General features: G+C 40.2%; 10 protein-coding genes, 1 long non-coding RNA gene and 1 other non-coding gene across 17 annotated transcripts in view; 3 read left to right on the top strand and 9 right to left on the bottom strand.

Moving 5' to 3' along the window:
* Positions 1 to 1,464, bottom strand: part of cstf2 (cleavage stimulation factor, 3' pre-RNA, subunit 2) — a 16,463-nt gene extending 14,999 nt beyond the window's left edge. The window contains exons 1-4 of the mRNA XM_028589598.1: positions 1,306 to 1,464; positions 967 to 1,045; positions 570 to 739; positions 334 to 470 (exon numbers count right to left, since the gene is read on the bottom strand). Of these exons, the coding sequence (XP_028445399.1) occupies positions 334 to 470; positions 570 to 739; positions 967 to 1,045; positions 1,306 to 1,402 (483 nt within the window). The 5' untranslated portion in view covers positions 1,403 to 1,464. The remainder of the gene's footprint in view (positions 1 to 333; positions 471 to 569; positions 740 to 966; positions 1,046 to 1,305) is intronic.
* A 4,051-nt stretch (positions 1,465 to 5,515) lies between these two features.
* Positions 5,516 to 6,604, bottom strand: LOC114562984 (uncharacterized). Its single transcript, XR_003693565.1, has 3 exons — positions 6,498 to 6,604; positions 5,740 to 5,976; positions 5,516 to 5,605 (listed from the first exon to the last, which is right to left on the bottom strand). It is a non-coding gene; the product is annotated as an uncharacterized LOC114562984 (long non-coding RNA).
* Positions 6,605 to 8,534: 1,930 nt separating this feature from the next.
* On the bottom strand, positions 8,535 to 8,607 carry trnav-uac (transfer RNA valine (anticodon UAC)). The gene has a single exon. It is a non-coding gene; the product is annotated as a tRNA-Val (tRNA).
* An 8,623-nt stretch (positions 8,608 to 17,230) lies between these two features.
* bcorl1 (BCL6 corepressor-like 1) lies at positions 17,231 to 35,420 on the top strand. Its single transcript, XM_028589717.1, has 12 exons — positions 17,231 to 17,368; positions 19,962 to 20,046; positions 20,152 to 22,758; positions 23,049 to 23,181; positions 24,562 to 25,026; positions 26,937 to 27,124; positions 27,387 to 27,653; positions 27,767 to 27,933; positions 28,676 to 28,821; positions 30,872 to 30,949; positions 32,348 to 32,519; positions 33,448 to 35,420. Exons 2-12 carry the CDS (start codon positions 20,041 to 20,043, stop codon positions 33,845 to 33,847), a joined length of 4,629 nt encoding a protein of 1,542 aa, XP_028445518.1. The 5' UTR covers positions 17,231 to 17,368; positions 19,962 to 20,040; the 3' UTR covers positions 33,848 to 35,420.
* A 17,322-nt stretch (positions 35,421 to 52,742) lies between these two features.
* On the bottom strand, positions 52,743 to 54,818 carry mid1ip1l (MID1 interacting protein 1, like). The gene is made up of 2 exons (XM_028589279.1): positions 54,692 to 54,818; positions 52,743 to 54,300 (listed from the first exon to the last, which is right to left on the bottom strand). The coding sequence occupies exon 2, from the start codon at positions 54,200 to 54,202 to the stop codon at positions 53,711 to 53,713; it is 492 nt and encodes a 163-aa protein (XP_028445080.1). The 5' UTR covers positions 54,203 to 54,300; positions 54,692 to 54,818; the 3' UTR covers positions 52,743 to 53,710.
* Positions 54,819 to 58,982: 4,164 nt separating this feature from the next.
* tspan6 (tetraspanin 6) lies at positions 58,983 to 65,142 on the bottom strand. The gene is made up of 8 exons (XM_028589309.1): positions 64,841 to 65,142; positions 62,440 to 62,628; positions 62,279 to 62,353; positions 62,041 to 62,136; positions 61,533 to 61,688; positions 60,992 to 61,075; positions 59,628 to 59,712; positions 58,983 to 59,392 (listed from the first exon to the last, which is right to left on the bottom strand). The coding sequence occupies exons 1-7, from the start codon at positions 64,925 to 64,927 to the stop codon at positions 59,644 to 59,646; spliced, it is 756 nt and encodes a 251-aa protein (XP_028445110.1). The 5' UTR covers positions 64,928 to 65,142; the 3' UTR covers positions 58,983 to 59,392; positions 59,628 to 59,643.
* Positions 65,143 to 66,587: 1,445 nt separating this feature from the next.
* On the top strand, positions 66,588 to 75,526 carry srpx2 (sushi-repeat containing protein X-linked 2). Of its 2 annotated transcripts, XM_028589308.1 has the most exons (11): positions 66,611 to 66,650; positions 66,795 to 66,915; positions 69,330 to 69,407; positions 69,598 to 69,789; positions 70,154 to 70,330; positions 71,356 to 71,479; positions 71,569 to 71,690; positions 71,785 to 71,964; positions 72,177 to 72,310; positions 72,403 to 72,524; positions 74,836 to 75,526. In XM_028589308.1, the coding sequence occupies exons 2-11, from the start codon at positions 66,870 to 66,872 to the stop codon at positions 75,014 to 75,016; spliced, it is 1,356 nt and encodes a 451-aa protein (XP_028445109.1). In that variant the 5' UTR covers positions 66,611 to 66,650; positions 66,795 to 66,869; the 3' UTR covers positions 75,017 to 75,526. The 2 variants fall into 2 exon arrangements, with proteins under 2 accessions (XP_028445108.1, XP_028445109.1); XM_028589307.1 differs by having other exon boundaries at positions 66,588 to 66,915.
* A 1,310-nt stretch (positions 75,527 to 76,836) lies between these two features.
* On the bottom strand, positions 76,837 to 90,919 carry sytl4 (synaptotagmin-like 4). 2 transcript variants are annotated; one of them, XM_028588653.1, is made up of 18 exons: positions 90,375 to 90,919; positions 90,213 to 90,280; positions 88,533 to 88,724; positions 86,949 to 87,164; positions 86,499 to 86,608; positions 86,181 to 86,295; positions 85,913 to 86,062; positions 84,244 to 84,361; positions 84,050 to 84,140; positions 83,848 to 83,942; positions 83,004 to 83,096; positions 82,441 to 82,619; positions 81,966 to 82,068; positions 81,344 to 81,505; positions 78,079 to 78,184; positions 77,896 to 78,001; positions 77,594 to 77,802; positions 76,837 to 77,009 (listed from the first exon to the last, which is right to left on the bottom strand). In XM_028588653.1, exons 3-18 carry the CDS (start codon positions 88,664 to 88,666, stop codon positions 76,867 to 76,869), a joined length of 2,130 nt encoding a protein of 709 aa, XP_028444454.1. In that variant the 5' UTR covers positions 88,667 to 88,724; positions 90,213 to 90,280; positions 90,375 to 90,919; the 3' UTR covers positions 76,837 to 76,866. The 2 variants fall into 2 exon arrangements, with proteins under 2 accessions (XP_028444454.1, XP_028444455.1); XM_028588654.1 differs by lacking the exons at positions 90,213 to 90,280; positions 90,375 to 90,919 and adding an exon at positions 89,886 to 89,978.
* Positions 90,920 to 91,593: 674 nt separating this feature from the next.
* On the bottom strand, positions 91,594 to 99,614 carry tyw2 (tRNA wybutosine-synthesizing protein 2). 3 transcript variants are annotated; one of them, XM_028588658.1, is made up of 7 exons: positions 99,523 to 99,614; positions 98,483 to 98,651; positions 98,171 to 98,369; positions 97,927 to 98,077; positions 97,687 to 97,796; positions 97,248 to 97,405; positions 91,594 to 92,689 (listed from the first exon to the last, which is right to left on the bottom strand). In XM_028588658.1, the coding sequence occupies exons 2-7, from the start codon at positions 98,522 to 98,524 to the stop codon at positions 92,312 to 92,314; spliced, it is 1,038 nt and encodes a 345-aa protein (XP_028444459.1). In that variant the 5' UTR covers positions 98,525 to 98,651; positions 99,523 to 99,614; the 3' UTR covers positions 91,594 to 92,311. The 3 variants fall into 3 exon arrangements, with proteins under 3 accessions (XP_028444459.1, XP_028444457.1, XP_028444458.1); XM_028588656.1 differs by lacking the exon at positions 99,523 to 99,614 and adding an exon at positions 98,835 to 99,075; XM_028588657.1 differs by lacking the exon at positions 99,523 to 99,614 and adding an exon at positions 98,774 to 98,849.
* On the top strand, positions 99,211 to 128,688 carry zdhhc9 (zDHHC palmitoyltransferase 9). 2 transcript variants are annotated; one of them, XM_028588660.1, is made up of 10 exons: positions 99,211 to 99,467; positions 103,879 to 104,100; positions 112,800 to 112,960; positions 116,774 to 116,932; positions 119,099 to 119,236; positions 119,686 to 119,734; positions 121,241 to 121,343; positions 125,960 to 126,063; positions 126,293 to 126,395; positions 127,747 to 128,688. In XM_028588660.1, exons 2-10 carry the CDS (start codon positions 103,937 to 103,939, stop codon positions 127,927 to 127,929), a joined length of 1,164 nt encoding a protein of 387 aa, XP_028444461.1. In that variant the 5' UTR covers positions 99,211 to 99,467; positions 103,879 to 103,936; the 3' UTR covers positions 127,930 to 128,688. The 2 variants fall into 2 exon arrangements, with proteins under 2 accessions (XP_028444461.1, XP_028444460.1); XM_028588659.1 differs by lacking the exon at positions 99,211 to 99,467 and adding an exon at positions 103,381 to 103,808.
* A 5,067-nt stretch (positions 128,689 to 133,755) lies between these two features.
* On the bottom strand, positions 133,756 to 143,208 carry sash3 (SAM and SH3 domain containing 3). The gene is made up of 8 exons (XM_028589388.1): positions 142,978 to 143,208; positions 141,114 to 141,209; positions 139,493 to 139,627; positions 138,117 to 138,255; positions 137,304 to 137,461; positions 136,593 to 136,805; positions 136,346 to 136,490; positions 133,756 to 134,436 (listed from the first exon to the last, which is right to left on the bottom strand). The coding sequence occupies exons 1-8, from the start codon at positions 143,032 to 143,034 to the stop codon at positions 134,237 to 134,239; spliced, it is 1,143 nt and encodes a 380-aa protein (XP_028445189.1). The 5' UTR covers positions 143,035 to 143,208; the 3' UTR covers positions 133,756 to 134,236.
* Positions 143,209 to 154,813: 11,605 nt separating this feature from the next.
* On the bottom strand, positions 154,814 to 167,985 carry xpnpep2 (X-prolyl aminopeptidase (aminopeptidase P) 2, membrane-bound). The gene is made up of 21 exons (XM_028589236.1): positions 167,842 to 167,985; positions 167,064 to 167,125; positions 166,581 to 166,691; positions 166,378 to 166,441; positions 165,605 to 165,709; positions 164,297 to 164,383; positions 163,988 to 164,131; positions 162,838 to 162,939; positions 161,862 to 161,943; positions 161,519 to 161,720; positions 160,195 to 160,284; positions 159,471 to 159,580; positions 159,269 to 159,346; positions 158,884 to 158,955; positions 158,726 to 158,786; positions 158,377 to 158,446; positions 158,104 to 158,208; positions 156,674 to 156,733; positions 156,468 to 156,544; positions 156,258 to 156,347; positions 154,814 to 155,318 (listed from the first exon to the last, which is right to left on the bottom strand). The coding sequence occupies exons 1-21, from the start codon at positions 167,888 to 167,890 to the stop codon at positions 155,118 to 155,120; spliced, it is 2,022 nt and encodes a 673-aa protein (XP_028445037.1). The 5' UTR covers positions 167,891 to 167,985; the 3' UTR covers positions 154,814 to 155,117.
* Between the last annotated feature and the right edge of the window lie 52,952 nt (positions 167,986 to 220,937).

Raw genomic sequence — 220,937 nt, 5'->3', positions numbered from 1 at the left:
TAAAATGGGACACAACCTAACTTTGATGATCAAGTCGATTGGATTGCCATAATAACACACAAGCATGACAGCTCATTTTGCTTATAAAAGGACTAGGGATATTGATAGGTTGACTGTGAGATTGACCAATCAGTTGGTTATTAGCCTCATTTAAACAGAGTGAGAGGGAGCCTGTGTTCTGCTGGTACTGATGAGGCTTAGCAGCACTCAGGATGGTTCTGGTGTTCATGCTAAATTAAATCAATTTTAAATGTCTATATAGGAAAAGGAAATGATAAGTCATTAACACCTGTACTAGAAAACTGAGTAACAGAGGCAGTAAAACCAGCCTACCTTCATTTGTTTCATTAGTTCAAACATCTGCTCAGGTGGCAGGCTGGCCACAGCTCTGCTGATGGACTCTGGGGCTTCCTGTGGCTGGATGGTATCTCCATAAGGAGACTCAATAATGGGGGCTCCTGTTCCCAAACCTGTGCAAGCCAGAAACAGCAGAGAACTGTAGCTTTGCACAAACAAATCCAATTCAACACCGTAGATTGAAACACTGCCAAGAGGAACTAAGCGCTTACTTTTGAGCTCTTCCTTGTTTTTCTCACTGGCTGCGTTGTCAACACGGAGAGCCCGACCACTAAACTCTCTCCCGTTCAGGTTCCGCATGGCACTAAGGGCCGTCTCCTGGTCTTGATATTCACAGAAGCCATATCCCTTTGGCTTTCCTGTCTCCCTGTCATACACCAACCTGAGAGCAAGAAGACACACATCATCATGTCCGATTGTCCACATGGTTAAAGATGACTATAACAATCAATTAAAAAAAATATATACGTGAAGAAAAATGTACATAACCATTCGGGTGTACAAGCCTGAATTGTTGATTTGTTTATACAGTGTTTAATAACAAAAATACTGACTCTGTATCTGGAGTGTGGAGCACATGATGATGGCAAACACAACTCTTTCACTCACCTGAAGCTGACAACAAGTCCCACTTCAGAAAAGATGTCTTTCAGTTGTTCCTCTGTGGCTTCATACGGAATGTTTCCCACTAAATAAAATAGGAGATATGAGAAACGTTAATAAAAAGCAATACAAATATAACTTAATTTTATCATTTAAAGGTTTGTTTACTCGTTCTTTAGGTAGCTAACGTTACGTTTGTTACCTCGTTGCCGAGCTAACAACATTAGCCGGCTAACGTTATCTATGTTAGCAAGCTTTCATTCATTAGCCGTTGGTGTATTGACTTGTGTATTACCTAACGGATAACTCTGCCAGTAACCGAGCAAGTAACGGGAACAAACTTACCAAACACTGATCGTAATGAACGATCAACAGCTGGGTCTCTATTCGCGGCGATAGCAGCAGCAGCGGCAGCGGCAGCAGCAGCAGCGACGTTCGCCATTTTGGGGACACAAATGAATGTAACACCAGGACATTAGATTGATATCCGTTTGTGGGAGAAATGCATGGGAAAGTCTTATGTACTGTCTATGGGGAAAATGCCATAAAGGCCACATTCAAATAGAGCTCATATTCTGCATAATGATTTTGATTATTAGCCTTAATGTCTTAAGCATCCAAGGCAGACTTGCCACAAGTCCGAATGAAATCAACCTTGTTTTAATAAAAACATGTTTTATTCGCGAAGTCATGGAGAAGTAGTAGCTACAAAAAATGGATGTATTAAGAGAACAGTAGCCACAGCGACGTCTCTGATTGGTGAAGCTCATTGTTACCATGGAATTGTTTACCGCATCCGCGAACAGCGGTTTATAGATATTATATAATATATTTGGTGAGCTCCAAAAATATAAATTAAAAAAAATGTATGGTGAGGTTATTGGTTCCAGGCCTTAAACTCTTTAGCATTTGACTGAAACGTCAATGGAGCAATTTAATGGGGAAAATCACTTCTGGGACCAGAGCCGTTCAAAAAGTGTCCGGTCACTGTTGAGCACTTACCGACAGTGCGACCTTTCCTGACCTCATGACACTTGAAACGCTAGTTTATTTTCTTTAATAATTATGCTAAGTAGCAATGGACAATACTTATTTGAAAGCGAGATACGCCGAAGAGCAGAAAACCGACACGGTTCAACCTAGCTAGTTACAGAGAAACTTCGGTCAAAGTAGTCTGCACATATTGATAGGAAAAATAGATGGCGCTGTTGCCCGCGGTTAGCTAACTTAGCTAACGTTACTTGTCTGGACGTCTTCCAGCACTGTGACAAAACTATGAAATGTTATAAACTGATAATTCCTCAGTTGAAAGTAAAAAAAGTGACTCAGATATGCTCCCGAAGATCCAGTTTTCCACAACAGAAGATTTGGTGAGTAATTATTTTGGGGATAAGTAGCTCATCAAGTGTGGAACAGCAGTGAGACCGGTCAGGTGTAAATGAGGTCACTGTGTCCACGTTCGGACACTTATTGGCTAACGTTCTATCACAATATCTGTTATGATAGGAATATAAATGATCTATTAATGTTTTCAGTTAATTTAATGGTGTTAAACTAAAGTGTAAGTTGTCACCTTTCTAACGGTATATTGTTTTAACAATTTACTTAAGGTTTTACTTTATAAGAGTTGGCTAAAGTCCGCGAACACCGCTGAATTAGCCGTACGCTACCCTTGGCCATAACCGGACACCCCTATCTCCTAACTGTAAACAATGGCCGCTGCTGGGTTTTCGGAGGTATTAAGTTGCTGCAGTGCTGTCAAAACTTCCGGGATGATACTTCCGTCCTTCACAATAAAATGACAACTCTGAATTGTGCAATAAAAGCATCTTAACTTCCATTTTTAGCCTATAGCACCACCTACTGGATGTTTTGTTAAATTACCAATTCTCATTTTCGATATCTTACAACTATTGCATGAAAATAAGCAACATACATGAAAATAAGCAACATACATACATTTTTATATATATATATATATATATATATATATGCATGCAATAAAATACTATTATACTAAGATTTATAGTAAAAAAAAAGTGTTCATAATTGTTCAAAAATTATATTTAATAACAATAAAAACAGACAAAACATTTAAACTAAATAAATAAATAAATAAATAAATACAAATAAATTAAACATCTGAGCACCAAAAACACCAAAATTCATTATTGTTCAGCTCATCCTCCTCCCAGCTGACACAAGTGGTGTGAAACCACTTGTGGCAGTTGTCACACTGGACCCACGACACCAATCCCTCTGGAGCCTCTGGAGGTTCGGGTTCCCTGCACCGCCACACCGCCAGACTGTCGGCTCCAGTCTCCTCTTTGCAGCGGTGTGACCTACTCACAAAAAGAAAAGTGTTTAAGAATATATATATATAATAATAAATAATTGGCATGCAAAGACCGTTAACATTGAGTACACTACCGGTGGATGTCGTGGGCCCAACAGACAGGGAGGAGGAGGAGCTGGTTCTTTTGCTGTATAAATAAAAATGTTTTGTTTACTTTTCACCATGGCTAATGTCACTAACATAAATATAAATCTTGCTTGTTTTTAACAGATTATATTAAGTATTTACAGTGGGAGGGAGAGGAAGAAGTGGACCCTCGGGCGGCCCAATCCTGCACCCGATGTGGAAGGCTCTAAAAGAATAATAATATTTTATTATTATAACAAGGTTTAATACAAGTATTTTGACTGATTGATATAATTTGCTGACCAGGAGATGGAGGGTGGTGGTGTCCCTCTGCAGGCAGGCTCGTCCGGGATGGTCTGCCGCTGGTGGCAGGCAGCTGGGAACCGTGGGAGGCACAAGAGGGGGCAGAGGGTGCTGAGGGACCGGGCGATTACCGGAGCTGGTTGCTGGTGCAGCCCGAGGGGCCAAGTTCTTCTGCGGCTGGGGCGGGAGCCGCTAGGCAGGGTAGAGGAAGTGGCTGCCGGGCTGGTGTCTCTGGCCCGCTGCTGCTCTCGGTCTCTTCTGGCCAGAGCTTGGGCCTCCTGCCTTGCAGCACGGTCCTCCACCTCCTCGATGGTGTCGGACATCTCCTGGGCTGTCAGTATCCTGGCCTTGGTGATATTCCTCCTGACCTTGCCAGTGCTTTTGTTGTAGTTTATTTCGCCAGGAGGTGGGCCAGATCTACTGTTATCCGGCCTGATGTTACCAGGGATGGGTGAGGTAGGGATTGGCTGGTGGATTCTGGGGATGAAGGATAGGGGCTGGTTGACTTTGGGGTGGGGGTATTATGGGGTGGGTAGGTGGACTCTGTGGTGGGGGTGGGGGTGTTATGGGGTGGGTAGGTGGACTCTGTGGTGGGGGGGTGGGGGTGTTATGGGGTGGGTAGGTGGACTCTGTGGTGGGGGTGAGGGTGTTATGGGGTGGGTAACATCAGGCCCAGCCCAGGAAGATGCCGATGGGGTTGGTGGAAGTGGTGAGGAGGTCCCACGCCCGGACGGCATGACCCGTGACCAGTCAATGGCCATCGGGTCCAGAGGGTAAAGGCCACTCTTCCTAAACCCAGCCACCACAAGCCCCCGATCCTTCACCCTCTGGTATGAGTCCCTTAAGACCCTTGAAAACTCCTTCTTGGAAACCATGAAGGAGTGGTTCACTGCCGACAGATCTCCTGTAACACCAGAGAAATCTGCCTTCAAGGGTCCGAAGAAACTCACATCCAGTGGCTGAAGGATGTGAGACGTATGTGGTGGCAGGCAAAGGAGAATGACCCCCTCCCTCTGTGCCGTCCGGACAAGCTCTGGATCCAGGTGGGACATGTGGCCGTCCATTAACAGCAGCAGCGGGCGCTCCTGGGTGGCAAACTTCAGGAAGTGCCCGACAAACCACTTCCTGAACAGCTCACTGTCTATGTACCCTGCCTGCGACTTCCCGTAGAGGGCATTGGGAACTCCTACTTTATGCCAGGGGGCCCCTGGATATCCCCCCTTGTAGATGATAAATGGGGGGATATCCTCCCCAGCCGCGTTCAGGCAGGCCAGGACAGTGATGTGCTCCCTTGTTCCCTGGGCCTGCCTGTATGCATGCTTGGTCCCCCGGGGCACGATGACTTGCCGTCTGTTGGTTTCCAGCTGAAACCCCGTCTCGTCACAGTTATAAATCTGACGGGGTTTCTCCCTCAGCACATGCTCCTCCAGGGTGGTGGTGAGGAGCCGGAAATAGTCTTCTATGGGCCCCTCTTAGCACAGGATGCCCTCCCACGGTCAATGAAGTCTGGGGTCCTGGATGTTAGGCGATCTTTTGCCGTTCCCTGAAGTTTATCCACCACGCCTGGCCAAGCGCGGGTCCTCTGCGCATCCTGGTGGCGGAGGTTGTAGATGGCCAGAGCGTGGGCCAGGACCTGAGGCTTTGTCAGCGGAAACCCATGCAGAGCAGAGTACAGACAGTACTCCACCAGGAGTCTTCGTCTGCATGGGTGAGGAGTGACCTCCGACAGATGGAAAAATCGGAGGCCACTCTTCCGCTGACTCGGTCACTCAGGCTGGACTTAGGGACCCCAAACCTCATGGCTGCCTGCCGTAGAGAGAGCTTGCCTGCTTCCACCTCCTGCTTGGCCTGGTCCATTGCCTCTTGGGTCCATTTTTTGGTCTTCCTCTCCCTCTTCCTCATCTGCCTGATGTTGGGCATCTGCAAATGCACATACATTCTTTTTAGAAATACATTAAAATTCAAAATTAGGTTAGGCATGTCATGTCTTGTTTAATAATAAGGTTAACAAAATCTATAAATTGCCACATCACATAGACACAAAAATATTTTACCTTCAACCAAAGTGGCAATTTCTATATCCACTTTTTCTTTGGGCTTGATGCTCCTGTAAAGGAAATACAATTCTCTCACACTCACACACACACACACACACACTCACACACACACAGAGAGAGAGACACACACACACACATACACACTGCCTACCTTGTTTTCTACTGTTCCTCTTTTTTATCTTCTCTGCTTCTGTCTCTCTTATTCCTTATTCTTTTCTGACTCACTTTCTTTATCTTTTCAGCCAAGCACATAAACCACACAAGAGTTGCTAAGTTACAAACGTTGAGATCCAAAACACATTACATTTTTGTCAACCTAGCTAGCTTATAAATGCATTATATTGGAGGTTAATCTAGCTATAACGTTATAACCACATTTACCAATAGCAAGAGCCACTACTGGCTTTTAACACAATATCCCCTCTCTCACACACATGCAGTTAGATGATAGTTAGCTAATACATGAATAAACGTGATGTTGCTGGGCTTATGGACAAGCGTACTGCCTAGACAGAGTCGTGTTAAAGCTAGCAAAAAAATGCATACTCATGCTAACGCTAAATCATATCAGCAGTACAGTAAAAATAATAAACTTTGTAGAGCGAAAGATCGCCGCCCGAGCGTCGCCCAAGCGTTTTTACTACTTTCCCTCATCAAAGTCACTTTCATATACTAAATAGACATGTAAATGTCCGTGTACATATACGAAATTTCATACATAGATTGTTTGATGGGTATAAATCAATTATACTTACATTTTTGGGCGATTGAAAATTCAAAGTACCGCGAAAAGACCGGAAAGCGCGTGACGTCGGAAGTGTCCGGATATGGCCAATAGCAGCAAGTGGTGTCCGAACGTGGACACAGTGACGATAGCCTAATTAACATGAACATTAATTAATTAATTTATTAATGTATTAACGGGTTATCCACACATTGTCCTCAGGAAAATTGATGTTTGGCTAAATTAATGTTTGTATGTAGCCTAGTGAACCTGTTATACCTGTATAAGGTGGCTAGTGCACCTGGATAATCACACACCTGTTCTGTCCATGTTTAAGAAAGTTTTTAGGCTAATTGATACATTTAAAATATAGTTTATACAATAAAAATCCTAAATTGTTTTCTTTTCAAAAGCGTTTAAATCTTCAGTTTGTCTCCTACTTGACATAGGCTAAATACAGTTTGTTTTATCAATATTTACATTTACAGACACCTTTGTTGAATATAAAGACACATCTCCTTCATTTAAAGTAATCTGGTCAATATTTGGCACTTTAAAAATAATCAAGGTGCATCCCACAGATTAAAAAGTAGGCTTTTAAGTAGGCTTTTTGTAATGGGCAGCTGAGGTCACAGGCTCTTCTTGACCACAACCATGAGGGTTAGTGTGTGCTATCTTGGCTGCATATCTTTCGATTAAAGAGAGTTACCTTTAAAATCAAAATGTGATAGAAAGTGTGATAATTGAAGCAGGAAACAAATTCATTGTGAGATTTCTATATTCATTTTAGATTGTGAATATTGATGATTAATATAATTAATATGTTTTACCAATTGTAAAGGATTATTATAATCATTTAACTCTAATATTCCAGTGACACACTCTACCTCCATTAACGTCTAATAACATTGAGTTTTCCGTGGTTAGATACAGTAGCTAGTCTATTTCTATATCCAAAAACTCCTAAACTAATTTCTAGAAATTTGCCAGTATATCAACAAATAGTATTTGCCAATAGCTCATTTGGTATTTTTGTCACCTTTTCCTGTTTTGTGTCAGGTTTTCTTTTATTTTCTTCAAATTATTTTGGACAATGTTTTGCTTAGTTTTATGTTGACAAATTAGTTGTGTCGAACTGCATTTTTTATTGATACATGTAGAAACAACAGACATCAGTATTGCTCTGGGCAGCATCTCTGATCTTAAATGTCATTAGTTGTCTCCTCTGCGAAAGGCCTTTGGTTAGTTAGCCTAGTTATGTGTCTTATCTATCTGAAAACAGTTTTTTTTATGAAGGTTGGTGGGCACTGTAGGCCTTGGGCCATGAAACAATCGATCAGACTTTGGTGGTATGAACATAACATAGATAACAACATAACAGAGTCTGAATGCTAGGAGTATGGGCACAGAATCTTAAAGTCATTATACCTTAATATTTGATATAGTGATATAAATGATGGATCTGGGCATACCACCAAGTTGGAGAAATGTGAGGTTTTGCGCCATGCCACATCATTCTTTTTATCTTAACTAGTTTGGCTACTGGATGGTTGATCTTATTTTAAATTCACCAACTGCAAAAATATCAAAGATACTTCAAATGTTATGGATCTCATTCATTGTTAATTTTAACAATTGAAACACCAGTCACATAGAGAGAACAAACAGCAGCAAAAGTAGGCAAATTTCTTTTTAACTCTTGTGCAATTCTGATGTATACAATAACCTCACATCTGAGAAGCAGGTACTAGCGAAAGCATTTTTACTTGAACAGTTACTCCGCTAAGTGTTTAAAATCATTTCTTTTCATAGGCATTTTATTGATGCTTCTTTGCCCTGATTCATTCTTATTTGTCAGCAATTATTGCTTATGTTTTTTGCATTCAAATGCTTTTAACATGTTTTTGTAAGTGTGAAGCACTTTGTAACCCTGGTTTTGAAAAGTACTATATAAAGTTATATATAGTATATAGTATATAAATAAAGTTGTACGGGCTTACTTAGTTTTGAGAGGTTGTTGGTAATTAATTTCCTGCCAATCATTAGGAGTAGGCAGAAAATAACTTTCTGGTTCCACTGGGGCTCGAACCCAGGACCTTCTGCGTGTAAAGCAGACGTGATAACCGCTACACTATGGAACCAGCTGATCCCGTCTCTGGGCAGAACATGTATTGTATTTGTGAAAGATGACAACGATACTCTGACATTGACCGTTTCTTCATGTAATGTAATGCTTTAGCTCCCTGCTTCGTAGCTGCGGTTTAGCGAAACAAAATATCGGCCAGCTTCAGTCTCCACAGTGTCACCTCCCTTGTATAAACCTAGCGTTACGTCTTCTCTGCGGGTGTTTTGGTTCAGTTGCGAGTGGAGCCCTCTTGGGACGTTTTGCTTTTGTGGCCGATCACACGGTACGGTAGCTAACATCCAGCAACCGAGCTGCCAGCTATGAAGGTTATGAAGTCGCCTACATTTGTCCGTGTCTACTCTCCAGCCTGCCGTATGCGTGCACTGGAGCTGACATATTGAGGCGTAAGGATTTGCGTGTGTAGTTCAAAAAGCTGACTTGGCTTAGCCACCCTGTTGTGGTATGGCAAGAGAAGTGTGCAATTTCAAACTTAGGGTAACATGTCATTTCCTATGAATCAGGGCACTGTCTGATGCATTTTACCAGCTTTGGTTACCTTCATTAAATATGACATTTTTGTCAAAATGACAGAGCTGTTATGAAGCTGTGCCCACACGTTTAATCTTGAGGTTAAAACATTAATGTGCATGACACTTTACCATATTAAAAAAAAAATCCCATATACATTAAATACTACACTGAGACCATGTATAATGGAAATTTCACACTCTCCAAACTCCTGCTCTGATGTTCAGGCTGTGTGGCAAAGTATCTCTAAATGTCCATCTCTCCTTAGTTTACTGGTGTGGGGTCTGAAATCAGTAATGACCTATTCTGCCCTGCAATGTTTGCACCAAAGAGTATCCTCTCTTAGAATTGTCTGCCCGTAGCATCATCCTTTAATTTGTAGCCACTCCAGCTCCATAGGTGCCAGTGAGGGAAGTAAGACTGCGTTGGTAAGATGTGGGGGTGACAGGCAGCTGCATCTGGGGTACAATAGCACACCTTGAGAGGACAGGATCAAATTTGAATGACATGCTAAATCTACTCCACAAGCTCTGAATTTGACTGTCATACAATATGTGCATGTTAAACTAGAAAGCATTAATGATTACTTACTTGTGTCCAATATCATATTTGGACTACAAAATAAACATTTCAAATTCAAAATGAATATCTAAGCAAACAGGAAGTGTCCATGTCAGGCTACATCTAACTAGTACTTTCCTTGGTTGATCAGTTAATAATCTGGTCTACAAAATGTCAGAAAAAAGTGCAAATATACCCATTACAATTTTCCTAAAGTCCAATGTGATTTCTTCGAATAGCTTGTTTTGTCCGATCAACAGACCAAACCTAAAAATATTCTATTTACATTAATATAAAAAGAAGCAAATACTCACATTGGAGATGCCGGCATTTTTTTCACTTGATAAATGACTCAAAGCATTAATCGATTACAAAAAGTATTGCTGTATAATTTTCTGTCAATTAACTAATCGCTGAATTGACTAATTGTTTAATCTCTAAATCCATGTTCATAGTCTTTTAAACAAAACTTAGGTTTGTTTCCAGAAACGACTTCGCTGAAGCAGTTTAAATATGTCTTCATGATTTTATGTTTGGAATTTTAATGAAATCAGTGTCCACTTGGTGTGTCGTAGTGAACTGATGTGTGGATTCAAATCTGTTGCTAAGGTCTTGTTTTGAGTTATTTATTTTTTTTACAACATATTATGTTCTAGTGAATCTCAGTAGATGCTCGACCTGCCCCCATCAGAACTCAACTGAAAAAGAATGGCCTTGAAGGTGTCCTGTGGAGTTTAGATTCTGTAGATTCAGTGTTCCTCAACAAAAACACATTGTGTGTACCCTTAAGGTCTAACGAGCATGGTGAATATGTTTCTTTCCTCATAAAACATTTGTAACCTTGAATTTTTGTATGTATATATTAAATTATTTAGGATACATCAATATTTGCTTGCAGTCTTCTTGTTGTTGCTTTTGTCAGCTCATTTCTAAGTTTGTTGGCGTGTTACCTTGACAATCAGTGGAATAGTGGAAACCAACTATGTTAAAGGTTCCCCACGAAGTTTCTGACCTCTAGTAGCACCATGGAGCTGTGTGAGTGGGTCCAACATTGCTGCCAATGGTTTCATACTATCTCACTTATCTGCAAGTAAGTAATACAACAAGAAACACAGCAATGCTCCAGCTAAGACAGGCATGAAGAAGACTGTTGGCAAGAGGAACAATGCAGGATTTAAAATTCTTCAAAAATCTTCCTCAATGACAATACAAAACAAAACATGACCCACTTGTAAAAAAAAAAAGATTGCTGCATATTGCCACTATAGGTAGAAAACTCCACAGTGTACCTTTTAATAGCCCATTTAGACCGATGAATTGTTGTGATTAAAACCCGAAAGAGGGGTCAATCTGTATGGGTCAACCCACGTCAGCCTCCTTCTGACCAGAGATGGATGCAGGCTGCCCGGCTTTGGGGAACTCGCGTTGCTACAAGAGCAGAAATTAATTTAGCGATACCAACATTTAAAGGTAATTTAACCGACTCATCAAAAAAAGAGAGAGAGAGCAAAAAAGAAATAGAAAAGCGTACATATTTTGGCCGTCAACAGAGAGCAAGCGCGTGCATGGACAGACAGAAAGGTGAAACCGAAACATAATTATCTGGGATTTTTTTGGGGTAAACAGTTCTATGTGCCAGTTTTCAAATACCCACTTCTGAAACTTTTGAATACAATTCAGCTGCAGTGTCCCAGTTACTCAGGATAATCCACAGACCTCGCTGTCTACAAATTCCACAGGCTCTGTTTTATCAGTAGAAAGTACAGCATTCCAATAAAACTTGCTCACACTGAGGTCCGTAGATTAATGATACATTTCCACAAATTAAATCCACCTCATATTATTGGGATGAAAGTTAAAATCTCAGAAACAGATATCTCAAAACCTGGGCACATAAAATCAAAACTAACTATGGGGTAAACGTATAATGGTAGGCTATGCTTTTTGTATTTTGGGTGAAATGACCATATAAGTTTAGCAACTGTGACGGTGTGCCGTCGCTGAATCCAGCCTTTCGCTCTCCTCAATGGGGGATGATCACCACTTCAGTGAAAGCGATGCCCGTTTATGGCAGAGGAAGCTGTCCTAAATGATGTACTGCATCTGTGGCTGTTGTCGGCAGATGCCTTTAGTTTGCTGTGGTGCCTCTGACAGCGTTGCTTTGTCAGAACCTTTAGGGAACATCTCTCTTGATGCACAAGGAGCATGATTCAACCTCAACAAAGCCGATTAGCTTCAAAATGCTAGTGAGACCCCTGTGTCATAAAGGTGTTGCACTGAGAAATGGCGTACCTGAGCTCAGACCATTGCCTGCCTTCTTGGTGTTTTCTCACATCTCACCGTTTAAGTCTTGACCCGGGCCTTTACCTCGCAAACAGCAGCCCTGATCTGTTCACTGACTTAAGCCACTTTTACAATCCTCTAATAGGTTGCCAGGATGTCCTGACCTCATGTGTCTCCGCCCAGGTATCTCTATAAGAGGTCTGCATGTAATCATGGCAAAAGTATTAAACAAAGATAAGATATACATCTAAGAAAACTTGATTCTGACAGCTATGTGTGCATCTATGTCACAGAGGATTATTAGACTTGTTTGTGCTCCAGTATTTTGCCCAACTTCTATATTTGTACTTTTGGAACAAACTAGTTTGTCTCATTTAGTTCATGTTGCCAAGAGAACAAGGGACACTGTAGCTGTTTCTCATCTGTTTACCATACACAAACTCACTCCAAACACCTTTACAATCTGTGATTCACTAATAAAACAACAATACAACATAGACTGATTCTGAGACAACTGCTGCTGCTGGTAGAAAACTGCACCTGAACTTCAGAATTTTATTCACACAGGAAATGAAGAGAGGCTGTCTAACACCTGTCCAGCTTCCTGCGAAGCAAATCCACATTGACAGCCCTCTCCAAAAAAATTATACAAAATACTACACAATACCAAAATAGGAACCCCAAGGAAATAGGAAGCCCAATCAAATCAAGGTTTTTGGAGGCCGATTTCCTATATATTTTTTTATATTTATAATTGTGACCATGAAATGTAAGGGGCACATTTCACAGTTGAAAAATAAACTTGTCGCTATGGCAATTCTGTACATCAGTTTTTATTTATTATATATATATATATATATATATATATATACATACATACAGTATATATGCCAGATATTGATATCCCATTACTGACCAGTTATAATGTACATACTCTATACTCATACTCTACTTTTGCCTATGTCTGATAGTATGGATAGATACTCAATATCGAAAGACATGGAGCAGTATCTGCAACAAACACACACACACACACACACACACACACACACACACACACACACACACACACACACACACACACACACACACACACATTGAGACATCACTAATTTGCTCTTTGACTTTCCAACAATAAATGTTGGTAACAGTCACTTCAGACTGATGCTCTGTCTTTGTTGGCCCCCTAAATATGTGCCAAGCAGGCCCAGTTATCCAGCCATGGTGATAAAATAGGAACCGATTGATGTAACTGTTGCTTAAGCTGGGCTTTAATAACGTGGGTGTTCCAATTGTTGGCCACTTTGATTTTAAACACTTATATTATCTTTTTCAACAAAAGCAATTAAATCAGAGTCGGTGTGCTATGATAAACTGGACTGCTTTGTTGAATGATCATTTTCGGTGTGACAGCAGACCATTAATATAGCCTACTGTTAAAGTAAAATGTGGTCAGTATATTTGTTAGGTGTCCTCCAAGCAGGATCTTTAAATCTGTGTTGAATCTTTGGGGATAAAGACTCTGTCCTAGAAGGACTATTTATCTGACTCCTGCGAAGCCCTCTGCAATTAAAGATTCAATCGCACCGAGCACCAGTCTGTTTGTTATTCACCTGTAGGGCTTTACCCGGCGCTAGGACCCAGGGTGCGCGATTTTCATCTCCAGCTGCTGCAGACCGAAAACTGGCAATAAGGGAAGATCGCGAGGACAAGCCAAAATTGCATACTGTATTCATTCTACTTCAAAATCACATCCCTGGCCCCACACGGAAGCCTCTGTGTAGACAACAATAGCTTGTTGCGCTGTGTGCAGGCTTTGTGGCTGTAGACAGCTCGGAGCGCAAGGTAAGACGGTGCAATACCATGCGATTACTAATAACAAAGGCGTTACGGGCGAGCAGGGGGCATTAAAGGGGGCATTGCACAACGCTATTGAGGGCGAGTAAAACTCTGTCAAACTTTGACCTGGATATGTGTATTTTCTAGTTGTTGGTGTCTTGCAGTAGTTGCGGTGATGTCTCGCTGTTATCCCACGGCATTATGTAGGATCGTGTCACATGTAGCCTATATGGCCAGCCAAGTTGTGTATCGAGATGACATACTTGAGTCTGCTGTCCATGCGTATCGACTGTGGATGCAGTCGGCTGTCCAAACGCCGACACAGTAACTGTAGCCTATATGAAGTGATGCATTTCAATATCAGACAGATATTTAACATCATCTGGACGGCGCATCGAGCCATCCATTAACCTGGCAAGCAGGAACATCACCCTTTACTGTTTCTGTGATCGACTGCCATCCTCCCTTCGTTTATTGTAGAATAATTCACAACTTTTACCAAGATGGAAGAATAAAACGCTTGGTTTTTACTCAGCGTTCACCCCCCACACCCCCACCAACCGCCTTCCCAGCCTCGACATTCAATATTGACCAGGTGAACCACGAACTTAGACGGGACATCCTCTTCGCTATAAACCATGGCGGCCTAAATAGGGTCGATAATCTTCCATATGAGTCACAGATAGATGACCACGTATGCCCACTTTGAAGACGAAATTCTTTAAAAAAAAAAATCAGGCCTTCGGAATAAACAACGTGCCTTCATCTGTGCTATCGCAGTTGTCATAGTGCATGTGCGGAATACCACATCCATGCTGGAGAGATTTATCACTGTATGCATAACAAGTTTTTGTTTAACCCCACAGCTTCAGACATCCGATGTGGAGCCTGTGGACCAAACTCGTCTATAATTGGTGAAGCCCCGAGCAGCCGGTCACTACCGGGATAGCTCTTGCGCGGTCGTTGAGGTCTCCGGGTTACCCCTGCTCAGACACAATGCGATGTGTCAGCTACCGACTTTGTGATAGTCCTGCTTTATGCCGAGACTGTTCTCTATACGGCGTCCCCGTTTTTGCCGATCGGCGTTTTTGGTTTCCCAATTTCACATTTGGTCATCTTGTCAACGATCTGGCTGCTTGCACGCAGCCATTACTGAGCTGAATGGCGAAGGGCACGTTAGAAGCTCTCACACACCGATCCGCTCCGCGATAGGAAAGCAACGAAATAGTTTCAGCTCGTATAGCCTGCTACTCTCTGCGAATGGACAGTATCGTTGTCCTGCACCACGACACACATCGTGCATGGTAGTAAACAAACTATCTGAGTCAGCCTCGTTGTGTGTGTGTGTGTATGTATGTGTGTGTGTGTGGGTGTGGGTGTGTGTACGGTTATTTCTTCACCACCACAAGTGTTGAGAAAAGTAGGAGATTTGTTGGCCTAAAGGAGTGGATACCCTTGTAAACAGCAGGCCTACACTGCTTTCAGGATTCAGGTAGGACAAGTGGACTAATTACAGCAGAGTAACCTGTACTGCTTAACTACTGCATGCCAAAGTGTGATTATGGCATAGGAGAGCTAAATACCATGTGGTGGTTGTTGTTGTTTTTTATCTTTGGGGAAGAATCAGAAAAAACTCAAGTGCAAATCCTCAACAGACTGATTTGATACTTTAAACGTATATATCTGTTCGCCTGTGTAGGCCTATGACTGGAAGTTGCAGATGTGTTGTCATTCACCTCATAACTGCAAATATAAGATGTTGGTCCTCAAATAGGCTATTCTTCTCAGCTCCTTTGTCTTTATTTAAGCACTAAAGTTAAAGTCAGACTTTAATTAAGGAAAAACTGACCTCATGTTACACTGTACACTTGTTCAAACTGAGAATATAGAAAAGGATGTAAGTGAAAGTAGATGTTCAAATTGTGTAATGATGTAAATGATATTAACTCCAGGAGCGGTTTCATCTTCCTGGTTGTTTGTGGCTTGTATATAAAATAGCCTGTCCGTCTTCTGCTGTGTTAAACTTTGCTGTGTGAAGCATGTTTGGATTGTTTCAGTATAGGTTGAAGGCTTTTGTCTTTATGAATGGCAAATCGTGTCATGATTTTGTGTTAAAGTCTGGTGTAGCTAAGCCTTTTCCAAATTGTAGTTATGCTTTGAACTCAGCTCAAGACCACTTCTCTGTAGAAAACCATGTGCATGAATTCAGTTGGTGATAACAGGAAATTGGATTTTGACACACTGCACTGCAATACGTGAATGAAGTTGTGGCACTTTTTTGTGTCCATATCAATAATCAGTGGTATTGCCGACAAAATGTCTTCACACCGTGAAAACCCCGGTCTGGACAAACCAGGAAATAATGAAAAAATGATAGGGTTTGGTCTCAGCACAGCTGGGATGTAGACAGCCCACATTGTCAATCATAATGAATGAGGAGAAAGTAAACATGAATATAATGAGGGAAACTTGTCATGTCACTGCAATAGTTGTCTTTAGTTATTTTGAATTAATTGTGTATTTTTAGTATTTTCAGTGAATGACAGTAAGGATTTGGAGGCGGTATGCAGATGAGAATGATAATATTGGCTCTAAATATTCCTATGGTCTGCAAAGGGATGAGGAAATGGTACACAGCTCATATAAGCCAGTCTAAGGGAAGACACGAGTTACATTTTACTAAACAGCCTGCTGTCACTTTGTGTTTTGTGTTTCTAGGGCTCCTACGACTTAAGCGTAACCTCGTCAGGTGTTTGTTAAGCCAGATCCATTTACATCAACACAAATGACCAAAACTTATTGAAAGATAAAAGTCTCACATAGTTAATGTATTTTAAATCCTTCTCAGAAATCAGTAGCTTTAGTTTTTCCCCCATCCTTTCCATGCTGCATCAGTCTGCAGCTTTCAGCATGCAACTGGAGTGCCTCGAGCGCCCGGAGTCTTGCCTCCTCGTGTTAATTTCCCTGCAACAGACCCAAACCTCTCCCACTCTTTTTTTTGTATTTTGGCAATTCCGTTTAGCAACATCACCCGCTGCTGTGACTCTGTTAATTGACCTGACTGCCACTGAAACGCAAACATCCCCTCAGTAATACTCAGAGCCTCCTTTGGTCACAAGAAATACAGTTTATTACTTCATTACCAAGATAAGCCTCTTCAGTTTAGCGCACCGTTACACTCTTTGGTCGCGATCCCCCATTCCCCTTGAGCGGCAGAAGCTCGAGTTGCATGCCGGTACCTGCAGTCCTTACCCCTCCCAGCCTCTCCAGCGTGTAATCCTGGGCGTGGATAGCCGAGCACTACATCTCCCATGCTGTCACCGAGCACCCTTCTGCCCCTCTCTCTCTCTCCCACCAGAGTCAGACTGGAGATACTGAACGGACTGTCTTGACGACCCCCCTACCCTCCCCTCCTCCTCTCTCCCTCCCGCCCCCCCCGGACTTTTAGAACCGAAAACCGTCGAGATTAGTAAGCAGCCACGGACGGCAGAGGCGAAAGGCTGGACATGGCCGTATCCGAGTCGTTCCTGTAGGCTACGTCGTTCACATGCCATCTGGACGAGCGGGTTCGTAACTGTTTGTGTCATTAGACATCTTTTTTATCTCGCCTGCTGATTAGCTCGGGGAATATTCAATATTTCGGCGGAGTCTTAAGGGGGGGGGGGCGGCGGCGGCGGCGGAGAGCAGAGGCTTTGGTGGGTCCGGGGGCTCGGTGAATGCCTTTCAACGCCGAAGTGGTTCAGTCTGTCCACCAAAGGAGCGATAGGAGAGACTGGAGCACTTCACATTAGGTCGGCCGGGGATAAATAACAGTAGCCTGCCTCAACATGTAGGCTTAGCCACCCGGAGTAATGCGAGGGCTTCGCGGAGACTCCGCTGCGCAGGGAGCTGAAACCTACCCACGGTGGTGGTCAGTGGAGTTAAATATATTGTTTGCCCCCTTTTTTGGTGGCCAGTCCAGCAGCACAATCCAGCGTAATAAGTTGTTTCACCCATCCTTCTGTTAGTTGTCCAATTGGCTACTTTGTTTTTCCTATTTGCGAGTAACTCCGTGCAGACAGTTTTTGTTATCAGCGCGTGAAATTGATTATTTGTTTTTAAAAACGTCCACTGGCAGATATAGTTACTTTGTCGAGTGTTTGTGGGCTGATGAAACGGGATGATGGTCGTCAGGAGTTTTTGTTTGTTTGGCTCTACGTTGTGTTTTCTGTGTGGCTTTGCATTGATGTTGACTTACCTTATCAGGCGGAGATGTGACACATTGCCACACTGTGGTGGGGATCTATCCTGTCACTTGCTAAAATATGGCCAAACATCTGTCCTTCATCTCGAAACATTTCAATCCATGTTGCCTATATGTCATTTAGGCATGTTGCATGATGCATACAGGCTCTATGTGCAGTTTGTGCCTGTGTTTGCCTGTGGGTGGACCGATCACCTCGAGCCAGTTGCCATTCTCTCATTGTGGTGACTGCTCGCCATCTCCAGCGACCGACCCGGAGCTCTCCAGAGTTTTTCCGCGCTGATGTTTACAACAGAGGAAAGCAAATTGTTTTCAGAGCCTACAATGCCACGGCGTGCATTGTGCACTTTTTCACATATGACATTGGAACGTGTGTCTTTTGTACCGTGGGGCTGAACAGTGAACTGACCGGTCTGAAGTGGGCTACTACAACAGAATCATTTTGCTTTCGTCGAGACTGTTTTTTCTCAAAGGTAGCCTAATGTCAGGCTTGACTTTTTTTCGTCTGAGTGTTGCCCACGGCGTGTGTGCCGGACTACTGCATACATTTAGTGGCCTACATCAGATCTGATGAATTCACATGTTGTGGCGGAGTAGACGGCGTACGATCGCAGCACAAAGACAAACTAGCTGTAAGCAACTGTTGTACGGTAATGAATGCAGAGCCTCCTTGCACTGAGCGGTATCTGCATCGCTGAATCCTTTTCAGTCCGTGCTCGCAGATTCCAGCAGATATTGGTGTGTCAGTCATTATGTGCATCATATTCGGTATGTTTCACTGACTCCAGGGTGAAACATTTTCCATTCCCCCAAAGCTTTGACATACATATTTTTTTTTTTTGCCGAGTGCCTTTTTGTAGTTGTCTCTTTAACTTGCAGATGCGCTCGCCTGCGCTCACCTCTACATACCAGGGGCTGTTCTGGCGTGTGTCGCCGGTGTACATGAGAGTATTTCAAATGTTTGTTTTCAGATGACATCAGCATAGATTAATGATTTGCTTATGCTTGTTAATAATCCTGTGTATCGCGGTTAACATTGTTTTGTGAATGAAGGTTGAATTCAGTTGTAAACATGTTTTTTGTGTGTTTCTTTTTCAATAGAGAAGCAATGGGTGGAATTCCATCTCTAAATTTAGATCACACTGCATGACCCCACCATTAAACTGCAATTAACTGAGGTGGTCTGCTTTATTGTAATCCTAAATAATTGACTGTCCAGTGATTGATAAGAAACAAAACTTTTGTTCACTTCCAGTCATCCACTTTTCACCCCCGTGATAGTATTTAGTAGCCTATGTGTGGAAAGTGAGTGGCAGTGTGGATCTGTTGTGATCTGATTTAGGCAGCCTCTCTTCATCTCCAGGGTGAACAAAATATTTTCAACCAACAACAGAACTTTAAAATGAAGTTTAACCTGCAAAATACCGCATAAAATACATTTGCAAATTGGCGGTGAACAATGTGCAGGGAGCGATGTGGTATTTGGGAATGGTGGTCTTTTATATGTCTCTGCCAGGGGCCCGTTTGGCTCGTTATACATCCATGTTGCAACTGGTGCATTAGGTCTCATTTCATTCACTGAATATCCTATTTTGAGTGAAGATACTGCATGCAAAGAAATAAAAAATGAAAGGGAACAACAGAACAAATGCATTCTTCAGTTTACCTCTGCTACCCTGAATTGTCTTTTCTTTCTGGCTCTTCGGGACATTTTAACATATCTGGCCTCTCCAAGCCCGTCTCAAAGAAAGGAACTTTTCAATTGCCCAATGTTGGTTACTCCAAATCATTTACTGTTGCATAGAGTAGGTCTTATTCCTTCATAAAGGATTCAATGAAAGTCTTTTCTGTGATTGAAACAAGAACAGCACCAACAGTAATCACATTAAGTGTTCTTTTTCTTGTGTACTCTGCAGCATATCACTGTATTTCAAGGAGAACTCTCACCTGACTGACTCAGCTACCCCCGAGGTATGTTGTGTTAAAGAAACACCTATGCAGGTAATTGTTTTTTCTTCTTCTTCATTACAGTTAGATTACTAGATTAGAACATTCTTTTCTCTTATCTAATTAACACTGGCATCATGATCTTCTATTATTACTCAGGTGGATCCTACACTAATGAATGTAGGGGATGGAGGCACGGTGAGCAGAGAGATCAGTGCTCCAAATAAAGTGTCTGCTAGTATGGTGGGAAATCCCCCCCAGACGCTACCCCCTGAGTTTAGAGGAGATGTTACCCTCAGTCAGCAAAACAAGACCACTCCAACAACAGACTGTAAGACAGCAAAAGCCTGCCTGGACAATAGCAATTATAACCACAGCCCTGAGCCTTCTCCACCTCAACAGCCCAACAATGCACCAACGTCCAGCTCAGCCCTCACTGGCTCAGAGAAGAGAGCAGACAAAAGGGCAGAGGCCCCTAAACTCAAGGCTGATGGTGTTGTGGCCTTCCCCACTCCACAGTGGTCAAGTGGCGTAAAAGTCAGCCGGGAGGACTCACTCAACTCCTGTCATAGCAATGTGACATCCAGCAAGAAATCACACCCGCAAACACAATCTGTGCAAAGTGTTTCACCTGGGTTTCAGTGCTCCACCATGTTTAAACCAGTCCAGCCTGTTGCCTTCCTTCCTTCCACTAATTTTCCCTCTCCACTTTGTAAAATCACTCTTCCACCAGCATTGGGTCAGATTGCAGCATTGAGAGAAGCCACAGCCAGTCAGTTTCACAAAGAAATTCAGCCTCAAAGCTCAGGTGTTGGAGGGACACCTCTCATGCGGACCTATCCCTATCCGTTCTCGGTAGGCCGAACTCCAGCGGCAGAGAAAAAAGCCGGCGCATCATCATCAAAACTTAAATCTAACCATTCATCTAATAAGAATGCCAAATCTGTGGGAGAGCATACATCTTTAGCATCAGTGGTAGCCTCACCAGCTATTGCCCTACCATTGCAGCACCCGTCATTAACTCCTGCAGCACCCACCCGCTATACGCTGTCTCCCACTGCTGCCATTTGCTGTGGCTCTGCATTGGCCAGCATCACCTCTCAGAGCAGACTGCTGAACCATGTGGAGAAAGGCAACAGCACAGACAAAACAACCATGGGCTCTCTTAAAATGACACCTCCCTCTGCTTCAGAGGACTATACAGATTGCTCAGTTGAACCAAGAGATGTACCTCTTGATTTATCTGCTAAATCAAAACGTCCAAAATGCATAAGTGACCCTCCTGTTTCGATGATTGAGCCTCATAATAATGAGTCAAATCAGAGAGATTTTCTGAACTCAAAGAGGACTCATTCTACAACTTATAGCTCAGCTGTGCAATACCCTAACTTACCCAACACTCACAGAAATGGATCCCATCAAAAGCAAATAAATAGGCCTCAGAATCACCAGGTCCCAGAGCCCAAACCAACCTGGAGTAAGGGATCTTCACAAGACTCCATAAAAAACATCCCTGGAACTTATGTAGGTGTGGCTAGCCCCATACTGGCTTCTACTCTACGGGGCAAAGATGGACAAGGGTCTTTTGCAGATGAATTTCAGAGTTTTGCAAAGCAGGAGTTTATATCTATAATTGACCAAGGAGAGCATCTGGCCTCAGGAGGAAAGAAGCCATCCTGTCTGGTGAACCAACATGCTCACAGCGTCAAGCATGTTAAAAACACCAGCTCAGCCATAACTAAGAACTGTCCCTCTAAAGGAGCCCTAACAACTGCCCTGTCAAGCTCTGCCAGTGCTCAGACTCATCAGAAATCTGGTGCTGGCAAAACAGCAGTGCCGTACTCTATCAATGTTGTCAATCCAGCTTGGCAGCAGCCACCTCTTCTTCCGCACCAAGCCTCGTCTGTTCAGAGAAAAATCACACAAGGATCTCCAAAGATGAAGAGCATCACAGCTACAGAAGGATCTAAGTTTCAGAGTGCCCAGCAGAGCCCGTCCAAACCGGAGGATGATAAGTGGGAGAGAATAAAGTCTCCCCTGTCTAACCTCGCGTCCATCGTAAAGCAGCAAGCTCTCGAAACAACAGCACAGACAGGCGAAGGTAATACTCAAGCCTCACCTGTCGCATCAAGAAAAGCTGATGTTCTGAATCCACTCTCTGGGAGCCAAGACACCCAATGCAAACAGACTTGTGCTTTTGAATACCCATCATACTGGTCTGTGGAAAAATGGGCTGGTGTGCCATCTCAAGGGGATTCAACTCAAGCTATGAAGAGGCACGAGAAGGTGAACGCCACTGAGCCTGTAGAGAATAATACTGAGTTAAACACCAGCCAGGGAGAACACATGGGACTACAAGCAAAGCAAGGCTCCTCAAAGCCTGCCGGCCAGTCTCATCTCTTTGGGAGCAATGCATCAACAAATGGGAACAGGATGGAGAGCAAACTAGCCCAGGTGTTAGAGGGGGAGATGTTGAAGAAAGAAAGTGGGGCGTCAGACGGTCCTCCGAGTGAAAAATTGGGAGGCATGGTTGCATCAATTCTTACAGGCCAGTGTGTGGCGGTAGGCGACAAGTTGGAGAAGAAAACAAATGGAACCAAAGAGCAGTCGCCAACCAAAGCAAAAGCTGCTGGCTTCAAACAAAAGAAAACCAGTCCTAAGAAGGCAGCAAAGGAGAAGTCGCCACCGGACCCATCAAAGAAGGCTGCAGGAAAGAAAAAGCAGGACACAGAAAATACTCCAACCAAAGTGTCCTGTCAAAAGAAGGTAAATTACATTTGTCCTTTTTTAATGTCTAAAAAATCTTTGTTCTTTTCTCATGATCTCCCTTTGGTTGTATCTTAGGGAAATATCTTAGTTAGCAATCACCCCAATCTCATCCAAATTTTAACCATCAAATTGGCGATTCAGAGCTCCCTTTCATTAATATGAATCTATGACTGATGATTTAACTTCCAAGGGCTTACTGTGAGTCTGTTACATGCTCTCCGTCACCATGAAAGCTTTGTGATCAATAGCATCCACAACATGCTCACTCTGTCCCCTGTGTATTTCAGCAAAAGAAACAATGTGCACCTGTGCTGGAGCAGAGTCTATCAGCGGTGAAACTTTCTCCACAGAGTACAGAGCCAACTCCGAGGGACAAGATCAGTCCCAACAAGGTTGAGCAACTAACCCGCAACAAATCAGGTGATGTCTTTGTTTCTTATAATCCTGTGACATTTACAGCCCTAAAAAGTTCTCGCAGTGTTTTATCTACCAATATTGCCATTGGCACATATGTTCGATATGCGCCGAGGTGAAATTATTTATTTATTATTATTTTTTTTATTTTTTTTACAGAATATAATTCAGAAAAAGATGCTTGTGTCCAGCAGCAATATAACAATATTGTTATACTGTGGCAAGCAGCTCGGAATGGGTATAAGTAGCTCTCAGCGATGTTAATCATATAATGCTACTCAACACAGGGAACTTTAAGTCACTGTAGCAAAATACAGCTGGCGTCAAGAAATGTAACGGCCACCTCAGTATTGGTTAAAACTGTAAACCAGCACAAAAATGACAGGTACCAATATAAGCCACCATGTTCTGAACAGACACATTACAAACACTAACAAAAAGTAACATTTGCATGTTGGAACATAAAACAGCAAACTTAACAAACTACTCAGCATCTCATTCTGCAGCTCAGCAGATGACGGTGCGGTGGTGGTTTGAGTCTGTTGAGTGTTGACTTCACACTACGTTGTTACCTAGTTGGTAAGATGCAATGCTGGAAAGTAAATAAACAACGTCCCCGTACTTTACTCTCCTGTGACAACCATTGTGTTACTTATGCTCATCATACCGTTTGCTACATTAGCTAGCTAGCTGACCACGTATCTACTTTCATACCTTGTCAGTCGAGTGTAAGCTAATGTGTGAGCATTTTAGCCCATTCTGTCTATACGCGATAACATAAATCGGACGATGTATTCACACCAAACTTTTGTCCAGGACTGGCAGTTTGGTAAACGACCTCCAAACCGAACAATTCTATCCGTTGCCTTTACCAAATTTTGAGTTTAAAAGTCTGGTTTGCCCTCGGATACGTTGAAAGTTTCCCCTGAACGTACAGCAGAGGCGCAGGCTCTTGACTCGGCAGCAGCGAACCATGATTTAATGTTTCTGCTAATGTTTTCTTTTCCAGTGAAGTTTACTGTTTCAGTGCACTTTTGTCATTTTGAACAATAAGGTTTATTATAAACTGTAAAATATCCTGCCTCCATTACATATCTCTGTCACAAGTGTTTGATAACCACATTTCAGGGATCATTGCAAGACATTTGTGAGATATAAACAAGAATATCAGCCAATAAATCGATATTTGAATTTTTTTACTCCCTAATATCTGCACCGGCCCAGAAAATCCAGTATTGGTTGGGCTCTAAAATGTAATGATGCTTTCACTTGTGTCAGTCAGAAAATGTCACACATATCGTCTGGATGGCGTTTTTTTATGTCTCAGTCACACGCATAGGAGCTTGTGTCCGTATAATAATCAAATGTGATTTAAATCGGTTACAGATAGCGGCAGCAGTGCTCTGGGTGAAGAGACTCCAGTGTCTCTCCGTCGCTCTGCTCTATCCAGTAAGGAGGCCGAAGCTACAGGCAGCTCCATCCCACGGCTGAGGAGAGGACGACGGCGAGCTGATGAGGCTCGACTCGACCTCTGGGGCTTTGCAACACCTTCCCCTCCTCCCCCGCAAATGCCACCTCACCCAGTTCCCCAGTCACCCCCCGTGACTCCCACCCAACCCGTTCGGCGTCCGAGAGGGAGGCCTCGCTCAAACCCCCTGCCTGAGCGAGTGATTCAGGGCAAGGGCAAGACAGCCAGTGCAGAGGGTGACATGCCTGCCCCCAAGAAACGCCGGCGATGTCGTAGCAAAAAGTATCAGACTGGGGAATACATCACTGAGAAAGACAAGTTGGAAGATGGAGAGCACCTTGAAGAATCTGACTCCCTGAGACAGAACCGCAGAGTCCCAGCAGGTACGCAGTTTCTCTCCCGAGATCAGTCAAGTTTTCAATTAACTGTTTCCAGCCCAAGTTTTAATCAAAAGTGCAGCTGTTAGTTACAGATGTGGTAAAAACAATTTATAAAGTTATAGTATGGATCTTTGATACTTTGAGTGTAGCATTTTTATTACTGTATTTTTATACAACCCAGGCGATTGAGTAACTGATTGACGGAAGGTTTGATTAGGGCTGCAACGATTAATTGATAGTTAATTGACAGTAATTGAATCGCAGTCTATTTTGATAGTTGATTAATCGTTTGAGCAATTTGTTAAGCAACAATGCTTTTCTCTTTTTTATATTATTTTAGACTGAATATCTTTTGGTTGTTCAGACAAAATAAGATAACTTGGACCCCTAGAAATGATTAAGGACATTTTAAACCATTGATTGATTAATTGTGAAAATAATCAGCAGATTAAATGATAATGGGCATTATTGTTGGTTGCGGCTTTTAATAATCAAATCATTGTCTTGGCTCTCACCAAACATAAGTTGGTACAGTCACACAAATAAGCCGTTTTGTTTTAATAGCATTATACATGAATCTTTCTTTTGGCTTCTGACCAGACTAAATGCCAAAACCTTTGGCCATGCTGGCTTGTAATGGGCATTTGTCATCATTTCTGACGTTTCATAGATGACAAGGGATAATTCATTCTTTAAAAAAATAAATCTGATACATGAATCTGGACTGTAAATACATAGTTTTCAGACCTCATTCAGTCTGTGACAATTATTATTTTTTTTGCTACATTTTCTCTTTAAAAATGTCTGACCTGAACAGCAGCAGCATCATTTCATGATTTAATCGATTCAGTCCACCTGTTTTAACAAATTGGAAATAACTAAATGACCAATTACTATCAAGTTTGACGGGTGTATAGTAACTGTTAGGAATGTGTGAATATAAAATAAAATACATGGTTATATTTTTACCCTCGCTATTTTACCTAAATATACTAATTAGCTTCTGATCAGCAAAGGTGGTGAGATCAGATGTCCTGATACATAAAAACATCTGTTTAGAAATTAAAGACAAATGGGGCAATCTCTGGCTCACCCAGTAAGGTGCGCCCCATGTAGGCTGAGGCCTTTGCAGCGGCCCAGGTTTGAATCCAACCTGCGGCCCTTTGCTGCGTGTCATCCCCCACCTCTCTCCCACCTTTCCTGTCTATCCACGGTCACTCTGAAATAAAGGGAAAATAGCCCAAAAAAAAGAATCTTTAAAAAAAACAACAAAAAAAGATTCAGAATTGACCATAAGAAAGCTTAGCCGGGGGCTTCTATAGTTAAAACTTGAAAGTGTCTAAATAGACATGGGCAAATAAATTTTATGAGGATGTACATCTTCGTAAAAGGTACATAGGAAAAGCATTTTATAAAACATAAGACAGATTCAAATATACAGCATATACAACAAATTACACTGTCAACCAACACCAAAGATTATGAAGACAGCATATACAGTATATGCAATTTGCAGTTTATATTCTTGAGGTGGTGACTGTGTGTTTCATGTCCAGGTCAGGCACCTGTTGATGTGAATAAGATACATATGGGGAGAATATACATACATTTGTCAAACCTGAGCACAAGATTGCAAAAAGCAGAGCAGAGTAGCTCATAAACTTGGCTAAACCAATGGCCATTGGTTAAGGAAGTATCATGCTGTCTGGTGTCGATACAAAACGGCACCTAAAATATGCCATGCTCTATGTTCGGCTTGGCAGAGGAGCAAAAGCATGAAGCTGTAATTGCATCAATACATCAAAGTGATGAGATGGCTGATGTTGAAATATTAAGATTGTTTGCGGGTTTTTCGCTGTGTTCATCTGTGTGGTACCACTCTGCATAACCTCCAATTACATTCATCGTTACAGAGCCACAGGCGCATCAGTGTCCGAGTCCCACCGCCTGCAGTCCAGAGCCTCCTCCGCGGAGACCCTCGTTCACTCGCTCGGGATCGGTCCGCTACCAGGAGAGCGAGGTATCTCCAGAGTTCAATGACAAGCCTTCAGGGAAGAGGAAGTTCAAAAGCAAGCACTTGAGTGACAATGAGGAGCAAAAGGTAAGACGCTTGCTGATGCTGCTTGTTGGATTACAGTACATTTCAAACCACACAGGGTTGATGGGAATAAAATACAGTGTGGCATTAATATATTAGCTTACAGTGCCCCCCTGTGGCTAGATAAATACTAGGTTTGTCACATTTTCAATGGCAGCTGGTTTTATACTGCACTGGAAGGGTTCCAAGGGTTACCTTAACTTGGCAATGCATTACAAGAGATTCCATTTCACACACTGCTCTAATCAATAAATTCGTATTTTAGATTAAGACCAAACGCAGCAGCTTGGGCAAGCGCGCTGCCTCACTCGCCCTGGATGATGGTGGTGCTAATGTAAAAAGACCAGAAAGCCCCCCACCCACTCCAAAAAGTTTGCCGTCATCTCCATCCAATAAGAGAGGCTCATTGGGGAGATGCAACGGCTCAGACTCTCCACCAAAAAAGGCTGTTCCTCCGGAGGTTCGGCGGCTGATTGTCAATAAAAATGCCGGGGAGACTTTGCTACAACGTGCTGCACGCTTGGGCTATCAGGTAAAATTCACCTGTTCACTTGTAATATTGCTAACATGAATTTAACTCCAGATTACAGTGTACCTCTTTGACTCCTAATGTGACACAGTTTCTGTGCTACTTCTGTTCTGCAGGATGTAGTTCAGTACTGTCTTGAAAAGGACGTCAGGGAGGTGAATCGGCGCGATAATGCCGGTTACACAGCTCTCCATGAGGCGTCCTCTCGAGGCTGGACTCAGATTGTCCAGATGCTGCTAAAACACAGCGCTGACGTCAACTGTAGCGCCCAGGATGGGACACGGTGAGGCTTCGTGCTGCATGATTAACTGTTGTGGTTCTAATTAGTTGAATCATTGGAAATTACAATACCTTATATTAGTAGTATAAGTAAGTATTATAATGTTTGACAAATTACAGCATGGGGGTTATTTCTTGACCTTCGCAAACAGCATGTGTAACAAAATAATCTCAGTTTAAAGGTCCACACTTTAGAGCCATCTGTCACATCTCAGCCTTTGTTGAGCTTGCTAAAATGTTGAGTGCCTGGGTATGAGTCATATTCATATAGTGGACATATATATTGCATTTGTTACAAAGTTTTTTAATGGAGTAATGCATATTTTGTGGTTAAAAATGTCAGTAATACTCAAAAATCGTCTCGTTGTTACATTCACTCCTGAAAATGTACACCCTCTGCAGGTGTTGGGAGCAGTAATAACATAGTAGTGACATACTCACTGACAGGTTGTAATACTTCCTGTCACCTGTCGAAGCATATTTGTCTCTATATAGCAGTTCCACGAGTTGTAATTAATCACAGGAAATATTTGTTTTACTGTCCAACACATCTGATACTCCATATACAACATGTTTTTTGCTGACAGATTAAGGTGTGTTCTAAAATTGTGGAAAAAAAATGTAACGTCCGCAACACTGCTTTAAACTCCCATATTTAATACATAAGCAACGTTTCGACCCTGCTGGGTCGAAACGTTGTTCAATCCCTGATATGCATTTGTGTTATGTGTTTGTTCTTTCTTTAGGCCTCTTCACGATGCAGTAGCGAGTGACAACCTTCCTATAGTCTGGTTGCTCCTGAACCACGGTGCAGACCCGACTCTGGCCACCTACTCTGGACACACTCCAGTCAAACTGGCACATAGTCCGAACATGAAGACCTTCCTCACAGGTAGGTCACCCTTATTTATCAGCCTCCCTCTCCATCAGCAGAACTAGTTTTGGGTATATGGATAAAGTGTTAGAATGCTGTTTTACCTCAGACTAAATACATTTTTTCCCATCATCATCAAACGCTTAACACCAGATGTGTATAAACTATATACTAGAGACCCAGACTTGAGTAAAAGTACAAGTGCTCTATCAAAAAAGTGACTTAAGTCGAAGTACTCTTTAAGCACCACACTTAAGTAGAAGTACTAAAGTATTCAACATTTTTTATACTTTTTAAGTATTGCAAGTAGTTTTTTTTTAAAATGTACTTCTCAAGTACTGATAGTAAAAGTACAAGTATTGTGTTATTTAGTTATTAAAGAAAGCAGTCAAAAGTTTGAATATCATAATGTTTATATTATTTCAAATATTTAGCCTAAGGCTGTAGCCAAAGGAATTAACAAATTATTAACAAATACTGAAATAAAATGTACAATTATCACACTGTGCAAGTAAAATGAACATCCTCTCCAGCACAGTAAGGATTAAAGCCCCAAAAACGTATCACACACTAGCTAGTAACATGTGTGATGTACAGTGGAAAGTTAGCAAGGTAGCAACATACAGATAATAGCAGCTTCATATCACAGGGTCAAACGGTTAACATTCAGTACTCACTACAGACTGAAACAACTCAGGAATAGATTACTCTGCTGCAACAATAGCTAAATAGAAAGAGTACAAACTTACATAGTCTCTGACTTCTCTGGGATTTCTTACGTAAATAGCGTACGTAACTAACTTAGCCGTAACTACACACACTGTAGTCTCTGTAGCGTGAGGAATTCACAACAGTAACGAGATATGATGCAGCACATAAAAAATGTATTGGAGAAAAAGTATTTCATTCATCGAAAATATGTACTCAAGTAAAAGTGAAAGTAGGAGAAAAAAATAATACTCCAGTAGAGTGGGCATATTGGCCATAAAAAAAATACAAACTGCCCCACAAGAGAGATTCTGACTGGCTATCATTTTCTGCTCTTCACTATACATTTTCCCATCACAAAATCCAACAACCACAACAACTCAAACGGACTACAAACCAGAAAAACTGATTTCTGTGCGCGTCACATCCTGCACTGCCCACATTCGGCAGGCGATGGTCACCTGCCTGTATTTTACACATATGTGACGGTGCCATTATCCCTTTTAAAAAAATTATCTGCTAAAGTTTTATCAGTAAAAAGTTACAGTTAAGAGAACAGATGACTTGAATAATAACAGTCAGTAAGACTTCAGTTTTGTCAGCAGTGTCACTGTGGTGCAAAAACAGCCCATGTCAGTTGAAATAAAGCTTTCATTGAAGAAAAACATGCATTTTGTGTGGTAAAAGCTTCCAATGATTTCTCAATTATTGATCATTAAGAAGGCCAATGATTGTTTAAGGAAAATGTTTTAAATTTGCTTCCCTACGATCAATCTTGTTCCATAACTGAGCCTGACAAAGCGTTTTATTACACCTCTGGCTTCCTGGGAAACTTCTGACATGCATAACTTTTGCTTGTCACATGTCTTTAGCTTTTGTTTTAATTTTCACATCCCTGTTGATGGTGTTGACCAGTTTTAAGGATATTTCCTTGTAAAGTGAGAAAACATGTTGTTTCTTTCACTATCGACTTGGCTGCTGTATCAGTGTTTAGTGGAGTGTGCACCTCATGCGTCTCAGGTATATAGAGAGACGAAGGCTCAGTAGCTAATGCAGCCACACATTCATACAGCTCTGATGCCACGGACGGACACAAACTGGACTGTATCGCAACACAAACTACAACTTAAGTTAATTTGCTGATACTTAGTACTGATTTTTGGATCTATGTCTATCATTTTGTTCAGACAGCCATTCCAGTTATTCCATTCTATGTTTTCCTTAGTCCTGACAAGCATTGATGTGATGCCCTGTCTTCATATTTTCATGGATTTACACATAATGCAGCTCAAGCAGTGATGACATATAAACCGGTCAAAAGATAACATACTGTTTTGTTTTTTTATTATTATTTCCCTAGAATATTTCACAGACCTGGAAGGCCGCAAAGAACAGGATCTCAGTTTTCCCTGGGATTTCTACAGTAGCTCCCTGTTTGGTAAGAAACCTTGAAATGGTGTCTGGATTCGGGTTTTTTTTCTGTCTGCCAATCCATCATTCCACTGATCAATCAAATATTCCTGTTCCTTCGCTGGTCGGGAGGAAGACAATTTGAGGCTTGTTGCAGCGATGAGCAGCACAAATGATTCTAGTTTGTTGGCCGGCCTCAGGCTCGGCCACTGGGACGTGGAGGGGTGTTAGCCTTGTGTACCAGCATCGCTGTGGTGTTGTAAACAGCCACAGGGAGCCAGTCATCCAGTGGAGGATAAACAGGATTAGAGATGCATGGAAGAGCTAAGGAAGACTAAAGAGAAAGCTTTCTGGATAAACTGTAGAGACAAAAATATGTTGGTAATGTAACTATAAAAACTTTTATTTGTCCCCCCTCCCCCCATCAAGGACACATATCTTTTATGAAGTTCTTTTCCTCCTATACCTACTCTAAAGCTAAACCTAAATCATTCAAATTGTTAAAATGTAATGCTTTAGTTATAATGAAGAAAAAAAGTTTCCACCAAAGTACATTCAACTTGTATCACCACTCTGCTAGTGGTGATAAAGTGTATATACAGAATCTTATACTTGTCGTTGGTTTGTGCAAATTATGTTTCCACTGTAGAGCGATGTTCTACGACAGGTCTAAATCCTTCAACTTGTTAATTATTCTCAATTTTTGACATGATGATGTGAGTTAACACATTTGAAATCATCCATAGTACGGTCTGCATGTTCAGTTAATTCTTCAATTCTTTCCTCCCTGATGATAGTCTTTATTATTCTAATGTTTGTTAATGTCATACACATTTCTTTTAGATATGTATGGTTTCTTAATCATTGAATCTGTCTCAGTTATGTTATTTCTGGTGATGACCTCTCAGTGATGGGAGATATGGAGGATAATTTATCTGGCTTTAGGAGCCATTGTGCCATTCACTATTGTACAGATTGAGAAAAAGCCTCGCAAATTTGAAGCAAGATAATCCCATCACAGAAAACATGAATCTTTAATTTGTCAAAGTATCTGTTTCTTTATATCAAACTTTTTATATTAGTAAATACATTGAATTACACTCTGCTTACACTTAAATGAAAAAAAAACAGTCCACCAGTAAATAATCCTTCAAAATAAGTGTCTTGTAAACATAATTTTCCTATCCTTGTGTCTCTGTATAGGGTTTAATTAACTTCAAGCGGCGACTGACATCATTAAGTTTGTGTTCCTTTAACTGATCACAGCGTCACCAGCAGACAGTCATAGACATGTTATGGGTGTTGTGAATAGACTGTCCACTAGAGGGGGCCCAAACCCCGTGTATCAAAGCAGCTCAGTGTCAGCGCCGAAACAGCCGGTGTGTCTGCTCCTCCTCATCTCACCTCAGTGGACTTTTCTTCACAGAGACTGACCAGGAGCCATGCTGGGACTTCCTGCTGTCGGAGCAGAACCAGGAGCTGGAGGAGGATGCAACAGGAAGGACTGAGCCGGACTCTGACAAAGATTGCCTTCTGTTTGAGTTCTCCTCCGAGCCTCTCTTACCCTGCTATCATGTTCAAGTGTCATTAACCCAGGGGTGAGTTCACACACACACACACACAATTCATTCATTCAGATTATATTCACTGATTCTGTACCGCCCGCAAAGCGCTACTAAATTTAGCATGTGTCATCTCTGTTTGAATGCAGTTTCACCGTGCTCTTAATATTTATGGGAATAAATGTCAAATAAGCTCTGATGACAGCAGGTAGTGATGGCTGTGACTCATGGCGTGTTTTCTCTGCCTCCAGTATTTCACAGACATACAAACAGAGATATTCTGTTGATATTTACACCATGTCCCCTAATGATCTACCAGCATCTTCACTGTCACCGTTTGTTTGTACACACACTCGTGTACATTGTAAAAGTACAAGTACAAAAAAGAGAACAAATATGGGACGATGAACATTAGATAATTTATTTCATGACGTCTATGTCATGACGTTTAGTCGCTAGTGTGGGTAAAGCGCCAAAAATGCTGAACAATTCCTAATGTTGTGTCTTTGTTAGACCCTCGCTGCCTGGTAACAACCCATACACCCAAACAGGAGATAAAAGGTCAAAAAGATGAATCTGCACACTGTTTGCTTCATCCACAGTGCTCCCAGTTTGTGTAGAAGGATTTTTGTTTGTAGTCTACGAAGTCTACGAAGCTGAGACAACCGTGGCAAGCGCTGATATGACCTGCCTGCAGTTCACTCTCACACTGATTTCAGAGCTTGAGATCATCAGCAAGGAGAGTTGATTTGAAGTGTTTTACCTCACAACTATAACTTTGTGTGAAAACAAAATGGCAGACATTGTGCTCATTGAACTGGATTAAGTTGCTACGGGGAATTTTTTATTTTATTTGAGGATACCTAATATATAAACCTAAAAAGGCAAGAGGTTTTCTGGTTTTTTTTGTTTTGTTTTTTTAACCTAACCGTTGGCTAATATCAGACATATTTATCTCTTGCAGCTTTTGCAACTGGTTTCTTCTGACAGACGTCCTGAAGCGCCTGAAGATGTCAGCGCGGATCTTCCGGGCGCGATACCCACACTTGGAGGTGGTGAGTCTGTCCCGTGCTGAGCTCTGGAGACAGGTATCGATCAGCCAGGTGAGCTCTGCTTTGGCTTCACCTTACAAAGGCCAAAATAAGGAGGAGGAAGAGAAGGAAGAGGGACTTGTGGATCTGGTGCGATGTGTCCCAGAGCTGCAGAGACTACTTGGCTCCTCCATTCACATCCTGCAAGAGGATGAGGAGGATGAGGATGAGGAGGAGGAGGAAGCGGAGGAGGAGGACGAGGAAGAGGAGGAGGAGGAGGAAGAGGAGGAGGAGGAGACACTGACAAAAACAGGGAAGCCTCGCAGCCGATAGCCTCTCTTTCACTGCACTCCTCCACCGTGCAAACTGTTGTCAACCCAAGTCCTTCCCTGCAAGCAGCAGCTCAAAGGAAACCTCTCCGTCCGATGAAACGAGGGTCATGGGTTTTAACTCCAGCGACAGAAATGACACTCCACCTAAAACCTTTGACCTCAGACAGAAGGGATTAAGTGATCACAAGGACCTGCACATGGGAGTGGTCGGTTCAGCTTTCAGGTTCCTATCAATAGGTATATTTGAATACATGAGAACTGTTGAGCAAACCTTTTGTATTGATTATGTATGTACATGGTAGTGTATATGTATATCTTGCCATCAGGGTTACAACATTTGTTTATATAAATGTATTCTTGTGGCTGAAGAATTATGTTGTTTAGGACTTTTTGTTTGAGTTTGTTCCCAAGGGAAAGCGATATTTTTTCGGGAGATAATCCAAGACTTTTATCTTGGTGAACTGTTGCGTAAAGCTAAGACACTTAAGTCAGGGAGGCCACTGGCCCAGATGGTTCCTCTGTCAACCTGGGAGACCTGGAGACCTGCAGAGAAGAGACCACTGCACATAATCATGAAATATAATGAGAGCCTCATTTCCATTTTTCTCCACTGTTTCACTTTTCACTTTATCCTCCTCTAGCTTACATTTTTTTTTTTTTTCTTCAACATTTCACAAAGTAAGCGCGGGCAGCACGGAGCTGTCTATGTCCCTGCACGCAGTATGAAATAATGTCTTTTTGGACCTTGGGATTGAGAGTTTGTTTACAGAGCTGGACAGATAGTAGTGTTCTCCACTCCCCAGGTTGCACTCCTCCTAAACTGATACATAATCCTTATGGATCTCTCTCAGAGGAAAAGTGGTACCATCTCTGGAGTCCAGAGGCGGCTCCTGTGTCTGAGGAGCCCGAAACGCCCTCTTAACTGCAGCCACGTCTGTTGTGGTGTTCCCAGATCCCAGAGTGCTTTGTGTTGCAGTGTTTTATTTACACTGTTTGTTGTGCTTAATTTAATAGTCATTAATATATTTGACCTCTTGTGTATCTGACAAGCCTATCTATGAAAAAAAAATTGCTTTGTATGGTTGGTGCTTCATTTTGAAATGTACTTATTAGGATCCCTTTATTCTGAGATTTTCCTCCCTCATTCAAGAACAGTATTTTAAAAAAGAGAAGCTAAAGTACAGTTGTATTGTACTGGTGCTAAGACAGATTTTGTGTTGACAATCAATGATGTTTTGGTTTGAAGTCACAAACTAATAAAAGATATTTAAGATGAAGAGACTTAAGGTGTAAAGAAAAGTATAGTTTAGTTAAAGAAAACGGGATACAGCACGACTGAGACTGAGCAGTGTGTGAAGAGCCTTTTATTTGATTCTTTTATAAGAAATCAACAAGAATAAAGCATGATTGTAAATCATAGTTATTGCTTTGTTTTGTCAGTTGGATTATTCTAATGATAGCTGAATTGAATATTCAGAGCGGAACTCTCCCTCAGGTGTATTTCAAATAATCCCTTCTGCCTTAGACATTTTACTGAATAAAGACAAATTATACAAAGATCCATGAAATTATTGTAACCTTTACAATTGTAAACCTGGTAACCCTTTTTCAAACCTAATTAAGCTTTACAGTAGTAATGGTAGTAGTAATAGTAGTAGTGTACCTACCTATTACACATGGTAGTACTGTCAAGCTGTTATATATAAAATATATTAATATATAAAATGTAGTTAAAACAACTGCATTGTATAATAATAAAATGTAGTTAAAACAACTGCATTGTAGAAGAACAAGTAGAATCAGCACACCGTTCTCTGCTCCCACAATGTTTTGTATTTACTGTAACATTTTGATCAGGATTTCAGGCACAAACATCACATTACATATACAAACATTTAAAAACTACTGATGGAGCAGAGAACAGTGGGCAGTTTCTACTTTTTTTGGATGGCGTAATAATTAGCCTTCCCGCAGATAAAAAGCAGGATTGGAACGTGGACTCAACAAATATGAAGCATAGCCTAAGTTCTGACAGGTCACGGAGTCAAGCTCGGCTATTATCTTAGCTCATAGCTGACAGTTCCTAAGCCAGCACACCAGCTGATGACTCAGCTGATTTCCTCATGTTGTGTCTCTGTCATTGATGCTGCTCTGTTCTGTACCCTATGGGGAGCCTGCACTGCTGCTCTCCCCGCTTAAGCTTAAGGATTTCCATACATGCACATGGAAGGGCAGGGAGGTGTGCTCTCCCTGCCTCATGCTTTCCGCATATGTACGTGGAAGAGTGGGGAGGCCCCAGAACAGAGCCATACCACCAGATACAAATTGCAGATCAATTAATCTATTTTGACAAAGTGGTCGTGACTCAATTCAATTTAAGGTCCACTTACTCGCTTGTTCTGGAGCTTTCGAATGTCTCACGTATCTTCAGCAATTCAATTCAATTACATTTTATTTATAGTATCAAATCATAATCATAAGAGTTATCTCAAGACACTTTACAGATAGAGTAGGTCTAGAGCACACTAATTTACAAAGACCCAACAATTCCAATAATTCCCCAGCAGACTGACTTGTTGAGATTGTTTTGTTCTCTGCTGATTCCATGGTCTGAAGTTAGAATATGTAACTTTTGAAAGAAGAAATAACACAGCCTTCCTCTTGTAACTGAAAAGTTGAATTCATAAACAATAAACACTCTTGCTCACGTCAACACACAAAGTGGTTTTGCTGCTACAGCCTTACTTGGTCTGCGATTACCAGCAGCGTGTGGTGGTGGCTAAAGTCTTACATAAATATTGCTGTGTAACTGACATTGCTGCATCAGTTAGCTGGCTTTATAACCTTTCTATAGATGTGCTGCTGCTCCAGTAGGATTTAGTATTTATAGACTGACTTACTACTTAAGCTAACGTGGATGAGATGTGCTAGAGGAGCTCAGAATCTGCATTTCCAGGTACACTGTGCAAACTCAATCTACTGATAAAGACACATCTCGAAGGGAGAACAGTTTGTGGATATTTTAGTTGAGATTGTTAAGAATAAATTGTCTCAGGACTGGAAATGTTTAAGTGACTTACTTTCTGATAACTCAGACATACAGTGTCTGACTTTACTTTATCCACTAAAGGGAACCACAGATTGAGACCCAGTTAATATTAAAACTGAAAGGATGAGCCTGTTTCACTAAAAATTTCCACCAACTGCGGAACGGCTGCGGATCCGTTCCGGAACGGCGGCGAAGTCAATAGGTTTCCATTAAAGTCAATGTGTGTATTTTCACTGACATTCGGAACGGATGCGGAGATCCGCAGCCCTCCCATCCGGAGCAGATACGCAGAGCTTCTATTTTTGCCGGATGCCGGAGAGCTCCGCAGCAATTCAGCCATAGAATTCAACACAGGGCAGATTGTGCGGACAGGAAGTCGAACATCCGGTTAATTTTCAGAATAAAATTCACCGTGCGGATCATATTTCCCTGCACTACACCTTGAAAACATCATAATGGGCGGAGAAAGGCCTGGGGCCTGTTTCACAAAAGCAGAATATATAAATCCAGGATAACTGATAAAGCGAGGCTTGACCTAGTCTAACCTGTGCATTCTGGCTTGGTGCGTTTCACGAAGGTCAAGCCAGGCTGAGGAGGAGCGACTAGGTCGAGCCAGGCTGAACTAATTCAGATAGATGCGCGTCCACGGCTTTCCTCAAAAGACCGCGAGGTCGAGCACAGATTTACTGATGCCAAAATGGAGAATACGCATTGTAGATAGGCTACTTTATACAGAGTGAGCAGCAGCTTCTTGTGGAAGTATGATGACGTGAAACACATTATTTGTATAAAAAGAAAAGAAAAACGGCTGCTGTAATGAAACAGCGAGAGAAAGCGTAGCAGACGATCACGGACCGACTGAATTCGTAATTGTAGCCTAAATAACTGACCACGGCAGTGAATCGAAGCCGTCATAATCCTACCATTCAAGGATTAGGCTACTAATCATTTGCACAAATTAACAGTTGTACTCTTTGCCTTAAAAGTAAGTAGAAGATAAGATTACTCAGGAAATTTACCATGAAGATCAATTTTCTACAACGCTAGAATATGATGCGTAAATATGTCTTTCACTCTACTCCTCTCCCTCTCTCTCATGGGCTAAAATATAAATGTCCTAAATCATATTAACTTCCACTGCTCGCTTTTAATGCAAAGTAGTAGTAGTAGTTCATAAATGTATATTTTTAGATATATCATTCAGTCTATCCGCTCTTATCTGCCACACTTTTTCTCACGTTTTTTTTTTTTATATAGAGGACGAGTTTCCTTCTCTACATATTATATGCCTTGCTCCCTCATATATATGAAAATAAAGACACTGAAGAAATTGGACTCTAAAATCTAGAAACTATAAAGATAAAGTGATAAATTCCATGCACACTGTAAACATGAATGGAACAGAGTATATTCATCAGTTATATCCCCCCAGCAAAATATAAGGTCAAAAACCATTGGCGTGTCCTCTCCCTGTTGTTACATGAATGTACAGTAGCCTACATCACTAGATAGTTACTGGTCCAGTGAACTAAGACTATCATTTGGGAGGATACAAATAGGATATGTTCTTAAAATTGTACAATCCTCCCAAATTATAGTCCCAGTTTACTGGACAACACAAATTGTGTGCTAAGAATGCCAAATACAATGCACATGGAAGCGGAACAAACATGATCCTTATTGTCAAAGAATAAAAAAAAAAATGAATTAACTAAAACAATTCAAGGTGCATTGTTCAACTATAGAAAAACACATGTACAGCATTGTATGTATTGCCCTTAGTAACACTTAATTTAAAACACATTTGATTTTTTTTTTTATTTCATGCAGCAATATAACAGTAGCAATGAAAAAATAATGGTCACAACTTTAAATAATTAAATGAACAGCAATATGTACCTGTTGTATTTTAATCCAGGCTGATAACAATAGGGTAAAAACACTGCTGGGTGATCAGAAAAGGCTCCAGGATTAAATAAATCCTGGCTGTTAGCCTGGTCGGTAGCAGGCTAGCTGCACAGAATAAATCTCCATGGTGATTTATGTGCCTCCGCTTTCGTGAAACCGAGTCAAGGCTAAATTCATCCAGGATAACTGGGAAATCCCGGCTTAATCCCTTATCTTGGTTTTGTGAAACAGGCCCCTGAAGTCAAAAGGTCAAACTGTTGTTGGTTTTGTGGTTCTGTTTATAGAAACTAGGCTACATCCTGTTATATCCATAGACAGTATAGGCCTATAAGAATGGACCAACAGATCCCGTTGCTCTGGATGGAGACCAGTGAAGGATATTAGAAGCACTTTTCCGGTGAGCACTGAGCGTTGCCCTGCGTTCATGGACATCGTAAAAACGTTTTCCCGAGTGAAAACGTCACCATTCACGTAACGTCCTGCGGGAATCAGAGGTCGGAAACTCGGGCTGGATTTTGATACCCGAGTTTCCCAGTTGGTGACGCGTTGTTGACTGACGTTTGATGTCGGCGACTTTGGGTCACTGAACATATTTTAATGACAATAAACTGTTTATTGTGGACAAATGCCTCTTCCAAGAAACGTACACAGACATAATATGTTTCAAATTATTCATAAATAGGCCCACGTATAAAAAAGCAACACATTTATCCGTGTCCTTTCCCGTTGGTTGTCCTGCAGATAACACAAACAAACACCTGTCGATGTGTTGTTTGGATGCTTGCATAAGAAAACAGCAGAAAATCTTTTGTTATTGTGGCCTCCATGTTTTCACACACCTGGGGCCTGTTTCACAAAACCAAGATAAGGGATTAAGCCGGGATTTCCTGGTTAAAAAAAAATCCATCTTTTCTCCGACTCGTATTGTGTGACAAAAAGACAAAAAGAACGCAACAACCCACGGTTATTCGTTTTTCGACATGGATATGACGTCACACTCGAGCTACTAGTCGCAATTACAAGACAAAAAGAAAGCACCATAATTCCTCTACTATGCGACAGTAAGTCGCTTGGTTATGACACAATCGTTAGCCTATTTTTACAAAAACGTCTGCTACGGAGCCATAACGTGAGATACATGGTAATGGAGCCTTTTATACATTGTTGTGTTTCTTTAGAAATAAATATAGATACAATAGAGTCTTTAAACCCTTCAGATGTAAAGTTATTTGTTGTCAAAGTGACGTCAAAATGAATGGCAGTCAGTGGAATGCTAACGGGAGGTGATCGCTTTGTAGCATCAAAATGGTGCCATAGGAGGTTTGAGTTCTGAAGCAAAGCTTAACCCCTTGGTTATGTCGCACAATCATACGTGAATTTGCGAGATCTCGTGGGTCCTCGTGACTTCAGCTGTCAGTCATGGCCGCAGCCGTTCCGCAACAAATCCAGACCCGGTGGGTGTTGAAGGACGGAGGAGCACGGAGCCGACACACAGCAGAGCCAATCCGCGGCCGTTCCACAGTTGGTGGAAATTGCGGGTTGTATCTAGAAGCCTAGAATGGACAAACAAACAAACACTGGCTCCAGAGAAGGCCTTTCACGTTTTATCGTTACTTGAAGGCCACCGTATGTTATCCTACATGCTTGGAAAGGGAGAGGGAAGGGGTACTTAGTTAGTTACAATCTGCAACATCACCGCTAGATGCCATTAAATCCTACACACTGATCCTTTAATGCCAGCCAAAGTGTGTGTCACAAGCTGGTTTTGAGGATCAAAAGAGCATCCAAAAATACAAAGACAACTTTTTAGTTTGTACAAACTATTTGAACTGCAGCTTGTAACTGGCTATTTGAGACACAATGGAGCCTTGTGAAATGAAGTTACAGAGCCAAATACCAGGGCATCATGTAAGACATGTTAGGACTTCTGTCTAGCCCGCAGGGCAGCTGTTCATGTTGAGGAGAGTCTTCCCTCAGTGACATAACACACAAAAATACCATTTAACCCCACATACATCTGTTTAAGTAATGGTATTATGTTTTTACTAGAATGTCACAAAGAAAAACTGAATGAATGCTTAAAAATGACTTAAAAGAGATAGATCACACTTTTTTAAATTCGTTTTGTATTTACCTTCCATTTTGAAGCTATGAATAAAACATTGCTTGTGAAAATGACACTTTAAAATTATCCATCTTAAAACCTGGATACAATTAACGACTGTAAATCAAAAATAAGCTCAGAAGAAGCATATTTCTCATAATGATACCACCAATATCTGAGCCATTATAATATAGGCTACTGTAATTCAAAATTTTCCTGGAGCATATAGGCCTCTGTGAAACGCAGAGATGTTTTATTGTGCTGGGATGTGACATTCCAGTCGTATCCCCTCGCAGGGCCCCATGGTACAGATTGTCCTACCCACAGTGTAACCTGGGCAGTCCCCATGAGGTTACAAGAGTTCAGTCACTGCTGCGACAGGCCTTTATCTCCCAGATGTGATTGCATGTGGCTGCTGCAAATTTGATCGTTTTATATCTGATTAAAGTATTTTCATAACCTAGCCTACTTATAATTGCATATGAAGAATGCATTCTAAAATACAAAAAAACAACATAAAATGCTTTGGAGTTTGGCACTCAGGCTTTAAACTTCGGTTTTTGTAGGTTTCTTTGTGTTAAACATTATTCATTATCAAGTTTGCGATTCCAAGCGAAGTGATCATGTTTCTGTGAGTTTTAGGAGTATTGAAAAGTCTTCACTCTCCTGTAAATCAAGTCTCATTACATCATATATAGAGAGCTGAGCTCTCGGACAGCCCTCTTCGCCAAGCCCCTGCCATACCTCACTGCTCATTGGCCACCTGTTGTGGGGCAATAGCATCTGATTGGATGAAAATGAGGGCACGTCTGCACAAGACCTACTGACTGACTGACATGGAAAGAGGAAGGGAGCCAGCCCATGAGCCAGCCTTACATAGAGACACAAAGGCCTTATGAGAGATAGAAACGTTTTGTACAACAGCACATTATATAAATGCATCAAATTAAGTGTGCGTGCAAGCGAGGGGGAACGGCTGGTCTTTATATTTTATTTAACTTAAACTTCTAATATGTACAAATAAACCATACTATATTTCTATTATTACCAAATCTTTCAATAAAACTAAACTTTTCATTCCAGTCCAAGCAACACATGTTAATGATTATTTTGTGCCCGTTTGTACATTATTTGTTGTCAAAATGAATTCCTCTTAACACCTCGGGTTCATTGAGGACATCTGTTGGATCGGGTTATGTAACGTTCCTCTTTGAAAAACAGACAAGAGGGACTTCACTTAGCTTGCATCTAAAGCTCAGCCTAGATACTTCCCTTTTCTCTCAGTCCCCATTGAAAACAGTTTGCTGACCAGAATCTTAAACATGCAAGAATACACGTTATAATCTGTCTGAATTGTCCTTTGGACGTTTGGGGAATGTTTTAGTGCCTGAGACAGATCAAACTAGCTTTCATCCCGTGAGACTACACAGAGTTCTTTTGTTATGATCAGCAGGGTTTAGATGAGTGTTCTCTCTCTCCACAGCCAGGAACGTCTGCAGGAGTCTGTTGAATGTCTGTCTATGGCATTAAAACACATTGATAGATCATACAAGCTGCAGCACTGCTTTGAAATAACACTTTAGAAAGGATGTTAAATGTTCTGTGTTCATATTAATACCAAGATATCTAGTGACCGTCTGTTGCTCCAGCTCGATGGTTTTAACCCCTTAGCTCTAAATATAACCCAGGCGGGGGAAATAACACTGTCATGCATCGGCCCTCGCTATGTTGCACGAAGGTTGACCTTGTCCAGACATCTGAGTTAGTTTTGGTATGTTTCCAACATCTCAGCCAGCCTGCACATGTCTAAAAAAAAAAGATTGCCCAGATACAGTAATGAATTCTGATTTGAATTATTTGCACTTATTTACAGCCACATGACGGTTAAATAAATAAGAGGAGGCCTACACTGAAAACTGCAGGTGCAGATATCATGAAATGATTTAGATACGTAAATATAATTATTTGCTTGTGAAATAAATTGCAGTTGAAGCACTAAAGCTGAGGGAAGTCAGTTGAAGTGTCAGAGCTGAAAGAAAACGGTCAGCTGTCAAGTGTACAAGATGAAAGCAACTGTAATATCAGCTGACATGAAAGCACTTGAGTCGTCAGTTGCATGATAAATATTGTATGGGAGTTGCAGTTTTAGCTCTTACAGGAGTTGGATTGTCAGTTGAAACTCTAGACTGTAAAAAACAATGGACGGTGATTCTGGGTCTGAAAAGTGCAACCAATGCGGAAGTGCCTTAAACCTGCATTCTATCTCATTTCCAGCAGGGGGGCGACTGCACTTGCTCCAAAAAGAAAGTATAGCAACACCAACAACTAATTGTCTGCAAAATGTGTACAGCATCGGCATTAGTTTGTGGTGATACAATTCCGCTTGGAATCCGCGGCTTGTGACTGAGACAGCAGAGTTGCAGTTGAAAAACGCTGCCTATGGAAACCCAGCGTAATAGGCTACCACCCACAGGAGTGTTTTCAGAAATTAGCGCCGCTAGGAGTGCCAGGAAATATGACCCTCAATACTAATGGTGTGTTCCATTTGTACTCGGAAGTTGGAATTTCCGAGTTGAAAGTCGGAAACACACCCCCTGAAGTCGGATTTCAAAGTTGGGAAGTCGGACAACTTCATAGTACCCCGAGCAAGCCAAACTCGAAATCCCAAATGGCTGCTCTGTGCATCAACAGTAGTGAAAGCTGTAGTAATATACAGTTTAATAGCACTTCTGTCTTATTTGTAGTGAATCAGTCTTACACAAAGTACTGTCCAACTTCTATCTGTGGACACGTTGTTATGCTGTTTGTATGCACAAAAAATGGTATTGCTAACAATGGCTAATCTGGATAGAGCAAACCCCACAATGACAACCCGATTTAACGGGACGGGATCAACTTGGGTGTGACATTCCCAGCTCCGGCTTCCAAGTTCCGAGGTAAATGGAACGCACTATAATTTGGCACTATTTTACTTCGCCAACTTAATTCCTGCTTTGCTCCCGTATTAATTTAGGGAGGCCACCAGAGCACGCCGCCACTATAAAAATACACAAGTCGTAATTCTTGCTTAAACAAAGGATTTATTATGACAAACAACTCATTAGAAACATGGGTCGGCCTGTCTGGTCCAGTCTTAAACTGGTTTAGAACTTACCTGTTGGATAGGCAATTCTTTGTGTCCATTGGGAATTTTGTCTCGGACAAAAGGGCCACTATGTGTGGAGTTCGCCATTATTGTTTAATCTCTACATGCTCCCACTTGCACATAAAGAAACACAACATACATTACCATAATTATGCAGATGATTCACAGCTATACATATCCTTAACTCCTAATGACATGAATCCCATACACTCTCTAATCAATTGTATCGGTGATATTAATATGTGGATGTCAGAGAATTTACTACAACTAAAACAGAAATACTTATCTTTGGTGCTAAGGCTCAAAGACAGAAAATTGTGGCTTATCTCAGTTCTCTGTCTCTAGAGAGCAAAAGCGAAGCTAGAAATCTGGGTGTTATATTAGACAGTGATTTAAATTTTAAGCGTCATATCAACCAAGTCACAAAATCAGCCTTCTACCATCTTAAAAATATTTCTAAATTAAGGGGCTTTCTGTCAAAGGAAGACGCTGAAAAATTGATCCATGCATTTATAACAAGTAGATTAGATTACTGTAACGGTCTTTTCACCGGCATTCCGAAATCAACTGTGCAGCGATTGCAATTAATTAAAAATGCGGCTGCACGTGTTCTGACTGGAACAAAGAAGTTTGAACATATTACACCTGTCCTTAGACTTGTACACTGGCTCCCAGTCAAGGCTAGAATTGATTTTAAGATTCTGCTCCTAGTATATAAAGCTCTCAACGGCCTTGCACCTCAGTATATTAGAGACATGCTCATTATACATGAACCAGCAAGACTCCTCAGATCCACAGGCAGTGGTCTTTTAACTGTCCATCGCTGTAACTCCAGAGCAGGGGATGCTGCTTTTTGTGTCTATGCCCCAAAGATATGGAATACCCTGCCAGTGGAACTGAGAGAGGCCTCCACACTGAACATTTAAAAAAAAAGGATAAAAACCTTTCTTTTTACAAAGGTTTATGATTAACAGAGTTTGTCGCTGTTCACTTTTAAGTGTGTGTGTGTGTGCGTGTGCCTAATATCCTCTGTATAACTATGTACAAAGTGTTTTATTTGTAAGTGTACTTTTTTGTACGAAGCACATTGTGTTATATTAACTTATATGAAATGTGCTATAGAAATAAAGTTTGATTTGATTTGATTTGATTTATGGGGGCATTTTTTTCGGGGGAGGACAGTCTCATTTGAAGTGCCAGTTGAAATGTCTATTTGCTGAAAGCAGAAGTGAAATTTCAGTTTAAAGTGCTCATATTATGCTTTTTGGCTTTTCCCCTTTCCTTTATTGCTATATATCTTTTTGTGCACGTTATAGGTTTTCAAAGTGAAAAAGCCCAAAGTCCACCCCAAAGGGACTTACCATCTCCAACAGAAAACACTGTTCACAAACTGCTCCAAACAGCTCTATTGTAGTCCAGGTTGAACTTCCGTGTGTCCTGAAGTGTGTCACTTTGTAACACACATTATAATGCTCGCCTAGCTGCTAGCGTGGCACGCCCTCATACTCTGCTTCTGACTGGCTAGTAGTGCTGACCTAGGTACTGCGCATGTGCGACTCTCGACAAAGATGGAATAGAAGTGAGATGCCTCACTCTGTAGCTAAAATAGAGAGCTCAACACACAGGGTAAAAAGAGGAGCTGCAGTAATGTGTAGTACAACAAAAAGATGGTGTTTTTTGAAAATTAAACCATGTAAACCTATTCTGATATAACCTCTAAATACAATTATGAACCTGAAAATGAGCTCAATATGAGCACTTTAAGTGCTGTAGAAAGTTAAGTTGCCAGTTTGTCTGGTAGTTGGTACTTTAAAACTATCAGCTGAAGTGTAAATTGAATAAAAACAGATGAATCGTCTGTTTGTGAGTTTGTGTTGTCTGTATATGCAGCCAACATTTCAGCCAGCCTGCACGTGTTTTCAAAACTTGCCTAGACATGAAATCTGGTTAAAATTGAGAGACTCTTCACTTTTATTTCTTGCTGCACGAAGGTGAGTAAATAAATTCAAACAACACAATAGCATGGGTGCCCAGATAGCTCAGTTGGTAGAGCAGGTTCCCGTGTATAGAGGTTTACTCCTCGACGCAGCGGGCCCGGGGTTCAACTCTGACCTGTGGCCCTTTGCTGCATGTCATTCCCCCCTCTCTCTCCCTTTTCATGTCTTCAGCTGTCCTGTCAATTAAAGGCCTAAAATGCCCAAAAACTAATCTTAAAAAAAACCAACACAAGACCACTTCTCTGTTCTTTGTCTCACATCGTACTTGACGTCATGTCGGGTTCCTACCAGTGAAAAAAAATCAATGATAAAAGTACTTGATAACCTCAAAACCTTCTCGTTAAAAGACAAAGCTTTAGCTGCAAACAAACACTCTTATGTTGGAAATCTGATTCCTGTGTTTTCTGTGAATTGTAGTGGTTTCCAATAGCTGCACTGACAACAGAGGGCGTTATTGTTAGTGACTCACACACACAGCCATGCCATTGTTGCAGATTCGATTAAACGTAGCAACCGGCCAGAGATGGACACAAACACTGACCTGCAGAGACCTCATGTCTTTCTCTGTCTGTTGTACCCACTGACCGTGTCACTGAGACCAGAGGACTTCAGCTGCAAGAATGACCCTGATGGTTATTAAATTGAAGACCTGAGGAGCAGAGTGCCGTTGCTGTATAGACATATAGTGGTGGAAAGTAGTGTTAACATTCTATTCTACTTTATACTTCTACTTCGCTACAGTTTAGGGGTAAATATCAAACTTTTTATTCCACTACATTGATCTGACAGCTATAGTTACATAAAGGTTTTACATACAAAACATTTAAACAACTTCTAAAATGTGATGCATTATTATATATTAAATATAACACTCTGAATGAGGGCTTTTCTGTCTAATGTATAAAGTAAAAATTACTTTTCATGTTTTAAGTACATTTTGCTGATCAGAAAGTGTTTCTTGCTATTTGTTTTACTCATTTTTATGTAATAAAAGCTCTTAGTGCTTCTATCACAACTGCAAAATGCTTACAGAGATCTCATCTTTGGAAAAATATACATACAAAGAAAAACATACAGAGCATCTTAAAAACCCATCTTGAATCTATATATGTGTGTGTGTGTGTGTGTGTGTGTGTGTGTACATGTGTGCATGTCATGACAGAAGGCTGCATTGACCTATATTAGCAGCACATAAAGTGTGTGTGAGCAGCACACAAGGCTGAGGGGATTGTTCGCTCTCAGAGACACTATCAGGCTGTAAGCTGCTCCAGCTGGACTCCACACCCACTCGCCTCTTACATAACCTCATTCATCCCTCCCTTAAATGTTCTGCACGGAGCCCACACATACAGATCCTGGTGTAGTGTTCACCAGCGATGGCAGAGTGGCAAGTTCTGCAGGGTTTGCAAGTGTAACACCGTGGGTAGATGGGTTTTCTTCTGTGAAAAGAACAAAACAGGCCTCATTGTGCTCTGAGTGAATTCTGTATTTTCTCCTCCCATTCCAGAGGACTCACTTTCACCAGCAAGGAAGCCATTTGTAACCCAAACAACACACAGAGTGATTATTTTCCCAAAACTAGAGAATGCAAAGCTATCAGTCCAGGTGTTATCATAAAGTCGAGGAAAAAGCAGGAAGGGGTGGTGTGCCTCTGTGTTGTAGCAAAGAGAACATGCTGTTCCAGGCTTCACATCTGTGTCTCCATGCTGACAAGACAAAAGAGTTGAGGGTAATCAGAAGCTGAAAGACCGGACAGACCAGACACTGATTTTATGTTGTAATCTTGTGTGCCCTAATCAAAAGTTTAATACAGAGGGCTCGTTCAAATGTCTAAACAATAATGTAGGAATGGTAATCGAAAAAATTCTGGCTGTTGAGAACATCAGTGGTAGAAGTAGGCCTATTATATGCAACATTTACTTAAAGTATCAAACGTTCTCATCATGCAGAATGGCTCCATTTTGAGTGTTCAGAGAGACAAAGATTTATTGCAATGACGTCGAACAACCACAAACAGATACAAAACGTTTTTTGTGTCTTTCCGTCTAGGTGTCTTGCTCCCATGTAGGAGCGGTGGGGGGCCTTTTGCACCTCTGTGTCCAGGGACCCATTTTCTCATAATCCAACCACGGCTGTAGGCTACTTAGAAGTACGTATTATATTACACTGAATAATCAATGTTAGCATTAATAATGGCTAACAGTTTATTATTGCTAAACAAAAACAAGGAACAGTTCTATTGTACACACTTTCTATTAACTAAATTGAACACTGGAAAAAAAGAATATTACTTTATCATTATATAACATAATGCATAGCTGGAGGAGAGACTCTCTGAGTTATGAATGTAATCTTCACAGAAATTACATAAAAAAGAAGTCTGTTTTCTTCACGGATGTTTTCTTCTGCTCCTGTGCAGTTAGTTAGATGTTGAACACACAGAAATGTGTATGACATCAGGGAGCGTGCTGGTTCTCATTACTTCTGCAGCACAACAAGGCAGCGTATTGTAAGTCTGTGTTGTGCATAATGATGTGGGGTTCACTGTCTTTCACATAGGACAATTTTACACCCATGGCAACGCCTAGCAACGCTGACTCCACCGCATGCGGGCAGCATACATCACATTACACAACAAGAAACCTGTTAATCACAAGCAACACCTACCTTGCCTTGACACCTGCTGGAGGCCCCCTTCAAGTTGTACTTGGTTGAATGTATTGAGGTACCTGTACTCTGCTTGAGTATTTACCGTGTTATGGTTCTTCTAGAAGGAAATATTGTTCTATGGTGGAGATTCAATCTTTACTTTGAAAATACATGTGTGGTATCCAATAAAATATATGAAAAAAAAAGAAAATACATGTGTGAATAAACATAATAAACTCGAGGTCTCACACACTGGCCACCGGAGCAAATTCTATAAGATATGGTCAAAAGCTCTGGAAAAAAGCTTCTAAGTAAACCTTGAGTTTACAATATTTTATCACAGATATGTTTGTGAGGTTGTATCTAACTACGTTAGATTGACAAGCTTTTCTAACGTTTTTTGTATTAGATTACATTTTATTGTACAGTGCTACTCTGTGTATATACAGTATTCAGCTGATAAAATACGATGTTATAGATTAAACTACATGTAAAGTAGTTAAACTTAGCTCCACTGCAACCAGCTAAAACTGCTGCTTACATTACATGCATCAATAATAACGATCCAATGATAGAATATAACGCTGATTCTGTTGCCTACTTTGACTTTAATTACAGTTTGCAACTTATATCTTTGTACCGCTAGTAAATGTTGAACGTCTGTATAACGAGTATTTTTTATAGTCTAGTTATGCTACTTCCACCACTGCCAGTGAGTTAAACTCCTGCTGGTCTGGAGGCTTCTTTAAATTAAGCAAATGTGTTCTTTTTTGTATCCTAATTCTCTTACAGTTTCAAGATGGCTGTCACATATTTGTCTCTTTTGTTTGATTCCACAGTTGACTCCCAGGTTAACTGAAATGTGACTGGACATTAAAGCAAACAACACAGTGAATGCACTCAGGTGTTTACTCAGGGAGCAGTGCTGTTACCATAGAAAAGAGCAGATACCATAATAGCAGCAGGGTGTAGGTGGGGCTGCCAGGCAGACATTGGTGCTGTAAGTGCACTGCTAAAAAAGTATAAACCTTTATTTAGTATCATATCATTGACCCTTAGACATCAGCTGTATCAGGTTAGCTTGACCGGCCTCGTAAAGTAATCATCTCTGCTCTGTCTGGGGCTTTATCCCTGTCAGGTAAGAGCTTTACTGCTGTTGAGCTACAGACAGTGCAGCTGAGGTGAACCCGATCACTGCTGTAGAAGGGAGAGCAGACGTTGTGTTGCCAGCCAAGTCTGTGATCACGCAGCCTCATGCTGGCAGGCGAGTTGGGGCAAAGATCTGCCAACAACACAAAGCTTTAAGAGGCCTTTCAACACCAAATGTCTCCTATGTCCCAAGATCTGTCGGTCACATTGCACTGAACCCAATAACCCTTACGACACACCAGCCCTAATAAAAATATCAGACCTCTGAACAACTGTTTACATTAAGGTTCTGATTTTACAAAGCCGTAAGCATAAGCAGATAAAATATTCGCCATTTTAGAATATGGCCTTTGCAGTTTTCTAAACAGCACATACTCCAGTCCTCTCAACTCTGGAGCCAGTTCAAATCTGCAATGTACTGAGTGGTTGCAACGATTTGCTCTCAGGTTTCTCAAGACGTTAACGTAACTTGGGAGACTTGTGCATGCCGGCAGTTGGAGCTGTATTACAAAATATCAGTGTCATGGTTCAAGCCCTTTGAGATTTGTTTAGCTGCATGCATCAGATACAATGGAAAATAGAACTTTGAAGCAAATTATGTTATATATTTGAGGATAATTCACTACGACAAATATCTGATAATAATATTTACTGTCATATATAATTAGCTTTCAAAACATATTTTTCTTAAAACCAGAAGAATATTACCAGTGGTTAAGACAGTTAATAGTGTTAAAGCAATAGTCTAATGGGAATAAAGTAAGATAAGAATATTAATACCACTCTCATATCTGTCTGTTAAAGATAACGCCATAGCCAGCAGCTGGTTGGCTTAGCTTAGCATAAAGAATGGAAACAGGGGAAAACCATGGGGAAACAGCTAGCCTGGATCTGTCTGAAGGTAACCTCTAAAGCTTACTCATTAACACATTTTATCTAATTTGTGTAATCCATTCAGAAACTGAAGAATTGTGTGCTGCTGGACTCTTTCTTGGCTGGAAGCAGAAACATCCTGGAGCCTCCACTGGTTGCCTAGCAACTGCTCAGAATAATAATTAAAAAAAATCTGATAGTATAATGCTGCGTTCCAGACACAGTTTTTAGCCCGTAAGTTACGACTTCAAGTCACGACTCACGAGTTGGTAGCGTTCCAGGCAAAGTCACCACAAACCCTTCTAGCTAGCGTTAGCTAGTGGCTACCTAACATTGACGTTAGCTATCTAGGTTACTTTACGTTGCCTATTTATGTCTATTTATTTCTACTTATCACTGTTAATAAACGGCGTCTGTACAGCATCAATGGGGGTTGCAATTGTTGTTTATGTGTGTGTGACGTCAAAAGCTGTAACTGGGAGTACAACGATCTGGTACGAGTTCACGGGTAGTAAGTTAAGTGTTTGACTGCCGTTCCAGGACACTTTCGCTGGTAGAAGGTTGTGAAAACACGAGTTACGGGCTGCCTGGAACGCAGCATTAATTGGTGAGCTTTAGAGATGCTAGTACAATTTTGTCGCCACTGGATTATGCCAGGCTAGCTGTTTCAGCTTGTTTCTAGTATTTATGCTAAGCTAACTGGCTACAGGCTGTAGCTTTAAATTAAACAGACATTAGAGTGGTATCAATCTTCTTCTCATCTACTTCTTGGCAAAAAAAATAAAAAATACGCAGGTTTTCTAAAATGTTAAGCTTTTGCTTGAAGTTCAGACTCAATAATACATTAAATGACTAAAAAATATGTTAATTGCATTGCTATATTTTGTAGACTAGTGCAGTGTTTAAAATGGGCTGATTGCTTGGCCTCCAGTATTGCTGCTTGCAACTTTCTCGAGAATCAAAGATTAGATTTCAGTTAGATTAGTTTAAACTATTTTGAGTAGAATCCCCCGTTGCTTTTCACATTCACTGTCTGGCCAGCTGTCACCAGTTTGGTTGACCCAGTTTATCTGAGTGGGTTGAGGCACCCTGACCAGCACAGCCATTTTGATTTGCAGCATTTGTATGGCCCATTGTGAGAGGAAAAAAAAAAAAAAGACTGCAACCTTGTAACACAGCACATGCAGCGCTTTTTATGCAAACTCAAACCCCGGCGAGCTCACCGCTGCTGGTCAGAGGAGCACCAGTTTGTTTGACCATGTCTGCCCTCCACTCGCTTACTGGATGCCCTTCATCACACAGCAATCTCTTAATCACCGCTGTGCCTTTGAGAGGGAAAAAAAACCTTTGCGGCCGGATTGGCTGCTCTTGGTGGAGCTGTTGCTAAGGGGAAGGTTTTACTCCGTGATGGATAGATTTGGCAACATGTAGGGAGAAACCAGTATGAACAGTATACCAATTTAATGTTTCATTTATACTTCACTATCATGTTCAATGGGACAAAGCAGCAGAAATGTGTGATAGATATCCTCTAAATCTTGACAAACTCCTGCAGAGGTTTTAAAGATCATGTTTCCTGCCACCAGGCTGCAATTTCCTTTTTAATCAAGTTTATTGTCTCAACTAAAGTCTTATCACTTCTTAAGGGTCAATGCACTTTACGGCTTTTATAACTCTTTAGCTGTTGCTCTTGCCGAGTTGATTAGAACAAATGGGCTGTAGAGTGAGGACTTTGTAGTTACATCCCAACACGTATTAATGTGACAATAGATGTACAATTGTATTTTGTAAGCTGATCTGTAAGGAAATATGCATGAAGAGATTTAATTGCAATACAGGTATCTTAAATTATGGTAATGGGGCTGAATAGCATCTGCATTGTAGGCACAAATCAAATATGCTTCAACAAGCAGCAGGATATTCTTGCAAGGGATTTGCTTTAGCACAACTTTCCATTTGCATAAAAACAACAATGATGTGAAATGTTAAATTTTCCTAGAGAGTCATGACCTCTTTTTATTATCTCTTTATTTGGTAAATCCTCAGCAAAGCACCAGACCTTCAACAGCAACATATAAAGCTGCTAAACTTGCGGTTCATGAAGTAACCGTCAAGTAATTGTAGTTTCCAAGTTAGGGCATGTCAAAATGCATCATTAAACATTCCTGTGCAGCCTTAAGTACAGACAATGTTTCTAACTGAACTATTAAGAGGAAATGGCAGCAACACCTCAACATCCTTCCTGTTAGTAACAACAGTGACAAACACAAAATTCAAAGTTCCCAATTATTTATTACAGTTATACTGCTTCAATATAAAATTTGAAATATCCAAGGACAAACAAAAGAATAATTTCATCATGAACATCTGGATGAGCCATTTAAGCAGTAAAGACAATGGGGAGTAACTGAACAGGGCATGAGGATATACAAAAAGGTCAAGGCACGCCATGTTACAGTAATACCAAGAGGAAAAATTGAAGAGCCCTTCAGCTCAGCGCTAAACAATTAAAAAAAAAAAAAAAAAAAAAAAAAAAAAAAGGAGGGACAGAATAACCAGCATTCAATTTCTCCTACAGTCAGGAACCTTTTATTCTCAATCTGGTGACAAATTCATGTTCAAACTTGAAATTAAAAAAAAAAAAAAAAAAAAAAAAAAAAGACAAAAGAGGGGAGGACAAGTTACTCATAAACCAGAGCTGCGCTTCAACTGGACCTGGGGAACAGGATTCAATAAACCTCCACCACGCACAGCGTCAACATCGGCACTGAGACAGGCAGAGGGAAGTGTGCAGGCATCACTGGTTTCAGGTATGTTTTGGTAAGGGGACATTTGGAGTGTCACTACTCAGGAGTGAAAGAAGCGCTAAAGTCGTACCCTGGTCAGTTCACTGTCCATTGAGATCTATTAAGAGATGGGGGGGGGGGGGGACTTCTTAACACATCCCATTGTGCAAGTCAATCAGTCCGAGGGTGGGACTGTAGGGACTTCTATCTCATGAAGTTTCCTCCTCCGATTTCTCTCTTGTACCTGTTGGTGAGGTGGTCGGCTTGCAATGTGAGCTTGGACAGAACTCCGAACAGTCCCCTGAGGTGATAGTGAAACTGATTCTCCAGGTCGGAGTTCTCGTCGAGAAGCAGGTCCCCAGTGACCGGCTGCTGCTCCTCCTGTTTCACCGCCATCTCCAGGAAGCTGGCGCCGCTGCTCATCTCCCTCTTCAGCAGACCCCACTCCATGTCGTTCTTTATGGACTTGAGGAGCAGGTAGTGCTCGTACATGTCCCTCTGCTTGATGGGACACGGTGGTTCAGGATTGTTGTTGTGCTCCATCACGCTGGCCGCCTGCTCCTCCAGCGGCACGTCTCGCAGCAGGCTCGGCACCATGATGGTCTCGTCCATGTTGTTGGCAGCTGCTATGAAGCGGTGCATGACGTTGATTAGAGAGTGCTTGTTGCTGGCGGAGTCGCTGCTGATCTGCATCATTTTGAAGGCTTTATGTTGGGGCTTGGTTACAGTGTAGAGCTGGCAGGTGGTTGTGGTTTTAAGGCAGAGCTGCTTGGTGTTTCAGAGAGGTGGCTGATCTGCAAGGAGAGGAAACATGAGGATGCAGGAAAGATTGATCAGATGCTGCAAAAACAAAGCCAAATCTAGGCCCGGTGCACTTTTGAGAACACAGGTTTACACATTCATCAACGTGGGTACAAAAGGCAACCAATTCCTAACCGCACACACTAAGTGCAGTTAGACAGGCATGATGAAACAGGGGCGGGTTTTTCTCATCTCTTCCGCAAGAGCATAACCGGACTTCTAGCACGAAAAAATATATAACGCATTTTCGCCAACTTCCTGCCTAAATAAATAGCCTTCATTTTGCCGTATTGTATACCCGACTCACATCAATATGACCTTGACTTCCGGAAATTAAAATCCTAAATACGCGTCAGAAGTCTTTAATAAGGAGGATAGACTGACCTGAACCACGGGGTAACCTGAGGAAAATCTTTCTTGGCGTACTGGTTGTAAAAAAAAACCAAGTCTTCTCAGGCTCCACACACCATCGGCCGTGAAGGAAAGTAAAAATTTCCCTAACAGACTGTTAGGCTAACTCTGCTTTTATACCGGAGAAGCCGGGTTGGGGAGGGGGGCGGGTTGAACAAAAACACTGAAGTCCGCCCTCTGTATTTTCCGAGCGAGCAGATTGGTCAGCATGGAGCATGTAGGCGGACCTCCCGAGCATCTGATCCAAAACTTACCAATCAGACGTCAGATCACAGCTGCCGGTCAAAGCGTTTCTCCTTCCAGATTTATATAGGTTTTGCATGTATGTATGTGTGTGTAAGGTTTATCATCCTGTCTAAATAGCTTGGATCAAGCTTGCACAGGGATGCACGTTGTCCCGTCAGGTAATGTTATTTACCAGGTGTGTTTGCCCGTTGTAAAACATGAAAACACATCAAATACTGCGAAGTTCCCCGTTGAAGTTAAATTAGTATGGTTAGCTTTTACCTCGTCTCCCAAGCTGCCTCTGTTCATTATGTTACACAGCTCTGCCACCTGGTGGTTGGATTGCTTTCTCGCGCATGTCTGAACAGAAACTCCTCACCACACTGACTGACACCATTCATTGTTTTACAATATTAACATGTCAACCACAACAGCTTATACAAAAATAGGCCCACTCATATCCCACTACAATCTCGACTTACTTCAAAGGAAGCTGTTGGTCTTACCTGAGTTTTAGTTTGAAAATGCTCCACTATCCACCTTTAACATAAATCCTTCAGGTTAACCCTTAGATGCATAAGTTGGGTCAAAAATGACCCCAGTGGTTGTTTTTTTGCAATATCTTCGTAATTTTACATTTTTATCGTTTAATCTTCCATGTATTCCTCAAATAGATTGTCTTTGACATGAGGCCATTTGGATTTGTATCTAATTGTTATATTTTTTTAAGTAATTGCATGTTTTGTATCAGTACCACACTTTTCCATACGTGGGGTCAAATATGACCCCAAGCATTTTCTATGGAATTTCAAAGTTTAACCCTAGGAGCCTTTGATTTTTATCAACTGTGACTGTCAGGTATACATTTACTGTTGATCCACACATCTAATGCCAGCAGTCTCACCACCCTGAAGGTTATTTTTACTAAATGTTAATATTATTTTTAATACTCCACCATTCACTGATCTGAGCACTGCTAGCGCATTAGTGTATTGTTATTCGAAACAGTGCTTACCAAAATCCCTTCATGTTTACTTTACTTTACCTTAATTCCCTCACCATGAGTTTAGTTATACAAATACTTTGAAGTTTAAGTTGGAAGTATTGTTAAGTAGTAAGTAGTTTTTTCAAGAGGCAGTGATGTGGTTAGTTATATAATTTCTAACTGGTAACCACCAACATGTCAGAAACGTCTGTTGGCACTTTGACAATTCCAGTTGAAAATTAATTTCAGTGCTCAACATTGTGTCAGTCATTTACAATGTGTCACGATGACAGTCAGCCTTGATAAAACTAAATATTGCCGTGTTTACATTTCCTGTCAGTAGCTGGGGTGCAACCGTAGACTGTAAATATTATGGCTGCAATTTATGGTTATTTTTAGTCAATTAAATGTTTAGTCTATGGAATGTAACAATAGTTACAAGCTATAAAGACAAGCACGTTTTGCAAGATTTCATGCGCTTTCAAGTAGAGCAATAATAATTTCAATATGTTTTACTATTTTTAGTAGTGGCTCTAAACCTGCTAGCATTTACAGCACTTCTCAGTAGTTCGTGAAATGGTCACGTTATTTAATCTATGGATTCGTGTACAAGGACACGTTTTTCTCATTTTCTTCGTGTTGGTGAGGACGATTTTTAAACTAATGTATTTCAATGGGAAGCATATTTCGTGATCACAGCACGATTACAGTAGCGAGTAGTATGAAATGCCGAAAATCCGCATAGGGAGGTTGGTTGGGGTGGTGGATGGGTCAAACAACACAGGACTTTCACCCTGGAGACCAGAGTTTGCGTCCCGGCGTAAACCCCAACCGTCCCGTTGTTGGGGCGCGCCGGCATCCCAGAGACAGGGGGTCGCGTCCCGGCGTGTCTTTTCATCGTTCTTCTTTTCCTAACCCCAACCGTCCCGTTGTTGTGGCGCGTCAGCGTCCCAGAGATGTGGGATCGGGTACCAGCGTGTGGCGTGTCCTTTCCCCGTGCTTCTTTTCCGAACCCCAACCTCTGTATAGATGCTTCCCATTATTTGCTGACCACACAAATAAATGACGTTCTCAGCAACACGAAATAAACAAGATAATCATGTCCGTGTACACAAATCAATAGATTAAAAATAACGTGACTATTTCACGAACGGCTGTGAGACTGTGTTGCCCTTAGACATGCACACTATGTAAATATACTCTTGAGCACAATCATGAGGTGTATTTGTGTGTGTGTGTGTAAGTAGTTTTTTGACTTAAGAAAGAAATTTCTTAAGTTTACAGCATAAAACTAATTCATTCTAATTGGGGTCATTTTTGACCCCACTCATGGAAGAGTGTAGGTATTGTTAGGTCATGCATCTAAGGGTTAATGGGCTGAGAAAGCAGCAGCAGACATTTTGACATGCAAGAGGAGCACAGGTGGATTTAATGGAGTTAATTAACGATGCGGCGTGGCAGTGTCAGAGCATCATTAAAGTTATTAGTTACACCTGTGAGTTCCCTGTCTTTGAGACAGGACTGTAAGGTATGGACAACAAAACAAGTTCACAGTTAGCCAAAGAGTCTTTTATTTTGTTTTCCTCAGTTTGAATATTTTAAGAAGCTTGTGGAGGAACAATTATCCATTAATTTACAGAAACAAGGCAACGATAAGATAAAATAAAATAAAAAACTTTAAAACTTAAAATTAGTGCATCATCTGGTGACCCATTACATTTCTTTTGTGGGCCTTTGGTAGACGTTTATTTAGCCTCTCAACTGTATTGGTATTGACACACCGCCATTTTACCATAGTACAGAGTTATCACTGGTGATAATAAAGGGAAATACAACAACATGCCATGTTGGTTATTATCAATCATTTAAATAACTGATTTTTAACACAAATCTTGAAATCAAAGACTAATATCAAGTCAGAAAAACCTTTGCTACCTCACTTTTGGGTTCATACTCAAATATGCATCATAAAACCCACAGTGTTACAAGTCTCCTTTTCAAAGCCTATCATTTCAGGCCACTATTTCCATCTATGGCAGAATATGACAATTAATGCATGTGTTGTTTGTATATAAATAATGTGATAGACTAGATTGTGTGTGAATTGTGGTTGACATATCCTGCTTTAGATTAGTATCCTATATTAAAGGCTGCATTACAGAAAGGTGACTGGAAAGGTGAATGTTGTAACAGAGTGAAATAAAAAGTGAATTCATTTATAGTTTTCCTATATTTTCACAGTACTAAACCTTATAATCAAAATGAATTAATACTAACAATGCACAGCATCTGAACCAGGGTTCAAAATTAGCACCGTTTACCAGCCAAATGCTGGTGAAATATGCAAGTGGCTGGTAGATTTGCTTCACTCACTAGCCAAAAAACCCAATTGTAATATATTGAGTGGCTGGTAATATTTTAACATTCACTAGCCATTTAGCTGGTGGACGAAAAAGTTAATTTTTAGCCTGATCTGAACCACTGGTATCTATGTTATATCCTTACATATTATGCTATAAAGTTAACAGTAGCCCAGCATATTGAGAAACTAAATGCCTTTCACATGTTGCATTCTGTATGGATATTTTGCAGACAAACATGACTCAGTTATTTTGGGCCTAGAGAGGGTCAACGCCCAAAATAACTGAGTCATGTTTGTCTGCAAAATATCTCCTTTTGCCAGAATATTTTAACATCTTTTCAGATTAACGTAGAAGCGAACAGTTGTGGGACAGACACATCTTAAGCTGCATGCAGGACCCCGAGCACACACGCGGTTAAAGATAATAAATTTCATCTTTATTTTTTTTTCTTCAAGTATTTCACATGCATCCACAAAAGAATAACAATTTAACACTGGGATTTCAACAATACTGGCCTAGGTATTCAGTAAGGCTCATTTTCAAGTGGTGACAGTGAATCACACACACACACACACTTCAGGGTGACGACCTTCTTGTCCCATTATGTTGGTTTCACACACACACACAAAAATTCACTTAGTGTTGCAGGAAAGTTTAACATTTATCAGCTTACTGTCTAGATTTCTTCTGCTTAGCTACAGACTAACATTTTAGCAAAATTACAAAATAAGGCAGCTGCATTATACAAAGACAAGAAATGGAAATGTTCAATGACAATCGGTTGAGTTATTTAACTCAAATGAAAGTTTACATCTACGCTCAAAAGAAATCCCTAATTAAATCTCAGGAGTAACAAATTATTTCCAAAATGAAAAAGTCCCTTAAATGTTTGGTCAAACTACACTGTAGATAACTTCCCTTTTTGGATTTCCTTTACATAATCTTCCTTCTGCTCATTTGTCATTGGTGAGACTGCATAAAAAGAAGAAGCTATGAGTGTTTTTCCCTCTCTAAAATAATATCAACTATGACACGCACACAATAATAAAATCACAGGAGATGTTTCAACTCAATTTGCATCAGGAGCTGCCCATCAGTGACCTGCAAACAGACCGAAAACACATCAGACAGGTTGTTAGACACTGGCATAAAGTAGCTCATTTGTATTCTCATTTGAACATTAGATCATTAAATCACTGCAGCAGTTTCTTGGGCGGGAGAGTTCACAATTTGTGCTTAATACAATCTGCACATGATTTAGTCTTCCACCAAGGAACAGCAGTTCAGAACAGTTAACTCCCCAATATTTAATAACTTTGACGATAACAAGTCTCACCTGTGGAAGGACACTGTTAGACCATCTCGTACTGGTTGTTGGTTATGTATCGAGACAAGCAGCAGGACAGGAATATCCCAATGAGCTGAGAGAAAACACATTTATAAAAATATAGATTTATCAAAACAGGCAATTACAAACAAACCAAATTAATCTCATGTTTTTAATCAGTTATAAAAAAATGTCACTGTATAACTTAACTGCAGAGAACTGCAGGTACTGTCACTGTCAGCTGCACATACAGCCGTGCATAGAGCAACCACATTAGTGCTAAGACAGGCTATAAATAACTTTACATATTCATTTCAAAGCGAAAACAAAAAGGTGAAAGTAGAATTATTACCAGCTGTTAAATATTATATGATTCTGCACAGCAACTGTTCTGTTTAACTTTGACCTGCTATGTACTTAGTTTCACAATGTCATGGTTGATTATAGTCAATATGTTGATGTGGTCACATTAGTTTTTACAGTCATATTATCTAGGCTGTGAAAAACTTGCTCACTACTCATTATATAATAGACAGTTTATTCTAGAGTGAGCTGTAAACTGAGATTTTAAATACAGTGCACTAGTTTAATTAAAATAAAAAAGGTACCCTGGGGAGTTTCTGACCATTAGTACTGCCATGAAGCAATGTTTTTTTATGAGTTTTGTGTATTCTTGTTGCACTCACACAAGGATGGGGCTGATAAGGAAAAAAATGGAGAAAAAACGCAGCTATGAGCCAGCAAAGGCAAGGAAGAAGAAGACCGATAGCAATTATGGATGTAAACTACTCATATTTCAAAATTACGCTTAAAAGAGTAACTACTTTTAAAGGGTAACTACACCCTGCTAGAACCTATCTATCAGCGTATTCAAAAGTGATATTTCGGAAATATTTTTTGCCTTTATGAGATAGTATGTCTTATAGAGCAGAAAGGAAATGAAAGGAGACAGAGACTGGGATGGATGGCATGCAACAAAGACTTGAACAATAGTCAGTTTCTTAAAGCCCTAGGCCACCAGGGCACCCCAAAACTATTCAAATATGTCTGGTTGTCTGACTGCTCCCATTATTTTATTTAGTGTATTTAACAGGGACAGTGCATATTAATAAATATTAATGTTAATGGCCAAAAGATTATTTTTTTTATCTGTAGGCCATGGACAGAAAGTCATCTGTCCAGATGTTGCCCAACTAAACTCCTTTGTTGTCTGTGTCACTGCATCCCCAGATCTCAGAAATGAAAGTTATGAGTAAAATGTTTCCATTACTAAAGCTAAAAAACAAGATCCAATATTGGAAATAAACAAATTGTATGTGCAGCATGGTCCCAATTGTTCTAAGACAAAGTATCTGAAAGAACATGTGATTTACCTGGAAGAATGCAATCCCAAAAGAAATCCCTGCGATGATTCCCAAGTTGGACTCCATCACATGGGTCACCCGTGAGAAGCAGCCCTACAGCAGAAAAATACATTTTATGAAAAGACTTTTACAGCTGCCTACAAAATGAGTCAGACAGTTTTTGAGCTGAATACCCTGCTTGCTCCTTAAAAGAAACCTAAAGGGGCTGTACTTGATATTCAAAACATTTATATAGTAATCAAACAAGTATTTGTTGTGTAAATAAATATATAGTGGAGTAATGGTGTCCTGAGCAGAGTATGAAGTCACACTTCCTCTGTGTGTGTTATAATCCTAGCTTCTCTGCTCTGTTTTGATAACCGGTCTGGATGCACATGCATGTGGCCTGTGTAAAAACATCTCTAACCCTAACCCGCTTTTTAGTATTTCAAGTACAGCCCCTTTAAAGTAATTTAAACTACACAAATGTGTAGTAGTGGTGTAACAGTTTGTTCCCACCACGATGAAACGAATATTTGCGTATGAAAACGTCATAAGGCTGTGAACTCACCGTTGTGTACACCTCTTTCCCAGCCTTGTCGAGGTCTTTCAGGGTCTCTGGAGAGCAGTTGGTGTTGTCTTTACAGCAGCTGGCAGGGATGCCATTCTTTTCAAAGTAAGCTGTGTCACTCCAGTCAGTGTAATTGTTCACCCCGCAGCAATGCAACTAAATGGAAAAAAGCCAGCAACAAAATGATTACATTGTAGTAAAAATGTATTTATGTGAAAGTGGGTCAAAACGTGTTTTTAATAATGAAAAAATAAATAAACAGGCGGATATTAGTTGTTGTCCAGTCCCAATACCATAAATGACGTCACTGCAGATGTTTTGGATCACCTATTCGAAAAACACCTGCAGCGGTCACAAGCAACATGCTTAAAAGTTTAAACCCACAGAGAGCAGCACTTCTCTGCTCTCTGTTCCTGTATAAACAATAGTTCTTTGGTTTGTACAGCGAAACACAAACAGAGTCAGATAAGAGTAACACCATTAGTGTAATGGAAAACCTCCCACTTACAGTCCTCTGGATGGCGTCAACTGCAATGCTGCTGCTGTCTGTGCTATTGTAGGACTTCACAGCTTTTTTATAGGCAACGCCTAACTTGGCCTTGATCTGGTGAATTCAAAACAAAGTATATATATATATATATATATATATATATATATATATATATATATATATATTTATTTATTTTAGTGAGCCGACATGATCCATTTAAAAAAAAATAAAAAATTGATTTGGACAAGTAACACACCTCATGTCTGAAGATAAAGCCTGAGACACCGGCCACGAGCTCAGCCAGGAACACCAAGGTCAGAAACATGGCATACTGAAGGAAGCATTAAGAAGAAAACAATTAAACAAGGTCACACCTGAAGTTAATATTTAAGGAAACTTTACTGCACCTTTACTGACCAGTTTGAGCATCCATGGGCTGCCGCGGCATGTAGCAAAGCAACCGAACAGGCCGAAAATAACGATAATGGCTCCGGTCCCGATGAGGACATATGGTGCATTGGTGCTCTCCTCAGAGGCCAGAGAGAAATAGGCCTCCAGGCTCACCTTCCCCCACACGCCGACAGCCAGCAGGATCACGCCTGTGAACTGAAGACGACAGCAGGGAAAGTCAGCTCTGGCATCAAAGAGCCAAAGAGAAAGACATGCAGGTTTTTAGGGCCAAAACCTGAGATTAAAGGCTCAAAACCACACTGGTACAGTTAGAGCTTAGTAGGATTTTATCAATTATTATTATTATTATTATTATTATTATCATCAATTATATCCCCATACGGACCAAAGTACGGAGTGTGGAATGGTAGCTGGAGAGATGTCAGTTCACCTCCTTGGCACTGCCAATGTGTTCTTGAGCAAGGCACTGTACCCCCCTCCAAAACGCTCAGGGCACCTGTCCAGCAGTCGCACTCGCTGACATCTCTCAATTTGAGCATGTATAGGACCTGAGTGTAAATTGTAATTTCCCCACTGGGGATCAATAAAAAGTATAAATTATTATTATTAAATTATCAATCTGCAGTATTTAATATTTTCTGTCTATTACTTTTGGTAACAAAAAATTAAGAAAAACTTTGTTTTGGTTAAAACACTCTCTCAATACCGCTCTAAAACCATTATGTTTTGCTGGGTTTTGCCAGTGATCTTTTAATGAAGAACCATGATGGGCTGAATCCAGGAAAAACAATTTCCCTCATTGATTTCCTTTAGTAAATCTGTTCTCTGTGGAGGGAATGCAGATGAAGAGAAGAAGATGAATTAGAAGGGGATGTTGGAGCTCTGACACACGTGTGTGACATGTGTATGGAGTAAAAACAGAAATAACCCCAAATATTGTTCACAATCACCATATATTTGATAAACTCATTGTGTCAGTCATAAAATATTTACATGATTCAGATGCGGCAGATTATGTTTACCCCTCAACATTTGAGTAAAAACACACTTGGGATACCCTACTAGCCTCAGCCTTAGGTTTAATCATCTCAACATCTTTTTTCTTTACGACTGCCCTCACAAGTCATTAGCCTGAGGGGAAGCATCAGTTCAACCACCCAAGAGCAATAAATTGGCAGGTAAAAGCACTGACCTGAACTTTGTGTTAGCAGCAGTAGCCTGAGATTGCTGTTTGCTCAGTACAAAGATTAACTGGGGGAGCAATGATAACTGATCATTTTCTTCTCCAGACAAGCTTGTTTTTCTTACATTGTCAGAAAATTTATCTATTTTAAAAAGCAATTCATCTTTCAGTAATTTTTCAAGAAAGAATACCAAACATTGTCTTCTCTGTGCTTCTCAATATGAGGATTTGCATCTTTTTTTTGTCTTATGTGATGATAAAATGAATGAATCTGATTATTTGGGTTTGTTTTGGATTATTTTGGATTGTTGGTCGGACAAAACAACACATTTGAAGATGTTGCCTTGGGCTATAGGAAATTGGAAAGGTTCCTGGAAAGAATTATGCAACCTTGTATTAATATTAGAAGAAATAGAGTGTTGATGCTAAACCAATCCAATTAATTGCTAGCCTAACAGAGTTTTTATGCGAGTTTCCTTAAAAAAAAAAAAACACATAGAAAAGTTTTGTCATTCCAGCTTCTCAAATGTGTATATTTTATGGTTTTTCTTTGTCTTTTATGATGATAACAAACTATATGATTTGAACTGTTTATCACATAATATAGACTAAATGATTATTTGTTAATTGCAGCCCCAACAGTAGCTCTTTACATGAAATGATGTAGCTAGCTTAACTGTAAAAAGGTTTTACTGCATTTTAACTTGACAAAAGACTAAACGAATCAGCGATTATCAAAATAGCTACGATTCATTTTCTGTCAATCGATTAATCGTTGCAGTTTAACGTAACGTTATAATTAAGTTGGACTGTAAAACAACATGAATGAATGTTAAATCTAACCTTCAATTGATAATATACAACTTATAATAACTAGCTAGCTAAGTTTCACTGTAGTTAACTGTAGATTACATGTTTTTCTAAATCAGGGACAAAAAATAGCTAACGGCTGTATTCAGGACACTGGAACGTTGCTAAATCTGACTGGACACAAACATCTGCTCCAACGGTCGGTACATTTTCAACAAGTGGTTCTTTATGTCAGCATAAACCAGCTCCACTTTAACTTTAGGACACGACTCTAAATATGTAACTCCGTGTGTGAGACCCTGTCGTCATCCGAGGAAAGTATGTTAGTTAGCCTCGTTGGCACCGCCGCTTTTAGCCCATTGTTGCTCCTTTAGCTTGTTGTCGTTGTCCCCCATTACATGTCATGCAGCTCACCCAGAATATGAGGCTGTAGGAGATGAGGAAAGTCTTCAAGCAGGTAATCACTGGCTTCGTCTGAAGCCGTCGGGACGGCGGCGACATGGTTATGTTACTGTTTTTACTTTAAACTGGGAAAAAAAGAGAGAAAAGTTGACTTCAAAACGCCAGGATGGGAGAGGGGTAGAAAAAAAAAACTTCAGGGATAAATCCGAGGAGAGGGGGAAGTGTCGTCACTAACCCAGATTCACTTTCCTAAAGGAAAAAAAGAGCTTTAAACAACTCCATGGCCAAGTCAGCAGCGACCTTTGTATTAATTAACATATCACCGTCAAACTCGGCTTTCAAAATAAAACACAAACGTATATAGCTTTCAAAATAAACCGGCAACATACAGCTTTCAAAATTAGCACCAACTGAAAACACTAACGTTACTTTTATTTATAATACACACATGACGAATGTGAGGAGGAATATTTAGTGGGTTTTTCTCTTCAAAACTGTAATATTATGTTAATGTAAAGTTAAGCTTGATTAAAAATTATAATAGCTAATACGTTACTTGAGGTAGGCCTAAATCAAAATAATGATCAATACGTCAAAAGTGTAAAACATAAGCCTTGCCATCTCATAATTTCAAATCAAAAGGTTTTGGTCAAGTAAATCTAATTTTGCTGAATCAAATTATGAGATACCAGTAGTAAATAAAAAATTGGGCTGAAGGCCAAAGTCCAATCATGAAATGAAGAATTTGGCTCACTAGTAGCTTATAATTTTGAATCAAGTCTAGTTTTTGACTCGCTGCCTTACAATTCTGACTTTAAATGTGATCGTAACAATTCAACCTTCTAAACCAAAATTTTGGGATAAAGTTTTTACTTATGAGTATGTTTTCTTTCTTTTCAAGGTTAAATTGGGGTCCATTTTGTCCCTACCAATCTAGAAATAATCTCTTTCAACCAATTCAGACACAGCCCTTGCTTAATGTCTTTCAACCTTGATCAAATGTATGCTTTTATTTTGAGGGCAGTAGTATTACTTCCTGTCTCGTGCTATCTGACTTTATGATAAAATGCATTATTCCTCTGGTGATGTGACACAGTTAAATATGCAACATAATGTAATGTAGCCTACATTACATCAGCTGGGTAAATAAATTATCTTTACCATAAGATAAGCATTAAGATTTATTTGATATCTATTATTTAATATTTTAGGCGGTCTGTGGGGCATATTCTAACTAAATTAAGACCTACATGGGATGTCACTTTCAAAACAACATAGGCCTACATTAAATCGTGTAAGTGGACACTAGAAATTGCCCGAAACCTATGAGATCTATTGTGTAGCCTGATTGCATACTGTATTTTCTGTTTTTATGAAGGCCTATTTGAAGCGCTTTGTGCCTACTTGTTTTTGTAAAGTGCTAGGCCTATATACAGTATAAATACAGGTTATTATACATCATTATTATAACCTTATTCCCATAAGAATGACTGAGGATGAGGATTATATGAGGGGGGGAAATCAGGGGAAATCATGAATGTATAATCACTATATCTATCACAATAAGTCACACTATCAGTGATAATAAATAATATCTTCTGAATGGACGATCTGTATTTTCATCTGTGGCTTATAATAACCTTCACTTTCTGGGTTTGTGAGCTTTTGGAGGGGCGGGGTTTTATAAAATGGCTCAATCATCACGTTTAATGCCGCGGTGGGAGGAAACACACAAACACTAGAGGTCCGATAGCGCCACCAAGTGGTGTTTGCCTTTGGTGATGAGCTAGAAGGATCTTTTTCAAAAACTGCTGAGACTCCGGTATGACGGGAGGCTTATTATTATTGTCCTCAGCAGGGATGATTAAGTAGCCTAAAGTTGTTTGTAAAGTTGTTTTTTAAGTAGTCTGATATATACGCTACCAATTGCAAACTTTGTCGGGATTATAACTTTGTACTTTTTCAGCTGGAATCTGGGATCTGAACCAACCTGCGCAAAAAACTTTGTATTACCCCCAGGAGTCATCCTTATGTTTCTAAAATGCTCCTCAGCCGCTTTGTTGCTGTGTTCATTTTATACTTCACAGGTGAGTCCAAACAATAAATAATATCATTCAGTACTTAAAAAAAAAGTTGTACAAAATAAAAACCTTTTATCATGATTGCTAGCTCAAGTCACGCAAACATCCAAATCCCGTAAGAAGGGAAATCCCGTCATCTCGGCAGTAATAGCAACTGTATTAGATGCAGATGTGCTGAATTTTTGAGGCAACTGGATAAATGCAAATGGAGCCCAGTCCTTCCTCCGAGAATGAAGAACTGAAGGGATGCAGCAGACTCCAGTTAAACTGAACTTAAATTAAGCTTGTAGCTGAGCTGCCTCCCTCTAAAGGAGCCCCTCTGCTTTGTTGACCAGGCAATTTAATTACAACTGGGCTCCAATCACTGCCAGTTAATTAGTGAGCAGTCCCCCCTCTGGGCCAAGTGTGCTAAAGCCTTCATTAATCCTGCAAAGATAACAGGGTGACCTGGGATCCACCCAAGCTCAGATGTTAATGCAGAGTGATTGAAAGGATGCTGGTCACCTTTGTCATTAGAGATAAATGAAGCCTTTTACATTTGTCAAACTACACACCTTCCTCTGGTGTGACTCATCCCTGCTTCTTGTAAGGCTACAACGTGCATGTCTCTGTGGTAAAGTCAGTACTGTGAGCGGTGCATGATTCATTGTGTGTCTTTGTGTTGGAGTTCTACACTTTTAGTCCTTGAAAGTACCAGTGTGTAAAAATACTACACCACAGATGAGTCCAAACAATAAATAATATCATTCAGTACTTAAAAAAAAGTTGTACTAAATAAATGGGTGTGTGCTGATGCTTGCATGACTTCTTATACTGAATGTGGATACTGTTTGATGTGTAGCTGTGCTGGTGTTTTGATGCTTCCTGTGGCTCTGCAGGGCTAACTGAGAAAGCTTTTTTGTTATTTTAGCAGTCTGTATGGTGTCTTGTTGACTTCTATCTGTATTTAACCTGTACTAATGTCTTGCTGCTTCCTGCAGCTCTGGTCTATAATCATCTGGCCAAAGGACTACAGTTAAAAATTAGCCAGCTGGCTAACACTGGCACATTTACAGAAATGTTGATTAATGTGTGTTGTCCTTTATAAATAAAGAATCAGAATCAAAACAAGTAAAAGTTCTGCATTTAAAATCCTGCTTAAGTAAAATAACCAAAGTATTATCAAAAGTAAAAGTAGCCTACTTGTTCTTCTAAAAATGGCCCCATGTGACTGAAATGTTATCGGATATTAGCGTTCTCTTAATACATCCATGGATATTAGATATTAATACTGATGCATCAATGCATAAGCAGCTAGTTTTAACTACTTTACTGTACAAAGCCTACAGTTTGGTAGTGTGCCCCAGTGGCTCTCAACCTGTGGGTCGGGCCCCTTTAAAGGCTCACAAGATAAATCTGTGAAGTTGTAACATTAATAAGTGGAGTAGAACAATCAGAAAAGCAGGGTTCTTCTGCTACACAAATTTGTATTATATTCATTTTGTGGATTGTCTGTACTTGAGCCCTGCCTGCAGTGCAGACCATAATACTGATGAGCTTAGCTTGTTTATTTCCTCTGTGACTAATTCTCTGTGAGGGGACTTGGGAAATATTAGTCCGGGGAAATGTTGCTGAGTGGAACATCTGGCTCATTATGAGAAAAATTGCTGACGATAGGTTTAATCCACACATGGCAGGAACTATCTGAAGCAGCTTTCACAGAAAGGGAAGTTGAATGTGATGCAGCATTATTATTAGAAACTGTGTTAAAGTAAACTTTGGTTGAGAGCCAGAAAACAGATTGGTTGAGCTGAAGCCAAGGAAGCACAGGAACTGCCTTGAGATGGGGGTGGAGGTTGACAGACTGGAAAGTTTGGCACACAGCTCTAAACATGGAGTCATTTTTGGGATTTCAAAACGGATAATGTGCCTGAACCACAACTGCTGAGAGAGGAGGATAACAGTGAAAAGGATTTATTGTGCAGAAAGACAAACTTTAGAATGAAGGCCATAATACCACACACAGCCTTCTGCTTGTTACATAAAAAGAGTTGAGGGAAAATCTTCAATTGAGTAATGAAAACATGCTGTTAGTCCCAAAAAGGAAATGAACATTATTTGAACATCATTTTCAAAAGGCCAGAAAACACTACAAGTCCTACATGTTTTCTTGGCACTAATATCTGTCTCATTAAAAAAACAAATAATCAAAGATTCCATGTTTTCTGTCCTTGCTCTCAGGTCTAAAACCCTCAGTGGTTTCTGTTAGCATCACTGATTGCAAATCCAGGTGTCTATGGACTGGAATGTTCTTGATCTTGTGTTAAAGGAAACCTGAAAAGAAGTTATGGAAAAGAGATTGTGTGGGGAGAATCACGGTCACCTAAGAAATGTTCAAGCTGTGTTTGATGTTTCCTCATGTCTGACGTTTGTTTTTTCAGCTGGCTCGGGGACCACAGTACATGACAGCTACAATGACTTTGTAGAAGAAGACCATGCCCCTCAACTAGACTACAAAAGTGCGTATGGAAAAACACACTCACTCACTCATTCACTCATTAGGGTGTGTGATATGACAATATATATCACTAGACAGTACTGCTGTTTACTACAAGCTATTCCTTTAACACCTCTGGTATCCAGATATACAACACTTTCCACCATTAGTGCTTCACACAGATTTAGGTTTTGGTTACTCTTTAAACACAGATCCACACTGGTGTCATTCTCCGGGTCTGACCAATGGAGAGGTGACCTGCCACTCCCCTCGAGGCGGGGCCCATAGGAGCACGTTGGGCACCCGCTGTGAGATGAGGTGCGATCAAGGATACCGTCTGCTGGGGAAGAGCTCCATTCAGTGCCTCGCCAGCCGACGCTGGTCTGGGACTGCTTACTGCCGCAGTATGTGGACATTGTGACTTTAAATTCCCATATGAGGATGATATTCTACTTTATCCTTATTCAAAACATACCATTAGTGCTGGCTTACATGTTCCTTGATTACAATAAACACACTGGGACTATAGTTTATTTTGGCTCAGTACCACATATACCATATGCTGCTGTAAAATCTCAACATTGCACAAAATGTTTATTAATCCACTGCTGAAAATAGTCCCCAACAAATGCACTAATTACTGGTGTTTGAGTAACACTTGCAAAAGCCTACATTGCCAAGCTGTTTTAGGTAATTATGTTTTTTTTCTTGTTTTTTTTTTAATTAATTCAGTATTAATTCATGACCTGTGTGGTGATTTTCTTTTAGGGATGCGATGCCATGTGCTGCCCCTCATTCCTCACGGCAGATACACCTGCACTAATGGCTTCATGGTGGACTCCAGGTGCGACTTCACCTGCGACCCAGGCTATCGCATCGAGGGGCAACACTCACGCACCTGTGAGCGCAAGGGATCGTGGAGCGGAGCACAGCCAGATTGTGAAGGTACATATCAAGGTCTTATTTTTGCAAAAGCTAACCAGATGTTTAAACTCAAAAGTCTTTGTTGAACTGTCAACTAGATGTTTAACTTACTGATAGGTTTGGTATGTATGCATGCAGATGTTTGAATGTACCTTATCTATTCTAAGAGGTTTCTAGAGACCAGTCAGTTTAAGATGATATGGTCTCACAGTAAAACCTAGCTCAGAATGGGCACAACTGTCACACAGAGGAATTGGAGCCAGGAATGTGAGAATCCATTAGGAGCATCGGCCATAAAAGGTGTAGTTTAAGAGTAAAACTTGTGTGCTGAAATAGATGTCTCATGCTGTGTAAGCAAAAAAAAGAGTTTAAAAGGTATTCATTCTGATTGTTGTTCATCCTTGGGCAGACGTGTCTGTATGCTCATGGTTGTACCAGTGTCATGAAAGTTTGTTCACTGTTTGAATAAAGCTGCACTTGATTTGTAATCATCGGACTGGTCGTCATCTTTGAGGTCTCCCAACATCATTTCTGAGTCATCACCCGATATCACTTACTGCCATAATAGTATTTATTTGTTTGTTCATTATTTTGTTAATGTCTTTTTACATACTTTTTATTGTAATAAATATATATATATATATATTCTGTATTTATGTTATTGACAGTAGCAGTACTTTGCATTATTGTTTATTCCCCTTTAACATGTTTATAGTTTACACCAAATACATCAAGGCATATTCCTTTGCAAGTGAAAACGTACTTTGGTAATAAATATGATTCTGATTCAGTGACCGAAATTCAGGCAATCTTTGTTGCTGTCACGTTTTTTTTTTTTTAGTCTTTCACAAGACATGTGTGTCACAGGCTTACAGTCACACGACAAGCATATTCCCTGCTCATCTGTTCTTTAAATTAACCCAGAGCTGTGGTCTGCTGTCTTTCAGATCTTCATGTGCTGCTCTATATGACTGCTAACAGTATAGATGAATTTCCTTCCTGCAAAATCTCCAATATTGTTATAATTTTCCAACTGTTTGTTTCAGATACAGATCCTCCAAAGATCAAGTGTCCTCCATCCAGACTCAAGGTGGCCGAGCCTGGGAAACTCACTGCTATGGTGACCTGGGACCCCCCCGCTGCTACCGATACTGCTGATAAATCACTTGAGTATGTTGCTCCTTTCCTTTGCTTCCCTTTCCTGTTCACTTTAAAATGGAATTAAACACTCAGCCTTTACTGTACTTGTCTCTCTGCAGCGTAATATTAGTAGGCCAGGAGCCTGGTACTGACTTTAAAGAGGGAGCAAGCATTATCCGATACAAAGTGTATGATCAAGCCAGGAACAGAGCGGCCTGCAAGTTTATTGTACGTGTTGAGGGTAAGTTGACATATGAAATGAGTTTAAATACTACACATTAACTTAAAGACAGCATTATAACTTGGATAACACGTTGGATTTCTTATTTCCACAGTGAGAAGATGTCCAGATCTGCCTCCACCTCTGCACGGCTTCCTCACCTGCTCCTCTGATGGGAATAACTATGGTGCAACATGTGAATACCAATGTGAGGGAGGATATGAACGGAGGGGCGTATCTAGTCGTGTCTGCCAGTTCAACCGCAACTGGGGAGGAGACCCTGTCGAGTGTGTTCGTGAGTCTGCATAAAAATTAGAGATGGCCCGATACCCTTGTTTTGCTTCCCGATACTGATACTAGCGTTTTAGGCAGTATCGGAGCCGATACTGGAACATGTCTAATAAAAATGGCAATCATGCTTATGAATTTGCAGCATGAACATAATAGTATACTTATATATGAGAAGATATAAATGCAGGATGCAATTGTGATTTTGTGTGTTTCTAGCAATGGAGATTAAATCAGATGTAAAGACAGTCTCCGCTCTCCTGGATCAGTTCTATGAAAAGAGGAGGCTGCTGATCATGTCTGCGCCCAACATATCTGACCCAGACTACCAGCTGCAGAACATCATGATACAAGTGAGAAAATGTTTTTGCTGCTGGTGTTTTTAAGCAAGTTTAAATTAACAAAACAAAACACCCTTTACATTTTTCCCCCTTGTTCCAACCAGAAATCAGACTGTGGATTAGACTTGCGGCATGTAACCGTAATCGAGCTCCTGGGCTCCCCGCCTCGTGAGACGGGTCGCATTAAAGAAAATCTGCTCAGCTCTGAAGTCATCGAGGGTTTGAGGTAATAGTGAGATACTTCATCTCTTAGTTATTCAGCAGTTTTATGGTTTATTCTGTGGGGGAAATGTTCATTTAGTTGAAAAATTCCATCCTGAAATGGCTTCATATAACTCCCATTCTCATTAACAGTAAGGAGTTGTTTCTCCTCACTCTTTTTAAATGTCAGAAGCCTCCTAATAAAAAGGGATCCTCTGTGGAAAAAAATCCACTTGAAGGATTACCCTGTTTAAAATAGCAACATAATAATTCCAGGGTAGCAGTAATGGGTTTTTGACAAGACTGACAGAACATCAATAGGAAACACCTGGCTGTGGTTCTCATGAGAATCAGTGAGTAAGAGATTCTTTTAAAGTCCACCATTTTGCACCAGCCACAAGCATGTAGGGACTAGTTTATCTTAGAACAGGCAACGATATAGATTATTCAACCAACTGTGTATTTTGAGTAAGGGGTACTGCTCACTTTTTCCAGACTGGAAAATCTCTTCAGTCTCTCCACTGACACACAAATCCCAGCTGAGTGAGGGCAGCATATTGAGGCACATTCTTTGAGTGTAATATGGGGCACTCTAGGACATGTAGGCAATCAGACCTCAATATGGTACAGTAGATCATCATATCATAATAAATGTAAACAAGAGAGCATTACAAAAGGTAAGACTAAAGCTGCACTAATGAATATTCTACTTTAAACCTGCAATAGCTGCTTTGTTTGGCAATTTTGATTACAGTGTATTACAGTACAGTGCAAACTTGTAAGCAAACTGTTGCTTATTTACACATCACATTTACACAATAATCACTCTACTTCTAGCTTGGTTTTGGTCTCCACCAACTCCTAAGGGAAATATCTCTCTCTATGTTCACCAGCTAGACACTAAAGCCTGGTTCAGACGACAGGATAATTAGGCCGATTTTAGCCGCGATTCACTCCTCACGACAATCCTAAGGATGCTCCGATTATCGTAAAATAATCTGATCAGATATTCCTGCCGTGTGTGGTGTGTTAAGACTGCTCTCTCTGTATTTTGCGAGATTTCCCGTCTGACCTGGGAAAGCTCGGGGGTCAAATCGGTTCGTGTGTGATGTGTTGATTTTGCCGTGTGCTGCGCACCACACACTGTACGACCAAAACTGTTAGACCCGTGATTTTTCATCACCGTGTGTGGGGTCTGTCAGGATTGGAAAATCGGCCGACAATTTTAAAATCGTCCCTTGTGAAGCAGGCTTAACTTTGTTGTTTGGTGCTGAGCAGTTCACATATTGTGGGTTTATTGGAGGGGAGCAGCGAAAGTGAACTAAAATAAGTGTAGATCGGGCCGCATTTTTCTGGCCGAGCCCGGCCATAGTCCGACAGGCATTAAGATATTTATGTCCGAGCCCGACACAGTTAAAATCTCATACTTATGACACATGTACATTTGTTTGTGTGGAAAGTCCGCTTTTACTAAGCAACTGTAGGAGGCATTCGTAAATGTCAACAGATGAGCGCATCAGCGCCCCCCAAACATAATATCTAAATATCTGTCCGAACCCGGGGCTCGGTTTGGGTATCTATCCTCTAAACTAAAACAGTAAAGTTGTCAACTGGAAAATCAGAAAATTTAGGTAAAAGACACTAGAAAAAGCTCCATAGAGCGGAAGGAAACTGCAGAATTGGATGATAATCATCTGTAGATTCGTCGCTATGAGCAACCCTCTAATCCTTTATAAAAAAATATTGATTATAGCAGCTTTAATGTTATCAAAGTAGCAGATGGAGTGTTACTTTAAAAGGTACCATAGCATGAAAATTTCACTTTATGAGGTTTTTTAACATTAATATGAGTTCCCCCCCAGCCTGTCTATGGTCCCCCAGTGGCTAGAAATGGTGATAGCCCTGGGTATCCTGATCTGCCTTTGAGAAAATAAAAGCTCAGATGAGCCGTTTTGGAATCTGCTTGTTATGAGGTCATAACAAGCAAGGTTACCTCCCCTTTCTCTGCTTTGCCCGCCCAGAAAATTTGGCCAACCCATGAGAGAGAGACATCATGGCTTTCAAACGAGAAAAGTGGCAGTTGGTCAAGGCCACACCCCCACCCTCCACCTTGTCCCCCCCTCTCTCCTCCTCAATAGCTTCAGACACAGAAATGTCACATCCTAAGGAAAGCTCATTGTGGGACTGGCTCTAGTGGCTGTAGTTCTGCACCAAAGCGGAATTTCGGGAAAGAGACTTCAGATACAGTATTAGGGGACCACTAAGGCCTATATAAAAGCATCCAAAGAGCACCATGTCATGGGACCTTTAATAATCAAATTTGTGTTTTTTTGTAGACAAGCGTTCAGAATTTCCAGATATTACTTCAGCATGTTGCTGCTGGACAAGCTTGGAATGGACCGCGAACGCTTTATTACCCCGATGGCATCGGATGATCTGTTCTCCTACATCGATACTTTCCTGCTGGATGAAGAGGAGAGAGAGAGGCTGGAGCTCCACAGGGACTTCTGTGACTAATTTAATAAACCTCTCTGGTTACCACAGTGATACGCTCATTAGTATTACCAAACACAAGATAAGGAAGGACAAACAACCAGAAACCAGGCCCAAAGGGACATTAGGAGGGAAAAGAGGACAAGAAGGCACTTCCTCTTGTTCAAATGTGATCACTACACAACACTGAAGTGCTAGCACCGTTTTCTCTATCGAATGATCATCTGAAAGGCACGGAGGACAGAAAACAGACTTTATAGCTACAGAAAAATACAGACAAGCCTGAATAAAACACATTAGTAAAAGAAGAAATACATTTTGAACCATAGATATGATAAAATTAGGTTGGAGGATACAGGATGTGGATTAGTATTTTTTGTCAAGAAGTTTAGAAGAACTAAAACGGACAACCACTTCGGATTATAAACTCAGCAAAACAAGAAACGTCCTCGCACTTTCAACTGCTTTTATTGTCAGCCAACTTAACATGCGGAAAACTTTGTATGAACATAAAAAAATTACTAAGAACTAAACTTAACGTTTCACAGACATGTGACTAACAGAAATGGAAAAATGTGTCCCTGAACAAAGGATGGTCAAAATCAGTGTGTGGCCACCAGCTGCATTAAGTACTGCAGTGCATCTCCTCCTGATGGACTGCACCAGGTTTGCCAGTTCTTGTTGTGAGATGTTACCACTCTTCCACCAAGGCACCTGCAAGTCCCCGGACATTTTTGGGGGGCATGGTTCTCGCCCTTACCCTCCGATCCAACAAGTCCCAGACGTGCTCAATGGGATTGAGATCCGGGCTCTTCGCTGGCCATGGCAGAACACTAACTTTCCTGTCTTGCAGGAAATCGCGCACAGAACGAGCGGTATGGCTGGTGGCATTATCATACTGGAGGGTCATGCCAGGATGAGCCTGCAGGAAGGGTACCACATGAGGGAGGGGGATGTCTTCCCTGTAACGTTCTGCAACTTTGGATTTTGACCATCCTTTGTTCAGGGACACATTTTTCCATTTCTGTTAGTCACATGTCTGTGAAACGTTGTTCAGTTTAGTTCTTAGTAGTTGAATTTTGTTATGTTCATACAAAGTTTTACGCATGTTAAGTTGGCTGAAAATAAAAGCAGTTGAAAGTGAGAGGACGTTTCTTTTTTTTGCTGAGTATATCATCAACAGATTATTTTTAAATCCAGCTGGTATGGACGATCAAGCATGTTTTGTCTTTGGGTTTAGTACTTTTTTTTTTTTTTTTTATTGGGTGAACAGAATATTCATGGAAACCTTAAGGTAAACACGCCTCTGATCACACAGTTAAAAATTTAAATCTACATTTATAGCTGTAACTAGACAAATTTAATAATTTCTATTAAAGCTTTTCATGCAAAACATATATAAATATAATTTGTACACGATAGTATTACAATTTGTTGGATGCAACTACCAGTTTATAATGACTTGTTTTCTCACGCATCAGTGTAATTCTGTACACAATTATGAAGAAAAAAGTGACACATTACAATTCTTTCTGTGCATGAGTGCATCAGTTTTGTGCATGAATATGAATTGCAATAATATATACAGCCTGAATTTAAAAACATAAAATGACTGTGTCAATGCTCCTAAAATCTATCCAGGTTTTTATCGTTCTGACGTTTTGGCACATTTTCAGTGTGAGCAGATGTTTGGTGTTTAGCAGGCCAATGAACTGTTACTTTATCTGCTTACAGCCAATCAGCGGTAGACACGCTTCTGGTCTGACAAACTTGCGAAGAAAATTAATCCACAATCTCCTATTTGTCTCAGACCCCACATCGTCTCCCCATTTCAGTCTGTATTCTTTTCGAGGGTTGAGCTCTGTGTGCCGTCCTCATTTGCCCTTCACCATAGTGGAGCGCAGTGGAAGAGTGCCCTCTGCCCACGAGTCGGGGTACTGCATCATCTTCTTCCAAAGACTGACTTCCTCTCCAACTGAGTCCATTTCCACTTCCTCTTTTCCTATTTTTACAGTGCCTGCAGGAGTGAAGATTACATGAATGTAATCCTGAATGTAAAATGAGTGCAGTCTTTTTTACTATTAATGATGGCAAATTGCTTTTACTTTCACACGGGGGGGAAACATGGAAGCCTTGATAGTGCTTCAGCAGTAATCTAAAAATAAGCGTGTCTTTCTCACAAAGGCAATTATGCAACTATTACAACTAGAAAAGGGTATTACTTTCTCTTTTTATTTCAATTCCACTTCACTCTAGTGTTAGGCCACGTCTAGATGGGTAGGAGTGCAACATGAAAAATAATAATAATAAAAAAAAAAAGTACCCAAACCAATTCAGGGTGAACTAAGGCCAAACCAACCAACAAAAGAATCTACTGCCTCAAAAAACTAAACCATCAGCTTTAGTCCTATTTACAAAAGGTGGATTATTCTATTTACGATACTCACAATTAACCAACTGAGGAAATAGGCCTAACAAGATCTTACAGAAGAGAAATTGTGTAAGTAACCCACAAAGGAGAAAGATCTGATAAATTCACTTCTGACAGCCCTAAAAGCCAGGTGAAAAGAAACGTCATGTATTGAATTCTATATCTTTTACCTTCTCCGGAGCTGAGACGGACTCCTCCCAGGAATTCGTTGCTCAGCATGGCTTCTCTGTCCCACACAGTCAGCTCCAGACACATCTGCTCCAGCTGTTCCAAAGCCAGCTCCTTGTACACAAATGTGTGATCATAGTGGGGGTTCAGGTTCTTCTTCACAACTGGAGTCTTCCTCTTTGTGGTGTTGGTCTTAGTCGGGAACAAGTACCTGCAGAATCATAAATAGAGCGAAGTCTTGAAAGAGAAATGCTTGTTTGGGGATGCAATGTGTCATTTTAAGACTGGAGACTTTATCGCTAACCCTTTAACGAAGCTATCTGAGGTGTCTCCTGGTTTCATTGCCATCAAATTCTTTGCCTCTTTTATTAGGACCTGCAGTTCTCCTCTCTCAATCACCGACTTTTTGCCTGTGGAGAAGACCGACACTTAGAAAATCAAGACAAAGTGCATCAAACACAGTCAGAGCTTCTTATCATAGTCTTACCTTTGGTTTTCTCAGTTGTTGGCTTTTTAGGGGAGACATACTTCAAGGAGATAACCAACTCTCCTTTGTACTGAGCAAAAGCTGTAGATGACACAGCAGGTGCTGACTGTAAGAAAAGTACATTATAGTATTATATTTTAGACACAAGAAACCCACAAGAAAATACAGGAAGAAAAATCTAATTAACAATACCTACTAATAAACACTTAATGTAGACAAAAATATTTACAAAAAGGTTCCTTTAATTTGGTTATTAGTCATAAAAAAAAAAGTGTGCAGATTAACAATTCACCCACATCGGTTTTAAAAATTGAGTTTTTAACTTGACCAAATATGTAATGGATTCTCACTTTCTAAATGACCTCAAACACAATCTTAGTGTTTACACATCTGCCAACATACAGTCCCTGACAAAAGTCTTGTAGCTTATAATATCTAAGTTGTAGAAACCACAAATAATAACTTGACTTGCAGATGATCAGTTAGAATACGAAATGGCTTATCTGAAAGGCAAAGGCTTCTAGATTATACTTATTATACCAAAATAAAGTCTTGGGTCATTCATTGAGTTTTATCATTTAATTAGAACAGAAAGGTCAGATTTGGCTTGGACAAAAGTCTTGTCGTGTCTTTAAATGATTCAACCAATCGCAGATTAGAGCTTCACCTGTGACAAATACTGTAATTAACACATTCCCAGGTGTGTATAAAAAGAACTCCAGCACACCAGACCTTCATGTGAAGTGCAACCTGACCTCTCACAATATGCCAAAGATTGCACAGACCAAAATGCTGATCATCAAGAGCCTGAAGACAAAGTCTGCTGCTCAAGTGGCGAGGATAAGAAAAAGATTTGAAGAAACTGGTGAAGTTTGTGACGAGCCCAGGTCAGGCAGACCCCGTAAGACAACGGTTTGAGAGGACCGTTTGTTGCTTCGACAGTCCAGGGCCAGCCCTTTTTGACCTGCAGCAGAGTTACATGAGAACTGGTCAGAAACCCCTGTATCTTTAAAAGGAACACGCCGACTTATTGGGAATTTAGCTTATTCACTGTAACCCCAAGAGTTAGACAAGTCCATACGTACCCTTCTCATCTCCGTCCTCTGACGGCTCCAGCAGCATCAGGCCAGCACAGAACATGCAGGTGAATGGTTCCAGTAATCCTACTGCTCCCAATAAGTAACAAAATAAAACCAACATGTTCCTATTTACATGTTGTGATTTGTGGAGTGACAGCGTGTACATAAAACAACGTAACATGAGACACAGCCGTCTTCTAACTGTAAACAAACCGGGAACTATATTCTCCGGTGGAAGAATATAGTACTTGGGCGGAGTGATATGCTCGCAGCAAGCCTGTCTGAGAATATTGTTCCCAGTTTGTTTACTGTTAGAAGACGGCTGTGTCTCATGTTACGTTGTTTTTTGTACACGCTGTGACTCTACAAATCACAACATGTAAATAGGAACATGTTGGCGTTATTTTGTCACAATTCGGAGCAGTAGGCTAGTTGGAACCAGTTACTTGCAGGATCTGTGCTCTGCTAAGCTAATGCTGGAACCGTCAGACCGCGTTACAGCACGCACGGAGATGAGAAGGGTATGTATCAACTTGTCTTACTCTGGGGGTTACGGTGAATAAGCTAAAGTCCCAGTAAGTCGGCGTGTTCCTTTTAAGAACAGTTTGTCAAAATCTCTCATGCAGTGGTCTCCATGGCTGAATTAGTGCTCACAAACCAGCATTGAACAGAAGAACACAAAAAAATCGGGTTGCATTTGCAGAGGCCCACAGCTTGGTGAAAGGATGGACAGCGGAAAAGTGGCAGAAGGTAGATTTTTTTGGATGAATCATCCATTGAACTGCATCCCAATCAGCGCAAATACTGCGGAAGACCTGTTGGAACCCACATGGACCCAAGATTCAGCCAGAAAACAGTCAAGTTTGGTGGAGGAAAAATCACAGTTTGGGGTTACATCCAGTATGGGGGTGTGCGAGAGATCTGCAGAGTGGATGGCAACATAAACAGCCTGCAGTATCAACAAATTCTTGCTGCCCATTATATTCCAAACCACAAGAGTGCAAATTCTTCAGCAGGATGGCGCTCCTTGTCATACTTCAGCCTCCACATCAAAGAAAGCGAAGAAGGTTAAGGTGCCAATCCTGGCCAGCCCAGTCACCAGACTGGAACATTATTGAGCATGTCTGGGGTAAGATGAAGGAGGAGGCTTGGAAGATGAGACCAAATAATCTTGATGAACTCTGGGAGTCCTGCGAGACTGCTTTCTTTGCTCTTCCAGATGACTTCATCAATAAGTTATTTGAGTCATTGCCGAGATGTATGGGTGTTGTCCTCAAAGTTCATGGGAGTCATACACTGCATTAATTCTTTTTCACAAGGCACCATGACTTTATGCTCTGATGTTATTGTAGCATGTTTGTGTATTCAAAATAAAGTATAATCTCTACCGTACATTACTGTATTTTTGTATGCGACAAGACTTTTGTCCAAGCCCAATCTGTCCTAATTCAATGATAAAACTCAATGAATGATACAAGACTTTATTTTGGTATAATAACCAATTTGTTCGTTTGACAACTCACTTGATTGCCAGACTTCTGTTTTCTCTGACAAACGGTATTCAACATAGCATTAAACATATTCGTAGCAAAAGTATATTATAATTGATACAAAAGAGGTTTAAAGAGGTACCCGGTGCTTTTTTTGACCTCTAGTAGCGCTATGCAGCAATATTTTACTTGTGGGTCCCCTTTTTGTTTAATCTCATGCACAAGGTTTCACGTGCATGCGGGTGACGAGGTTCACATTCCTGCCAATGGTTTCACACTCTTCCACAGATCTGCATATGACGGTAATCAAACACCAGCAAAGACAGTGAAGAAGAAGACTGCTAGCAAGTAAACATGTATGCAAACAACGCAGGTTAAAAACTTAAGAAAAACTGGTTATGTTTTATGAGGAAGGAAATGCATTTAACGCTTTTGTTAGATCTCATGAGAAACATTGAATGTAAACAGAAACTTTGATTACAAGAAAACGGACAAATGACACCTTTCAGTCCCATTTCCTTGAGGGGGGTTTACATTATTTTGTCTAGACTACACAATATGGATCAACGGACACAAAAGCAAACAAATCCATCCTCCACAAGAGGTATTCTGTGGATTTTTTAACCAAGTACAAGAAAACTCCACAAGGTACTCATGGTACGCAAAAGAAGACCACATCCAGTTTCCCTGATCTACCTTCGCCATGAGAGCCACGCGGTCCTCGTACGGGGAGTCGAGGTCTCGGGTGTCCAGAGGGATCTCCACCTCTCCAAGGAAAGCGTTGCGGCTGAAGCGACCATGATGCCAGACTGATATCAACATGGAGCGGGTGAACAGCTGAGAGCGGCTGATAGAGTACTGGTAGTGGGAGATGAGGGAAAAAGACCGGATGGATCAAAGGCCTGTCTCAATACTGAAACATATATAGAATTGCTCTGGTGCTGAGGGGGTTTTAAATAAATCATGGAACGGAGATTAAAGCAGAAGATAATTCAGATCTTATCAGAAGTTGCATCTAAAATCTTCTAAATAATTACATCCTATTTAAAAAAGCATATGCAAAAGTCATAGTTTTGTACGAATTTATTCATCCAGCTGCTGCCCTTTCAGCAGCTTTGTTTGTCATTGGATTTAAACCGATTCTACATTGAACTAAAATCAATATTTGACAACAGCTATTCTAATCTGCAATGTCAATATCAATCTTCAAGTCTCTGTAGGTGTGGTCATTATTTGCAGGCGGTATGGCACAAGGTCACTAATCAGGGAGTGTCATTAAATCAACAGAATAAGGTTAACAGTCCAGTTATAATCACACCTTCAGTGTTTCTTTGTAGACGGGGTTGACCGTGTTTCTCTTGATGCTAGTCTTCCTTTTGCTCTGGCGAGATTTGTCAGGAAGCAGATAACATTTGACGTAACTGAAACACAAAAACAGAAAGATATTTCAAACAGTGTTTCTCCCGGAAATGGCTAGTGGTTCTTTTGCTGCATTTCCCGAAAGCTATGGAAAAAAAATATCTGTTGACATTGAAGTTCCTGTGAAGCTCAGTAATCACCTCTGGGATGTGACTATCAAGACTTTTGTAAACACCGCAACTTCTTATCTAAACTGATCAAAGCTGTGTTAACATCACTGAGGGGTGTGTGTGCTGTAGAAAAATGTCAAAGCCACAATCTGCACTCTGAAGGTCAAAGTTTGTGCAAACTGCTTGAAATGATGTGTTTTGCCCTCGTGGAGCTTCACATTACAGCTACGCCTGGAAAACAGGAAAGGTTTTTCATATATTTACGGGTGGGAAAGCTGCCGTGAGGTATCGCCGTAGGCCAGCCCAAGGCACTCCTTGATGAAGACGTGGAGGTTTTGGGTGTGTTCGTCGTAGCTCATAGAGAAGATGAGGTCTCCGCTCACCTCCACACTGTTAAAGTCTCCTGCCTCACTGTAAATACTCATCATGCTGCCCAGTGTGCTCTGGAGGATACATACATACAAGTTTCATTGACACTAAATATTGACATTTAGATATTATTTGGACAGGCATGCTCTAAGGCTTAATGCTGCAGATCACAGTTTAAAACCTGTATAAAAGTCATATGTAACACATACATGCTGGAGTGTTAACAGAAAGGACTAAACAAATAAGCAAAGCATATGTAAATTGAGATAACTATAGACACATTTTGGTAGACTTTACATACCAGTTTCACACATCCTAACTTGCTGGAGGATATCCTGAGGTTATAGATGCTCGTTCAGATTACCCAACATCAGTTCCGTTCTGACAGACATAATGAGCTGCTCTTCAGAGAGCCTTTAGAGGACTAATGCAAGCTGTGAGAAATGTCAATACTTTACCCTTGAGCTATGCAGGCTGTAGGAGCTCGAAGCCATTGTCTTTTTATGAAAGCTAACCAAGCTGTCAATATCTTCATCTTCCTCTCCATCATCCTGTGGCAACATAATACACATTTAGAAGGCTGATCATAGACAAACAGTGGGATTTTTACCCTCATTAGATTTGTGTTGTAAGCAATAATGAGGTGTTATTCAAAAAAAATATTTTTTTTTTTGTCAAATTACAGTCAATTTAAATATCAGAAGAATGAATGACAATAAACTATCTGAAACATCAACTGTAAATGCCAGGCTCTAGTGTTCCTTGTTCTTACAATTTGGCAGTGACATTCAACAAATAACACAGCAAATAATCCACAGCAGAGCCAGAAATAACCTGAAAATGGCCTCAAAAGATCTGAATTAAATGTAGCCACTAAAGTTTTGTTTTTGTTTTGAGCAAGAGGCTTGACTTTTTGACACTTTTTCTTTGCTGGAGACCTTCTGCTCTGTCGCTCTTACTACCACTCCTGCTTGGTAGCTATATCTAACATCATTCTTGGGAATGTGGAAAACCTCTAACTAAAGTGTTACTTTTTTAAACATCACAAATAGTAGAAGGATCAGTTTTGTGTCTCTACACTGAGGCTTCCTTATTTTGGTGCTCTCAGAATGAAAAAAAAAAAAAAAAAAAAAAAAAAAAAAAAAAAAAGAGGAAAAGGTTTTACTAATATGGCAAAAACAATGCACTTCCAGGCAATTAAGTTGATGGAAACATTTTTTAAAGCCTTTATCAAACATTAGACATAACAGATCCATGAGAAAACAGCATGAGAGTCAAGAGTATCAAAACTTAGATTCTTACCTGTATGTCAAGGCCTGGTACAGAATGGCTCCTGTTGACCAGTGAGGCCTTTGATGTGTCACGTCCATCACGCAGGTCCAGTGTCGATACACACTCTGTTATAAAACACACAGACCAGCAGTTAAGCTGCGATACACACAATGTTTGATTGTGGAAGAAGAAGAACAACAGACTTGCACTTGATAATATTAAAGATGCTAACCAGGAGGGTTTAGCGATCGTTTGATGCTCTTCTTAAAGAGTCTATCAACATCTATCTCCGGGGTCGGACTGACCAGTTGTACATCGGCTGCCTGTAATGACAGAAACAGGGCGTCACAGTCACAGAAAAAAAACAAAAAAAACATAAAATAGTTTGAGATAGAAACATGACCATGTCACTTTAAAGAGTCGTACAGTTTGTACAACTTCCGAGTTGGCACCGTCAACGCCAACGATATCTGCTTTGACTGGAGCGGTCAGACTGGAAACAGTGGACTCTGCTGGGCTGGACTGAACTGAGCGGTTCTCTCTCCTGTGTGATGATACAAATCATTATTAATTACAGCTACAACTTTTTACATTTAAATACATTTAAAATAACTTAAAATAAATTGTGTGTTAACTAGTGTCTACATGTCTACACATGTAGAAACTGGCATTCAGGACATCTTGGCAAGTTTTGTATGCCATCTGTGGGTTTTACTTTAACTGCAAGTAAAGAACAGGACAGCACTTGAAGTTATTTATTTATTAATGCACGACATTTCAAGCAGATGATCCCTCAGCATGCAGTCTCCACTATAACACTTCGGTCTTATTTTAGTGGAAACTATGACGTTTAGAATTGCAGGCCAACTAATCCTAATATATAGAAAAAAAAAAAAAAAAAAAAAAAAAAGTATTGGGATTACTCTTATTTATCTGATCATTGGAGGATTTTTTAACACACTACAATGCAGTTTGTATTTAAAAATGAACTGACCCAGGCTTGGCTGTCTCAGCCTCGGACTAGACTACTTTATGGCGTTTTTCCATTACATGGTACCTGCTCGACTCGCCTCGACTCTACTTGCCTCAACTCGCTGTGCGTCCGTTTTCCATTGCAGATTTTAGTATCGCCTCAGCGTGGCTGGTCGTCATAGCGACTGCCGTGGGCGTGGCTTAGTAGCTTGCTTTTCCCATTGACATATCCCCGCATATCCCCCACGCATTTCCTGGTTCTCCGTCTCCGTAAACAACATGATATCAAAGAGATAGTTAACGTTCACTGCTCCAGATTTCCCACCGTGGTCACATATATATGACTCTAGAGTCGCTACTCGCTTTGTTTCTCTCACATACACACACACACACACACACACACACATATATATATATATATATATATATATATATATATATATATATATATATATATATATATATATATATATATATATATATATATATATATATATATATATATATATATATATATATATATATATATATATATATATATATATATATGACTCTAGAGTCGCTACTTGCTGCGGAGATAATCGCCGTCACTCTCTCACTTCTCCCTCGCTCACTAGCTCCCCACACACACACATACGGCGACTCGACACACACATGCATCACACATGCACACACCAGCGCACCAATATAACCATCAGGCCACTTGTATGCTACGGAGAAAGCTCTGCGTGGAGCCTCCGGCAGCAAAAAAACACCGCTGGCTAAACTATTTAAAAATGCCGTCTCTCGCTAGCAATGCAGTGATCAGTGACGCTTCTTTCCGACCAATCAGCAGCCTGCAGGGTTTCACGTCACCTTCTCGGCTCGCCTCAGCTCGCTTGGAACCTCGACTGAGCAGGTACTAAAAAAAGTACCTGTTAGCAGGTACCAGGTACTTTTTTTCGTAATGGAAAACCAAAAAAGGCGAGTAGAGTCGAGGCGAGGCGAGTAGGTACCATGTAATGGAAAAGTGCCATTAGACTGATCATCTATGGGGGGAGGAGGGCCAACTCCTGCCTCTAATAATGCCCTAAAGTTACCGTGTAGTGTTTGTACCTTTAAGAGTAACTTTAGGTGAGTTTACCTTTGTTGCTCAGGGGTCACATGACCAGACTCGGCGTCTGTTTTACTGCTACTTATACTGTTGTTTTCTGCAGACTCTATGTCACCGTGTGTTGGTTTTGACCAAACTTCCGACTTTGAAGCAATTGATCCTGAATTCTCATTTGAATGACTGTAAGAAAAAAAAAAAAAAAAAAAAAAAAAAAAAAAAAAAGGTTGAGATGTTCTTAATCAGAGTCCGAGAATCCATTCACATTTCTAAAACTGATCTGTGAAGAATGATGACGCACCCTTTGTTATCAGTTATCAGATTTTTCTGCCTGACTCGCGGCATAGGAGTGGGAAGATCAGGGTTAATTTCAGTACTTCTCAACAGCAGTTCTCCTGTTGTCTCACGCTTCTTTGCTATAACACAGAACAACAGATAAATCACACTTCCATACCAGTAAAACTAAATGCTATCATGTTACGTTTTTAACAAATCTCTCATCCTACTGTTGCACTGGGACTACATTCCAGTGACTGTGGGTATTTCATTTGGCCAAGTCTGAGAGCTGTTTACATTCCTGGTTAAACAGTCAATACCCACTTCCTCTTCCTGTACTCACTCTGAGGTTTCTTTTTCAGGGAGACTCTCACTAGGTCGTGTCCAGGCGTCGTGGAGAAACGGTTGACCCTTTGATCGTAGAACCAGTCACCTGTCCTTTTCTTTAGATCCCTAGAATCCAATATAAATACTTTTAAAAAGGTCTAAATTGAACAGAATTTACACTCATTTATCAGTTAAATAACAGATTTGAATGTTTTTTTTGAATGGTTACCCATCATATGGGCTCAATAATATTTTGCAACATATTGTTGCGGTTACGATTTATACATACATTGGCAAAAATAAACAGCTCTGACTTTTCAGAGATAAATCTATTGCAGTCAGCAACACATGCTACGGTTGGTAATTGAGAGGGATGTTTGCACATTTTGAATATTTGTTGACCAATAACACAAATTTCAATTATTCTGTCAAGTTAATGGAGAGTATAAACAAAACAATGTCTTACAACTCTTTGGCACACACGGTGCACAGCCATGAGCCTTTGGAGACGACTGTTCGGCAGTTGTTGCACACATGGTGATTGCAAATCTTACACTGGCTGGAGAACACTGTCAGTCGACTCAGAGGCTCCTGGCATCTGCCACAACTACGCTGACTGTATCTTCCACTGCCACGTTTGGCCCCTTTCCTCTTCACATCCAACAACTCTGTCTTTAAACTCCTGACACACAACAACAAGAATGTTAAAGAACAAGAGAAGTTGTCCTATGAGAAACTTCTTGAGTGGTCTAGTGTCTATAAGTTATTTTAAATATTGCAACTTTTTGTACTTTTCCCTGTATCACACTTGACGACACTTAGATAAATGACATAAACCTCATTCATGTTTGGGTTTTACATTACATTAACAGAAGATGTATTGTGGTAGTCAATTTTTAAGTAAAAAGGCCAAAAATCCACTAGTTCCAGCTTCTGTTCTGATTGCAAATATGAATATTTGCTGTTTTTCATCGTCGTCGTTTGATAATAAATTGAGATTTTTAGTCTTTGGATTTTAGACTGTTGGTCAAACAAAAAACAAAAAATGCAATTTGAAGAGGTCACTTTGGGCTAGATATGAGGTGCAGTATCGGTATCGGCTCCGATACTGCCTAAAACGCTGGTATCGGGAAGTACTGGAGTTTATGCACCGATCCGATACCACGTAATAAAGCCCTAAAGAAAATCTACGTTAAAGTAGTTTATTTATGTTCTTTTTCCGTTATAACTGACTGTCAAACTTCATAATAAAAGAAGGTTCTGTTGTTTGTATTTGTTCATGTTTCACAAAGAGTTTAACCTGAGCCAGACCGACAACAAAGATAGAAATCATATCACATCCATACAGGGATAGTAGTATACAGTTGTTAACACATAATAAAATATATGACACACTGGTATCCGATTGGTACTCGGTATCGGCCGATACGCAAGTTCAGGTATCAGAATCAGTATTGGAAAGCAAAAAAATTGTATCAGGCCATCTCTACTTTGGGCTCTGGTACTCGGTTATGGACATTTTATAGAACAAACAATTTATAGACAAAATAGTTGAAAGATAAATTGATGATTACTTTTTTTAAATGAATTGTTAATTGCAGTCCTAATACATATCATGAAATGACAAATGCTTTCAGTAATCAAGGTAGTGCACACACAAACATCTGTATATTAAGATAAGATATCAGATCTTTGTAGTCCACTACATGGCCTCTAGTGTAAATTTGTCTTCAGCACCCAACAACTAGGGCTGGGTAATGTTTTTATTTTTATTTATTTTTTAACAGGTACCAAATGATACTTACATACACTTACTAGTATAAGTTGTAAAAACAAAGTGTATAGTGAATAATTTTACAAAATATACTTAAGAAAAACAACATTCAATACAGGGTAAGTTAGGTTATACTTGAACTGAATGACTTAGCTTGAATTAGTGATACCTTGAATTGAATGGATTGGTACCTTTATCAATGATAAGTGGGGGAAACTAAAGTAAGTAAGTTACCCATGAAGTACTATTAACTAAAAATTAAAGCTTTCTTCTCACCGCACACGCTGCTCCTCAGCCTGTCTCAGCTCCCTGTCCCGTTGCAGCACCTCCAGTATCAGCTCCCGCTCAGAGTCAGACAGGAAGCCCAGGTTGATCATGTCAGCAGCCTGGGGCATTGTGCCTTGAACCATGAACCCTTTGTTCAGGTTAACAGGCTCAGCTCAGTTGCTGTTGCATCTAGAAGATCTCCTGAAAACAAAACATCAGGAATAAACTCTCCACTGTGTTACTGCTAAAATATTTGATTAAATACTGGCAAAAAAACAAAAAAGCTGACAGATTTACCATTAAAAAAAAGCACTCTTGACTTTACTACTCGAGAGCCTGTTTTCTATTATCTTATGAGGAAACATCAAAGCTCTGCAGTAAAAAGGAGGAACTTAGTGACTTGATGTCATTCAATAGTGAAGATACAGACAGGCAGAAACAGCTGCCTGTCTGTCTAGTTAGTTATTTAAATGACTAAATAAAGAAGCAACATTTCTTTCTTCCTGTTGGCTTCCATACCGTGAAGCCTTAGTACAGCAACTCTAGTTTTTAAGTACAAGACTTGTAGCCTTTTTCTTGTAGCCTATTTAAAAAGCCTCATGTCCATCAGTCAAAAAGGATTACCCATGAGATCTAAATACTGACCCTTCGGCATGTTTTTCATTTCATGAGAGGACAGGAATTAGTCTACAGCTTTAGCATTCAAAAATGATAAATGACTAAAAAGGAACCAGGAGGATTTAAAATCCCACAGAAAGCCTCTGCCCGGGTGAAAGGTTGGTTTGAGTGGGAAAGGGAAAAACAACATGAACTATGTAAGGTTCCCACCCTCTAAGGATACAAGGAACCGGGTGGAGTTCAGTGGCTGAAGTTACCATTTGTTAATCCCATAGACAATAGGTTAATCCCAACATCAAGTTTTGCATCGGTCATGTAATGTTACCATCTGAAACTTTACCCTCCATTTGTTTTTTGCATCAAAGGAAATTCAAGTGAGCAGGAACGTGTGTGGATGGGGTAACTAATCAGTGGGAATGCTTCACTTCGAAACTGCATTGGAAACTTGACATCATTGTTTGAGTGCCTGGAGCAAACTAACTAAGCACTCTAGTACAATACCTGCAGGGCAACTTTTAAAGGCAAAGTTTAACATTCAAGGAAATGGCGCATATGCGTCTGTATGACAGAGAGAGTGTGAACACACTGGAATAGCTAATCCTTTACAAACAGTTTAACCAAAGAGGGAATTCGTTTAAAACAAACATTGAGACGGAGAAGTGTAGTAGCATGTTTTGTAAAAGTGTAAATTACATTAACAGAATGACTATAACAAACATGAAACTCCAAGACAACAAATCATACCAATCTTGTTTTTATAGATCACCAATCTTTGATAAACTATGTCGAAACTTGGAGTAGAACTTTGATGAGCTGCTAACGGCTGCGGTCCAACGGTCCAACGGTCGAACCTGTATAGGCTACGTTACGTTATCAACTGAGAATAAAATAATGCTAACGTTACTCCGTATAGTCGCTTTATGATTTCTTTATTAAAGTTTGCTTTTATCTGACTGTGAAGGCTGAAGATTTGGGGAGACGATTCGATTATTTTACTACGTGGATAAGTCTGAAATCGGCTGATAAATAACACAAAATAGAGCTATGTTAAATAAATAAAATGACACACACCTGTTGTTAAAAGTCGACTGGACCACCGCTATACGGCTTGCGTCGCTACGGGCGACAGCGAGATATTCCTGACAGAAAACACAACAAAAACGGTTAAAAGTAGCACACATACAGCGTATTTAAAATGAGTGAATGTGTACCTAAGCTGCATGGTTTACTCACTTTGCTTGTCGGCTATATCCCTGCTTTTCCAACTTCTTCTTCTTGCCTCCCGTGTCCAAAAACAGTTGACTTTGTGCGCTAGAGGAGTCCCGACACTACCGGAAGATAAGGAAAGTTTGCAAGCAGCAGACAGGCAGGAGCGCCTCTCCACATTTTCCATGACAGGTACATTTCCTTAGCTCTATTTACCACAGGAGGGCTGGATGTGGAAAAGTTGACCCATTTAAACAGTCCATTAATTTGCTCTGCTCCTTTACCCTCCCAAACATAACGTAACTGGTTCGGTGACTGCAGAAACTTTACTTTTGAAGTTGTTTTTTTTGACCGTATCAGATAATAAATGTGAGAAATGCAAAAAGGCACTACAGATGGTGTCTGTATAGTTCCCTATTATACACTCATGCCGTTATTTATTGTCAAGGCGTATGCAAAATGCTGGTAGAACACATTGTTAAGCTAATGATTACTCAGCCTATAAAACCTGCCTGCAGAGGAACAGTTTTGCAGTCTCACCCAAACTTCACAACAAATCCAAGAGGTCAGTATGAGATATTTTATCTCCCAAAAAAAAAAAATACATTAACCTTTTTCATAGGGTCTCTCTTCCCCATTGTAAATACCATCTTATTATAAAATATTATAGATGTATGGCTGAAACATCTGATTGGCTAATGATTATTAGCAGGTTGATTACAGATAATCACTGCTGATTTTAGTCCCATCAAATTAAATGTGCACAGGTGCCTCCATGTATTTATAGACTGAGGGGTCAAGCTTTACTGGGATTGGGCAGAGGTGACCCTGGATATTTATGCTGCCTTGTATTTGATATCATTAATATTACAAACTTATATAGGCAATTGCTCACTAAGAAAATCCAACCGTATCTGTTGAACGTGGCTCTACTGGCAAGTAGTGCAAAGACATATTGTGTGCTTTCACCCCCTGCTACCTCAACAGCAGATACAGATGGGTGACAAAGAAAAACAACATTAACTGTCTTGGTGTGTTGGTCCACCACGAGCCGCCAGATCATCTTCAGTGCTTTCTACCGGAAGGATCAACACCACCTATCCAGTAGGCATTCCCTTATTTGGGTCCAAAATCTCCTGTTCAATTGGGGTCAGACCGGCTGACTGTGAGGGCCATATCATATGATTCACATAGTTTCCATGCTCATGAAACCATTCAGCGACACCCAGTTATGTACGCATTGGCATTCTGTTTCTCCACTCATTTAATAACGTTTTCTTCCTTTAATTTGTCACCCGTTTATGGCTCAGAAGTGAAACTGTCAAGTAGTGTTTAATTAATTAATTAGGGTTGATTCAATTGGCTGCTGCCTTCTGAAGTTCCAAAAATATATTGACAAAGCAGAGTAGTACTGTATGTTTATATATCAATGTCCTATTCAAATTTCTGTTGGGGGAGTTTTATAAGTTTGAGTGTTTCTGTAATACCTGCACACTGATGTGAGTCATGCCTCAGTCTAAAGCTTTCCATTTTAGCCAACCACAAGAAATGTAGGTATCAAACACCAAAGGGAAATTCAGTGAGTATGACACAACACTGAGGTTCCCTTGAGCAAGGCACCTAAACTCACTAATGCTGTCCAACAGATAAGGCTGTGGATTTACTATGGCTGGGCAGCTTCCAGATGGGATTATATTTGTATGAGTAAGAGGCAGAGCCTTTCTAAAAAAAAACAAAACAGTATTTGTGCACAGTGACCCTGCCCTGGATAAATAAAGTTCTATAAAAATACTGCAGCTGACTACCGTATACCTGACAGATTAAATAATCATATAAACCAGCTGGTATAGTGTTTGGTTGCACTGGAAACATCTGAACTATACAGTTGCCTATTTCTTTTCTAGACTGCAGCATATTCAAATGAAGAATGCCATAGGGTCCACATCTGTGTTTATCTCCTCAGCTCAGGATGGTCTGCACTCCAAGTCCAGCACAATATGGTGAACATGAGGTGCATATGACTTCACATGTTCTATGTGCTGGTTGTTTGTTATCCACCGTGCACCAGTGATGTCTTTTAAAAGAGAAGCGATGCGGTTTGCTGTGTCATCAGCCCAGGCCTGCCACACCTCTCTGTCAGCTTTCTTCCCAGAAACCCTCTGGGTGGCATCATTGATTGCTGGGATGGCTGCAGTATTCGGTAACACTGAGGTAACGTTCTGGTGAATGTGCAAAATTCCACCAGTTGTTCTCTTCAGCAGGCGACAAGCAACAGGCCAGCCGTCTTCAGAGCTCGGTATGAGACCCAGGTTCACTCGGTCAGCAATGTCACACAGCCGGAGCTAAAAAATAAATAAAATAAAAAGCTCTTTAATAATGTTAACTAAATTATTTCCCCAAAAATGTGTATAACTTGTTATTCTTGTAATAGAGTGGATTCGATTTTGCACAAAATATCTAGGAGCACATGCTTTTTATATAGAACAGATTGAGGCCATGACTTAGTGATTTCACCTGTGAAATATTTGGCATTCTGGAGGAGATGCAGATTAAAAGATGGCCAAGATGGGTTTAAAAAATAAATAAATAAACTTGTAAAGTGCAAAATGATACAATACATAATATTAGGAGACCTCTAATGTCTTGTAGAAAAGAGCAATTAAAATCTTCCACTGCTGTGATACAATAAATGTTCTTGCAATTACACTGGAAGAGAAAAAAAAACTAAGCAAAAAAAACAAACCGACTTCGCTTGGAATAAGTAAGGTACAAGTTGTTGCTGCACAACTTTCTAATAGTTAATATATAGCATAAAATATCAAGTGTCAAAAATTTCAGAAATCTTGAAAAACCCGTGGTTTTGTTTTGGGTTGATCTAGAGTTCAAGTTTCATAACATTAAATCTAATTTTATAGGATTGTGAAAAGTGCAGGCTCCTGGCAGAGGTTAGAACTGAGAGATATAGTTGAAATCAGTTTAGTATAAAAATAACAACATAGAAAGAAACAAAACTGTTTAATTATATCACACTGAGTTGCAAGGTAATAAGTGTGATGTCAAAAATATAACATTGCATATATAATTGTTATTGTTTTGAAATAAAATTAGCTTATCAATTTAAATGAAAAAAATATGTACTGCAATATCACATTATCATTGTATCATCACAATATATTTCCATTGAAAAATATATAACATACAGTGATAGACACAGTGGAATAGTTGAGTGTCACCCGCAGAAATAGCCTGAATTCTAAAATGATTTAAAAAAAACATGCCGACTTATTGGGAATTAAGCTTATTCACCGTAACCCCCAGAGTAAGACAAGTCGATACATACCCTTCTCATCTCCGTGCGTGCTGTAACGCTGTCTGACGGTTCCAGTATTAGCTTAGCCCAGCACAGATCCTGCAGGTAACTGGTTCCAACTAGCCTACTGCTCCAAATTGTGACAAAATAACGCCAACATGTTCCTATTTACATGTTGGGATTTGTATAGTCACAGCGTGTACAAAAAACAACGTAACATGAGACACAGCCATCTTCTAACAGTAAACAAACCGGGAACTATATTCTCAGACAGGCTTGGTGCGACCTCTCCGTGAACCATCACCTTATCGTGGTGGAGAGGTTTGTGTGTCTCTGTGAACCTGAGGGCTGTGTTGTCTGGAGCTGTGTGCTCCTGGTAGGGTCTCCCAAGGCAAAGTGGTCTCATGTGAGGGGCCAGACAAAGAATGGTTCAAAAACCCCAATGAATAAACGAGGTAGAGATGAAGTAACCCTTCCCGGAGGAAGCCCGGGGCCCCCATCTGGAGCCAGGCCCAGATGTCGGGCTCGTCGGCGAGCGCCTGGTGGCCGGGTTTGCCACAGAGCCCGGCCGGGCACAGCCCGGAAAAGCTATGTGGCTCCCATCTCTCCAGCCCATGGGCCCACCACCTGTGGGAGGAACCGCTGGGGTCGGGTGCGTTGTCACATGGGTGGCAGTGAAGGTCAGGGGCCTCGACGGACCAGACCCGGGCAGCAGACGCTGGCTCTGGGGATGTGGAACGTCACCTCTCTGTGGGGGAAGGAGCCGGAACTGGTGCGGGAGGTGGAGCGCTACCGGTTAGATCTGGTGGGGCTTACCTCTACGCATAGTCTCGGTTCTGGAACCATACTCCTGGATAGGGGTTGGACTCTTTTCTTCTCCGGAGTTGCCCAGGGTGTGAGGCGCCGGGCGGGTGTGGGGATACTCACAAGCCCCCGGCTGAGCGCCCGCCACGTTGGAGTTTACCCCGTGGATGAGAGGGTCGCCTCCCACGCCTGCGGGTTGTGGGGGAAAACTCTGACTGTTGTTTGTGCATATGCACCAAACAGGAGTTCGGAGTATTCAGCCTTCTTGGAGACCTTGACTGGAGTCCTGCATGGGGCTCCAGTGGGGGACTCCATTGTTCTGCTGGGGGACTGTGGTCTTAGGGTCTTAGGTGCCTCAAGGGGCGGTAACCCACGAACACCGTGGTGGACACCGGTGGTCAGGGAAGCCGTCCGACTGAAGAAGGAGTCTTTCCGGGATATGTTATCCCAGAGGACTCCGGAGGCGGTTGCAGGGTACCGAAGGGCCCGAAGGGCTGCAGCCTCTGCCGTGAAAGAGGCAAAGCAGCGGGTGTGGGAGAAGTTTGGAGAAGACATGGAGAAGGACTTTCAGACGGCACCAAAGTGCTTCTGGAAAACTGTTCGCCACCTCAGGAGGGGGAAGCGGGGAACCATCCAAGCTGTGTACAGTAAGGATGGGACACTGTTGACCTCCACTGAGGAGGTAATAGGGCGGTGGAAGGAGCACTTTGAGGAACTCCTGAATCCAACTAATACGCCCTCTATGTTGGAGGCAGAGCTGGAGGATGATGGGGGATCATTGTCAATTTCCCAGGCGGAGGTCACTGATGTAGTCAAACAACTCCACAGTGGCAAAGCCCCGGGGATTGATGAGATCCGTCCAGAAATGCTCAAGGCTCTGGGTGTGGAGGGGCTGTCCTGGTTGACACGCCTCTTCAACATTGCGTGGAAGTCTGGGACGGTGCCAAAGGAGTGGCAGATCGGGGTGGTGGTTCCCCTTTTTAAAAAGGGGGACCAGAGGGTGTGTGCCAATTATAGGGGTATCACACTTCTCAGCCTCCCTGGTAAAGTCTACTCCAAGGTGCTGGAAAGGTGGGTTCGGCCGATAGTCGAACCTCGGGTTGAGGAGGAACAATGCGGATTCAGTCCTGGTCGTGGAACAACGGACCAGCTCTTCACTCTCGCAAGGATCCTGGAGGGAGCCTGGGAGTATGCCCAACCGGTCTACATGTGTTTTGTGGATCTGGAAAAGGCGTATGACCGGGTCCCCCGGGAGATACTGTGGGAGGTGCTGCGGGAGTATGGGGTGAGGGGGTCTCTTCTCAGGGCCATCCAATCTCTGTACAACCAAAGCGAGAGCTTTGTGAGGGTTGGCCTCCGCCAGGGCTGCGCTTTGTCACCAATCCTGTTTGTAATATTTATGGACAGGATATCAAGGCGTAGTCGGGGTGGAGAGGGGTTGCAGTTCGGTGGGCTGGGGATCTCATCGCTGCTCTTTGCAGATGATGTGGTCCTGATGGCATCATCGGCCTGCGACCTTCAGCACTCACTAGATCGGTTTGCAGCCGAGTGTGAAGCAGTTGGGATGAGGATCAGCACCTCTAAATCTGAGGCCATGGTTCTCAGCAGGAAACCGATGGAGTGCCTACTCCAGGTAGGGAATGAGTCCTTACCCCAAGTGAAGGAGTTCAAGTACCTTGGGGTTTTGTTCGCGAGTGAGGGGACAATGGAGCGGGAGATTGGTCGGAGAATTGGCGCAGCGGGTGCGGTATTACATTCAATTTATCACACCGTTGTGACGAAAAGAGAGCTGAGCCAGAAGGCAAAGCTCTCAATCTACCGGTCAGTTTTCGTTCCTACCTTCACCTATGGTCATGAAGGCTGGGTCATGACCGAAAGAACGAGATCCAGGGTACAAGCGGCTGAAATGGGTTTCCTCAGGAGGGTGGCAGGCGTCTCCCTTAGAGATAGGGTGAGAAGCTCAGTCATCCGTGAAGAGGTCGGAGTAGAGCCGCTGCTCCTTCGCGTCGAAAGGAGCCAGTTGAGGTGGTTCGGGCATCTGGTAAGGATGCCCCCTGGGCGCCTCCCTAGGGAGGTGTTCCAGGCACGTCCAGCTGGGAGGAGGCCTCGGGGAAGACCCAGGACTAGGTGGAGGGATTATATCTCCAACCTGGCCTTGGAACGCCTCAGGATCCCCCAGTCGGAGCTGGTTAATGTTGCTCGGGAAAGGGAAGTTTGGGGTCCCCTGCTGGAGCTGCTCCCCCCGCGATCCGATACCGGATAAGCGGACGAAGATGGATGGCTTGCTGCGAGCATATCACTACGCCCAAGTACTATATTCTTCCGCCTGAGAATATAGTTCCCGGGTTTGTTTACAGTTAGAAGACGGCTGTGTCTCATGTTACGTTGTTTTTTGTACACGCTGTAACTCTATAAATCACAACATGTAAATAGGAACATGTTGGCGTTATTTTGTCACTCATTCGGAGCAGTAGGATTGCTGGAACCATTCACCTGATGTTCTGTGCTGGCCTGATGTTGCTGGAGCCGTCAGACAGGATTACAGCACGCACGGAGATGAGAAGGGTTTGTATGGACTTGTCTAACTCTGGGGGTTACGGTGAATAAGCTAAATTCCCAATAAGTCGGCGTGTTCCTTTAATTGAAAGACAACACAGAAATGTGAACTAGTACGACCACTAGAGGGCATATGTCAACACTTTCATCCCTGTGGTGAAGTACAATTAAGACAGAGCTAATACTGTAACTTCACAAAGCAGTATGGGATGCATATGAAAACGCGTTACTTGTCGGTTGTCTCCCTGGTGAACAGTGCAGCGGTCAGACACCCCGTTGGCCACAAGGTTTTTCTGTAACGTTTCAACTGCGTCAGGGTTCCACTCACAGGCGTGAAGATGACTGGCCCCCGCATGGACCAGATATGGGAGAGTGAAGTATCCAATACCTGACACAAGATACAGTTGTGATAGTTAATAATTCAAATTGTGTTAAATTACTACTCAAGTGTACAATGGTTGGACACAATTAAAGTAACTTTTTTTTTCTGGGTAGGCACACCTAAACCTGGACTTAAAGACACAATGCATCCTCAGTATGGATTGTATGATATAGGACATATGTTTTATTGTATCCCTTGTAGTGATGCTTAAGGAAAATATAATTATACTATATTAATATTTCTTAATCAATGTAAAAACATGTCCCACATTGACACAGTTCTCCCACCTGCATACAAATCCACCACAGTCTCCCCTCTGCAGTCAAATCCAGCCACCCGCAGCTTCTCGGTTATGTTTCCAGCTGAGAACATGCATTGGGTTATATCAAACTCATACCTGAAACAAAGATGAATATATAAGTTCAGACATGTTTTAGTCATTGTCAAAGTTTTTCATTTATGTCCCCAAGACCTTCTTAGTGAGCAAATCAACAGCAAATTAATATCTGATTAGGATTGAGACTTACTTAATCCGATTGTCCACATGTTTGACCCAGCTGTGCTCTCCTAACAGCATGGTCACCACGGGAGACCTAAATCCATCTCTGGATATTTTACTCATCTTTGCCAGCCGCTTTGCCCCCAGTCCTTTGGCCACTGCACTCCATAGCTGTGGACCTACAAAAGTAAAAAGTAATCTATAAATGTCCTCATTCATTATTTTGTACACACAGTAATAAAGAAAAGCGTGGGTACGTTTGAGAACAATACCCATTTTCTTCCATAATGGCAGAGAGAAGCAGTTGTCTCCCAACAGAAATAGGTCTTCATGCCTCTGGAAGCTGCGAGGGAGATCCCCCCTCAGCTCCTCTGTCCATCTTTCACCATGAGATTCCAACAGCTCCTGGAGGATTTGCTCCAGTTTATTACCAGTTGTTCTTCCTGTCTTCTTCTTTGACAGAAGAGGAGACTGTGGTAAAAAAAACAAAAAACAGCACAGACAACAGGAGAAACATAAAAAATTACTTTAAAGTTGCACTAAAGTACTGCCTGCTGCTAATAGTGAAGCTTAGCTTTAATTACCTGACTCCTAACTATTTCACAAGCACTGTCTGAAGCCACCATGGTTCTGAGAGATTGCAGATCAAGTTGTGAAAGACAGGATGGTAAAAGGGGCAAGAGGACTGTCCCATCTGAGTCTTTCAGTAAACACAAACTCGGATCAAGAGCCCCTTTGGACTGAAGACATGTCCTGTAAAAGAAAAGACGTTTAACGCGATATAAGATTAAAATTGTTATTAAAATGAGTACAGAAAACACATTTAACTTGGTAATCAAACAATGGTTCTGTCCACATTAGTGTATCTGACTCACATGCTTACTGATTGCTTAGCTTAGGCAGCTATTCACTCACTAACGTTAGATGGCTGATTACCTGAACTGCTGTGCATGACACTGCGACACACGAAGGCAAGGCACACCTTCCATTCGTGAGCAAACATACAAACCCACTGTATTTATGTTTGACGGTTAAAAATCGCAAACAAAAATATCTAATTCATATAAACAGAAATTAGAGATAATTGGTAGGCGATTATTTTTCCCAGGGATGTAAGAGAACCAGGATGATGAAGGCATGTTCCGCTCTACTCTGCCTCTGATTGGCTTTCCCTGAAATGTTTACTCTTACCCTAACCAATCACACTCCAGGTAACGAGTACTTGCCAATCAGAGGGAGAGTAGGCCGGGTCTACACAACTCATGTTTCTAGTCGGATTGTTATCTAAGACGGACGTTTCAAAATACTAAACTTTATTGCAAACCTTTATTTTGCTGTCTATGTTGCAAACACGGCAAAGACGCCACGGTTTAAGCTTTTCTGCTGCTGAAAAAGAGCAACTTCTTATTAAAAGATGATGGATACGTCTTTATATTATATTTTTCTTAGAGAACGACAGCTAACGTTATTGTAATTTAACAAGAAGCAATACATCATTAACGTTAGCAGTTTGGATAAGTTGCTCGTCGATGTCGATAGATGGAGACAAACGGCTCGAAACACAGGAGGGTGAGTTAAAGCTGCAGTGGATAGAATGCAAAAAACGACAGAATTTGAGTGATACCTCTTTCTGCAGCTCTCCCTTTCCCCTCTTTATCTCACGGACAATGCATGCGCAGAAAACCGCTCGCTTTTTCTGCAGTGACCTGTGATTGGCCAGAGTCTCCCATCATGGGTTACATTTTCTAAAGCCTGATAACAGAGCCATGAGCTATAGTTTTCCCTCAGACCACTTGAATTAAAATATGATGAAAGATTATTATGGAATTTTCGCCCGCTGACGCCACAAATAAAATGCCTACCTAACATGGGCTAGCTAAATTAATGTTGCACGCCTGTGAGAAAAAGTAATCCTTACCCATGTAAATGTAGCAGTTTCGTGACTAAATAAAGCTGAAAAAGCTGTCTATGTATGAATAATTTTACATGATCATGTAAGGTACAAGAAAACATTTTGAATTATCGTTAGTCTCGAATGGGAACAAATAAAATAAAGTTATAGAGGCACATAGGCCAAAATCTCTCATAAGGAAGAACATTTATTTATTTATTTCGGGATTTTTTTATAATAAAATCATTACCAGATCACTATGCTGTTCTCTTTTTTTGTTCCAGAAATTTCATTAAAGGGTCACTCTAGCAATTTGGTATTGCAGATTTCAAAAAGTAGTAGTAGTAGTAGTACTAATTGATACAACAGAGTCCAATCCGGATTTAGAAAATGCTGGATTAGATCAAATATGTCTTATTCTTAGTGAGATTTCATGATTGGTGGTTTCATATTGATAAACCCATTATGCTAGGCTAGTAGACTTGTTGATGTTCTATGTGATACTAGATGCAGTTTTGTCTCAGAATTTCCTGTTTTAATCAGTCTTCTTCTTAGAATGAATGAATGAATGAATGAATTAATTAATTAATTAATTAATTGATTGACTCTGGGCTACACTATGATTTTTTGGAATATGTGTTAGTATTGTAGAGGTGGTATTGGTATGTATTTCAAATCAAGCCATTTTTGGGGATAAAGCTATTTATCTGCTTTTTAACACATTAGATCAGTCATTCCCTTACACTTTCTGCTTGCAGTAAGATCTAACTACCCCATCCTCCCTGATGTCTTCTTATGTAATGAAAAGTGGCACCACATTTGAAATGACCTACGAGTCATGAATACATTTGAGTTTGCAGGTTGGAACATCTGACAGGTTTTGTATTAATAATGTCTTCTTCTGGAGAAGTTGTAAAACAGCAGGGATCCTGACTGATGGAAACCTATTTCATACAGTCCAAGATGGAGGCGTACAGTAGCCTAGCTTTTCTACCTCTGGTCCTTACCTTCAGGGCAGACCAAGAGTGAAGGATGTTTGGTTCACTCTCCTGGTCGTTTATGGTCCAGCCCTCCCCTGTGCGTCTGATAAAGTGCCATCTTCCTGCTTCCATGTATAGCAACAAGGAGGCTATAATTGCTGTATGACTGAGCTGAGCCAATATTGAACGTCATAATATCCCTTTTAATGTCTTTACCCAAAGAGACTTAGCAGGTGCTTTTATACAGCTTGTGTGGTCAGAATGTAATTAACATTACTAGCCATGAACACATAACCACACAGACTTGTTACCAAAAAAAGGCTAAGGCTGTGATAAGTGTGGCTTCTGAATGAGACACAACACAAATGACTTACTGTTTGAAAATATATATCATTAATACAAGATCAATAGTTATAACCTTCTGTTAAGTTATTATATCAACTTGGAAATATTTATTAACTGGCTACTTTTGACAAACTCCCCACATTTCTATTAAAAGGGTTTTGTGTCAATTTTAGGCGAATTTAAGTTGTAACCCAAGACTTTCGTGACCTGGGCTTGTTACAAATGCAACATTTCATAATGCTATCATCATTAATATATAATAATATATATACAATATAAAAAACACCAGTCATTTATTGATTTATAGTATTCTATTTGTAAATACTGATATCCACACCTGATCAAATGTTTAATTTTACTGCACGTTTTGCTTCTTACCATGAACACATTACAGTGACCAACATCTGTTCAACAACAAAAGAACTCAGTAAAAATATTCTGCAATTTGCATTCAAATAAAAAAAAGACACAGATGTGGGGAAAGGAATCTGTGGTATTTTATTTTCACTTTAATGTTTTATTCACGTTTTCACCTGTAGATGCCATTTGTTTCACACAGGAAAACTAGTTTCAAGAAGTAAAATGTCATTTTAGCATGAGTTCACTCACTATGTTTTAGAATCAGAATTAGCTCTTATTTGTTAACATTATTTATAAGGAATATGAGGAACATTTTGAACTAAATGGATCTCTGCTGAGATCAATTAATAAATCAGGAGCAAAACTACTCACTCCTCTGTTATGTTTTCAAAATATATTGGTTTAGTTTTACATACTTCAAAAATATAAAATTCACCATGAGATATTCAAAACAAAGAATACAGTAAATAAAGTTGGATATTGGATATGAAAAACAATAAATTGATTAACTTGATAAACACAAGCTATATGTTATGAATGGCATTGAAAAAGTGAACATCTCTTATTTCCATAGTGGCTTTAGTGGAAAGTGATTTGCTCTGAGGACCTCTGCAGTGTTTCTCCCTGCTCCCTGGAACCTTTAAAGGCAGTTACACACCAACCAGACGGCCGACCTTCGGCAGAAAAGGCAGTTGGGCTGATCAGTCTCCCCGAGTTGGTCAAAAAAGTGCCTCAGAACAAACCGAAGAGACGAGACATAATACGTCTCCATAACAGCAGGCGGCGCTAATCTGTATTGTTGCCCAAAAAATGAAAACCGGCTGAATGAAGGCAGATGGCCCCTCAGACGGACAACGGCACGGAACACACGGAACAGACTCGAGTCACCGACCTCGCCAGACTGTCCAACGGCCGATTATTGGGTTAGTGTGTCAGCACCTTAAAGCCGGTTACGCACTGCACGCGTTTCTGTTGCGTCTCAGCTGCGTGGATTTTTCTGTGTCCTACACACCAGAAGCGTGTCTGACGCGGCGCTGCTCCTGCTGCTAGATACAGGGAGGGCTGATCTCGGGACACAGCGCCGACAGATTCAGACTCTGAAAAATGGGTAAGTGGGCTGTCTGTGTAGCTGTAAAGAGCCTATACAGCCTATCTGATGTTGGACCGTCACTCACGTTGTTATCGTAGCCTGGCTGCTCCAGGATTTTACAACGGAGCATAATGGCGGCTCGTTCAGAATACGATCTTGTATTTTACAAAGATAGTTCACCGAAACATGTTTCTGAAAACATTTTAAGCGAGAAATAGGCCGTGCAGTTGCTGAATCTGTCTTCATTTCAGATCAACAAAGGTCAGTTTAAAAGATTTTCGTCAGATTTTGAGAGGCGTTAGTCAGGCTCATCCCACTCGTCATTTCCAGGTTAGCGCTTCACCAATCAGATTGGCCATTGAGTCCAACTGCCCGCCTTCCAATTCAGCACGTCAAATCGGCCCAAATGAAGGCCGACGGCACGGAACACACCGAACAGACTCGAGTCACTGACCTCGCCAGACTGTCCGATGGCTGATAATCGAGTTGGTGTGTCAGGGCCTTTAAACAACACATGGAGCAACACTAATTAATTAATGCAACTGGTGGCTACTGCTAATTATCTTCATGAATACACTCCTTCACATCTCCTCCCTTGGGTAATTCTACAGGCGAGCAGTACAGCATATTAATGTGATCTAAATAGGACCTTCAGCTGTGTCCTTTGTTCCTTTTTGTTTTACCTGTCCTGCCCCTTTAAGATTAGACATTCAATCTAGGCGTGTTTCCTGCTGCCATTGACTAAAACCGAGAGCTGGCATCCTGCGGGGGGAAAGCATCAAACAGCTTTACACTTTCCATACAGGCTGATATTTCTAAAGGATTTTTTCATTTTATACCTGAAGGCATAGGACCTACTGATCATATGAACTAATGTCTGTGAACGCCTGTACGATCATTTATGATTTATCGAGATGATATAAATGTGAATCGGTCAAGGTCCGCGCTCCCAATGCAACAGCCACGGCTGGATTTTCAAGCTTCTGGTGGGAAACATCTGCCGCAAGCATTTGGATGAATTTCTAATATTTGTTTTTAATTTAATATTGGCTGGTGAGATGATTGAGATTGTCGGTGTTTGAGCAGCGTGGGAGCCTCACTGTGGGAATGACATGCTGCAGTAAAGACGGGAAACTGGAAATAATGGATTAGACCACAATGGATTGATGTGACTGCGACACTTTAAACGAAAAAAAAAAATCTTTACAATCTTCGCATTGTGCTGAAATCTTTAATATGACTCAGTAAGTCGTTTGTTTTTTTTGCCAGTGGACTGTGTCACATTGACTGAACAGTATCTGAACCGTTTCACAGTAAAACAGCTGACATTAACCCAGAGAAGGACTGAGAACCGATCTGAAGAGAGGACACCATGTCGGCGGTGATGATAACCCGAAAGGTGCGAAAATGGGAGAAGCTCCCGGGAAAAAACACTTTCTGTTGCGACGGACGGGTGATGATGGCCCGGCAGAAGGGAGTCTTCTACCTGACCCTGTTCCTCATCGTCGGGACCTGCTCTCTCTTCTTTGCTTTCGAGTAAGTCCATTTCCTGTCTCTGCCTCCTAATGAAAGGATACATTCTGATTTGCTCCAGGAAGTGCTCACAAGTCACTTTAAGGCTCTTGTGCCTCTTCCTAATCCCCAAATTTCCAATATTTCTATAGTAGGCTAGCTGACAGTATGTTCTACTGAGTAGCCTAACCTTATCCAACATTGTCCAACTTTAATGCTGCAACAATTTGTCAATTAATCGATAAATTGATCGACAGAAAATGAATTGGCATCTATGTATGTGTGTGTGTGTGTGTGTGTGTGTGTGTGTGTGTGTGTATATATATATATATATATATATATATATATATATATATATATATATATATATATATATATATATATGTGTGTGTGTGTGTATATATATATATATATATATATATATATATATATATATATATATGTGTATATGTATGTATGTATGTATGTGTGTGTGTGTGTGTGTGTGTGTGTATATGTGTGTGTGTGTGTGTGTGTGTGTGTGTGTAATAGATTCATTGTTTCCAGTCAGTTTTTGAGAAAGGATATCTAAATACTCCTTTCCAGGTTTTCAAGTGTGAATATTTTATGGTTTCCTTTGTCCTCTATGATCATAAACCAAATATCCTTTGGGTTTTTGACAAAATAAAATATCTGAAGATGTCACCTTTGGGCTCTGGGAGCTGGAGACATTTTCTTTTCTTCATTTATTATTTTTTCAGCATTTTATAGTCCAAAGATTAATTGTTTAATCAAGGGAATGTAAGATTAATCATGTTATTGCTGCAACTAACTATTATTTTTTTTTATTATTTGATAATTTGCTCAATTAATCAACTAATTTTGTCAATGAAATGCCATAAACTATACTTACCCAGAACACAAGGTGATGCATTGAAATTCCTTACTCATCCAAATATCTTCAGGTTACTTACAGTACTATTGTATATGACAAAGAAAATGGTAAAATCCTCACATTTAAATAAGCTTGAACCAGCAAACATTTGGTATTTTTGCGTGAAAAAAATCAGAAATAATTCTTCAGTTATCTAAATAGTTGGTTATAGTTTTTCCAACTCCAATTTTTAGTCTCATCAACCATTCAATATATATATATATATATATATATATATATATATATATATATATATATATATATATATATATATATATATATATATATATATATATATATATATATAATAAAGCCTATATTTGATAGACAATAGTTTTATATGAGTATTGGACATGTGATTCTTTGGATCAGTTTTTTCTTGTCTCAGTCTCGCTGTAAGCTGATCTATAGCCCCTGTAAGGCCTTCATTTGTAAGAATTTCTGTTTTGATAAGCTCCCAGATCCACTGTGGATCCACGTTGCTCAGAAATTCAGTCACTGACAGAAAGAAGGTTTATGATTGACCACATACTGAGGTGTTAAATATTTAATAGCCCTAGCTGTCCAGCTTTTCCTCTGGTTTAAGAAAGGAAAGCTGACTTTTTTTGTTGTCTCAGCAGCTCTGTCTCAAACCACTACTCGCACAAATCCAGTGGACTCATTAGTGCTCTAAACACTGGCTCGGATGCAGCATGTGAACCCAAATCAGCTAAAGCAGAGGATTGTTTTTAAAATGAAGAACATGAGTTTGAATGAATATTGTAAAGCAGCGCTGCTTCTCATTTAGATTGCATTCTGTTTTTGTCCCGCTTGTTTCCTCTTTCGTCTCTCTTTTATTGACCGTTTTTAAACTGAAAAATCAGGCACAATGATTTAGCACAAAATCCTGCTCTGTAACACAGTAACCCTTCTCGACTGTGGGCGTGTATGCAGCTACCAGGCCAAATGGATTTGGAGCATAGCAGACAAGAGAAGTAGCTGCTCTCACATAGTGCCAGGCCCTTCCCATCCCTATCGGCTCTGCACTTTAATGGCCTCCTGCTTTCCTTTTGAGTCCGGACAGAAGGAGCTGTTTTCCGGTTTGGAGCAAAAAGAGAGAGATGATACTTCTCACACCGAACATCCAGAGCCCAGAGGAGGCATTGTGGTGACTAATGGCTGTAGGGTTGTTAGCATGCTATGTTCATATTACAGTTGAACATAATTATCTCTCATGGGGGGGATGGATAATAACACAGAGATTTGACCCAGACAACATGGGGGTAATTTTCCAACTCGCCATTAGACGGCATGTTGATAAGTATCTGATTTAAACCTCTGACCGAGTAATAGCCTTCTGCAAAAAGACTCCGAGGTTTAATGCGTTCACGAGCTGCCCATTTGCAACTACTTTTAATAGAAGCCTTAAAACTACAAGTCCAGTCTTTCTTAGTATGAATGTTGTAGAGTGGATTCAGTTAGTATTAGTTCTGCAATCTGCTGATTAATCTGCTGATTCTCATTAGATTCATTGTTGTTGTTTTTTCAATACAGAAAATAGTTAAAAACGTCCGTTCTGACTTTTTACCTAGCGCAACCATCAGGTCGAAATTGTTATTGTGCACTACTTTGGTTTATGGTTTAATACCTGCAACCCTAATTACATTTCGATCACTTTGTACTTTGTGTTAAGTGCTAATGAGCAAATGTTAGCATGCTGTAGCATGACTGTAGACTCACAGTCTTGTTAGTTGGTTGTTTTGTCAGCAAACAACAGAGTGGATTTTTTCACTCATCTTGTGACAAAGATGAGTGAAACAATGAATCGGTTATCAAAATATTAAGCAAACATTAAATTGAGTTATCGACTAATAACCGCTACAGCTAATATGATTTATAATCTCGTCACTGTTCCAAAACACCACACAGTGGCCATAATTCATCAAAAACTCAATTTGTAAAAGGCTTGGCATTGACTAAAAATGACACTGCATCATTATAATCTAATTTTAAGAAACAACATTTTTTTGTGTCGGCTAATTCTGGTGCATTTAGCTGTAGTTCATCATTCTGTTATCACATACTCTGTCGCTGTAGCGTGGGTTTCTTGTTTTGGAGGATTCGTTCCTCACATGCAGGCTTGAGGTTGAGCTGTGAGCTGCACCGGGGCATTGATGGGAGAACCGAGAGAGCAGTTTCCTGGCGTGGGCTGGCTCACATCCAACACCAGCTGAGCAGACATCTCACTTTTATCACCAGCCATCGGCAGCCTGTGCAGGGAGACCTCTCTGTGCTTTAATTTGTGCTAAATTGCGGAAACGAGCAGCCGAATACACAAATGGAAAGACCCATTAGGAACAACTAAACAAATTATTCAGAGGTGGGACCGGCCTGTTTTTCCCTTTTTACAGGCGGAATCAATTTTAGGACCGTGTTTCCTTACCCTGTTGGTTTTCTGCCATTTAGTATCCACTGATCTCGTTTTAAAATGGGATTTAACATATTTATATTTGACCTATATGATGTAAAAAAAAGGCTTTAGAAACACTTATATATCCACAAAAAGCTTCCTCACAGTTGGATACTCGCTGGTTTGGTTCCCGTTTGCATGTTTGTTTAATCTGAAGGTAGTGTGCGTGTGTGCATGCATGCGTATGTGCATGTGGATAACCACCAATGGTGCTTGGATGAAGTAACAAGAAACTGGAACACAAGGACAGTGTCATCTGTCTGTCCACCCCAGGACGCTGAGCTACGAGGCCAGATAAGCATATGTGCATGTAATGCGACTGATCATTTCTCTTTGCCCGTGTGTGTGTTTGTACTCCTTATCTACATCCTTACATATGCTGCGTTCAGTGTGTCCAGCTGACTACCCGTGTCCAGCTGACCACTCCTCTAGTCAGCTTTATAAAATGTGACGATGTATTGAAGAGAAGTGCAGAGCGAGCGGCTGCAGTCAGAGGATATCTTGTAACCGACCCCGGAGCCTCCCTCGGCATCTAACCCCACCCTGTCTCCCTGATAGCCAATCAGAAAGCGGATGCCGGCCCTGGCTAAATGAGCAATAACATGATTTATGCCCTATTCAGAGTACATGCACCATTTACAGTAACGGTGATCTACAGGCTTTGTTCTCTTGATGCTTCTCTGGCAGGAGGAGAGGAGGTGGCTTTTCTGGGGAGGGCAAAGTGATAGTTTTGCCCAGATCCTGTGCCATACAGGGAGGCATACTTTACACGTTTCCTCACTTTGTCTTCATCTATTTGGCTTGAAATGGATCCTCTCCTAGAAGAAATGTATAGAGGTGCCGGTCTCTTTAGTCATGTTGACTCACTAGTATTGTTTTTCATGTGGCTGAAATTAAATCATCAGATTTATAATTATTCTTCATTTAATTTATTGAATATTATGTGATGAAACATGACTGTAATCCTAGCTTTAATCCCGGACCATGACCCTGGCTCTTATGTTTCCTCTCTCTCATATGGTATTTAAGTATTGCATAACAAGGAAGATTTAAAATGTACAGCAGATTGCACCCTCTGGAGCTTTAATGAAGTGTGTGTGTGTGTGTGTGTGTGTGTGTGTGTGTGTGTGTGTGTGTGTGTGTGTGTGTGTGTGTGTGTGTGTGTGTGTGTGTGTGTGTGTGTGTGTGTGTGTGTGTGTGTGTGTGTGTGTGTGTGTGTGTGTGTGTGTGTGTGTGTGTGTGTGTGTGTGTGTGTGTGTGTGTGTGTGTGTGTGTGTGTGTGTGGACATGTTTCTGGTCAAATATTTGTAGTCCAATGAGAGTCTTCTCATGTATCACCATTGCATTTGAGTCAGATAAAGGATGCTTAGCTCTGTGACTGACTCAAATGTAAAGGTAATACATGAGAGGCACAAACTGCAGAGGCACAATTACATCTGAGGAGAAAGCAAAGGTTGTCTGAGATTACTGCTGCAGAAGGATTTACAGTATGAAATTCCCCTCTCCTCAAAATATTGACCAAGTTGGGTAATGAAGTGGGTTTCTGTATGTTTGTGGAAAAGGAGGAAGAGGTCAAGTACAGTGTGTAAGCTTCAGCAGTGCCTTTGCAACAGGCAGAGTCACAGTCTACAGATGTTTACATGACAGAGGGCTGTTACTGAGGCCCACTGTGGATCTGCCTGCACAGAATGTGCATAATTCATGTACAGTATGATTCATTCAGATCTGCAACAGCTTACAACTGTTAAGTATTAATAAAGGAAGGGCTTGAAATGTTCAACAAAGAAAAATGTCATGAGGCATGACATGGTGACGTATTAATCCTGGGTTCAGTGGTTTCATTGCTGAGAAGCTAAAGTGATTTTAATTCAGCGATATCCCTACTTTAGAAGCTTCTCATCTTTGAGCTTGTGTCATCCTGAGTTAAAAGGGAAAATCCTCTGGATCAAAGTGTACAGTAGACCCACCCTAATGCATCTAATCCACCCCCTCAATACACACACACACACATGACAATGAACTTCACACTTTTTATGCAGAATCAGCAGTAGTGTATGTAAAGTTTATCTATCTCTTATGTAACACTGACATTTTGACATCACAGCATTTAATCAGACTTTGCACAGCTCCCTCTGGAGCCTCAATAGGTGTTAGACCACTGTTTTTCCCATATGCAGTAGTTCTCCCCAACACCTGTAAACAGAGTTCACTTTTAAGGTGGAGTCTGTGATTCTGGGCAAAGGTTGTTGATTTGAACTCAATACCCAAACAAATACATCCCTCCCGCCAGATCGTTAGCATGTGCCAGATTTACCATTCCTCTTGCTCCCACTGCCTTTCTCTTTATACATCCATGGCTTTTGCCCTGTCATGTGCACAAGCGCAGTGTTGTGTGGCTCAGTCTTAGCCACTTTGTTTGTTTCTCATTATAGAGTCAGTGCTGTGTATGGACTCTGAGCATACACAGAATGGACAGCTAGAGGTCTGAGGCGATATTCACTTAATTTAACAAAAAGTGTATTAGAAATTAATCCCAAGTAGCATTTCCATGTTTTAGTTGGCTGGTGTACTTGAGTACTGTACTTAAGTAAATGTATTTAGTTACTTTACACCACAGGGACTAGTTTACAGTGAGCCTCAAAAGAGAGGCAGAAAGAGAGGGAATATCTAAGTGGCATGTGAGTGTCAGTTGGCGGTCTGATTGATTGCCTCAAAGATGAAAATTTTTTCCCTACATGGATACAGGGCCTGATTAAGTCCAGTTTTTTTCCCCCCTGCTGCCTCTGTGGTGACTGATGAACACACAGCGTCACTGTGCCAGCACCACCCTGCTCCTCAACAGCAGAGGAAATGGTCACATCCGGGAAGGACGTGGAGAGCTTGATGGGAAGCGATGATTGAGTGTGCCTCCAATACATACCAGTCATCATTATGGGAATTACACTTCATCGGCAGGCTGCCTCTCTTCAGTCTGAATCCACTGGCTCTGCTCTAACAAATGGGCCAAACATACTTCACAGGCCTGATCCAGTGGAAACTTCTATTGCTTTGATCTCTGCTCCTAATTTCCATTAGTGTGAAAGGAGGCTCTGCAGGGAAACTGCTCAGACCAGTTTTTGTGTGTGTGTGTGTGTGTGTGTGTGTGTGTGTGTGTGTGTGTGTGTGTGTGTGTGTGTGTGTGTGTGTGTGTGTGTGTGTGTGTGTGTGTGTGTGTGTGTGTGTGTGTGTGTGTGTGTGTGTGTGTGTGTGTGTGTGTGTGTGTGTGTGTGTGTGTGTGTGTTGCACAGGTATGCTGACATACCTGCATGGTGTGTCTACATGAACAGGTGCGACTAATCAGGTGGACTTTGTTTGCTGTTATGTTGTGCTGACTGGCAGTTGGTGTGTGTAAGAATGAATAAAAAGTAGATGATTGTTGTCAGGGTCCAAAAGTCAAATATAATCATCTTAAAATAGTATAAAACAAAGGAAAGTAGCTCAGTCACTTTTTAGAATGTGGATCACCAATAGTTCCTGATTCAATTAGATGACTAGTTGCCTCAGCTCTTATTATAGGATGTCAGATGTACAGTGCAGTCCATAAGTATTTGGACAGATACACCTCTTTTATGTTGTGTTGATTCTGTACTCAAGCACATTGGTATTGAAATGGCTATAAGAGTAAAGTGCAAGTCTTGGCAAACAAATCCCAACTAAACCAGAGACAATCGCACTAATAACAACATAATCATGCATTAGTGCTTTTGGACACCCAGAATAATTTATCGGTCATACTCCCTTATATTACCATCTGCTGTGTTCTGGCTGATATCTGATAGCTTGTCCATATCTTCCACACAAATAAAACTTTTGTACAAATTTTGTGTAGAAAAATACTTTAGAAATCCTCATTACTTATACTTAGAGCTACTCCTAATGATTATTTCTTTATTTATTAATCTGCTGATTGAGTAATCAATTAATCATTTGGTCTGTAAAATGTCAGGATATAGTGAATACTATCTAAGGTGATGTCTCCATAGGTCTTGTTTTGTCCAAAAACCACAAACATATTCAGTTTATTAACATTTAAGACAAAGGAAAGCAGCAATTTCTTACATTTGAGATGCTGGAATCATTGCTTGAAAAATGACATGAACAAGCAATCAATTATCAAAAAAGCTGCAGATTTATGTTTTGTCAATCCACTAATTGATTAATCAAAATGTTATGTATGTACGATCTACTTCAACAAAAGAGAATAATATGTAAATGTAATGTAGCCTTATGAAATAACAGTTTCTTTATAGAAGAGTTTTTTGAAAATGTTTTAGAGTTTCAAAGGTCCAAACTTCCATCTTTTCATCAAATACTGTATGTGTGTCAGCTGTGTATGCAGGCTTTATGCAAGACATGCAGTACAAACTTTAGTCTTGTACAGGATATGGAACAATACCTTGCTATCCTGTAGTGCAACATTAGTGTTGTATTATGAATATATGATCCCAGCCACTTGGGAGGCAGATGAGGCCGCACATTTTAACTATTAATAACTTCATGCAGAAGCCTTAGCTGCTGCTCTGTTCTGTCGCAGCACTTTGCACTGCAGCTCGCATCTGTTATCGCTCTGAGCAGCAGGCCATCTCGGTGGAGCCCTGCTGGCTCTAATCTCAGAGGCCTGGCAAACGGAGTTATGCTAATGTGTCTCTACTCTAACTGCAGAAGGTGAGGGTGGGTGTTGCATGGTGTTGTTGTTTATTCACAGCCATGACGTCATCCAGAGAAAGGGCCGCCCGCTCGCACGGTTCATGACCTTCTGCTCAGAACACCAGTTCAGAATATGTACAGGGTAGTGTTTCTGCTCATACTCTTTTTGAGAGGGCTCTCCCACTTCTGTTAAGATCTGCAGTGTGTCTTCATGTGTAGCTGTGATGCAAAAATATAAAATATTGTAATTCAAAGTATTTATTTTGGCATATAATTTAAGGCTGCAACTAACAATTCAATTCATTTTGCAATTATTAATCATTTTGTCTATAAAATGTCAGAAATGTTTGAAAAATGTCCATCACATTTCCCAAGTGTTCATCGAACAGTCCAAAATATAATTGTATGTTAACAATGATACAAAACAAAAACACAGCAAATACTCACATTGAAGAAGCTGGATTTAGAAAAAAAATATGTAGATAATGAATCAGTTATGGAAATAATTGCTGATTAAAAGTCTTGTGACTAACCGTAGCAGCTCTAATCATGACAAAGCAAGGCACAAAAGTTTTTCACTTAGTTTTGTTATGAGGCTCAACCAAGAAACTGCAGACAAAAGCTGTGGCTTGTGCTTTTAGACTGCATTATCTTACGTTCTTTATTTTCCTACAGATGTCCGTACCTGGCTGTCCATCTGTCTCCTGCCATCCCAGTTTTCGCTGCTCTGCTCTTCCTCTTTGTCATTGCCATGTTGCTGAGGACTAGCTTCAGTGACCCCGGGGTGCTGCCACGGGCTCTTCCAGAGGAAGCCACATTCATCGAGATGGAAATTGGTGAGTTACAGGTTTGCAGAAAATGTTTGTTTTTATTTCCAGCGTACTTTTAAGCACTTTTCTCATTTTCTTAACCACCTAAGCTCTTGTCTTCCTGATATTCCCCTAAAAAATCTTTCTTTATAATATTGAATATTCATGACTGAATAATCATTATTAAAGTTAGTAAAACATCTTTACGTATTCTCTATTAATAGTTTAACGTTCAGAAACTCTGTTTGGTCTGTGGTTTGATCAGATTTATTTAGAAACTGTAGGAAGGGAGGTTGGGTTGGAACTGGAGGGTCGCTGGTCCAAGTCCCTGCACGGACCAAAGTCTGGAGTGTGGACTGGTAGCTGGAGAGATGCCAGTTCATCTCGTGGGCACTGCCAAGGTGCTCTTGAGCAAGGCACAGAACCCCCCAACTGCTCGGGGCACCTGTTCAGCCGTCGCAGCCCCCTAACTCTGACATCTCTCCATTTGTGCGTATATACTGTAGGACCTAAGCATGTGTGTGTATTTCAGGCCTGTCTGTAGTGTGTTCTAACAACGGATTGAAAAAAAATGTAATTTCCCCCCTGGGGATCAATAAAGTATACATTATTTGTATTAACTGTCATCATATTCAGAGTCAGATGTTGAAGAGCACAGAGAAAACCCCCCACAATTATAGAAATCTCTTATGTGAAATATCAAAAACTGTATGTGTACGTAGAATCTCATCACTCATAGCAAGACAAAGATTAAGAAAATACGTGTGTGGCCTTTTAAAGATCCCCTTAACAAGTTTCCATAAATATTTCCACACAGTGTGGCAGGATCACATATATGTATTCTGTTTTGTGATAGTGTCAGTGCTTTGATGACTAATCTTAAAGCTGCTAAAGCATAGTCGATATTTTTATAATTACAATGTGTCAAATGACAATGTGAAATCAAATTTTAGATTTTGACTAGAATTAGAAATATACAATGGTTGTGTCAATCTGAAGACAGTTTGTTAGCACATCTATAGATGATAAAGTTTGTAATGACCGATCTGCCAAAAGGTCCATTTATAATGATAATAAAAGAAAATCCCAGTAGCATCCTTATTAATGCACCTCCTGTGATAAAGCTCAGACCCACTGCAGATTGTTGCCAGGTTTGAAGTAGCGTGTGGTCTCGCCTCTTCTTGTGAGATTGCAGTCCAGCTCCTCACCTTGAAGTGTGCATGGCTATTATGTGCAATCAGTACTGATAATGCCTTCAGGCACATATCCCTTATCTGTATCCATTCAAATGTTAACTCAACAGCAGGACATATGGTTATTACAGTTCATGTGCTGTTACATCATGATCATCTAGGTTGTTCTTTTTTCTGTATAAAATGAGGTCTAAATTAGGTGAAAGTAGCTCAAGGAAAAGTATTTTGGAGGCATAAATACTTCAGTGAATATGCAAGTTAAGCAGTGAGCAGACAGCCTCAGTCCTGCTGTTTTATTCATGTTTGTTATGCTTTATGTTACTGAAGGTTGGGTGTGCTCGGCTGTGGACCTAGAGAATGTGCGTGTTAGACTGAGCTAACACACACATTCATTACAAGGGATCCTGTTGTCTCATTACACAAAACAAACCATACACTGTATCATAATGACAACAAAGCTTTTGTAAAATGAACAAGCCTTGTTGTCTTTAGAAGCAGTGCATCTTTGTTTATTTCATGTCCACTCCCTGGGCTGTCCAGCCTCTCTTTATATGTGGAGGGATAAGCTTTTGTCCTGCAATATTTCTGCAGCAGCCCTCTCTGCCTGCTCCCTGCATCCTTACCCCCCGTCCCTCCCTCTCTGCCTGTGTGGCTGTTCACTGTTCACTCTTTGTCTCTTTTCAAGTTTTACGCTGTCCTTCAGCCATCACTCGTGCTCTCTCACTCCAGTCGAGAGGCATGGGTGGAGACTGGTCTCGGCTCATGACAGAGGAGGGCTGTAGTAAAAGCAAGGCTGAGGCAGTTGGTCCTCTGAGAATGGGTTAGCTGACAGCCAGCGCTTCTCTCATCATGACTGTGACTCATACCGCTCGCTGGATGACAATGCCTCGCTGGTCTAACTGCGGTCGTGATGACCTATACAGCTCCTACATGTAGTTTGAATGAGGAAATCTCATTTGGGAATTATTTATGTTAATAGAGCTGCAAGTAATGATTATTTTTGATTTATTGATAAAGGTGTCAGTTATTTCTTCCACTGATCATTTAGTCTTTTATTATCATCATCACAAGTTCCCAGAGCCCAAGGTGATTCAAATTTAGTTTCTTTTTTGTCACTTATAGGAATGGTTATACCTTCCTTATTTGGTAAAATGTTTTACATTCCACCAAACACATCTCAGCAAATCTCCCAAAATAGCAAGACATGACCATATGAAGAATATGCACTGAAGCAGCCTAAATGACGCACTTAGTTTAACAACTTCCATCCCACACTCTCTCAGCTCTAATACAGTATGTTTTTTTTTTATGTGTTAGGGTAGCTGTTTGTTGTTAAGAGTGTGGGCGTAAACAGATAACAGCATGTGGAGAAGCCAGGTATGGATCTCATTCTTAGGCTGAGGCAGGCATGTGGATGAGTGCTCTGTCCCATCAGCCTGTTAGCCACAAGTCCCGAGGGGGAATGCTAATAGGAGGAGAGGCATCCTCTTGGAATATATAATGCCACTAGCAGACAGGGCTTTGCTACCCGAGGGAGGGGCATCATCACCTGTGAGTGATGACTCATTACTATATTCTCTGCTGGTTTATCCTGAAAACCACTAATCCTACATTCAGTAGATGTATAATGCAGAGCAGTTTGTGCTGTCAGATAAAGTAAATCTCACAATCTTTATGTCCGTGGATGTATTAAGGAAGCTTGTAAACGTGCTAGTTCCACTGATTTATTTACGCAGAAACAGTTTTGTTTTACGTAACAGAGAAGAACAGAACAGAGTTCATTCAGAGCTTAATACAAATGATATAAATGCACCTTAGTTTATGTAGATTTTTTTTCTCTACTCATCTCTGAACACATTCTCAAGCCCAGATAATTTCATTTCCACAAATACCACATTCCTTATCTTCATTTATTCGCAGAAAGTCAAATGAGCATGCTCGCTCTTTTCCATTAACTCCACATTCACGCCATCCCTATGCAGCGTTTTAATGGTAGATTTCTCCTTAACAGTTACTCTCCTGAGAGATTCCAGCCAGCAGCTCTCTGGTCATTAGCCAGCTGCTCTACCCTCTTGGCTCCTGCAGTGCTACATAATCAGAAAGATCTGAATTGCCAAGAAAAGTGAACATATGAGAATTTCATTTGGTTGGTGACTGCAGAAACAAAACCATCACACCTGAAAGATATTTCAGTATTAGGAAGGTTAGTTGAAGCCCAAACAAAGCCAGACACTGCGTTATAGTGTTGCTTTTAAATAATAGTAACAGCTCAGTAGTGATATCACATAAATCCACCATCATCAATACTAGTATCGAGCCAATGTTGTCATTCACTGACACCCTCAAGGTTCAGTTGTCAAGATTTACGTCCCATTTTTTTCTTGTCCTTGTCACTGAATCTCACATTTCTCACTGCCTGTTTAAGACCTGTACATTCTAATGCAATCCAGTGCAACAGGGCTGCAAGAAATTGTGGAGCTTATAATGTTCATTATTTCTGAAAACACTGTCAGAGGTGTTAATTTGTGGACATAGTTTGTGGTGTTGTTGTATTAGATTATGATTAGATGACACTTTTTTTTAATAATTTATTGCGTTTCCAAGATTGCCAACACCTGCTAATAAATGTATTTTTTGGTGTCCACAGAGGCTGCCAATGGGAACGTCCCCGCAGGGCAGCGACCACCACCTCGAATCCGCAATGTTCAGATCAACAACCAGATTGTCAAGCTCAAGTACTGCTACACATGCAAGATCTTCCGACCACCTCGAGCATCTCACTGCAGCATCTGTGACAACTGTGTTGGTAAGAAATGTCCTCTGATCTGATGTAAAGGCTTTGCAAAGTGAGAAGACAGCTCATTGAAATCAGTTTTTCAGAAATAGAAAGGTGAGTAGTTTTTGTGGGGAAAAATAGCTTGCTGACATGATTATTATTAAGCCTCGATCTTAATTACATCTCTGCATTCATTTGTCACAATAATGGAAAAAAAAATAGAAAACATAGGTTTATAAATAAATGTTGGACTAAGCAGACAGGGTACAAAGGTTTCAGAAAACTGAATCAAATGGGCCGAAAACTTAACAGCAAGTGTTATTTATGGAATGTGCTTTGAATTTTGAAGTGTTATTATTATTATTATTATTATTATTATTATTATTTTATTTACATTTTTTTTTTTAAACCAGGAAGAGACTCACTGAGATTAAAAAAGGCAGCAGTACAACCACAGCAGTACAACCACACATAAATACAAACACAAAATACACTAAAACACTAAAAACATAAAACAACTGAAACAGAAAATCCCTCAAAGTCAACCACAATCCTAAACACATCAGGCCAAACATCTACAGCCAGATGTGGCTGCCTCCAAGTCAATCAACATCCTCTTAAAAGCAACCAATGAGACCAGCTCATTAAGTTTCATGGGTTTCTGTAACTTGTTCTGTGTAGAGGGAGCACCAAACTTAAACACCTTTTTCCCCAGCGCAGTTCTAACCTTTGCAACAGACAGAAGGAAAAGATCCTGGGAACGAAGATTGTAAGTCCCGGTACTATTTACACTGGTATACTGTAGGTCAGGAGGTAGGAGGGAAGTAGACCTAAAACAAAGAGTGTGTGTATGACCTCTCAACCCTGCAGAACAACACTGATTTGGCTTCTAATGATTGAGGAATGCGTCTGCAGGGAGTGTAGACTCATAGGCAATATGAGAGGAGACAGTGGAGGCTCAGTGAGGGAATAAGCGCTCAGTCATTGTGAACACTGGTTCATCTGTGTCCACCTGCTGTAGAAACACACACACTCCAAGCATGACACAGCAGCATGCCTATCTTTTACTGCAGTCATATCTTTTTCTCCTTAATCTTACGTTGTTTATAGCGGTCTCTATATAAGTCTCTCACAGAATATGCAGCATAATAAAAAAACACTTGCTTCACAAATTGTATTTGTTTGTACCTGGAGCCTTCTCTGGTTAATATATTATGAGATGTCTGGTTGGCTATACTCTGAATACTTGGACAGTTGTTTTAGCTCTGTATGCAGCACACTGGAGTTAGATTAAACAATAACTATGAGGGTAAAATGCTCTCCTGGCTCCAGACCTCTGAATTGCTGCACACTGCACATATCTTTTTTTTTTTTTTTTTTTTTTTTTTTTTCTTCTCAAATGGACAAAATAGCAATTTTTTTGATTATCAAGATAGGAAAGTGCTTTCAGCTTTAATCAGAGGGTTTTGACATCCACATTGAGTGAACAATGTAAAGGATTATTATCCTGCTGGAGTGTACATACAATCTAAAAGTTGGGGGTTGGGGACAAGGAAGAGTCAGGGGAATTACCAAAGTCAGCAGGACTCATCATATGGGATCAATAAATGATTGTACAAAATGTCATGGCAATCCATTAGCCTATTTGTTGAGATATTTCAGTTTTAACTAAAGTAGTGGACCAACCGCCCAACCAACAGACAGACACTTCATCCCTAGGGCTATACTGCTGGCGTGGCTAAAAGAAATATAAGGAGGACTGTATGAAAAGTGATTTCTACGCTATTTACCAAATATTTATGTGAACACCTAAAGTCAGCACTGACACTTTATTTGATTTATTTTGACCTTTTATCTACGAGCTGCTTCACGTCTTGCATTTCTGCTGCGATATTTACTGTATATTGTTGTGAAACTCCATCCAGGCAGTGCGGCAGACACACCGCTGCACTCCCTGCTGTCCGTTTGACCCTGCTTTCATCTGGCTCTCCTCCAAATCATAGAAAAGTAGAGGCAAAGAGGAAGTGATCACTATATTTAGACTGCAAGTTTACAGAAGCTGTCTTTGACTAAAATACTGGTGTATTTTTAACACTTTTTTGATTTTCAAAAGTTTCTGTTGCTAAGAAAGTTGTGTGTGCAGCCTACAATATATTTTACATATTTAACAGTGACTTTTTTTTTTCTTTTTCACAGATCGTTTTGATCACCACTGTCCATGGGTAGGCAATTGTGTGGGCAAGAGGAACTACCGATACTTCTACATGTTCACCCTGTCGCTCTCCCTGCTCACCATTTATATCTTCACCTTTGACATCATTCACGTGGTGATGCGTAAGTATCCGGTCAGTCATTTGTCCAATCAGAAGGAACAAACGTGTAGGAGAATAGTACATGGAAAGATAAAAGAATGTGACAAAACAGGAAGGACAACCTGTGACCTGTGACACAAGCTCACTAGCTGCTTCTATTGTATATGCAAATGCATGCACATGTGCTGAAACTATGACCTAATTCAGACCTGGCGTTTCCTGCAGCGTGACATGACACGCAACAGCAACTGACAGTTTGACATGATTCCTCCTTTATCCTCCTCCTCCTGCTTCCTTGTTCTATCCAAAGCAGACAGTTAGAAGACAGAGAGACAAGGAAACTGTGTTTCTTTTCAGGATAATTAGCTTTGGGCTTGTTGTCTTAATAATGGAGTAATTGTGCTTTTTCAGTACAGTGGGATTTTTATAATGTCTTCTTTTTAACGTCTCTCTGTGTTGCTCTGTTCACAGGTTCAGTAGACGATGGCTTTTTGAACACTTTGAAGATAACACCTGGAACATATCCTTTTAAGCTCTGGCCTCAGTGTACACAATAGAAAAAGCTGCTGTATGGGCCATGTTTGCGTTTCCTAGAATAGAAGATGGAAAAACGATAAATTTCAAGTATCACAACCCGACTATGGCCGTTCCCCAAACCTCTCCCCGAACAGTGATTCAAATAATAGCTTAGGGCCTATAACTAGGCACCGCAGGCCTGTCAAGCTTGGATTTCTTAACAAGTCCTTTTTTTAGCCTTTCCATAACCAAAAACACAAAAGATAAAATAAAGTGTTATGAATGGAATAAAAGTAAAAATAAAGTGTTTTGCTGCTCTGACATAAGCAACCCCGGCCAATGTAACCTGAGCTAGCGTTATATATGCCTAAATCATAGGTTAGTTTTCATCCTAAAAGCTTTTTTTCTTGTAGCATTGAGAGGAAACATACTTCTGAAAATCTGACAGGGTGATGTTGGAACAAAATAAAAGTCAGATCTTAAAAACTTTCCATATCATACTCTTAAAGGTGTCCTGCCACACATATTTCATTACTTTGTGGTAATGTCTGAAGTTCTACCATGGACTCTGTAACATTTTTTGTGGAAAAAATGCCTTAGTTACCTTGTTTCAAGCCATTCTACCGTGGTATAGAAAGCCTACAGGAAAACTCCGCTCGATTTCTGCCAGTTCTCATTAATATTCACCAAGCTAAGCTGTTTGAATCTGATTGGCTAACAGCTAGCCAATGAGAGCCTGGCTGTCAGAATCCTTTACCCAGCACAACTGGGCGAGCTCATGAATAGTAATGAGCTCAGGCAATATGATGTCAGACTGACCAGCTTTTGTAATTGGCCTGATTTCTCTGCTTATTTCTTTTCTGTGGCTTAGGTAGCAGTTCATTTTCACATTCACAACATAACACAAACACATATGGACCTAATATATTTAAAAAAATGCAAGTAAAAACGGTTTTGTATGGCAGGGCACCTTTTAATACCAACTAGCTCTAACTAACTAGCTATTCCAGTCATATTCTTAACTGGTGAGGATGCTGACTTATTTTTCCTGGTACTAATAGCTTTAGCCAAATTTGTTTATTAGCACAATAACATCAAGTGCACATTTAAGAAGTGCCTCTTTTGCAAAAAAAAATTTCATAACAAATCAGCTGGAAACACAAAAAACAAACATTAGTAGACAGTGTTGTCAACCAACTCATAGAGCTGTTGTTAGCTTAATTAGATGGCTAGCTCCAGGTGATAAAATATGCTAGTGTCAGTTGTCATTTCGCCCTAATGAAAAACTGCTTTCAATGGTAATGTACATTTTTTGTAAGTAACTAAGCAGGGCTTAACGAATGATCAGTTGAAAGTAATTTGAGATAATTGATGGAACTGAACTAAATTTCCAACCTTTAGCTGGCCGTCACTGGATTTAATCATGTTGCATAATTGTCTGCCATTCTGCCATCACCTGCTGCCTATCTGGCAGAAAACATCTGTTGCTGTTTTCTTAACTCGGGTCCACTGTGCTGGAGGTGTTGGTGTGTTTCTTCACCCTGTGGTCCGTGGTGGGACTGACCGGCTTCCACACCTACCTGATCTCTCTCAACCAGACCACCAATGAGGATGTAAGTGCATCTTACTGCATGACTAATGCTTTCACATCTACAGTTTGTTTTAGGTTCGAATCATCCTGTGAGGCACAATGCTGGACTTTGCATCTAGTTTGTTTAGGTTTTATACTGTCTTTATGCAAATGACCATTGAGTCGCGAACACATGGACCAACAGGATTAACTCATTGTTTTGTTGGTGCAGTGGCTGAAATATGCTCTCAGATAGGCTAGACTGGTCTTGGTCTTACCAACTAAAACTCTTGGAAAAAACACCTGAATACGGACCAACCGGTGGTGGCAGATGGCTACCAACCAAGAGCCAGCTTCTACCAGAAGAAGAATAACGTGCACTTTTATCAGTTTATTTACACTAACACTAACGGTTTTGCTTATATATAAAAAGAAATCCATGCATTTACACCTTTTCAACATCTGGCACTTTTGGCATTGCTCATTGGTGCTCATCTAAGTTACCACCACTATTTTCACCTATCCAAACAATATAACCTCATACCACTTGTGAATGTACCATAAACGTCATGTTAGAGCAAAGTCCTCCCCCACTGATCATTTACAGATGAGATAAAAAAAAACGTGCAGATATATATCTAGACCTCACATATTTAAGAGTTTAGATGAAGATTTGTTTTAAAATTAGATTTAGATTAATGTAATCGTCCAAGTTATTTATAACCGTATATAATAAAAGGATATGTGTGTAAATGTTGTGATCAGGCAGCCAGGCTTCACGTGGCTGGAAAGACAAACATACATCACAAAGGGGTAAACAGTACAATTTCTAACACTACAGAGCTGTTTCCTTGACAACGGCTCGGCCTCTTTCATCACTGAAGGACAAAGTGCTGGTAAACTGTAGCTTGTTAAACAATGCTATTGTATTGTAAACTATTGTAAAGCAAATATAGAAAGTGTTAAAAGAAAACCGAAGAAATAAACATCCCAAATACTTGGACTCCTCCCTGCTCACCGAGCTGACGTACTCTAATGATCTAAAAATATGCATGAAGAGCTGCTGTTCCTAATAAAAACAATGATAGAACTGAGCGGAATTAAGAACAAAACAGACCAGCTGGTTTCTGCCTCTCAACTTGTCAGCTACATTTAGAAGCTTGTGAGGCTAAATGAGGGAAAAAAGTATTGATTGCTAGATCACATTTCCATTGAGTCATTATTGAGACAACACACACACACACACACACACACACACACACACACACACACACACACACACACACACACACACACACACACACACACACACACACATATATATATATATGCATTCAGGCTGATGTGAAGCAGAAGATGAGTGGGGATGCAGGTGGATGAAGCCACACGGAGTCATTTATGTTGTTTCTGTGTATACTTTTATTGGAGGCTTTGTTAGCCCAGATCTGCAATGCAGAGGCTCTGACAAGAAGCAGAGAGCAGCACCAGCAGCGATGGTGGTGGGAGGTTCTAGATGGCTGAAAGCAAGAGAGTGCACTCATACTTTGTAATGATTAATTTATAATTTCACTTTTTCTTTCCTATGGGAAACTGGCCTCATTTTTTTTCATTTACTAGTAATGAAGCTCTGCAATGTGCACCTACAGTACAGTGTAACGTTGCTCCAGGAGTTGAAACAATCGCTGTCAGCCCGGCTGCTTCGATATCTGTGATTTGGCCTAATAATAGATGCATCGATACCTGCAGGGGATGGGCACGCTGCCAGAAATACTGCTGTGGCAGAGATATGGGGAGTTGGAGGGGATGAGAGGGTGAGAAGAGGAGATAGAGATGGTGGAATAAGGGCAAACAAGAGAAGGCACCTTGAGTGTTGTAGCTACTGTGACTCCTGCACACACACGCACGCACAGAGTACACTTAGACATGCAGTAGTAAAGTACCTTATGGGCAGACTGTTGACCTAGATCTACTGCAACTAAAGAAAAGCTGTTATCTTTGACTCGCCGGATGGTCAATCAGTACAAACTCATACTGTGCACCTTAACTTTGTTATATTTAGGGGTCAATTATATATGTCAATCTACAAACCCCAATTCCAATGAAGTTGGGACGTTTTGTAAAATGTCACTAAAAAAGAATACAATGATTTGCAAATTCTTTCCAACCTATATTCAATTAAATACACTACAAAGGCAAGATATTTTAATGTTCAAGGTGATAAACTTTGTTTTTTTGCAAATATTCACAAAAAAAGCTGGGACGGGGCATGTTTACGACTGTGTTACGTCACCTTGTCTTTGTAGTGTATTCAATTGAATATAGGATGAAAAGGATTCTGTTTTTATTTACGTTTTACACAACATCCCAACTTCATTGGAATTGGGGTTTGTATCAATCTACTTTTTCTGCATGCATCTTGGGTAAATAAGAATATAATCTAACCAGTATTTGTAGTTACAATTATACTTTAATCCATTGCTTCAGAAATTATGACATAATTGCTTATTGCGCTTTTCAATGGTAGAATAACAAACACTTAAAATATATATATTTTTAAATGCAGTGACTCTGCTTAAAATCACATTTGGTTCCTTGATAGAAATTATTATTAATAAAATTGTATTTTAATCTTTACTAAAAAGAGCAATTTTGTTTTACTGTCTTATCTTTGATTAATGTTCAATTATAGTGCTATTAACTTTAATATATATTAACTGTAATAAAAATATAAATGACATTTTATACCAAATATGACAGGCTGAATTTTGTGGACGTGTATAAAATGATGCACAAGACATCTAGAATATTTCCATTTGATGTATCTGTACAGCCATACAAAGTGTGAAGTCCTGGGTTTGAATATTTCACTCACTGCAAAAAACATATGAATATGAAACAAGCCAATACATGTATATGATCAGGATTGGGTCAGATTACTTTGAAATGTAATCCATTACTGACTACAAATTACATGGCGATTTTTGTAATCAGTAACGTAATCAGTTGGATTACCCAAAACATGTAATGTAATCTGATTTACTTTAGGATTACTCTTAAATAAATATGCACCTTAAGTAAAAGACACCACCACAGAATTGATCAATGAATTCTCATTTTATTTTTCTCTTTATTATTTCATTACAACTAAGAAATCTTTTGCTCTCATTAAAGCATTCCTGTGTGAACTAACTAAAAACGTTATTATAACTAGCAATGTTTCAACGATGCCGAGCATGTTCCTGTAATGTTAATGTTCAACTTACCTCCAAGCGTTTCTTCAGATTTGAAGTAGATGTTAGCGCCGTTGACAGTACTTGCACTTTTGGTTTGCACAACTTGCATACAACATACACATTATTTTCCACTGTCTTTAAATCGAAGTTGTGGCGATATTGCCAACTAGTAAATGCATTTTTCCCAACTGAAACGGATGTCACTACCCAATGTGAGTCGAGTGCAGATGTGAGTTGCGCATAACGTAACGTACATAATGTAGTAAGCTACATAACAAAGTTCGTTCAGTGCTGGCTACAAGTTAGCAATCAAACACAACAAAGGTTGACTCACATCGGGTAGTGACATCACACTACCCAATGTGAGTTGAGTGCAGATGTGAGTCGCGCATGCTCAGAATTAAACGGTTTACGGCATAACGTGTCATACTGAAATTTGTGAAATACATAAAATAATAAACTTCTCATTAAAAACAATAACAGAAGATGGAAATCATTTAAAAAAACGTTTTAGCTTTCTGTGATTGTTTGATCGCTAACATTAGCTAAAAACGCCATTCAAGTGACAGCCTTTGTATTTGTGTTTAGTCTCTCATTAGCAGGTTCTTGTAGGCTACTTGTCGCAAAGTGACACATGCGCAACTCACATCTGCACTCGATTCACATCGGGTAGTCGACGTTGACGGCTCCTGAACTTTTTTCTTGTCAAGAAACGACACCGGCAATTGGATGTTAGTGACATCTAGTGGACAAATGAATGAACTGCTTGTCAAATTAAAACATAGTTAGGCTGTCATAAAAAAAGTTGCATTGTTTGCATGATAAAATTTAATAAGGTAATTGTCAACAATGTAACCGTAATCTGATTACACTTTTTTTTTATTGTAATCTGGGCTGATTATAGTTACTTGATTTTTGTAATCTGATTACGTGATCCAGATTACATGTAATTCGTTACTACCCAACCCTGTATATGATGCAGTCCGTGTGGAATAAGGTGATTGTTCCATCCTTAAGAAAACCGGATATTTCGTAGTTAAATGTGTCTCCTCTTAGCTGCCAAATAATGCGTATGACTGAAAGCATACATGCAATGCAGCGTGGAAGGATGTTATTTATTGCTGGGGGAACCCTTTGTATGAATTCTCTGAATCTTCAATGAATTATTAAAGCGGTTGTAATCTCGCTGCACTTGTTGGCACCCGTCGGCACATAGAGTTCCTATTAAACCAGGAATCATTAAAATCCTGACAAGATCCTTTTTAGTAGGTCAAAGCCAAGCCTGTGGGAACAACATCTAAAAAAAGAATTGTGCTTTTGAATAAGGTATAAGCACAGGGAAAATCAGGGATGTGGTTTGGGAAGGATTGCTGCTCCAGTGATGAGTGTTTTGATGAGTGTTCAAAAACATCTTGTTTTTTCCCAGATTAAAGGATCCTGGTCGGGAAAGAACAGAGTCCAGAACCCGTACAGCCACAAGAACATCATTAAAAACTGCTGCGAGGTGCTCTGTGGGCCTGCGTACCCGAGGTAACCCTGTCAGATTAAGACTTGCACTACACAGAATGCTTCTTTCTTGTTTCAGCTATTGTCATTTTGTCTGGATTAAGTTGATGCTGTCTTCCTACTGTTATCCATGAGTTCTGTATCCGCGCATGTGATAGATTAGACTTTTAGATTTGCCCCTCTATTACACCTCGTCCTGGCGAATAACAAGCAGGATGCAGTTAGTGACTGATCGCCTTGTCTCGCTCTCCAGCGTCTTGGACCGAAGAGGACTGATGCAGGAGGATTCGGCTGTTTCTGCAACGTCTGCTGCACCCTCCTCCTTCAGCAGCAGCAACCCAGTGTCACAAACCACGGTGAGTGGACACACACGCAGACACGCACACACACACACTTCTCTGGCTTTGAAGTGGATTGAGGCTGTAAAGCTCAGAATAGTGAATACAGAGCAGACATGAAAAAACAGTCTAAACCAATTACAGAAAGTGTTGGAGAGAAGAAAGGAGGAGGTGTGAGGAAGGGGAAAGCACTTTTCTTATCAAAGTGACATTGATAATCCATCTTGAGACGCATGGATGTGGAACCATTTTGTGGCTCTTTACATAGTTGCTGCTGTTGATCCATTTATAAGTGTTCATTCCATTTTCGGCTAATAGATCATTAGCCATGTGTGTTTGTGGAGTCTCTCCTCAGTGTTGCTGTAGATAATGTTGACATTAATATCTTTCATTGCTACTCAGGTACTGCAGAAGGTCATTGTAAGCATTACACAGTAGAAATTATAGTTTTTTAGAGTACCCAAGAGTACTACTATTATTATTATTATTATTATTATTATTATTATTATTATTATAATACAGGAAAATAATAAAAGTAACATTGAATGTGTTAAATTGAAACTGAATCAGTTGAAACTGCTTTACAGCAGGTTCCTGTTCTGCAGCACATAAGAGACAGAATCAAATTACCATACAAAATAAAAATAAAAAAACAAGACAAAACAAACAGACATTACAGAGTATATGACTTTAAAGGTCCATTGTGTAGGAATTTCTCCCATCTAGCGTTGATCATATATCGCAATCAACACTCTCGCACCACGCAGTTCAAAGTACGTATTACAGCTACGGTAGCCTTCACGCTTCAAAAAGCCGTCTCTTGCTTTTTTCAATATCTTTTTTCTGGGTGAAGAAGAAGACTCCTGTTCCTGCAATTTGGATTTTGAATTTGTGTTGTCCTCCATGTTTCCTTCTTCAAACTTGCCGGGGCCAGGAAGCTACGATACCCATTAGCAGCTCCTGTGAGTTTATCTTGTGACAGCAAAAACGTGAAAGCCGGAGCAGTATGTCCTGTATGTCCCTTACCGGCTAACGTATTTCAAGATGGCGCATGAATATGAAGCGTCTACCCCAGTTCATGCAAATACAAATGTAAAATTTCAAGCCAAAAGGAATACTTGGAATTGATGGTGGAGGTAAATATTCATGAAAAAGGACAAGTTTGTGAACGGGCAACACAGATTTTGATAATTAACAACTAAACACGTTACACACTGGACCTTTTAAGGTGTGAGCAAGATAGTATATAAGATTTAAATCAATGGTTGCAGGTATGTCCTTTCAACAAATATTGTTTATATGCCTGTTTGAAATGTGTAATATAGGTTATTGCTCTAAATGTAATATGGGTTATATTTTCTGCCTACAGAAAACCACAGCTCCACTCATCCCTAATGAGCACACACCTGATGATGCCAAGCCGAGCATTGCCGCCTCAGCAGAGACGATCCCCCCCCCCAAAGAGGAACTCACTCCTGCTCCAAAGGTCCCGCCCCTGGCTTCACCCGAGACTGATGCAGAGGCATCCATCGTCAAGGACAAGGCCCATTAGCTGCATGAGGGGGTGGCTCTCGTCATAGCCATTTCCCCCTGCATCCTGCCTGGTCAGGAACTGAAACATTAATAATCAATGTGTGATTACTGTGCGGGAGACTCAGTTATTCTCCGACGCCCGCCCTACATTCCACCAGAAGAGGAGAGTTTCTGCGGCAGCTCCTCCTCTTCCCTCCTCTCCTCACCAGTAGCTGCAGAGCTGTTTGATTGACACCTACTCCTGCAGCAGGGGGAGGGATTTAATGGAAAGTCAGCAGCTTCCTCGGTGTCCTGAACACTGCATGGAAAAGACACGCAGGGGGAGAAGCTGCTGGAAGAACTGCAGAGAAAAAAAAATTCTACACCGATGAATTCCCCACAGGTCACCTGTGGGTCGCTCTGATTGTCAGTACTACTTTTGTTCTTTATTTAAAATGGCATAATGACATTTATTGTGAGAGGCCAGTTCAAATATACTCCTTGCAAGTGTCTGGCAAGGACAATATTACTTCTGGACATGTATAAAACTTCCTACATAGTTTTCTGTTGTGTGCATATTACATGCCCTATGCAAACCATGGAAAGGCTGGAGAAGCAGCTTTTAGAAGAGTGTGGACAGAAGGGTTAACACCTGGTGTCCAGGCAGGGGGAGGATGTGCAAATCCTTAGCAGAGATATCCTAAAGGCTCCTTCCAGAAAAGTCAAAATCTACCTTGTATTCTGATATTGCTGCATCAGTACTGTTGTTACTTACGTGCATCTTTTTTTTTTATTTTTTTTTTTTAAAGTGATCCAGATCAACGCATGTCCTTCCAGTTTTATATATCAAGGATGTAGTGTGACGTCGGTGCTCTGAAATAGATGAAATTGCTTGACACACAGATAAAGTCTTGTACCCAGGAGACACTCAGCCAGAGTCCCATTGTGTGTGAGAGAAAGAGCCTGACTTCTGATGATAGTAGGCACAAGTAGTAACAGTGCCTTATCATAATGCAACTGAGGGCGACCAACTGAGAAGGCCTTGAGATCCGTTCTAACCACCGATACTGTGTTAAATGAGAAATGCCAACGTTTATACACTAATTAGTCTAGTGGTTCCCAACCTGGAGATTAGGACCCCCATAAGGGGTCACGCGATTATTTAAGGAATAGATATTTTGGGGAAAAGCTTATTCACTTTCCTGCCAAGAGTTGATAAGAAGATCGGTACTCTCATGTCTGTATAGTAAATATGAAGCTACAGCCAGGAGATGGTTAGCTTAGCATAAAGACTGGGAACAGAGGTAAACCGGTAAATCATGAGCCTGCCAGCACCTCTAAAGCTCACTAATTATTACACTGTATCAAATTTGATTATTGTGTACAAAACACAAAGTGTATTTTTTATTTTTTTTTTACAGCTGGAACTCTTTCTTGACTTCCTGTCATTCTCACACTTTGTTTTTTTTGTACAGATTAAATTAAAAAAATGGAGCTTTAGAGGTGCTGGAAGGTGTATTTTTGGACAGAGCCAGGCTAGCCATTTCCCTGTTTCCAGTCTAATGCTAAGCTATGCTAACCAGCGGCTGACTGTAGCTTCATATTTAGCGTACAGACATGAGAGCGACATCGATCTTCTTATCTAATTCTTAGCAAAATATCAAATCAAAAGTGTATTCCCTGATAATGTATTCATTTTAACAGAATAGGAAAAAGAAAAATTTCAGCTACATGATACTAAAATGTGTGCTTTTTCTCTTTTTGAATTTTTCCTCTTAGAAATGAAAAAAAACTAAAATACAATCTGAGAAGAAACAATTACAATTGAACTGATCACAGTTGGTAGGCACGTGACATTTCTGTGTTTTTAGGGGGGCACAGATCTGAAAGGTTGGGAACCACTGAATTAGACCTTTTATGAAGCAAAAACTAAGCAAAGCCATTGTTGAACTGTACATAGATTTAGAAGGTACAGATGTACCAAAAACTTCTCCGTTGTTTGGTGAGGAGGAAAGATTGCAGCAAAGTTTTTTGTTTTTTGAAGCATAAGTTGGGCGTACACCTCCTGCTAATCAAACCAGAGCTGATCCTCCTGAGTCCTCTCTCTTCCTGCCGTCTTCCGCCTCCTCTTCCTATACAAACAAATTGAACTCTTCTCCTTTTCCTAGCTTCTTCTCTGTGACCGTTATCCCTACGGTACGCCCAAGGCCGAGACAGCCTCCCCCCCCCCCGCAGCTGTCTGTGGCAGGCTCATTATCGCCGACATAAAGCCGAGGCAGAGAGATCTTTCTCTTCACACATCTGTGTTTTTCAGCCTTTAATATAGCTTGAGAGTTTATTTTGTTTTGGTCACAGATCGCTGGACGAGAAAGGATCCACACAAAGGAAAGAGAGGGAGAGAGAAAAAGTGAAGGTTATTCTTAGTATTTAAATGATGTTAGCTGATAGCGAGGGTTTGTAATAGTGATTGTGTTGTATGCAAGACAGAGTTAGTGTTTGTGAAATATACTCGTGTAGTGTGTCAACAGCATTGTATCGGACTCTGGAATCTGCCTGAGATTATTTATTATAAAGACTCCCAAAGGTCACAATTTCTCCTTAAGATTTTATTTGCCAAACAAAGAGTGGAAAATGAATGTTAGGATGCTGAGATTGTTTACAGCTGTTTGATTTTTTTCATTGTACCATAACATTGGTGGAGCAGTTTAAATTTTAAGATATTAGACACTTTGGATGATAAAAGATTAATCTAGGCCATTTTCCTATTATTGGTCATCTATGGAAGATTTTCTTGATTACCTTATTGCTGGTTTGGTCTATATAATGTCAGAAAATAGGGAAAAGTTGACATTCAGTCCAAACACCAAATCCTAAACCCAAAAATATTCAATTAAATATCAGAAGATATTTATTTAAAAAGCTGGAACTAGCAAACTTTGGGCATACTGTATGTGCTTTAAATAATTGTTGGCAATACATTTTCTGTCGATCGACTAATCAATTAATTGGTATATAGTTTTAGCTCTAGATTAATCTCTACACTCAGATGGGAAAAGGAGAGATAAGTGACACATCTTCATTGGGAGAAGCTGCAAAGTGTGTGGCAGTATTTTTTCGTGAAGTATAAAAAAGTGTAACTGCTGAGTATTTGTTTATAAAACTTTCCAATAAGAAGTACTAATCCAAAACCAGTTTTTAAAGCTCCACTTACCAGTTGAACTTTCTTTGTGGAAAGTATTTGAAGACGGTTTGGTGATCGCTTTGCGTTGCTGTCACCGAGAAGCAAGAATGTATGTGATTGTTATTCGATAAAAGGGATGTGAGATTTTAAAAGGGACGGCTTAATTTTTAGCTCTAAAGGTTTTGCATACTGTAGATCCGAGCTGAGCTCTTGTAGGATGATTCTTATGTTAAAATGCCAAGATGTGGTCAGATCTGAATGCTCTGATCAATCTATTACATTGCATTATGTATACAGATACAGTACTATACCATTGATGGAACTTGTTATTTATGTTCACTTTGTTAAGTATCAGCACTGTGATTATATGTATTTCACTCAATTTGCTTCACTTCTTTTTACATGATCAATGTGTCTGGTAAATAAACAATATTGTCTTATTATTTGTCTTTTAAAATAAGTTTTTTTTTTTTTCGATGGGAGTTAGGTCTGTGAACATTTTGATAGTTTTTCTTTTTTTTTTTTTTTACTTTAACCAATTAAAGAATAAATGGAACTAGAAAATACATTTCCTGCAGAAAATGCTTGTGAATACTGAAAAGCTAAATTGCTAAAGCTAAACTGGATTACTGGCATAATTGCGTAAGAAGAAGGTGAAGAAGTGAGGGGATGAAGAATGCAAAATAAAGAGTTAGAAATGATAGCGGTTCAAATATTTTGTTTATCTGCGCCACTATTTCTTTACAGCAGACAGACAAGTTTTAGTATAGTATATTGAAAAAGTCAGTCTAGTATGTCAAAAAAAGTGATAAAAAAGTATTGGTATAGTTTATCAAAAAAAAAGTCAAAGTATAGTATGTTGATAAAAGTGATAAAAAAGTCACAGTATAGTATGTTGAAAGAAGTGATAAAAAAGTCACAATATAGTATGTTGATAAAAGTGATTAAAAAAAAGTCATAGTATAGTTTATCAAAAAAAGTCATAGTATAGTCTGTTGAAAAAATTAACAAAAAAGTCATAGTATAGTCTGTCGAAAATAGTCATAGCATGTCAAAAAAAGTCATAATATAATAGGTCGAAAAAAAGTCAGTATAGCATGTCGTAATAAGTCATAGTATGGTATGTTAAAAAAAAGTGATTATATAGTATGTCAAAAATAGTTATAGTACAGTATGTTGAAACAAGTGATAAAAAAAGAAAGTCTGGAAGAACATGCAAACTCCAAACACAGTGATAGCACAAAAACTGTAAAAAGATATCAAAAAGCTGAATCATTTTCTGATAGCTTAAGGTTTTGTGAATAGTTTAAAGTTCAAATGACGTCTGTATTTAAAAGTATGTAGGAGGAGTAGCATTTTGAGGTGGAAGAAGCCTGAAGAGGATTTGAAGATTTCTCCATTGACTTTCAATGTAAAAAGAAAAACGGTTAATATTTTAAAAAGGTTTAATACACACGTGTCCTTAAAGAGCTCAACATTTTGATATTTGAATGTTTTTTATAGCTGAAGTATGCAGAAGTAGGCGACCAAAAGTCGTATGGAAGAATTGGATAACAATGCTGTAAATGCTGTTGAATCAGCAGTCACACAAATACCATGTTTTTTTTATTTTAAACAAAAAAATGAAAAAAAAAAGTCTCACAGCAACTTAAACATTGTTTATTAATTTACTGGTGGATATATGAGACAAATTTAATCATGAAAACAGTAAAAGTATTATAGCAGGAAGACTCTCCAGAGTTAGTTTGCACAGGTTGAGATGATCTTTCTACCTTTTATTTGTATCTTTACGTTCTGATCATCTTAGACTGAAATGTCTCCAACTATTGGATACATTTAATTGCCATACATTTTGGTGCAGACACTCATGGTCCCCTGAGGATAAAATATAATTACTTTGCTGATCCCTTCACTTTCCATCTAGTGCCACCATTAGGTCAACATTTTAATTTGTCCCAAACTAGTACCAGTACAATACAATCACATGCCAAACAAATGACATTTCCACTGAGCTTCAGCTGTGACGAGCTAAACTTAGAACTATAACTAAGATGGTGAACATGGTAAACACATCATTATCAGCATGTCAGCACTGACATTATGAGCAGTCGTGGAAAGTAATTTAATACATTTACTCAAGTCCTATACTAGTACAATTTTAGGGTACTTCTATTTTACTGTTTTATGTTACTCCGCTAAATGTATTTGAATCATTTAGTTACTAGTTACTTTAAAGATTCACATTAATAATACAAAATTAAGAAGAAAAAACTAACAATGAATAGAATCAATAAAGGTGAGATTTGTCTCTTCAAATTGCCTTGTTGTTGAAAGCTGCCAAAAGTGTACTTTTACTTACTAGCTTTTTCCAGACCTTTCAACCACATCTAACAGACTATACCAGGGGGGTTACATTTGCTGAGTTGTCATGGAGATGTCTTCCATATTTGGATCATGTGAAACTGTTAAAGACATGCGATGTGGTTGAAAGCTCTGAAAGCAAGCTACTAAGTGGGTCTTGAGTTAAGACTAGTTAGTCAAAAATATATTTACTATGAATCATCCAAGAATCATATAAATGATAGATTTATAATAATCATCAATTCAATTAGTTGATTTGCTTTAGATAAAACATTTAAAACTGCACAACAAAAATTAGAGTAATAATACTATATCAACAACATCTCAGTGAATTATGTTTTATTCAAATTGTATTTACAGCAACTGTTAACAACCTCCTCTTAACGTGTAACAAATCAGTGAAAAATACACAAGTACACAAAGCAAACTACTGAAAGTTACAATTAAATTCAAGTTACATGAAGAATATATTGAAAATACTTTACATTCATATTTGTATGAGACTGCACAACATGAAAACATTTAAAACAGGATCATAATGAAGAGAAAGAACACCTTTAAATGCTTCAGTGGTATCTTACATGGTATCCTCAGGAGGAATCAACAATATGACGGGCATTTAAACAGCGTACTCAGCAGACTGAGAGAAACTGGGCTGCTTGCTCAATAGCACACGCAAACTGTGGGAAACGGAGACCATCATGTTCATACAGTAGTTGAACATTACATTGTTCCTATCACCAATCCGCTCTCTTATAAGAGTCCCTGGGAACCAGGAATAAAATAAGTGTTTTTCCATCACTTCTCAAGATCCTTCGTCCACCGTCAGATCCTGCAGCTGCTCCTGCAGAGTGTCCAGCTGCTCTGTTTGCTTCTCTTCTTCATCCTGGAGTTTCTCGTCCGTCTTTGGCTCCTCACGTCCGCTCTCCAGATTCTCTGAGCTCTCAAAACAGCCAGAGTCCCTTGGCTCCTTGTCCTCCTCTTCTGGCTCTGATTCGTCCTCAGCTACACAGGGCAAAGAGAATCACATTTTAATACTGAAATACAATCCATCCTGGACTCTGAGAGGTCCTTAAATCGTGTTTAGCGAGGCAAATACAAAAGCACCAATCCCCTAATTATGTTCTTACTCTGTTTTGTATTTCGTTTTTATATTATCTGTTTAATTCCCAAGTAATTTCTTGTATAAGGGACACTGGGAATAGTATTTTTTGTGTTGCATAAATTAAAGTAGATTTCCATCTATGTGGGAGTGTATTCATTATAACTAGTTTTCTGTTGAATAGGGGTTAACTCTACTCTTAGATCTTAGTTTTGTGTTCCTAGTTCTGGCCTAGTTCATGTGGTAGTGGCTACAAAACCAGCTTAACAAGTTGGATTGCTTTTGACTGCTTCAGTATTTTTTGACTTCACTGTAAAACTAAGTCCACAAAAAAAGTTGACTTTTAAAATTCTGCAATGCAGTGATACAGAGTTATTGAATGTTTCAGAATAGTCCATCTTTAGAAAATATGATGCAGTTTCTCATTATGAATCAGCTTCAACTCAAAATTATAGCTGCTCTGCAGCAATAATAATAATAATAATAATAATAATAATACTTTTATTTGTAGGCCCCTTTCAAAGCACTCAAGGTCACCTTACAAGAAAAAAACAATGTACTAAGTTGAAAACAATATAACAATCGTTCATAAAAGGTACAAGGCATATTTACAAAGCAGACAGACCATTAACGTGAACGTCAATTGCTGATCAACGAGAATAAGCCAGTTTAAAAAGGTGTGTTTTTAGGTGAGTTTTGAAACTGGAAAGTTAGTGTTGTGGATATTCGTTGGAAGGGAGTTCCAGATGCAGGGGGCTGAGCGACTGAATGCTCTAAGCCCAAAGGTGGTCAAACAGGCGGAGAGTTGAGTATAGAAGTGGAAGACCTGACAGTACGGGTGGGTGTGTTGATGTGAACAAGATCAGTGAGGTAGAGAGGATGGAGGGAGAAACTGTCAGTTGTGAATATACACACGCTATCTGTGCAGCCAGATGGCATAGATGAGAACACAATAAAAAAAAAAAAGAGTTTAAATAAATATTTTGAGATAAAATTCTAAAACTACAGTGATCTTTGAATGTTATGAATGTTTTCCATTGACATCAAAGATTTAGTGCAAGAAATTGCAGAATTTGTTTACACTACTGTATGCAGTAAAATGTTTTATTACACTGTGGGCTCAATTTTTGATAAATCAAAAATCTGAATGTCAGTATTTTTTGACTTCACTGTAAAACTAAGTCCACAAAAAAAGTTGACTTAAAATTCTGCAATGCAGTGATACAGAGTTATTGAATGTTTCAGAATAGTTCATCTTTAGAAAATATGATGCAGTTTCTCATTATGAATCAGCTTCAACTCAAAATTATATAATATATATATATATATATATATATATATATATATAATATAATTACTGACAGTCAAGAGATGAAGTTCCCCAAATTTGGTGTCACTTGAAACAAAAATGTGGAGTTGATAGGTTTAAGAAGTTTTTGCAAAAAATAGAGTGGTGGACTTCAAAATTGCTACTGGGTAAAAGCAGGGCAAAGTTTCTGCTCTATTGGGGCTGCTGTTTGACGTAAATTGTGACATTGTAGCAAATATGGATAATTTGTTATGAATTTTTTAAGATTAGGATTTTAAATGGCTGCTTTAGCACCACCATAAGGAATATTGGCATACAAATTGGACTGATTAAGTTTTGGCACAAAACTTTTGGGAGTTTGTGCATGGGAACATGCATTTTTTAGGAAGAAGAAGAAGAAGAAGAAGAAGAAGAAGAAGAAGAAGAAAAAAAATACCGGCAAAAACAATTTACTGCAGCATCATTTTGAAAGATTATTGCAGCTTTACAGTGTGTGCACCTACAGTCTCTCAGCAGTTCAGACGCATTCAGGATTTTGGAGCGCTTGTCTGGGTCTGTGATGTTTAGCTCGTTGAGGTGAGACTCCTTCAGTCCTGCAAAGTCCTCCAGGCTCTGAAAACCGTGCATGGACAGCAAAGAACTCAGCTCCTGAAACACAAGAACATTAACACAAACATTTAAATGGATATCCATGATTATGATGTAGTCCTGCAGCAGTGTAACACACATTGTTATCAGAAGGAATCTTACAGTAAGACCAATGCTGTCCAGAACCTCCTCCAGGGTTTTGGGTTTGGATTTGGATTGGCGGTTCTTTCTGTTGCAGTGTCTCCTTCTGGCTGGGGGGCTCTCATCGGGTAGCAGGTTGACGTAGATGAACTTAAAGGAGCCCATTTTGTTATTGAGCTTTCCTGTCCAGGTCCCCACAGGAGGCTTCTCAATGATGTAGATGATGTCTCCTTTCTGTAAGAGAGATGACGCATGAACGCCAGGCTTTAGTCATGATGATGTTATCAAAGAGAAGATAAAGAATGAATCGTTTGGTAGTTTATTAAATCACTATAAACATAACTCTTTCTATGTACACACTCTTCTGAGTTGACTTCTTGATGAACCAACATCTCTCCCATTACTCAAAATAATTATCACTTGCGCAAAAACATAGCAAAGAAAAAGTAAAACACGGGACATTTCTATACCTTTTAACATACCTTTCTCTCTGTGTACTCTTGTATAATTTGCAATGCAGTGACACAATTACTACTGTAATTCTTATTTTGTCAAACAGACAGTGAGTAATGGGTTGTGTAGTTCAAACTCTGCTTCGAAGAATAATAATCAAAACGACCCCTCTTGTTTCACTCGGTTAACAAGCTCCCTGGAGGACGACTTGTCGAGACGGCAGAAGAGGCCGAGGGCCAAATCAGAGACAGCGAGGAAGACTTCCCCCCAGAGACTCACTTGGAGTTTGAGCGACTCCACGTCATAGGGGCTGGGAGTGAAGTCAGTGTGGACCAGAGCTCGACCACAGAAAGGTCCGTTGTAAGAGACGCCGTTCTCCTCCAGCCTCATGCTGTCCCTCTGGCAGTATCCACTGTCCAGGCTCTGTCTGTCGCTACCTGAGGTGAACAGATAAGAAGCGGAGTCACATTCATCCTGAGCCTTCAGATACTTGTGGGTTGTTGTTTTTTTGTTGCCTTTATGTCCACAGGTTTTCAACACACTGCAATTATAGAGAGTGTCAGTGTTTGAGAAGGATGTTGATGGCACATTCTGAGCCTTACTTATGTCAGACATTTAATTGCACTCTCAATATTAATGGATTTTTGTCATTCCTATTTTTTTGGAAAACAAGAAGTAGCTCTGGGCCACAACTTAAGCCCTGTTTTTTTTAAGGCTATATATTATTTGTTTACATTTTGGCAAATTGGTGCCTGTAGAAGTATGCTTAATTAGCCATTAGAAGTTCATGTTATTATTATTATTACTGGATAACATTGACACTAAATAAAACTTAAATGTTAAAATTTTCAGGCCAGTTCTAGTGTTATGAGAAGCACCTTTTCCCCTATGATTACTAAGCAGATTTATAGACGTTTATTTAATAATGGACTTTAGAGACAATGATATCATCGGGAAGTCTTAGTCACACTGAATCTAAATATATGCGCATCATGTAAGTGTGTTTGATTTTAATTTAGTTATAACTTCCCCTTTAACTCTCCCTCGCAGTTTGAAAACCTCTGGTTCCCGGGGATACAGATGTACACTTACTGCCTGAGAGCTGGCGGCTGATGAGGCTGGGCGCCGTGTCCTCTGACCCTGTGGAGCACACAGACGTCCTCTGTCCTGCACACAGATCTGGACGCCAATCAGAAGAAGAGACCGGAGACAGCTCCTCACCACTCTCAGCCTGGAGACATCACAGGACAACAGTGTAGGTCAGAGGTCAAGTCACCTTCAGTCCACTCAATTATTAATTAATAAGTCACATAGTGATAAAGCTCATTTTTAGCCCTGAAACTGAAAAAATTTAGTAAAAGGTGACAAGTCAGAAATATAACCAAAGAGTAAAAACATAATGAGTTCAAAAATACCATAAGCTAGTGAAAGATATATAGAAGAGTAAAATAAATTTATTTTACAAATGAACTGGTCAAAAAACAAAACATTATAAAGCTTACATTTTGTTTTACATTTAATTTGAATTATTTGACTAACAATATTATTTATTGATGTATTTAGCTATACTTTTGACTCAGAAAAGTAAGTTTTGCTTAAATTCTACAGAACTCTGAGTTTTAAATACACAACAGGAGGCCACATTTATAACAATATAAAGCTTCATACATAAACTCTGGTTTGTTCTCTTGAATTTTGTTCTCTTGAACACACAACAACCAGATACTGACACATCATTTGCAGTTTAGTGAGTTTAGTGCTGAACTGAACGTGACGTGTACCAAACTACGGTCAGACCTTGAGCCAGTGTTCAGGTTCTTTACTGAAGTGAATGTAGCAATGCTACTTTGTAAAAAAAAAAACTCTATTACATGAAAGAAAAAGTGCAGAAGTTTTATCAGCAAATGTACTTTAAGTATCTAAAGTAAAAGTACTCAATATGAAAGAATGCCCTGTGAGCTATATTACTATATATTATTAGATATTGCTGATGCATTAATGTGTGCCTAACATTTGACTGTTTTAGGTCATGTGTTTTGTGTGAAAAATAAAGCTGTCAGATAAACGTAGGGGAGACAAATTAGTACAATAATCCCCTCTGAATTATGGTGGAGTAGAAGTGGCATGAAATGGAAATACTCAATGACAAATTGTAGACACTTGTATTTACTTAAGTACAGCACTTGAGTAAATGTACTTGAACAATGTCCACCACTGAAAATCACACATTCTGCTTTTCTTTTGAAAACCACAGTACATACATGTGTCCACTAGATGGAGACACGTTCAATCTCTTTGTAACAACAACAGCTCTATGTAAAGATGTCAAGGTGTGTTTTTGAATCAATCCTTTATAGTTCCATTATTATTAGTATAGATGCTGTTAAAGTTTGAAAATATATTTGTTGCTGTTTAAATACTTTGATCATGTATCTGTAACTTCAGTGTAACTGTAAATAGCGTTTTACCCCCTCTTCAGCCAGAGCCTTCTGCACCATCTTGGATGTTTTGCGGGTCATGGTACGTGAGATGACGTTGCGCCATTTCTTTCCCAGTTTGCTGCCACTTTTCACTTCTTCCTCTGCTGTTACACCCTCTGCCACCTGAGATGAGAGTTTAAAAAGAAAAAAAAAGAAAAAAAAAACTTATTTCAACTATTTGTCGACAGGTGTAGGAGATGAGAGGATATGAGGTTCAAGTTTATTTAAATAAGGTAAAGTTTGGGGGAATTAAAAAAATGTATAAACTAAGCCATTTACATGAATTCACTCTCACAGTGGTTCACAGTGGCATCGCTTTCATGTATTTACTTCTCACAAACTAGAAAACCTACAGATTTTGTGGTAATGGGGTTTGCATACACACATACTGCTTATACCCACAAAGTCACACACATACACACACACACAAACACAAACACACGTACGCACACATGCACATGCACTATTGTGGCCAGGTGTTTAAAGTTGAGCTTGAGAGTGTTATCAAACATAACTCTGTCTGCAGCCAAACACCGGGGGCTCAGTAATGAAAGCTAATGATGTTTTCAGTATTTGTTATGGAGGCAGTTAGTTGCAACTAATGTACTGTGCCACACTTTGCGTTTTGTGAGGACACGGAGGTCGAGTCCCCCTCTAATTTGCAAAGGAAATTAAAGCAGACATGCTGTTAGATTTAGAGAAAACAGAGCATTACTTCAGAATGACAGTTGTATTAGACTTTTTAAATATCCTTCTGTGGCTTCTACAAACTGGCAGCTAGTGGTTTAGAGCTGTTTTCTTGTGAGATTTTGACTCTGCACTCAAATTCTCATGTCAAACTTAACAATTTCAAGGTTTTCGTGCACTTTGTAGGCTCTGATCATGACTTTCTCTCTCAAAACTAAATTGTTTAAACTCTCGATTAAGCACTATAGTGAAGAGAGTTAACTGTTAAACTAACTGAACACCCACACTGACAAACACACAGCCGCCACAGAGATAAAGAGGGATGTAACCGTTAAATATAGAAATAAAAATGATAATGATTGTAATGTTGAATAAAAATGCCTAAATCATCTGGGGGACGACCTCCTGGTTAAATGCTTGCTGGCTCTGTAACTGTCTGTCTGACACAGAGGCTCTCTGCTTGAGAGGCTAGCGGACATCCTGTCTGCAGGCTGCTGTCATCTGGGCTCTGTGCAATGCTTCTCGTTCTTACTTCCTCTGTTCTTCTGCTCTGCTTACTCTAACTTCCACTCAGGGTACACAGAATGCAACTGGGAAGTTAAGTAAACTTCTGTGAATTTAAAGGTGTTAAAACATTTGCCCACATGTGCAGCAGTGTGTTGTATCAGGAAGCACACGCTGTGCACTTCTGTAACTGATATCAATGTGTCCTTTGGTCTCTTCTGGATACTGTATATCATTTAGGTTCTGGATAAAATGGTCATATAATGATGAATGAGGAACAATGTGAGAAATGAGCAGCCATTTAGGAACTTAACACAAAGAGTTCAGAAGATATCTACTTCTACTTTTCAAAACAGCCAAGTGTTATTTCTCTCATAATGTGTTTGTGTGTTTTATGTGTATGTTTGAGAGAACTTACATTCTCCTCCAAGTTAAACTCCTTCTCTGACACAACAGGAGAGGTGGGTTTGTGCTTCATAAAATCCTTGAAGCTGCTGGACCTCTGTAGAGTCAGCTGGAACACAAAGAATTGCGTTTATTTTAGATCATAATGAGAAAATCCCAGAGCAAAGGGCCAGCATGCAATCTTTCTCCACAAAGCAAACTGTGTAAACAAAAAGGCATTTCCAAAAAAAAGTGTCAGTCTGTTGTTTGGTGGTTTTTACTGTAATGCAACACTGATAACGCTCATCTCACAGTTGTGCACACAACACGTTATCTCCCTAAACAGAATGAATCTGCAGAGGGGTTTTCTCAGAAAGAAAAACTGTCCATGTTGCTCCTAACAGTTATCAAAGATAAAGTCATGAATCTGGGTCATGTTGCAGACTGAACTGTAGCCGCTTCTGAAACATTTGATGAATGTAGTTGAGCAGTTTAGCAGGAAACACAAAAATAATGTGTGGTGAATCATGAGTCCCTGTAATAATTAGTTTGTATTCAAAAGACTGACTTTTAAACTTACCAAAGACACATAACAGGAACAGAAAAATTATAAAGTAATGTGTAAACTCAAATGTATTATTGAACTTTATGTCTGTATGAAGATGCATGTGTCTAGATGGGAATGAATTTACTGTAAAATTCTCTTTTCTGAATTCAAGTCCTATTATTTTTTTCTTTTTCTTTGATTAATCGTTTTGTCATTAAAATAGCAAATACTGCCCCTCACACTTTCCTGATACCTAAGATGAAATCTTAAATTTTCTCATTTTCTCCAAATAATTCAAATTATAACTTTACAAAACTTCATCTTCATAATTGGGGTCAACTAATCAATTAATGAAATTCCCCTTTCAGCTCAAGTCTGCATGTCACTTGCATATGCTTAAGACTTATTTTGAACCAAAAAGACCAAAGGTTTTACTCTTTTGCATTATTTTTACATCTAAGTTTCCTCCAACTCTAGTGGAAACTCTTTGTCTAATTTTCCATGTAACCACACATCGCTGTGCATGATCTTGAATCTTTGTCAAAACCACAGGAAACGGGCAAAGCTTCATGTGCTGGCAGCCAATCATAGCAGGCATCTAGTCAGCGCTAGCGGGTGATGGTCTCTGTCTGAATCTAACCTGAAGACCTTAACCACCAGTGCAGTCAAGAGAACAAATTACCTTATGATGGCATTATGAGTTTTGCTGGTAAATGTGTTTTTCCTGCCACAGTTCTCCCCAAAAAGCCACAAAGCTTTCAGATAAATCAATCTTCTATTACCGCTGTAATCGCAAAGATGCTCCCCAGCCTCTTATCACCGGTGACAATTGTGTATTAGGAGATAATTGCAGAGAACAAAGACATGAGTTGTGTAATGACAAGGCGTGAATTGGACCACAGGAGGGGAGATGATGATGGAAAAAAGGGCACTGGTGTCGAGCGTAGGAGGCTCGCTCTTATGGTGGCTGCTGGAGACAAAGACACCAGAAGCCACAAAGCCTGTTATGACTCAAACTACATCTGCAGCAATGATTCACCAGAATAGAGGAACTTTACTTTTCTAAAAGACTATGTTGAAGCCAGAGAGCAGTTACACTAAAAAAATACGAGCTTTAAGTTGTGTGTGTTTGTGGGCTCGTTCAGCTTCACCACAAAGGTTTGCACTAACTTTAGCAGACATCCTGTGTTGAGACGATGGCACACACAAAGTCAGCTGTACGAGATGTTGTAATGCAAACATTGTGTTTAAAAAGATGTGATAAAGACCTCTTTTACAATTTATAAAAGCTCAATTTTAACACCTTAACTTTAAACCTTCCAAAACAAAATAATAATAACCAAAAACTCACCTTCTTCTTCTGCACCTGCTCCTTCTCAGAGGCATTGGAAGGCCTTCGCCTCAACATCTTCTTCTTCAGTGGTCCTTAAGAGATCTCCGTGGACAAAAAGCTGTGGGAGCGATACACCAGTCTTAATCAGTGAGGGTTTCCGTCACCGTGCTGCTGTCACTGCCAAAGTTGTGAGATAAAAAAGGTAGAGCTGCACTCTGCTGCAGCCAAACAAAGTGCAGAAGCTGAGAGGAAGTCACATGACCACACAGAAACTGTAGAGGCAAACCCTGTTTTTGGTCCTCTGGGTTACACACAGGCTCGTGGGTTTGCTGCATGTATTCTCAGCCATGCGTGCTACAAACTCTCTATGGCAAACTGAACCGACACCTGAAACAGTCAATGAAAATGTCATTTTTTTATGTTGTGATCAAATAATCAACATTGGGTTACTCATATTTATACTAATGTATTCAGTCAGATAAAAAGCAGTAAGGAGCAGGTATTTTAAAAGCATGTCATCTCTTGTTGCAGTGTCACTGTATTACAACATTTCCACTCCCACAGACATCAGTTTCAACAACTTCAGCAAAATGTTGAAGTAAATAAAAAGTAAGGAAAGGTCTCTATCATGCAACACAGCAGCTCTTGAGTTGCCAACCAGCACTGTGGCAACGTTTTTATTTCATTTTTCAGCTTGTTGTTTAGCCATAGCTCTCGAATGAGCACATATTTGTAATTGCGCCTGAAGTGTGGAAGTGAAAGAAATCTAAAGATGACATATTTAGAAACTCAGTAACAGCTTTGCAGCTGCGGTAGAGGCACCAGGCGTAGCTACAGGAGGTCATAACAACAACACTAGCTGGTGATCAGACAGTCCAGCTCATCCAATGGGATATTTATACAAAATGTTGTGTATGAGACAAATGAGTTGCAAAAGGCCAGGCACATGTAGACACTGTAAAAACCTCCAAAACAGAGAAGACAAAAACAACTTGAGTGAGTCACAGAAATGTGAGTGCGTTTGGATGTAAATTTAGCCTGCAGGACAAGGCAAACATCAGTAGTAGACAAAGAGAGGGAAGTAATGTAAGTCAAGTTTAGCTTGTTATTTCGGTGGGGTAGCAAACCTCATGATAAGAGCATGCCCTATTTTAGCTTCCTATCACTCGACACAAGGTTGGCAACAAACTGATCTGTCTGCAGATCTTAAAGGGATGATAACAATAAGCAGTAGATTTTGATTCCACCTGAGGTTACCTGAAACCTTAGAGGTAGTGGTGGAAGAAGTATTTAGACATAAATAGTATTATCAGAAGTATCAAAAGGTAAAAGTACTCATCATACAGTATGACCCCATTTCATGTACATTATTATATTATTATAACATGCATTAATATGTAAGCAGCATTTTAGTGTTGTAGTTGTGTGGACCTAATTTATAGTACTTATACAATGTAATTGAATCTACAATGTATCATATTTTATAAATTGATCATATGATAGATGGACAGGTTACTATTTACTGTCCTACGTTAAAGGAACTTTGTTTCCACAGCCTGAATACAAAAAAGAACAATTTAGTGCGCCCCATGTGAAAAGGCTCAGTCCTTGTTGCAGCGGCTGGAGGTTCAACTCCCACATGTGGCCCTTTGCTGTATATCATATCTCTCTCTCCCTTTTCACATCTTCAGCTGTTCTGCAAATGCCCAAAAAACAAAACAAAAAAATGCATCTTTCAGTCACACAATAACATGTCAGCAGTAAAATTACTGTTTTTGTCAATGGGGTCCGGTCTAAATTTCTTCATCGGAAGAACGATATTGAATACAGTTACCAGTTTCATTTTGGCCCCTATATGCATCCGCCAGGGTGTGAATTATTTCTTCATTACTGAGGATTGATGATACAAGTTTTCATGCTGAGTCGTTTAGTGTCACACTTGTTGCATGTCTACGTATGGATTAATCACATCAAAAAAACAAGATGGCGCTAGTGCCTTGATGACATCACATTCCACTCAGTATTCTTTTGTAAGTTAGTTTTGTAAATATTGTCAAACTTCTAGTGAACATGACTACATCTGGAGAGGTTAACGTCATGTCAGCGAGCGTTCCTCGAACACTTGTCGTCCTCTTCCAGGATATCACCACACAAATGTTGTGGAGGATGCAGCAGGTACCAATCACCTTGGGGGCGATCAGAGGCTAGATCTCCAGAAAGTACCCAGCTGGTGGATACAGGGATACTGCGGCTCTGCAGAAGGAAGAATCCTGATGTGGCACCCGTCATGGCACTGGCAATGCCTCATGGCCAGCAAGGCGAACAAAGCCGGCCCCCCATCTACTCCGGTTTGGGTAAATGAATAGCTTTGTGGAGGATGGTCCTCCAAACTGTGGCTAGTGGCATGGCAAAGATGTCTGGGCCTGCCTGTTGATGCTGTTCCTGAATATTCTGAAGGCTGGTCTCAAGTCAGCTCCAGAAAAGAACATGATGAGGATATGCATTCTTTGTGTATACCTTCGTACGGGTCTTTGGTCCTGTTACAAAAAAGAAATCTCCTTTCCTTTCATTTTCATTTTTTTTTAACATAGTTTATTAATTGTTATATGTATTATGTATTGTTGATTATCTACGTCAACCATTTACCTAAGTTACTATGAGCAACCACGGACAGATTTGGGTGAAAGTTAGCAGTTAACAGGGTTACTTGTTAAACCGAAACACAGGAAATGTCTTTTGCTATCTGATTTTGTCAATAAAATATATTTTTTCAAAAATTCTTGACCACCAGTCCGCAACCACAAGAGGTTCTTGAGTCATAAATGTGCACAAAAAATATTGGTGGAAGGGTCCAGTAGTACATGCGAGTAGCTGCGGACAGACAGAAAGATACACACATACACGCGACCGAACGCATGATCCCCTTCAGGCTGGCGGAGATAATAACAATACAAGATGTACATTCTTCTTCTTCTTTTTTAAAAATCTGCTTAGCAAATATTTTATGAGGAAGGAAATGCATTCATCATGTTTTTTTAGACATCAAGGTGAGAAACACTGAATGTAAATGTAACTTTTGTTTGTTTCCAAGAAAACTTCCCAGGGCACCTTATCTAAATGTACTTAAGCTACTTATTACTTATTACTTATCACTGGAGATGACTACAAAATGTAACAGTAACTACATAATGAAAAAACACAGAAGAAGAGACTTTTGTTCACAGAGATCAATGATCTCATACTTGTTCCTCTTTTTCAGGGCCTCTTTACCACAAACCCCATCCCAGAACGCATATGGATGAATAAGCCTTTTCTGAAAGCTTCCTGGCTTTCTTTGTTAGACATTTCTTCACAGGGTGTGATGTGATAGCAGCCCATTCACACCTTCAAGACGTGCTAACCAAATACTTGCCCGGCAACCGGCTGTCTACCGGTATCGAGCTCTTCACAAATAGAAGAAGTAAAACCACAAGATCTGTTCACAGCTGTTTTAAAATACAAGTTTAAATATGATTTGCTGTTAAATGTTTGTAAAATAAAAATTATTTAAAAAAAAAAACATGTCATCAAGTAAATACAGCTAGTGGCTTTTAGCGACTTGATATGAAGCTAACACTAGCAGCCGGCTAACTAAAGACTTGAAACAGGTGGTGTTACATTGTATTCTGTGACCCATCAATGAGGGTAGATTATGTTGTACTATGAAACTAGATATGTAATTAATAGGTTATCAACACAAAGACAGTAGCCTGCCTTATTTATGGTTGGATGAAAGAGCTGTTGTGGACAACAATCTGTTAAAAATAGACCAAATGACACCAATAAATGGCATTTGAATACCCCAATATGGCACAATGCACACTTAATGTCTGGTAACAAACCATTTGCTTGTAAGCAGTGGTGACATTGGTATTTATACTTTAGACCAGCTATTCAATGAGAAAGGTATGTTGAGTTTTGAAGACCTGAGAACTAGTTTTGAGGTCCCCAGGACAGTGAGTCAAAACTGCCTGCAAGCTTCTCCTGTACTATACATTAATTTCTCTACTGTGCGACAGTAAGTCACTTGGTTATGACACAATCGTTAGCCTATTTTTAGAAAAACGTCTGCTAAGGAGCCATAACGTGAGGTACAAGGTAATGGAGCCTTTTATACATTGTTGTGTTTCTTTAGAAATAAACAATGGACAAATAAAGTCTTTAAACGCTTCAGATGTAAAGCTATTTGCTGTCAAAGTGACGTCAAATGGAATGCTAACGGCGGGTGAGTGCTTGTTAGCATCAAAATGGCGCCATAGGAGCTACGCGTTTTGAGGAGAGGCGTACCCCCTTGGAGGAGAGTGATTAGGCAATGTGTGGTTTCTGTTTGTTTGTTTGTTTTATTTTCCTCGAGGCAGCAGAGGGTGGGGGGTGGGAGATGGTTTTTGTTCTTGTTCAATTTGTGTTTATCCGTTCTGTGCATCATCTGCTATTACCCGTTACACGTTGTGGAATTTGTTTTGTATGTCTGAAGGTGCAAATAAAAAGTTGATCACAAAAGAAAATAGGCCAAATTATATTATTTACCAGTGCTAATTTCTTTTTCTTCTTTTTCAGCCCAATATGCTGTTCAAATAGGCTTCCTCTCTTCATCTGGATCAGTATTAGATTTTACGTGGTCATGTAAGACTTGTACTTGTACTTGTACTTGTATTTTATTTGAGTATTTATGTTTATACTTTATACTTCGACTCCACTACATTTAAGATGGCAATATTGTACTTTTTTTTCTTTTTTTTACATTTATTTTATACATTTAGTTACTAGTTACTTTAAACTTTAAACTATGAGCAGCGGCTCTTGGATACTTATAAATCACTGGACTATACATTTTTTGTAGACATAGTAGGCTATTGTCATATTTGAAAATTTTTCTGCGTGAGCGTGGCCTACCAATAGCTCAAGCCTGTCCTAAAGTGACTGTAGCTAAAGCTAATTAGCAGCAAGATGCCACCCTTCTCCATAGAGGACTACTACAAACTCCTTCAGAAGATTGCAGTTCTGGAAACCAAAATTTACCGGTTAGAAGTAAATATGGAAGTGAACGGATCATGTGGAAATGACACCACTTTACCAGTGACCCAAAATAATGGACAAAAGCATGCTAACACACGGCTAACTAGCACCAGCAAGACCACAAAGAAACAGGAGGGCTGTGGAACGGATAATAAATCAACAAGTGGCAGTCCTCCCTGGAACTCTTTTGGTGCAAAGCCTAAGAGTAAATCATTTTCCTGGGAAATGGGAGGACGACTAACGGGCAGGACACAGCGCCCTGAGATTTGTGATACGACCGGCTGGCCTGCATTATCACCCAGGCAGAGCGCCTCCTCAACCCCTGTACTTAGCAGGACACGGTCGTGGACAGCTGCAAAAGGGAAAATCAGCAACAAAATGCCTCCCCAACAACTGAGTGTGCAGGTGAAGAACAGATTTGCTCCTCTGCTGCAGGACCCTAGACATGACCTGGATTACGTCTCATCGTCACACAGCAGGGTAAGGACTGAGAGCAATTCTAAAAGTAAAAAGCTACAGGGAAAGCTAATGACTGGGCCCCAAACTCTGATTGTGGGTGACTCTGCTGTGAAAGATATAAAAAGCAGTAAAAACACCTAAATACTCTGTTTTCCCAAAGACATGGTGTCTGACTTGGCCCAAAGAATCCCAGATATCGTAGCAGCACACCCAACTGTGAAGAACATTATACTGTATATAGGGTCACATGATGTTGTAAAGCAAAAGTCTTAAGTGCTGAATCGTGACTTTATGAATCTGCTGAACACAGTCAGCTCCCTAAACGCAAAGGTGTTTGTCAGTGGCCCTATACCGCCAGTCAGAGGAGGAGCTGAGAGTTTCGGCAGACTGTTGGCACTGAACAGATGGCTATCAACTGCATGTACCAACAACCATTCTATGCAGTTCATTGACAATTTTAACATTTTCTGTGGCTGCAGACATCTTTTTAAAGCAGATGGACTATTCCTTAAAGGTGCAATATGTAATATTGTGTGTAATACTGGCAGCTAGCGGTTAAAATAGTTACTGCACTACCAATTCAAAATACTGGAGAGTCGTCTCCCCCGCCCCCTCCTGCCCAGACTCGAAGTTCACGGGGGTTGCCAGGCTGAGACCGCAGCATTCACAACAATGTAAATGCAGACATTACTCCACAGCACAGCGGAGTAGCTAACGTTAGATGCTAGTCTCACATAGCCAGACATTACTCCGCAGCACAGCCGAGTAGCTAACGTTAGATGCTGGCTATATTGACAGTCATAAAAGCCTGTGCTCACGCGGAGCTCTGTAACCAACTAACAGACACACTTTTTCGGCTTAAAATTACAGTATGAACCGCTAAAAACACAACAACCTCACTGTTCTCTCCACACGCCAGTCAGGCACACTTCCTCGGCTTAGAATTACAATACGAAACACTAAAAATACCACTACCTTGCCGACGGAACACACTTCATTGGCTTAGAATTACGGCAACAATCGCTAAACACACTGCAAACTCACAGTCCTCTCTTTCCGATTTACAGCCCCCCTCTCGTGGCTTAAAATAACTCACCGTTGTCGGCTCCAGCCGCTGAAGAGGCTACACGCTGTAAACAGCCATGGGCTGCATGCCTGGTCCTCCCGGTAACGTTAACAGTTAGCAGGGTTAGCATGGCGGCGTTAGCCAGGACCAGTCGGGATCACTTTACCGGCTATGTTTCAATTGTTTTTGCGAGTAACCAACTTGGTTACTCTAGCTATATAACTCAGTGTGAGTATACAAATGTTGAAATGACAAAAAATGCCCATCCCTAGTAGCTGTGATAAATTAGCGTGGAGCTAATGCTTACCGGTTCAGGAGAAAATAAGCCAACTCTGCGTCCTTTTGGGCTCTAAGCTGTCTCCATCTTTCAAATACATCTCCAATATTTACCAGGGGGTTGTTACGTCTCTGGTCACGCAACTGTTAGAAACATGCTGTTTTCATTTTTTTATGTCATGTAGAATCTATCTCCGTTGATCCTGTTCGTTTGTTTGCTGCTTTCATGGCTGTACTAACGTTACAGCTGTAGCGCGCTGGGTTTACGTTTTTACAGGTATATCTGGCAACCCGGCCTGCCTGTCAAACTGGGCCGTTGATAACAACACACAGATCAAAACATAAACATAAATTCCGTCACGGAATGTAAATTTCAAAAAGAAAAATATTGAAATTAGCATTGTTGTCAGAAAAGATAGTATTTCAGTTTAACATGTTTCCTTAATATCTGATGAGGCATTGGTGTCATTTTTGGATTTATTACAGTACAAATATTACATATTGGACCTTTAACAAGCCAGGAGTAAAGCTGTTCACCTCTAGCCTACTTTACTTTCTGCACCACACATCTGCTCCCTTGGCCAAGGACACGAGACAAGATGAACCAAAACAAGAGGAAGACACAACAAAGTGCGGCAGTGATACAGCCCCCACCTGAGCAAAGATTTGACCATGGGAGACCAAAGAGCGGAGATGGGAAATCTCAACCCCCCTTCTCACCCGTCCAACACTCCTCAAACCCCTTTGACAACCACAAAAGCTTTGAGGACCTCTTTAAGGATACGTCGCTCTCCCCTCTTTCCCCCATCCCCATGTTGGAGTTCACTGACCAGATGAAGCAGCTGGTAAATGCTGGAACCAAGTATGCCCCCCTTCCTTCTCCCATCGTAAAACGCCAGGCACCTCTGCCCCCTCAAGGACGGCAGTTAATTCCTTCTCCCCAAACTGATAAGGATGCTTGTGTGCAAAATGCAGTAAGCATTAACTGATATGGGCCGGGTCCAGGCTGCATGCCTAGTAGCACTCATGACTTTTTCCAAGACAAGCCTGGGCACTACGTATTAGATTCTTCCACAATTTATGTTGTGATAGGTAATAGAAAAAGAATGGTGAATAAGCACGGAACTGCAAACTTTGCAAATTTAGCATCCATTCCTCGTCAGCCACAGTCTGTCCCAAAAAATGAAAACGCACTAACACTAGCACTACTAAACGTTAGGTCTTTGGCAGGAAAATCATTTTTAATCAATGATTTTATTATCAACCACAATCTTGATTTTATGTTTTTAACTGAAACCTGGTTGGACCATAATAACAGTGCTGCTGTTCTCATTGAGTCAGCCCCCCCTAACTTCAGTTTTATGAGTGAGAATAGAGTGAATAAGAAAGGAGGTGGAGTTGCCATTTTGTTTAATGTCTCATTCCAATGTACGCAAATATCTTACGGAAATTTTGCTTCTTTTGAATATGTGGCTCTTCAGCTAAGATCCTCCCCTCAAACTCTACTTCTAAATATCTACAGGCCACCTAAATACTGTGCAAACTTCTTTGACGACTTTACTGAACGGTTGTCTATAATCTGTATTAACTTTGACCGTGTAATTATTGCTGGTGATTTTAACATTCATGTTGAAAACCCCCAGGACCGAGGGACCAAAAAACTGTGTTGTGTTTTTGAGAGCTAGCTAACTTAGAACTAAGGTCAAAGCTGTCTCTGGTAAGGAAAGATCTCCATGGAGAAATGTTATAGTTGTGAGAACAGAAAAAAGAGAGTGTCGAAAAGCTGAACGCAGTTGGCGAAAATCTAATCTCCAGGTCCATTATAACACTTATAAAGTGAGACTTCGCATTTATAATCAGGAACTAAGAAATGCAAGGCGGTCCTTTTTCTCTGACATTATTGCCAGAAACAATAATAATTCACGTGCTTTGTTTGCTACTGTTGATAGATTAACAAACCCTCCAGTACCAATAGCATCTGAACTGTTGTCTACCAAGGCTTGCAATGACTTTGCCTCCTTCTTCACAGACAAAATTCAGAAAATCAGACAGTCAGTGCTTCCATATCAAGTACAGGATATGTGTTGTCACAGTGTGCACTCAAAATAAATTCCAACATGACACAATTTCATACGATCAACCTTAAAAACCTGGAGGACATTATACAACATCTGAAAACCTCCTCCTGTTGCCTTGATATTCTACCAACGGGTGTTTTCAAAAATTTTCGAATTGTTTGGCTTCTGATCTTCTACAGATTGTAAACACGTCTCTGCTCTCAGGTATCTTCCCACAGGCCCTGAAAACGGCAGTCATCAAGCCACTCCTAAAAAAGAACAATCTAGACATGACACTAATGAGCAACTATAGGCCAATATCAAACCTTCCATTTTTAAGTAAAATCATAGAAAAAGTGTTTTTTCAACAACTCAACCTTTTCTTATCGCTAAACAACAGTTTTGATGCCTTCCAGTCAGGTTTTCGACCACACCACAGCACTGAGAAAGCTCTTGTTAAAGTCTTTAATGACATCCACTTAAACACAGATAGTGGCAAAATTTCAGTCTTAGTATTTCTTGATCTCAGTGCTGCATTTGATACGGTAGACCATGACATATTGCTTGACCGATTGGAAAACTGGGTTGGTCTTTCTGGCTCAGTACTAAAGTGGTTTGAATACTATTTAAAGAATAGGGACTACTTTGTGTCTATAGGTAATTATACATCTGAGCATACAAATATGACATGCGGAGTTCCCCAAGGCTCAGTTCTGGGGCCTCTTCTGTTCAACATCTACATGCTTCCACTGGCTCAGACTATGAAAAACAACAAAATAAGTTACCATAGTTATGCGGATGACACACAAATTTACATAACCTTATCGCCAGGGAACTATAGCCCAATACAACAACTAAATATGTGCATTGAACAGATTAATGATTGGATGTGCCAGAACTTTCTTAAATTAAATAAAGAAGAAACGGAGGTGGTTGTTTTTGGAGCAAAAGAGGAACGATTGAAAGTCAGCGCTCAGCTTCAAACGACAATGTTAAAAACAACAGACAAAGCAAGAAATCTTGGTGTAGTCATGGTCTCAGACCTAAATTTTAAAAGCCACATTAACATAATTAAAAAATCAGCCTATTATCACCTTAAAAATATATCAATGGTTAAAGGGCTTATGTCTCAGCAGGATCTGGAAAAACTTGTCCATGCTTTTATCTTCAGTAGACTTGACTACTGTAACGGTGTCTTTACAGGTCTCCCTAAAAAATCAATCAGACAACTGCAGCTGATTCAAAACGCTGCTGCTCGAGTCCTCACTAAAACCACGAAAGTAGATCACATCACTCCAGTACTGAAGTCTCTACACTGGCTTCCAGTGCCTCAAAGAATTGATTTCAAAATACTTTTACTGGTTTATAAATCACTAAACGGTTTAGGGCCAAAATACATTTCTGATCTGTTACTACATTATGACCCACCCAGACCTCTCAGGTCGTCTGGGACAGGTCTACTTGTTGTCCCCAGAGTCAGAACTAAACAGGGGGAAGCAGCGTTCAGTTTTTATTCTCCACATATCTGGAACAAACTACCAGAAACCTGTAGGTCCGCTGCAACTCTCAGTTCTTTTAAATCTAAGCTAAAGACCTATCTTTTTGATGTTGCTTTTCTTTAAATAATCTATTTTATTAACTTTAATTTCTTATACTGCACTGTAACTTTTATTCTTATACCGCACTATCAATTTTATTCTTGTTTTTTAATTTTTTTAATTTGTTTATTATTGTTTTTTAATTGTTTTCTAACTGCTCTTTAATGTTTTATGTAAAGCACTTTGAATTGCCCTGTTGCTGAAATGTGCTATATAAATAAAGCTGCCTTGCCTTGCCTAAGGATTCTGATTATTAATAAAAAATATAATCAAGAAATAAATTATGACATATGTATGTATTATCGATTAAGCTACACAAAATTAAAATCAACCCCACATTTACCACCTGCAACATTACATTGATACATACATTAATCTATCAATGATTCACGTTATAATCTTACAATAATGTACATAATTTTAAAATGGGCTAACATGTATGCATGTAGGATTTCAACTTGTAACAGTAGTATTTCTACACTGTGGTATCACTAGTTTTACTGATATTTTTGGCCAAATTTGCCTCAACGTCTGTGGAGATAGAAAACAGACGGTCCCATAGAAGTCAATGCAATTTGACGTGTGTTTGGATCATAATTTTGACAAATGTGTGTGGATTTTTTTCTTGTTAAACAGATGGTTTGTTTTATACACATGTCTAATGTTTATTTTGTGACCTTGCCTGAACCTGAGCATTCACGATACCTTAATAAACTAAGTTTGATCGCCGCTGGTCTGGTCTATAGCCTGGAACCAAAGCCCATCTATCAGGATCTATTTTAGGACATGGCAAGAGGAAAAATCAAAGACCAGGGTTTTTGGATGTGTTGTTGGTGCAACAAACTACTCAACAACTTTTTGGCATAGTTATTAATTAAAAACGGTTTGTTTAAAGTAAAAGTTTGGAGCGAGTTACATTTCCTCTGTTGTTACGCTGTTGTCGTCTATGGGGAACGCGGGATTGTTTTCCCCTAAAAGTGGGCGTGAATCTGTTCAGAGACATTCTATGACGTTGCGCTGGTTGTGAGTATGCGGGGTATCACATGGTCTGACCAAACGTACCTTTCGCTCCAGCCTGTTTTATACAGTTTATGGCTCCAGCCCACACAGGATGGTTGGCTGCTGTCAGATTGATACAAAGCACCGCCAGCCTTGTCAGGAAAATGAAGTTGACCCGCTGCACACTTTTTATGACATAATTTTTAATCTTTGGGCATTATGGTGTTGTAGTTTGGAGCTAATTTTAAGTAATTTATATACTCTTGCGCATGTTAATCCCTATAAATATGCATCTGATTTTGTCAAGTCAGAAAGTCATCAGATTCATGACTCGTGTCCACACCTTTGTGTTAAAGAGTGTTACTTTAATAAAATAGAAATTATATCAGCTGGTCATACAAATGTCCAGATTAAAAACCAAAAAAATTAAACATAAAAAATCAAACAAAAGATCATCTTAAACTTTTAAACACCACAATATGAGCTATTTACCCACCCAATTAAATTATCAAACATATATTTAAGTTAAAAAAAAAAATGCAAAATTGCAGTGCATCTCTCAACCTGGTATAGATGCTCAACAGAGACTGCATAGGGGTAACTTTAGTGCGCAAGTCTGCTGTGAAAGTGCAAAAGAGATGAAGATGCTCAAGAGATGTTGTGGAGGAGAGTGACGGCCAGAGCAATGATGGTCAGCGATGAGGAGCAGACAGACGCAGAAGATCCAGACATCATGAAAGACTCTGTGTGTTTGAGCATCCAGTCCTTCTCCTCATGTAGACCCTGTTTGTCCAGCTCAGGACCCACCAGCCTCCGTATTGTCTCATAGTATTTATTCAGCCAGTGAAGCTGGAGTGAGAAAAGACCACTCTCAATGAAAGTCATAAACAAGCGGAACTGTACACTGCTGGCATTTGAAAAACAGGTATCAGTTAAACAGTGGATAACACACAAATTAAATATAAATATACATAATAATACTGTATGTTCCTGGTCTAAGGACAAATATGGTGCTCCACGGATAAAAAAATACAAAATAAATTTCACTGCTACGCCGACAGCTGTGGAACAAGCATGCATTAATATTTACTGCAGTAAAAGTACCAGTACAACAATGTAAAATACTTCATTAAAAGTAAACCACCTGCATCAAAACTTAAGCAAAAGTACAAAAGTACAGTACTTGAATAACTGTACTTAGTTACTTTCCACCACTGTTATTTTTTCTGTATTAACTTTCTTAATTTCTTAGCTTCAAACCTGTTTTGAGCACAGACTCTTTGGATGATGTGTACTATAAATACACTGAAGCTTAAGAAAAAAATATGAGCTCAAGTTGTGCAGCCAAAAAAAACGAGCTTTTCTTTGTGTTTGAAAAGTTAATATTTTGTAAACATGTTCTTTTCTGTACAAAAAGACTAAAAATAACCATACATTTTCTCTTAAGATGAAAAGAAACAAAACATCAAAGTTGATTTCACACGTTTTTTCTTTTTCTTCTCAAAGCATGTTTTGATTTTGAGCTGCAGAGAAGCTTAGACCTGAAGTGTAAAGGGGGGGATTTTAAGAGGAAACCAGCACTTGTAAAGCAGGAAAACGAAAGACTCGGTTGGTCGCTCTGTGTTATACTGAAAGGTATTTAAAACTGGAAACTGATCATATGTTTGGGGAAGTACATTATAGCTTGTTACTGGGTATTTATTATGTATATAGGCTAACACTTTTTAGTCCCTCCTTTTTAAAACATCTCATATACAGTTGATTATGTAGTCAAATACAATATCTTACCTGCTCTGAGCTAAGGAGCGAGGTGTCAATCAGCTTTCTGTCATATGGAACCAGCGACACAGTGTCAAAAGTCAGGTAGTTATGACCATACTGAGGGAAAGAAAAGCACATTCACAAAGAAGTACATTAACATTGCTTCATTCATTCATTAAAAACAGGAAATCACTGACATGATTCTAGATTATCAATTAAGCTCTGTTTTGTATCTACCTTTGTATGTACAGGTACGATAACAGCAACATCTTCAATCCGGATCCCAAAGTCATTCTCCTTGTAATAGCCAGGTTCTTAAAGAAAAGCATTATTAGTTTTTCTACATTCAAACATTTGAGCCATGAAATGCAAAGTTCATTACATTTAATATGATCATAATAGTAGTAGTGGTAGTAGTGGATGTGGAAAGAATAACATCTCACCAATAGACGTGAACATGCCAGTTCTGAAGGGAATATTGTTGCCCTGAAAGCCCACTGGCCCTGGAAAAATATCACAATATTACATGATTCAAATGCAGATTACACCACCAAAATCTCCTTTAATTTTTACATTTCCATATTTAGCTGTGTCATTAAAGTTACAAACTGGGGTGTTTTACTGTACCCCGAAATTAAATAATATTTTCCTGCACATTAGCATGACATGAATTGAGGTCTATTAAGTTTTCTCTTTTTCAGGAATAAATATTTTACAAAAAATAATTAAAAAATTACTAAGATATTTTTTGGATGTATTCTGTGTGATTACTAGATTTTTATGATTGTTTCGGGCACTGAAAATGCCTTTTTTCTTGAAGACGTATCGAGTTGTTTTTAGGAGCTAAAATCTAGCGTGCACACATTGTTTTCTTTTTTTTCTTTCATGAATAGGCAATCTCTCGGGAAAATGCTCACACATACAGGTAGAGCTGCAACAATTATTTGATTAATCAATTAGTTGATTAATCATCAATTATTTTGATAATAAATTATTCAATATTATGTGTCATATTTCTCTCTCTCCCCCTCTCTATCGCGTCACCAAGAGCCAGGTTCTGTCCGAGGTTTCTGCCTGTTAAAAGGAAAGTTCTTTCCTCGACGCTGTCACAACAAATGCTCGCTCTTGGGGGGAATTGTTGGGTCTGTAAATTATAGTGAGGTCTAGACCTACTCTATCAGTAGTGTCCTGAGAGAACTTCTGTTCTGATTTGACACTATAAATACAATTTAATTGAATGGAATGACTCAAATCATTTTTAAAGAGAAAAGTTTTTGTGATGATCTGCCGCTTCCCTCTGTTTTATATCATCACAAACTGTATGTCTTTGTAATTTGGAGGGTTGATCAGACAAATCAAGACATTTAAAGATGTCACTTTGGGAAAATATTATGGACATTTTTCACTATTTCACCATCAGTTAATTAAGAAAATAATTGCAGATGAACCTGAAAACAATTTTTAGTTGCAGCTCTACATCAGAGAATCAGCCATCTCACTGTGGCTTGTTCTCCTACACTGTGCAGGTTTTAGCTCCTTCTGTTTAAGTGCATTTTGGGCACATTAGAAGTGGTTGCACTGCAAAATTAAATGTGTGCTCGAACATGCAAACTGCTTGCCAGTTTATTAATTGTATCACTTCCACTTACCTCAGTGTAATGAAGTGCAATTTGATGTAAAACAACCTCTTGTGCATCATAATCATGATGCTTTTAGGCATTACTGATCATTGAAATCTGCCTTTGAACTCTGTTTTAGTAGGATGGATTTATGCTGTTTTCAGTGGTACAAGAAGATATCACTATACTGAAAACATGTTCATACTTGGGTTGCAAACTTTGAAAAATGTGTGGAAAATAAAAAGAGTGCATACACTCGTGAACTCCAAAGTAGTTTCCAACACCATGACCTGTTCCGTGGCCATAGTTCAGGCCCACCTCCCACAATGCTCGGCGACCCAACATCTCCATGTTTACACCTGTTGATAAACAAAAGACACACAGAGAGCTTAAATCAAACATCCCGCTGTAATTAATCCACTCAAAAGTTATCACAAAATGTTGTGGAGCAACAAGGCTCTCTAGTGGTTTAAGGGTGGAATCATTGTAAATCTCATTTTAAGCGTGTGAATGTTTTCCATTCCCACCTCTTGTTCCTGAGGGAAAGATCGTTCGAGATATCTCAATGTTTCCCATGAGCACTCGAGTGAAGGCCTCCTGCGAAGCGAGACGTGTGGTTAATGACAGGTAAAGGGTATTTTAAAGGACTATTTTCAATTATATTTTGTAAAAGAACATTACTGTAAAGATTTTTACAGCCAAATACAAACAAGTTGCTGGCATATAAAATAATGTCAATAAAGAAAAAGATACAGAAAAAGATACACTGATCGACTGCAGCAGTGTGGATGATTATTCATCTTTGGTGCTTTGACGGATAAAATGTAAATATCCCGTCAAACATTCACACTTTCAGTATAATATCTAAAGCATTACCTTTTGCATTGCTGTGGGGGTTCCCCAGTGAACTGTCCGAGTGATGTCAGTGGTCCCGTCTCTGAGTAGTAGTAGTGAGAGAAATGATGACTCATTTCAAATGTAAGCAATGTGATGTGAAACTGGAGAGTCAGTGAGCAGAGTGTGTTTTTACTCACAGATACTGGCCGCCAGAGTCCACCAGGTACATCTCATCAACCGTCAACCTCCTGCTTGATTCTTCTGAAGGGCTGCAAAAAACAAACAGGAAATGATAGCAGCACTGCAGATGGTACTTGCAGTGCAATTAAAGGACCATGCCAGTGTTTTGTTAACAATTTTGATCAGAGAGAGAGAGAGAGAGAGAGAAAGAGAGGTGCGTGGGTGGGATGTAAATCAACAAAGGCCATATTCATAAAGGACTGACCATGTCCAAAACCACCCCTATGGTCCTTTAATAATGTTGTAAGCTAAAGGCTAAGAAGAGATATATACATGTTTGATATAGGGTACATGAAAAAGAAGACGTCAATTAAAAGAGGGAAGAACATTAATAAATCTTACCTGTAATGAGCAAGTGCAGCATTAGGTCCGCTTGCAGAGATGGTCTCAAAACTTGGGCCTCGGCTGTCTTTCTGTTTGCTGTAATGATGTTTATAATAGCTGTGACTTCAGTGTCTTTTGAACATGACTACGTTTGAACTTCAGTGTCTTTACTGCACTTCCTGTTCAGCAAATACAGTTTTTCCATCTCATGTGCACTCACTTGCGACACTTATTGACATAGTCTGCAGCAGTCAGCTCTGTCTCTTTCCCCTTTGGCACAGCCTTTTCCAGCCACATCAGCAACTGGATGACCGCGACTGCATCCCTCACCTACACAGAGCCAAAACGACACACTGACCAGGAGAGTCTCGGCATCGATCACAATAACGCAGAACAAACATGCTGACAATTTACATGACATGTTGCAAGGCTGTTCAGACATCTTTGGACAGGGTAATAAATGTATCAGGATGTGTGTTCACTGAAGTGTTCAAGCTCCAGATGAAAACGATTCATAAATGTCTAAACCAGTCTGACAGTGAAGTCTGATTAATGAGTTCCTGGAATGATAATAGTCTCACGTAAATGTTTTAGAGGCTGTATGGTTACACTTTACTTGAAGGTATCTACAGAAGAGTGACATGACACTGTCATGAACGTGTCATAAACATTATAAACAAGTCATAAACGTTTATGACATAACACTTCTGTCATCAAGTGTCAATCGGTTTTTGTCATGACAAGTTAGGGTTAAGGTTAGAGTTACGGTTAGGGTTCATGTGTCATGACAGTGTCGTGTTAATGACAGTGTCATGTCACTCTTATGTAGATACCTTCAAGTAAAGGGTTACCAGTTGTATTATATTTGTGCTCATGTGTGCATTTATATGGTGGTGTGGTTGTGTACTGTATAACGTGAGTGTGTCTGTGAGTAGATGACATACGTGAGCATCCCTCAAGATTCGCTGCTCAGTGTCATCTTTCACTGCTTTAGTCGTCAACACAGGAGAGTATGAGCTGGTCATTAGTTTCTCCTACATGATGCAAAAAAAAAAAAAAAAACAATAACAAGGGTTAGGGTTATGCAAAAAACTATATGAGCAGACTTTTCTACTTAAAATAGCCACATATATAACTTTGTGTGGATTTACTTCCAAACACTACAAAGACCGTCTGTTCTCATGTAGTACTTGTGCATATAGCTACGAAAGGTTGTGTACTGTAATGTAATATGTATTCCATGACTGCAGGCCCCGCACTGACTGGTGCTATAAGGCAGCGCCCTCTAGTGTCCGTAGTAATCATGTCCCAGAAGTACTAGTTAAGGGGACCAGTGTTTTAACCCCAACAACAATCCTGACTAATGTCTAAAACTTAACTAAACTTTACTGTCAAGTAGGCTAAACGGTGACCGGTCGTCGTAATTTTGTAAGATATCATACAAATTGTTTTCATAGGATATCATACAAACTTGTTAATGACAATACGTCCAATTGTTGTTATTACAAGGGAATAGGTAGTTATTTAGTTACTGGAAGCTGTGAATTCTACAAATTGACTATGCAGCCTGGTGATCTGAAAATAAATGGCCTTGTGTGATTTAAATTCACTTAAACCTGCATTCATTGATTTTTTTTGGTCACTTGGGGGCAGCGAAACAAGCTGTAAAAACAATATTGACATAGTCTTACCTTATAAAGTTGTAACAGCGAATGTGTTGGCAACAAGTTTACACATTCAGCAGAAAGAGAAAAAAGGCATTTTGATGTGAAACATACTCAAAATGAGTTCTGACACATATTTAGCATGTAACATTTTTCATTTCACTGTCTTTAAGACACTAAAACACTCTTTAGAGTAGAGGGAAACTGCAGAGTCTGGTGATGAATATTTGTGTGTTCTTTACCACAAGTGATGCCTTTCACATTAAACAGTCATTTGATTTATGCAGCTTTGAAAACTACAACACAACACGGATCAAAAATATCCCAGCAGCAGCCAGTAAGTGGCGACTCACTACAGCTGCTCCAGTACAGCAATACAAACAGATTATTGTACTTTATGTACAAAGTTGATGCTGTTTGGTGACTTGTTAATTGTTTTATAAGTGTTTTATAAGTGTTTACAATTCAAAACCCAAAAACATTTGAATAATAATAATAGTACTTTATGTACAAAGTTCATTTCATTAAATCATAATATAACACTAACAAAAAAGGGAAACATGCAGTAGTACAGTAAATATAATGAAAAACTATATCTGTGTACCTCTGGTGTGATGATCTCATAAAGTGCGTAGTTTGTGTACTCTGTGCCGATCCACACTTTAACCCCAGGCTGGGCCACGTACTTCTTCAGGTGATCTCGAACAGTGTCATAGCTCTTTAGCTGCACACATAGGGACCCGTTACATGAGGCATTCAGGTACACCCTCAATTCATCTGTCATTCTGTCTGTGTGGAGAAAAAGCCTAGGAGATGTGGCAGAAGGAAAGGTTGATATAAGAAAGATGTTAAATGTTCTTATATCCTAGTATATGTGATGGGGCAGAACAGAGACATAAGAAAAGAATGTCACATGTTCACATGTTATCGCCTAAAAATGGACTTACCAGATCTCATCCATTGTGAGTAGTGTGTAGGAGTAGAAGAAGGGATTGTACGGGATGTCGTTGCCGCGCAGATTGAACAGCCCTAGAAATCAAAAGCATACACCACCCCCCCTGAATGTCAGTAGCAACTCACACACTTATTTACATAATCTGCTGCATCCACCTGAGCCAAGACATGCTGTTTATATCTAATGTTTGTATCAGAAGGACGGGACTCCTTCTGTGTCCCTGTCATTAAAAACAGACTCGCTAATTCTAAAAAAGTCAGGTATGGTCTGATGCTCAGCAGTGCTCTTGTGTGGGTAATAAAGAAAGATGCTTTTGAATTGTACTGTTCTTTTACAAAGTGGTGAACTGAATGTCCATCAAATCAAATGAGTTTACTAACATGATTACTGTTGACAATAATGGATTATAAAGAAAAAAAAGTCATGTTCATATCCGTCTTTTTGCCTTTTTAAAACATCTTCTTATGTGATAAGAGCATTGTCCATTTAAAAAAAAACATCTGTAGTCGAATCTGTAGTGTTTTGTCATTTTGTATTGTGGTTAAACTGCCTGTCAGTCTGATTACTGTATTCTTATCACAATCTTTCAGACTGCACTCTGTCTACTGTCATTTTATTTTGATGCAAACTGCATTTCCAGAGCTTGCCTGAGGCGTAAGCAAAACTAAGCAGATATTGAGAGCCCTGCAGCCACTAGGTGTCCTACAAATGGGAAAGAAAATAAACCATTTGGGAGTACTTTTCAGCCATTTTTGAATATTTTGTGCATTGTACTGTAAAACTGTATCCTGTTTTAATATTATCCATCTTATTATTTTAGTTTCAAACCATTTTTAGTCTTTTTTCATGTTACTTGGTTCAGGTTCTGGTAATAATTTAAGCATATTTAAGTGTATTCAGCTGTGGTTCAAAATTCATTTTTCTAAATCAGAAACACATTGTATGGAAAGCTTACAGGAGTTACTTACAGGCTGTTTCATCCAGCGCTGACAGCAGAAGAGCTGTTGGTTCATATGGATTGTCTCTTATCTGATCCCGTATTTGCATCACTTTCTTCTGCCACGGCCTTTCTGCAAACACACACATTTTAATTTTATTAATATCCACATGACAATTAACACTTGATGCTGCGCCAGACATTGAGATTTATAATGTATGTTCACCAAAATTCTTATTGAACTTGAATAAATTGTTTTTAAGGCCATTACATCTTATAAAGTTGATGAGTTGATCTTCAAAGCAAACAATTTGCTACAGTATTTACACATCAAGCAGACACAGAGCAACATCAGGCTGCCATTGCAAATCAGGACATGTTCTTAATGGCTTTGAAAAAATTAAGGTGAAATAAAAAAAACAAATAAAAAAAACAAAACATTATCATTCATTTAGAGTTCTGTTTGTGTGCAGTATTGCCTCTCATTTGAGCTGTTTTGGTCTCCACAAACGTTTGAGGGAAATATTTGGCCAGTATATTTGGTAAGCTAGTCACTAACTGTACCTGTCTGGTGTTTAGTGCTGGGCTGGTAGAGTACAGTAGGTTTATTCTCTGTGAGTTTGTCACTAAGAGCAACCTTTCACATTACACAGTCATTTAAACAATTTTTCATAAAAAAAAAATTCCAGTAATTTTTATTTGCCTTTGTCTCTCTTTGTCTTCTTCTTGCCTGCAAACTGCTCATCACTTTTATACTCCACCCAGACTGACAGCATTTATACACACACACACACACACACACACACACACACACACACACACACACACACACACACACACACACACACACACACACACACACACACACACAAACACTTAGACCATCAGGTTTATGATGCTCTCCATTTGTTCCATTTGTCTATTGTCTGACCATAAAGACTAATAAGGCCCATGGGCGTCCAGACAACTTCCTTTTCCAGAGGCTTTATCATTCACTCAAAGTTGGTATTTGATCTATCAGCCAGCCATAAAAACCATGAACAGGCTGTTTATGGCTGTGTTTGTGGAGGTGCTTATTGCTTTCCATCCAGTTTGCAGGTATGTATCAGCACATAGATAAAGAGCACCACACAGGCAGACCAGCCGTGTGTGTGTACAGCACAGATAATAAGGAAACTCACGTATGACTCTATCGGGAAGGCGGGTGAGGTTGTCAGATGGGATGGGCTCCCTGTTCTTCCACACTTGGTCGACCAGGTTAACAGGGATGGACTTGAGGCTGCGATTGCTCGACTCCAGATTGATGCTGTAGTCCTTGTGCGTTTCTAATGGCGGAAATTGCAGATGATTACACACAGAACCGAATCAATCACAAATAAACAGTCGGCTCGGCGTCTGAATGGCTCCATTGATAATTTTCCATCTACTTGGGAGAGCACTTTATTGATGTTAACCTGGACTGACAGGAGGGATGGAGAATAGAGACTCACCGAGGGAGAAGAGGAAGGGATCAAAGCCAATCTCGTCGCCTGACGGGACCTCAGAGATCAGCCACTCTGCTATACTGCTGATGGACACTGGGGAACATCACACATGACAGATTCAAGTTATTTTTGACTTTAGAGGATGTGACAGAATAAATCCATACATCCATTACACACAATTAGATGTGTATTCAATTGAATTAGCAGAAATTGCTTTGCAACAAAATGTGGATTAGAAGATTAAACAATATGTCAATATGTAAAAACTGATTACACATTACATATATTATTTCTATCAATCTCATTATTGTTTCAAATAGCATACATACTATACTAATACAAATATATTTTTGACCAAACTGATCAAAATGTAAAGGTTTAAAACTTGAAACAAACAATTATTTATGCTATTTTAGGGAAATATATAAAGAAAGATAAAGATATAAATTATTACATTTACAAGCAGTTAAAGGTCATTTTCTGGTCCATATTCTGTTAGAAGATGCTATGAATGAGTGCCCATGTTGCAAGAGACTGTTGAATACTTAAAAAAAAAAAAAAAAAAAATATATATATATATATATAAATCAAAAACACAATGTTGTTTAATTGTAAAGGCTAAAGCTGTGTGCACTGCAACCTAAAGAATAAAGGCTGCTGTTATTCTATACTTTTTTATGGCCAAAACAATCAGTTAAATGTAAGGAAAGATCTAAACGATGTGTTAGTCCGTCTCTCAAAAGTTTTACTTCAGTACCTCTCTGTGATTCTCAGCCTTAAGCACATATGTTCCCACTGACGTACATCTTTAAAACTGGTCACACATATACAGTATACTTTCACCTAAAAATGTACTTAAAATAGCTGGACGATATAGAAAACGCAAACAAATGAAGAAACACGTTCAACAATTTAACAACAAACACATCTATAAATGTAAATAAATGTGGTAACTTTTGAACAATAACAGAACTAAGTCACAACATAGTAGAAGCGTGTGTGTTGTGTTGTTGGGTTGAGTTCTCTTTCCCACTGTACTGTACAAATTCTTGACTGACAATAGGTGCCAATACAAGTCATAAATTGCATCTTGCCCTACAACAAAAGCTGCTCAGTATTACAAATGTGTTAACATCAGCATCATATGTTCAGTGTTAAAAGTAAAACCATGCAGTGACTTTTAGTTTGTAAGTGAGTTATTTTTATCATGTAAATCCTTTGATAACAGTTGCAGCATTTGTCAGGATATATTTAGACCAGATCATCAAAACCACAGATATAGTAATCACAAGAAGATCCCCCCCACACACACACCATCTTTTTCCAGCTCCCAGTTGCAGTCCATCTGTCTCTCAGCTTGAACCCAGTAGCGGCTGTCTGTCCAAAGAGCGGCCTTGGTCTGAGTCACTACGGCAGTGCCTGAGGAGAGGCAGGACAGCAGCTGTGTTATGGGGAGGGCAGCGTCGACAGTGAATTACAAATGACTATAAATGTCACAGTTGACTTAGAACAATGTATGATGGGTCATCTAATCTCGAAGAATGCAGGCGTGTGAGGACAAACAGCAAGGTTAAGAAGAAACACGGAGGAGATGGCAACCTGGTGATGTGTGGTGGATATATAATCAGGGCTTACATTATCATTCCACTGCTGTAACCTCACATGAGATAAATACACTTAAGTAGCAGCAGCTGAATCTAAAATTTGACTTTTCTTTATGGAGTCTGGTGTAAACAGCACTACTGAAATGTCACCTGTCTTCTTATCCTTTAATGCGTGCAACAGCTGAGTACAGAAATATGTATGATCATTATGTGTGTTCTCCATTATCATGTGGACATATATCTCATGATTAAATGGTGAAGTCACGCATGTAGTGGCAGATGAATGAGAAGGTGCGATGATGAAGCGAGCGAGTGAAAATGATGACACTAAATGAACGAGGAGATGGCTGTATGGTGAGGATGTGGGATGAAAGAAGAAGAGCTGCATGACTGTGGCACTCAGACATCGGGAGTTGAGTCATGGGGAGGAGGATGAAGAAGGAGGAGGAGGCAGAGAAGACAAGAGGCAGAAAGGGATTGTACCTGCGGAGCCTGTAAAGCCGGTCATGAAGGCCATCCTGGCATCACGTGGTGCGATATACTCACTCTGACAGAGAAACAGAGGTTAGTACTGTATCTCATGCACGCACGCACGCACACGCACACGCACACGCACGCACAAATATACTTTCACGCACACATAGTTAAATCCCAGATTAATTAATTTTAAAAGACAGCAGATGTACCAGGTGAGCGTCAGTGCCAGGAATAATGTAGGCAGAGATATTCAGTAAAAGCATTTGCTCCTGTAACTCCTTCAGCTGGAGAGTGGTATTTACTGCTGTGCTGGGGAGGTACTGTAACACACGCACATGCACACACGCACACACACACACACACACACACACACACACACACACACACACACACACACACACACACACACACAGAGATAGAGAGAGAAACAGAGAGAGAGAGAAACAGAGAGTGAGAAAAGTCTCTGATTTGATTGAAAAACCTGCACAACTGCTGAGTCATCCCTTTCTGTATCTCCCTGTAATCATTAACTGTAGTGCATGTGCAGTAATCATTACCTGTAACTGTATAAAACTCTGGCAACATGTCTCATGATGAGAAAATGCTGTGTGACTACTTTGAAGTCAATTTTATGACATCATTTCTGTCAAATAAATGTTGCATATTAAATCATGTTGCTTCTTTTCACTTACTGGTGGGGACAGAGAGCAGTTCCTCTCAGTTTGCTTGTATGCAACAACACCAATAGTGTTTCCTGAAACGAGAAGTACACATTGAAAAGACCTTGGAGAGTGTCACAAAGTAGTGACCGAGCTGAGCTGTGTAAGCACATTTTTAGATCAGTGTAAAGTGCTGCTCTTTCTTTTGGTGACTTATCATGTTGAATCTTTTAAGACACAGTGATTGTCAGAGCGATCTGTGGAATCAATGCAACTTAAAAGCTCAGGACTTATAAGCACAAAATAAAAACTCAAAGTCAAATTAAAGGACACTGGACAAGCTCAAACCAGGCAGCTGTGCAAAACAATTAAGATGATATCAATCACATTTACCACAACATGTCCAAAAAGAATAATGCAAAAAAGCAAGAGAGTGTAGTTCAATCATGTCCATGTTCACAGATGATTTGTTGAATATGAAAAAGGGAAGAGTATTAGACAGAGCTGTTTTCTTTTTCTAAAATAACATTTTATGCAAAGCAGTCCTGATGAGCAAACAACAGGCACAAAAAGAGCAGATGGCAATTTCAAATTCTTCATATGCACCATTTGGAAGCTTTTTTAAATACATGCCATCAAAACTGGTTGCATATGATCTGTTTTGACATTTTACACCCCGTGCCAGCTTCTGTTATAATCATATACAAATGGAAATATTGATCATCACAATACACCAGCTCAACAAAAAGTCTTCACACAAAGATCAGAGACACTCAGACAAAGTAATGACAATAAAGAAGGAACTTTTTACCTAGTGCTGCCACAAACAGAGCCAACAACAACCAGCCACAGGAAGGCATCTTGGCACTATGAGCCCGTCAAGAACCGATCCACAGACAGAGTGGCTACAAAGCAGGTGCTCCGATGTTTATGCAGCGTATGTGAGAAAGTGTGTGTGGGTGTCTGGCAAGAAATTGTGTGTGGGTGTCTGCTAGTAAGTGCATGACTGTCCTCTCTCTGTCTTCCTATCTCTCTTGTCCTCCCCCTCTGCCATTATCTCCTCTTTTGATCAAATAAAAACACACTTGTGCTGTTTTTATCTAAATTATTTGCACCAATAAGACGTGACAAATGCTAATAATGGATTTGAAAAAATGACCAAGGCTGGTTTACATGCAGTGCATAAGTGACTGTGTGTGACTGGAGAGTATTTGAGAAGGGTTCATTTGCAAAAACAGATATCTCCGTTTCATTTATTTTCCTAAATCATGCTTTTGTTGTGCAAGCCAGGATATAACAATCAAACTGGTTAGTTTTTGGTCTGGTCATATTAAGAATAGCTTGTATCTGTTTTTGGCAAATTAATGCATGTCCAAGTAATCTGTGTCTGCAGATTCACATATTAAGCAAGTCCTTGTAATCCTGCATTGATTTCCATAGAAAACCTATTTTTAAATCCTTCTATTCAAGCCAAATGTATACTGCCACTTAGCTAAAAGAAGAAGGAGGAGGAGGAGAGGAAGGGGAGGAGGAGGGGTGGAGTGTAAGATCAGGAGATTTATTACAGCAGCATCTTCAAACAGTTTTATATATCTTCTTTTATTTTACTGGAATTGGTTTGACGTCATTTTATTTTTGCCGCAGTTCAAACAAATAGTTTAGGGAAATACACTTATTCACTTTTGAGTTTGTTGGGAGTTAAATGAGAAGGTCTATACTTAAATATGAAGGTACAGCCAGCAGCCGGTTAGCTTAGCTTAGCATAAAAACTGGAAACAGGCGGTGACAGCTAGCCTGGCTCTGTCTAAGGCCAGAGATAATCTGCTCCTAGGCTACCCCTACTGTCAATTGAAGAACAGAGAAACATTACATTTACCTACTCTAATTATTAACGTGTCTGTCGTTTATCTCCCAAATGAAACTACTGTCTGCCTGTAACATTGTTAAGAACACTCTTTCCATGAAGCCATTTTTTTAGCTCAGTCAAATACTGAGTCAAACAAATGTTTTCCACACTCTCCAGCAAAGTGTTTCTTTTCCCAGCGTGGTCTCTCTTTCTGACCACATATTTAAGGCAGTTTAACTCTCTGTGGTCTGTATGTGAAGAATCACATACAGACCAGTCTTGCCAGCCTTGCCAGCCACCCATGTTGAACTAAAAGCGCAGAGGTGCACGACCACACCACGCGACAACTTGCGGAGCCTTTGCGCTGGAAACGACAGCTGTGGTGATGTCATTTTATGGCTTGCGCACCTTGCGCCAGGAACACAGGGGCTGTGAAATGTGTTATGTTACCTTTAGACAGAGTCCAGCCATTTCCCCTTGCTTCCAGTTTGTATGTCAAGCTAAGCAGCTACTGGCTATAGCTTCATATTTAGCATAGAGACATACACCAATAATTATTTCTTTAATGTATTTGATGAATGTTTTTCCATTTCCACTTTTATTATTTATTTTTATTTTTAATTTGCTGTCTTCTGTGAAGCACTTTGTAACTTGTTTTTTGGAAAGTTTGCTATGAATAAAGATTGTTTTAATTATCAGTATTTTATAAACAGACAGGACTCTGGGTGCCAATTAGTCAGTGCACAGAAATGACAAAACCTCCATGGAGCCTGAGAGCTTTCTGTTACTGCTGGTTTATTATTCCGGTGCATCAGATGTACGCACACATAGCTTGTGATTTACTAACATTGCAACTACCTGATGTGCATATTTCTTTATTAGGTAACACCTCGATGGTACACTGGGATCCACTAGCTTTGATCATGACTTCAAAACCTGGCAGACCTTCAGACTACAGTGCTGTAGTGCTGAAATAAAACATGAGTAATTTACAGTGATCACAGCGCTGTGCCTCTTAAATTACCTTTTTTCATTTGGGGTAGATTGAAATGTATCTTAGTGAGTTATAAAGGTGTCAGTGGGCCTTAAAGTCTATGGTTATGAAAGGAAATGGCAAAGACCCTTTAATTTAAAATTGCTCTTTTTTTCACCGTGAGAAGAGCTTGGCTAACCCTTTTTCTTAAAAACAAGAAGTATATCCTATTCCTGTGTTTTATTAACAATTAGATGGTTATAATGTCCTACGGGTTATATTTGCTTTTATTAATCAAAAAAGGTTTTAAAATACAGTACCATAAATGTTGCTTATGTGTTATTTTGAAATCATGTATACCCTATAAAGATTTTTTTAATGCTGTATATACAATAAGACTTCCTGATTGCTGTCTATGATTTCTACAAGCATAAATCTGCCAAATATCAATGTAGTTCATCTGTGTCACCCAAAGCTTTGTCATCGCTCCCAAAAGTATTTAAAGTGACCCAGATATTACTGTATGTTGGACATTTAATTATCACATTCAGTAAAAGGCCATGGATGCATTCTGATGAGTTCTTATCAGTGTGAAAAATACACATTTTAAAATCTGTAAGGCTTTTGAAACCAAATTAAACATCAATGCAGCTCATATTAAAGAAAAGAAATAAAATAAAAATAGGGAAAGATTGTCTATTACATCTTCAGAAGATATAGGAACAATATATAGGAAAGTAATGCTGTAGGTGCATCCGTTTACTCCATTGACTTTGAAGGTGACTTAAAGTGATGGTTCGAAGTAATTTCACCCTAGGGTCCTTTGCACCATGACCTCGAGCCAAGCAACCTCCCAGAAGCTTTTTTCACCTGGGTCGAATATTGGGAGAGTTAGCGTTATCAGCTTAATAGCTTAGTGCAGGCGTTAATGGATCCAAGAGTGTATCTTGTACCCCAAGTTACCCCACTAATAATGCCCGAAATGATACCAAACTTCTACACTAGTACAAATAGGTTATGTACTCATAAAACGATGGATCGGAAAGTTTGTAAGTACAGCAGGAGTTTATTTAAATAACACTTGCCTGCTGGCTTCAGCTCTCTGCTGCTGCTGCTGCTGCTGCTGCTACCGGCAGTTAGTGTTGACGAACTGACCGAAGAGCCGGTTAATTAACTCGACTCGTGTCACTGAACCGGGAGACTTGAGTGCCATACGCCAATGAACCGACTCACTCCTGTTTTTTTTCTTTTACTTCATTTGTGCCATTGTGTGTAGCTGGTATTCTTCTGCTAGTGTGTGTGTAGTAATCTAGCTCATTAGCGCCTCCACTGGAGTGGTGATGGTTGAATCAATCAAGAATTTAGCTATCTAGACTGCGCACCAGGCTACTAAACGAGACCGAATGTAACCGTGCAACCGGCCGGCCCGCTCGAGTCTAATGTAATCAAGCGGTGTCTTGGTTCTCGGCAAGTTTGAGTTATTAACCGAGCATTGTTTCTGGTGCATCTTAGAGGATTGTGTTCACGGCAATTCACACATTATCGATGGGGAAGTACAGTACATCACATACAAATACACGTCGTGTTATTTTGGTAGTTATGTTAAGTTAAATGTTAGAGAAGTGAATGTTGCTACGTGGTAGGTAGCCTGTCACGAGGAGACCGCACACCAGGCTACTGAACGAGACCGTAAGGACCGTACCCGAGGGTAGGCTACTGCATGAGTCTATATTCAAACGGGTGTCTAGGTTCTCGGCAAGTTTGAGTTATCAACCGATCCCAGAAGCCTTTATTTCTCGTGCATCTTAGATGCACAAATTCAAATTCATAGACTACATTATCGATGGATATCACATACAAATGCACGTCATGTTATCTTAGTAGTTATGTTAAGTTAAATGTTTGTTACGTGATAGGTAGGCTGTCACCAGGAGACTGTGCACCAGACTACTGAACAAGACACCGTAACCGTCCCTAATGCATGATTCTATGTAATCAAACGGGTGTCTAGGTTCTCGGCAAGTTTGAGTTACCGATAGCAGAAGCCTTTATGTCTCGTGCATTTTAGAATTGTGTTCCTGGAAATTCATAGGCTACAATACCAAGGGGAAAGTATTATATCACATACAAATACACGTAATGTTATCTTGGTAGTTATGTTAAGTTAAATGTTAGAAGTGAATGTTGCTACATGGTAGTTAGACTGTCATGAGGAGACCGCCCACCATGCTACCGAATGTAACCGTGGCCAGTGCGTGAGTCTAGTGTCGGTCAGTATGAGTGTGTAAATAGTATGTCGAGACCGAATGTAACCGCAACCGCTCGAGTCTTCCGCGGTGTCTTGGTTCCTGGCATGCCCCCCCGCCGAGGGCATGCGAACTGGTGACCGAATCTATTAACTCGGTAGGCCAACCAACGTCCGGTTGAACCAACTCACGTAAAAGAGCCGGTTGTCCCATCACTACCGGCGAGGGCTTAGGGACGAGGGCTTAGGGACGTCTACAAATTACAACACCGAAAAGACATACATCAAAAATATTTATTAATTTAACTTATTTTTTAAAAGTGCCGTAGTACAACTAGCAGGAGACAAGTTATAATTGAGGTAAGTTTGGAGACATTACCTTATTTAATAATTAAATTAATAAATATTTTTGTTGTATCTCTTTTCAGTGTTGTAATTTGTAGATGTCCCTAAACACTGGTCTTACTGCCAGCAGCAGCAGCAGAGAGCGGAAGCCAGCAGGCAAGTGTTATTTAAAATAAACTCCTGGTGTACTTACAAACTTTCCAATCCATTGTTTAACCATTTGTACTAATGTAGAAGTTTGGTATCATAATCTTGGAGCCATTAGCACCTGCACTAAGCTATTCAGCTGATAACGCTAACTCGCCCAATGTTTGACCCAGGTGAAAAAAGCTTCTGAGGGGTTGTTTGGCTCAAGGTCATGGTGCAAAGGACCCTAGGGTGAAATTACTCCGAACGATCACTTTAAGAGATACTTGCCCAATGGGATCGGATCGAACAGCTCCTTTGAAAGGAGAAACCACAGACTTTGGAAAGATTGTAGAGCAGCTTTGTTCATCCATGACACATTTATAAACAAAACATGTAGTCCGTTTGTAGCATTGGAAATAATTTATACAAGCCTTTAATGCGCAGCAGCCGTGTGGATTGACAGACTGAGCTTCATACATGAGAAGAGAAGTTCATCTTACTGCATTTTACATTTTGACACAACTATGAAAATAATCTGCTTCTGGCCACCAATTCTTGCCATATTTCATTTTCACCAATTCATTCATTTATTTATCTATAAGGACAATGCACATTAATCAAAATTTCTGTAAATGTGCAAGCTGGCTAATTTTCAATGTTTTGAAACCAGTGAGGTGATAGTGATTAAAATGTACAGACAGAAGACAACAATGGCAATAAAGATCATACCACATTGCTATAAAGTACTAGTGAATATTCCATACATACCCAGGCCATGCAAAGCTGATGATCTGACAACAGGCAAGTGCTAAGGACAAACCAGAGAAGGGTCAATGTATTATGAGCAGTACTGCACATAATAAATACAGGTTTATACCCACCCATCTGCCATTGTATATAATAATGAGTGGACTGTCCAAAGACAGTTGTGATGAAAGGGGCAGGTGATGAACATGTGATTACATCCCAGTGCAAATCTTATCCACACATTTATAGTAAGCCAGTGATATAGTATAGTATAGTATAGATAGAATACATATCAGATCAGCAAACTGTAGCCAAGTCCCAGCCCAGACAGGTTAGAGTTGTGTGAATTATTTGTCTTGCTATTATCTTGTGTATACTTAATTTGTTCTCAGGTTGCAAAAGAGACTGCGATCTCGATAAGTAGTCATGAATTAATAAAGCCTAACTAACTAGCTTATTAAAAGCAATAAATGCTGTCTTAAATTACAATAGTCTTACATTGCCAGACCTATTTCTTGAGGAGATGTCTGTGCTGCAGACATGAGACAGAGGAGGTGGATGACAGATTTGCCCAGGGTTCACCATATTACACCCTCTACATCTCCTCCTATAGTACTTTTTCCCAAAAAGGAAAGACAAGGAGGCTCCACTGCCATGTTTTCAAGGGGGAAATTAACAGAGGGCATGTGTCTGCAGTGGATTTTGTCCTCTCAGATAGGACAGTGGTGTTTGTAGCCATGCTAAGAGCAAGAAACAAGAAACACAAGAAACAAATATTGGATATATTTCCATAAAATTTGGTACAGATATTCTTCTATAAGGACACATGTTCTGTTTGATTGTTGGGAGACTCCCCAAGAGCCTGCAAAGTGATGCTGAGATCCCCAAAACAGCAAAATGTAAGCAACTGGAAATAATAAATGAATGAAAACAGTCAAAGAGAAACTCAGAGCAGCAAAGCTGTGAGTTTGAAATAACTGTTGTTGCGATGAGGAAATTAGTGCAGTAGAAATGTACATTATAGTGAATTTATTAAGAAAGCAGGTAAACATTTTTAGTTTGCGGCAACATCAAATTATGACAGGAGCAGATTAGAAAACAAAGAGACCTCTTACTAAAATATGGTAAGATATATTTATAAAACAGGGTAATAAACAAAAGCTTGACACTTATATAAGCCAAATAAAAGCCTTGGCAGTCGGGGTAAATAAAGGTCTCAGCCATTATTTGAGAATGAATGCACTTGCACTTTAACTTGGCTTGTCTCCCATCCTTATCACACGCTTACTCCATGCACGGCACAAAAATAAGCCTCAGTTACTGAATTACTCACTAGTCGTAGTTTTATAATGATCTACCAATAATTAATAAATACGTTATTGTACATAAGAATAAGAAAATAAAAGAAACACCTCACTGACTGAGGTCCTACTTGCTTTTTGTTTGTTGTGCAACACTCAATTTTAGATTAGATTAGATTAGATTCAACTTTATTGTCATTGTGCAGAGTACAAGTACAAAGACAGCGAAATGCAATTTGCATCCAACCAGAAGTATGTTAGTAGAGTAGTAGAATATGGCTATGTATAGGTGTAATTACAGTATGTACATCTGTGAACAAATAAATGGAACAATATGGGTGGGGTAGGGTAGTGCAAATTGTCTGGGGGTGGGGGGAGCTTAGTAGTGCGGAGAGGCCTGAGATGCCTCTGATAATGCTGCACGCCTTACGCAAGCATTGCTTGCCCTGGATGGTCTCGATGGAGGGGAGTGAGGAACTGGTGATGCATTGGGCAGTTTTCACCACCCTCTGCAGTGCTTTCCGGTCATGGGCAGAGCAGTTGCCATACCAAACTGTGACACAGTTGGTGAGGATGCTCTCGATGGTGCAGCGGTAGAAGTTCACCAGGATCTGAGGAGACAGGTGGACCTTCTTGAGTCTCCTCAGAAAGAAGAGACACTGGTGAGCCTTCTTGATCAGGGTAGAGGTGTTGAGGGTCCAAGAGAGGTCCTCAGAGATGTGGACACCCAGAAATTTGAAGCTGGTGACATGCTCCACTTCAGTCCCATTGATGAGGATGGGGGTGTGTGTGTGCTAGCCACAATGAGCTCTTTGGTCTTCTTAGTGTTGAGAGCCAGGTTGTTGTCAGTGCATCACGATGATAGGTGCTTTACCTCCTCCCTGTAGGCTGTCTCATTGTTGTTGCTGATGAGACCAATCACCGTAGTGTCGTCTGCAAACTTTACAATGGTGTTAGAGGTTATGCCTATATCCAGAAGCCTCGCAGCCTTGGCCGTGGTGGTGGACTTGCTGTTATCCATTGTGCTGACATCCTGGTCAAAGAGATCCCAGTGAATACTACCTCCTTTGAGTGTGTTCACTTCATGTTGACTGGGTCCACACAGCTACAGGTTGTCCTAATCTACCGCCCCCCCCAAAGCCTCTGCCTGCTTCCTGTCGGAGCTCACCGACCTGCTTGCCACTGTCTGCCCAAAATCCCTGTCTACTATCCTGCTGGGTGATTTTAACATTCATGTGGATTCCAATAATTGTTCTCTTGTGACTGATTTTCTATCACTGCTGGACTGCTTCAATTTTACAACACACATCGCCCCACACGTGACAAAGGGCATACCCTGGACCTGGTGTGCTGTGCTGGCATAACCCCATCCTACCTGCAGTGCACTGACCACTATGCCATCCTATTCTTGGTCTCTGTGCCTCTCCCAAAGCAGTGCACCAAATGGCCCATCACGTTCAGGAACATCAAATGGGTGTGTACTTCCACGCTATCTGACTCCCTAGCAACCCACATCACCACCCACCACTCCTCCCAAACAGTTGATAGCACGGTGGAACACTACAACCGTGCCCTCTCTCTCAGCCTGGACCTTGTAGCTCCTCTCACCACACGTTACGTTGTCTTTCTCTCGTCCTGCCCCTTGGTTCAGCCCTGAGCTCCGCAGGATGAAGACCAAAGGACGTAGGCTCGAGAGACGATACAGAAGATCAGGCCTCACTGTCCGTTGTGAAGCATTTAAAGAACACGTCACAAACAACAAAGATGCCCTTTCTCAGGCAAAAACAAGGTATTACTCCACACTCATCGGTAATCAACAAAAACACCCCAAGTTGCTCTTCTCCACTATCAACCGTCTACTTCACCCTCCTGATGCCGCTAAACTCTCAGATGCAGCTGACCTCTGCTCCAGGTTCCTGGATTTCTTCCAGCAGAAAGTGGACACTATCCACCGGCAGCTCCAGTCTCCTGGGCTCTCCCCCTGCCCCACACTTCCCCAACAGGATTCTGACCACTCAGCTGCCAGCTCACCTCAGTGCTGCTTATCCGCCTTCTCTCCACTGGATGTTGACCAAGTAAAAACCTGGTCACCACTGCCAAGACTTCAACCAGCAGTCTTGACCCAATGCCCACCACCCTGGTCAAGGCCTGTCTTCCCATCCTCTGCCATCCAGTGGAAAACATCATAAATGCATCTCTTGCCTCTGGTGTGGTCCCATCCAGTTTTAAAATGGCGGGTAGTCATCCCCACTCTCAAAAAAGCCAGGTTTAGACCCAGACGAACCCAACAACTATCGTCCAATCTCCAACCTCCCTTTCCTCAGTAAAATCCTGGAAAGAGCAGTGGCTGCCCAGCTTCAACATCACATGTCCCACCATGAGCTCTTCAAACCCCTCCAATCTGGTTTCAGAACCCACCATAGCAATGAGACTACCCTCATCAAAATCACTAATGACCTCCTGCTTGCTGCCGACAATGGCCTCATCACCATCCTCATCCTCCTTGACCTTTCTGCAGCTTTTGATACAGTTTCCCATACCATCCTTCTCCACCGCCTTTCTGAGCTCATCAGCCTCAGTAGCACAGCACTGTCCTGGTTCCGGTCCTACCTCACTGACCGGTAACAATTCATCACCCTAAATGGCTCCAACTCTGATCCAGCACCCGCCAACCATGGTGTGCCCCAAGGCTCTGTGCTTGGTCCTCTGCTGTTCACCATCTACATGCTACCCCTAGGTCATATTATCCGTAAACATGGACTCAACTTCCACCGCTACGCTGATGACACTCAACTTTATATCAGCACAAACCCCACCTCCCAGCTCCCACCCACAGAACTTGTCAAATGACTGCAGGAACTCAAATCATGGATGACCACAAACCTACTCAAACTCAACAGTAATAAGACAGAACTCATGGTGGTGGCCCCTGCACCGCTGCTCAGGAAAATTGGAGACCTGGCCCTGGTTGTGGATGGCTGCTCCTGAGGTGCGCAACCTGGGCATCATCCTGGACTCCACTCTCTCCTTCCAGTCCCACATCAAAAACATCACTAAGTCCACCTTCTACCACCTCAGAAACATTTCAAAACTCTGGCCTTCACTCACACATTCAGTAACTGAGACACTCATCCATGCCTTCATCACCTCCCGTCTGGACTACTGCAATGGTGTCCTGTCTGGACTGCCCACCAAGGCCCTTAGGAGACTCCAGTATGTCCAGAACTCTGCTGCCAGGGTTCTAACCCACACCAAGCCCTGGCAGCATATCACTCCCATCCTCCAACACCTCCTGCTCACTTACAAATCTCTCCATGGACTCTCACCACAATACCTCACAGATTTCCTCCACCCCTACACTCAGTCACGTTCCCTGCGGTCCTCTGACAAGCCCCCCCCCCACCAGGTTGTGAACTTTTGGGGACAGGGCTTTCTCTGCCAATGCCCCCACACTCTGGAACAGTCTACCACTCCACGTCCGCTCTGCCCCTTCCCTGACCATCTTCAAAAAGCACCTCAAACTATTTCTTTTCACTAAGTCCTTTGACCACTAACCCCCCCCCCCCTATTTGTTAAGCGACCTTGGGTACCTTGAAAGGCGTAATATGAATCCAAGTTATTATTATTATTATTATTAAACACCTTTATGGGGGAAAAAACATTCACATATACAACATTTAAGACACATACTCAATATAATGATCCAAAGAAACAAAAACATGACTTTAAATAACAAATTGTGTTGTTTAAAAAAAACATAATTATACTCCAATACAAAGAGACAAAAAACATGGTGTATGCTTGAGAGGAGTGATGAGGTCAGAGTACAAATGCCAAATATAACTTATATCTTTGTTTTTAGTTTCATTCCATGTGAGTTGGCTGAGTGAAGATTAATTTAATAAAAGTAGAGCTTTTTTTTCAGTATTTCTGAGATATTTCAGTTCTCACTCTATCACAACTACAGTGAAATTGTGTCCTAAAAATCCCACTGTCAAGTATTAGGTCTTACTCTAATAAAATTAGGTCTTACTCTAATAAAATTGTGTGTCTACAATGCAATATATTTATTGTTCATATAAAAAGTGTGAGGACACTTTTTGATTAATTTATATTGACAAAAAAGTGTGAACACAGTTTAGTTTAGTTACACCAAGTGACCAGTTGGGGCTGTAAGAGCTCCATTTTTATTTCTTGCCTCAACAAAGAAATTCATTTTGTTAGTAAATGTGAAGCTAATCTGTGTGACAACTGGACAAGTCAGTTACTTTTAGCAAAATACACTTCTGAAGAAAGACATGCATTTAACTGTAAAAAATCCTTAAAAAATCTTAAAGATGGATATCATATTTCTACAGTAATATAAGTCACAAAGTATTATCACTGCTAAACTAAACACAGAGCCTTTATATTATTTCTCAGACTGCAAAAACACAAGTATAAAAGTAAAACAAGAAAACAACTATCTAGTCAAGAACTAGTCTATATTTTGTACTCACAGGAAATGATAAAGGACTTGCACTGACAGATGTCAACTAAGCTGCATCTTTGGAGGGCTGCAACAACTCAGGATTGTGTGTAATTTATTATAGTCTTCATTTTTTTGTCACTTTCAAATCATCAATGATGGCCACAAGGGGTTGCTAGTGTCTAACGTATTTCAACTCCAGTCCTCTTTTCAGTCTTAGTGAACACCCTGTTCTTTAAAAACCTTTCTCCATCATACAGTAGGTGCTCATTCACAATCTACATTAACTGGACACAGAGTATGTTTGTGTTTGCATGCATGTGTTTCAGTGTGTGTGTGTGTGTGTGTGTGTGTGTGTGTGTCAGGGGGATTCAGTGTCAGCCATCGGCTACGCTGTAGCCTGGTGATGAGACTCAAAGTTATGGACCAATATTAATAAATGGTAGCCCTGGCAACAGTGTTCAGTGTGTGAGTCAGAGGAGCTCAGGCAAAGGGGAAGGCAGGGCACCGTGGCCGAACATGGATGCTCTCTGAAAACCACCTCCAGTGTCACATCTGTGCTGAACACGAGTTGCTTGGATGGGCTGAATTATAATCAAATCAACATGAAATATCTCTTACAGCAGAGGTTTCATATTTGGGGGTTTTGGCACTGAGGGATCCAGAGATTTGTTTGCTTTGTGTCATTTAAGTCAACACATATGAAAAACACAGTGCTGCAAAACCAAAGAAATTACATTTAATGACTTGTGCAGCAGTGTTTGAATGGTTTCAACAACATGAAGGATTACAGTACAGTAAACAGTCAAGGGAATACATCATGGGTGTTCCCCCCACTGCTCTGGGATTGTTGGAATGTACTGTGGTTTTGATGCACATTCTCCTGCATCTCTGAAAAGTGGATATTTTTAAAGTTGTGCATTTTTAGGGTTATTAACTGGGTATGAATCAGTTAAACTGCTGCAGACAGTGGACGCCAGCCTCCAGAGCCCTACCAGTCCTTCTAATGTGATCTACAGAGGGACAAAAGGTTGTATAGAGTGAAAGATAATGAGGAAACCTTAAGACAAATTGAGAAAGAGAAAGGCCATAAATATGCAGAAGAAAAGAAGAGTTAATTAGAAGCAGTCCTGTCCTGTTGTGCAGTTGTGTCGAAGGTTTTGTGACCTCAGTCACGTATACACAGTGCAGTCCTGTATGCAGCCTTCAGTCTCTGTATAAAGTAAACAACAACTGGCCATGTTGGGGTCACTCACTTCCAATCCTTGAGCTGCCTTTGTTTGCTGTGCCACTGCAGAGGCAGGGGAAGCTGATTACAAATCTTGCCACTTCCCCAGATTACAGCTTTATATCACTTGAATATTTCTGCACTGCTCGATGCAGATTTTCTAACAATATATTTTCTCAGAAAGCCTGTTTGTGTTGTTTTTTCTGGCAAACAAGTACAACTACATACTTTTTAAAGGTATAGGCTTTTTGTTTATTCCACAATGATCTCTGAAGAAGGTGTAGTAAAATAACACATAGATACAAGAAGGAAGAAGAAAAAAGAAATATCAGTCTGTTAAGCTGCTACATGCTCCACTATGTTTACCAGCAAGTTGCTAACTGTGTCTATTTGCTGCAAGGTGCTGGCAAGTAGCATCCAGTGGGTTTGAGAAGTTTTTCTCTGAAAACAGCTGCCTGCTGCGGCCAAAAAACGAAACTAATGAGAGTGGTGAGAGTAAACCAAAACATTAAAGTTGCAGGCCAGAATAAACAACAACAAAACATTAGCTGAAAGATGCTATCAAGCTTAGTAGAGTTGAGTCGAATGATAATTGTGTAACCCCTTTGACATACAAGTAGTCATGTGATGCATTGTTAATAAAAAATGTTTTTTAAATGTGAACTAACTTGTTTCTTTCATCATCAAAGCCAGGACCAACTAATATACAATATTCGCCTTCAACTCATGTCAATTTACACTACAAGTTCTTGTAGAAATTGGCAGATTATAACTAGCACACCTAAAAAAAAGACATTTTAGGTCCAAAATACATTTCTGATCTGCTGCTACACTATGAACCACCCAGACCTCTCAGGTCGTCTGGGACACGTTCTGTCCCCAGAGTCAGAACTAAACAGGGAGAAGCAGCGTTCAGTTTCTATGCTCCACATATCTGGAACAAACTCCCAGAAAACTGCAGGTCCGCCGCAACTCTCAGCTCTTTTAACTTAAGGCTGAAGACCTTTCTTTTTGATGCTGCCTTACTTTAAATAATTGTTCATTTCTTATACTGTACTATACTATCTTTTTTAACTGATCTTTAATGTTTTATGTAAAGCACTTTGAATTGCCCTGTTGCTGAAATGTGCTATACAAATAAAGCTGCCTTGCCTTGGCTTCAACAACAAATTCATTCTTAAAAAGCTCAGTTATTACACCTCATTAAACCAGATCCTTGAGTCTAAAGTTTGATTGTAAATATCATTGTACAGTTTCAAGTTAAACATCTGGTATCTTATTGTGATCACAAATATATATGTGGCATTTGGAAGAATTTTACTTCTTTTCATCTAGGCCATAAAGAGTCCCAACATCTTGAAGAAATTAGGAGATTTCAACACCAGCCATATAATAAAGATCTTCCTTTTTTTTTTCTTTACAACACAATCCATAATTTGGGGCGCTTGGCCGGGAGGAATATCTCCTCCTCTCATTGCGTTGACAAACTGCTCTTAAATAGAGCTGGGAGCCCAAGTGAAACCAGATTGTTCATAGAGATGGAGGAAGCAGAAGATAACAGGCGGTAAATCAGACGCTGTTGGGAGACAAAGGTTTGCAGCCGGAGATTCACATATAGAACAGGAGTAACACCTTCCTGCAGTAGCAACAACCAAGAGAGTTATGGCTTCTGTAATAATCTGTATAATGTGATGACTTTTTCATTGCACCCCCATATACCACTTTCAGGAGTAGAATCTGAATGTAATCTCCCTATTTAGCATTTACAAGCAGTATATAGTCATTAAATAAATGGTTTATAACAAGTGTAACTGGAACGCCATTAGTTTTCAAGTGTTGCAATAAAAAAAACAAAGTTTTGGACCTGATGTTTGTGCTAGAGAAGAGGTTAAGGAATAACCAAAGTGATTACATTTAATTGTGAGGCAAACATTAATATCATGACAATCCATCCAATAGTTGTCAAGACATTTCACAAAAAAAACCACTAATGTGAACCTCATGGTGGCGCTAAATCAAAAGTCAGGTGATCATCAAAGTAATTAGGTCAAATCAGCTGGGAACCACTAATCTGTACAGATTCTAATGCCAATCCAAGTGGTAGATGTTGATATAGTTCCCTGAATAAGTGAAAACTTTGACCTGCTAGTGGCGCTAGATGAAAAGTCAGGGGCATCCTCTGGGCACCATAAATGTCTTCACAAAATATCACAGGAATCCTTCCAATTTTTGTTGAGATATTCAGCATGGAACAAACCCAGAGCTACACAGTTAGTACAGCTAATTAAAAGGACTGTCGAAATTATACCCGACAAAATGCAAGATAGTCGAGTATCTCCTTTCTTCGGTGACTGAAGACTGAATTCCACACCAAATCAGGCTGCAGAGACGATATAACATGGACTAGAGGACTCCGAACTTTAAAGCAAGAATGCAGCTAGAATAACAACAGATTTTGGCCAGTAGCTGATGATGGAGCCCTGAGTGTGATTGCCTGTCAATTCAGCTACAGATGAATGAGCTGGCTGGCTTTGATGCTGCAGCAGGTCACAGGCCTGCTGTCCCTGTATATGTGAATGTGAATGTATGTGTGAGATAATGGGGGGTGAGATAGTGAGAAATACTGGGATTACTGGAAGGTCGGGAGCTGTCAGATGAGATAGATGCAAGACTTCACCTTTGGCGCTCAAATCACACACACATACACACACTCAGAGGTGGAGGGGTTTAAGTCCCAAGGCGCCAATGCATCACTCACGATGCACAGACACATACGTGTTTAGATGTAAATGCACATGCACTCTTGCTCACAATATAACAGTGTGTGCACACAAGTGTGCATGCCCACACACACAAACGTCAGCCATGCAAGCAGCTTTCAAACTGCATACATCATACTGGGCTGCGCTCCAATCAGCAGAATTAATGAAGAGGTATCGCATTTTACAGTAAAGCAGCGTGTGGGGCTCCGGGGAACAAATGGTTGGAGTCTGCAACTCCTCAAGTCTGTCTTCAATAATGCAATCGACTTTTACATTATGAGATAGCATGGTTAAGGCAATTTGCAGAACTTGTGGCACGGTTGAGTTATGTTCCTTAACAAGACCATCACATGCAATCTGCTACTTTCCATGGACCGTAGACCCTCATGAGTACCTACTGTGTAAATACTGTAATGTTGAAAAAAGGCACGGTGGTGTAACATGTCAGAAGTTATTTGGTGACGGAATCCATGATCCTCTAAGATGATTTTGTGAAAAGAATTGATAACTTAAAAGTGTTTCATTTGAATGAAACTGAGATAACTAAAACTAAAAAAACTAGACTGGAATAACCCCAAAATTGCTGCCCACTAACAGCTTTAATGATGTTAATGTCAAAGAAATATTGACGACAGACACCATTTCAGCTCAAGGCTTGTTCTGTGGTAAACGTCATGTTAAGATGAGGTTGGAAACATAATATTTTTGGTTTGTTTGACAACAACCGTGCCCACATTCAAAGCCTGATTTTCGGAAATGAGACTTTGGATTGATGGAAACTGAGGTCAGTGTACAATTACCAGCGCCACTCAAGAAATTATGGTTAACGTTTGAGTTTATCTCCTGAAGTCTGACTTAGTAGTTTTTCTCAGTCTCATTTAGTGGTTCTGTCAAGGGCACTGGCTGCTTCTGGGAGGCTAAAAAAACGCTGATCCAAGTGCAGCTGGTGAGGTGGTGGCATGTTTGGCAGTGTGCAGGACGATAACAGAGTGACAGTCTTGTTCCAATACTCGGGGTCTCTGGACCCTCACTAGGGAGACTTGATTTGCCTCCATTTGTCTGTCAGAGTGTCAAATTCCAATCCACTGAGGGAATAACCCGACTTGTTGCAGGCAAGGGGAGAAACATATCAGTGGAGAGTACAGTAGATGAGTGTTAGAGTAGCAGGTTTCAGTTGATAAAGGCCTGATAAACGCTGGAGTGGTGTATGATATGTTAAGAGTCAGCCGACTAATCCTTCTTTATCAGAGTGTTTGTCTTGAGGCGAGATGAAAGCAGTAAAGCTCTGGGGTGTGTAAGCAATCTCAGACAAAGTTATGTGTAAACGTGCATGTGATTTGTGCAGTCTGGGGTCTACGGTGTGTCTGATAATGTTAAAACAAAGGTCACACAATGAAGGCCCAATCAGTGACCCAGATACTGACAGTGGGGGAACCAAATCTGAGCGATATCACAACCTAAGGTCAAGAAATGGATCAGGAATCTGAATATTTGGAGGATTCAGAGTACTTTCAAGTCTCATAGCTAAAATGTTGCACTGAAGACAAAAGGTGGACATATCAGAACAACACTGTGTTAAATCATTGGTGCAGGCCTGTTGCTTCAGGTACCGCTGTCATTATGTACCATGTCATTATGGTCTGTACAATAGTTGTTGAAGTATTTCAGTCTAGACCAAAGCGGTCAACCAACCAAAAGATCAACATTTCCATCTTATTTTTAATTTTTTTTATTTAACCTTTATTTATTCAGGGGAGGTTCACTCCACTAGTGTGGCTTAAAACATGTAGAGTTGGCCATTCTCTCACTGATAAAATCATTTATTTGTCCAAATATAACATTAACATGATCAATAAATCTAAAACAAATGAAAACATGGTATGTTGTGTGTGATGTTTAAATCAAACTATTTCACACAGCAGTTCGAAAAACATTCCAGTGTGTGAGTCACTGATAAAGTTGTCACTCCCAAGAGAGGAAATAAATGTATACTCCTTGGAAATGGCATTGTTTTATCTGGCAATGAAGGTGAAGGTGGAAAATAACTACAGTATATCTTACAGTCGAATACAGTTGATGTGAAGGAGGCAGTTCTGTGACTCCAGAAATAGCTAAAGCCCAAAGCAGCATGGTTTCAAAACAATGCACCGCACACTGGACTCCATCAGACTTCCCCTGGCTGATATTCTGAGCCTTTTAAATGACGTCCAGTGGTCAGAAAAAAGCGGTGAAGTCAGGCAAGAGCCCACAGGAAGATACAGACTTAAGGGACCAAAAGAAAACACCCAAACAGGCAGGCAGGCGAGTCGGTAAACAGGAAAATACACAGAGGAAGGCACCTGGTTCAAGTGCAGGGTGCCTTCAGGGACATGGGACACACTCCGGCTCACGCTGTGTTGTTTCCTATTGACACAGTGTTTCCTTACTTTCGGATATCCTGTGCATGTGTGTGTGTGTGTATGTGTGTATGTGTGTGTGAGTCAGTGAATTTGTTATTGTGTCAGCTTGTTTATTCAACGATATCTATAATTGGTATCATTAATTGCACTTTGGAATTTGCTCAATTTTAATTACGTAGGATGTTATTGTAAGTGGAGGAATGCCATTGTGCTTGCTAATCTGCACGGATGACCAAGTGATCAGACACAAACACATGAGCTCCCGGAGCCCTCACAGACATTACGTGGCTCAATTCCTGCAGCTTGATTAGCAGTGGATATTCTTCTTTTCCACAAATCCCTAATCATGGATATGTTTTAAGTAAATTAGGGACAGCAATTTGGAAGCAAATGAGGAAAAATCTAATGAGAAATCATTGGAAACATTTGCTGACTGCCAGGTTAATGAGCCACAATTCTGCATAAAGCGGCTATAATCAATATTTGTATAATAACAATGGATTAAATGACTGTGCTCATAGTGATGAACCCACGGAGAGATAACGCCCAACTCTGCAGCTCCTCTGTTTTGATTCTCTCTCAACGTTCTCGTCAACATTATTTTGGCCCTAGCAGGAAGTGGGTTTCAGCCAAATACCTCTGAAAACTCACTGTACAAGACCTGCACAGCACCAAACAGTGGACAGACAAAGTTAGTGACTATCTGGTGAACATAGTGGAGCATTTAGCACCTAAAGATGGAGATATTTCCCAGAGTTTGATAGAGATCAACAAGACAAAGACTCTACAGCCACGCTAGTGGCTCTCTGAGTCTGTTCCCAAATTTCATGGCAAACATTCAATAGTTATTGAGATATTTTATAAAAAAACAAAAATGTCAACCTCATGGTGGAACTTGAGTAAAGGTTGGGGGGGATCACCAAAGTCAGCAAAATACATTCACAGGGAACCAGAAATGTCTGTAAAACACGTGGTGCCAATCCATCAAATACATGTTGAGATATTTTACAGAATTACTGAAAATTTTGACCTGCTGGTGGCACTAGAACAAAACTGGGGATCACAAAAATGATAAGAATTAATCTTTTAGGGTAGTGACATTACCACCCCGAGAGCCATGCCACTAAATTGCAGGTTTAAATTGATATAAAAGTAATGTAGAGCATAAAACAAATAACTAAGCTTTACTGTAAACGGAAATCCAGGGATTTTCAAGTTTCACATATGGCTGCAGAAACAATGAGAGTATATCATGAGCTTTGGTTCGACTGACGACTTAAAGTATTGCACTGCTTGTGTCCGCACATTCAGGAGCTCATAATAGGCTTGTGAAGGGATTAGCGTGGTGCCTAACTTGACCTCCTGACCCTTCAGAATAAGGCCTCTGCACTACTGTTAACAGACAGCAGCTGAAGAAAAAAAGGCAGTCACCTCTCAGTTGAAGGGTCTCTTTGGCTTGTCCCCACAAATTCCTCTTCCCCTCTGACACTTGTAAACTGCTCCACCATAGCAGGCTCTGACCCCCATTACAAAGGAAGGACTGCATGTCAAACTTGGCCAGTCAAGTTGGCCCATTATATGCACTGGCTGGGGGTTAAGCTGTGCTCCGGCAAACAGTGAAACAGAGCTCAGCCTGCTGTCACAGGGAGCTTTAAGCCTATGAGCTGCTATTTTGATGCAGATACAGCATATTTAGAAGGCAGGGGAAGACTTGAGGAGGAAAAACACAGTAAATCATTTTTTGCTTGTTAGAAAGAACGTATAATCTCATTATTATTATTCATGGAAACTGCTATGTTACAATAAAAAGATAAAGAGCAAACTTGGAGACAAACTTGCAGAAAAAGCAAGACCACCTCAGAGTAAGCATGAGATCTTAAAATCAGTGATGATTCATTGAAAAGAAGACACTTTTGTTTCATTATTTCTGAATAGAATGGAGACCGAAAAGAACAAAATACTCATGTGTTGAATGTTTAAAGGTCACATATTATGCTTTTCCGCGTTTTCTTTCATATCTACAATGTTATAATGTTGGATTTTCATGTTAATGAGGCAAACGTGTTTTAGACAAATCCCTGTGAGCTAAAACGTTCAGATTTCAGAAACACTCCGGTTTCAACAGTTTTTTCTACTCTAGGCTAAGTGTTACGCAACTCTAAGCCGAACTTCTATGATTGGTCATCTGCTCCAAGTAGGCAGGACTGGAGTGTGTTTTTTTGTAAGCCACTGCGGTGTTAACATTGTCCCATGTAACTACATGCTAACTGCAGTAAAAAAATGTCACACTGGCTGCCAGTGTTGTTAAATTCTCCCCAATTCCGTGTCACATTGCTCCTGAAACTTGTTCGATAGTAGTGTTTGGTTCAGAAGCCTTTATCTGTGATTTTTGACAATAAAAAGTGCTGCTTCGTTCCACTACAATCTAACGTTAGCATACCGCTAACTATTAAGTAGCTACATGCTAACGCAACATAGCCATAATCTCGGCCAATGCTGGTCATTTCTCCCCAAATTCCGGTCACTTTACTGCTGGGACAGGACTTGTGTAATATTTAGTTTAGAAGCCTTTATTGGTGATTTTTCACGGTACTGCTATATACTCCATTGCAGTAGCTCCATCTTCACAGAGTTTCCAGGAAGTGCGCTGGCCAATCAGAGCAGACTGGGCTTTTTTCAGGAGGATGGATTAAAGAGAAAGGCGCTCCTACAGAGCATCTTCATACAGAGGGTGATACAGGTGCAGCAGCCATGGGCAGTATGAGAAAAATAAAGTGTTCTCTTAATATTAAAGCATGTAAACATGTTCTAGTACAAACACAAAATGCAAGTATAACCCTGAAAATGTTATATAATAGTTGCCCTTTAATATGAATGTGAATGCTATAAATCATTCCACCATCCAAAAGTCTGATACTGAATGACATATACTGCACACTATTAAAAATGACAATCAAAAAGAACACTTTTAGTTGGTTAAACTTGTCATTGCACTCTGAGAGAACAATACCGTTTATGTGGAATGCAGCTTGAGGCTCTGACTTTAAAACCTCTCTTGGAAGGAGAATACAAACAAACGATGAGACCCTGCTGCAACCCTGTCATGTGCAGGACTTTTATGGGTGTCGGCAGTGACCAATGGAAAAATGGAGCTGCTGCAGTCGGCACGCACACGATGACCTCAGTCGTCATATCATCCAGCCTGACTGTTAGCTCAAACACCTTCTTCTCCCAGCTCTGATGACAAACGCTATTTATAGCACATTTTAGCTGTGTTATTAATGAGATATATCTTTCACTGTACCCTTATCTACAATTTAAAGTGATTAAACCAGCCCCCATTTCAAGGCTCTGTCACTGTGAACAAATGTTATTTTAGCCTTTAGAAACTGCCAACCCCTGACAGTCTGACAAACCAAGCATATCATTGAATACATCATTAAAAAAAAGAAAGAACAGGGAAAGCATTGTGGTCACGATACATTCCACTGATGCTGCAGGATTTCAGAGGTTGAGGTGAAAAATAGGCAGATATAATGGTGCATTGAGCCATTGTTGTAACAAAGTTACAGAGACTTTGCATGGTGGACCTAACCAGTGCAACTGAGCAAAACCCCCACAGTATACACAGTGTGTATGTGCATTAACACTTGGTATAGCAATATGTAATTTTGTGTCCAAGTACAGAGGACTGTGTTACATATTTAATAAGTGATATGGTACAGTTCTGTTTAATGTTGCGTAAAGCTTCAGACTCGGGTTCAAGTTCAGTTGTCGCCACCTATGTGCGTCATGTGTTTTATGTTGCAAGTTGCATGTGTTTTATGATCCATCATTTATTTCATATTTCTTGTCATTTTTTGTTCTTTTTTTTTCTGCTGTGTTTTTCTTAAAAGCACGTTGTAACTTTGTTAAGAAAAGTGCTACAGAAATAAAGTTTATTATTGTTATTGTAAGTAGATATGCAATGCCCAGCGAGAAGAGCTAAAAGCAAAAATTAAGCTTCAGGTCTCGAATCGGCTCTCAAACGCGGCAGCTTGTGTCAGGGTTGTAGGCTAGGACCCAAATGCAGAGATGCGAGGAGAGGCAGTAGGAAATAATAATAATTTAATCAGAACACAAAGAGACTTACAAACGTGTAAGCAAGAGTCAATGATCCAAAAGAAACAGGAACTCGGAAGGAAACAGGTAAAAATCCAGGAGAACAAAAACAGAGAAATCCAGGAACACGGAAATAGAGCTTACGCCCAGGAATAGAACCACAAGCAAATTTTACTCAGAATGCACAAGTATTTTCTAAAGTGAGTGTATGAACATAGATCTAGATCTCCATTTACTACAATACTAAATTACTAGTAGTAAAGTTTATTTATGGTAACAGTCTTTTGTTGATTATTATTTGAGTATTTGAGCCTTATCTACATGGTCATTCTTTCTAAATTAACGGGAAAAGACAACAACAACAACAACAACAACAACAACAACCATAACTGAAAAAAATGGTCAAACCAGGTGACCAGTTAGAAGCAGTTCTCTGTGGATCCATAACCTCAGTCCTGTCAGTTGATTCATTATCTCAACATGTAGTCTCTAACAGTGAAACAAAAATAAGCAAGAGGCCTTGGCTAAACAAAAGCATGGGGCTCATAAATCTACCAGAAGCCCCTCTGAGATCCTCCAGGCCATCGCTGCAGCACAGCAGTGTGGTACTGGGTCTGGGATTCATAGAGGAAAGGGAAAGGCATGACACACCGTAACAGCGAGGGATCTGAACTCCCGATGAGCTGTTGCAACCCATCATGGAGAATTTCCTGATTGTATGTCTAACCTTTCAGCAATTTTGGAGACGGCCTGCAGAGCGTAACATGCTTTTTGCCTGGGAGTGCATGTTTGCCGTGTTACAGACAGTACAGTTCAAAGTGAAGGGAAGATATGCTCTCATATAATGCAATTCAATTCATTTTATTTTGGATAACCCCTCACCATAAAAAGTCAACTATGTCTGTCTTTTATATGTATTAAAAAAGACATATTTCTGTCTGTCAGGTAAATAGCCTTGTCCCGAGCTTTGCCGAACTGTTAAAAAGAGGCTTATGTGTCTGTAAGGACTCGTAACAGAAACCAGTTCCAGATACACAGAACACACAGGTGTCTGTGGAGCTGTTACAACCATTTTAACCCTACTGCAAAATTTATACAATGGAGAAGAGGCCCACAGTTAATCAGGTAGTGAGTTCTGTACATTTTGTCATATTGAATAACTCTTTTGACTTTTTTTTTCTAAGCTAGTTGCACCGGGACAAAGTGGATCAGTAATAGTGATGATCAGATGTACAGTAGTAGCTGTTATGTCTAAGGGATACAATACTGGTTGTGATGCCAGGCTTAGGAAAGGTGGCATCAAGTATCAAAGTCAAATACAGTTGTGTATGATCTAGCTTTCATCGTCATAGATGCTCAAACGCATATTGACAGGGCCAAAGCACAGAGATACAACCAATTGGTTTAAGTGTTTGATTGTTAATCAGGCTTCTTTCCTTTGTCTGTTCACGTCTGTTTTTTTCCCCCCATGTCTCCATCAAATGCAGCAGCCACCTAAAAAAACGGTGTGCTTTAGGAAATTCATTGATTTTTGATGTGAACCCAAACATTGCAATGTAAAATGTCAACATAACAATATCCGAAACATCTCTGTTGCTTTGATTTTTTACGTTTTTTAGTCTTGTCACCAAACTTTATGAAAGTGCTATACTACATTTCTAGAGTACCCATTTAAGCACTTTAAACAACTTAAATTATCTGCGCATGGAAGTTCATTCTTGGCCTTTGGGAACAATATACGTTATGGTGAATATAAACTGAAACAGGCTCTGGTATCATCATGACCTTAATGATAGATGCAACTGAGAGCTCTGGATCATATACCATCAGTGGACCATTGAGCTTAGATTCTCTCCACCAACTATGGTTTGCTGGGACACTACCTTTGACTATGAGTTACATTTAGGGAAAGTTGAGGTTAATGTTTGGATAATGTCTTGATCATGATAAGGAAGAAACGCTCCAAATGAAAACTTAATTCACAGTATGTGAATTTGCACCCTGAGCTGAAAATAAATCTGTATGCTCATCCATCACTCTGACTTCTGTTCCACTACATTATCTCAATTCCTTTACAGCTTCCTTCCTTGTCAGATTTTATGTATTACCCTCATTTTCTAAAAAAAAAAAGATGACTCTCTGTACTGTAAATATGAAGCTACAGTCAGCAGGTGGTTATCTCAGCTTAGCATAAAGACTGGAAACAGTGGGAAACAGCAAGCCTAGCTCTGCTCAAAGGTAATAAAATCCATCTACCAGTACCTCTAAAGTTCACTAATGTACATGTTGTATCTTGTTAATCGGGGTTGGGGTTATGGAAATGAGTTTTTCCGCGTTGTCTGCCCATATCTCTCATAGTACTGCTTGTCCCGGTTGACGATTGGATGATTGTGTTGGCAAACTTCACCAGCACATAATTCTTCATAGTGTAAAACACCTACAATCAATCACACAACAACCTCTTGACCTTTGCTTCCACAGCCCAGTCAAACCAAGGACAACAACACAATAGAGCTTAAAAGTATATTAAGTCTACAGGTGCTCAATATCAATGATGAAGAACTCGTTTTCATTTAACAATGGCTGCATTCTTGGCCATCCTTGTGGATGTGGAGGCGATGTCCAGGTTGACATTCTTCACTGTTTCCTCGACACATGCTGCGCTACCTTGAGGGCCTTGAGGAGCCCGCATATTTTCCAGGCAGCACATCCTCAACAGTGACAGAGCAGAGATTCCAGCGGCTTATAGGCAGCAGGTGTGAGGCCAAGGCGGACTTTCCAAGGATGTTAAGTCAATGGAAGACTCATTAATGTCCTTCCCCTACCTCTGCAAACAAAAGGACTGGAATGCAGGAGGATGCCTGTCTAAACGCCACAGATGGAGGAGATACGGTCGTCTGAATAGAGTCCTGATCACTGGTCAAAGATAGTTTACACTCCAGGGGATCGCTGGGACTTTTTCAGCTGGGCTCTAATACAAATAAAACTGAGAACTGCAGGAATAACACCCTTCTACAGGGCTTTAGGGATTCAATGTTTGTTCCAAACAGAAAATATAATAATTTGAAGCCATCCGGCCTTAACGGTTTTTCAATTTGACTTTGTAGTGAACATTTTAAATCAGTGAAAAGGATTTGAGAAAGGATGTATTTGTTTATAAATTGGTTACACTTCAAGAGAACAAAGAACGGTCAGCAGTAAAGGGAACACATTCCCACTTATGTGTCTGCTGTCTGACTCTAACCACATTTTAAATATCGCAATGGTGATTGCTGGAGATGGGCTTGAGAGCTGAAATTGTACATAATTGCTCTATCTCAGCTTGAGTGACTTTTCAGAGGGACTGAACACTGCCAGACCCTCAAACTTTAAAGTGCTCATTTTATGCTTTTTGGCTTTTCCCCTTTCCTTTATTGTGTTTTATATCTTTTTGTGCACGTTATAGGTTTACAAAGTGAAAAAGCCCAAAGTCCACCCCAAAGGGACTTACCATCTCCAACAGAAAGAACTGTTCACAAACTGCTCCAAACAGCTCTATTGTAGTCCAGCCTTTACTTCAGAGACAAACGTGGGTCACTTTGTAACACACGTTATAATGCTCGCCTAGCTGCTAGCGTGGCACGCCCTCATACTCTGCTTCTGACTGGGTAGTAGTCCTTACCTAGCTACTGCACATGTGCAACTCCCAACAAAGATGGAATAGAAGTGAGATACCTCACTCGGTAGCTTAAACAGAGAGCTCAACACACAGGGTGAAAGGAGGAGCTGCAGCAATGTGCAGTACAACAAAAATATGGTGTTTTCTGAAAATTAAACCACAAACCTATTCTAGTACAACCTCTAAATACAAATATGAACCTGAAAATTAGTATAATATGAGCACTTTAACAATGTTAGTTCATATAAAATCATGGGCACGGTTACGGTTACACCTACCAAATTAATTCTACCAGAACACTTCATTGTCCTTATTTCTGTCTTTTCTAAAAATGACTGTAGACATAAATGATAGCATGTAAGAAAGGCCAACTAATTTGTTTTTGATATCAAACTGTTGGCTCAGTAGCTGATCAGTAGCATAGCTGTATCATTGTCAGTGAATTATTAGTTCAATCTTGGTAATAAAGTATTTTTTTGTAATGAAAAATGTAATTATCTGCATGCTCTCCACTCGCTTAATAATTTACTTTAGGCTTGCTTTGTGGATTTACTTGCTTAGAATCGACACGGCAAAAAAATTAACAGATCCATTTCACTGAATTTACACTCTTTAAACTGAGTATTTCTGTAGCTCCTGTTTGAGAACAAACATCAACCTTTAGACTGGTCACCATGGCCACTGGAGTGGCCTCAGCTGGCTTGTCAAGGTGTTTTAATGGGGCCTGTTGATGGATGACTCCATTACTGTACAACAGCATGCTGTGTCACCTCCAGCTGCACGCAGCACTGGCACGCTCCCCTCCCTTGCCGAGGATGTCGTCTTATTGTTTGCACGGGAGGAAATGAATATATTTAAAAACAACAACAACAACAAAAATCTTCAGCAGAAATACTTCCTTTTGATAAGGGTAGCGCTTGATTACCGGGAGATGAGGCAAGTGTTGTTGACCGCAGTGACGAAGCGGCCTATATCCTGTTGGAGATAGCCTCGACATGACGGTGAGGATCCAGACCACAAAAAAATAGACTGAAAAGAGGTCAGGCAACTGCTGACTGAATTGCTGAAGCAGAGCAGCAGTGAGGAGTTGAAAAAGGAGAGTAGAGGTAAAGCGGCCACAACAAACAAGGCATGGCCCAGATCAAGGTGCTCCCCCATCATCATCCTGCACGCTATCTGAACCACATTAGTCAAGCTTAAAAAGACTCCCCCTGCTCCCCACTAGACCACTGTAGATGGACGAGCAGCAGGGAGGCAAATGAAATGCAGGTAAAGAAGAAAGGAAACAGACTGAAAGTTACAACTTTTTCACTCTGTTCGAGACAAAGGCCAAGACTTTTTGTCTGCATGCAGCCACATGTGCTCGATTACTAATAAATCCCAGGTGTTCACGTCTGTGAGGTGTTAAATCTAAAGGGTCCTGCCCTCTGTGGCCTCAGGGCAGCGCCGAGCTGTGCAGGGTAGAAGACCCAAGAGACTTCACCGCACTGTCACACAAGATCATTTAGAGCATTTATTCTGTTGCTTGAAATTAAAGTATGGGGCTCATTTGTTTTACTAAAAGATAAGTTTCAATGGTCTTTGTAGTTCCTTGAATCTTGTGAAGTGTGCAAGTGTGTTGCCCGTGAAAATGCTGATGGGCATTCAGTCTCAGATTGATACAGCTCCACAGCTTTACCATCAGGGGTCCTCTGAAAAGGGGTGATGAAAAATATACTGCTTTACAAAATATCTTTCACTGACAAAAAACTTGGACTGTGCCAGTTAGTAAAGGTCTAAGGATAAGATGTTCAGCTCAAGAGGATTTATAAAACCCCACAAACAATTCCTCAGATTTGCTGATGCTTAATTGTATCTGCTACCTAAATTGTTCCAGTCATGCATAAACTTTTATCTTACCGTGATTGACTAAAGAGCTCCTATTGTTTGTATATGTTGCAATTTTTAAAGCGAGAACTAAATAGAACATGACCGGAGGGAGCAAATATCACTCAACTTACTGATTACATCTGCAGTAAACCAGGATATGAAGCTTGAATGAATGTGGTCAGAAGACTCCTAAATTACCTCTCCATTCAACTCTGAGGCTTAAAATAACACACTTTAAATTCATTCCTTTAGGCCAATTCAACAATGCAAACATGTAAATTAAGATGAGAAGCCAATTTCCTTTTCCAATTATGCATTTCATTTAGTTTTATTTCAGTTTGCCAAAAAACTGCCTCCACAGTCCAAACAGAAATCAAACACAAATAAATCAAATGTATCTCGGCGACTGCAGGGCAGGAAACGCACACTTGCTACCGACTACAAACTGTGTAAATTCCAAGGCAAAGGAATGTGTCGCTAACGTTTACAGTTTCTTACAGGCTGATGTAAAACAAGGAAGTGGGAGTGTTGCAGTTTCAGTCGTGTTTAGGGTATTTGTTGCAGGCAGAAAAATGTGAGAAACTGAGCCCCACTAAACCCAGCTGAACCCCACTGAGCTGTCGGGCACCTGTTTTCTGCGGGCAGCAAGCTTTTGTACCTCACAACAACAACCTCCACTCACAGCCAATGCCTCCCCTCCCCCAATGCTGAAATCTGGTCCTCAAGGGATTCGGACTCCTCTTATCACAATTCCTCTGCCCTGGATTATTCCTATCATGCGCAGTGACTAGTGGGTGCCAGCAGGGCACGACTGCCGACACAGATGGGAGTCCAGGCCTGTGATGGCTTCCATATGTCGCATAGCTCTTGTGAGTCGTGCTTTTTTTTAAATGTTTTTCTTTCCATCTCTCATCTCCTTCTCTGTTTTGCTCTTTAAAATGGCTTGAGCAGGGAGGGAGACAAAAGTCCAAAAGGCAATGCCCAGGGTCAAAAGTGATGCCCATTAATACATTTCAGCGCAAAGCGTGGATTCAGTCCCAGCTTTAGGACCACCTTTTGCTGAATGATTATTGTGAGGTTAAAGACTGCGAGGTTAAAACGACCACATTTTACTGCCAAAATGCCGACAGGAGATAATTTGTACGTTTTGGAGTGGCCTTAGTGTCCACCGGGGCCTTGGAATTGGACCCATGGTGAGATTTCCCACCATAACTCCTTCTCCTATTAACTATCACGGGTTTGAGACGTCTTAAAGCCCACACAGGGGATGCTGTGAAATGGCTCCATGTTGTTGTATGGTAAATACGAACCAATCGGAAGCTAAAAAAGCTCACTTTGACATTGCAACACTGGGAGGTTTTCCCGTCCTGACTGACACATGAGAACACTAATATTCCCTGTCTGATTATAATCCCTGTGGTCGACCTCATTAGCCAGGCATCCGCATTGAACCCTGGCCGAGTAGGGTCTAGGAGCTCAGCTGTCAGTCAACACCTATTTCTTCAAACAAAGGGCATCAGGGAGAAATAATCCAGCTCTTTCTCTAGAGCTTATGAACAGCCTGTTTTGGGATTTGTGCAGATTTATGCATGCAAGCATACACGCACTTATGATACGTTGCCATGGTGTCTAAATGTTTTTGGACAGAAAAGCTTAACATGCACATGTGAAAGAAATAGAGAAAATCAATATATAAGTCTCTGGAGTTATACTGTTGTTCACAAAGTGAGGTAATTATTTTTAGTTTCTTTATCATTGCCCCTTCACACCCAATACACGGCCCAGATCTCTGCAAAAATGGTCCAAACCAAAACCCTCTCTAAACCTCTCCCATGAGCCCTCGCACAAAGTTATTCATTGTATATAAAGCGCACATGTAAATGCAAGTTAACACAAACGTATAGATTCACATCCTCAAAGAATGCAATAAAGCCTCCACTTTCTATACTAAAAGAATTAGCTGAATTCCTTGAGGTTCAGATTCTGGACAAAGGTTAGATTGCAGTTCCCCCATGAACTTTGGGCCGTCTTTCTGGAGATGTCCCTCCATTCATTCTGACTTTGATTCACCACTTCAAGCAAACCCATCAGCATTTAAAGAACCATGATTTCAGAGCCTCTTCTCTTTACAACAGTGAAATAGCAACCTATAAAATGACACTGGCTACGAGCAGTCTGCCGCTTCAAAACATAGAGCTGCCAAGGTGATTTACGGCATGCTCACTTTTCCTGAGGGTGACAGCAGAGACAGAGAGGAAGAGTGATTCAGGCCTTTGTGAGTTCTTCTCATAAAAGGTTGAGTGATGAGACCCCACTGCTCTCATAACATTCCTTTGTTGTTTGGGTAACATACCCAAACAGAAAATGATATGCCATTTACGGCATTTGCCGTGTCACCAAATACTGATGCTGCTTACCGTCCTGCTCGTATTCATAAAAGAGAGCCGAAGTGGCTTTTCATGGGAAATTCACACGCACCAACAGGCTGAAATGCAGAGAGAAAACAAACAGTTGTAGTTGCACTAATTCAATAATCTCCCTTTTCTACATTCTGTAACTTTATAGCTCAGCAATGTGAAGCAAATTGTGATTGTGCCAGTCTTTTTTCTTTGAGAGAGTGCCACAAACATGAAAAACAGACAGACGAAAGACAGATGGGCAGTCTGAGTGTAAGAGAGCTTTATTTATATATCAGTGTGTAGCCTAAACCAAACACATTTCGCCCCTACAAACAGGCACGGGAGGCCTGCACACACTGCCATGTTAATATGAAATGCTGCAGTGCCAATAGTGTGGCATGGTGGGTTGCTCCTTACTCCCTCATGCCTGTGCATTCAACATAGCACTGCTGGACCGCCGCCTGGGAAACAGATGGCAGGGAATAACACTGTCACCCACCCTGAACACTGACATCCTGGGCCAAGCCTCAGCCATGCACTTTGCTATCTGTCTGTGTGTATCGCCTCTGAAATCCCCCCCTTTATCCTTGCAGAGCCACCACCAGATTAGGAGATATACATGAGTGAAACTGACTGGACAGCTCAGCCTCATTAGCAAAACATACGCTTCCATTTTACAATGAGTGTTTGCTCGAGGTTGTTTAAGTGGTCCAGGCGGGTCTGATGGCTGGGCGTTGTTTTGGGTTTAGGACAACGGGACAGATGACCAGCGAGCCAGCACCCATGTGAGCTCATCAAGAGCTGGAATAGGAAGGCAGGTCTCCTTATTTGGTGTCTGGATTAAAACAATTAGATAATTAATTAGTTAAAAGGGATCAATCGGTCCTGGGATTAGGACCAATTGGAAATACTGAAATACTTTGGATTAGAAAAAGATTACAAAGGGAAGATAATGTTCTAATACTGATTTAAAAAGAAATAAGCCCCCTTAAATCAACACAAAGCTGACATTTGATGATGAAGTAGTTCAGGGTCATGTTGCCCAAAACAGTAGCAGAGCCTGGGAAGTTTAATAAAATCTGTTTTTATACATGATATATAGTATTATTATCTATATTTTTACCAGCTGATTACACTTGAATGCTTAAAACTAAGTCAATGACTGGCTTCACGGTTTACAACCCACAACTTTATCGTTTTCGTTCTGGTTTGGTAATAGACCAACTGTACACTACCTGCCAGCACCAAACATAATCAGAAAAAAGATGGGCGATTAATTAGCAACTGTTTGCTAACAAGTTCACCATATTAACTTTATAAAGTGATGTGTTCACAGCTGCTTCTGAGATTAAACCACAGATCCAGATTCTGATTTACCTATTTTCAGGTGAATTGAGTTTAATATCAAATCATTCATAAAAAATGTGAGCAAGACAAACCAGCAAACCTCTATAAAACCTCTTGTGCTATTGCAATAACATACTTGCAGAATTTATGATCAGAATGATGAATTCAGTAGTTACAAACCCATTATGAATAGTCAAATAGTAAATATCAAATTTAAATCAAAGGCTGGCTCATTTTGTAAGTGTAGTTATATTCAGTGTGTATATTCAATGTGTCCCTAATGTGACTTTGACATTGAGTATAGGACCACAGGGTGTTAAAATGACCTCAGACATGCCAGCAAATCTACACTCAAATCAAAGGACAAGGTGAAGCAACACAGACTTTAACTGAAGTCAATCACTGTCAGATTTTCTTTAGAGTGGGTTTTGGGGAACAATCTCTCCTGAATGTGTAGCTCACTCCTGTTCAAAGACTTGTCAGCAGCATGGGTCCTTTTTTAATATCAGCCCACTAGCCCTGTCCTCGCCCTCGCCCCCCCCCATCCCCACCAGCACTTCTAATCTGGTTGGCAGGAAGTGATTTGATCTTGGTGAAAAGCGTTGCATCTGAAAATCTAATAGATTGGGGACGTGAAGTGCCGCCCCGGCTATTTAACCTTGTGTGTTCATGCTGGTTTTGAGAGTGGGAGATGGTGATTTGTGTTTTGCCTCCTGGCCCTCTTGATGTCCTATGGCAGCACTCTGATCAGTGATTTCTGTCTAAGGCCACAGAAGCTACAGGCAAACAGAGCATTTTGAAGAAGAAAGTGACCGGATGTTGTCCTGGAAGCCAGGTTTATTCGCAGGAAAGCCTCAAGCTAACAGCTTCAATCAGGGATAATTCCAGTTTATCTCAACTGGAGTCATATTTTGTAATTCTCTAAAATACTTAAAGGGGTGATAGAATGCAAAACCGATTTTAATTTGTCATAGTTGAAAAACGACAGTTTGGAGGGTAAATAGGACATACATAGAACCTCAAAATCTCATTGACACCCCTTTCCTCAGTCTTCTGAATCTAGCTAGGTCACCAGAGGTCCGCTATTTAATTACTAAATTCACTTCTGAGACTTTTTTATGCGAGAAATCAACTATGTAGCGCTCAAATATGGGCCGTTTTACGAAAGTTGATGGCTAATTGCAAATTTTGTCCGACTGTGTGTCGCAGTTCAGCAGGAGCTCAGCAGGCTAACGTGACAGAGGCCGGTGCTGCCTCGACACCCAGCGTGTCCTCATTCATAGACCCCGGCTCGCTGTGAGCTAAATGGATCTCCATCACGACTTTTCCTATAAAGCAGTCAAAGAATGGAATGGGCTTCCTAACAATTTAAAAAATATCTCAAATTTGAAAAGCTTCTCGCGGGCAGTTAAATACTTCCTTTTAGAACATCAGACCTGCTCTCACTAACGCTTTTTATTGTGTATATTTGTGTATTGCACCTTCGGTGTAAATAGTCCATTTATATTGTCTTAACTGTCTTGTTGTATAAACATGTTATGTTTATTGTTTTTGTCATGAACTCAAATCTGTTATGTCATTATAATTGTGGAGGACTACAGATGGAAAGTAGCATAATGCTAACTCTGGTGCAGCCATCTTTTTAATGTAACTGCACATTGTCCTGCTAAATAAACTAAACTAAACTAAACTAAACTAAACCAGAAGCCCGCGGCGCTCAATACCCGCGCAAAGTCACCGTTTCTGGGTTACTGGACTACTAAATGCCGAGGCCCTGACGGAGCTCCAGGGCCTGCAGCTAGCCGCGATCTTTACCCATAGGATTGAAGGGACACCAGCAGCTAACGAAACCCCTCCTATTCACAAAAATGCATTAAATTTAAATCTGACACAAGTGTTAGCTTTGTAAGACTTTAGGGTAGCTGTTATATAAGTGGCGTGACGAAATTCAAACTGTAAATATATTATAGTTATGCCGGCAGCCGGACAGCTCCAAGGAGCCCCAAGCACCGGTTGTCCAGTAGCTTACCCAGAAACAGTGACTTTCTCCTGGGTATGGAGCGCAGCAGGGCTTCCGCTGTCTCGTCAGACTGTGTGGACCTCCTGAAATCCGAGACGTCTTACCAAATTTGCAATTATGCATAAAAAAGTCTCAGAAGTGAATTTAGTAACAAAACATTGCAGTGTCTGAAATATGAGACCTGCTGTCGAGTCTCCAATGTGTTTCTATGTGGTTCACTCAAACCAATCAGCGCGCAGCTCATCTAAATATTCATGTTCATACTATATTTGGAAGAAAAGCTCTTATTACAAATAGGGCCATATTCACAGAGTAGTTATGGGCCCATAAAATAGCATTCAGGCAATGTTCAGCCCAACCAATGTTACATACCCTATTAGGAGACCTTAAGGAACAGTGTGAAATACCCTATATAATCATTCTATCACCCCTTTAAATTGGAGGTAAAACTAAAAGTACGCACAACTGAACTATTGATAATAAGCTGTCATTGCACAGGAAAACTGTGTGCACAAACAACTACGGCAAGTACAGACAGACAGTCAAAGTTGGACCAGGTGCCAGGTGGACCAGGTGTAAACTGTAATGGATGTCTAAAGTCTGACTACTCATGTTTATTGCGCTGTCTGACTTTTTTCAATCAATTTGTGCTGCAGATCTTAGTTATTATTTTACAATGATATTATTGTAGACTACCTACCAAAAATAAAACCCAATCTTTAATAACCAAGAATTATTTCTTTAATAAACCTGTGTTAGGGGTATGGTATCTGGCCAGTTCACCCAAAACGAAACACAATCCTCAGTGTTTTCAAAGGAATAAACAGCCCAAAAAAATCGTTCACAGAGAGTTCTGTGGACTAACCAGGACTATATTTTCTGGCTCCAACTCTGAAACTTCAACTGGTCGACATTTTCAATGTTATCACATGGTCTGCGTTGCCAGATGGAATTTGCTCAGTTGTCATGGAGATTAATCTGTTGACATGTGAGCTCAGTCTGATACAATGTCATAACAGTTAAGCAAAGTTGCTTAACCCAACAACTGGGGGTTAAAACCTGTGTAAAAAGCCAGTAATTGGACTTTAAGTTAGGATTGTTACTATACCTAAAGTCAAGAATGCTGTCCAAAGCTTTGAGCAGTGCAAACTAAATTCCTTTTACCTTCATTGCAATAGGTTGATGCCAGAAGTCTTAGAAACAAATATCTGAAAACCTCAGCAGATCAAACAAAAACTAGTCAGCAGGAACATTAGTTTTTTTGTGATTTGGCTGAACTAACTCTAAAATACAGCACAAAGAATTGAAAGTATTCCTATGAAGTTCTCTGATTAATGAATAGATATTGTACACACAGTGTGGGCACAATCACTCACATTATGAAATGAGTGATCATTCAAAACCCCCTTACTTCAATTTTGGTGTAAAACACACACACAAAAAACACAAAACAAAGCAAGTATGATTATTAACAACCCCATTTTTTCAAATTTCAATTAGTCTCAATTTCATCACCAGCCAAAAATAACTTAATTCCACAAAAAAAATATTATACTTTTTTTTTTATTTCTTGCAAAACTCAAAATAAAAAAATGCTAAATGCCTCTTAAATTAGTTTCCATGCCCATACTAACACCTCTGAACTAGACGGGGTAAACGGAGTGTAAGATGACTTCTCATACAGGTGACTCATATTCATAGCTGCCGCTTTCACTTTCCAGTTGGGGTTTGAACCTTTTCAGACTCGCTCAAAGTGCAAAATGTCAGAATACCCCAGTGACATTTTCAATGTTTTATTTTCCTCGGGACCTTGGCTGGAGTCCCTGCAGTGTCTTATATCTCCCGCCTCCCCAGTTTCCATGTAAACTGTCACGCCACCGGTGACGCTGTCCCCACCTGAAAACCATCTCTGCTCAGACCACCAAAGGTGCCCTTGACTCAAAAATGTTGACCCCTGTACACAAAACATCAGGAGAGTATCGAGTCAAGAGTCATTTTTTGTAGGAATCTTCTCTGCCTCTGTGGCAGGAAATCAGTGTCCCCTTTTCCACAGGTGGCCTCACATCTGGAAGCTCCAGCTGCAGGAGAGCGTGGATCCGGAAGGGCAGATGGATGGATGCACTGTGGCTGGTGGAAGTCCTTATTACCCGTCCACATCCTTCTAGAAGAGCTCGCCTATTGAGGCCATTAATCCTTGGCTGCTTCAGGGGTCATATGTCACTTCTAGTCCATCACTCCCTTGTCTGCAACACCATCTCTCTCTCTCTTTCTCTCTTACACACATGCTCGCACACTTGCACGCACGCTCGCACGCACGCACGCACACACACACACACACACACACACACACACACACACACACACACACACACACACACACACACACACACACACAGTCTGCCAGACAGGCCCAGAGAGACAGATTTGTTGTGATGGGTCTGAGTTAGCCATGCGTGAGGAACCAATAGGATGTTTTCATCACCAAGAGAGGTGCACTGTCAACAGACAGAGTGGTAACCTCAACAGGTCAGTCAATCTCATCTGCTATACCTGCAGTGTCTTCTCAAATCAGGCATAGAATATGTTATAAACCCTGGAGATGTCTGCAGAAAAGTATATTCTCATGCACCAACAATTTCCTTTCTAAGTTGCAGACATTCAGGAAAATCTCAATTTACTTTACTACTTTAACCTCATAAAAGTAAAGATGCACTTCCTTACTTATCATTCCCATGGGGGGAAAAAAAACATGGGAATCGTAGACATCACTGCAACACAAAAGGTAAACATCAGTTTGAACCTTTTAAGGAGAGTGAAAGATATACCGTAAGAAGACAAAAGATTCATCAAAGTGTCACCCAAATCATGTGGGAGTGAAAAACTACAGCTCTGGTATTGTGCAAAGTGCGGATGGGAACCGAGCAAAGATAAGGGAGCAAGAATCCAGTCCAAACAGGAGAAAGTATGTCATACTTCCCACAAATAGGTCAGACTTGCTGCCATTTTCTGAGATAGCATTGCTTAAATGAAAGTGACGTACATGCCAATGACAGTGAAAGGTACAGTTTGGTCTACGTGTGCTTGTTATTATAGAATTGGCCTATTTACAGCAAGTTGCAGACAATTTATATATATATATATATATATATATATATATATATATATATATATATATATATATATATATATATATATATAAAATATTATAAGATTGGAATTGACAGTTCGCTAAATCCCTCTCCTAAACAGTAATTCTCCAAATATAGTTTAAGCTTAGCAACTGAAACTACACACATCTTGGATTTCTATAAATTAAAATTACTAAAAATACAAAAAAAGGATTAAAACATGTGATTATCTGCTTTGATGTAAGCGACACACGTTAGCATGTCTGGCTAACTAGCTTACTAACTACAGTAGAAACTTAACCCAACTTTGCTTCCAAGGCCAATGATCATTCAGTTAGCTAACTACATTATTTGGGGGGTTACAGGTTACAACTGGTACATCCACTGTGTGGAAGCCAGTCCTGGATGCTATCAAAGAATAGGGAAACATTAGCGGATCTCTTCCACTTCTATTCACTATTGGATTTGGGAAAGTTTATGCTCAAGGAACCCCAGCCGATACAAGAACAATGCTCTTCCTTTATTTCCATGTCTTCTACATTCATCATCAACTGATGTGGATACTGTTTTTTTTGCCTGGTACATGCAGCTCTAGCCTCAATCTTTTAGCCGTTTTCACATTTAAGGCCCTTTTACATTTTCCTTTTTAAAATGAGGCACCTGTAGCATTAAAAAGTCAACCAGAAATAGCACAACAGTTGCAGTTTCAGCCAACAAAATCAACGGTTGCCAGGCGGCTTTTCTACCTCTGTCTGAAACCAAAGACTCATTGTTTCAGGAGAATCTCGAGAAGTAAATCTGTCACCGTTATCACTGTAAACATAGCATATACAGTATACTGTGAGAACAAAAAGCTTGACAGGCAGGGCTCAACAAACAGTCAACTACTGTACAACGGCAGCAAAATTATATTTTGTGCATATTACCAGATTGATTAGACAAATAGAAGTATCCCAAAGACCACAACAAAATGGCAATCCACAGCTAAGCTCCACAAAGTAACTATTAGCATTTCATTTTTAAGGCTACAGCCATGTTGTTAATTACACCATTATAGTACAAAAATAGAAAACACATTGAGCTACATTAAAAAATCTTGTTGTCAATTTTTAACCAGTTACTGAACAGTGCACATCAGCTCTCCAGCAGCAGAAACAATCTGTTCCTGGGAGCTTTGAAAACCCAGGACACAGCAAAGTAGTGATGAGTGAACCAGCTGTCCTTTCTGCCTTTTAAGCCCCGTGTGGAAGTGCACACACGCACAGCTACCATCTCATCTGCCTTTCTGCTTCCCTGATCTCTCACTTGTTTAATGTGTGTCTGCTTGGAGGGAACAAAGCAATCCTACTTCAATGTCAAACGTGGGACATCCACTCTTATCCATCTCCCCTCCTGAGTGTACAAGCTCTTGTCTTGGGAAACACGATATCACGTCAAAACAGTAGAAGAACAGAAATAAGTTACATGCTGAAAGTGCCTTGGATCCCTTGAAAGTGCTCAGTGACAGAAAAACAAAGATGACGTTTTTCTACTTTCTTTCACAACAGGCAGCTGCTCTAGGCCTGTGAACCTAGAGATAATTTGTTTTGTTTGCAGGAGCTGAATAATTTTAATGCCTCATTACAACACTGTGACTCCTACATGTTGCAAAAATATAAAGTGTTTCAAATATAAGAAGTATTATCTCACCAACACTCACTTTTGGCCCAGCACCACACCATCCACTCATCTGCACGTACTCTATGAGTGAAATCTTACACTGATCTCCTGCTGTTATTATTACTGCAGGCAGCACAATAGAATTCTTCTCACTGTTTGTAGAAGAAGATAAAAAAATATATAATGAAACTGTAGCTAATGTGCATTTTTATTTCAAAGATAAAACTTGTTTGTGAAAACAGTATTTAAACTTCAAGCTGCTGGGTGGGGGTTTTCAACGGCATTATCTTTCCTTAGCATGACATCTAAGAGACAACGTCCGTAGTATGAATAAACACTGATTCAAGAAGACAAGACTTTTTGATTTGATCAGGACGAAATTGGTTAAGGTTTGGTTAGGTTTAGTCACAAAAACAATGTGGGTAGTGTTAGCGAAAGATCATGGTTTGGGTTTACATAACTACTTGGTTAGGGGACCTTCATTGTGATGGTTACAATAATAACCACTTGTTTAAGGTTTGAAAACTATTGCTGTCATGGTTAAAAGACTGGAACGTGGAAGCTGGTTGGCTAAGCTTGCTAACATTAGCACTGATTCCCATTAGACCTTATTTTTTGCTCATGTTACAGTATTTTAACATCTGCTGAGTAGTCGGCAGCTGTTGCACACTCAGTGCTTTTATGTCCCACATTATACAGTATAAAGGACGTGGTCTACTGTAGCTGGCTACTCAAATCACAGATGGGACAAAGCAACAGCTAATTCACAATGTCAGCACCTCAGCAGGTTAGCTGCCTGTGTGGACACTGGAACCAAAATTATATTACTAGAGATGTAATGATTAGTTAATTCAATTAACAGAAATGTTTATATTTCGTCATATTTTGATAAGCAATTCATCGTTTACAGTAAGTAACATTTCAAGCAAAAATGGCAAACTTTACCTTGTCCTTGTGTGATAGTTAACTGAATATATACTTTTTAGGCTGCTGGTTGGACAAAAGAAGACATTTTAAGACGTTTCAGTTTAGGTTTTTCCATGACTTTCTGACATTTTATAGACCAAATAATTCATCAATCAATTTAGAAAATAATCAGGCTTATTAATTGATACAATTAAAAAAATGTTTCTGGCCTGTCCACACAGAAATTCAACCAATCAAACTACCAGTATTGACACAGTTATTCTGAAAACTCTTAGTCAAATTGGAAACTTTAATGCCACTGATGTTACTCAACAAACTCCCATTCATGTGCTTTCCAGAAAAAGCCATCTATTTTTGTTAGATGTGAATTTTTTTCCCCCTCTCCATGTGGTTTGGTTATACTGTAGTTAAAGATTCTGTTCAGGAAGTTCAGTCCGAACATTAATGCAGGTCATAAATCAGCTGCTCACTGCTGGATTATCGAAGAACATCCTATGAAGCAGGCGTTTGGAGTGTGTCCAATTTATGAACAAAGAGCGGCCTATCTCTCCCTCTGCTCAGGCAATGCACTTGTTAAACTCTGCTTGACGTCTTTTTTGGCTTCCTGTAGGCCAGTATCGCACTGCAACCAAAAACCTTCGTCTTGCCTTTTAAATGCTTTTTCTGCCCCCTTCTCTCTCTCTCTCTCTCTCTCTCTCTCTCTCTCTCTCTCTCTCTCTCTCTCTCTCTCTCTCTCTCTCTCTCTCTCTCTCTCTCTCTCTCTCTCTCTCTCGTTTTTAATTTGCTGGTCACAGTTAGAAGCCAGCCAAGTGGGACTTGGTCAGTAATTGGAGTCTCTGCAGTGACTGCCTACATCATAGCTCCAAACGATGCACTGGGGAGGCTTCCTAGGGAAAACTCCATAAGCTCTTCACACTTAAGTGTAGTCATCATCAGGATTTTTCCACTGAAGTGAACAGTACACTATTTGTTGGCAATGCGTTCGAACAGGCAGTAAGAAAATACTACCATTGTTCCCTTTTGGGTGTATTTCTTTCATCTCACCTCTATTTTAAAGCATCGTTCATTCATTTCCCACGACACGGCTTTGTTTTTTAAACTGGGTCAAGGTCTTTTCCATTCAAAACATTATCTTTTCCCAGTCTATCAGCAGTCACAGACATTCAAAGTACATCAAAGCACAGAGCACAATTATTTACACCACAAAACACATTCCTGTAGTTCTATTTTAATTCCACTTCAACCTTTCTGGTAATAACAACGGAGTTATGATTATAATAAACTTGCCTTAGAGAAATACAATTTTGTATTGATTATGTTTATGTCAACACAGGATGGAGTTGTATGATCCTATGAGTGGTGGACGAGGTACATATCTTGTGAATATACACTTATATGGCTTCTCAAGTCGCAAAAACAAGACCGGATTTCCCACAGTGGAGGTACTCTTCTCTAGTGACTCGGACTCGAACATTGGGGACTCAAGATATGACTCGGACTCAACAGTTGGTGACTCGACTACAACACTGGCACACGCGCCTGGGCACTAACCCTTTTCCTGCTAGCTCACTATGTTCTCCAATCACATACATGCTTTGAGACATCTAAAACGTGAAGTGTTATTCGAGAGGAGCAAGCAACACAAGACAAGTAAAGCTAGCAGCTAATGCTACTTATAATTGGGCCAATCTCCTCCCGGTTACTGAAGCAATGTACTGTTTTATTTACAAGGACATGGCCAATACAGTGTTGTTGAAAATACTCGAGTCAGTGAGAGCACTTTCCACCTCTGCTAACCAATTTTCCAGAAAGAAACCCTGAAGGGACATGCCTGAAAAACTCAAAGTATGAGGATGTTGTTGACAAACCCACATTACAAACTAAACCTAAATTAAAAATGACAGAACAAATTAGTTAAATATCCTGTTGGTTTTGGTGGTAACAGTCTATGGTTGATATTAAGTCTGGAATGTATTAAAGGCTGAACTTGAACACATTGACTGCATATTTGTCTGACATCCTCTGTTGTGACAGAGATATTGACTGAGCTGCACTTGAGTAATAAAAGGCATTAAACAGTGGTGCCCCCGACCACTTTAAAGATTATGTGCTTACTTCAGAGCCCACAGTGCACCAAAGTAAGAGCATAAACAAAGTGTTAATTGCAAAAAATGGATTCGCTGCCAAGTCAGCGGTATGGCAGCATTGCTGCTGCTTCACAAAGGTCTAAGCCCCTCTGGCTGACAGAAAACAGTCTGCAGATTCCGTGTGAAGGAAAAAAGATAAAAGGGAATAGAGTCCAAACTGCCTTTCAAACATTTATATTGTTCTGCCTCTTGCAGTCTGTCAAAACTCTGTAAAGTGAGCTCAGGCCTTCACTCTGCAGAGGAAACAGATCCCATCGGTAGAAGTACAGCTCTCAGGAGTGGGAGTATAAATTTCAACTTTAAGATGCTGCTTCTGGAGCTCATACAGTATGACAACCAGACCACACCATGAATCATGGCTGGTTGCGATCATTTCCTGATTAAGAGCCCCAAAAATTCAGACCCCTCTCACACCTGGTAAAGCACGCTGAGAGTCCTGACGCGCAGGCACTTGGGTAACATTGTGATGAATGGGTAAGTGATGAAACACAGAGGCTCTGTGACCTCCCCCCAACAAACAGTGCTGCCGCCCCTCAGGAGGACAGAACATATTACATTCACAGCTTCCGGCCTTGGATAGATGTCAACATGATGTAGCAAAACTGCAGAGAGCGCTCGATTAAGTCTTGTTTGCTTCACCAGTGCTGACAGTTTCATGTTCGTTATTAAGCATGGGAAGTTAAATATGGTATTAAAACCTCCTGCAAGAGGGAAAGAACTGAGCTGCTGAAATTCAAGAAGCTTTTGCCATTTAAATAACACAACTCGCTGTCTGTATTCATTGGAGGGAAGGAAGCAGATGAGGTGATTGGCTGCTGAAAGACCCGTGTTGCCTAATTATAACAGGAAGAGTGATGACTCGGCTCATCCTCAGAGTTATCTTTTGCTGGGCATCCCACTACGCTGTGACTCAGCTCTCTATTTCTTCCTCTAGATAGTGAGCTCAGGCTTCCTGACACACAATTCCTGGCATGTTCAACATAGTGTCACCTCTACAACGCAAGGCCGCCCACCACATATCATCAAGACACTGTGGACCGCAACTTCTTATGACACAGCCATGATGATGCAACACTGGGAGTAATGCGGCCTAAGAGTATAAACAATACATTTGGCTGTGGAATGACAGATGACACCCCTCAGCTGAAGATTTAGTGCTCTGTAATTGAATCTTAGCCTGCGCAGGAAGTGGTGGGCGAGTTTTGAGATTTTTGAGGTGTAAAAAGAATGTTGCTTGTACAAAATGTCCATAATTCACAGGCTATTTAAGGGCTGCTCTTGGTGCACATAATGCTTAATGAGTTGGGGTGTATTTAAACAAGAGGGTCAACATTAATGCAGTCCACTGCTGTAGCATTGAACCGCGAAAACCTGACATTAATCCTGAGGGTAATGTGGCCCTTCCTGTGGCTAATGAAATCTGAAGCTTTTAAATGGCTGCACCTAATGACACACTCTGACAGTTTTTGAATTAAGCAGCCATGACTGCTAGGACTGGACTAAATAGCACACAGATGGCCCTCACCAAAGTTTTGTCCACCCACCCCCATCGTTGTTTGCCCTTGGGCTGTTGCATGCAACGCCGTACCTGCTTGAGCATTAAAGCACTAGAAGATTTTGAATTAGGCAACAGGAGCCTCTACTTAGCTTTCATCAACAGTAATATACAGTATGTGAGTTGAAAATGTAATGTTATTTCTGGATCATTTTAGGAAGCATGTTCTATGATCACCAAAACACAATATAACCTGGAGGCCTAACAAACATGTTAAATGATTTTCTTCCTTTAGCAAAGACATTTTCTTTTGATTGTGGACAACTTGTTTTCTTTCTAGCAGTATTTTTCTTCCCTGCACTTCCTGACGCATTGTTACTTTTCTTGATAACTGTCGATCAGTGAAATAGAGTGAAACTGTTGTCCGGAATGTGTGTCATGTTCCCTCAGTCATGCATGTGTGTCCTCATGCATATGTGCACAGGATACAAACAAAATAGGGACCCACTCATTAAAACATTGCTCCATAGCACTACTAGTGGTTGAAAGCTTCACAGGGTACCTTTAACTTGTACATAAACTGGTTAACAGGTGAAACTAAAACACATGTTGAATGTACTGCATTTCCTTCCTCATCATAACGTTTGTATTGTGTGTGTTGTTTTAATATTTTGAGACCAACATTGCTTTAATACAAGTCTTCTTCTTCCACACCTTTTGCTGGCACATTGCTACCTTTCCTGAAACAATACTGCAACCAGCTGTCAATCCATGAAATAGCTCAAAATTGAGGGATGTTATATAGTCCCCCTCTGTGAAATGGCCAGTCTTGGAGTTAAATGACAGTTTTATTTTTCATTTACCTTATAAAAACATTAGCTTACTCTGCTCTGGATCATGTTGACAAATGTATTACAGAAGTTGGAAACAGGTCTACAATATAGCACCCATTCCAGCCAATGAAAAGCTGCTCAACAAGCACATGTTTAAAAAAAAAACTGCATAATACAAAGCATAAGAGTTGACTGTTTGCAGTTTGAATTGTAAACAGTGTCAACAAATGTCTCCTTTATAATGGTGATCTATAATAGGGAAATGCTTTTTGGCCACCAAATTTTGTTTTGTTTTACCTTCCTTTTCTTTTTCTTCTTCATGTGTCATGGCTTGCCTGCACTACAAATTTGCATTACTGCCTTCTGCAACTAGCAGGAAAGTTGATCACATCACCTATGTGCTCGTGCGAGTACACGTGCATACTCTTACATGTACTAGTGTAGCACGAGATACAAAATGGGCACTTGATCATCAAATATATATATATATATATATATATATAACTCCCAGTCTTCCGCACACAATACCAGAAAAGAGGGATCATATTTCATAATTTCTCTTCTCAGCAAGCTTTCATGTCTGAATGTATTTAAGAAAATATTAGACATAAAAGAAAATATACAGTACATATCCTACATGTAATCTAATACAGAATATATTACATCCTCCTATTTGGTTGATTTGCTCCTCACTGATTTTCGCCAAAGTGTACACTTTCAGAGGCAAGAGAAGTACTGTATCAGACATTTTCCAAAGATCTACAGTGTTGACGATATTGTGAAATAACTGATGAAAGATGTGAGTTTTATCATTAAATACGTGAAAGATTTTAGGTACTATATTTTAATAACAAGAGCACGTGTTTCTGTCGTGTCAACAAATGATTGTTTTGCATGTTTTGTGATGCCAGGCAATCAGCCTTCTTCAACAGACAGATTAAATCCAGCCAGACTACTCTGAGGACAGTTGAGCTTGTCACAGCTGGGCGCAAACATGAAATTTGAAACCACATAATTGCTGATTTGATTGCTCCAAATATGTGATGCGTGCAATCTTCCCTAGCCAAATAAATCAATTAATTTACAAACCAACGACAGAGAGAGCGGTCTCTCTTGGACTTTTTCTGAAGCAGCGCCACAGTAAATAAACATCTGCAGAAAACAGCCCAGACCCATTTCTTTCATGTGCAACAAACAAACCATTCCAGCAACCCACAGAGGCACACTGCAAATGCTGCCAGGGGAGACAGTGTAGAAATGACTTTGTATGGGTTGAAAACCCGTTGCAAAACCAGAAATTTAGCTTATTTTACACACTTGAATTATATCGGACAGGGAGTTCATGCATTTTAGTCTTTATTCAAAGCTGCTTCTCTTAAAGCGCCCATAATATGCTCATTTTCAGGTTCATAATTGTATTTTAAGGTTGTACCAGAATAGGTTTACATGGTTTAATTTTCAAAAAACACCATATTTTCGTTGTACTGCACAGCTCTCTCTCACTGCTGCAGATCCTCTTTTCACCTTGTCTCTGTTTTAGCTACAGAGTGAGACCTTTTTTCTTCTTCTTCTTCTGTACTATCTTTGATTGCACTCGCACATGAGCAGTAGCTCAGATGTCGATCATGTCAGCTAGTTAACTATAGACAGTAAAAGAAAGGTTGTTTGTCCACCTTCGGTCAGTTACAAGGCAGGATTAGCTGGAAGACTTCTAAATGAGGGCACACATGTAAGTAGTTCTTTTGTAGATTATGGTGAACTTGTATGTGTTGTAGCAGTGCTTTGCTATTGAGAACGAGGTAGCATACTAGCGTTAGCATGCTAACGCTACGCGGATAACGGTTGCGGTTAGCCAGCTCGTTTCGGCTTGTGAGGCAGGACACATTCAGAAACCGTATCTCACTCAAAACAGTATGGATGGATTTTTTTCAAAGTTTGTATGCGTGTGGAAGCACCAGAGACACAAAAGAAAAAGTGTTTTTTTCATAATATGGGCACTTTAAATATTAATTTTTACTAATTAGAAATTACTCAAAACTAGGGGTAAAACATGTATCCTCAAAATGTTGACTATTCATGCACAGTTTCACAAACATCACCAAAAGTTAGAGAAACAAGGTATTCAAACAACAGCATCACTTGCTTTGCACTGTGTGCTTTAAAGTGACACCTAACATAAAGCATACCAGTCTTATCTGAGCTGAAGAGCCTCCCACAGCGCAGAGCAGGCTCAGTGTCCAGATAATGAGCAAGCACAGAGGGGCCTGACCACTCATTTGATCACAAACACATCTGGATAAGCAGGGCAAAACGCCTGCTCTTAATTAAACCCGTTGGAGTGGTGATCAGCTGCCATGTTGGACATTTGGCTCACTGAGCATCATGCGCTGTTTTCCCAGGGTAACTCAGTCACCTCGACATCTCTACTGGAGAGCTCTGATGGTTCAGGCTGAGCTGTCAGAAAGCTTCGGTGCTGGTGCTGAAATCCAGACATGCAGATACTGAACCACTCAGCCACAAACAGTGCTCCAAAAGAAATGAGTTACAGAATGAGGGCAAACACAAGTGTGATCATATCACAATTATTCCAATCATTTTAACATCAGAATTAGTTGCTGGTATGTTTGTCTTTTAAAAAGAGACAGATTGTTTACTTACAACACATTTCAAAAGCAAGATCTAGTGTTGCAGTATGGCAGTTTCTTATGGAACGTGCACAATATTTCAATAGAAAACAGATTATGTGAAGTTGGTAAGAAACAGCTGGGACACAGGTGGTGGAAAAGTGATGTACTGTAACTGACGGTGTATTTGTTTGGTGACTTGTCCTCAACTCTAGTGAGCTGGGTTTATTTCCCAGCTACGAGAAATCCTCCTGTGAGTGAAGGTTTAATCGGCACAAGTTTTAACCCTATACCAAGGCTTTTCCAACCACTCAACCAAACCCTTAACAATTTGTGTTGAACATACTGTATAGAACATAAACAAATGTATACAAGTTGTGTAATTGCAAATTTCCATATCATGTTACCATGGTCATAGCATAGTTTTTCACTAAAATGACTATACAACTTTGGAAGATACCCATTCAATTTAAATAAAGTCTCAAATTAACTTTCAATAACCTTTGGAATATATATTTTTTTCACATAACGAGGACTACGGATTTTGTCCCCCATCACTTACATTGGAAAGGCATTAGAAAGATACCTCCCACTGGCCGGTGTGAACAGGAGGACAGAAGACATTATTGCAGGTCTGTAAAGGCATGCAAACTCTCATCTCCTGAACAAAAGTCAGACGTGCTACACACACCCATCCAAAACCGCAGCCTCAACATCAATAATTTCCACCGCATTGGCACAAAACGTTGGCATTGGACGTAAATTGTGTGGTGCAGAAACAACCAATATAGACATAATTTCTAGGTATACTGGGCTGCCCAACCAGACAGCTGACCCAAATGTCTGTGAGCAGGGTGGTGAGGCAGGTGTCTTTGGTTTCATTTGTGAAGTTCATAGTGTGCTTAAATGGTTTGATAGGAATGTTAAATGTATTCCAACAGTTGAAAGCTGAAGCAGGAGAAACGGATGCCAACATACAGTACAGCGAGATCCATAACACACTGCGGAGAAGTATGAATACCAGCCTGGTCACCAGTGGCACACTCATAACTCATAACATCAAAGAGCTGAATGACCAAATTAGAAGTAGGAATACTTTTGACTCTAATGGGAGTGCACTGATTTTTAATCAACAAATATGACTTAACAACTTTAATGTGTTTTTGTTTTTTTAATACATTCCTAATGCCTTTTTTTCTGTACTTACTACTTATCAAACTTTTCCTTATAAAATGTTAATTTGTAAACACACTGCCTGAAGTCGCACATTTTTTAAACCTGGTCCCAGGGTGAAACAATTTGAAAATGCCGCCCTCGCGAATCCGCATACTTGCGTATCGATGATGTCATCACCACACCCCTCGACCTCTAGCCTTTGACCTCTTACCCCGCAACGACGTCTCATAACAACAACAACAACACCTACATAAACATGCATCCGTCCTAATCATGGCTGTATTATGAGAACGGGGCCTTGTAGCAAAGGTAGCATATAGCTAGCTAGCTTGTGTTTAGTTTCTTCTTCTACTGTCTGTTTGTATACAGCGCACAAGCATGCTCCGCCTCTTCTTCTCCATTTTTGGTGAATTTCTGTAGCAGAAACAGCACCATCTATAGGCCTGGCATATGAAGTAGTTGAGTCATTTACAAATGGATCCGTTTGGACGCTAATTTTCTTGGAACGATGCCAGGGAAGATGGGGGAATCGTTTTGGTACGTGTGGACGTGGCCTAAAGCTGGTCGAATCTGTGGGGAAGCTACAGCCACAAAACACTTTCGTATAATTATTTTCAAAGGTCCCCTGAAGCAACTGAATCAAAGTCAGTGATTTATTTTTTTAAATTCTGCTTTTTAGCTAGAGGCATTTTAAGATGTCTTCCCTTCTTCTCAAAATAAAGCATCAACAAAAGTTTTAGTGATTTGTCACAGTGAAAATGTGTTAATTGTATGTAGCTACGTGTCAACATCACAGCACTAAAAGGCTTGGCTGTGGTGTGAAAGACTCCGGCCTCACAGTGTTGATATGCTAGAGTGGCTGTGTGTGTACATGTGTTTTGTGGGTTGGTGGGAAGAGTTTATACTGAGGCATTCGCCATTTGTTGAGCTGGGTCAGATCTAATGCCAGAAAAACAATGTCTGGCAGTTAGTGAAACCAAATAGCAGGAACTGTTCAATTGACCCCAAACATAAGCCGAAGAGTTAAGAGAGAAAGAGTTAGGAAAACGTTATCCTTCTTCTTTAATGGAACACACGTCTGGTTTAGATTTATGGCTGTGTGCATTCACAGATAAAAATGATGTGAAATACAATTCCTAACACCAAACGTCTAGTTGCTACGTAACTGAGAGAGGTCAGGCGTTCCCTGCGAGGAGACGTCCATTCATCAAGTGCTGCCAACATGCCAAAAGTACAAAGGACAGCATATCCTTCGCTGACTGCATTTCCATTTTTGATTGTCTTTCTTGTCTCTTTTCTTCTTTCAAACTCTTCACAGTCGTATTTAACTTCTTTAAAATGGTCACAGCACAAAGGAACAACCATATTTCTTTTTCTGAATGGCAAGTAGACTTTAATGGCGGAAAAGCATCTCTTACTCTTTAAGTTTTCCAATCTAATTTTCGATGCCACCAATAAATATCGTGTCCTACCATTTTTAAAGTAAGCAAACCACATAGTAGAAAAAAAATAATATGAGCTTTCACTTGACTGTCAGGTGCTTTCTGTCTGCATTTCATTGCGGTACATATGCCGGTTTTAATGGGTCTTAAAGCTCATGTTGAGAAATGCCCTTTATCTACCCCAACCGAGGCAGGTGGGGACTGGGGTGGCTCACATAAAACAGAAACAAATTATGCTCAGGGTTCTTCAAGTTCCAAGTCCACCATAAAACATAATGTGCCATTAATGAAGTTGCCTTTTCTTGCCCTTTTCCTCTTTTTGTTCATAACAATAGCAGCTGGGGAAATAGTCACCAGATCTGCTTAAACTTTATAGTCTGTGCGAGCATGAATAATTTACTTCAATTGCACATATCGGAAAAATAAAAAAGGGGAATTTTAAAATAAAGGGTTTTTCTTCTCGGAAAGAACAAAGAGAATTCATAATGGGGGAAGGTGACAAGACATCAAAGAGAGATTTTACAGATAGATAAGACACAAAAGAACAGTGACTTCAAAACACTGAATTTCCCCTTTTTGTTCTTTAAGTAACCCTCACTTTCCTTTAGTTGCTTATGTTCAACTGAAAAAGTCAGTCGTAAAAAGAAAAGTTGTTTTTCCTCCATTTATTTGCAGTGACATTTCAAAGACTTCCAGCCTTAAGAAGCAGTACACCATTACACTGCCTGTAAGTATAAAATCAATCACTGTAGGAACAAGAGACATGTGAGCTGTTTAATGTCCCACCATAATAATCACCATAATGTTTTAGACTATGTAATGATGTTTCATGCATTAATTAGATATTCCCTTGTCAACATGCTGCAGTCGTCTGCTCTAAGGATATCTGTGTTATTATTAAGATTAATTCTGTATCTGTGTGTACATGGGCGGCTGGTTTTGTTTTGAAATGGGGGAGCAGACTTGGAAAGATACATAATTGGCAGAGGTATATGGGGGTCCTTCCCCTGAAAAAAAAATTGTAGTTTAAAACAAATTTCCTGCTTTTCTACACCACCTAACCTCTTGGATTAGCTCCAGAAACAGCCACCTGCACTACTCAACCTAACCGCTCCTGGAGTAGCCTACCCCTGTCCAAAATGTTTTTCATCCCAGCCAACCCTGCTCTAGCTGAGAAACAGCCTTACCTAACCCTAACCCTGCTGTGGTGACCTCAGAGTGGCATTGATTTGAGCCAGTTGTGGTAAAGCAGGACTGGATGGAAAATATGCTGGACAAGCAGCACATGCTCTAATATAGCTATGGGAAACACTGTTCTAGGTTAGTCTGTTGTTGTGTGGGGCGAGAGAGAGAGAGCGGGGCAGCAAAATAGCCTGAGATATTACCAGTAATTGGACAAAATCACTGAGGGGATGCAGGGGATGCCTAATGCCGAAAATTCTTCTTCTGAAAATTGACTTGCTTAGATATTGATAGGTCAGCACTGCCAAGATGGCTTGCTATTGGTCAAATTTGCAAGTCAAAATTAAATTCACCAAAGTTCAACTCAATGTGAAAAATGTCAACAGATTCACTTCACACCGCTAGCCATCACTAATAATGGAGAAACCATTGGAATGAATTGATTTTGTGGTGTGACCAGATTTGAGGTCTGGTGATATTCTATATTTTCTTATAGTAAACAAATCTTATTAAAAGACTAAAACCAACAATGAATTGATCTTCTGTAAAGACTATTTCCTGTTTAGAAAAAGACTGATATATACCTCCATTGTCATCCAAATACTTAAGATAACACATCAATGAACAACACAGTTGCGTTTGGTTTCTTCATTACAATGACCATGGGCGCTGTTGTTTATTTTTGAATCAATCCCACATACACTGGCCTACTGCAGTAAATACTCACTAGTACACCAATGTGTATTGATCCGCCACTAAAAATAGTCCCCCAAAAATGCACTATTTACTCATATTTGTGGAACATTTACTAAAACCACAGTACAGAGCTGTGTGTTATGAATGTACTGAGCCTTCTGCAAAAAAAGTATATAATAGAGACCAAAAGATTTACTTCTTCAAGAAAATATATTTAATATTCTTGGGGGCTGAGAGCCAAAGACAGCCAGCTATGGATGATGGACAGCTTCCGATCTAACGCACTGCTGGTTTTGGTCTTTTCACAAGATTTGTTGCCAATAACAAAATATATAATTTCCCCTGCCTTTCAAGAAGATCATATTTTCTCCACTAATATGCAAAGCTATGCAACATTGTGCTCCAAAATTAAATCAGATCAAGTTCTCTATAGGGGGAAGTTGTTGAGAGATTTGTTTTATTGTGTTCTAAGTAATGTGTCGACATACACACATAGAATAATCATGTGGAAAAATTAAACAGGTGCACAAATGAAAACATACTTCTATAGTAAAGGGGTTAAGAGTTCAGGTTCTTCTGTTACAGGTAAAGGAAATAGTGTTTTTATAACAAATGTTAACCTGTTTTTAAAAGTGCACTTCCCTTGTATCTTAAAACATCCCACAACTTGTATCAAGGCGGAAAAAAATTGTGAATTTAGTGAAAGATCTAGTGAGCTGGTTTTCGGCAGACATTGATCTTCAGCTCTTTCACTTCACAGCACAGACTCAGGCTTTGTGAGCTTTTAAACACACCTTGTGTCTGTTATCAGAGTCTGTCTTCTCCCACAGACATTTTCTTATCTCTCATCTGTCAAGTCACATTTCTCTGTCTCACTGTATGTCAGCCAGACCAAGCCGCAGCATGCTCAGCCCCTAGCTCTTAAAAAAAAAAATGCATCCATAAGAAACAAATCAGCCATTTCCAAACTACATGCCACTGTTCAGACAGATTAAACCTCTGATAACTGCAACAATATTACAGGAGAAGAGAGCAGTTACCCAGTTTGGATACAACACCTCCTCCATTTAGTTTGTTTTGACTGTTGATTTCTGAGTTGAGTTACAATAAAGGAAGGGTGGATGATCGTCATATCTTCTGCATACTGAAAAAAAAAAAACACTCCTCAAGAATAGTGCACTCAGCGACCAGAAGATTGGTATTTTTAAGTGCATTGAAGCGTGTGAAATGCTGGCATGCCTCCACCAATTCCCCTCTATCTGTAGCACATACCAATCCACATCAACGAGTGTGGCAAAGTTAAAGGTGGGAAGTCAAACTTAAGAAAGTTTGAGTATTGAAGAGACGGTAAACATATCAGTGGGACATAGAGCTCCGAGAGGGATGTCAGAAGCTGGGCTGGTATCACCTGCCACCTGGAGAAAAACCCTCATTAGATTTTCATTACTGATTAGATGGCGGAGAGTGCAGACGGATTCAAAAGACTTCCCTTATTTGTTGTTTTACAATATCTATGGAGAATCTGGGTTTGACAGGCTTATGAGGGTGCGAAGCGTGTTTTGTACATGGTCTTTGAGTCTGATCCTGCCCTTGCTGCAAACTAGACTGACAAATGTACGGTATAATACGAGATGGTTTCATGATTTGGAAAACTACTCTGAGATATGAATAGATTTGTTTTTTAAACGCACATTCTGCAGGTGCAACATCACAGGATAAAAATCTGCCCCCTGTGCCTGAAAATCCTCTAAGATGGAAGTCACCTGACGGGGATATTATGATTAATAAAACCGCCGGTGAAAAGAGCTCCCTGGATATAAAATGTTGCCTTTTTATCTAGGCGGTTACAGTGAATTGTCATCTCACAACGCATCTTTCTCCGATATGTGGGTCACTTTGTTTCCAAAGACTGATGAGCCATACTGGACTGATTATAAAGACAACTGTCTGAGAGTCACGCAACACCACAGCATACGGTCCCAGGGGATCATTTGTCTGGTCAATTCAGGGAAAGAGCAGCAGCGAAAATGATTTGGAAGCTCATGATGAAAAATGGAATCATTTCTTTTTGGTTATTTTGGATTTAAATGTACATGTCTGAGGATGAATCTGTCAAAGTAGAAAGGAGAAGGGGTGGAAGACGAGAAGTTAATTTGTATTTATATATTTACTGTTGTGTAAATTGCTTTCCTCTCTGGACTTGCAGCCCTCAAGGGTTTGTGATTATTCTCAGTTCATGACTGAGTTCAGAGCCTGTTCAACATTAGAGGAGATAAACTCCATCTGGTGTTCAACTTTAGGGATAAGCAGACCTCCTGTCTGTCATAATTTCTTCCCAAAAAGAAAGCAACTTAATAATTCACTACATTATCTGCAATGAAAAAAAAAAGTGTTTTACAGAAACTGTTTAAGATAATTGTTAACTGCTGCTTTTCAGGGCAACAGCAGTTCTTTATAGTCTTTTAATGATTACTAGGAACTCTATTCATACAAGTATGAAATTACAGAAAAATGTGTGTATGTGTGTGGTTGCTCTGAGGCGATATGACAGAATGAGAACCACAAGTTGGCAGAAAATTTCTGCCCTATCTTCCAGGGGGCTTTGGCGAGCTCAAAACATTCCTCAGCCGAATTTGCAGTGCTGCCGATAATGTCACAATTAAAGGCAGATAAGTTAATCCACCAAGCCTCTGATTCTTGACATTTCATGATACGAAGCACAGGCCGCCTGAGGGGAGAATCACATTTGTTTAAAGCTTCA

This window comes from Perca flavescens, chromosome 10 (assembly GCF_004354835.1).
Source record: "Perca flavescens isolate YP-PL-M2 chromosome 10, PFLA_1.0, whole genome shotgun sequence".
Lineage (NCBI taxonomy): Eukaryota > Metazoa > Chordata > Actinopteri > Perciformes > Percidae > Perca > Perca flavescens.
The sequence above is the reverse complement of the archived record's forward strand: the minus strand, read 5'-3'. Positions and strand labels throughout refer to the sequence as shown.

Coding starts and splice junctions, on each gene's coding strand:
- sytl4 (XM_028588653.1), bottom strand. CDS start 88,666: ATGGTTCAAGGCACAATGCCCCAGGCTGCTGACATGATCAACCTGGGC. Junction 82,620..83,003: donor ACAGCCTGCATAGCTCAAGG/GTAAAGTATTGA, acceptor TGTATCCTCCAG/AGCACACTGGGCAGCATGAT. Junction 81,506..81,965: donor TCTACAAAGAAACACTGAAG/GTGTGATTATAA, acceptor TCCCACTACCAG/TACTCTATCAGCCGCTCTCA.
- bcorl1 (XM_028589717.1), top strand. Junction 22,759..23,048: donor AAGTGTCCTGTCAAAAGAAG/GTAAATTACATT, acceptor TGTGTATTTCAG/CAAAAGAAACAATGTGCACC. Junction 32,520..33,447: donor CAAGTGTCATTAACCCAGGG/GTGAGTTCACAC, acceptor TATCTCTTGCAG/CTTTTGCAACTGGTTTCTTC.
- tyw2 (XM_028588656.1), bottom strand. CDS start 98,887: ATGGAAGGTGTGCCTTGCCTTCGTGTGTCGCAGTGTCATGCACAGCAG. Junction 97,797..97,926: donor CATGTGGACAATCGGATTAA/GTAAGTCTCAAT, acceptor TCTTTGTTTCAG/GTATGAGTTTGATATAACCC. Junction 92,690..97,247: donor ACCAGGGAGACAACCGACAA/GTAACGCGTTTT, acceptor TTTATTTTTTAG/CTCCGGCTGTGTGACATTGC.
- tspan6 (XM_028589309.1), bottom strand. CDS start 64,927: ATGTCGCCGCCGTCCCGACGGCTTCAGACGAAGCCAGTGATTACCTGC. Junction 62,137..62,278: donor GCTTTATCTTCAGACATGAG/GTGTGTTACTTG, acceptor TGAATTCACCAG/ATCAAGGCCAAGTTAGGCGT. Junction 61,689..62,040: donor TTGACGCCATCCAGAGGACT/GTAAGTGGGAGG, acceptor TTTTCCATTTAG/TTGCATTGCTGCGGGGTGAA.
- srpx2 (XM_028589307.1), top strand. CDS start 66,870: ATGCTCCTCAGCCGCTTTGTTGCTGTGTTCATTTTATACTTCACAG. Junction 69,790..70,153: donor TGGGACTGCTTACTGCCGCA/GTATGTGGACAT, acceptor ATTTTCTTTTAG/GGATGCGATGCCATGTGCTG. Junction 70,331..71,355: donor AGCACAGCCAGATTGTGAAG/GTACATATCAAG, acceptor TGTTTGTTTCAG/ATACAGATCCTCCAAAGATC.
- sash3 (XM_028589388.1), bottom strand. CDS start 143,034: ATGTTGAGGCGAAGGCCTTCCAATGCCTCTGAGAAGGAGCAGGTGCAG. Junction 137,462..138,116: donor CAGCCGCCAGCTCTCAGGCA/GTAAGTGTACAT, acceptor TGTTCACCTCAG/GTAGCGACAGACAGAGCCTG. Junction 136,806..137,303: donor TGGAGTCGCTCAAACTCCAA/GTGAGTCTCTGG, acceptor TCTCTCTTACAG/AAAGGAGACATCATCTACAT.
- xpnpep2 (XM_028589236.1), bottom strand. CDS start 167,890: ATGCCTTCCTGTGGCTGGTTGTTGTTGGCTCTGTTTGTGGCAGCACTA. Junction 166,442..166,580: donor CTGGCACTGACGCTCACCTG/GTACATCTGCTG, acceptor TTTCTCTGTCAG/AGTGAGTATATCGCACCACG. Junction 165,710..166,377: donor CGGCTTTACAGGCTCCGCAG/GTACAATCCCTT, acceptor GCCTCTCCTCAG/GCACTGCCGTAGTGACTCAG.
- zdhhc9 (XM_028588660.1), top strand. CDS start 103,937: ATGTCGGCGGTGATGATAACCCGAAAGGTGCGAAAATGGGAGAAGCTC. Junction 119,237..119,685: donor CATCATTCACGTGGTGATGC/GTAAGTATCCGG, acceptor CTCTGTTCACAG/GTTCAGTAGACGATGGCTTT. Junction 119,735..121,240: donor TTGAAGATAACACCTGGAAC/ATATCCTTTTAA, acceptor ACTCGGGTCCAC/TGTGCTGGAGGTGTTGGTGT.
- mid1ip1l (XM_028589279.1), bottom strand. CDS start 54,202: ATGATGCAGATCAGCAGCGACTCCGCCAGCAACAAGCACTCTCTAATC.